Source organism: Oryzias latipes, chromosome 24 (genome assembly GCF_002234675.1).
Source record: "Oryzias latipes chromosome 24, ASM223467v1".
NCBI classification, from domain to species: domain Eukaryota; kingdom Metazoa; phylum Chordata; class Actinopteri; order Beloniformes; family Adrianichthyidae; genus Oryzias; species Oryzias latipes.
In genome coordinates this window covers 9,032,899-9,315,752 of record NC_019882.2, presented here as the reverse complement: position 1 = coordinate 9,315,752, position 282,854 = coordinate 9,032,899, and the positions used below count along the sequence as shown (strand labels likewise).

Genomic DNA, 282,854 nt, shown 5'->3' with positions numbered 1-282,854 from the left:
GCTACAAACCAACCTAAACAGTAACCTCACCAGTTACTGTTCTTTTACCATGCAAAAAAACTGTCTTTGCCAATGAAATTAATTAGCAATTAAGAAAGAGGGGGGATTTGGGTGGACTACTACTGATGACTACTTTGTCCGAAACCCCCTTGGTGGTTTGATTACATGAAACCTGGGATTTACATTCAGGCAAAAATCAATGCTAGTGTAAAGATACATACTATAAAAACGAAAAAACATGGTGTGGTCACTTATCACCAGCTTTTGACCAACTTCCGTTTTATTAGTTTTTTTGTCCTATTAATTATTGGTTTGATTCTGGATTAATTTTTATTGATGTTTACACTTTAATTGACACTTTTACTTACATTTCACAGTAACAATTTTACTGGACAACTCAGAATGTTAAGGTTTAGTGTAGCTTAGTCTGGAGGACAGGCAAAAAAAAAAAAACTGAACATCAGTTTGTTTCTGAACAAAAAAGACTGACTCCTCAGGCTCAAAGGGAAAATGAAAGAAAGGGGGAAAAAATAAAATTGGCTTTGTTCTTACTAATGAGGGAGTTGGGACATCAATGTGCCATTTCCTCACCATCCTTCAAAAAGGTGATGTATGAGCAGAGGACGGATGTGCCCTTGTCAGAGCCTTGTATCTAAAAATGCTGATGGATGGAAAGGAGGCAAAGAGGTGGAAGGAATACAGGTGATATGAAGATGACAGTGATGAAATATTGCCATGCCACTACTCCACATCTCTGAAGGTGCACAGTATCTGAATGATAAAGACGTGAGATCAGAAAGACTGGCGAAAAGTGGCCTTGCAAGAACCTAGAAACAAATTTTTTACCACATTAGCATTAAATCAACTGAAAATGAGTGTTCAAACAAATTTAAGTGTGGCAGCTTCCCCTCTTTTTGTTTCTCACATCCTCTAAGGCCTGGCTGTAGCCTCCAGGCAACCCTCAGGCTGGAAGCTCTCTTCGTGTGGCAGGATATCACATCGAACTCAGACACACACAGCTGTGGCCCAGGGGCTTCTGCTCCTCCCAGACAATGACACTGAGCTCCCGAGGGGCACATTTAGGTGCAACAATAAGTGATTATGTGTATATATTAACTCAGTATTTTACCGGAGTTGCATAAGTGACTTTTAGCCTGTAGCCAGCAGGTATTGGGGGGGGGGGGGGGGGGGGGGGGGTAGTCAGATTAGAAACTGGGGGGAATGAACCAATTCCCAATAGAGGGTGGTAGATTTTTAGATAAGGATTCTGGAAACATCCTCCATATCTGTCAAAACATGGCAAAACATCATAGGAAGAGGCATATATCACATGGCTTGTCTTGTTCCTCATGTTCAGGCTACAAGTTTCATATTTATATCTGGTTGAATTTTTGACTAAAGATGTCTTGAACCTACGACGGAGTTTTAGGGCCACCAAAAAAAAAAAAAAAGAATTTCGAGTAGTAGTAAAATAAGTAAAATTACGAGATTTTATCTCGTAAATTTATGAGATAAAAACTCGTAATTTTAAGAGTTTTTATCTCATAAATTTACGACTTAAAATCTCGTAAATTTGCGAGAAAAAGTCAAGGATTAACAAGGAGAAAACACCGAAGTTGTCTGTTTATCTGAGACCAGCTTGAAGATGAAATATAAGGAGCCTTTTGTTAAGCTTTATTTACGGATTATTATAGGTTTAAAACAAAGAGATTCTGAACCTTTGGTGACTCAAAATCAGATTATTTTCAGTGGAGCCGGCTTTCCGGGGTTCGGTGTCGGTAAAGCGGAGTTTCATTTGTAAAATAAGGAGCTCAGAGACACGTTTGGGTGTAGAGGACCGATGCAGCCTTTATTTTCCTTTTCATTCACACACCCTAAAGTTCATTTGTCACCTTACGTCATGAACCTTTCATCCAAACACCAATGCGGAAGTAAATAGTGTTACATACGCCACCTCCTCCAGATAAAACATTAAACAACAAAGAGGAATGAAAATAGTCTGTTATATTAGCATTACAACGTTGAAAAAGGCAAAAAGTGCTCCTCCTCCTCAGACGGAAGTGTCACAAAAACGTAGACATCTGGTCTTTGGTGGAGGAAGAAAGGATTGAACAGCTGCAGGGATACCGATGGCTTCATCGGGCTGCAGAGATCCTGCAAACCAACCATCAATAAATAAAACTTTAATAAATTGTAAATCAAACCAATGAGCTTCGTTATGGAAGGTTATCAATAAACATTCAGCTCACCTGATCAACTAAGTTTAGTCAGTCTGCTCTGCTCTGCTGCTGCTGCGCTGCATTCACCTGCTGCTCTGTTACATGCTCACTTCCACTTTGATCTCGTAAATTAACACAAGTTTTTTTCTCATAAATTGACGAGATAAAATCTCGTAATTTTACTTTTTTTTTGTTGTTTTGGTGGCCCTAATACTCCGTCGTATGAATCAAATCCGATCATTCAAAAATAAATTAAAATCAACTATGGATCCTATTGGCAACCACAAATTATGATATGAATCAAATCATTGCTTAAAGGAATTGTTGCATCCCTTATAGCACTACAGCTGGAAAGACTTTTGTTAACTAAATGGCAAACTTGTGTAAAAACTCCCAGTGAAGGTACATTCTGACCAGAACAGCCTCATGGACTTGGTCTGATCGAGCAAACACGGCAAAAAAATATTTGTTTGGTTCAGTTTGCTTTCACATTGTTGAAAGTGGACCAAATCACCTGGAAGAAGTTGTGTACTTACAACCCCTGTTTCTATGTGATAATAAGAAGTTTCTGATCTTGACCCATATTTTAATATTGGCTAGTAAAATAGATAAAGTCTTGTTTTTTCAGGGAGTAAATTTATCAATAAATCACCACAAGAAATATTCCAGATATTCAACAGAAAACCTGAATGAAACAGACATTCCAATTAAACAAACTTCAGTTCACACCACACAACTCACATCCATGTTTTCCTTAGTCAGGGAGGGCTTAAGACATTATTAGGTTTTTTCAAAAGCTCATTTTACATTTGCTAATGGTGTTTAGAAACCACACAGAAGAACTTGAACACTCAAACTTGCTTGGGAATATTTTTAGCTTTGTAATGCAATAAATTAGAAATACAAGACAAAAGACAAAGTTTTGATAAAATTATCAAATTGAAAAAATTAACTTTGTTTATGCCTAAAGTTTATATGCAGTACAAAAAGTCAGATGGTAACTTGTTGTGAAGACAATGACACAGATGGGATAAAACTATAAATATATACATATAAATATATATACATGCCAAAGCCAGATCTGGAAGAGACATGTCAGTGTAAAGAAGTGGGCGAGGGAGGGCTTGAGAGGTGATTGGAAGTGTGTTTGCGTGGATCCGTGTGTAGAAAATGCACTTGTGACACAAAACAGTATTGACATGTGGGGCTAATGCCCCTGAGAAAACCTTCAGAATTCAATCTCATTGATTCTCACAGAGGAGTAGAGGACGCTGCCTCCGGTCTACACCCTGAGTCATTACAAACACATGAACAGAAACTATTTTATTAAGGCACTTTGTGCAAATCTTTATATGGTAAAAGTTACTTCTGTCTCAAGAAAACACTTCCATTTGGAATAAATTTGAAATCTTAGAGTTCAAAAGAACACTGGTCATTATGAAAACACAGTTTCAGCTGCTTGAACAGTGAACTTTTCCTCAGTTAGACACACACACATTCTTTCTTTGTGTGTGTGAGAAATAATGTGTATGACAAGCTGGATGTTGAAGGGATATAGTGATGGTGGTGATGGAGGGTGGATGGGTGGCACAAAGTCCATGTGTTGTATGACCTTGGTCCCCACTGAGGGGACCTAGTTTCTTGCCAAGCCAATCAATAAGCTAAACAGGCGGAGGATGGCTATTTGGAGCATGGGAAGCCAAACTCAAATACTGATAGTTTATCTGCCTGTCCCAGCACCACTTCTGTGCAAATATTGGACCAGCACATTTTTCACGGTGACTTGCGTTTGGAAAAAAAGGAAAGACTTTTAGAGGGGCGCAATAGTAGGGGGTTGGGGGTCAGATTTGGTTGAGTGCATACATTACAGAGCAAAGTCTCCCTCCTCCCTTCATTTCCTCTAATATCCATTGTCTTGCCACCCAAACATTTGGCCAACAAGTGCAGCCGCTTCTCTGTGGCACAGTGCCTGACAGTCAAACAGAATAAGAATAAGAGAGAAAAGTAAAACCAACCTCAGTCAAACATTTCAATAAATTACAAAAACATTTCAATAAAGCTTTTAATGGTTGATGGAGATCTTTATTTCTTAATTACCGGTAAATAAAAGAAATATCACACACACACACTGACACAAATGCCTACACAAACAAACACATACTGTATATGCCTTCACATGTACTTTTTTTGCTAAAAATGAAAAAATATTTTTTGGAAAAAGTGAAAAATAACTCAATGACGAAAAACCAATCCACAACTAATTCAGGATATTTAGTTCAATTTTAATTTCAGCTACTTTTACAGGTGGTTGCACACTGCCGTGACGTCATTTGATGCTTAACATAGCCTGCCTATGACAAAAAATAATAACGCTCTTCTGTACAAACAAGTGAACTTCTTGGATTAGTTACAATTTTAGTAAACATTTTTACTCCATGATAAGGTAAATTACTTTGAAAAGAGTAAACTGCAATTTGTTAGAGCTGATTTAGCTGTTTGTGGAAGGGACCAAGTCACAGGCTGCAGAATCAGCTTTTGATTGAAGAGTTGAAACAGCATGTTTTATTGTTCTTATTCTTCAAAACTAAAAAAAATATTATTTTGTTATTCCAATACTTTTGTTGATATGCAGAAAACATATTTGTTAAGAAAATGCTGTTTTAACAAGCGTTAGGCAGAATGGTGTATAACAGTGGTTTAGTTTAGAGTTGTTCCATAGAAATTCAAGATCATGCATGGAAGGTCTTGACTGATCTGTATGAGCCAATCAGTGTTGCTTGTTCACAGCATTTGCAACATGGCGATTATTTTAAGTCTCCACTGTCGTATCCAATTGTTACATTGTATTTATTTTGCCAGTTTTAGGGATGGAATTCATTTTTTTTCATCAACAAAGCATCAAATTGAGATACTTTTGTCTCCATGTTTACACATAATGATTTACAAATTTGGGTACCAGCAATAATCAAACATGGGATTTCATTCACTACACTGTGTCCTCACAGCACAGTATTAGTCCGGTGGGCAAAATAACATTTCTTTCCAAGCAGCATAAGAAAAGTCCAGAGACAAATTCGCAACTTGGATTAAAAGTTTATTATCAAAAATAACCATTGTGTGAGATAGCGATACTAGATCTCACAAACCAGAGGGTTTCAACGACAACACTGGAAAGCAGTAGATGACTATAGATACATAACAGGGTGACACTACGGAGCCATTGACACCTCCTTAACTACTGAAACTATAAACTAAAGTTCGGAACATTGGAGACAACTTCCAGATCTTCTTAGATGTAATGATTCAAAAACATTCTGCAACCCATTTGCAGTTCAAACTCATTAAATTCCACTGTGAAAAAAGGTTAATCCTGAGGACAATTATCTGTGACAACATGCCTCCATGTAAAATCAAGCGTACACAGACATTCCCCTGCCACTTGTGTTTGTGACAGAAAGAAAGACAATGGTATATCCAAATATCTGAAGTCTGATGCTGGCAGCTGGATCTGATCAATAATAAATGACTGACACATGCCATGCACTGTATCCCCATGCACTCTGGAGAAGCACCAGTGGATGAATGTTTGTGTGTGCGTGTGTTTGTGAATGAGTACAGAGGGTCTGAGAGCAAAAGAGAGACCCTCTGAGACAATTCAAAGCTCAGAGAAAAAGAGAAAAAGTAACAGAGAGAAACCTATAATTAGACAGAAGGAGGAAGGGGTGGCAGTGAGGGGTAGCTTTTCCCATCAGGTGTAAAAGTCAAAGCCAGCTCGTGTTGGTTCAGCAGAGACTGGAACAATGACTTCAAGAGCAGAGCGTAGCAAAACCACATTAATTATTAGAGAGAAGCGATCAAAGCACAACTGTAACATGAAATAAAACCAGAAAAAAAACCAGCACCATCTGGATGTAGAGCTTTGCATCCCAAAAACACCTCACTGCTCAGATGCCTGTCTTTTATTCTACTAAATGAACTAAAACAGGATAAAAACAACAGAAGTGTGTTTTAACTTTACAGAACCAAACTAAAATAAGGAAAAACCTAAGAGTGACAAAACAGAAAAACTTAATGCTAAAAACAGAAAACTATGGACTTAAATACTAACATATAAGCAATTTTGATGATTGAAAAAGGAAATGTGATTTGTTCATGGCACTGGACCAAAAGGAGAAAACCACTAGTCATAACCTAAACATAGCCAATTACCCTGAAGAATAAAAACGATGAAACTGAACAAACAGAAGCACCAAACTTAAGATTTCCAAAGTAAGTCCCTAAGTTCAGCTTCTTTCAAATTTGCTAATTCGTTTGGATTCTCAAATATAAGGTCATGAAAACCCTGCAGAATTGTTGCAAGCAGCAGAAGAAACATTTTTGCTTCGTTTTAACCGATATAATATAGTGAATGAAAATTGTGTAAGCATTCATTATTATCAATCATCTTTTGATCTATAGTAAGAGTCTTCCCAGTGTTTTTTAAAATACAATTATGCCATTTTTGCCCAAAATTAGACAAACTGGGTTGGCTTCCAGGACATAGTTTCTCAGTTTTAGGTGGGATTGTTGACGCGACATGAGCCTTCCTTCATTACCAATCATTCCTTTTTTTCAACACTCTCTCTTCCACTTGCAGCCTATAGCTTCTCACAGATCCAACCTAAATTGGATCTATCTAGGGGTACATTTGTGACCCAGATTCCAGCTCAGACGAAGAAAACAAAGATTTACATGAATCAATTTGTCTGCATTGGAATGGAGCGGAGCAGGGAGCTTGTGGTCCGCCGATTGTAGATTATAAGAGCTACAAGCTTTTTCCAACCACATTTTTTGGTCTCGTTCTGACACACAACAGTTTGAATAGAGAAATACTGTTAATCTTAACGTTCTTTTGTTTATCATGTGAAAAATGCTACAAGAACATTTTCAAAACAAATTTGATTGGAGTGTGTCTTTAAAGTAACCATAGGTTTCTGGAGATGTCATCTTAGATCATATGTTTGGTGACAGAGGTGCCCTTTTTTGAGTGTCTAGCTCTGGCAGGCTGAACTGGTGTGATGTTTTTTTCATGCTTCAGCTCCTCCATTCCACTTTGGCTTTTGTCCCTCATCAGTTTCCAACTCTCACATTTTTTCCCTGACTCTTCTCTCTCTGTCTTTCCAGTTCTCGCTCTGCCTCTCTCGCTGACACTGGGCACCAATTCCATCCCTGACCATCTGGGCCTGTCCTCCACCAGAGTGTGTGGGTACAAGCCGTCAAGCTTGTGTGACGCAGAGTTAGAGACCAGTCGCTCCTCAAGAGGGCATATGTGTGTGCGCTTGTGTCCATGTGTTAGTCTTTGGGTGTGTGTATACTGTGTATTTGTGTCAGTAGAAGCGTCTTCCTTTGCCAGGTAGACAGCTGCTGCTTAGCTGCATTACATCCCAAACAGAGAAGGCAGAGAAATGGAGACGGGAGACTTAACCCTGGATTTTCCAAAGAAGTTTTATTTTAACAATATGGTGGATTTTTTAACCGGTGATCTTTACCTGCAGTGACCTGAACTCTTCTCTGGAGAGAGTGAGTTCAAGTAAACAAGGAACCAGCTAACTTACTGCAAGTGTTTCATGGAAAAAATAACACAACAAATATTGTGCTTGTACAAAAATATTGTTATACTCTTATATAAGAATTTTTATGTTCCCCCTATTGACTGTATAAGAGAAGTGGGTGAAACGTAATCCATTATTGTTATTCTGACAAATTTAATGACTGAATAATAAGTGTTTATTTCACAATAGAAGTCAGTGGGATTTTGGCTTCTTGAAACCAGTAGGTACTTCCTGTGTGGAACTACTGTTCCAAACTGGAAGGAAAGCTCAAAGATGCCCTAAAAATACCAGGCAAAGAAAGATGAGAGTCAGAAAGTAAAGTGAGAGCTTTACTGCATTTTTTCAATAACCAATCAAAACCAAAAAATCCCTCCCCTTTACAAATGTGAGCTCTCATAAATCAAACCCCTCTCTGATTGATTATTTGAGGAAACAACAATTTGGTACTTCCAGGTTTGGCAATTAAATTTGGGGAACTAAATGTGGGGCTTTGTTTGAACAGATTTCCTGTCAGAAGTGGGTCTGACTTTGTTCCTCCTAGATTCTTCAACCGGATAAGAAACAACGGATTAAAGAAATACAGTAAAATACAGTTCTCAGTGGTCCACAATCTGACTCACAGAGTCATATAGTTACCATATGGCAAATGCTTTTTAAATATTTGTCTGCCTCTGATCAAATTCACCAAGGTCTTGAAATTAAAAAAAGAAATTTGTGTTATACAAATCTGCAGATAAATCCCACCTTTCTCAAATTTGCAAGGTCATAGAGTCCAAATATTTGAATAATTTGGTAATTGTTTGTTCCCCATTAAACTAACTATGCCTCGACTATTTCAGAAACACAAGTTGCATAATCGCTGTTTGGCTGTGTGCGTGGATATACATTGTATACGATCGACATCTGTGTGTTTCTGAGCCTGGGAGTCAGATTTAATACTCTTATCCATCCCTGTGGCCCTGCCTTTGTCTGCTCCTTAAATGGAGGTTAAGTCTCTGCAGCGCAGGCCTGGATGGATGAGCTTAATCAAACCATTAGGGTCCTGAGCTCTGAGGAGCATCTCACCACCTCCTACTGAGATCTGCTCTAAGACTTGGTGGCAGTGGCAAACACTCAAAACCTCTGGATTAGTTAAGCTCTCAGCGACTTAGCAGCATCCCTCTTGCTGTCTCTCCTCTGTCAGTCTGTCAGACTAAAAGCACTTTCTTTTGAGGCATTTTTAAAAACTCTTAGAGCAACTCCAGGCTATAAGAGCCTCAAAGTGCAAACACTTCCATTCAGCACTGATTGCTAGGACAATACCATTTCTTTTAGAGTGAACTTCAATTACAGCTACAAAGCTACTGGATGGCAAAATAAAGATTGGAAAGTTTGCATAGCTTAGTGCCTTCTTTACAAACTTCTATGTCCTTGAATCCAAAACTCCTTAGTCCAGATTTTTCTGGGAGTGATGCTCCAGTTGGTCATGGCCTCTGTCCTTAATTGATTTCAAAAATGGCACACAATGATGGATTGCTCTGAAATATTCCTCCATGTTCAGTTTGCAAATGATGAGCAGAGACAATGCTTGTTTTGTCCCCGGCCTCTTTTCTTGGCTCCTTGTCGTCCAGTGTTCTTGTTTTGATAAGCAGCATCAGAAAAAAACCTTCCTTTTGACCCCAAGGGGATGATGGGTTTTAGTATTTTCCCATTCTCTTCGTCCAAGGGAGAGGACCATATCAACATTTTCCCCCTTCCGTCCAGCTGATGCTCCATTTTCAAAGATTAGAAGCAGTTGCTTGATTCAAGGGAGAGCTTTGGAAATATCTAGAAGAGGCCAACCTCCCCTGTGTTTAGCTTGTAGAAAGTGGATAGAGATATCCTCCATTGTGAACCTTTCACTGTGACATTTGTTTGGGGGGAAAAAAGGCAGAGGGTGAAAGGAAGAAGTAGGACATATTCTAAAGCCTTTCTGTTCTGTAGGAATTAAACAAATGCAAAAAAAAGGGATAAAATCGGCTTAGACTATTGAGACAAGTACGTCTAAGAGAATGCACAAAAGGATGGGTGTAAACGCCGGATTCTTCCCCGCTAAAAACTTATCATGCACAGGATTTGTGCACAATCCATTTAAGTGAGTCCCTAACACGCTGCTATTGTATGCCTTTAATGGTTGGAAAGTGACTTGTGCCTAGCTATCGACTCTTCATGGGGATTACAGCTGAGTGCTTAAGTTGTAGTGAAACCGGGATTTAATGATGGCAAAGAGAAAACGTGAGGGAGGGAGGGCAGAAAAAAGGAACCTTACCAAGGATTTGTGTCAGGATCACACTGTCTGCGGCTGTGCTGTGCAGCCGATGCTGACACGCGAGCCAGCACACACAAACGCATGACCTGCTTTGTTACAGCATCTTTTCCCTCGGTTTGCTTGGAATTTCCTTGCTGTCCCTTTTCTAAGTACCATCTCCCCCTATTTCAGTCTCTTGCCCTCTCGCACTCGCATCCTTTTTTAATTAATTTCTAGCTGTGCGGCCATGTGAGACTTGGCCCTGGAACTGTCCGCTTCTGCATTTTCAGCTCTCATCTCTTACTGCTGCCAAACTATGACTCAATGCTTCTTGCACTTAAAGAGGTAAACAAAGCTACCGTAGTTTTCACAAAAGCTAAATAAATAAAAGCCTTAAACCTGAACTCAAATTCGTGCCTTTGTAACTGCCCTTACAGGTGGAAACTGGGTCTCTGAAGGCGAAAAATGGGCAAAGCTGTGGCACGTATGAAATTTTAAGATTGTAGACCACTCAGGTAAACAGACAAAATGCAAGGGTAAGTAAGGGTGAAGTAGGTGAAACGCAGGCATGTCACATAGACTTTTCGTTTTTTCAACCCTCAAAGGCACTGAGCAAGCGGCCCATTACTGTTGTTCAAGTGATAAGTGCTTGCTCTTTGGGTGCCTATTGCGAGCTCTTTGCACAAAGCATGGCTGTTAGAAATTAGTCGCACATCCACTTATTTACTAAATGCACACCCCGTGCATGCAGTATTTGCACATGGTCAGTAAGTGCCAGTGTGCGCACCTGGAACATTTACATTGCGTTGGGGCATTTCATTGCCTTAAACATTTCCTCATATGGGGCATTTTTCTTATGTTGGGGCATTTCTTTGCCTTGAAAATTATATTGCCACCAGAATTTTGTCTGGGGCATTTCATTGCCTTGTACATTTCTTTGCTTTGGGGCATTTTTATTGCGTTGGGGCAATATAATTCCCATGAAAATTTTATTGCCACGATAATCTTATTATCTGGGGCATTTACTTATGTGGGGCATTTTCATTGTGTTGGGGCAATTTCCTTATGTTAGGGCATTTTCATTGCCTTGAAATTTTTATTGCCACCAGAATTTAATTGTCTGGGGCATTTATTTCTTTGGGGCATTTTCATTGCATTGGGGCATTTTCGCCTGGAACATTTTCATTTTGTTGTGGCAGTTCAGTGCTTTGAACATTTCCTTATTTGGGGCATTTTTCTTGTGTTGGGGCATTAAATTGCCTTGTACATTTCCTTAGCAGCTGCGTAGCTCGGTTTGGTAAGGTAAAGGGCTGCCACACAGGAATCCAGGGTTCAATTCCCAGAGGGGAATAAACAATGGTACTGGGGTAATTGATATGATACTTCCAGGACCTCCAGTGGGGGTCCTTGGGCAAGACCCTTAACACTGCAAGACCCCCCCCAAGCGCAGCTCATCTGCAGCTCACGGCTCCCCCAGGGGATGGGTCAAATGCGGAGAACAAATTTCACACACCTAGGTGTGTGACAGATAGTGGGACTTTCTTTCTTTCTTTACTAACGACTAGAGTTTGGTTTAAAGGGACCGTATGACAGCATGTCAAAAGTAGGTGCAACAAAAACTGAGTTTACACCAAACGCAATTTGCATGTCAAATTCCCATCAAGCACCTCTGTTTCAACCTGCATCAAATTGGATGCTAGACACTTCACCAAAAATGTGTTCATTAACTGGAGGCTAACACACGCCACACTCGACACTCAAATTGCACCACAGGACCTTTGATCGTGTCTGTACGTTGACCAACATTGAAACTGGACGCCCCTGACGCGCGAATCACATTCAGTGTGAACGTTGTAAGACACTTGCACTCCCTTTAAGATGCAGCTGCTTCTGCATACAACAAGACTCTGACACCCCAATAACCTGCTGCACCCTTAACGGTCAACCCCTTCACATCTTTTTCCCTGGTATAACTGAATAAAGCTCTAATAGCTTCTTTGACAATCTTCACTCATAAAACATTTTATTTTGTGTTAGGGTGAAAATAAGCAACTAGAAACTGTTGTGATGATAAAAATGCAAATCTGGGTTTTTATTTAAAAAAAAAAAGGCTGAATTATTAAAAGTATGATAAAAACACAAAAAATCTTTCTCAAACAAACATAGAAAAGATCTTATTTCAAAGACATATTGCCCCTTTTTCAAATTAGAAAAAAGCAAAACAACTGTAATCCAGACAACTATTTAGAGAAGGGTCCAGGCAAAGGAAGTGTAGCATCCAGATCCTCTCAAAGCTCATGTGAAGCAGGTGATATCTTTGATATCTTTAGAGCAGACGAGGCAAGTGGCATTCCAGAAGGGTCTGAGACCCCTGTTCTCAGAAATGGGTTTAAAACTGTTGCAGTGACCCCCTTGGAGCATTCAGAACAAAGCGGCTCGATTACCTTGACCTAGCATGGCATGAACTGCTTTTTTATATGACAGCAAGCTCTGTGAGGGCTGCATCAGCAGAATGTCTGCTGGGTCCAAGAGTTTCTCAGGTTTCATTTGGACAACCCAAGTGCAGGAGCTCTGAACAGGTTAACAGAAAAACCTAAAGTACCCGAAAAATATTGAACAAAAAAGGGGCTGATCCAAAGGGAGCTGCTTTTGCTCTAGATTTAGCAACAAGAACCTTCCTATTTTGGTGTCTGTGTTGGTCTCTTTGACTGAGGTGAACTTTAAAAAGCACGGAGGCCCTGAAGTGCAAATCACGCCAAACAAATAACTCCATGCAACAACATATTAGAGATAGCAACAACAATTAAAAACGCAAAACCAATAAAAACAACTTTACATTTTAGAAAGCAAAATAAAATTCGAGGATCCAAGAATATATTTTTAGATCTTTCCTTAAATATCAAATTATTTCTATGGAATTAAGTCTATTAGGACTTCAACCAAAAATAAAAACAAAGAATCAGGATGGTCACCATTTTGAACTATTTCAAGAGTTTCTGAGTGAAAAAAACAAAAATTTCTTTTTACTTTCTTCTTACAGATGTTTCAATGATATTTGTAGTGTAAAAATACATTAAAAGGACATTAGTTTTTCACTTAATGACCACATCTTTTTGATACATTGCATCTTCTCTTTTCTCTGTTGCATTGATTGTGTGATAATCCATGTAAGCTGTAGCTTTATTGTTTGAGTACACAACAAACAAAGTGGACTGACTTAATAGGAAGACTTAGAGGGTTGTGTCACATCAACACAGGAAGGAAGAGCTGGTCATCACCTGTGAAAGGCCTGCATCTTGCACACATGAGCAATATGATACACATTTGTTTCAAAGAAAGACAGGACGACGTCGTAGATGACGGACGAGTGTCATAAAGAGAACGCTTCTCCTTGAGCATTGTGTGTCTTTTCTCTGAGCTAACAAACTGCATGAAGGTAAACTCTGGAGCACCTGCTCCCATTGTCGTACTCTCACCCACCCACACTCGCACACCTTTCCCTTCTGCACACAACACCCAATACTGAGTAAAGATGAAGAAAGGGACCAAGCCCTGCACACAGCAAAGGCCACCTATTCATATAAAAACAGAAAACCCTCTGTCTTTTCTCTCACTAAGCCTTGATATGTTCCTCAAAGCCACTGAGGGCTATTGTGCGTCTCTACCTTTGTTGTCTTGTGCTGAACAGGCTGATTATAAAGATGATGATGGTAATGATGACTGCTCTGCCAGTGGCTTAAGGAGAAGCAGCTGCCGAGGGGTTGAGAGATGCCCAGACAATCAGCCTGTTTACTCAAGAAAAGGTACACTTTGGATCATCAAAGTGGAGGCTGCTGAATGGAGTCTGACATGTGTGCGCGTGATCGCTTGTGCCTTGGTGTACGTCCCAAAGAGTTTACAAGCACTGTTTCGTCCTAGTTTCCCTCATCCATTCTGTAATTTGCTGGACATTCATACTTTTTTGACCATTTTAAAGCAGGTTTAATTTAGAATAAATAATGATTTCTTTCATTTGATTGAACTTTTACTTCAAACATTGGATTACATTGTGTCACAAAGCTCTTGTTTCTGTTTCCAATCTCTATTTTTGTGATCACATTCTACAATTTATTCTGACCATTATTGCTACTTGTTTGCACCATTTGGTTCAAGTTGGTGAAAATTTGTTTTATTTTTTAAATTAAGAAATCTTGGTAAAGACCTTTTTTCCTACCCCACTGGAAGATTTTTATTTGTTTTTTGATTATTTAAAAAAATCTGCTGACGTGGTAAGAATTTCTGACTTATCTCCAAGTCTACTTTTACAACAATGTGCTTTCAAGCGACTACTTCCAATGAAAAATATGTAAAAATGTGTAAATGCATATTTCAGGATTCTGCGTTCAAAGCTTTTGCATTCATGCACAGTTATGCAAGTTTTTAAGTCAGTTTATGGGCTCTAGATAGAAAACCTGTGGCCATTGAACGAGCATCGAAAGTTAAACCAGGTTGAATTTTGACCAATCGGGGAGTTGGTTTTGGTAGTGACGTATGCATGGTGTCCCTTTAAATTTATGGAAGTGCAGACCATTTGAAATTGATTATGATTGGCCGGAATATCAGAATAGAGCTGTGTAAGAAAAAGTCTAAAGCAAGCTCCGCACTGCGGTAATGTAGTTGTGGAAGTTACAATAAGTTGATGCTGTTTCTGCTCTATACCTACACTGTTCCCTCATTGCAGCAACGATGCTGTTTTCATCCTGACTAAGCTCCAGATGCTGAAATGCTCCTTGTACGTCTACTGCAGCAAGAGGGCCAAAGAGGTTAATGCGCTCATGAAAACGCAACCAGCTGTTGGCCTTCTAATTTTTAAACCTTCTCCAATCCATCCGTCCATCCATCTCGGCTCACCTCCATCTAGTCTTCTCCTCACCCCCTCCATCTCCCAAAGCAAGAAAGTAAACGCGATGAAAAGCGCTCAAATGGTGAAACATCTGCTGGGAGCATTTCAGTACAGCCAAGAGCGTCTTAACTCCTCCTGAGCAACAATATGAGGCCATTCTCTGAGCAGGGGCAACAGGGACTTAGAAAGAGATAAGAGGAGATAATGGCTGGATGAAAGACTTGGGGGCTGCAAATGCACAATCGGGAGGTCCACACAGAGATGGGGTTAGTGCACAGTGAGGGGAGGAGGAGGGTGTAGGAAACTGAAGGAAAATGTTCTGGTAAACAATGGCTTTTTATTTTCATGGTAATCTGTAACATGACTTTTTTTAGACAGAGATTTAGGTTATTCGGGGGGGGGGGTGCATGTAGGTGATGATGTATGTGTTTGCCTACAAACACAAAAATACTTATAAGTTATCTGAAGTCATGCACAAGTGAGGCTGTTGATTATTCAGACATGTAACTATTAAAAAAGATCTAATAACATGTTGTACATATACCTCCTACTTCACCAGCATTAACATTTCCGAGTGTTAATAAAATTATCAGCAGAATAAATCAAGGAAAAATTAAAGTTTCCCAACCTAGAAGTTAGTTGTTTCAATCTCAGATCAGAGAAAAATTCTCAGAGGAGGTGTGAACAGAAGGATGTCAGGAAGCAGGGGTGTGCTTACTCTGCACCGACAGTTCAGCCCACAGCTCAGAGGTGAATTTCTAATGAACTCCTGCTGCTCTGCAGAAACTATGTTCTAGAAAACTACATAATCATAGTTAAAAGACCACTGATGCTTTTAGAATAGATCCAAAGATTATCAGAGTGAAACTTTGAAATAAGACTCTCAGCATCATTGTTTCTACAATCTGCCTGAAGCAAACTTCACTGCCAAAGTGAATGGATAGTAGAAATTTGATTAAAGAACAAGTTAGTTTGGGTAGGAACCTTAACTAATTAGAAGCAAAACCATGGATTCTGGTACAGCAAGTCTCTACATGATACAATCATGTTGCACTGTTGCACATCTTCTAAACATGCTGCTGTCATGTAAACTGAAGTGAACAAAGAAACAGCTGGGTTCACCTCGTGCCTGGATTAAACCTGATGGCGTGTGATTTCTGGCGCTCTCTTTTGCAACATTTGTAATTTTTTGCCTACCCATTTAAATGGTGCCTATGAGTGTCAGCACAAATGCGCAGATAGATTTGATTTGCACTTGTTTCATGGGAACGTGTCAAGAATGCTCGTCCACATGTCCAGGCGCCACTCGCCCTGATAAAAGCCCTTTGACACTCAGCTGTTTAACCGCTCAAACACTCACTGTGTGGTGAACCAATCACAAACACACAGCTGCAATGACCTCCACGGCATCTCCAGTACCCCCTCCCCAATTTAACAAGGAATAACTCGTGAGCATGAGCATGCACATGAGTTTACGTGCCAAGAAAAGCCTTTCCACGCGTTTAGCCGTCTGTTGAGGGCGTCCTACCCCACACAGCCCCCTCTCCTTTGCATTTATCATTGTAGCGACAGGTGCTTGTCCAAGACATAATAGAGCTCCTCCACAGCTGACAGCCACCACACCAGGGACGTGAACACAAGAGGGTTTTTATAATTGTTGGTGCAGAAAAACCAGAGAAGAGACTTTTCAGATCTATTATTCTCCTTTGAATTTAAAGGTGAGAATAAGAGGTTTCAAAAGAAAAAGTGACAAAAGAATTTAAGATATGGTCGAGTTGAGAAATGGAGTAAGTGAACCCGAGTACCTCAAAGAAAAGGAGAGGTAAATATAAAAGGAGCATGAAAGACATGGAGCTACTCCCTGCTCACAGTTCTTTCAGCTCAAAGGGAGACTAAAGACTGTTGAAAGTTTTCAGTGAGTCTTTGATTCAACCGGCTTGCAATGCGATTCCTAATGAGAACAAAAAGGAGATGCAAGAGAAACTTTTTTTTTTTTTTTGCACTGGCTACACAATAAAAACCTCCAATGCCAAATTGGATTTGATTCAACAAGTTATGTTTGTTGGTTGCTCTCAGTGTATTTATAGTTGGAGTGTAATGTACCGTATGTTTCCTGGATGAGAGCATGAACAAATAAAGAGCTCTTGTTGGCCTATGATTTACTTCTGATTACAGTTCAGAGATATAAACAGCCCCTTTTAATTCTTAGAAAGCATTATTTATGCAGTGTGAGAGCATGTGGGTGTAACAAACTGATTCCCACTGGCTTCATATCAACATTTTTATTCTTAAAATATGCATTTATTAATATTGTTCTGGGATTAAAAGCTCTTCAGATACTTGATCTGACTTTTTTGCTTATAGCAGGATTCTCCACCAGCCGTTTATTTTTAATTCAAATAAAAGATTGAGACTTAGACCTCCTAAAATGAACTATTTACTTGCTTATTGCTTTTATTTTATTTTGGTTTTTTTGCTTCTTTTACACAGGTAATGGCAAGTTTACATGTTAGACAGTTTACACAGTCTACATGGAAAGTTTAAAAACAAATTGTAAAGAACTGTTGGTGAAATACCCCAAAATGACAGAAGATTGGGCTTAAGGGCAAAACCTTAGAGGTTTAGGAAATAAACCAACAAACTGCAAAACAACAGAGTCATTTAATGCAAAAAAGGAACCGTGTGATATAGCAGACAACCTGACCAGAATGAAGGGAGAACCAAACATCTAAATAGACCAAAGATCATTAACTTACAGTGAGACAGCTGTTGATGATTAATAACTTGAACCTGGTGTGACTGTGCAGGAAAAACTCACAAAACATTAAAAAAAAGAAAAAAAAGAAACACAACTATAATCAAACAAAGCAAACAATCCTCACAATTGAAAAATTAAAATCAAATCAATTTTTTACCTGGGGAATTTTATTTTAAACAGTTGGGTTGTTTTTGTTTTATTCTTCAGATTGTTTTTTTAAATAAAAAATCTTAAGTTTGATTTTAAAAGTTTATTGTACAGCCTTAAGGCTATTTTTTAATAATAATTTGGTTTCTTAAATTGAAATTTAAAAAAGGTAAATTGTCATTTATTTGACTTAACTAGTCTACAAACCACACTTGAGTGAAAAGCTGCTAAAATAAAAATGAAAAGACCTTTCTGCACATAAAAACATTACAAAAACCAAAAGAATATATACAACAGTAATCAAAAAAGGCAACAAAATCTTTATATAGAAAAATTCCTTTCAGCTTTCAGATAGCTTTTAGTGAAACTAAAAATTCAATTTTGATACTGAAAGTACCACTTTTGTTCTTTTTACATCACAATTTACGTGCTTTCTATGACTCAAGACAACGGGTTCTGAAATAAATATTTCAAAAAGTAAACTGATTTAAATTGACTGAATTATATGCTCCAAATTAGTGAAACAGCATCCAATGTCTAAAAAGACACCTTTTTTTTGCCGTAAAACACATCTTTAATAACCATGCATAACCTACAGGGTAATCTAGCTCCTTGTAGACAAAAGCTATTGTATAGATGACTTTTTGAGATAATTTGAGCATTTATGGGGGGGCTTACTTCAAACAAGTGGTTTTACATGTTCAAATTTAAGACAAACGTGACACTGAAGTTGACCAAAAATTCGAGTTCTGTTTACAAAATGGAGAAACTTTAGTTGATGTCAGCTGATCTCATGAAGCTGAAGGAAGCTTGCATGCATGCTCAGGGTGGGTACTTGGCATGTCAAAAGGACCAGGTGCAAGGCTGGGTCCTCATCACGAGCATGCTCAGGATAAACAGGGTCTCTTTGTCAACTCTCCAGGGACCACTGTTTCCTGGTAGTCTTTAATGGGAGGAACCGGACTTCACAACAACAGTGTGGATCAAACGGAGCCGTTTTGCTGAGTCAGTCTTAAGAAAAACCACGATTTGACTCGGAAAAGTTTACGGCAGAAAGAAAAAGGTCATTGAGGAGCACAGCTTTCTGAAGAGATTACACAGAGAAACTTACAACTTCGATTATTTTTACGTCTTTTAGGTTAATATTCAGGACTGTCCCATTTTTTTTACAAGTTACAGCTTTTGTGTCTGCCAAATTTAGTGGTTGATGTTGCAGTGGTGATTTAACCGAATTATTTTTCTCCCTTCAGAATTCCCCCTTCAGCCTAAAGTAACCTGCCGTCTACCCCCCCATCCCTCTGCCTGGTGGGGCAGGAAGCGGAGCAGCTCAGACGTACTGTACAGTCCCTCGCGTCTGGGCCGGAACCAGGATGTGTTGCTAAGCGCAGGGATGATTGTGTCAGCACTTGCTGGCCGCTTCGTTTCCTTACAGGTGATCTCCTGAATGGACAATGACAGATATACGTTTCCTGCTATTTTTCAACTCTGCGGAGGGGGATCAGAAAAACACGGCACTCTGTGACCAAAGGGCCACCTCTGCCAGCAAGAAAGCCGCCTCCTAAAGTTAGCAGAACCTCAGTGAGACAAAGGCACAATCAGACAGTTGGACACGAGAACCAGCACTGACCCCATGACCTCAGACTAGAGAAGAGAGGGGGGGGTTGGGTTTGGTCTTCTGTGGCCTCAAATCCGGAATGATGAGGAAAAAAAGAGGAAGCTACTCTTGATTTCTGACGCGTTTGATGAACTTTGATCGGTAGGAGGTTGAAGAGGATGAAAGGGTTACAGAATGGGACAGAGGATGGGGTTAGGGGGGGCTTGTGGCAGGATAGCTGAGTTCATTTGTTTGATTTATGACTTTTTCACTTTTTTAACAACAGGGACACCACAGTAGGTGCAGGGAAAGGGAATACAGATGAACACTGAAGAGGAGAAATGGTCACGCTTTTTTGATTTATGACTAAAGTGATTAATGTCGAGGATATTAGTTCTTTGGAAAAACTGCCGGCCCTTTGAATAAAGCTGTGTTGTGCTACATGTCTGACGGACAAGCAATTATGGTTCTGACTATTTGAAGAGGGGTCAACTGTTGTTCACTAGAAAGAACATCCCTGTTTTTAAATTGTAGTTGAGGGAACTGCAAAAAATTAAAAAAGTTTTCAGGGAATACACTTTACCCTATTGCAGAGATGAGTACTTGTCCTTGAATCACACTTCAGTCTCAAGCTATGTACACATTTGACATGCATTCAAGAACGCACCGGTAGCCCATGGTGTTCACACTGGACAAGCGAGAAGGGGCTTCTTTTTTATTTTTCTACTGATTACTAGCGCATGTCCACCATGGTTGGAAGAGCCTTGGTGTGAAATGTTAAAACGGTGCAAATTTCACAAATGTCTCTCCGGGCTTTTTCTTTCACAGCTCTATACCGATATGTTAAAGACTTGGTGTTGTACAATCACAGCCGGACACAAACCCCACCTTTCTTCACCATGACTGATGCAAAGCCCATCGAGACGACTGTTGTTGTGAATTTGGGCTATACAAATAAAATTGAATTTAATAGAATAATTGAATGATCAGTTTTCAAATAATTGGCACTTCAATGAATTAAACGGGACGCCATCCATACGCCCCTACGAAATCTGAGTTCCTGAATAGTTAGGCGTATTATCTGACAGCCCAGTTGCCGTCTGGCCATGTTTTTATACATTTTTTTGGTGTACGGTGGCCTTGAAGTGCAAATCACATTGACAAATCAATCAACGCAAAAACATATTAAAGATAAAAACAATAATTAAAAAAGCAAAACCGATTCGAGCCCCGACTAGATGATGGCATTTGAATTTTGAAGAAGAGGGGAAGCAGAAGACATCAAGGAGGCTATGGTCTAAGGGTGTGTGGTCCAGACTGGCGACCTGTCCAATGTGTACGTCGCCTTCTCCCAATACCAGGTTTGGCTCTGGCGGCCCCGGGATACAGTGGGTGGAGACGATGGATGGATGGATGGATGGATGGATTGATGGATGGAAAAGAAACAAAGAGGCAAAAACTTTGATGTCCCATAATATCTATCTTTCCTGCTTCGTAAAATTGTCTTCAATTTTTCTCTTCAAGAATTAGTCTCCAATAACTTTTGCTTTCCGTAACGTTCCTTTGTATGTTGTTTAATTGTCTTGGAATTATGTTTTGTTTTTTGAAATCGTCGTGATCTTTAACATGTTTTTGCAATGAGTGATTTGTTGGTGTGATTTGCACTTCAGGGCCACTGTACCTGTAGTTATTTCTGTCCTGTTTGTTCTTCAGAACGACAAACTCTGACATGTGAAAGGGCGAGAGGAAGCCCTGAGGTCAAACATGGTCAGGGACCACTGCTTACCAATCTCATTTTCAGAGAACATAAATCACGCGAAATCCACCAGTTCCTTTCGTCTTCAAAGGCTTTTGTTTCACAGCTTCAACACAGAGGTTATCAGCAGGGCAGCAGCAATAGTGTGTATAATAGATGTACTTATGCTGCCTGATAAGATACACTTCGAGTCTGTGGCTCCTACTCCTAACGTCAATAAAACAAGCAAATCAGGGGTAGGTTTTCTTTAGGTTTTGAATTATATCACATCAGCATGGATTTTTTTAACTTCTCTACCAGTATAAACAATGCGTACTGTTGCATTGTACTGTTGATTGCATGGCGCTGTGCCTCAGTGCCATCAACCCTGACTAGATCAGAAGGTTAGACACTCAGTCGGGTACAGTAGATATTGATGTTGTCAATAATTGTGTCTTGGAGCAATCCAGCTGACAAGAAACTCCAAGGTTAAGCGGTGTTAAGCACACCTACCCATCCTCGTTAGACAACGTTTGCCTCAGTGTCAATCCCATCATATGTCAGCCTCTTTTATGTTTGCTTGTTCATTCGCAGGGACAATTTTTCGTGCTCCCACTGGCCCCTCCCATTGGCAAAACCACACATCTCATTGAAGGTCACACTCACGGTCCTACATGTGCTGAACCAAGGAGCTAAAATGGGGAGGAGGGGTTGTGATGTGGATATTATATTGGTAATCACTAACACTGTATCTAGCCGTAGCCCTGTGGAGGCAGTGGCCTAGCAGCCGCGTGATCTCCAGCTAACCTTGCCCACGGGCCTCTTTTGTCTGCACGCCGCACACGGCTGGCTCCATCCTGTCTCTGTTATTGAGTGGGTTGTTTCAGGAGGGGGGCGAAATCAATGGCAAATTGCTGGCACTGTTCTCAGGACAGTGACCAAAACCCGGTCTGTTGGCCCCCTTTACATCCCGTTCTACTAAGCTCCCCCTTTCTCTTGCATCCCTCCACCGGTCCTCAACCCCTCAGTTGCCCCTCCAACCCCTACTGTCTGATTGACACTTGAAAGGTGGCCGAGGACGGGGCCGGAGGCGATGTTCCACGCTCTGGAACCCTACGTGCAGGGGAACAGCTGGTGACATCTGCAGAGAAGCCCTCAAAAGGCAGTTAAAAGCGTGCTATCACACCACCTCCCTCTTTTCTTCCCTTTTTTCACTCTCTTTTTCCTCTCCGTCATACCCAGAGTACCTCCAACCCTTCTTACCCTTCCACCTAATTCACTTCATTTCTCCCTGGTCCTGTCTCCCCCTTTTCTCTCTCAGATGTCTCTTCTATCTCCTCAGAGCTGGCCCTTTTGTCTGAAGCAGTGATACAGGCACCCGAGGGCCTTTGAATTGCATGCTTTAAACTTGGAGTGCGTACGTTGGAGCATGTGTGTCTGAGCAAAGGCAAAGAGCAGGGACAGAGAAAAAGGGGAAAAAGCAAAGAGAAAACGCCTGTTTCCTCTTTAAAACAAACACCCCTCTGGTCATTTTATTTATTTATCTGGTTGTTCACTGAGAAGTCACTCAGTGTCTCTGTGTTTGATCTTCTTACATGGAAAACTAGCAGCTTTATTGATATCCACAAGCACACGCCCAGTTAAAAGCTGCCTTTTAAGAGGTCCCATTGTCCCCGTTCAATGGCATTACCCTGGCTCAGCTCACAGTGAGTGCTTGGGAAGCGGAAGGGGGTATCGACTCCGGTTAAAAGAATCCAAACGTGTTAACTGATGAGACACACATCGCCCACAGGAATGTCAAACTTCCGACCCATTCGGTCTGCCCCAATCCTTTCCCGTTCAACTTTCTCTCATCGCTCAATATCTCTGTCACATGGAGTCAAAGGCTAACTCTGCTATCTGGTGGGTAGCTTTAAGACTCATCCATATAAACGGAGAAAACGACTTTAACATTTTCACAAGCTGAAAAACTTCCTCCAGCCACACCCCAAACAAAGTCTCCTCCCACTTTGTTACTGTTTCTCCTCCTCTAAGAATGCAAAGGAGAGGTCAAAAGGCCGGCGTTCTCCAGGTGCCCTCCTGGCATCAATATTTCAGAGCTGTGTGAATCCCTTCTTTCAGGGAGCCAATCCCGCTGACTGAAGGTATCTTCAGGACCCAGGGGCGGGCTGACGGATGAGCACAAAGCACCCGTCAAACTCCAAGCAGCGCCGCATTAGACACTGCCCGTGTTATGTGTGTGTGTGTGTGCATGTGAATGGGCTGTGTGTGTGTCTGTAAGTGGAAGATTCGGGCAGATCCCCCGCGGTCTCCTTTGTTGGGCCAACCTGCCGTGTGAATGGAGCAGGAGCCGTGAGTGACACAGGAAAGTGTAGCTGGCGGTAAAGTGAGATATTGACCTCTCAATTGCTGTGGAGCGTGAGTTAGCAGAGCTGAGTGTGTTTGCACAGCAGGTGGAACTTATGAGAAACACACAAGGTCAAGAGAGGAAAGTGCGAAGGTGTACATTTATTTGAGACTCATAAAACTTGAACCGCTTTCGTTGGGTAAGGTGGCAGCAAAGCTGGCCTGATAGCTGGGTGCACAGTAACATGAAACAAGATTCCCCCCAGTGATAATATTCAGTTTCAGCTCTGCCAGCGTGTCCTGTCTGCCCCCGTTCAGAGCCCCTCCAAGACAAAGGGGGAAGGAGCCTGGCGGGGGAACAGTAGCTTCTTGTTATTATGACATGTGGTAACATGAACTTCTTAGAAGACTTCTCCTGTCATCCCGACCTCAGGTCCTCTTTATTCCACAGGCAGGGGATGCGGAGGTCACAACCTCCCGGACAGATTATGCTGGAACATGCTGCGCTGTGTTGAAAGTGACTTGAATAAGTTTATTGGCTAAGCCGGTGATGGCCCTTTGTACAAAGCCCCTCGGGAGATAGAATACAGATTAGTCCGTGGATTGACTATTCATATGAGATTGTACTTAGTCAGAGTTTGATCTGACATAATCGTTCTCAACGTTTTTTTCTTTGCTCTGAAGACGTAGCAAGAAAATTTATTAAAAGACCCAAATGTCTTTTGTGATCATTATAATCTCATTTTCCTTTTATTAGTTCCTAAGGTTAAATGTATTATTTTCAAAACAGTCCATGCTTGGATCAATAAAGCATCTAATTAGTCTATCATTATTATTTCTACACCTTCTGGTGGCTGGTCTATTATCCTTTATCATTATCTATTACCCCAAGATGTAAAAGGTCTTCAGGTTCTAAGAATATTTCCTTTATTTTTTAGAGATTGGGTGGAATTCCAGCATATAAACTGGGGAAAAAATGTCCCACCTTTATACATAAGAATTTATAGTACAGACAGTGAGTGCTAGAAGAAAAAAGTGTGTTTTTTTAAAGGTAAACAACAGTTAAAAGTACGACTTAATTTTCATCTGGTCTGGTTGTTTTCTGGTTACAAATCAGAAATATTCCTGTTGAAAGTGCTGTATTTTTTTTTTTACCATTTCTAGTCATGTAAATCTGAGGACGTCTGTGTACTTTTCTACAAAAACATCTGTACAGTCAAAAATGGGCATACTAAGTGGTCAGGTAACATCCAGAACCTGTTCAAGAAAGGCCAGAGTCAACTGTTCCTTCTACAGACACTGAGATCTTTTGATGTCTGTGTTCATACGTTGTACATGTTTATCGATCTGTGGTTGCAAGAGCCCTGTTCCATTGTATTGCTGTCAGAAAGATGAAAAAGCTTCACAAACTCATGAGGAGGACTGGGTCGATCCTGGGAGGTGGAGTGGAGTCTGTTGGGGCGGTGTATGAGAGGTTTATGAGAGAAAAGGCATAATTTCCAACAAGTAGCATCCTCTGCATAGGACAGTTACTGCTCAGAAAAGCAGAAGGAGTGAGTGTCTCCATTCCCTGGGATGTAGAAGAGAACGCTTTAGGAAGTCTTTTGTCCCAATGCAGTTAGGCCACTGAATGTTGGAACCTTAAAATGAAGTCGGGATCTTTCATTAGAACCTGTTTTGAGATTTTAAAAATTTATGTATTACCTTAAGGACTGTGTAACAGTGATGAACTTTTTGTTGTGTAAAAACCAAATGGCTTGATATTCATCCCTTTCCCTGGTAGATTCACGACATTCCAAGATTACCTGAAGGAATAAGGCATTTTATTTTGTATATCAAGTGCAGTATTCATAAATTCATATGATACAGCCGTGCCAAAAAAATAAATGTGACATTTTAATGTCTATCTTTGAAGCAATGGCACTCCATGTGTCCAGTGTGACAATCCTGCAGAATCCTAGAGTACAGGCTGCACGGCAACAGTGTCTGGACCTTTATGGATCTCAGCGAGCAGTGGGCGCTGCCACAGTCCCCTCCTTTGTCAATTTTGGCGTGAACATTTGCACCATTGCAGATTGTCTTAAATGAGACATGATGGAACTACATTTTTTTTTTGCCATTTCATGCATCTTATGTGCATTAAGCTGTCTTGGCCTTTACAGAACCATTTTTGATCAAAAGTTGCACATTCTGCCCTCAGTTTTGGGTGTTTTGAGTAGAAACTACAAAAGTAAAAGGCCGATCGACACAAGGGCAAAATTCCACTTGTTAGAAAGGTGTGGTATCAATTTCAGTCAGTTGTTTAGATATTTCTATGACATTTTATAAATTTCTTGGTTTGCTTTTAACTACTTTAGTAACTGCTTTAAGTGTGTGAAATAAATCCCCTTAACTTTTTATTCCAACACATTTTTTTAAGTAGTGCTTGTTGCACTTAGTATATTGTCATCATGCCGTCCATGCTGAGGTTCAAAGGCCTCTGCCTTGGTGTAGGAGATGACAAGTCTGCTGCGGCACAGAGCGAGCCAAAAAAGTGACAGCGATGTGACTGCTCTCTCTTGTTAACGAAATGAATAAATGTGCTCTGAAAAGCCAATAAGCGGCGGGCGGGAAGCGGAGCCAAGGATCGCTGCGTCAAAAACAACCACTCCAGCCATTAATCTCTCTAACTCTCTTAGCCCCCCTTCTCACTTTCTCTTCCTCTCGCTTTTCCTCAGAGAGAATTACTGCCATAGATGTATAATTCACAGTGGTTTGGCTTTAGAAGGCAGCAGTGCTGTTGGAAAACATGGTGACAGCCAAGTTAGCGCACCCTCTCATTCAACTCCACCACCTGTTCACTGGGGATGGGGCAGAGAGGTTCACTTGATTTATATTTCATCTTTCCTCCCTGTCTAATGACTTTGTTGCGCACTCAGAGCTGGAAATTGTCTCATGTATTAAAAATGACAACTTAAAGGAATCCTAAAGCCCTGACACGATTGAGCACTTGGTTGTGGTTTGGATTGCTTATGTCAGGCTTAACCTGTCAGCTCCCTATTCCCAGGACAGCCCATCATATCAAGTCCAATCACTGTCACTAAGTTTAATGGAAATCTTTGTGCATTTACATAAAAGTCTGTGCAGGTGTCTCTCCCCAACAACAAGTTTTTTTCAAACTTTAAATATGCACTTATTTTGAAAGGGCTCCTTTGTTTTACTGCAAGCTTTGCTTGTGCACATGTACTTGTGTAAGCATTGCTGTTGACATCCATGTCACTGCCATTCATTAGCATGGTTTCTCTTTTGGAGGTGAGGAGGAATAACAAGTTAAAGGTTTGGCAGAGCTTCGCTTTTGCCCATCTGCGCAGCCCCAACATCAGTCTCAGGGTTTCCTCGTCAATGATGAGCGCTGTCATGAGCTTTTTAACCTCCTAACTGATGCTCCCCACTGGCCCTAATCACACATTAATGACATCAGAAGGACCCCAGGGCTGGCCATGTTGCTGCCTGCACAGACAGAGTGCTGATGAAGACGGCAATTACCGACCAGCAAACAGAGTAACCGCCAGTCATCTGTGCAGAGGTTGCGGGCAAATGTGAGGCAGGTTAAGCTTTGCAGGAGTGGCTTAAGGAAGGACCTGATAACTGGAGTAATTGGGAAGGTGTCTGTGTCAGAGAGAAAGAGGTGTTCATGTAAAAATGAGGAGGATTAAATGTCCTGAATTGTTGATTATGCTGCAAAAGAACCATATTTTTAGCAGGTAGATTTTTCCCCCTGATTTTTAATGAAATGTCTTTGATTTTTGCCCCCTCACACATGCACTCTCTCACGCTGCGCACTCAGTAATGTCTGTTTTCTCGCTCTGAGATAAGTGAGAGTGTTTGTATGAAATATTAACAGGCCATTTGCTCCTCTGCTCCTCTGTTTGAGAGCTGGAAGTTGGCCCCGTGTCTGTGGTTCCTCTTTGAGGCCATCTGCTGGTTGGGGGCACCAGGGAGTTTCCAGAAGGGGGCCCTGTCACCCAGGCAGGCAAGCCCAGAAAGCAGCATCACCTCGGGGATCAATGCACTCAACCTGCTGGGTGACAGAGCATCAAAGAACCCCAACCTACCAGATCACTGTACACACTGCAAGGGCTACTGAAATGTGAATGCTGTTGCTTCTCATCAGAACCTTGGGGAGCTGCTGTAGTCTTTGTGACACTTCTGAGGGCCTGCATTCACTGTAGTGTATGGGCTATTTATGTTTCCCTTTGTAGAATGACTGTTTGTTCACAGAGGCCTTGACAAAATGCCCAGAATCCATTTGGAGAGCCTTACTTTTCCTTAAAAGGCCAATTCCATTGTTTTCTTTTTTTTAAACAAAACTTTCAAAAGATCTTTTTATTCATTTGCTTGTCCATCTCTTGCTAGTTTGAAGTGATGAGAAACTAAAGCTCATCTGGGTCTGTAGGAGGAAATGCCCACACCAGGTCAGCAGTTCAGCATAGTGGGCATGAAGAGAAAACATCGTCACCTCTGAACTCTTTTTTTTTTTTTTTTTTTTTTAAACTTGTCCTGTCCAACAGCTAGGCAAACAGATGAGAGCTGAGGGCCTCTTGTGTTGGACATATTTTATTCTAACAAGAGGGGTTATTCATCTTCAGACAAACCAAAGGTATGTCTGAATAAACCCCTTTTGTAATTGAGGCCAAACTTTATTAATTTCAATCATGTTTGAAAATCTTTGGTGTTGGACCGGACGGAAAAGGAAAGAGGGGAACAAGAGAGAGGGACGTTAGAGAGAGGGGGGGGGTAGGAGGGTGATAATAGGAGGGGAAGGGGGGTAAGACCATGAAGCAGCATAGAGCAGGCAGGTTTACTGGTTGTTTATCGTTACGGTACGGTTCAAATGTAGTACAAAAAGGGGCGGGGCCTGTTCACACACACTCAAATATTATCAACACACCTGCTAGCCGCAGAAATGTCCACATGTCAACATGCACACAAAACAGATAGTGTTCACGAACGCATACTTATGCCTTTAAACCAACTAGTGTGAAATCTTTCATTCATTCAATCATGCAAACTATTAGTGCAAAGGTGAGCTAACACCTGTGCTCAGGTGAGTGTTTATGTTCTTCTAAAATGGATGGTGGAATGTGAAAAGAAGGAGGAGGAGCGCCCAGCCACCCCCACACCCATACCCCCGCCGCAGCAGCAGCGGCAGCCGGAATTCCCCCAGCGCCACACGGGAACAGGCAGGGAACAACCGCCCCCCGGGCGACCAAGACCGCCACCCAGGCCAGGGCCAGCAGGACCGCCGCGAGGCCCCCAGAGCCAGAGAGCAGGGAGGCGCAGAGGGAAAGAGAGCGCCGCCCCAGCCCAGCCAGGAAAGCAGCCCCCCGCCGCGCCGGAAGAGCCCAACGCAGGGCCCCACCGGAGAGGGACGCCCACAGCCCCAGACGAGCACCCCACCACCACCCAGGAGTTCCGGGCATCCCCCCGCCCCGACCCCAGGTACGAGCCAGGACCCCCCAAGGGAGACCCGCTCCGCACTCCAGGCAGCCACCCACCCGGCCCACGGTTGGTCCAGGTAGGAGCAAGGCAGGGGCCCGCCGCCCCCGCCCAGGAGGGGGGAACCCCGGGGAAAAAAGGGCGGCCCATAAGGGATGTTATAAATATGGCCCGACCAGGCTCGGCCATGTTGGAAGTTTGGCGGGGCCCAGCGCCCAGGGGCAAGGACCAGGACCCACCCCCCAGGGACACGAACACCCCCGGCTCAGGTGTAATATGAACCCCCCCACCGTGCGGAGAGAGCACGGTGGGGGGGTTCATATTACGTATCAGAGTTCACCTCTGAACTCTGATACGCAAATCATTTAAATTCAATCCTGCATGTCAGGGAGCGCAGGAGGAAGCAGAAAAAAAAGTGCAGATATTCATAAGAATATTTCAGAAAATGAGAAGAACTTACCAAAGTTCTATATAAAAATAGCAGATAGATATCACAAACATTTTAATTAAATAAAAAAATAATATTGTCCCGTGTCTGTAAGGTGTTGTACAGTCTAAAAGCTGACAGAAAGAATAATATGTAAAAGCACTCACTACAAAGTGTACTATATAGTGTCTTTGCCATTTTGTAGTGCTGTCCGAATTTACAATTCCAAAATCAAGAGCCCCAGAAGTCTCAGCAAAAAACCAGTGTACTTCAATGCTTACTAGATTAGGGAATATAGACCACAATGCATTTTGGGAAATAAATCGTGTTTAAATATATTTATTTTTAATAATCCATCAACATTTTCATCATCGTTTCAACATTTTCATTATCACAGTTTGGCTTTCAAATTTGTTTGCGCACAATAGTTTTCTTTTGTGATCAAAAATCTCCATTTGTCAATGTGGGTGATTCTAGGACCAAAGTCAAAGAGACTTAAAAAAACTCTTGCTTTAAATTGAAAGCTTGCAAAATTACTTTTAAGCAGATTCAACAGATATGACCCGAATAACCCTTGTGCTATCTTACCCACCCTTGCATTGACGTGTTCTCCCTACCATGACAAAGGTAAGGTTCACAAATCATTGAAGAAAAATTGTTCAGCGCACTGCCTAGTGGGTCTAGATGACCCAACTCCCAATGTTAAAGTGCCTAGGATAGCACAAGGGTTACACCGCACAGCAATAGCACACAGGAGCAAGAGAGATGATCTGAAACTGTGATGAGGAGTAATGAAGGAACAGGAATTAGCTGTGGTGATGACAAATCAAACCAGGTGTAAAAAAGAGGCTACATGCAAAAAGAATAAAGACACAAACCACAAATAGTAACATTCAAATGATTAAATTAATAAAATGAAGATTTACACATTCAGATCCTCATTATTTTTCACGTCTTACAAACTGAAATGTAACTTCAGTAAGGCCACAGCACACAACTTATAATTGAAAATTTGTAGAGCTACTTTAAATAACTATAGTATATTGATAAAAAGTGGTGTTTTTTACCAGACTCTTAAAATTATTTTTGAGCAGGGAAATTGGAATATGATGTCTAAAATTTGTTTAAGATTACTATTTTTAAAGAGATTTATGAGGCAGGTGTTGCATGTATAAAATCAGGGGAAAGGAAAGTGACAAATACTAAAACTGAGTAACTGAATGCACGTGTGCATGTATTGGTTTGAAAAGACAGATTGAGGTGTTAACGTCTTTATTGCATATTTTCCCGTTCTGAAATAAAGCATTGTTTCCTCTGTTGCCATCCCAATGGGAATTCCATAATCCCAGATTAAAAAGGATGGGTTAGCAGACACTGCAACGCACAATGAACCTTTTGTGTTTGTGTGTGTGTGTGTTTTAGCTGATGTGTTTTTGTGTGTACTGTATGGCATAAACACCTTAAAGAAAAACAGAAACATTTTCATAGATTTTAAAAATGTGATCCCTTTGTGAATATTTGTTTTAGAGAAATAGGTTTTGATAGAAAACAGTTTAAAAACAATGTCATTCTACCTAAAGGTTGGTAGAGTACACTCCTCAGGTTCACTGATCGTCATTTAATTATTCAAAACTGTGGTTGTGATGTTGTGTTCCTAAGGCTCAGACACACCTGACACTGTGAAGGGGTCTAGCGTCTGTCTCTGTAAATAGGACTTATCCTAGACTGTGAGCTTGGTCCCACACATACCACCATGGTTAATGTAAAGCTGTTAGGATACAGCGTTGCTTACTGCAGATAGATAAATACAGGCGTCCAAATTCCCTCACTTCTCCCTCAACCCTAAAAGACGATCTACCCAGGATTTTAATGTAATTCGGACACATGCTTTAGCGCTTTGAGATTTTACCTAAAATGTAAAGCGCATTCTAAATAAAATTTATTATTATTATTATGATTACATTATCACTTTTTTTATATATCAGCAAATATGACGTATCCCATTTGCCGAAGTAAAAATGCTCTAAATATGAACATTTTAGGAAGACAATCCATAAATGAATAAATGCAATCCATAATGTACTGTGGTCTATATATTTGCCAACCTTGTGAGTATTGACTTTTTCACAGAGAGTTCTGGAACATTTAAAAAATGGTGAACTATGCCTATAAATGTTGGATGTCAGAGCTCTGTTTCCCCCTCTGGTCACCAGCGGGAACCATCTCCAGAGTTCTGACCACACTACATCTCCCAGCAACCCCAGCGCACACTTTCTGGATGCCACACACGACTCATTCACCACAGCATACTTAAGCACTGCACTGAGTGAAGCTTTTCCCAAAGCTGATCTTCTGTTTCCCAACCCTATGTCTGACTCGACTTTTGCCTGGATCTTGACTACCCTGTCTCTCCTCTGATGATCTTATGGCTGTTATTGACCCCTGCCTGCCTGACCCGGATTTAGCTTTGTGGACTTTATGCTGAGCTAATAAACCATAAACCATAACCATAAACCTGTGTAATTTTGCGTTTCGGGGTTTGCGCGTTCAAAACTCAAAAAAAAAAAAAAAATTCAAGCGCAGCCACGCATGTTTTTACAACCGTTTTCTGGCTCTACGTACAAAATGCGTGGCACGTCAAACCGGGTCAAACTTTGACCAATCGGGGACTCCGATTCGGTAGTGGTGAATAGATGACGTCCGCTTTTATTCACGGAAGTGTTAACGTTTATAAATTGATCATGGAGAAGAAATTAATAATTACGGTTTGTGCCCGGGGGGAATAATATGACACCAAGTTAGTGACACCACACACTTTTAGCGCGTTCTTGAACGCGCGTCTGACACCCGATGTGTTCGTATAGCTTCAGGCTTTACAAGAACAGCAGGGAGTCTATATAACTTACAAACCTAAATAGTTGTTCATCAGTTAAGTAAATTCTTGGGGTCAAACAGCAGAAGAAAACACAGTTCTTCCTTCACCAGGGGAAATTTTGTACCTGACTTTCCCACCTTTTCCAACCTTCTACCCATCCTCCAATTATCTGTCAGGCCAGAGAGGTTCAATCCTTGGCTGCTTAACCTACTTCCCAAAACCTGAAAACAGGAGTGATACAGGTTGATGCATTAGGAAATCCTTTAAATAGAGCCAGTTTTAAGTAACTTTAGCCAAAGCTGCAGTGTTTTTCCAAAAAATTAGAGTGATTGTTTTAGTTTTGTAGGAATCTGGGCTTTTTTTTGTTACAGTCCATTTGATGAGACTCATTATAAAAAGTCAAAGTTTATCCGGATCCTTTCAAACGGAAGCTTTACAGCCAGCGACTCCTCTGTGTCATTTGCAGGGAGACGAAGATCAATCAGTCAGATGAAGGGAGGAAGTCTTCAGCTAAAGAGAAATTAAACAGTGTGAGTGAGCACCAAAGGGAGGAGGGAGTCCCTTAAATAAAGAGAAATTAAACCGATGAAGGGAATGGTGTCTTTAAATACCGCTGAGCGCTCCGTTTGGCCTCCCTCATCCTTTAATGTAATGAGAGGAGGCAGAATAAAAAGGCTTGGCCCGAGGATGAAAAGGTGATGGCGTTTTTTATTCTTCTTTTTTTTTCCCAGAGAGTGCTGAAAGCCTTATACTAATGTAGATTAGATGTTAAATCTGACACACACAAGGGTGAAGCTTTGGTTAGTCTGTTCATCTCATTTCACTTGGCCTCGCCAAGGTTAGCGAAGGATTGTGTTCTGATTGGGTAAAAGAACACGTGAGAAGGTGAAGGAAAAGTGACTGTGTTTGACCGTTTAGAGAGCTGGCAACAAAGTTCTGTTGTGTCATTTCCTGGCTGACTCCTCTGCACGCGCATTTCAAAAACTCCGGCGTAAATACTGTTGGTTGGTCAAGCAGGTCATTAGTGAGAGCCAGAGAAGAAAAAACTGAAATCTGTGTGTGCGTGTTGTGTGTTTTCTCTCTCATAATAATCCCTATAAAATCCAGATTTCTTAATCCAGTAGCTCAAGCTGACACTTTAAATAAAATCATTCTAATCCCACACATTGTAGGAGAAATGAAAATGAGGAGATTAACATGGTGGTGGGGGCTCTGAGCTCTCCTCCACTTTTTCTCATGCCTGCTCCCCTCATCTTTGAACCTCAGATGCTTCATTAGATGTTTCATGCTTAGTTTCATGTTTCATGCTTAGCAACTTAGTTTTAGCACTTTTTTTCTTTTTAAAGTTTTTTGTGTGAATGTGGATTCCAATAATGTGACAAAAAACATGTTAATATTTTAGATTATCATTACATTCCTTTGGGGTTTTTTTAGGTCTCTAACATAACTAAATCAGACAGTCCTACTTTTCCTGCATGCAGGACATGTTTTCAACAAGGCATTTGCTTGATTACATCACAACAATTAGGAAATATCGTTAAAAAAATATGACAACCCATTCTTGTAATATTACTGAAAGAAATCAAATAAAAAATTTAAAAACGTAAAAAATATTATTGCCAATTTACAGATAACATTTAAAAAATATATTTGAATGAATATTTGAGTCAATAGTGTGTTGTACAATTTTTTATTCTTATTTTTTTTAAAATTGTTCAGGTGGATTTTATTTCCTCTATAATTCGAAACATTGCTTTGTTGTATTTACCTTTGTTCTTAGTAAAAGTCGCAATTTTGCATCCAGAGTTTGGCTGGGGGTGGTACTTAAGCTTTAGGTAGTTAAGGTACTTACGCTATATCCATACCGCCCTCTGCAACATATGCACAAATAAAGGCCATGTGAACGAGGGTAACGGTAGGTTTCGGTTTTCAACGTTCAAAACTCACATTCTAACACGTAGCTATCTCCATTCTTGGTCCCGTATGTTGATAAATAAGTTATTCCCAAAATTGCAACTTTTATGATTTTTTTTCTTCTTTATTATGCTTATTTTGGCACCTGTGACTCATATTCTGGGGCAACTTATTTTTACTATATACTTAGTTTTAGTTTTGCTGATTGAATACTGCAACAATCTGAGTAATCACAACACAATTAGTTAGACAAAGTCCTCCTTGGGTTGGTATGGCAACCTCTTTTTAAAAAAATTTATACTGGGTTTAATGTATTAATGGAAATGTATCATTTAATCAACAGTTTGTGCAGAGTGAATGCAGATTGTCCCTGAGGTTTCTTTTGCCGCACTGCAGATTTTTTGTTTTTCAAATCTGTATCTTTAAAGAATCTTCATTTTGCATCGTACTAACTTCTAGCCACTTTGACGTAAAATAAATTAGCTCACCTATAAATCTTGTTGATCAAAAAGTGAATCCAAACCATTGACTTTTGCTAGCAAACTCTTCACAGTGTGTGTTTTTACAGTGTAATCCAGCTCATGTAATCATCCTTCCTGCTGCCACATCACTTTATCTCTCCATCTCTGCCTCTGTGTCAACTTTCCTCTGTTCTCTCTGCCTCTGTCACCTCACCTCCATTTCAGCCTTTCATTTAAGCACTTCACTCCATGCCACAGCTCTCTCGTCACTTTTTAGTTAACCTCCCCCCCACACACTTTACATCCATATGATTCATTTGGCCTCTTTATACATGTCTAACCATTCTCACAATCTCTCCCTCCACCCACCCCCTTCGTGTCCATCTCTTAAGCACATCCTTTTTGCTCCTTCTCTCGTCAATCTCCAGCCGCGTCCCTTCCTTTTAAAGGATAATCTTCAGCTAAGTGGACAGCACTTCGCTCGCTGTGGTTCCCTCTTAAGAGACCATCCGATAATCTCAGACATCCCAGTCAAACATCCAACACAGACGATGATGCTAGGGGGGGTTATGGATTGAAAAGCCTAAAATGGATGCCCTAAACTGGGTCAAGACGAGGCCAATGCCAGGGTCCCGAGGGGCTGATTTGGCCAAAGTTGGACGGAGAAAAGCCGGATGCCAAAGAAAATTGGACCCAGCTTATCAGGCAGATGGAAATCATCTTTGCATTACATTTTTATTTTGTTTAGTCTTTTGAAATGATCTTCTCCTTAACAATGAAAAACACTTGAATTCAAACCAGTAAAACTGCGTCTCTCATCTATATAAAAAATACTTTCTACTGGACATAAACAAAAAGAAAAAAAAAATCTGAAGTCGGCAAAGTCAGCAAGAGGAAATGACATGCATATACGTGCTGAGGTTGCAGCAATCACACAACCTCGGACTTCTTAGTGAAGAGAAAAAAAGAAACCCTGAGTCAGGTTACACACATGAACACAAACACATCTGTTGTTTTTTGGTGTTTTTTCTTGTGTCTCTGTCCTCTTCACAGGTCAGTGGGTGAATAAAGCTGCTGTCACTTTCCTTTGGGAAGCATCAGTGACAGGCAGCCTGATCACAATAAACTTCCGTTCAGGAAGAGGAGATTCCTGCAAGGAAAAGGCCAGTAGGATCAGGGCAGCACTTATCCCCTGGCTTAGAAAAGACGCTGCGTCTATGTTTGTATCTCCGTGGGACGGAAGCTGCTTGTGGGCAGCTTGAGTAATGATAATTAAGCAGATCTACACAAAAGACCCTATTCATATTTCCTGGAATGATTAGATGAAAAATCACAGATTTTTGTAAGTGTTGATTTAGGGGAAGGAATAAAACAAAACCGACCAGTAAATGGAGACACCACAGTTTGATCAATGACTACATGCAGCGCTGATCTTAACAGGAAAATGTAAACATTTTCCAAAAATGAAGATCTAACATTTCTAAAGGTTTCTAAGCAGCATCTCTGGTCTTAATCCCACAAAGAATCTAAGATTAGTTTGGTCTCAGATCATCAAGTCTTTAAAATTGACCTTCCAAATTCCCCCAAAAAACTTTTTACTTGCATGAATTGGTGAAATCGTGAAAAATACAGCTTGGTTAAGATCTGTTGTGGGTTCATAAATTATTTTTTTCTCTGTTCAAATAAAATTGTTTCTAAATAACTTCACATCAAATGCAAGACCTCAGATGTTTTGGTGCTAGGCCACAGCTTTGGTAACTTCATAAACTATTACCTCTTTTTAATAAGGAGGACCGACTGAAGCAAGGTCATGATCCTGGACTGGAAAAAGTACCATGATGCCCGAAAAAAGTGTTTAGTTAAATGAACCTCTGAATTATCCGGTTTCTCTAACGTCATGTAAACTGAGAAAGTTGGTCTCCTGAGTAGCATAGCTTTTTTCAAATAGCAAATTTGCATTAATTTGGTTGTTTACACATTTATAGTAACAAAGACTCAGTTAGATTAGGTCGGAATTAGGATAAATGTTTTAACTTTATTTAATTTGGTTTACTTTAACATTTCACTTTGAGAGAAAACCAAAGACTGAGGGGGACCAAAACATCTAGAAAATGCACGCAGTTCCAACAAGGTGGAATAACGCTGATAGAGATGTGGAATATAATTTAATAAAGAAAATGGCTTTTTTTTAGGTCATTAATCCAACTCCTTCTGCTCATTCTTACCACACCACATTTACTACTGAAACATTTTCCGATTTTTTTTCTTGATGTGTGCTGCTTTTTTGCCTGTTTGTACTGCACAGTACCCAATTCCCTACTTACTGGCAGAGTTTATTGTTCCATTTATCAAAGACAAAATGCTGAAACTGTATTGTGAAATTTTCCCAAAGCTGAAATGAAGAATTTAACTTAAACATGATGACAAAACACGGCAATAAAAAGGATTTAAACACATCTATTTTTACTGAGGAACCAGTTAGTAACAAAAAGCAGCTGCGGTGATTAGTAACTACAACCTGGTAAGTATGTGAGACAGCAAAACAGGAAGTCTGATATTCAAAATAACTACACATCCCATACAAAAACCAGGCTTTATCTAGAAAACCTCAACAATGAAAAAGAAAAAATTATCTTTAAACCACAAAGGAAAAATGTAGTGACCAATTGGACGACATAGATTGTAAAAATGAATATAAAAAAAGCAATTATTAAACCCATGTTCTTTCTAAACTTTTGTTTCTCACATCAACAATAACAATGTAAACTTTTAAATATTTCTACAAACCTTCTGAATGATTTCAATTTTTTAGAGATTATCCATTATATTTCTTTCTTTTTCTGCCATCCAAAACAGGCTGCAGGTCTATGGAGTTAATTCAGTCTCAATAATCAGAAATGCACACAACCGGTTTTACAAATGCACACGCTCCGATTCACAAATGTCATTTTATGCAAACGTGAAAATTAAATTCGGAAATACACACCCTGTGTTTCACAAACACACAGATTGTGTTTCACACATGCACACTAAATGTTTTACAAATGCACAATAAGTGTTTCTCACAAATGTGCACACTGTGTTTCACAAAAAACATTTTAGAAATTCACAATAAATATATCAGAAATGCACAGTAAGTGCTTCACAAACATGATTTTTAGTTACACATGTGATGTGAACTCACAGATCATTCGAATTGCAGACTGTGCATTCAAAATCCCGTTCTCGTTTGTGAATCTCCCCGTGTGTGTGAGAGATTTTTCTACGGTGAATATTGAGACTCATCTGACGGAGCGGGTCAACTAATGTCACCATTGGCTAGTGAATCTGTCAATCAAACTCATCGGGAAAGCAGGCGGGTTCGCTTTTAGCCAATCGAATGGCCCCTTACAATTTCTCTACACTTTCTGCGGGTGGCAAAAGCCCCGCCCATGTTTGATTCTGGACCAGTCGGTCGTTAGCGTGTTAGCTTTAGCATGGCTTGTCGGTTTATTTGCCTTCGGTTGTCAAAAATTACTGGCTTGTGCAACTTTTCAGTGGACCTGGAAGCAAGGCAACAGTGGTTGAATGCAGTTGTCTTAGAATCCATCGAACTCTGTACTGGTCATGAGATTTAAAATGAATGTTTCACTCTGGATTGTTTGTACGTTATTCTCTTAGCTTTCATGCTAGCGTCATTTCAACACTCAGACACGGTTTGGATCATATGAAGGTGGAGGAGAAAAATCTGCAACTTCCACAGGTTTTGTGGAGAAACTTGCATCACTTTGCTCCGTACCACGCAGTGGGACTACATTACCTCAAGTTCATCTCACTGTCAATCACAGATACCCAATATACACCTCCCCTGCTCAGCCCGAAGTCACTTTGCTTGACCTTAATTTTATTTTTTTAATAACTCAAATGTCATTGATTTTATATTGTAACCATATACATATACACCTCTTGGCCAGGTCACCCTTGCAAAAAAGATCCTCATCTCTCTGGGTTTTATAGCTGGTTAAATACTACACAACAAAAGATGGTCATAGAACAACAAAGTGCAAACATTCACCCTTTATTGCAGAGTAAAATTCAGTGAAAACATGGACAGATTAAAACATCAAAATTTAAGCAAATGTGGGATCTCTACTGATTTGAATTTTATTTAAACTGGAACTAATTTTCATAACTTCCTTACATACAATGAAGTCCCTTGAACAATACAGCAGTATTGATTTGAACTTTGTCTTGCTCCCCTCAGTCTCTCTTCTTCTGTATGTAATTATGTCGCCTAAATTAAGTTCTAAACACACTGGACAGTAAAGATGTAGGTCCACTCCCAAACGGTCTGAATTCCACAATGGATTGATGTCGTCTTGCAGTTCCAACATTTGTGGACCCAAAAGAGGACTGTCCCATACCAGGACATTGATCCCAGGATGAGGTTCAGTCATGGATCCACTCTCCTCCCATTCAATCTCTGGAACCAGCATACCCTGACAAAAAAAAAAAAAAAAGATACTGTTTATGAACAGCACTGTTTTTTGTGTGTTTTAGATTATGTATGAACAGAGACCCACTAATAATGACTTATATTGTTGCTTGCAGGCAGACCTCATATCTCCATAACTGTTTATAATTTGCAAATAAGTGAACCTTAACAAAGTAGTGACATTAGTACATCTGATGGCTCATAATGCCATGCATTGTGATGCATTTTGAACTTGCAGATGTGCTATTCTTCCTACAAACAAACAATTTAGGGAAATTGTTTGCACCACACAACAATAATCTTTTTCATTCATTTTCGATGAAAATTCACTGTAGTCATTGTGATTTCATGATACTCTTCTTGATACTTTCCACTTTAGTCAAACTGCACACATCAGTTGTCCAGTACAGTGAGATTAAATAAAGCATTTACCCGGGGATCAGAAACAGGGTTCTGGGTCAAGCCCAACTGCCACAGCTGATTTGGTGTCATGCTTTGCTCCGTCCTGATTGGATGGCTGTCCCACGCGTCACTAAAGACATCCAAACTGGCTTGAATGCGTGGTAGAAAAATGTAATGGCTGCAGAATACGTGATGTTACTGATATTGAGCAAGTCTTGGTCCTCAGGAGAGTGCAGGATGTTGTAATATAAACCAGTAACACTCATGAAGACATCACACCAGAGGAGCTCAATCCTGTATTTGGAAAAAAGCAAAAAGAAATATTATATTGTCAGATTTATTTTTAATACATCATTCACTTTTATGTATCAGGGCTCCAGACTAACTTTTTTCACTAGGAGCGTAGTGGACCCTAACTGAAAATTTTAGGGGCACAACCAGAAAATTTAGGGGCGCATACCGTAAATCAACATTCTAACCAAATCTACTAATTTCCACTGTATTACAAATAAATACTTTAATAATAGATGCAGAAATTACAATGTGCTGTTTCTAATTCAGTGTCATATTTTATTCTGCACTTTTGACGATGCAACATGAAGGTAAACTGACAGCACCATCGCTGTCATGACAGTACAAATAGTAAACAAAATACCATACATTTAGAATAAAAACATTTTTTTAGTAACAAAGTGATTACCGTAGTAACCTTTCGTAATTTCACAGTTTCAAACAATACTTAAATGTATGTAAACATTAGAGGATGGAAATTCATGTTGGTGACACCAAATAGGTTCAGCCAAGATGCACAATAAGCGTGTTTGAGATCACCCAGATGGACGCAACACTGCACAGATCACCTGGTGTGTGACGTATATTTTTGTTTTTGCTCTAACATCACCTGTCAATCAAAACAAAAATATCACGAGAAAGGGGTGAGAGCAAGACACCAACCTGAGAGAACGCAGCTGGAAATTTAGTATTGAACTGACTAAAAGCTGCCCTACAGACTACAAAACAATGCATTATGGGATATGTGTCCCGATGGTTTTATGTAGTTCACTGATCAATTAAAATAATTTAAAATACCAACTGATTAAAAAAAGCTACATCCATTACAAAACATTAAAATAATTATAAAAGATGTAATATCACAGCTCATACTTAGGGGGAGAGGCATATTAAAACGAAATTGAATGTTAAGGACAACTCCTAATTCCTGGTCTCTTTCAGTCTCGCTGCAGCTTCGATTTCATGCGAGTTTGAGACCCCTGCTGTACACTCTGTCACTGGTACACTAGCTGCAGGTCGGAAGAACGAATCAATAGTTCGCTTGCTCATAGCTCAGATGCACATATCAGGTTGTGATGATATTTGTCTCCGTTTCCTTCCCACGGATGTTTACGCGCGCTCGATTATCTCTAGGCCCCGCCCCTCCACATATTTTAGCCACTTGCAGTGACTTTCCCTATTCTTCTCACACGCATTGGCCGCCTCGGGCATCACTCAATGAAACGCGAGTGTGTGCTCGCGTGTGCTCCAGTCTCATGAGTATTCGCGCGAGTGTGTGTGTCTGCCTGCCTGCGTGCGTGTGCGCTCGCGTCTCATTGATGATTTCATCTCTCATTTCATCGATCATTGACGTGCTCCTTTCATGTTTAATGTATAAAAAATACGGAGGGTGGGGGAGGCAAATTTACTGGTAGCACATGTGCGACTGGGTGTAAAATTCAGTCGCACACTCTCAAATTTTGGTCGCAAAATGCGACCAAATGGACGCAGTCTGGAGCCCTGTGTATATATTAAAGCTTCTAAAACTAGGTTCAACTCACCGTTGATTGTGTGTACACTTTTGCTGCAACAAAGCTGTTTGTGTCAGTTGTACGTACTGTGAGCATTAACTCAGCTATGCCCACATTTTCTCCTCCGTGATCTCCTCTCACCCTGACAATAACATGAAAATCATGTCTCAAACACATAATTACAAATGCATCGCCAATACGGTACACATCAGTTTAAAATGTAATGTTCTTATGTATGATGCCAATAAGTAGAATTTCTAGGTTAAAAAAATTGCAGGAGTGGGTTACATGTATCACTGGGGAAAAAAATGAGGTGAGAGAGACTGTTAAGGGGGTGTAAAATGTTATTCATGAGGGGAAAGTTTTAGAGTTGCCTTTGTTTTCAGAGGAGTCTAAAAAAAGTTCTTTTATTTTTGTACAAATAACCAAGTACTTATACTGCCTGATATGTGAATAAAATATTTCTTTATGAATAACATGAATACCTCAGAGGAAAGCCATAAACGTTCACAGCGTCACTGAAGAAGGCCAAGTCTGCACAGTTGTTCTCTGCCATCTTCTCAGGTACAAGATCTATGGAATACAAGTACAAATACTTTCAACTGACAGATGTTTACAGCGGCAAAAATGCTAAATTCCCAATTGACAGGTAAAACAGTAATACAATAGGATGATAAAATATGAAATAGAATAGAATAGAAAGGAATTTAATAATTCCTGAGGAATTTTTTTTTAAATGGCCATCTTAAAAAAACACATAAACACACATGCATTACAAATAGAAATATCACAAAATAAAAAGATTGATAAAAAAAGGTAAATAATTGGGAAATCAGTGGGTAAAATTAAAAGAAATTACTTGTAAGATGCCCTGCCAGAGAGTTGTATTGCCTGATGTCACGAGGAACAAAAGATTGTCATGCTGTCACGCTTCAGTAATTCCTAGAGAATAAATAAAAACACAACAAACATGGATTAGATAATTTAGCTGTCTGATCTTAAATTACATAATTTTCAAATATATGAAAGGGGATTTTTTTTAAAACACTCTTGCTATGATAACTTGAGCTTGTAGTAAAGAACAGCTTTAAAAAAATCAGAGACTAGACACTGATCACAGGAAGCCTGTGTGTAATACTTACAGTAACTTCTACTCAAATCACTGTTGACAGCTGATTTCTCCCATCCACCCTTTCTGTGACTACTTATCGACTACAAAACAGCCTAAAAACATAATGTTTGGGATTCTTGTCATTACGTCATTGGAAGTAAAGATACGGGGAATTTAGTGGCTGTCACTCTGACACAATCTCACAGGGCTTTTCAGCACAATACGGGTTCTAACGTTAGAAACTTAATGAGGCTTCTTTCATTCAACAGTGGATTCATGTCTGTTATATTTAAAAAATGCCGTTTTCATGAATGTCATATGAATTAACTTTGTTGCACATGTCATCCCGTCTTAAAGTCTGGGTTGTGAAAAGACTGTGTCTAACTTTAACCCGGATCGCGTTTACATAAAGGCAGCACACGGAACAACTAGCTAGTTAACATAGCATAGCATCAGTGTTTAAACAAATCGCCGTCTCCAAATCAATACTTTTTATTAAACTTTCTTTGCTGCTGTAAATCCGGCATGCTTTTCCCCTTAGTTCTATCTGAATCATGTTAAGAACCTACAGATCATTGGCTATAGACGCTAGCTTGAACCGACACCGGCTTGAACTTCACTCACACTCACAGGCAGACACAATTTGCACAGGCTAAAACAAAGCTAAGCTAATTTGCGGTGGGGGTACTCTGCAAACGACTCGGCTGAAGTGTTCATAAAGCATTCACACATGTCACTTGGCTAAGGAGAACGCTTCAACTTAGTATTCAATAACATTACAGGACGTACAACGAGGGAATGATCAAATAAATGCATTACTTACGGGCTGAGACTGATCCCGTTCAGAAGACCTCTCCGCCATTTTTTGCCGCCCGCGTCCTCCCAACTGCTGTGTTGAACAGCTCCCTCGTCACTTTGAAAGTGAGGAGTGTAAGGGCCCATTCGATTGGCTAAAAGCGAACCCGCCTGCTTTGCCGATGAGTTTGATTGACAGATTCACTAGCCAATGGTGAGATTAGTTGACCCGCTCCGTCAGATGAGTCTCAATATTCACCGTAGAAAAATCTCTCACACACACGGGGAGATTCACAAACGAGAACGGGATTTTGAATGCACAGTCTGCAGTTCGAATGATCTGTGAGTTCACATCACATGTGTAACTAAAAATCATGTTTGTGAAGCACTTACTGTGCATTTCTGATACATTTATTGTGAATTTCTAAAATGTTTTTGTGAAAAACAGTGTGCACATTTGTGAGAAACACTTATTGTGCATTTGTAAAACATTTAGTGTGCATGTGTGAAACACAATCTGTGTGTTTGTGAAACACAGGGTGTGTATTTCCGAATTTATTTTTCACGTTTGCATAAAATGACATTTGTGAATCGGAGCGTGTGCATTTGTAAAACCGGTTGTGTGCATTTCTGATTATTGAGACTGAATTAACTCCATACAGGTCATGCCAAATACAGTGGATCTCAAAGCATTAGCAGGTCAAAAGAACAGACTTTATTCTTAGAACTATTCATATTGACAGAACAAAAGAGACACGGGTCTATTATGGGACTTTCCTCTGTCGGATCTTGCTGCAGATCATTTATAGTCGGGGTTGGAGTCCGGAGAGTGTGAAAAGGAGAAGCAGCATTCACATGCCACACTCACAAAGTGATTTTGTTTATGCATCCTTGGTTGACGGCTCAAAGTACTTTTCTATGAAAAATATCTTTCAGAAATGATTTTTTTTTTTTAGATGTTGCAATTATTTGTGTGTGAGTTTTAAAACGTGCAACAATGATGCCACAAAGAGGCTTGTGTGTATGTTTACAGATAAATGAAAGGATAAAGACTTCAGGGGAAATATGCACATGCACATGCAAATGCTTGTTTGCATGCTTCAGCCCATAAGTGCTGCTTCAGAAGTGAAAGTCAAATGACTTAAATATAAGTTTCAATAGACATGAACAAAGATTCTTGTTGTTTCAGGTTCTCATTTTTTATGTTTTTCCTTGTCCTTCAAAATAATCAAACAATTATTTTTATGTTTCGCATCTCTGTCTCTTTCTTTTAGTTTGCAGATACGTTTATAAAGCCATCACTTTCTTTCCAGAAACATCATACTTCCTCTTGTCGGGGTCATGCACCTCCTCCGCCAAACTCAGCACACCCTGAGGTAAAGGGAGTGTGTGTTTGTGTGCCGGGGGGGGGGGGGGGGGGGGGGGGGGGGGGGTGTCAATGGACCAGAACACCTGTGCCAAACAGGCACACGACAGGATGAGGGAGTCGGCATCCCCCTGGTTACCGCTTGCTTCCTGCTGTTTTGCTATTCTCATTTTCTTCCACTCTACTTTTTCTGTCCCTTTAAAATTGGTCTTTGAGGAGGAAGTCATTAAAAAAGACAAGTGGTAAATAAACCATTGTAATTACAAAATATCATGTGGTATTTAATGAAAAGTGGAGGAGAGATGTGGGGAAGGACTGAAAAGCAGGAGGGTAGATGAGGCTATCCAGGGGAGGGGGAGGGAGGGGGGAGGGTTCTTCTCCAGGGTCGTGCTCGGAGGGCAACAGGCTGCACAAGAGTCAGGATGTTATGGTTTATTCAGCCCAGGAGTGGGGGCGTCATGGACAAGGTGCGTCTTGCCCTCACCACCATGCTCAGCTTGATTTATAGCTGTGCTGGCAGACAACACTGTCCACGGGGGGGGGGGGGTCTTTGAAAATGTGTGTGTGTGCACATTTGCATAAATGCAGACCAGGGTGTGTGCTGTCTGGCTTTCTGTCTGAAGTCCTTCTGTGTCAGAAACTCCTGCACCTCAGAATACAACCTGTACTTGGAGCTCGTTCACGCAGTCGCATGTCTGGAGGACGGCCTCCATCACTGCACTGAATACACTGCAACAAACAGCTACGCCCTCGAAGTTAGTTCACACCACCCTTGGCAACGTGCTTTTAAGCAACCGCTTCCAGTGACAAGTCTATATAAACGTGCATAAGTGAATGTTTGGGGCTTCAACGTTCAAAACGCTTACATTCACGCAAACCTTTAAGTCGGTTTTCTGGCTTTACGAACAAACCATTTACTTTGAATGTGTGTTGCAAGTTAAACCAGGTTGAACTTTGGCCAATCAGAGACTCTTAATTCACGGAAGTACTAACCTTTTGAACATTGATCATGGAGGATAAATTGATCATTACAATTTGTGAGCAGCCAAAATGATATAACACTAAGTCTATACAGAGCTGTAAAAAAAGAAAAATCACAAGATTTGCTAGAGTTATATTATTTGCAATGGTTAAGTAGATTGTTAAAATGGAACATAAGTGGTAAAAACTCTTTTAAAAAATTGGTTGGAAAAATAAATGTTTTAATTTAGCAGAAACTTGAGTTATGTCATGCTAAACAGACTTCAACTTGGCCCCTAATTTGCGAGGGCTAACAGATAGCAAGATAAAATCGTAGCTTTCACCCAAGGGAGCAATCCATTTCCAGACACAGAGAAATATAATAAAAAGGCTTCAGTTTCCCAAATGCGATTTGCTGTCAAGAAGCAGGCGGGAAACGACCAAACCCCGAATCTGGATGTCTGTGTTTTGCGTCTGCGCATTTGTTTACCAATTATAACTCTTACCCTCCTCCTGACCTCCCCTGAAGCAACGGGGTGCCTCTGGTGTGAAAGGTCGGAGAGGTGTCACCAGGGAAGGAGCGCTCTGCAGCAGGCCCTGCACGGGTACAGCAGACCAAACATCCACCCTGGAGGTCAGAGGTCACACAGATACATAAACCAGACAAGAGGGTGCCAACAGGTACAAGAAGAGGGAATGTCCATGGCTGTAACAGGAGAGTGGAGTGTGCAGCAAGGCGCTAAACTTATAACTATAGAGACTAATGTGTGTGGTGAAAGAAGCACTTTAAGGGCACTTAGCCCTGTGCAGGTCACTTCATACCCTAAACACCTCCCTTTATGATATTCAAGTGCAGATTTGGAGCTAATTAACTTTAAATGTCTTATAGAGAAAGTGTTTGGTGTCTGAGTGGGTCTTTAAACAAACCATAGAAGCTATTATAAACTCATTTATGCCCCCCTCCCCTTTGTCCATATTTTTTCTCCTTTAGATTTAATTTAGCTTCTCTTTGATTTAACTACTCGCCTCTGTTGTTGTAGAATATCCTTCCCTTCCTTGTTATTTTATTTTATGACATGGAGTGAGTCGAGCACAATGCGCCCTCCGGGGAGGAGCACTTACCTCCACGCCAACAAATATAATTACCGCTGTTCAGAGGAGGGAAAACAGACCGCCGCTTATCTGCTGCAGCTTCGCCTTTTTTTCTCTGTCACTCATCAGAGATGGAAACCTAAATTTGTGAGAAGTTGGGATTCATTTCTTTATTTATGTATTTATTTATTTTGTATTCACTAAAACGTATTCACGAAAAGGAATCTGGATAAGTTTGATCCAGTGAACTCCATGTGGATGAAGTGTCTGCATCCGCGTAAAAGTGCGCACTCATGCGCAATTTCAGCCGATGTGGGTTTAACCTCGCCCTGAGAGGAGCCGCTGCGCAACCGCGGCCTTCGGGGAAAAAAAGCAGAGGAGTCCCGATCAGAATCAGCAGCTAAAGTCCTTTCATGTTTACTAAGTAAAGTCCTCTGCTCCATGTTGACAGGTGAGAGTTCATCGGAGCAAAGTTGGTCCCCTCCCGATCTCGCAGTGTGGCACCCTCAAGAAATGATGTGCGCGCGTGTGTGTGTGTGCGTGTGTGTGTGTGTGTGTGTGTGTGTCAGACAGAGGGAGAGATAAACAGGGGGATTTGCTGGGGGGCCTCTTTGACTTTGAGCGCATAAGCCCTTATTTCATGGTGCCATTGTTTGTTTTAAGGACGTCAGGCTTAATACAGTTCCAAGCGATTTCCCAGCATGTCTCTGCGCCCGAGCACCTCCAAGGCGGGACGCACGCGTGCGTCCCTGTGCGTGAGCGCGCTCTTAGATCCAACTCCTGTCAGACTTTACTATTAAATATCCTTCTATGTTTAGGCCTACATACGCGCGTTTTAATGAGTTCCATCAGCCTCAAAGAGCATTATTCTTTTAATTGCTCATTATTTCCACGTATTTATGTTAGCAAACGTTTTGTAAGGTGGACATAAAAAATATATCTTTTGTTTCTATTAAAGGTTTTAGCAAACACTAAGCACATATCACTTTTACATTAATGATCATATTTAAATTAATATTTTTTTTCTTTATAATTTATGAATTTTGTTTTGGACAAACCCATGCTTCCCTCATTTTTCTGCAGCATTTATGCAAATATAGCACATTTGAATGTGTGTTTTCATTCAGACTGCCATAAAACAGACCACATGATGACCCCCTCCCTGTCATACTTCCATAACCACCACTACTTGTAGCCTAGAAAGAGGGATATGGGTCATGGGGGCTATACTGTGCCAGTTATCGAAGCCATGTTGTCCAAACACAAGATTACGTGTAATTTGCTGCTCTTTCAACTCTGCAACAGAAAACTAGTTTCTTACAATATGATTGTGTCATTTTGATTCTAAATCGGGTTTTATCTTATAGCCACTGAAACAAGTGCTCCTCTTCCTCCAGTTTTACCATATAAGTCCCGGACGCAAGGCCCAACAAGGACTTCAGACTCCTACTCACTTATTACACTCCAGTTCTCTCCTCTCTTCTGTCCTGTCTCCTAAACCTTTTTATTCAGGGACCCGGAGACCTCTCCGGAACAAAACAGCTTTTAGCGCAACCATCTGTGTGCGCGCGTGTGTGCGCGTCGTTGTCTTTCTTCCGCTCGCTCTCAGTTCTCCGAAAAAATACTCTCTGAAAAGAAATGGAGCTGCAGAAGCTCATCACGTCATTATCTGAGAGGATCATTTTTAGAAACTGCAGCTCAAGAGTTTACTTCCTCCGCTGTCTATGTTTTACCTGATGTCCTGCGTCTCTGTCAGTTCAAAAACGTCAGTAATAATATCAATTTGACTTTCCGAGATATACCACTGAAAAAACGCAATCTTTATTCTGGAATGTGATCTAAAAGGAGAGAAAAAACTTTATGATTCCTGTGGGGAAAATTCTGTTTTCGACACCTTCTCCTTTGGAGACGTCCATCATAAATATGTCATCATCCGCAGCCATCAGCGCGAACTCCAAGAGCGCACATGCACCCTCCATAGGCTTCAAGGTGTGTAGCGCTCAGCCCAAACACGGCTCGGGTGGGGGTAGGGGGCTGCAATGGGGGCTGGCTTGAAATAAATCCACCGGTTGATTCACCTGGAACGGACCGCGATAAGAGCAGCCAGTGTTAACCAGCACGTTTCCTGCACCTCACCCGAGTCTTCCTTTTCCAAGCGCGCATTTCTTTAATGTCCCGGCCTTTTTTTCCAGTCTGCCTGCGCTCCGACGGCACCCTAGGGAGCCGAGGCCGAATCAAGCTGCGCGCCAGTTTAGGAAGGGGGAGTAGACACCTGCTTTGGAAAAGCCTCTCTATACACTAAACTTTGCTGACTTTGTTGCAATTCGTTGGTCCTAAAAAACACTTGCTTGCGACATGGAACAGAGACGCGCCTTTTCCTTTCTGGCACCTGACTGAGAGGTTTATGGAAAATAAGATTCCTCGTTAAGTGCTTTAGAATCCTGTTCGTGCAGAGGATAAAAAGGAGGAATATGACTAAAACAAATGAGGGGGCAAAGGCTTAACTGGAGGCATTTCTACAAAAAATAAACATTTCAAAAGTGCAAAATAAAAAAGAAAACTTAAAAAAGAAGAAAAAGTCACAATTATTTCTTTCATTTGCTTAATAGTTTTTCAAATATTTTCCCCCAGAAATGCAGGAAAGGAAAGGAGCTAAATGCGATCTCCAAAACTGAAAACAAATTTAATCTAAATATGTGGCATTTTTTAATACCATAAGTTGATGTAGAAAGCTAAAACGCGTATATTGAAGCGCGCACAAACAAATTATGAAATTATGGTCAAGTAGGACGGGGGACTGAAAGACAGCAGCCGTCATCATTTTAGAAATCCGGCGCGTCAAACAGGTTTTTCCTGAGCAAAAGGATCAAATGTCAGCGCCCGCAGGTTTAGCTCAGACACTAAAATCGAAAAGAAAAATCTAATTCTTGATTGTAGAAAACAAATGAAAAAATTTCCTCGTTTGGAACTATATTTTAGGATCTTTAAAAGAAAAGGATCTGCTCTCAGGAAAAAAAAAATGTGGCTGCAACAGGCAGAATACAGCTAACACGCCGAGGAGACGGTTTATCACAATAAGCATCTCTTATACAACATTTCTGCAAAGAAACATTAAACTGTTGGACAAACTTGCCTTTAAATTCCCAAAGCAAGGCGGTGCAGCCATGTTTTCACATTAACCAGACTTAGAATTTCATGCGTAAAACATCCTAGTGTCATTTCGAACCGTTTATCCGTCAACACCTACAACTTTCTCACTATTTCTAACATGTAACCATTTATTTAAGGCAGAGAGAATCCTTCCATGTCACTGACATAACTTTGGTTATCAAAAATATCAAATATAGAATCTGGATTAAGAAGACAAAAATATTTTCTTTTTTATGTTTATAAAAACACATTCTAAAAGATCTTACACCTCGCCAACGTTTAAAATGAAATTAAAAAAACAGCTAATCTTAATTCGAGGTGCTTCAAATCAGTTTATTTTATCGGCAACTTTAAATCCTTATATTTAATCATTTTATGAAAACTGTTTTATTAAAAATCTCCAGGGATTAACCCCCAATGACTGTTTACCTGCAGTAAATTTAGATTCACACCTAAAAGTTCAACACAATTAAAGTGTGTTCTTTTTTGCTTCTGCGTAAAAGCCATTTCAAAGCGCGTAACGATTCTTACTCGCGTGTTCGGCGATTTTTTGGAGACAGAGATTAGTAAGAGTGGTATTTCCTTTCCCCCCCTCTCCCTCTCTTTGGTTGCATGATCGAGTCCCGTTGTCTGCTTGAGTTCAGTGCGTCGTTCTCTGGCCCGGACGGACGCTTCTTATTGGTAGGTTGCGACAGTTACATCACGCCGCTCATGACGCGCACGTCTTCCTGTTTCCTTCAGCCGCGTCTTAAAGTGAATCTTTGTAGCGGAGGAGCGCTCCAGCATCCAGTCCTCTGCAGCTCAGTGCGCCTCGGAGACGCACGCACGCTCAGCCCCTCTCTCTCTCCCTCTCTTTCTCACTCTCGTTCTCTGTCTATGTCTCTCAATTTCACAGCAGAGATCAGAAGAAGAAACCAAAGCGCACGTTTCATCTTTTATTTCTTCAGTTTCGCCTTTTTTTTCTCTGGCGCCTTTCACTTTATTTCAGCTCCTCTTGTCTTTCTCGGATTCGGAAAAACTGCGCTCGCGGCTCCATATCCAGACATCCGCGCTGCGTGAGTCTCCTTTCTTTCGTCCCCGCAGGAGTTCAGGTTGTCTTCTCCTCATCTAAGGGGTAAGTAATCTTTGTCAGCGGATGCCTCCTTGTCCTATTCTCGCCGGACCAAAGGTGGGCGGAAAAATAATCCAACAGTTTAGCAGGGAAACCGTATTCTGGCGAAGACAAAAAAGAGCCTTGCTCTTTTGCTCTCGCTGTGTTTCGCTCGCTCATCCGAATGTGTTAGGATTTGTGAGCGATCGGCTTCTGCTGAGGATGATTTGTGAGCGCTAGCCCATCCTTCCTCATCAAAGCAGTGATCAAGTTGATTTACAACTTTGAAAAGTAAGTTTGCGCGCTGCGTTTTCTTAAAATTGCCAATGAAACGTGATAAGGATGTTAAATTAAACCACAAATTCTAGTTTTTTATTTCTTTCGTGACTGATGAAAACTGTGTTTGCGTATCTGTCTACCCTAGGGAGTCAAATCTGACGGCCGTGGCTATTTGTTGTTTGGTAAAAGAATGAATATTTGCGTAGAATGTCAATGTAATCACAGATGAGTCGTTGTCAGAGCCCGACACTTCTGATCGTTTGCAGGGGCTCTCCGGGTTCGCGTCCTCAGCGGCAGCGCTGTGGGACAGCGCAGTGAGCGCAGCCAGACCGCTTCTCCTGAGAGCGCTTATTCTGCTTCCATTCTATCCTGAGGAAAACAAAAACGCACAAAAACATCCAGGTGAACATTTCGTAAAACTAATGTTAAAGAACTTCCAGTTTTACCAATTTGAACAATTTAACGAGTCCACCTAAATATAAAATTGTCTTTTATACAAGTCTCAAAGAGTGGTGTTTGTGTTTTAGAAACTAAAGCTTTTAAGAACGCAACAAAACTTAACTAAGTTAGTTTATTTGGAAGAAGTTTTGTGGCTTTTTAGAGAGATGGTAAGTGCGCATGGGCAGTATGCGGCAGGTGCGCAATGCAAAAAGACAGGTGCTGGTGACTATATCAAGCTCTTTGTTAAGATCCTGAAGGCGACCAAGTCAAGCTTTTTACCCTTGTAGTTGAATGGCTTTTGTTTATACTGCTGGGGTTATGGAGACACCTTTATCAATGAGCTGGAAAAAATACTTCCAGCAAACTTTGTTTTTCATATTGCTGAAAATCTTTTTTAATATATACAAAGTGTTTTCAGAGAAAGGGATGTCAGAGTGTAACAAAGAAAGTGTTTGCTTGTGCCTCCACAGTGTGTGAAGCTCGCCAAATTGAATAAAGACTTTCTCATAGAGTTAATAAACATTTTTTGTTAGATTTCCACTGGTGTTTGATTCTATTTGAAGGTAATTTTTGGAATCTGGATCAAATATTTTTTACTGAATATGTACTGTTTTATGTGCAGATTTGTCAGCTTTAATCCTCATAAGTTTTTTATTTAACCTATACTATTACAGGAAATTATGTCCATATTTTGTCTACCTCTTGTTTTGACTGATCCTTTGTGGATCTGAAATCTGCCCTAAATATGCACATAAACACAAATATTTCTTTACTTTTTTTTACTTCAGGAAAAAAAAGGATTTGCACATTTCCAAACTTTTCTTTAATTGCTCACACAGAGGCATCTGCTTCCAGCTCCCTCCGACACTGGAAGCATCTCTTACGACACCTCTGCTTACACAGCATTATTGATGCAGACCTGTACCGACAAAACGGTTTGCTTTCAGGGGGGCATTAGGTTTTTTTTTTTTTGTAAGAGTGCTTTAAGTTGCTCTTTGGCAGAGTTGACCCTTGCGACCTATTCATTTGAGCAGAATTAACTGCCCTTGCCAGATGAAAAGACAAACAAAAAAACACAGAAGTGAGCTCACGCTGGCACTAAAATCAATAGGTCTGTTTTGTCTGTCTTTTATGTGTCACTCTCCCCTATTGAGTAGGATATGATGGCCATATTGATCAAAGTGAATTCAGTGGTTTCAGTAAGAAATTGCAAAATGTGTAAATAACATTTGAATTAAATGGGTGTTGAAGAAGATGTTTAAAAGGTAAAAACTTTTTTTTTTTATTTTGAGAGCTGTTTGCTCCAGCGTGGACTCACATTCATGGAAATGAGGACAAGTACTTAAGTAATTATCATAATTTTATGCAGCTTTGTGTTCCGTGGGAACTGGTTCAGTGTCGCGCAGCATGTATCAGGGGACAGGATAAAATGTAGGACTTTGCCCTGGAATACCGAGCCAAGGCCTAATTCTGACCCCTTCTCGCCTGCTGTTGTTCCCCCTGTGTCATTGGTCCTTATCACTGAAATATAACAGTGGATGTCACCAAATTCTCCTGGTGGCTTAGAATAACCATAAATATCATTAGTATATGTAATACTTCATGTTTTATATGATTGTCGTCCTTCATGAGAAAAATTTAGTTGTCATATTGTCATTTTTTAAAGTTTTGAAAATTGTTTCCTAGTGGGGCGTTACTTTTTTTCTTCTGCAGATACTGAGAGGTTTCGCCCTAGAGGACTGGGATTGTGGGAAATGGCCCAATAGCAGCAGCCCGTGATGCCGGACCATGACAGCGACTCCCTCCTGAACAGACAGACCAAGCGAAGACGTGTGGACATTGGTGTTAAGAGGACCGTGGGCAGCACAACCTCCTCCACAGCAGCAGCCACAGCAGTAGCCTCTGATAACATTGCTCGAGCCAAAGCAGCCATTTTTAGTGCCATGAACTCTCTGAGCTCCCATTCTCTCCACGGATCAGACAACGACTCCATGGAGTGCTCTGTAGTGCAGCCGCATGGTGGGCCTGGCGTTGTGTCAGCCAGTGACAGTGAGTCCAAGTCCAATGTTCTCAGAAAGCTGCTTAAGAGGGCTAACTCTTATGAGGACACCATGATGCCCTTCCCCGGCACTACCATAATCTCCCAGCTTCTCAAGAATAACATTGCTAAAAATGGAGGGGGACCTGAAAGGGGAGAACGTGGGGACAGGGGTGATAGAGGTGAATCCGGCTTTCCTGGATCAGGGCTCTCTAATGCAAGTTCAGACGCCCCCCAAGAAGATGCTTGCAGTAACTCCTCGCAGGACAGCACTCCTCAAGAGTGCTTGTCCCCGTTCGGCCGCCCCAGCCTCACCACTTTTGACATTGAACGTCTCAACGATGAACACCTGCGTGCCAAGCGAGCCCGCGTAGAGAACATAATACGCGGAATGAGCCACTCACCGAGTGTGGTGGTGCCTGCCGCGTCCCGTCACGAGCGTGACCATGACATGGATGGAGAAAGGGACATGGAGATGGACTGCCCTCCTCCTCAGTCACAGCAGCAGGCTCCCAGCAGCCCGAGGGGAGGTGAAGTGTGCAGCAGCAGCAGCAGCCGGGAGAACAAGCGTAAACAGCGTCTGCCTCAGCAGCAGCAGCAGAGCTTCACCCAGCTGGTGTGCCAGAGAAAGGAGCAGAAGCAGGAGGAGCGGCGGCAGCTCAAGCTGCAGCTGGAGGACATGCAGAAACAGCTACGGCAACTGCAAGAGAAGTTTTTCCAAATCTATGACTCCACTGATGACTCAGAACACAACGACCTGCACAATGACATAGGAAACATGTCAGAGGACAGTCCAACTAGGTCTGACACTGGCGTAGACGATCGGGGTGGAGACGACTTGCGTTCTGACAATGAGATGTCTGATCTGGATCCAGGCCATTTCCTGGACAGAGCGCGGGCTTTGCTTCAGGAGCAGACCCTATTGGCCGACAGAGACAAGCCAAGAAGAGACGGACTTGGCAGAAACAAAAGACAGGGAGGTCCAGGTGCCTCTATGCATGCTGAGGGTAAACAGCTGGCGGAAACACTTAAGCAGGAGCTCAATTCAGCCATGACTCAGGTGGTGGACACAGTGGTAAAGGTATTCGCCAAGCCGCCACGCCCTACTCCTCAGCAGGCCTTCCCCCCCCTTTCCATACCGCCTGAAAGATTCCCTACTGCTGTCAACGGAGACAACCCAAACTTCCACACCGCTAACCAAAGGCTGCAGTGCTTTGGTGATGTCATCATTCCTAATTCACTTGAATCCTTTGCGAGCATGCCTAGCATCCCAGGCACTGCCAACGACCAAACCGAGGCCCTGCCCTTAGTTGTGAGGAAGACACCTAGTGAGCACCACCAGTCGTCAGCTGTAGGGGCTCATGGTGGTCATCACCACCCTGCCCTTCACCCCTCTTCACTCTCAGCCACCATGGGTTTCAGCCCTCCATCCTTTAGACACCCTTTCCCTCTACCACTCATGGGCTATCCTTTTCAAACCCCTCTCGGAGGGCCCACAGGTTACACAGGCAAGGACCGCTCCTCCCCAGACTCCATGGACTTGTCCCGTGAGACCACCAGCCTGAGGACCAAGATGACATCAGGGCACCACATGGGCCATCACCACCGCTCCTGCTCACCAGCACACCCTGGCAGCACAGCGGAGGGTCTCTCCCTAATCAAGTCTGAAGATTTTCAGGACATGGCTGACATCTCACCTTACTCAGGCAGCAATGTATCCTTTTGACAATGAAGGGCCCGAAAAAGGTCAAAACTAGATGTCCAGTTATAACTCCTGTCGGTGTAAACTGAGAAAATCTGACCTTAGAGGCAAAAACAAAACGCTTCAAACTCTAATCTTTCCAGGTCTGTTTGAAACTAGTCTAAGAAACGGAGAAATTGTTGATGAATCATTTTCCCTCCCACTGCTGTTCTCTTCTCCATTGTTGTGTTTATTTTTAAACTCATACCTCTTACTGCACAGATATTTCCTCAAACCTTTGTTGGTACGTGTCACTAAAATTATGTATTTTTTATCTCAAAAGTGGTTTGACGTAACAAGCAAACAGATATGCTTCTCAAATTCGGCCGTTAAAGCATTATAGCCTGTCTCATATTTTAGCCCCAGTGTGCCCCAATCATGCCCTGTGGCTATAGAGGCTATCCCCTATGGGAGGCTCCAATTGAATTCCCTGGAGACACAGTACTAATAGCTTAAACACTTACAGTGAGTCTCTTCTGTCTCCCCCTTATGCCTCTTTAGGATACCTTACATTCAATTCTCACTAACCCTCATGAAAGTTTCAATCCTACTCTGAGAAGACTTTGTCCTCCCACCATTAACATTCATTGCAAGCCCAAGAAATGATTCCTACAGCCTTTCAGCTGTTGTTGATATATTAGTTAAGAGAACACCTTGTCTTTGTCCTTTTGTCTGCACCTGAGTGCCTGCACTTTTTGTGTCTTTTCTGTGTGTGCATGTCATGAATGGTTCGCCTGAGGACTCAGTAAAAGATGTATATTTATGATTGTTTGTGTTTTCTCTTGTGCTCCTCTTATCATCCATCGCTGTTGTAAAAAGCCCACAATCATTGTCGTTTCTTTTCTCTTTTTTTCATTTCATAAAGATCTGTCAACAGCCCGAGGGTCCCTTTGGCTGTTGCTTGGCAGCCAAATACTTTTTTTTTCCCTCCCTCCCTGCAAACCCCCCCCGCCTCTTCGTCTTTTCTTTGAAGAGGACGTTAACAGGTGTTTGCAGCGAGCTGTTTATCTTTCATTACCTCGCCTTGTCTTGTCTTCTGACCCAAGGGTGAACGCTTTCCAGAGATCCATAATCCTTTGCTTCTACAGGCTCCCGATGGAGGGATGAAAAGAGAAAAGCGAGAGACATCCAGAGAGTGAGAGAAAGTAGAAAACAATCAAACAATAACCACATATGCCAGATGCTGTGGCTTTCATTGTAGCTTTTACAAATTCAAGGCATTAAAAGACATACTCCCCCAAATGGAAAGAAGCGATAGATCAAAATATGTGTTGTTATTTTAATCTTTGATCTTCGATTCCCAGGGTTTATCCTAAAGACAAGTTTTGTTTCCATGAGGTTTAACTTTGACCTTTTTCACGTCAAATCTACAAACAATTCTCTGATTCAACTTTTCTCTTTTTGAGTCAGAGACTTCTTGTTAGACATTTACGAGGTGCGTTCAAGTTCACCAGCTCTCACCAGCGTTATGGAGCAGATGGCTCCTATCAATTTCCTCATTTGTTCATGGTCCAGCTCCAAATTTTCTTGTCCTTACACCTGGAATTAGAAAGTGGAGCAGCTATTTTCCTTTCATGACTTTGGGTGATGTCTTGTCAGAGGTGGCGGGCGAACAGTGGGCCAGCTGGTCTGAGTGCACCATCATGACAAAATAATAGCCTCGCACGCCACCCCCAAGTCCAATCACAATTACATTTGCAAGCTGTGAGTGAACTGGAGATGGAAATGTCTCATCAGGAAATACAAGGCCTTTTAAGTGGCGGATGAAGGTAACTGACATTTAGTTTGAGTTCTAGCTCCAGAGGCAGTGTCTCTTCATCGCGGTTCGTCATTGAAACGATGAAGTGTTTCTCATTCCAACTGAAAAAGCAAAACCAAATCTGTGTGTAGGCGCACAGCTTTCACAACAGACCCATCTCACCTTGCTCTTTTTCTCTCAGTTTCCCCGTCTGAGGATCCATTGTATCGCCTCCACTTGCAGCAGATGGTGTGGTGTGGAAAGTGAAGTGCTGCTCTTTTGGCCAGGCCTGACAGAGGAACGTAGTCTGCCAGGGTATCCCCCCCCCCCCAAAAAAGAGCCTTGCTGCATACACTTTCCCTGTCCCTCTCCTCCACTGAATCAAACAAAGTAGACAGGGTCTTTAAGGAGCCAACATAGTGCGGTTCAGCATTTGCTGGCTCTTCTGTGTAACCTCAGGGCCAAGGGCAATCCAGTCCAGCAGCTGATGCCTTTTTCCCCTCTATAGTCACATCTGACACTTATTTGAACGACTCCTGTACATCACAAAAGGATGTCAAGCGATGCCTTTAAAGACTCTCTCCAATGAAAATCAAGTTTTTAATATATTCTTGAGGCATTTTTCCCATAACGGAGGACATATATAAATAAAATTAAGATTAAAACTGCACTCCTGAGTATTTCATTTTTCAAATCGTGGTGAATCAGGAGTAGACAAAAAAATGCAGTAGGAAAAATCTTGTAGCAGTGACGTAGGGGCCACAGTCGGCGGGCAACAGCCTCCCTGCTCCACTTCTAATACATCCACTTGTAGACAAATAGATCCATGTGCGTCTTTTCTTTTCTCGTCCGAGCTGGCGTCTGACTCAAAACTGCACAGCTGGTCACTTTTGCCATTTTTGTTGCACCACTAATGTTAGCTTGGGGGCTGAAAGCTAGCAGAAGAGAGTGTAAACATAGCGATGATGGAAAATGAGAGCAGGCTTACTCTGAACTCAAAGGGGAATTTCTGATGATCTCCTGGAGAAATTATGTCCTAGAAAATGATACAGGGTTTTTTGTGTGGCTAAAAACAGCATAATCATAATTAAAAAAAACAATGGGAAGTGTAAACGTTCTTTGTGGAAACTTATTTCAGGCTTTTTTCATCTCTAACCATCCTGTGGTTTCAAGAGTCACCCTGCCCCCACCCCTGCTCCCTTTTCAATGTCTTATCCTCCAGATTGATTTTATCAGATGCATTATACGGCTGTTAATTCACCATGGAAATGGTTTGGGCGGTTGAGCGGCGCAGATGTGTTTCAGGCTTCCCATCACTGGCCGAGTCCAAAGCCTCAGTCCTTCTCTTTTCCTACTCCGCCTCCTCCTTCTTTTGCTCCTCCAAGTGTTTGGCAGTGGCTGACAGGCTTTGGGGGGTTGGGGGCGGAGCAGAAGGAGGGGAAGGGGTTGTAATTGAAGGCTGGAACCGAGCTGTCCCTCAAGGTGCCCCCACCAGTCCATCTCTTTCCTGTTCATTCCAGGGGATCCATTAGGAAAACAAGGATCCTATTTATTTAAAAAAAAAAAAAAAAAAGGGAATATGAGAGTTTTTTTTATGCTGACTTGATCAGAGTTTGGGAGCAAATATGAAGCCAGCCGTAGTCAGGGTTGGCATGCACCTTCGCCAAGCCGTTAGGCCTTCTTGACCGTCACTGGCGTTAACTGCTGTCTTTGTCTGTGATATGCAAATGCCTTCTTTTTTCTTCCTCCTGCTTCTGGGTGGAGGTTAGAACAGGGTGTGGGCAAAAGGCGTCTGCTCACTTTGACTGTGAAATCAGCCTCCTCGTGTAAAAACATGGCCTGTACTGCTGGCCAGCGTTTTATTTACCATGACGCTCTCACACCTGATACGAACGATGCTAATTGCAACCAAATGGCTCACTGTCTTCTGCACCCCCCCCCCTCGCCCCCTCCAGCAATCTCATGCCTAAAAGGAAAATTTGGTTACCCATCATCCTCTGCCAAACTTTCCCACAAGTCATTAGGAAAAACGTAAAATTGCGTGTGACATGTTTGCGTGATGAAGCAGAGGTCGTTCAAATCTGATCTTGTATTAATGTCCTTAATGGCAGCTCTTCTCAGATTCAGGAAGGCCTGTCCCCCAACCATCTGAAGAAGGCCAAACTCATGTTCTTCTACACCCGCTACCCAAGCTCCAACATGCTTAAAATGTTTTTCTCGGATGTCAAGGTAAGTCAAACATGATCATGATGCTTAGTTTCACTTTTTCCCCTTTAACTACTTTTCATATTGTGTTCTTTTGTTTTGTGTTTATACTTTCATCTATGTTGGTAAAAAAAAATGCTTTATTAGTTTAGTGAAGTGCTCATCCGAACCCTGTTTCTTTGCTAAGTTAAGGTCTATGCAAATGATGAAAGTAAAGGGAAGTTGGAAAGGTTTACGTTAGGGAACTGGAGAACCAAGGCATGTGTATGTACTTTGACAGATTCAGGCCTTCTTATTCTAATTTTTTATGATAAAAGTTCCCCTTTCTACCAGCTGTCCCTTCTTTTAGGCAATCACCAACAAAACTTATTAAATAAGCCAAAAAAACATCTCAAACCCACCTATGATTTTAACTGGTTTAATTAGAAATAATTTACTGGGGTGATTAGTCACAGATGTGGAGATGGCATCACCATGAGTAGCCTCATCAAGCTCAAACAAGGTCAAGATACTTTGGGGGATTATGGGTCACGTTTTTTTAATTCTCATTTGAGAACAATGGACTTTAAATGAGTGCATGGGAATGAGACCGTCCAATTGGGCGCTTGCCTTCAAACAACAGTCTTTAAGGTTAATCGGTTCTTGTCAAATCAGGCCCAGACTATCAGGAACATAATCAACATGCAAAGAGGACTCTGCTTACTAAAAGGGGGGCCACCGTAGCCGATGTTCCCCCTGGATGAAGCTTTTTTTGTTGTTCTTTCTGATTTTTGAAATGTTTTGACAGTTTGGCGTTGATTCCATTGCTAATCACAGCTTATATCATCTAACAGGTTGAAGACGTGACATTTTTTAAGTGGACATGTCAACAGATGAATCAGCAATAGACTAACTTTTTCCTGCAGACTTGATGCTTTCTATGCAGGCAAATGATTTTTTTGATTTTACCAGCTGCTAGGAATTGGCAAACGCTGCTTGCTTTTTTTTTCTGAGTCAGTTGGGTTGGTCATGTGTTTGGGGGGGTAGCAGAGGTCAAGGCGGTTTTCCCTTTTCTATATGTCGTCCCTCTCCCTCTTTTCTTTTTTTTCGCTGATGGTGTCGCTCAGCATGTGTGCTTCAGCACGGCTGGGGAGAAAGAAAAGCCAGCGGCTGGATTTTGAGGCACAGCAGCAACAAAAGCCTGCTTTCCAGGCCTGCTTTTTTTTTGTGCAGTCAGCCAATAGGACTGCAGGAGATTATCTCCCACAATTCACTCCTGCGAAAACAGGAAACGTCGGTAAGCCCTGATGACTGTGAAGGGGCTTACAGCAGAAAGAGAGGGAGGCCCGTCCAGGCCTCTGTGTCTTTCTGCTCTCCTCCCCGGTTGTTCTGGATGTAGCTGAGCACTCTGAGGTCATCTGTGGGCTTTCTGCTGCATTGTTGGCGGAAAACGCAGTTTGGCTTTTCATCCCACCGTTTAACATTTTAGCCAACAAAAGGACATAACGGTGTAATGGATGTTTAAGTCTAAGAATACCTCATGACTGATAGATAACACTAAGGATGCTTCAGTGTTCTCCGCGGCACATGCGTGTGTGCATGCCACTTTTTATCTTGCGCTGTTAGCACTAAGCGCTGACCTTTCACAGGCTCTTGAGTGTGAGTGTGAGAAACACACTTTCACTGTCTCTCCCTCATCTGCCGCTCAGCCGGGCGCTCAGATGTACACATCACCCTCGCCGCATCTCATGTCTGTGTGGCTTGACCTCTGCCAGCTTTGATTAAAGAGCTGCAGTGATGGGCTTCTTTGAGCAGATTCCCTCCTTTTTTACTAACACTCGTCCTTAACCTCTGTTGGGAGGAGGGGGGCTCTTTGTGTCCCACCAGCAGCTTAATGAACCAAAACTCCTGAAAGCGGCAGGCTCCAAATTCATGTGTATTCTTGTGTAGATGTAATGATCTTATGCCAAGTTTTTGAAGACCCACTCTGATGTTTTTGATCGTGTTAAAAACATCAAAACCTGATGTTTTTAACATGTTTATTGGCATTTGTCTCATGACTGAGGACATATGAAAATTAAGATAAAAACTGGATTCTTTCTTTATTCAAATCATTATGAATCAGGATCGGAGGGAAAATGCTATTTGAAAAAGTTTGTAGCTGCACAAGCTCCCTGCTCCATTCCATTCAGATGCATCCACTTGTTGGTGACTGCATTCATGTACGTCTTGTTTTTACTGGTCTGAGCTGGCATCTGCCTCAAAACTGTACAGCTGGATAGCTCCAATATTGCTAGCCATTTCCGTTGTACCTGTAATGTTAGGTTGGGTTTTTTAGGGAGGGCTGTAAGCTAGTGGGATGTTGGGAAGCGGGGGTGAGCTTACTCTGCACCAACAGACCTCCCCACAACTCAGAGCGAATTTCTGATGAACTACTGCCGCTCAGCAGAAACTATGTCCATGAAAACGACACAGGTTTTTTGATTTAGGCTAAAAAGGTCATAATCATAATTAAAAGACCACTGGGAAGACTTGTAAAATCGTTCAAAGATGATCGTAGTGGAACTTTAAGGCTTTAAGATTGGGTTGCAAAAACCCCACGTCTTCTATGTGACGAATGCATCATTTCACTGGAGTACAAACTTGACACCAAAGGTCTCAAACATGAGCGATGGGAACTGTGTCACCGCCGCTGATATGAGTACCCGCTGCTCAGACGACATGCTTGCATGGATAAACACCATCCCTCCCACTGGGAGAGGTTTGAAGCAAAACTGTTTGTGCGGCGTCACACTCAGCCTTGTTGTGCACGTGTGTTTAAGAATAGCATGTATTTGTAAGTGTCAGTAGTTTGTTTGTTTGACTCTCCGATGTCACGACCCCAGCTTGCTGACTGCTCGCGTTCCGACCCCCTGTGCTCCCCCCCCCCCCCCCCCCTTGCCCTGCCGCCGCCACCGTCCCCACCCGCAAAACACCATTGTCCGACGACGCTGACCTGCGCCTCCTCCCCTCTCCCCCCATTTATGCTCACCCTGCACTTTCGGACTGCCACTGTTCCAGCCCCACCACCCGCCGCCCTCCAAAAGGCTGCCAAAACAACTGGCCTTTTTTTTTTTTTTTTCACACTCAGACATCATGTCATCTGTTTCCCAAACAGCCACTCCTTCAGCTCTGTCACAACTTTTACCTCCCTTCTGGTTCACCGACACCCCCCCACCCCTTGCAACAGTATGTCATCTCCATGCGTCTGACTGCCATTTCAGATCACAACAAATGTGTGTGTCTGTGTTGTCAAACAATAGCCAGAATCTAATCTCCATGTCAAAACCACTCTGCCTCCCCAGTGAGATCCCTGCTCAGCATTTAGCTGCGTTTTGTCCCCTCTTTCTTCCAGCACCACAGACAGAGTAATGGGGAGGGAGGGGGTCCCATATGTGTGGGTTTTTAAATCAAGATTGGTGAGCTTTTTGAAGTTCTGAGTTTAATTGATTTCATAGCTAAACGTGTGACATCCTAACCTTTGGACTTACAAAAACTCACAATCCTGCAACATTTATTTAGCCTGATTTTAAGTTAAATTACTTTTTTACACTAAATATAAGTGTAATAATGTAAAGCTGGTATTAAAATGATTTGTTTTGAAATAAAAAAAACAGTTTTTGTTCAAATAGAAAACTCTGTTATTGCAAGTGAATTTTCTTTAATTTATTTTAAATAACAAATAGTTTAATCTCAGTGAAATGTTACTAGTTATTTGTCAAATTATTTTAGATCAAAAAAAGTATTTTAACCAATAATTACATAAAATAAAAATATATAAAATAATATACACATTCAAAACACAGGAAAGAGCCAAAAGGTCTAGTCTTATTGAGTCCAGCAGAGCAGAACAAATCAGGGCCCAGACCTTTCTTATCGTCGTAGTCTTCTTATTTTGCTCTTTTTCTCCTCCTGTCCCCTGAGTGGGACGTGCAGGGAGGCGGGAGGATCGGTGGAACTGGTGAACGGGGTTAAGTACATGTTTGAGCCCCCTGCGGGCAAGGGCGCTTCAGATGATGACTTAATCGTTTTTCTGGTCAATTATGTGTTTGCGGTCTAACTCCCCTCCTTTCTTCCACTCTCAGGGTGATGATAGCGGGGGGTGGGGGGCAGAGAAGTGAACCACACACATCCCACTCCTTCCCTTGCCCCCCCCTGCTTGCTGGCAATCTTACTTAATATCTCTGTTATCGCGGTTCACTCAGTAACCTGCCTTTGATCTTCCTCCCACCTTCACTCTACCTCAGATCCGTGATATGAGATGGCATCCATTCACATCAAGGAGCCACAAGTGACTCAGACATCACTCTTCCCTGCATTATGGCTACATATTGTCAAATCCAATGAAAAGTCCGTCGGATCTCCATTAAGCAATAACTGTGACATAAATGCTCTGCTTCAAAAAGGTGCTGACGCCTCCACTGTCTGTCCATCCTTTCTTCCAGTTTAACCGCTGCATTACCTCCCAGCTGATCAAGTGGTTCAGCAACTTCAGGGAGTTCTACTACATCCAGATGGAGAAGTTTGCCCGCCAGGCCATCAACGACGGAGTCACCGGCGCAGAGGAGTTGAGCGTCAGCCGGGACTGCGAGCTCTTCCGAGCCCTCAACATGCACTACAACAAGGCCAACGACTTTGAGGTAACTCTTCTGCAGTTGGATTTCAACACGTTAAAGCAAAAAAGAAACGTTTTAAGCATCGTCTTGCATCATGTGAGGAATACAGGAACAATTTGTTTTTGTGTAAACATCACAAATCAAAGAGGAACTCTTGTCTAATGAAGAAGTTTTCAAACACCTCTGTTATTCTCCTTTTTTTGTGTCAGTTTCCTCCTGACAGTTCTTCGCATCTGTGTGTTGGTACTTCCTTATGTTTCGCCCGTAATCAGTAGTGTGAAGTTAATTTGTGTCGGAATCATAAATTCTCAACAGGCAACTTCACCTTTAGTGCATTTCATTTTTCACACTTCTTCTTTTGTAGCATTGGGTGTGTGTGTAAAGTGTTTCTTTCAATGTCAGCTGACAAAAGACCTTTAACAGGCTCCAGTTAAGGAAGAGTGAGCTGGATTTCTATGTGTGAGAGTGTTTTGTTGTTTCTGCATTTCCCGGTGTCCTGTTCACCTCGAAGGGTACAGTCGTCCCTTGGACCGGCCTGGCATGCTGGCAAAGCACTTCTCCTGCTCCTGTGTGTGTGTGGCGGTGTGTGTGTATGTGTGGGGTTGAGGAGAAAAAAAATCTCACTGTTATCAAGGTTAAGCGCCCTACTGTTTTAGTGCGAGGAAGGGGAGAGAAACAGGGGGAGAGGGGAGAAGGGAGATGGATAGATCGGGGATGGAGGGCGAGAGCTTTGAGACAAAGAAGAGAGCGATGAAGGGAGGAAACAGCAAGGAAGCATGGAAAAAGAGACCGTTTGCATAAGTGTCCTTGTGAACGGTGAAAGTTTTGCATGATCTCCCATTTAAAGTGCTTCTCTCTCGCTCTGTGCGGTTCCTTCCGTCTCTTTGTCATTATTTGTCCACTGGGGCAGATCTGTGCTCACTCCCAAACTTCCTCACATCCATCTTTGGCCTCTTAAGGGAGGCTCTGAAAGACTCTGGCATGCACTTGTGTATGTGAGGTCTTCATCAGCTGAAGGTCCACTGGGGCAAAGCAAATGATAAGTGCAAAAACAATAGTAACTGACAGAAAAACAATGAATACTAAAGTATAGCTTTGTATATTTGTTTTGTATGAGTTATAAAATACAAATGGAGGGTAGGAGAAGTGACAATGAAAGAAAAAAAAGTTTTATTTTCTCACTCACAACCAATTTAACCTCTTAAAAATTGACGTGCATGGAAATAAGACATATCAAACAGGAGCTTGGGTCTTGAAAGGTTAAACAGAAGCAAATTCTCACTAAACCCAACTGTCTGTTAAGGAGGGACCCGTACTGAAACATTGAGATTACACACACTTGCACCTCTTAAAAATGTAAATTCCAACACTTTACTCCAACAAATCTAACATGCAAAATAAATTACATGTTTAATGGCAAGAAATGGAAAGCTGTTTAGTGTCTGTTCCATGCGTAACAGATATTTCTGTTTTTCCATAAAACAAGTCATTTTAATTTTTTTTCCTTTCCTTATTTATGCTATTTTGAGGTCAAAGAAGAATCTTCTTACACAAACAGTACTGCTTATTACACTTTAGAGTCTAATTAAGTCTAGTTGCCCCAATAAAAGCTTTTGTTTCATTTTGAAACAAAAACAAATCTTTAAATAGGAAGAACTGTACTTTGAAAACCAGAATTGTGCATAAGATAAACTTTCTTACCCCTATAAAAGCTTATTTTTGCACAATTTAAGAAGTTTTAATTCTACACTGAAGGATAGATGCCTTTTTTGGAAGTGGAAATCTTTAAAGGTAGTTTCAGCAGTTTGTTTCCAGCTTTTTGATCCCATATAACTGTAAAGCATTGACGGCCGTGACTGCAGGAGTTTCACACTACATTTTAAAATGATTGTAAGTTCTTCTCAGCTACATTTCCTTTGTGCTCAGTGGCTTCAGGATGGAGAAACAGGTGAGCACTTGTTCCCCTCACAAACCTCATGCTTATCCTTCAAACAAGACTGTCATTCTTCTCCGAGCACGAGGAAGTTACTGTTGAAACAGGCTTAAGGGGAACAGCTTATTTGCATACATAAATGTAAAAATTTGCAAGAAGACAGACAGAGAGGAAAAGAGTCGGCGAGGCCAGGTGAATAAGTCTTCTGTTGGCCGAGGAGCCATGGAGGAGGGTGGGAAGGTGTTTTGCATGTTAAGGTTTTTTTTTTTCTTGCGGGGCAGGTGTCTGAGAGATACAGGAGTGGATTAGAGTTAAGCACAAGGAAAATTTGCCCAGCCATGCAAATTCTAACCCCCCCCTGACAAACCAACCGCCTTAGTGCGAGCGAAGACTCCGCGTTTGTGTGTGGCTCTCCGGTGTGAGTGTGGGTGTTATTTATGGTTGTGTGTGTGTTTGTGAGCGCGGGTGCGTGGGTCGATGTTTGTGTGGGAATGGCGGTGTGTAACATGTGTGCGCGGACACACCAGTTATGTTTTCCCATCTTAAACGTGTGTGTGAGTGTGTGTTTGTGAGTCATAGAGGTAATGTGGAGATGGAAATGTACTTGATGTGTGTCAGGATGCCCCCAAGGCCCTTTTCTGTGGATCTCTCCCCTTTCTCCTCCACCTCCTCCTCCTCTTCCTCCCCTACCTGCCTGCTCCACCACTTGAAACAGGAGCCTACGCAGATTCAGCAAGCCACACACACACACTCACACACACACACACCGAGTTTTCCTTTTGCCAAATTCTGCATCATCAAAGTTCCATCCACCTTGGTGGCGTCTTTGCAATGAATATGTCCTCTGTTTCCGTGATCGCACACTCACAGACCCACACACACACACACACACACACGTCTGTGGCCTTTCTTGTTTGATGCTAATCTGCTCTGTCACTGTGCTGGCCTAATACGCTCCCCAGTTTCCTCCTAGCTTCTCTTTTGTCGCAGTTGTTTCTCCCGTTTTCTTTTTCATCTCCCTCCTCCCGTCGTTCCCTCGTGTCGTCCTCTCTTCCTTCTGTTTGCCCCATCTTTTCACTCTCTTGCCCTCCTTTTTTTTGCATCTCTTCCCCCACCTCCCCACCATTAGGAACTTTTAATGACATAATTGTCACATTCCTTCTGGCACAATGAACACCAGCAGTAATTAAAGAGCTTGACGTTAATTATCTAGACCCCGGCCCTACTTTTTTCTTTTCTAAGCAACCCCCCCCTCCCCCTTACGCACACTTCTCCCTACCCCATCCCTGATCGCCTCTCTTCCCTTTCCTCTCTGTTTCTCATTCACCCTGTCCATCGTCATCAAAGTCTTCAGAGAGGACACCCGGCCTCTCAGAGCCTTGACTTTGAGCGCTTTCATCTCAGGACTCAAGTGAAAACTCTCGCTTGGTGTCCTTTTTTTTCTACTCTAAACCCCCCCTTTTGGTCTGTCTTTGAACCCCCCCTACCCCAATGACAACACACATCCTCTTTCATAAGAGAAGAATGTGTGTGACCTGGTAACGGCGGCAGAGACAGAAACGGGAGGTGGAGTTTCAGAAAGAGGCAGTTTTTATGATAGCTCTGGGAAATTCTCAGATTTCCATAAAGTAGACCAGGCCAAGTTTTCTCTGTCAGAGACCACTCCTCCCACTTCCACAGACAAATATTGGCATTTAAGGAGGAAATCCCTGTGATCTCCATGCGAAAGGTGAAGAGCATTGAGTAGTCTTCCACTACACTCATGCTGACTCCTCCTCTTTCTCCTCCTGATGAGATGAGTCCCTGTCACTCTCATCTGTCATATAACCTTCTTCAAAGGGCTTTTATCGACATGTTTTGAGTTTGCTCAGCGTAGATGGAGAACTTCCTCTGTTCTCCTTTATTATCCCCCTTCCTTTCCTAACTTTTCCTTCCTCTGTTTCCCTCCTTTCCTTGCTCTCAGTGTCCCTCTAACTCTCCATCCATTACCAGAACCACAGAGAGCCGAGAGCAGATGCTGTCTGTCCAACCGCCGTGCCCCATAGCATTGTGTGCTTCACCTCTCCTTCCCCCCCTCTTTCCCTCGTTCCTCCTCTTCACGTCTCTCTTGGGGCTCCATTTGTTCTCCACCCAGCGAGGCTAATGTCTGTTTTCTCCTCCTCCACCTCCTTCTGCTGCTGCTGCTTTTTGCCTTTCTGTCCTCCACTCCTTCATTTCTGCTTTTTTTTTTTGGTCGTCTCGTCACACAAGGTGTGGGTCAGAGGGGTTTGTCTTTGACCGAGGTTTGACCTCAGGGAATTTTGGAGGGGTAAAGGTCAGAGTCATTTCATGGGATGCGCAAACGAAAAACGTGGCCTTTTCTTGAACATGTGTGAGGAAACATGAAAGCACACACGCTTGCACAGGTGTGCTGTTGTTCCTCAACGGCTTTAGGGTTCCCCTTTGAAGAACGATTGAAGACAAAAAGAACTAAAAGATGGAGGGAGGGAGATGAAAAGCTGCTGGTATAGATTTAGGTTTAGACCTGCCAAAAATACTATTTGCCAAAAGGGATTTTATCAACAGTAAACAACAAAAACCCTCCACTCAGACGGCCTTTATATCAGTGATTTAGCTCAATTTTTATTTTCCTGTTCTGAAATGATCAGTTTTGTACATTTATAGCTGCTCTTCCACATCTAAACATCTTTACCAAACTGAATCCACTTTACAACAAACTTTAACAGGAAAAGTTTTCCAAACTTTTCAAGATTGAGATGCTTTTTTTTTTTCTTTTAATTTTCCCGTCTGATGAGATTGATCAAAATAACTCGCTGTAGAAAGTCAGTGCACACGCCCCCCTGGAAGACTAAAATTGCACATACACATTTGCTTCACGCTCAAATACTAATAATAATGTAAAAACTGAGACAATAAAGTTTTATTTCATTGAGTGAACCACACAGAGAAACTCAAAATACTTTATAATAAATTTTCTTGATGTAATTGAGCCATAATTGTCTTTATTTTATCCGTTCCAGTTCTTGGCTGTATATTGACAGACATGTACCCGACATGCGTGTATGTCTGCATGCGAGACGTAGAGATTTACTCCAAGTGCTGATTAAGTGCCTGTCCTATGTCAGACCCCGAGGCAGTGCAGGTAGCAGGTAATCACTTAAACACAAAGAACTGCGTGAGCCCTTCGCTTTTATCCTAACCCGCTCGCGCAAACACTTCCTCTCATCGCACCAGTGTGCACTTAGATTTTTCAGCCCCTCTCCCACTCACCCACCCTCCTCCTTCTGTCCCTGGTCACCTTGTGTGGGGCAGCTTGCGCTGTGGCACAGCTGCTGATTATGTCATTATTTCTGGACCATTTTGGTCTCTTGCCGTGTGTGTGTGTGAGACTAATGAAGCGTTTCAAAGGGACGCATGCCAAAATGACCACAACCTGCATCAGAGCTGCAGATGTGTCAAGGCACCACCCCCTACCCCCCACGCCAAACTCTCAGTCCAATCTGCAGTTTGTTATTTTTCCTTTCTCCTCCTGCCATCCGGACCCTTCACTTGCCCTTGCATCACATCTTCCTCCATCCATCCATCCATCTTCCCCTTCTGCCTCCTTACTCTGTCCTTTATTGTTTGCTCCCCGTCCCACCCACACCCTCCGTCCTCCTACCCTCCCATTCTTCCTCTCCCTCCCCCTCTACTCTCCTCCTCTCCAGATGTCCTGCTCCTATCTTCCAGACTCCCTCGCTTCTTTCTTTCCCTTCTGCCTCCTGCGTGCTCCGTCGCTCAAATCTGGGCTGACTTCCTGACCTCTGGAGGCCCTGTTACAGCACTCCGTGACCCCCTCTTTCATTTAGATTCATTTCTCTCAGCTTGTGTCCAGCACATAATCTTAGGCAATGAATTTCTAAGTCTCCAAACAAGGGCTGAGCAGGGATTACCGGCTGCTCTTTGCAGCTGGTTTGTGTACAGATTGCAGTCTTACCACAACCACCAATTTCTATGGAGGAAATGGGCAACAGAAAGTGAAGAAAGGAGTTGTCAGTAATATGATATATTGGGATTTCTCAAGTTGCGTCCAAGGTTGGGGTTCAAGCAAGAAGAATGACCTCATCCGTGTCTTTGACCCTGTCCTGCCCTTGACTTACCCAGTGGAGGCGCACCTTGAGAAGAGCCCCATGTGACACTAATGCTGCAGCACTTTCAGAGGCACCGGTCAAGCTTTGCACACATATAGATGTGTACATGACAGCCCTTCAAGGCTCCATGTTCTCAAGGCCATCAGTGAACAGAGGGTGCCTGATGTTTGCTCAGCTTTGAGGCCCTTTTCCCGTCCCAGCAGTCTTGGAAGCCGTCGTTCAAGACACACTTAAAAAAAAAAAGTTTTTTTTTTTTTTTTTTTGCAGTTGGTTAGCCCCTTCGGCCGTGGCACGGTCTTATCAGTCTGGTGGGGACAAGTGCAATGAGGGGTAGGAAGACAGGGGACATGGGGTTGTGTTTGCCTAAAGTGACAGCGTGGACCAAGAGCTTATCAAGGTCTTTGTAGATTATTGATTGAAGCAGATACGTGAGGCACAGGGGACCTGTGTGAGAGTGTGTGACTGAGGTTCGGAAAGCACTGACTTGATTCACTAAAAACGTCAGATGTGCTAAAGTTCATAGTATTGTTTTTAACATGCTATCACAATATCTACATCTTCGTAAAAGTTCTATCCCAACACGGCCCATCTCACCATAAAGCAAATGATGGGAGTGTTGGTATTCCCAGGCTTGTTAGGGTTAGGAATTAACCTGGCTTGGAGAGGGGGCTTCTGTTGTGTCCCTGCATTTCATCCTTCAAGGCAACAGCTTGCAAGCATGAACACTCACTTGCGCACACACACAGCCTTATCTTCCAGGGTCTTGCTCTGTTTGGCTAACACTGTACAAATAGAAGGTGCAATACATCTCCGGACAGTTCCCAAAAGCAAAGGGGAGAAACACGCTGGTCAAACAAACAGCCTACTCCGAGTCATTGATAGAGAAGGGATTTCTCACACTTGTATTTGTAACAGTAGCCTCTACTTGAGGCTCGGGGCCTCTGGGTACCTTTTTAAACGTTTGTCTGAGCAGTCTTAAGACAGGGGGAGTGCTGCTGGGGTGAATAGCTTCCAGCGAGCTGGCAACAGGCTCCTATTGTCCTCCGTCATATTTTATTATCTCATCAAAAAGCAGGAAATCCGATTCCCTCTCTCTGAAAAAGAGCTTATCCTTCTGTCTCAAAGCGACCTGTCGTGGGAGAGATGGAGGGAATGGGGAGAAGAGTTAGAGGAGGGGGAGTCTGTGAAAAGGAGTGATTAACTGCCTCGTTGTGGTCTTACTTTTATCCCTTCTTTTTGATTAGTATTTATCCAAGACACAGCAAGTTGCAAAGGTTAAAGAAGCGCAGATTTATCCTTTAGCTGTTTTTTTTTTCTCTGTTCTTTTTTCATATGTGTTACGAGGAATGAGAGCAACTCCTATTTCCCTTTTCAGGAAAGCATGGATCCTCTGCCCTCCACTGACCTCCTTGCACATTCTCAAAAGAAATCATGATGTTCAGGCAGAGAGTTTTTATCAAAGCACAGCTTGTTTAATGCAGTTAGGATTTATCAGCCATATAGCAAACAAAAAACTGATTTCAACATGACCTGAAGTACCAGAACCATAATGGAGGAAGAAGAAAAAGCATGATTCCAATGCATTTTCTTGGATCTAGACTTATCGACAAGTTCTTAAACCCCGTAGTTCCTGAAGTGATCAATGGCCCGTCCTATATGGAGCATGATATCAAGAAAAGTGCAGCTTATGTGTGCCTAATACTTCCGTTTCAGATTCATTCTGCTCAGCGTGGATCTACTTTCAGTCACCTTGTTTGCTTTCCCCCGCCCCAAGATCGCTTCTCTTTTTCACTCCGCGATTCGCTCACGGCAAAAAATCCTCCGTCCTCCCCTCTTTCCTTTTCATTTTGGGCTCCGCTGAGAAGTTGCTACAAAGGCCTATGAAATATGTATGAAGGATTGTGAGCCACGCGATTGGCCCCATTTACCGGACAGCCAAGCGCATGAACGGCCACACTGGATAATCCCCCACAATGCCTCTGGAACAAAGGCCCAACAGCTGACCCCAGAGAGAATGATGAAGAAGGGGGGAATGTGTGGGGGACACAGAATGGGACGTGATGGAGGGGTGGGGGGTTATGGGCAGTTAAGACTCACTGCTGGTCATGAGGCAGCTCGTGCACATACACATCCTGCTTGTAGTGGCAAAACAAAGGCTTGTGGGACAGGAATAACTCACTCTGCTCTGTTGTTCCACACTCTCCTTAGACTCTTCTCAGCCCCTCCTTCTCTCACCATACCCCCCCCCCCCCCCCCCCCTGCAGTCAAGAGGATCTGAAATACCAATACCCTTTTCTCCTTGACAGTGCTTTCTCCTTGCAGTCAGCGTTTTGCTGTCCTTTTATAGTCAAAACGTCAGGAGAAATTCCACATAGGAATATTCTTAGTACTGCAGCAGTCCCTGCACCCAGCGCTGTGCCCCTCCGGCCTGCCGGCAGAGTCTACAGGGACGAGCGTGCCCATGCACTCAGTCACTCTGCAGCAGATGCACGAAGCTGCCAGGGTTAGTGTGCCAGTTCTCCAGAAGCTTCACGCCGCCCAAACAATGAAATAAATCTGCTTCTGATGCACCAGACTGGGGTTCAGTATTTAGAGGTTGTGTGTCCACACAACCTCTAAATACTCATCTTCCATTATTCTTGCATGTGTGTGCCTATTTGTGTTCATGGTTTTTGTGGCCGCTAACCTTGTTGTGTCCTAACACTCCTGATGAGTACCTGAAGGGCACTGGAGGATAGGAGTGGAGTGGAGCTTGCACCGTCAGGGGCTCAGCCAGCTCCTGCATGAACGTGTGTTTGTGTGAGCATCCAGGGAGACTGTCAGCATTATCCAAGCAGGTGACCCCTGAAGGCTGCAGCGGCGAGGAGCTCTGACTCGAAGAAAGACACTTAGCCAAATGCAGCAGGGTGGCTACTGTGCAAGCTTGTATGTGTGTGCAGAGAGCAATATGTAGAGCTCTGTCACCATGCAGAATGTGTCATCTCCTTGGCACAAGGATGTGTGTGTTCCGGTGTGTGTGCTCGCGCCTGCATAAGCGTGTGTGTGACAGAGTGTTGGCTTCAGGGTAGGTGTCACAGATCTTTGCCAGACTAATCATCTCCATGGTGTCGGTGAGCGCTGCTGTCAGGGACACTAAAGAGGCGGCGTGTCTCCCTGTTCCCAAAGCATTTAGTACTTCCTCTTTAGCCAGCACCTCTCTGTCGCTCTTCAGTCAGCCCCGCTCTCTGGTTTGGTCATAGATTTGCAGCGGGACTCATAAACATGTCACAAGCGCCATGCAGCTGGGAGGGAAGTGGGAGGTGTGAGAAACCGGCTAATTCACAAGAAGTGTCTTTTCTCAGGCTGACACCTCTGCTGGCTTTTTGGAAGTAAACGTTCAAAGATACCAGAGATTTATGGATTTACATCCACTCAATATAGTTTCATAAAGTGCAACCATAAAGTCCAACGGAGCAGTGATTTAAAGAGTCTTCATGAATGACAAAGTGAAAGAAATGATGACAAAGAAAACCATTGAGGTTTCTCCCTGGCTCATGCACCACTCTTGTTTCTGTGCTCACGAAGGTCCCAGATCGCTTCCTGGAGGTGGCGGAGATTACCCTGCGAGAATTCTTCAACGCCATTGTGGCCGGCAAAGACGTGGACCCATCTTGGAAGAAGGCCATCTATAAGGTCATCTGCAAACTGGACAGCGAAGTTCCTGAGATCTTCAAGTCCCCCAACTGTCTTCAAGAGCTTCTACATGAGTAACTTGCTCCTCCTTCTCCTCCCTGCTCACCCACCTGAGTTTTCTTTTGTTTTATCCATTTCCATAGGATAACTTAACTTTTTGGTTTTTTATTTTTTTAATGTATGGAGGTTTTGGAGTAGCATTCCCAATCTGAAGCCTCTTTGGCAGTTCCTAAATGACGTAGTTATTGTGTTGTTGTTCTATAATTATGACAGTATGTTTTGTTTTTCTGTGATTCTGAATTGAAAGTGACTCAGATCCTTGAAGTTCTTTGGAGCAAGTAAACTCAGTTGTGACCTGATCAACATTACCTGGAAGAGTGGAGGGAAACCCCAGGCAGGGTTCCCGGAAAAACTGTAGATGTGGGACTGTACCCCAGTTCTGGGAGGGTCCCTGACAGACTGTGCTACAGTACCTAACAGAACCAACACACAAAAGCACACACAAGCAAAAATCTAATGAGGTTAAAACTGGATTTGTGGTTCTGGTCAGGTCTGGTCTTTGGGACTTGGACCAGTTTGAAATGATTTTTTTGAAGTGTGTTTTACCTGCGAGAAGGACATTGTGTTTATGGGTTGTACACTATTATTTTGATCCTTATTCTTGTTGTTTATGATTAGTATTTGTTATGACTACTTTTGCTGAAGATTGGCCCTTCAAGATTTGTTTGTCCTCTGATGCCACTGCAGAAAAATAAATTATTGCTATTGATATTATTCCAAAGGGTTTTGGGTTCTGAAACTTTTCCTCTTCATTCCCCGTCATTATCCTTACACTTGATAAAGGTTGTCTTTGAGGAAAACTGTTTTTTTTTCTCTTTTTTTTTGCTTGTTTGGGTTTGAGGTGGGACTTCTGAATTGATATTTTGGTAAAATACCAATATAGTGAGCTTCTTTGTCCCTGCAGTGGAAAACTTTACTTTCAAGCGTTATATTTATAGAAGAGAAGAACATTTCTGAAGGAGTTCCACTTCTGTCTGCTTCATGAAATATCCCACTATTTCTATGTTCAGGATCAGAAGCACATTTTAAAAAAGGACAGATATGAAGGAAGGCCACCTTTCCAGACTTTTATTGTGAAAAACCTGCAGCACAGGGTGAATTGACAAAGTTGTATCCATACTTGAATATGTCTGGTGCAGTTCAAAGGACAAAATTGAAGAAGCAATGGATATTTAACTGCAAATGACTGAAAACGTCACTGCTTTCCTCATGAAAGCACAGACACTTTTCTCATCTTCATATTCCCCCAAAGTGGCAACTGAAGGTCAGAGGTGAGTCCCTCCCCCAGAGAAGCTTTTAGAGTTACAAAGAGCACACCTGAAGGCTTCTTCTTCGTCTCTTGTCTCACCCCGGCGGCTATTCCCACCCAAAGTGGGAATATTTTAAAGCTGCACACATTTGTATCCAGCCTTAAAGGCTCCTAAGATTCTAAAGAATTATTTCAGAATAACATTTCATTATGAATTTGCTCTTTTTTTAAGCTCCAATGTCTCACCTTGGCAACTTCAGTTCCCATATTGTCAGCTCGTGTCACAAAAGATCAAAGGAGCCAGGTAGCTTCACCTGCTGACTCGTCTAAGCGACACAAAGCACTCGACAAAAGACGGCAGAGAAAGACAGGGAGCTACTCCCTTCATTATGTCCCCCTCCTTCACTTCCCCAGATGGTGTTCTTCTTAAAGTCAGGAGCCCTGAGAGAGCGACCCGGATATGTTTCTCAATTAAGGATGGGCTAGGCCCAAAACGTCTGAGTCTCAAAGCTCCAGTCGTGGGCTCTAAGGCACGGCAGACAAAAGGAGAAAGGACACTTTGATCTGATGTTCAGATTTGATCATTCCCACTGCCACCCTCAGTGTCCTCCTGCAACTCCACCCTGAAGTAAAAGAGCTTCTGTGTGCAAAAAGACCCATTCAGAAAAAACGGATGAGCAAATGAAAAAAAAGAAACCCTACTGTATTGCAAATACTTTTTCTGAAGCAGTTTGATATTCAGAGTGATAATGCTGAAAAACATACACACTTTTTTTGTATAACTGTACAATATAAATCTATTGAAAAAACAAAATATAAATATATAAATATATATACATATATATTTCAGTTGGGGAGTGTTTGAAAAGCACCGTTAGATACAGTTTCATAAAACAAATCCAGAGGGTATTTTAAGCGGTTTTTTTCTTCCAAAACCTGCCCTGAACGAGTCAATATATTTAAAGAAATTGGTTTTGCAGGTTTTATGACCAGTTTTCTTACTTTTTTCTTCCTTTTTGTGTCTTGTATTGTGTGAAATAAGTGAAAATAAATGAAACTTGGAATACATTTTTAAAGTTTGAAGAAATGTTGTGGAAACTGTACATAAGTCTGAATGAAATGGAGCATGGCTGTACTTAAAAAAAAAAAAATCAGTGTGTGTGCGAGGGGATGAAGAGGAAGGGTTTGTAAGGAAAAAGACAGACTAAACCACTCTGCAAGTGGACTTGAAGTGTGGACTCTTCCGAACCGCACAGTGAAGAGGCTTTTTTCTTCCCTTGCCATGCTTTTAACGGGAGCCTGTCTCCCCTCGGCAGTGCCCTTGAAGTTGCACCAGCATCCTTTCCTTTAGCTTTTCTGACTGAGTGATGCAGCGATGACCTGCTGGCACCACTGGGGTCTCCACTTTGTCAAAAGTTTAATCTAAATCTGTTTTCTCTGAGAAAAACTAGGGAATTTGTTGTCATCAGAAGATGAGTGCCATGGAAAGAAACCATGTAAAGGAGATGAAAACGAAGCTTTTTTTTTTTTTCAGAAAGTGTTTTTGTGAGCTTTGCATCACTTGTGCTTGTGTGTACATGTGCTGTGTATGACTGAGCGTCTGTGTGAGAGAAAAGACCGATTATGAGAACCTGTGAACCAGAGTGTGACACAATTCTCAACACTGTGGCTCCTCCCCCACCCCTGGGAGAACCATCCTGACATGTAAATGATTCTCATTAAGCGTTGGCAACATGTGTTTGGTGTGTGCGTTGTGATCATTTCCTCTGATCTGTTTTTTGACCCGTTTGGAAGAGGGTTTTGTTTCTCCGTGCTGATAGTTTTAATTCCTTTTCTAACTATTATTGTTATGGCATTGCTCCTCTGTCATTGTAAATAGCAACGATGAGGACTTTCAGTGATAAATACTGCCTTTGTATAACTTAGCAATATGTTCTGTAAATAGTGTTTCGTTGATGCTTTTCGTATGACATTATTATTCAATTCTAGTGCAGTAATTCCAACTGGAACAGCCATGATTGAGTGTGAATCGTTTCAAATTGTAAAATAAAACTCTTGACATGGCTGCTTTTTTGTTTTTTTGTTACTGGTGTCTATTTGTCTTGCAGATTTTGTGTAATTTATTGGTTTAATTTATCCTAATTTATTTAATGTTTTTTTTTCTTATACAAGGAAGGCTGTTATGGATTCAAAACTTAAATGATTTCGTCCTAATCCTGTTAAATCTGACTTAGGAATCACCTGTTTGACAGAAATGGTGAATGGGAATCTCGGCAGCTAAGTGGACCTGAACAGTTGCAGAAAAGGGCGTAGGGCGAATTGGAGCCAGTTGGGAAAAGATGTTCTGTATTTTTTTTCTTATTTTTTCCCTCTATATTGCTTTGGCCCAGCCCACAAACAACCAGTAGTCAAACTGCCTTACGTGCCTTTACCCTCTATGAACTGAATGTATGTGCGGTATATATGCAAGCTTCTGCAAAACGACTAAAAAAGGAAATAAAAATGAAAAAGAGTGAAAAAATCTTGTTTGTGGTTCATTTATGATGGCTTTTTGTTTGTAAGGAGAAAAAGTTTTCACACAAAGTTTTTCAAATCTATTCTTTAACTGTTTTTCTTTTAAATTGCAATGGATTTTGTTCAGCCAAATTATAAATAAGCAGTTTTATTGGCAGTAGTTATCTTTTTTTGTTCTTAAAAAAACATTTTTTTACTTGATCGTGAATGTCTATAGGTGGTGTGTTAGAATTTAAAAAAAAAAATCAAGAAAGTAAAATTGTGAATCAATTACTTCATCCGCTTACATTGGATTCTGTGGTTGAAGGTTGTTCTGTAAATAGACAAAATGATCAGTTATAGGGAAAAACAAATATTTTTGCAGCTGAAATGTGGAAAAAAAAACACAATTTAAAGGGAAAAAAAGTGTTTTGATGTAGTTTTTGTTTTCTCATTATGACCTCTGCTGTACTTCCCAGCACACCGGCTCATTCCTCCATTCTTCTTTGTTCCTACATTGCTGCATTTCACTCCTTTCTGCTTTGATGTTCATTTTCGGAGTTACTTCTTTTGTGTCTTTCTTGCTCGCTTTTATTCTTTTTTTTCTTCCCTCTCCTGTGTTTCTTTTTTCCCTCCCATCCTCTGCCCGCCTCCCTCCACTCGCCTTCACCGGAGGCTACAGCTCCTTAGGTTGGGCTGAGGCAGCATCTTTGAACAACACCGACCGTCTGCTCGGTAATCAAATACCATCTGTCGCTACATCTGAAGACTCACTCTCCCGCTTCCTCCGTCAGACACAAACACACACACAGGCACACAACCACATCTGTGCTTCCTACAAGATGTGTGTGTTTTATGTACAACGACCCATGTACTTACAATCATTCCACCTGATTCATTTCTGGCCAGCAGGGAGGAAGTCGCCTGAGTCACTTTCACCACTTTCTATTTTTCCATCCCTCCCACTGCGGGTTCAAAGGTCATTGTCTTCAGGTATCCATGTTTGTTCTGCATGTCAGCAGGACCTTGGCTGCTGTATCACACAGGAGATAGTGGACTTTAGCTCCTCAGTCTTAGATCAACGGCCCACTATCTCAAAGGCTGCCAGCCTTTCCCAATGTTTGCCCAATGCTTGTCCTCGCTCCGGCACACAAAACGTTGACACGGTCCCCAAGGTCCCTCTCCAAGTCCCTCCTCCCTCCGTTATCGCACAGTCAGGTTCAAGAACATTTTCGATTTAAGATCACTTTGTTTTTTTTCTATTATGTTTTTCTCTCAAATGAACAACAAACCAGCCTAAAGCAGAAAAGTTTTTAGTGAATATCTGCACACAGTTACAGAAGTCAATGAGGATGTGTTTAAATAAGAATACAACCTGAAATTTAATGTGTCTTTCCCACATTTTGACTGGTGAGAACTTTAGAGGATGTGCAGGCATCTTCTATTCTAGCTGAAAAACCAATTATTTTGCATCTTAAAAACCAACTCCAATGAAAATAGTATTTTTGGTGTATCTAATATGTTTTTCTGGCCTTTTTCTGATGATAGAGGACATAAAATAATCTTAAATTGTGTTTTTTAGTATTTCTTTAATCAATTAAGAGCAGATGAAGAAATGCGGTCCAAAAAAGCCATGCAGCGATGACATCAGGGCTAAAATCAGCAGGCCACAAGCTTCGTTCCTCGTGCCGTGTCATTCTGATGCATCCACCTGTGGACAAAACTCAAAACTGGACGGCTGGATTTTTGTTGCACTGGTGATGTTAGGTTGAAAATGATGGGAGATGAGAGCAGGCTTACTCCATGCCAGTAGTCCTGCCCACAACTCAGAGGTAAATTTCTGATGCAACTCTGCAAAAACTCTGTCCTAGAAATGACACGGGTTTGGTCAAAAACTGCATCATTAAAAGATCTCTGGAAATGTTTGTAACCCTTGTGCTATCTTAGATGACCCCACCCTTACCTTGACGTGTTCTACCTACCATGACAAAGGTGGATAAAGGTGGAAAGATTTCATGTAATCCATGGAAACTAGTGAAGATCACAAATCATTGAAGAAAAAAGGTTCAGCGCACTGTCTAGTGGGTCTTGATGACCCAACGTTAAAGTGCCTAGGATAGCACAAAGGTAAAATAAATCAAAATATGATCAGAATGGGACTTTAATTGAGGGATTTTTTTCCCTAATGGGACACCTAGTGGTCAGTCTGCATCACAGCTGCTCTGATCAATGTTGACCCTTGTTCTTCTCATTTGTGGATCTTTCATTTCTGCTCGGTTTCTCTCGCTTCCCCATCATTTCACTTATGTTTTAACATTTTTTCTCTGTAAAAATCCAGTTGGAGGGATAGTTTGCCCTTTTTCTCCTCCCTTTCTTTCCGCCACTCCTGCTAGAAGGCTCCAACACAATTGGAACCTCGGAGGCTCAAGAGAGGAGCCTGGGAAAGAAGCAACAAAGGGCCATCCGTCTGCAGCAATCACCACTCCTCTTTTCCCCGTTCTTCCCTCCTTTGGTCCCACTCTCCCCTCTGGCCAGCGCTCCAAATTAAGACTTCAGACAAGAAAATGGGCTCACTAAAAAAGGGAGAGAAAGCAAGCGAAAAGAGAGGAAGAAAGAAGTCCGTAACAAGCCAAGAGGAGCAGAGCAACAAAGCCTCTGTTGTTGGATGGCGAGGCCCCTCTGTCGTTCTGCGAGGAACTGTCACTGTGTCAACTTGGACCCCTTGTTGAGAGGAACACAAATCATAAAGGACACACGCACAAAAAACCTACACCCCATAAAACAAGCTGAAAGACACAGGAACAGTGAAGTCTCCATGAAGATACTGATGCTTCCCATCTCAGAGTTGCAGCCTCACTCTTTTGCTTTTAAAGATGTACATTTTATTAATTAGACTAAAATTATTCTCAAAAATCTAAACCATTGGTCATAAGTGGGAGCTCTGCTTGTAAAAGAGCCAAATTTCATTTTTATTTGAGAAAAGTTCACTATATAGTGCGTTTGCCATTTTATACAGCTGTCCAAAAATACAACACCCAAAATCCAGTGTGATAGAAGTTTCATAGACATTTCTGCAAAAAAAAGTGTTCATCGATGCTCACTAGATTGTCGTATATAGACCACAATGCATTGCGTTTGAACGATTTTTTTGTGTGAAAAACTTTTTTTATTTATCGTTTATATTCCATCAAAATTTTCAACTTCAGAACATAATAAATAATAGTCTTCGTAAAATTTTCATGTTTATGACGTTTTTTCTTTAGGAAATCTGTGATGTCTTATTTGCTGTTTAAAAAATAAATAAATAAAGTAGTGCATGGTGTCTTGATTTCTTTTAAAATCCATGAGGCGATAATGCCGCACTATATAGTTTTTTAGTAGTTCAGGGGTAGGGAGAGAATTTGGGCTTTTGACGTTTGGACATTGATTTTGTTTTTTACCCAAAAACACTTAAAGCAAACATGCAAGGCTAAAGTTCGTTTTTTAACAGAAAATTGACAAGAAGAGCCAAAGGAACCATGAGCTTATATATACGGAGGATCTAACTAGAAACAAGAAGCAGGTGGAGCGATTACCGTCAACCAGGTGTGAAGAAAACAAGCTGTAGTTGCAGGAAACAAAATGGCTAATAAATGAAAGACAAAAAATGAATCATTTTCCTGCAGCTTCAATATTTTGGATTTTCCAAACAAAATATATTAATACTCAGTGAGGTCTCATATCAAAACTAAAACAAAAGATACAAAGTTGTCTCAAAGGAAAGTTAAAAATAAACAATTTGTCTACTTCTTTAAACCAACTTACCGGTAAACTGGTTTATACAAACAAGAAAGATTTAAACGTTTCACTGAGAAAGTCGTTATTGCAAATTTTCACTTTATCTTGCAAAATAATGCCAGTAAAAAACTATGAACATTTAAATAACACATTTTTTTCCAAGATTAGTCATTTTGACCTGCTTTTTGGGCATAAAAGTGTATTAAGTTAATATAAGAAATTAGAGAAATGTGATTGGTTTTTACTACCAAAACTCTCAAATCTACAAACTTCATAACAAAATACTCTAATTTTTAGAAATAAATCTTGTTTTTTTCCGAGTAAGACAAAACAAATCATATCTTCAAAGTTGCAGATTTAATCATACCTTTATGAAGTGATTCAGTAATCTGCTTTGAGTTTTCCCTGGGGTAAATTTAAAGGAAAATAAACAAAAACAAAAAAAAAAGGTCAGCTTCCTATTTGGACTGTAAAATCCCCACCCAAAAAAAAAGCATCAGCCAAAACTGAATCTCAAAATAAAAACAGACAGTATAGGTGAAAAAGACAATAGTTGTAAATCCCCACAGCGCACCTTCATTTTGACTGCCAAGAAATTTCCGAGGGGGCGAAGCGAGAAGGAGAGAACTCCCTCAAAAATGAATGAAAGTGAAGGTTTGTGAATGTGAGAGAATTCGTGCTGGGGGAGGCCTCAACTCAAATGATAAACAAGACTGACAGATATCTTGAAGCTAAAGTTTGAAAAACAAAAGGAAATGTAAATATTCATTCATAGATGTTCATGTAGTTTTAATCAAACATGAGTTACAGTTTCACTCCGATCAATTTTGAAGTGTTTTTGGTCTTTAAATAAGGGTTATGCTGTTTTTAGCCAAAATAAACAAACGTGTCTTTTATTAGGAAAAAGTTTCTGCAGAGCGCCAGGAGTTCAGCAGAAATTCGCCTCTGAAATGCGGACGGAGGAGTAGCCCCTCCTCATTTCCCATCATCTCTTTGTTTACACCGTCTTCTGCTAGTTTACAGCACCTCACAACCCCAAGCTGACATTAGCGGTGCAACAAAAATGGTGAGCAATATCGGAGCAATCCAGCCGTACAGTTCTGAACCAAATGCCAGATTAGACAGCAAGTGGATGCATTGGAATGAAGTGGAGCATAGACCCTGGGGCCCCCTGACCATGTGGCCCCCTGACCCCCCCTACGTCACAGCTACAGGCTTTTCCAAACTGTATTTTTTTCATCTGCTCCGGATTCACAACAAATTGAATTAAGAAATGCCCAAAAACACAATTTTAAGATTAATTTTCTGTAAATATGTCGTCCATATGAGAAAAGCACCACAACAAACATGTTAAAAACCTGATTTTTATTGGAGTGGGTCTTTTTATTTTGTCTGGTTTGCCAGTTTATAAATGTGTGTTTTGAAGTGTTTTGATCACTAAAAGGTACTTTTGCTTCTCACTGATCCAAAAAACTCCATGTTTTAAGACTGGAAATTTGAAAAAACTTCCAATGAGTTGGATAAAATACTTGTTGATGTCTTCATATATGTTTGAATTAGTTTTTAGGATGTGTATGAGCATTCATAGCAGTGTGAGAAAAAAAATCAACTTGTTTGGCATCTTCCAGTCAAAACTGGGTCTAGTGGGTCCAAGACAGATGGCACTCAGGGCAAAGCCAGTCTGGGAGCCCTGTCTCTTTTTCCATCTCTCTTTCTGTCCCTCTCTCTCTTGCGCGCACACACACAAGCACACACAGACACACAAATAAAAAAACCATCTCTTTTAATAGCCATTATTGGCATCCTTTGCCCCTTCCAGATCCCTGAATCAGAAATCACAGAGGCCCATTATATTTCTTTTTGACCCATTTGGCGAGTTGCGAGTGCTGGATTAAATGGAAAGCAGTTTATAATCCAGTAATTCTAATGTTTTAATTACTTAGATGAACAGGAGGTGTTTGAGCAAAGGCTAATCTCTGAGACATAAGGGCCAGAGAGGGAAAGGGGTGGGAGGAGATTTGTCTTTTTCTTTGTATGACATACACATGACCGTGGAATATTAGCCCTGCTTTAAAATTTATCACCTGTTATTAACACAGATTAAAAGATTCACAGACAGTAATTCATATTAAGGTGAGACGCACAGACCAGAACAGGGGGGCGGCCAGGCCCAGCACACGTGCAGGTGTCTTGTGTTTATCCCACATGGGCTGTGCTGCTATCGGAAAATTACATTTCCACACTAAATTTGGTCAATCAACGCATGTGCTTTTTATTTGACACGTGTTGTATATTGAGTGACATCCATAGCTGCAACTGATCCCACAATTGTCTTCGATAGCCACCCTTGCTGTCAATCATGCAACACGACAAAGGCTGCTAAACCAAGGCTGATGACCTCATGCCTGAGGTCTGCTCAACACTGAAGAGGTCTTAACACAGTTCAACTTGCCTTTTGTGTCTGGAGCCATTTTTCAGACGCTGCTGAGCACAGAGAATCACATCGTTGCATCTCTTGGGGCCTGGCTTACATGTGCGCACACACACAATCATTACCCAGCACACATCCCCTTGATCCGTGGACTGGAGCATTGAGCCAGGAGTGAGCCTTAAGACAAGGAGTGACAACCGGGACAGCTGCAGAGGTTGGAAGCCAGTCTTAGCCCCCCTGTCATCCTCCAACACACATATACACACATGGCTACACCATCGCAGCCTCCAGCAAACCAAACAAACCATTGTCTCCGGCCAGGGCCGGTGGTATTTCATTTGTCATGAAATAGATACGGACACGGATGACCACGAGGCCGTCTCATCAAAAAAAAGACAATGTTACTACAACGACCGCTCAAAGCAGATAGCAAATTTGTCTCATCCTTAACCTTGTCACACAGTTTTCCTCCAGCAACAGAAAGATCATTTTCAGCTAAGCTAAGAAAAACAGAGTGACCGGAGGTGGGTCTGCATAAAAGAAAGAGCTAGAAAACACTTAAATCTCACTCCAATCATCTTTTTAGCAATTTTAAAAACATTCCTAGTGGTCTTTTAATTCAAATTAAGCTGTTTTTAGCTAAAATCAATCATGTTGTTTTCTAAAACAGTTTCTGCAGAGTGGCAGGAGTTCATCAGAAATTCACCTCTGAGTTGTGGGCGGATAAGCCTGCCCTCATTTCCCATCATCCCTTTGTTTACATTCTCTCCTGCTAGCTTACAGCCCTTCACAACTCCAACCTAACATGAGTGGTGCAACAAAAAATGCTGAGTAATATTGGAGCTATCCAGCCATACAGTTTTCAGCCAGATGCCAGCTCAAACGAAGAAAAACAAAGACGTACATGGATCTATTTTTCTGCAAGGGGAATGGAGCAGAACTGGGAGCTTATTGCCCGCCAACTGCAGTTGGTAAGCAAAACAACAAATTTATCTTTCGGCATTTTTTCACCACGATTTGAATAAAGAAACACTCATTAATGCAATTTTTATTATAATTTTCTTCATGTTTCTCTTCTATCATGAGAAAAATGCCACAAGAGCATGTCAACACCAAAAACTTGCATTGGAGTGCGTCTGTTTGCTGATGTAAAAATAATAATAATAAATCTCCTTTCATTCTTTACAGTCTTGCCTTTCTCTAGTTTCTTAGTGGACAAGTTGGACTCAAAAATCAAATTGGTCATTAGCATCATGGTCAGCTCATGGCAAACTCCTTACAGTTTGGTTTTAACCACATATTTCATTCGAATGTACGTTTTCTCAGAATGCCCGATGCTGATTTACGCTCTGGAGCAACTTTGACTCTTCCAGATTGTTTCCCTACAACAATAAGGACCGGACGTCCGTGCTTCTAGAGGTAGAGATGAAAACCTTCATCACCTTTGCTTGTCCTTCACCCTCGAACTCCAAAAGAGTTCACGGACATAAAAACAATACCCCTCAATCTACGGCAAGGGCATTCCTTGGCACAACAAAAGGACCATAACCCCCTCTAATATTTTCCTTTCCTCCCTCCCTCCTCATTCTCTAGCTCTTCCATCAAAGAGCATTCCAGCTCCAGAGCCCCCTAAGCCTTTCACTCTGGGTCTGTCCATGTGACACAGCATGCAGACAGTCATCTTTAAGAATTGATTCACTCTGGTATCCAAAGCCCACAGAGCCTGGCTGCCAAGATACCCAGCATAGGCGCCACTCATGGGCTCCAGGTACACAACAGCTGCTCCCCAACAATAAAGGCAAAAAATGGAAAGCACTCAGGGGGAAGATGCAGCCACAACCCTCCTCTTAAGCTTAAACTGGTCACCTTGAGCCAGTTGCCGCCTGCCTGCTTTCCCAGACAACAGCGAATTTGGTACAACTCGGAGATGAGAGAGAGCAATTCAAAGACTACAAGAAGGCAGCCCTTCATACCTTTCAGTGAAAACCGTGTTACCAGTATCGAGCAGTGTCATCAAGATGCTGCCATACTGTTTTCTTTGGAGACATGTCTATGAGTCTGGAGGTTATTGGAAAGCGATGCGAGTTCATCCCTGAAACCTCACACAGATTAATGCAAAAGCGTCTGCTGTCCGGCTGCAGATCACAAATCATGCAGGAGGAGACAGCAGCGATATTACCTCACCTTAAGTGTTTCAATAAACTCAGCCGTACCAGAGCCTTGGGAGCTGGCATCAGTGTTCTTGCGGGTTCTGACCCAGGCATGGAGTGATTTACAATCTTATGGCCCAGGACATCATCCATCACAAGTCACAGCAAATTAAGAGTAGTTTTAGTATGGTCTTTTGCCATCTAGCACCTATTAAAACATGTGGAAAACAAGAAACAAACATACTTAAGTATTTTTTATACTTTCAGGACAGAAAGTTGCAAAAAAAAGTAAAAAATAAAAGAAAGCGTGAGGCAAAATGGCAGGAAAAGCAACTCATAGCTGCAGACAGAGAGGGGAATTTACCAGGGCAGCTCGGGAGGGTCCTCATTACGATATTAAACAAGATTTAATAAGTGAGAGTGATTTGATGAGGTGATTATCCTGGCCCATTAATCAAGCAGGCTTCTAGCCTCGCTGTAATATGGCCCATCTTTCCGCCTGCACCAAAGCCTCTTTAGACGCTGAGCTCCTTACTGCGCTAACGCCGCTTTAGAAACAACACTGGCCTCAGAAAAAAAAGGCATATTCTGTCTCTTCTCTGGAGCCTAAGGGCATTTTCGAGGCTCACTCATCGTTTTACCTCCCTGTTAGCTCTTCTACTGCATCTGATGAATTGAACTCTTTAACATCTGGGTCAGAAAGTAAACTCTTATCCGAGGCGGTTAAGAGTGATAACTGGCGATGATAGCAAAAAGGCATCTGTTGGCTTTAGGCTTTTCGTTTGAGAACAGAAGGAAGTTGTACAGACTCAACTGGATTGTTGGGCTTTGGGCTTTGAGAGACAGAGAACACAGTTGTGTGCTTGTCTGTGTCTGAGTTTGAGGGAGAACACACTGATTCATGTAGCCCTGTTGAGGGAAAATGAAGTAGAAGTTGCATGAAATGAGTAATCTCACCAAACCTTGAGGTTGTGTGGCTTTGTTAAAAAGTAAAAGGTAAAAATTTTATTCCCAGAAAGTTATCTTGAGCAAAAAATATGAAATTAAATATAATATAAAAGCTTTATTTAGTTCAAGAATCGAAATGTTAAAGCCCCCGTTCTTAAAATACAATAAATTGTTTCTATCTGTCATAAAAAACACCAACTAATCATAAAACAGATGATATTTTCTTCTTTTGCATTAGAGACATGTTTATTTATCAGATTCTGAACAGTTAGTAATAGTATAGTATAGTAAGACTACTGAAAATGTGCTGAATATTATTTGGGAAGAAAAGTTTCCCAATGAAAAAGGTATTAATTTCAAATGTACAATGTATTTTGCTAAAATGCTTAATCCATGGTACGTCAATTCCATTAATTTGTGAGACAGAAGAGATACACGTTACAAAGGACTTCACAAGGTAAAAGGAAATAAAATACCAAAAAAGTCTCAATTTAAAAAGCTACAACCATGCAGTCCCAGTGAGATTAAACATTTATTAAAGAGACAAATTTTCCTCTCCATTGGTATGACAGAAAGAACAATGCCAGCATATTTTTTTCTTAGCATCTAGGATCAATAAAGATTGACATATCTTGAACTGAACTGAACACATGTTTGGCAGCACATGACTATCTGCAGCAAAGTATTTTTGGTTAAACCTGTTAAACGCCTCAGGAGAGCAAAGTGGTGCTCTAACAGAACTGTTTAAATTGGTAGTGTGGTGGTGTTGACCCCATCTGTGGTATGATGGGAGTGTTTTGAAAACTCCACTTCAGAGACCTCTCCTTATATTTATATATATATATATATAAAAAGGTAAGGCCTCTGAAAAAAGAAAAACTTGTATTTCATTCAAATAAATGTTTAAAATGTTTGTTGTGTTAATTGAGCTATATATCTTTTGAATGTTAAATAATTACAGAAAATGGTAAAAAATAAAAGAAAAAAAAATCTAGTTAGCAGTTTCTGGGTGATTTTTGTTCACCTTTTATCACAATGGTATGATTTTGATTTTGGAATTTGTTTTTTTCTGAAGGACATTCTAAAACCCGGATGTTAAAAAATTTCTGACTCAAACGAATCATCCATTAAAAAAAAAGTGTGTATTTGACTGTTAAGGACAGTAGAGTTGTTTCTTGAGCCCAAATGCTAATTAAACCTGGTGGCAGTGGATGCAGTTATTTTTCCAGTGCAGGTTCACAAACGCATTTCAGTTTGCTTTTTTTGTTTTCCTCAAAAAATGCTGCTTAAATCAAGGAGCGTCTCAACCAGTTTCCATAGATCTGTCTAATAAAAGTATCCTGGAGTGGATAAGCCTACTACCTTTTACTAGTTTATTTACCTATTATATAAACCTATTATATACTTATACAGCACTTTACTACCTTCCTTAATGGCCCAGAGGCGCTTCAGAGTCCCATTCACACACACATTCACACGCAGAGAGCGACTCTGCAATCTAAAACTGGCACCAACCTATAACCACCAGAAGCAAAGTAGAGTTCAGCCTCTTGTCCACCGACACTTCGACACATGAGCGGGTAAGGTGGGAACCAACCCTAAATCTTCCAATTAGAGGTCTACTGCCGTACCTCTGCACCAAGCCACTCATTTGTTTATTATGTGTTCAAACAATTGTACAGTGAGATGTAAAAGAATCAGAATCAGAAATTCGAATAAATCATAAAGTAAATAAAAAGGAATCATGTCTGTACCTCAAATTGTTCTTTTGTCCCACTAATCTTTTGAATGATGTTAGCAGTGTTTACAAAGAGGGAATAGTTTCACTTAAAAGCTAAAAGAAGTCCTTCAAGCACAGACTGCCAGTTTACTAACATCTCCTTGCTTTGACAGCCAGCATGAATTGAGAAATTTATGGTCACAAAACCAATGAAAGGAGATCTGTCCTTAATCTGGAATGTGTATCATGTAAAATCTGCTCTGTGCAGTTATCTTTCAATTTAGCTGCATGTCTGATGTGTACAAGGTTAAATTCAAATAGCCTTTAAACAACATGAAATAGCCTGTAAGACAAGGGGAAAGATCCATGATATTGTGTTTTTTTAAGACACAAAAAAGGAGATTGAACTTGGATGTCTTTGGATTTTGTTAAAAAGCTCCGTTAGCTCACGAGTGCAACAGGAGGAAGTCCAAGACAATGTCTCTCCATTGGTGGACCAGATTGGTAATTTCTGTTTTAGAGCACAGAGTCTGATCTTTACAGCTCATCTAGAATCACCTCTGGAGAGATGGCTGAACCTCTGATTCAGGAGGAATATTGCAGTTTTTGTCTTAGCTAGACTAACAAGACCATAACCTAGACAGTAAATGTTGTACAGACTTTGCAGAGGTCTGTCCCCCCCCTTGACCATGTGTGTTTTGCATAGGAACTTTGGTAAACGCTGCTCTTTTTCTGCAAGCCAAACAGACTAGACTTACCTTCCTGAATGAGCTCACCATTTAGGATCCAGAAAAAGTTTGAGCATCCTGAGAGAAGCCATGAAAAGCAAATCTAGAACCTAGATAACCTGAAAACATTTAGGAAGAGGTAGAAATGTAATCTCTCCGGCACCATTAACTCAGTCCCAGCACTGCAAATGAGCAAAAGATCCTGAATAGATTTTTGTTTATTTGTTCTTATTTTAGTCTAAATGGTTTCAATCTTTCAACTGCTGGAAATTGTTAATTTTGAATCACGATAACAGATTCCGATGTAAAGTTTAGAGCAATCCAGGGATCGATTTCTTAAGGTAATAGTAAGTACAACAATACAATTGTACAAAATTGATGATGTAGTGGTAAAATCTGCACAAATAAAACTGAAAAAGAAGACATTCTGTGCAACTTTGGGAAATCTATAAATCAATTGGGGAGAAGTTAAAAACAATTTTACTAAATAATAAGCATCTTTTGGAGACTTTAGTGGTAGTGATTATTGTTTCTGTTTGGAAAGACTTCACGACATTGAAATAAATTTATAGATTTTACAGCTTGCACAGAAATATCATGGTTAAATATAACTTTAAGAGTCTAGAGAAAGTGTATTGCATACGGCCAACCTCCCCCCAAAACATTTTAAAAGCTCAAGTGCAAGAAGATTACCTTAGAGCAGGCAGGGGACGGAGCTTTTTCTGGGAACTGCCTGAGAGTATTAATACAATAAGCACAAAAATATAATACAAGAATGTTTTTTTATCAACATAATCCACAGAGATGAGGCCAAACCAACCTGGAATATAATCCCAAGGAGAAGGTCCCCTGTTTATCTTTCATCTGGGACACACAACTCTACACACTCATGGAGACACACTCACACAGCCTCTTTTCATGTCTCAACACTGCTTCAAATAATCGACAGATAATCTTCAAGAGGATGTTGTCCCTTCAGGCTGATCTTCATTATAATGTTCTCTGCAGCAGTCCGGGTCGCCAGGGCAGCTGCTCAGTGAAGCCATTGCCGCCAATGCTTTATTTTATCAGGATTTTTATCGGGACTCCAGATTATTTGGGCGGAGACTAAGCCAATTGGTAAACTTTATATTTTTAGATGTTTCAGGCTCAAAGGGTTTTGTCTGGGCCCTGTGTTTGTCATTAAAAGAAACATCAAAATAGCACAAATATGGTGTTTTTTTTATTTTTTTAACTTTCTTCTGTTTTCCTGATGGGTGTTATATTTCAGTTTTGGAAATGGATGTACTACTTTTCAATCTAATTGTACATGAAAAGCATTTAAAGACTAATTGAATTTTTTATTGATGCAATACAGCTATTCATTTTCAGGCAGATACAGTGTAGCGGCTGCGGGCTTATGAGCCGCTAGAGAGGCTGCGACAGGTCCTGTTTGCGACGCGCTCCACAAAAACTATGACCATGAAATCCACTTTTCTTGTGTGTCGTGATTTATTCCACTTCATTATTGCATCAGATGACACATGTGGTACGATCCTTTTGAAGTATTGTACATAATCAAGTGTAAAAGCGGTCAACAAAAAATACTAGGCCCTGTGCACCCTCTCTGTGTCAAACCAACAAACCAAAACTAACACAGGTGACAGGTGCGCCTAAATGAGATCTTAACTAGTCACGTGACCAAAAAAGGGAATTATATACAAACATGATAATGGCGCCTACATACAGTAAAAAAGAAAAATCGAGGTCTGATTCAGGTGGAGATTGTGCCAATGTTGTCGGTCATTAACAACTTTCAAATCAGTCAGTCATTGAGGAGCAGGTTGACGCGGCTACGATAAAAAGAAAAGTTCTGAAAAAAGTTGTTGGGGGCTGTAAGCTAGTGGGAGAGCACTTACTCCATGCTGCCCCACAACTTAGAGGTGAATTTCTAATTTTTGCATGAATTGTGCCCAAGAAAATTTGTTTTTTGTTGTTTCTTTTTTTTTATTTTGGCTCAAAATGTAATTAAAAGACTACTGACAATGCTTTTACATTAGATGAAAAGACACTTGGAGTGGCTTTTTAACATTATTGACATTTCTATATTCATTGTTTTGCCATCAGAAATAATATTTAATTATTGTAAATGTTCCCATTTTTGTGTGTTTAAACAAATTCTGAAAAGCTCTTTCCTTTAATTGTGTAAAATGATCTGATCATATGTACTTTATCATAAAATAGTGAAAAATATGAAGATCTGAGGACAGAAAGCTGGGCGTCATTGACGGACGGGTTGAGTGTGAATCTGGTGGTTGACACAGAGGACTGTAAGACAACGTCGCCTTGGCGAGGAACTTTCTCTCCCTTCTGCTGCCCATCTCTCCCGGCGTCTCTCTCCTGTATCCAAGCAGCGTAATTTGAGTAAATGACGGGGGAACATCTGCTGCGCATAAGAGAGGGGCCAACACTTTAACATGCAGATGTCTCTCTCCATCTGCATTAATTCAATAATTACCGCAATCGAGGGAGGGGGGAAAAAATCTTTTTTATAGCTTAAGACAATGTTATCTGTGCCAGTTGGTATGGGGAGGGCAAATGGGCAGGAAAAGGGGTGGGGGGTGGGGGGTGAAAGATTGTGTTTATGTGTGCATGTGCTGCTGAAGGTTTGTAAAGAGGAGGGGTAGATTATTACACCATTTAGCCAGAGCAAGCTGTCACATTGCAGAGAATCTCACTAATTCCATTGTGTCCTTGGTGAGTCACCGGCAGACTCCAAGGGACCCATGAAGCCTCGACGCCACCACTTGGCCACCCGGTTCCCCAGTCAAGGTGCAACTGCATGACTCTTATAGGTAAATTAGGCTTTTTCAAAGCCGGGTGCCTTTTTATACAGAGACTCAACAGATGTTAAACATGAGGGTCTAATAACAGGCAAAATTCTGTCTCATTATTTGGTTTTTTTACGATAAGTTTTTCCAAAAGGATGAATGTGTCTGATGGATTTTCACACCTGCTCCTCTTAAAAGTTGATCCGTCTTTGTTCCTCAGCTTTTTCTTGCTGAACCTGTTTAAGGACAATCAATAAAAACAAGAAAATTCAAATTTTGAGGTTATTTTACATCTTGCCTTTTCAAAAAATACTGAACTTTAATGTAAATCCGTGTTTACATAGTTTTGCTTCACCATTAACATTCATTGTTCCTAAAATCTAATTTCATATTTTCTATTTTTTTTAACTATATTTAATGAATTCAACATGTAGGACTGGGGCTGTTAAAACTGTCAAGGACACAAATACATTTACAAGTGAAATTGTCCAAAATTTTGATACAGCTTTATGTTTTGGCAGGATTTCATCAGTTACCATAAACATCTGACACCAGTTTGAGCATTAACATGTCGTAATTTCCATTCAGACAGATTAATTTTTTTTCCCTCAAAAAGCACTTATAAACCATCTACACATGTCTGATGATCGTTCTGCTCCATCTGAGAAGGACACAGCGTTAAGAAAGGGCTTTTAATTATTCCTCTTTCCTCTAAAATCGAGTATTTTGGTGATGGCGAGCGACTTTTCCAGTGAAAGCTCACACTTAGGCACTCTGTCATGCACGGTTCAAGGAGTACATACATGATATCACTCATAAATACATAGACAGCTTGATATAATCCCCGCGAGCAAGCACGTACCTACTCATAAAGCCACAAAAAAACCTTCCTCCATGCACCTTCGCTCACACACTCACACATATGACTCCTGCATGCCTGCTAAACATAGGGACAAAGGAAAATATCTGTATACTTGGCAGGCCAACTTCCTTTGATTGGAGGAGTGCTGCTGTAGGAAACAATGCACAGGCACTATTAATACACCAAGGAGAAAGAGAATTCCTCTTAGAGGAAAGCTCAAAGGAGCCATTGGCCAGGCTATTTACAGACTTACTGACTGATTGGATGACTGGCTGCACTGTACTTAACTGTAGTCTGTGCATCTTGTCTTACTTTTGTCTGCAGAAGCTCACTGGGGTGATTCACTCACCAGAGGCAGACTTTTGTTTCATTTTCTGGCTTTTTGCACCGTGCAGTTGTAGAACGGAGGGCGCTACCTCTGAAAGCGAGCAGAGCGTTGGTGAGCTTGCACCAGCACGCTCGTGACATTTGACGGGTGGCATAGCCGCTCAGCCACACTTACGAGCGCCTCTCCTTTCTAAAAGTGCCCAGTTAAAGAGCATCAAATCCCAACTCGCTAAACCCACACAAGCCCAGCCTTCATTAGCATAGCTAACAAACTCCCCGAAAGAGCAACAGTGGATGGGGAGAACAATGGCAGTCTATTAAAGGGGGGAGACAAGGAGTGAGGCAGTGAGAAAGCTATTGTTCTGGTCTTATTTAGCTCTTGCTGTCACCCTGCAACTGTTGTCACGTCTAAGTTTAGCTGGACGACTGAAGAGGACAAGAAGAAGTAAGGAAGGAGGAAGGAGGGATGAAGGTCAGCAGGAGGTCAGGAAAAATTGAAAGGAGGGGCAGAAGGATGTGAAGGAGTGCTTTCAAAGAGACGAATAAGCCGCATTTTTGCTAAAAGTGACCCTAAGTGCATCTACTAATAAAGTTAATTCCAAAAATAAAGTCAGAGATTAAACTTTAAAGACATTGTTAATTTGAATCTGAACACCTGAGATATGTCAGACAAGTAAGTTAAAATATTTGCAGTGCCGATCATGAAAAAAGAAGGGTGAGAGTAATGAGACTCCATCTTTTGAGAGGCGTTAGACAGTCAAAAAAAAAAAAAGCTCTAAAAAGACACACGACCAAAGACAGAGAAAGACCAAAGAGGGGAGCGACAGATTAGCCCAGCTGTCTGCTCATAAAGCAGCCGAGGGGTGAGGCGTTAAGCCCTTCAGTGAAAGCAGAGCTTATGTGGGTGACACAGGGCAGCGGACCCCACTCAGTCCACGATGGCCTGCAGCACCGGGCCCAAGCCAAAGCAAAGACACATGGATAAACAGTGGGAGATGAGGCTCTGCGCCTGTAAAGCCCTGAGGGGCAAGACGGCCGTGGCATCCCCCCCTCAGCTCGAGTCAGGGAGGAGACAGGCTTAAGGACTGGCTCCCTAACTGGCAGACGAGGGGTGAGCGAAGATGTTGGCTTTAATCGAGTCAGTGAGTTCACAAGGAGGAATGTGGCGCGTGTGCCGTCTCTTTTCTTCTGGTTCGATTACAGACAGTCTGGGCATTTCTTCTTTGTAAACACAGCCCCGAATTATCCCAGACTCTGTCCACGCTCTGCACCGTTGATGCAAATCACCGTCCGCCTCAGAGTCCCGCAGTTGACCTCTCGTTAGCAAAGCAGACTGGGAACAGGTTGTGATGACAAGGTCGCGAGCTTGGAGGGAGAAGGCCTCGGCCCGCCACCACTCCGAGTCTGAACGCGGCAAAAGGTCTTTAAGCACGTTGGATATCACACATAACTGATCCAGAACCTCACAGCAAAGAAACATTAGCAGCTGCTCCTTTATGAGGTCCCCAGTGTGGAAATATACCTCATATCCATCAACTGTGCTCCCATGAGTTATGCATACAGCATCTTACATGGATAACACTGTTCTAGTGTTCCTATTCCTGTGGATATTATCTTATCATTTTTAGTGTTTTGAACTTCATATATTACATTCTTTCCTGAAAGAACATTTTGTATTTTTAAAAAATGCAGGAGACAAATCTTTTTCTTAAAGTCACACAGTTATAGTTTTCCGAATCTAAAAATCTATGTATCTTTTATTTATAGCCTATAAAGATGTTTATTGCATTTTTCCTGTATTTGCTTTGTAGCTGCGTATCTTTAAGTCATTCGTTTCTGTTATTCTCATTTTTTTCTCTTTCCCCCTCTTAGTCTTTCAGAGCTCTGTTCAAGTTTCTGTTACATTTAGGTTTATAAAATAAATCCTTTTGAATTCTGAGTATATTTCAGGTCTAAAGCTCAACTTTACCTAGAAGAAAAAAAGAAAAAAACTTTCAAGCCATCAGTCTTGCATACATCCTAATAAATATTATTTGAAAAATAAAATCTTGCAATCTAACCACTTTTGGGATCGGCCCATTGTGAGCCGATTTGAATTGGAAGATTTTGGGATTTTATTAAATGTGTCCATGCTAATTTTGAAGCTCATTCCTTAAAAATAGCCAAAAAAAACAGTTCCAAATATTTTATTAGACTTTTGTTGTATGATTTTAGCTGATACTATTAAAGATCTGGTTCTCAAACCTATACTTCTATCTGTGCTGAATGAAAGAGAACTGAATTCAGGCAAGAAAAGAATGATTCCTGCAAACTACTTACAGTCATTGGAAATTTTGAAGGCTGAGATTAAAATTTACCTTTATAGAGAAATGAAGTTTTTTCAGAAATTCCAAAAGTATTAAGAAAAAATCTTAAACTTAAGGTCCGATACTGTAAGATGGCATTAACATTTTACAAAATCTTAAATTGTTTTGCTCTGCAAAAACTGCAAATCTTGCAAGTAAATGTCCCATAATACTAAGTAAATAAAGTTCTTGTCAGGTGCCCGTGTGATGATATGATTTCTTTTTTAAGATTAAAACTTGGTGATTTTTTCCCATGGTGGGCTAAAATTAAACCAAATTGAACAAACTGTTGGGGAAAAACACTTTGCATGTTAATGGGAAATACATCACGTTTCACGTTTTATTCAAGTAGAAAATAAATGCATGTATTTGTTAGGATTTTAAGACTTTGCAGACTTTTTTGGGGTTAAATTTTGAAAAAGAATTTCAAAGATTTTTCTCCATCAAATCTTGTTCCACAAGAAAAGGGCTCCACATTTTGTCTGTCAAGCCTACAGTATCAATTTAATACGTCTGTCATGTCCCTTCTTCTTTTGATTTACTCTAACAGGGTTTTCTTGAGAACTAAATCTACTTAGGATTTATTGTTTCTTATTATTTCTGGTCATTGGAAATTATAATCCTTTCACCTAATCCCTTTCCGCCTCCCTCTCATTCAGATCATATTCATCAAGATCATCCGCTGTGACAAAGCAAGAAAAATCAGCACAATGGGGAGCTCTAAAGAGATCGTGTACTGAAACAAGGGGGCTTCTTCCAAAATAAATCCACTTCCTCTGATGTAATCAAGACGAGACGCCAGACACGACCGTATAATCTCCCAGGGACATGCCACCACTGCTTGTGTGTTATTAAAAAATGAGGAGGAACAAATCTTTAGATTGAAAGACTGGAAAAATGGAATTATAATAAATCACAGTAAACTAGGGCAAGGTTGGATAAAGCATCCAGATACAGATGAGGGACAAATCTTTACTGTGGGTTCAGATGGAATGTGCATGTGTGTGGTCTGTATTATAAAAAAACAAAAATTCAATTCACTCAAGATCAAGTCACTGACCTGAGCCGTTTCTAAAAAAATATCTGTGTTTAGAAACAAAAACTAATAAAGAAATAAAACGGATTGTTGTCCTGGCAGAACTCACCTGTGGGTGTCTAAGGGGACCTCGGATTATTTGAAGATGCACTTACAATAAATGTCCACTAGATGGCAGAATGTGACAAAAGTGGTCACCTCCTGAAAACCTAAACTTTATTTTTAATTCTGTTAAAACTATTAAAGCTTTTTTCTAAATTAATCAAGTTCATGCATTAAGAAAAACATATTCTAAAATAAATATATAGTATAACTGTTCACTGTTAATATTTTACTGTCATTGCTTGCATTTTTATATGTACAAAGTTGTCACAATAAGTGTATTTTAATTAAACAAGACAATAAATTGAATTATTTTGAAACTTAAAAGCAAAAACCTTTTACGGACATTGCAATCTTGTCCTTCACCAACAGATGGCTCTATTAAGCTTTAATTCTGCTGCCTTCTATGGTTTTACATCCATCCATCAATATTCCATGTAATCCCTTCTGGGGGATTGCTGGAGCCTAACTCAACCACTGTTGGGTGAAGGTGGCATACACCCTGGATGGGTCACCAACCACACACACTCACATTCACACTAAACTGGACACTTCTCGAATCACCAATGAACTGATGAAGCATGTTTTTGGACTTTGGGAAGAAGCCCGAGTGGCTGGAGTAAACCCAGTGATGCACTAGGAGGACATGCAAACTCCACACAGAAAGGACGCATCCGAGATTTAAACCAGGGCCTTAAAGTCTTTTCCTGCCCTCATCTTCTTTTTAAAGTTCCCTCTCAAAGATGGTAAAATGTGCCAAGAGTATTTACAAAAAAAGTTTTTAAATGTGTTTACAAGAGCATCTATGTCTAAAAGTCAAGTTGGAACTTATTGGGATAAAACCCTGATCATGGCTTATTTCAAAAGGGACATTAGCTAACCAAAAAATAAACAGATGTTCATAGATAGTTATCAATGTTGTGGATGACAAGAGCTCTAAAACGGTTATTTCAGAGGAAAAAAAGATGTTAAGACGGATAATCAATGCACATGTTTCTACTTTTATTATTTTGCATTTTTTTTACTGTTATTTTATTCATTTTCTTAACATTTATCTTTATAAAAAGAGAAATAATCATTTTATTTTCATTTTGTTCAAGTAAATTGCCATGATCCAGACATGTGAAAGGACTACATTGATTCAGTAACAAGTTTTATGAGAGGAAATTTATAGAAAGACATGAAAAAACTATGTTAACTATGAAAAAGCAGTAAAATGGAGAGAGAAAGTAAAAAAATGAAAGAAACTGTTTCTTAAAAAATTTAAGACTGGGCTAAGGCTTTTTTCACAAATGTGAGGTTTTTGCACATGCTACTCTGAAGGCTTTGTGCTTTTCAGTCCACCAGCATGTAAGAAATAATCAGAGGGATAAAGTGTTATTTTCAGAATCTGAATTTTCTGTTACGGAAAGCAAATTAAGAGGACATCAAAAGTGGAGTAAACGTAATTCAAACATAAATGTCACATGTGTGTAATCCTGAATGAATTACATTTAATTACACATATGTATTGACTCTAAACCTGTATTTATTGAAACTAGAAGATACAATTTTAACTTCTTTAACCTGGATGTAGGCAGCAGAAAATCCAATAGTCTATTGCAAAATCTAATTTGATGACAGCAAGAACATAAACTGCTATTTAGTGATTGTTTATGTGAAAAAAAAAATCTTTCCAAATAAGTTTTAAAGAAAATTCACGTATTGGGTTTAAATGTTGATCATTATGAGCCAAGGACTCTGTAACAGTAATTATTGGTAATAATCTGATTAGAGTGACACATGGAGGCCCCTTAAACTGAATCTGCTGTGATTTAAGAACCAACGAGAACACAACAAAGAAATAATGCGTGCAGTAAAACAGGAGTCCTGACACTGAACTCTGGGGTACTGGGGAAACAGCTGGACATTTTTATGATTTAAAGAAATGAATCATTTAGATGTATGACAACATTTGGAACATTTTCTTAATAATTGCCCGTTTTTCTTGTCCTTCAAAAGTTTTGTGTTCAGACTCGTTAAATATTTAAATGTAGATACCATTTTTGTGTGTTTACATAAACTGAACAATACTTTTAGGTCATCTTTACTAAGTTTGTGATCTGATGGAACTTCAATATGTCTATATTCCGTTTCAGCTGTGAGTGAGGGTCTCCAGTCCCTTTGATTTCCTCTCAGCTGTGGTTTGGTGACGCCCCAACACTTGTTGTGTGTCCATCGCCCAAAGTGATGAGACTCATTCTGGCAGGGAGACCCACGGAGGAGGACACGATGACAGGCAGCATCGACGGCCTGGAGATGTTCAGCAGCCCAGAAAAGGGACGAGGTCTCCGCGTCAGCAGAGCCTTCAGCGTCGGGGAGCTGCTGTTCAGCTGCCCGGCGTATTCCTCCGTGCTGTCGGTCACCGAGAGAGGCAGCTGCTGCGACCTCTGCTTTCGCAGGTAACTAAAAGTAAAAATAAATATCTTCCCTTCTCTCTGATCAACTTATCCCTCAGGGTGGAGTTTGAAACAAACGTTACTTTCAAAAGTGCAGACCTGATCCTGTGCGCTGATCCACACTCAGCTGCGCCATAAAATTCTATTTTTGGCTTTTCCTTTGGCTCAACTTTCTGAGCCTTTTCTAGTTGACCTTTTCTGATGATTCATCTGTTTTGAGCTAAAGTTTCTGCCAAAAAGTTCAAATGCATTTTTGAGTTGTCATGAATTATCACTAAATTAATATTTATTAACAGTTTTTGCTTCTCTCCCATCAGACTAAATCTTCATATATGCCAGTTGATTGTGCTTTATTAAATAAATAAAAAATTCAATTGTAAAAAAAAACCTTGGATGACAACCAGCAATGCAGGAAATCTGAATATCTCCCAACCACCTTCTATTACTGAAATAACTCCTTTATGCATTTACAGTGAGCATTTTTTCCCTCCGAGTCAGACGGATATGACTGGACATCATTTTACACATCCTTTTCTCTAAAGCGACTCACAAAGTTACAGAAAAGGCAAAAATTGAGACGGTTTGGTCCTGCAGGTCCTCCTCCCGACCAGTCTGCACCTCCTTTGGATTTTCTGCAGTGCTTTTAGTTTACGGCAAAGACAGCCGGTCCATCATAAGGTCAAGTCTATTATTACCACAGAATGCTATAAGGCCCCTTCATTGCTATCAGTTACTGCAGGCAGGGCACCAGCAACTGCTGCGTCGTGTGTCGGGGCAAAGAAGCTGGAGCAAACGTTGAGACGTTTCTCATGCATTTGATAAAGCAGGTGGAGTTACAGTGGAGGTGCAAACAGTTTCTGCATGTCCATCCAATCTGAGGTGTTTCTGGCTTACATTATGGTCACAGTTGTACAAAAATAAGCATGTTTTATAATCAACGTCTGTGTTTTTTTTTGTTTTTTTAAGGAAGGAAGGATTAGCAAGGTGTGGGAAATGCAAGAAAGCGTTTTACTGCAATACAAGCTGCCAGGTAAGAAACATCCGTTCAAAACAGTTTTAGCTGCTTTTATGTTGATGCCTAAAACAGTTTGAATACTTCAATTCCTGAATCCCTGACATTCGGAGCTCAACACATGGTGCAAAATTGTCATAATTTAACACTTTTAAAAATACATATTAACTAGCGTTATCAAAAAAAGAAATCCACCTAAAGGATTGGAGAAGCAGCTGTCGTCAGGCCCTCTGTTGAGCTGGGAAATAAACTGTGAATCGTTGGCTCTAAACTGACTCTTGAATGTTTACATGTGTGAAGAAGGCAGACTGGGCCATGCACAGGCTGGAGTGTTCAGCCATGGTTGCGTTTGGGGAGAACTGGTGCCCCTCAGAGACGTCCCGTTTGGTCGCCCGGATCCTGGCTAAGAAGGTTAGACACCAATTCCATAAAGATTGTCCATTTCTTTATTTAAGGGGTTGTGCTAATTGTCACGATTACCTGCAGAAAATGCAAAAAGGGAGGTGTGATTCTGAGAAGATACTGCTCATTGGAGAAATGCAATCACGTGAGTCACATACGCATCTTATAGTCTACAAATTATAAGAGGGAAAGTCCATCAGTATGATGCATAGATGCTTAAAAAACGCTCATTGCATTTATTTACAGTTTAAAGGTCAAATTAAGCTCAAGTTTCAGATTTGATTCACATCCTAAACGTTTCATGACTGAGCAACAGCCAATTTGTGCAATAAAAAATTATTTTGACCGTTGTATCAGTGTTAACCTTGAAAGAAAAACGAATTACGCCAACAATATATATCTATCTCTATCTATATCTGTATAGATCTATATTTTTTTTTTCTAAGATAAATGGTAAAAGGTTAAGCAATGTTCAAAGTTAATATTTGTATGTTAAGTTTCAACACATGTTTGAATCACCAAAAAAAACATCTTTTAAACTGTTTTGGAAACTGTAAGGAAGCATCTGAGGTAGGAAAACAGCAACAAAAGAATTCCCAAATGTTATTTATTTTAAACCACAGAGTTCCCCCATGTGGTTCAGGATCCAAAACTGACTAAAAACTGGAATTACAAAGAACATCGCTTTGTTACGACTTGGTATTGGTACGAATGATCATAAATAAATTGGGCTAATCCGTTGTTTTATGTCTGTGTGTATTAAAATCCTAATTTCTTCTGTGGTTGACTTAGACATCATTAAGAACTGTGGGCATATACCAGCTGATGAAATTAACTTTAAAGCACCTCTGATAAAACAGCATTCATTTTCTGCTGATTCTGTTAGGACTTTGTGGCTGTGAAACAACCTTTACAAACATGGAAGCATTTGGAATCTGTCCCACCTCACAACAAGACTTCATTTCTTAATTTATGTGACCATCCACGTTAAGGTCTAGTTAAAAAAAAAAAAAAAAAAACAACAACACAGGAAAAGGGAAAAGATTCACACACATATTGTGGCTTTATGAATGCATAAATGCAACATGGGAGTTCCAACCGCACAAAAGGCTGACTAATAGCAACTCATATAATTGCATTGTTTACATTTACAGCCTTTTGAGAAAAATATTTGCTGCAAGTGCAATTGTAGATCAAAAACTATAATAAAAAAAGGAAAACATTTTGGATTGGGAAAAGTCAAAGAAAAAGTGTAATAAATCAAGTTTCATCCATCTGTAAAATGATATATTGGCAGATTAATATGAATGTGTTTACATTCACAGTATCAGTATATTATTAAAAACATTTTGAAAGTTTTATCTTTTTAGTCAAGATGTTTTATTTTAGCTGGGAAAAGTACCACTGTTCAGGTTATTTATGGTGTAAACTTGCTGGAACATAAATTAATGCTTTTATTAAACGATAGTTGATAATTCAAAAGGTGCTAAAGGGTTTATTTTTCAGAGTAAAACCAGCAGACATTATAATTCAGCTTACCTTCATGCAGATGTCTGTTTGGTAACTGCAAGCTTTTTTGCTAGCTTTGGTTTATTTTTCCTCGACACAATCAAGTCTGCATTTTCTCTTCTCCCAGCAGAAGTATATTGCGTTTTTGTGTCTTTTTTGGTCACAGCTGGTTTGGATGTGTAATCTTCAGGGCTGTTGCACGGGTCTTTATTATTTACCAATATTCACAGCTTTTGGTTTAAATTTGATGTCATGTTTTTCTGGTTTGTAGCTTATTTCTTGATTTCTTGATCTTTTTACACTTCAAGATACGGAGGGTATTGACAAAAAACAAGAAAAAAAATATTTTATTTGGTTTATTACAAATATGTGTTTTTTTTTGTTTCTGACATTTTATTAAATCAAAAAGGAAGTTTTGAAGGACATTTGTCCACAGTCCACAGTTTTGTCTCAGATCTGTGTAACATTTATTTCCGAGCTGTAAGAGACCGATTAGATCAAGGATGTTGGACACTTAATGTGGATCTCATTGCACCAGAGGTGATTTTTGTGTAACAGATTTGGAGGATGAAGACAATGAGAAAAAAGAGAGGACTGAGCTGGACATTGCAGGACTTGGTCGCTTTTTCTCCAAACACTTGGAGGTGCCGTCCCACAAAGACCTGCTCACACTCTTCTCACAGGTGCTGCATTCAAAAATGGACGTTTCAGAAAATTCATACATTTTTTTTGTACCTAATTGAAGTTGATTTAAATGTTTTCTCAGGTTGCCTGTAACGGTTTCACAATAGAGGATGATGAGCTTTCACACATGGGTACTGCAGTTTACCCAGAGTAAGTTTTTTTATATTTAATGCAACATTTTATGGCTGCAGACCGTCAGTTCCTTCAGGATTTTTGTGACGTATTTGATAGGGTAACTGTCTCAGAGAAGCTTTTTGAGCTGCAAACATATTTAGAAACTAAAGCCCTCTCAGTGGAGTGCAGTTAAGTGTCAGTGCTATTTTAAGTACAGTAATGAAGGGGTGTAAAGGAAACGGGCCCCTTATTGTTTTGTTAATGGCCGTATGTGTGTTGCCCCCAGCGTGGCTCTGATAAACCACAGCTGTCTACCCAGCGTCATCGTCACATTCAACGGGACACTGGCCCAGGTCAGGGCCGTGCAGGACATGAAACCTGGAGACGAGGTGAGGAAGGTGATCCTGCTGGATACTGTCTCATTTTTTTCATTTTGAGAGCATATTAGAGAGAAAAAAATCCTGTTTAAATGATGTCAGTTTTAGGAAACTTTTGCGATTAATCAGATTTTAATTTAAAAAAGTTTGATTTTTGTAGAAAATTGTTATTAAATAACTTTAATACAATGACTTGCTTTTATGACATTTTTTATATTTTTAATGCAGTACTAAAAAATCTGGGGCACTCATCTTTGAAGCAACTAAGAATTGTGTTGATAGATTGAAAGTTTTCTGTGTTCTGTGATTTATTGTAACCAAAATCATCATTTTTTATACAAACAGGAGCTCTGTTTAATTATTTACTTTGTAATAAAGTTCTCATTTAGTAAAAAATTAAATAGGAAGATGGTAGCAGGTCTCTTATAAGGCTAGAAAATAAAAGTTACCTAAGAAATGCTTAGAGAGACAGCTTTTACTTTAAGAAGAAAACCAAAAGGCTTAATAAAAATTACTCAGTTATGTACGGAAATTCATAAGTGCTACACAATGTTAACAACAGTTCGCTGGTCTGCATGGCGACACAGCTGGGTGACAAAGTGTGAGCAGTTTAAAGCAACAGCTGATCTGAGAAAGTTATTTTAGAAGCTGGACAGGGATGCCAAGGATTCAGAGAGTATTTTATTTTGACAGTCTGCATGCTCATTTCCTTTGCAGGTTCTCATTAGCTACATCGACCTCCTGTACCCCACGGATGACCGCAACAGCAGGCTGAGGGAATCCTACTACTTCACCTGCAACTGTCTGGAGTGCCAAAACAAACAAAAGGTAACATGATTAAAAAAAAAAAAAAACCTAATGAAGTACTTAAGACTTTCATGGATCCTTTAGTGAAAGCAGTTTTAGGATTCCATTCATGCTAAAAAAAAAAACAACTAATAAATTAGAGAGAAAATTGAGAAAATTCTAAAATAATTTGTGTTCATAAGTTAAAGCACATTGACTTATTAGCGCAAGGCTTAGTGCAAAACAAACCTCCTTTTTCCAGCCCAATTTAAACACTAATAAACAACATTTACACACATTTGGATATCTTTTTATGTTTTTACACACTCTGCAAAGTTGATCTGTAAGCTGCAACAGCATTTATTTTGGTTTCTTTATGATTTTAAATCCAGAAAAGTCTAATTATATCAGGTAAACTGGGCAAAAAAGAAAAACACGATTTTCTAATAAGAACTAAATTCAGACAATATTAAAATCTGCTTGTGTGGATCTTTTGTGGGCAAATCTTTAAGGGTGTGTATACTTTTGATTAAGGCACTTATTCCCAAAGACAACTGTATAACCATGACTTGGTCAAATCACTAACCCTAGTTGACAGAAAATTTTTTGCCACGTTCAAGATGTGCTATAAGATATGAGATTTTACCCATCTGAGGATGTAAACTTGTGTTTTTGTCTCCTGCCCTCACCTGAAGGACAAGGTGAAGCTAAAGGTGCGGAAGCAGAGTGACCCCATCGAGCCACAGGTCATCAGTAACATGACGCGCTACGCCAAAAACACCATCAGAGAGTTCAGAGCTATGAAAAGCACTAAAAATATCCTTTTGTATCAAACTATACCATTTATTTCATGACACCATTTAAAACTATAGATATGCTTTCTAACATTTAAAGAGTTTTCATTAAAAAAAAAACTCTACTTCTGAATCAATGCTAGTCTTCCATAAGTAAATTTCTATTTTAGTTTTGCAGAGTTTTAGTTTAACAATCAGTGAACTGTCTTAAGAAGTTAACTTTGTTCGACTTTGTTTGTACGGTAGTTTAATAATCTTTGACTTGATAAAATGGATACACCCTTGACCAGTAAACACCTCCTAGTGAGTTGCTGGAGATGTGCGAGCAGAGCTTGGAGGAAATGGGAGCAGTATTTGAGGACTCCAATGTTTACGTTCTCCACATGATGTACCAGGCCATGGGGGTGTGCATTTACATGCAGGACGCAGACGGAGCACTCCGATATGGAGAGAAGGTCGCAAGATATTACAGGTATGAAGAAAGGATAACGAAACCTGATGTTTTTTTATTTGCACCTCTGTGGTATGAAGGGCCAAAAGTGTCAAAATCATAAATCAATGAAAAAGCAATATTTAAATAAATGTGACACAAATTCAGAGACATTATAAACTTAATTTACATAAAAAAATGGATACAGTTTAAAATAATTATTTGCCATATTTTCAAAAAATAAAATTATGAAAATTTTATCATCTAATTATTGTTTTTTTGTTTTGTTTTATGGTAATCCAGGAAATCCACAGATAACTAATTTACCAAAATGAATTGGTGAAAACGATAAAACAATTAAATATTGTAGATTAATCGCTTTATTTGAAAATACATTTTTATCACTTCTGCAGAGTTTGGCATTTATTGGTTTAAATAAATATAAACTGGTGTTTTAAAGTGCTACATAGAAACTATATAATAATCTAATATAGGAAAACCAGAGTAAAATCACTGATATTAGGTTAAGCAACATCTACTAAGGACTTTTTTTAAATGAAAGAATTGTATTCAATTTAATGTCAAATTGGACTAAAATTTAATAAAAGGAGGATAAAAACTTTTTTAGCAGTTAATTTGTTGATAATACTATTTTTTCTTCTAATTGCGGACTCCTTTTGACAGTTTTGATATTTTTTTTAAGTGAAATATTTAAAACTCTGTCTCATTTCAACACAGCAAACGTTACCATCCATACTCCTTAAATGTGTCGTCCCTTTACCTGAAGCTGGGCAGGATCTACATGGCACTGGGGAGGCACTCGGCAGGAATCAACGCTCTCACAAAGGTAACAAACTGATCAAAGAAATGTATATAATATAAATGTGTTCCTTTTGTTGTTTTGTATTAAACAAAATAATGCACAGTAGCTTTAATCTTTACAAAAATGCAGGTTAAAATATTTATGCTTAAAACAATAAAAGGCAATAAAATATTTATATTTTCTTGTGTGTGCAGGCAATGGCTATAATGGAAGTGGCTCATGGGAAGGATCACCAGTATCTTAAAGACATACGCAAAGAATTATCACAAAAATGAGGAGGATTTGATTGGAGAGTTGAAAATTTGTGAAACGGTCAACACGGGTAAGCTTTTTATCATCAGTGGGGGTTTTTTTGTTTTGTTATTTAAGCACAAAGGGAATAAATGGCAATGAGGCCACAGATCTAAAGAAAATAAGGCTTTTACTGCATGATAAGCAGGTATAACAGCTTCATACATGTCTGGGGGGGGGGGGGGGGGGGGGGGTCTGAATGCACTGGAAATGCATATACAAAACATATGTACAGAATCTGTGAAATGTGTTTAGGAGTTTGGCCAGAAACAAAGAAAAACTGAAGAGCTAAATAAATATAAAAAAAGCAAGAGGAATGCCTTGTGAGGAAAATACTGTCAAACAGAGAAGTGCAACAAAACACTTGTATGTCCAAAAAAAGCACAGTCTAAGTATCAGCAAACATACTGAAATATATACATGGGAATATTTAAAAATAAAAAAAGCATGCATAGTTTAACATTTTGCGGTAGTTAAAGAGTACCAAGTCAAGAAAAGACATATATAAAACAGTGTCACATGCCATTATGTACAGATTATTCTTAAAGATGTAGAAAAAATACATTTAAAGTCATAAAAGTCATTTTTAGAGTGGTATTTTACATAAAGGATAAAGGAAAGTGGAGTTAGCTTCTGGATTTGATCACTTTTTATATTCTTTTCAGTGTCTAATCTTTAATTTTTATGCTTTAAAATTATTAATTTGTCTGTAAAATCTTAATTTAGACATTAAAGGGAAACGGGGTTTCTTCTATAATATTTTAGTGAGGCACCATTAGAACGAAGGCAGTTTTCTATGTATCGCTTTTATAACTTATTTTTAGTATTTAAAAAAAAAACAGCAATTCTTTTTCAAACGAATAGAAAATACATTTTGTAAATTTTGGGTGCGTTTCTTTAAGGAAAATATCAAATATACGAAAAGGTTTAGGCATGTTTAAGAAGGACAAAAGAGAATAAATCAGTTCAGTCTTTTTAAAAACAAAACTTTTAACACAGTGTGTCTGTAGTAAATATTTTGTTTAAAATATGAAAATCTGTCTGAGCAATAACAACACTTGTCTGTGTAAATTGCAACACTGCTGCCCCCTGCTGTTCATGCCGTATAACACCATTTGATAAATGTTCAACTGAAACTGTGATTTCTTTTTATGCTTCTTAAGTAACAAGCATCTGTTTACTCACCTGGATGTTATGAGAATAAAAATAACACAGCTGGAGAAGCATTTTACATGAGTTAAAGAGTCTATCAGTAATACTTTTGAGTGTCGTCTTGATGATTTGAAGTACCACATCCTGTGATGTCAAATGAGGCGGGAGTTCTTGAGGAACTGAATGAGAACCTGGTAGACAAACTTGTACTGGGAGATGGTCTGAACCATCAGCATCCTCTGCTGCCTAAGCTCCGATAGCATGGTTGGAACTTCCACCGGCTGCAGGGGAAATGGGAATTTATTTCCTATTTCAATACAATTTAAAGAGAAACTTTGGGGTTTCTGTATCTCACACCTCGTTGTGTTCCAGACAGCTGATCATGAGCTCAGTCAGGATGACCACTCCGGTGCGGCCCACCCCAGCACTGCAGTGCACCACCACCGGGGGGTTCAGGCTCTTTGAGGTGTCCAACATAGAATTAGTGTGCCTCCTAACAGATTGGATTTCCTCTAAATAAGCTTCAGAGAAAAAAAGAGAGACTTGACTTAGATGTATGTGATGGTCACAAACAAACGCAGCAGGATGGATACTCACAGAGAAATCCAGTGACATACTCAGGACACCCCTGCTCGGGCCAGTCGGTGTACTGCAGGTGCCACACCGTCCTCTCCTGACCAGAGAGGAGGTGTTTGACCTTTAACCCTGTGGTGGCGTAGCATCCCGAGTCCGTGCGGAATTTGGTGGTCACCTTGTATTTTCCGTGAGTGGCTGAATTGTGTTTGGAGCCCAGTTTGGGCCAATAACGATGACTCTTAGATCTTCCACCCTCCTTGATGGGGAAATAAAGAAGGCTGTATGTTTAAGATTCATAAACTCTGCACTCTTTAAACAAACTCTGCAAAAAACATATATATATATATTATTAAAAAAAGAATTTTTCTTGAGCATAGAGATTTCCCTTATTGAAAGTTTTTTCCACACACTTTCCATCGCTTATTTTTTCCTTCATTTTCCAAGTTTTAATTGTGTTAAAGTTTGTTATAGACCTAAAGCTCTCACTGAAACTTGAGCCTTTCTGGTTTTAAGATCTAAATGGGTGCAAGTGACTAGAATGTTTTCCAAGTAAAAAAAAAAGTAATCAGGATGGTACAATTTTTTTTGCTAAATTAAAGAGATTTGTACAGTTTTTTTTTTTTTTTTTAACAGGTTGACCTTTTTATGTGTAATCCTAATTTTGAGAATTAACCAGATCCATGCTAAAAGTGATTGAAATCTGTGTGGGTACCTCTTCTGCAGTAACCATGGCGATGACACTGACCCCCTGCTCCCACACCATCTGCCAGAAGTCTCCACAAGTGTTGGCTAGAGGGCCTTGGGTTGCTATGTAGTGCCACTCCTCACCCCTGATCATGACCTAGGAAAAAAAAAGTGTTCAGACATCTGTAAATAGGTCAGTCAATCAATAACTACATTTATATTTAAAAACAACAACATTTACATTTTGAGGTAAACTTAAAGACTGACCAATGACTGATTCTTCATGAAACCACTAGAGGGCAGTGTAACAGGCACAGATTTTGACCTACAATATTTCCCTTTTACCATTCTTTTATTTTATGCATTTGTGTGTGGTTTTTTTCTAATAAAATTTGAACAGTCCAGACCTCAAATGTTTTTTTTTGTTTGTTTTTCTTTTGTCTTGTGATCGAAACCTTTTGGCAGAATAAGAACACATTGAGATAGAAAGTCTTTTGTCTTGGTCCAAAAATTAGAAAAAGGAACATTAGAGTTACAAAAATGAAAGCAACCACTTTATCATAGTCTAACATTCATGCATAACTTTATTACAGCCTTTATAGGGACTAATAGCTCACACACACACACACACATAAGCAGTTCACACACCATTTTCAGCACGGCACACACAGAACTTGAGGAACTGGGGTTGCTTAGGAGGCTTGGAGTTTGGACAAAATTATTCGGGAATTCCAGGAGCTCTAAGAGCTTAAAGCACAAACAGACTTCAATAGCTGCCTTTCATCTGCTCCTCCGAGCTATTCCCATCTTGGAAACAACCACAATACAGACTGGAAGAAGGCTGAACACTTTAGACCTAACTTGATTATGTTCTAGTAATTTTATTTTAATGCCACTGACAATAAAAAAATAACAATTTAGCCACAGGACAAACTTAGATTTGGGGATTTTGCATAATTGCAGCCTGGTCAAGTGAAATTCCAGAGCGGATCAAGTTGACTCCTTAAAAAATAAGTCAAAAACATATTTGGTACTTTTCAGTGATGATCCAAACTTAAACCTTCATTAAAAGTTTGTAAACCTGTAGAATTAGTAATTTGGGACTATTTTTTTTAAATCCCTTTAGCTCGTCTTTTTCCGCAGAAACCGAGAACTTCTTGCATGAGCCCAATTTTATTGTTCCAACAGGGTTACAGGAGGATATTTTAGATAAGATTAGATGGGATTGTTTTGCAAAGTCCTTTAAATTTCTGGACCAGATGAAAGAGAGGAAAGTAAATGGGATTTTTGGGGAGGATGCTTAAAAAGACAAAGAAAGGAATCGTGGGAATTGAAGGATAAGAAGAAAAAAAGGCACGGTAAGGTTTATCATTAGATTCTAAAGGCTTATTTTTGTTCCCAAGCACACATCCACACACTCAACACATGGAAACATCTCTGTTGGTAGAAGCTTCCTGCTCCGTTTTATTGTGATGCATCCACTTATAGACGAGTCTTTGTTTTCCTTGTCTGAGCTGGCGGGGTTGTGAGGGGCTGTAAGCTAGTAGGAGAGCACAGAAAAAGATGGATAATAAGAAGTGGGAGAGGCTCACTCTGCACCAATGGTCCCGCCCACAGTTCAATTTCTAATGAACTACTGCCGCTCTGCAGCATCTAAGAAAATGACAGTTTTTTTTTTAAATTTTATTTAGGCTAAAACTGATAGGAGTGGGACTTTAAGCAATTGGCATCATTTAGTCACGTACCAAAGAAATGTTTTGAAGAAAAATGAGCATCGATTTAGAGAAAATGAAAACAATAATTGTTCCCAAGAAATCTCCAGAAAATTCAAAATTTTAATATTTTCGGAAAATATTTTAAATAAAAACGATAAAGTTCCAAAAATTTCAATTTACCATACTGCTCTGATCAAACTAAACATGGGTGAAGTGTAAAATTTTTAAATTGTTATTACTTACATTAAAATTCAACATGAATCAAAGTAAAGTCGATCTATACAATATCTGAATTGATGACTTTGAAAATGAAGACTAATTCAAATAATTTAAATGTTTTAGCCCTGTTGCTGACATTGCTTTATTCACATTTAATTACCTCTAGTAAAACATTTTTTGCAAAATTAACGAAATTTAGAATAATAAATTGTAGGAATTCTTAAGCTTTTCATCGTTTCAGGAACATATTTGCCCAAATAGATGTGAAATCTTTCTGCATACGTAACAAAGAGCGGTGCAAACATGACACACCTTGATGTGGGAGGCGTTTATGTAGCCCGTATTGTTCTCCTTGTTGGGTACGAGCTCCACCCGGTTGTCCTCATAAGGGACGACGTCCCGAAAACGGTTGCGCTCTGCGTTTTCAGGCAGCGTTGCAGTCGTGACGACACAGTCCGCCCTCTTCTTCGGCACTTGTTCGTACTCTGTGAAGACGCGATCCTCCTCCAGCTTTAACTCCAGAGTCTGACACTGCAGAGAAGAACGAGAGGGAGTGTCGTCAGACTCACTGCGTTTGTGGGGTTTTAACTAAGACCTTTTAAAACGCAGATCATTCTGAGAGGAATTTAATTCACATTTCTCTTATATTATAAAACACCAGACATCAAAGTGTTGCATTTACCATTGAGGCTCCCCTCATCCTTTCTGCAGCTTTGTCGGGTCACATTCTTAAAATACCAGCCGGTCCTGAGGCGATAAGCCCCCACCATGCCACACATTTCCATCCCACTCAGGCTTTGCCCCAGTTTTCTTAGCAACAAAAGCTCACACCTTCATGAGTTGTACTGACCTAACATGCTTAAACCTTAGCCTTAAGAAGAAAAAGAAAAGAAACGTTAAAATTGTAAGCGTCTTACCCTTTCATCTGTGGGAGATTTGGCGCCTTCCTCTGACGGACTTTCTGGAACAGGCATCCGGGCCACATAGAGGCCGTTGAGGGCGGCCATCATCAGCGGTCTTTTAATGGAGTCAACAGACATCTTCTGTCTTTCCAGTGTCTTTACGAGAGAAGAAAATCCAGCAGTCATGGTATTTTCAACACAAGTGGGACTGGAGAATTCTGCATGCTCATAAGCGAGTGTGTGTTTCCGTCTACAGGTGCGTAGCATCAATATTAACTTTGTTGTCACCCACCTCACCAGTTGCTTGTTGTTTACAGCTCGCACTCTTTTGTCACACTACCCACATGGTACAGTCCCTCCTCCCTCTAAGGATTATCTGCCCCTAATCTGTGATGCTATTAAACCTGCAAGATAGCCCCGCCTCCTCCTCCAGCCCGGCACTCAAAACAACAGCCTGGGGGTCAAAGGGGGTTCCCTTTACGTGGAAGATAAACCCGCTGAGGGGCGAGCAGCTTTGGACAAACATTTTTGAGAAATAGCAGCAGTAGCAAATATCCAGGTCATGGTGATGGAGCAGTTTGTCACTTCCAGGTGACGACGCCTGAACTCATACCTGGACTTTGCTGCTGTCCCCGTTTGTGCCTAAACAGAACTCTGACCCCCACAAGACAACGCAACGCCACGAGTTATCTGAGGGATTTGTGTGGCTTGTGGAGCCCGCTGCTAGCTTCTTATGTGCTGAAACCAAGATTACTGCTAATCAGGAGCGGTAAAAACGAAGGAGCAAACAACATTTAAACTGCAGCAGATGGAGGGGAGGTAAATAATAACAAGAAGGGCATTCTGCTGTAAAATATCTGCACATCTGCAAACACTTCAAATTTGATCGAGCCATCAAGCCATTCTTCAATCCTGTTTTTGTTTTCCTTGGAAATAAACTGATGAATTATTAGGGGGGTACTGACCCTTTGAGCGATTTCCCGCTCCACGATGCTGTCCTCCAGGGAGAACATCTCCGACACGGGCCTCTCTCTGACCGGCTCCTTCCTTACCCTCTCTTTTACGATGGTCAGGTCTGGTTCTGAAATGGATGGACCTAAAACGGCTCCATTCACCCCACTCTGATCCCCTCTGGTGAGTGTCCCGCCTGCTCCCTGACTGTGTCCAGTGTTGAGTGACTCCTCTGGGTCCACTGCTCCCTGGTTGCAGTGAGGTGCGGGATGGTGGTTGGCCGGGTGAGCGTGGTTGTAGGAGGGGATCTGGGCACTGCCAGGGGGTCCCGGGTACTCCGGGGGAGGTTTGTTGGGCAGTTTGGCCAGAGCGGCTTGGAGCTGAGCACTGATGCTGATGTGTTCGTTGAGCCCCGGGATCTGAACGTCCAGTTCAGGCCTCTCCTCTTCCTCCTCCTCCTCCTCTTCGCTCTCACTGCTGTGTATGAGCATGGTGGCATTGGACAGAGTCTTCTGATGCTGGTAGGCAGCTGCTGCGGGGGGGTTTGCAGAGGCCTCGGCTACATTCTGCCCAGCCTTCTGCAGGTCCTTTGGCTGCTTTGGGGGAGGTTGTGGCTGAGGTTGAGTCTGAGGTGTTTGAGGCTGTGACTGGGGGAGGGCCTGAGGCTGAGCGGGCATCACGTGCTCTCTGAGAGTGTTCCGGCGCAACAGCGGGGCGTTCAAGCCCTTCATCACCAGGCCCTCCCCCCCACCTCCGCCTCCTCTCATACTGCTGATGACCTCCATGCTGTGTCTCTTGCCTAGGGTCGACCGGTGCTTGGCAGCAACTGTTAACGGCTCGCTGACCTCCTGCAGGGACTGGTGCACCACGGCTATGCTGTCCGGCTGGAAGGTCTTGACAGACAGCTGCACCATGCGGGTAACCAACTCTGGGCTGCTGCCGCCAATGCAGCGGAGGCGGTGGCTGGCAAGGTCCGGCGTGCTGGTGGCAGGGCGGAAGGAGCTGGAGGGGTAGGGTGGAGGAGGGCGCAGCATGTGGTTCCTCAACATGTTGGCTGTAGCGGCGTGGCTTCCTACGCTGGTGACCTGCTGCTTAGTATTTGCCAGCTCAGGTGTGCTGACAGTGTGCGAGATCGAGCTTCCAACACCACTGCTGCCCCCACCTCCATTAGTGCAGGATGAATAAAGGGGGACCTGGCTGCTGGCCGGGCCTCCCTGATGGGGCCCGTGGCACACCGGCTTACTGTAGCTGATCTGTAGAATTAATGAAATCAAAAACTTAGCTGCTGAGAGAAACAAATCAGAGATTCAGGAATGAGTTTGTACCTGCGGAGTGTAAGTTCCAGGATTGGGGCCCAAACCATGGAAAGGACCCCTCTCTCTCATCTCCGGCTGACTGTAAACTAGAGCTTCAGGCTGCCGGTAAGCGCAGGCATTGCTGATGTTTAGGCTGCGCAGCGACTGGCTGTGGAGGTCTTGAGGAGCGTGAAGCACGCGTTGCTTCTGCCGCATGACGGCGTCGTACTCTGGCGTGGGCCGGTACGATGGAGCGATGATGGCGCTGTGGCGGTGGCTGGGGATGTAGTCGGGACGCATGAGCTCGCTGCCGGGGATGCTGAGGTTGGAGGACATGGGTGAAGGCGGGACAAACGTCTGGGATCGGTTGAGGGAGCCCAGGCTGGGGCTGCTGTACATGCTTCCATTGGGCACCGTCCCATTCCTGAAGGTGAAATCCACCGGGCAGCGATCCAGACTAGTTTCTGACTTGTAATATGGGTCATCATGATAGACACTATCTGCAGGACAACAAAATAAGTTTTCTCAGATCAAGAAGCAACCAGCAGCTTTTCCTGCCAATTAATACATCAACAATTCTATTTATCTCATAAAAACAGACTTTTATTGTTATTTTTGTCATACTTAAACCAAGAGAGATGCTACATCGGCCCCTGACAAAATTAAATAAACCAAGAAAACCAAAATGAATAAATAAAAAAGTATATAAAAAAAGAAGCAGTTAACAGTCAACTGGCCAACATTGAGGTTATGCAGGAGCTGCTGGGTTCCAGTGCTAACAATCAACTTTAGAAATTATATGAAAATGTTATTTCTTCATAATGATGGGTGTCGGTTGACGTGAATGAATGTGTGTATGTATAGACACACACACAATAAAACCTAAAGTGTGATTCCTGAGGTCAGACTGCAGACTGATCTCACGCCCACACAGAGGAGCACACCCAGAACTTTTTTTTCTTTCCACCGTTTTATTGTGAAGTTCAATGAAGCCCTGCGGTTTCTGAGGCCGCCTGAGTGTGAATGAGTCCATGAAAGAGTGAAGCACAGATGAGGTCACTGCTCTGCGCCCCAAAACCTTGGGTTTTGATTGGTTGGAAGGTTGTTAAAATAGAAACGGGCTGTGAATCAGTGCCTGATGGGAATGACTCAGATGTTTAGGGCTTGAATTGCAAATCTCACTGCAGTTTGAGTGAATAAAAAAATTGGGTGAAGCGTCCTCCAAATGTTTCCCACATACCTTGAGAGCTTTGAGTGTCCTGATAGTGCTCTGCATACTGGGAATGCACCGACTGGAAGTTGCAGGATTGCGGTCGAGGCTAAACGAGGAAACACATTTTCACTGTTGATATGCAGCGAGTCGAATATTTTAAAACAAGGCAGGTTTCTGTGACAAACTCATAAACACAATAAAGGCAGAGCCTCTCCAGACAGTCATCTGAGGACTCAAGTGGACTGACTTTATAAGTATTATGCCACATTTAGCCGAGCCATTGTCTGGCCTGCTTGGAGCGAGAAGCAGAAAACACTGCCTTCATTTATGCGCCGGAAGCAACACCCTTTTTAAGTTTCCAACAACACCAATGCAAGCAAGCAAAGTCTCCAAGAGACGACTCAGAGCTGCCCATAGTGAGATCGCATCATTTCTTGTTTGCACATCAACATTCCCTTTGTTTGGGGAAAAAAAAAACAGTCAAAAAGGATGCACTTTTAATGGCTGGAAACTGTACCAGAGACTGGTGATGGTTCCAGGTGGGCCTCCTCCTGATGGGAGCAGGGGAGTGAGTGGGTCTGCAAAAAAAGGGGATTCACTTGAATCTAAAATGCATTTTAGAAGGTATAAATTCATAAAACAGAATCACGAAACTCACTCTGCACAAATCTTGTTTTGCTTGTAGAATTTGTGTCTTGTTGTAAAAAGACGAGCTATGTACTTGGCCATTTCCATGTCCTCCTGCACAATAAAAATATAAATTAGGACACTGCAAAAACCCTAAATCTTACCAATTTATATTAATCAGTTATATACTTTAATATATAATACAGCCAGGACAAACACCTAAAGAACACAAAAACTACAGAAAAAATTAAACGCATAACTTAGACAATTCTTAACCTAAAACATATTTTTAATATATTTTTAGGGGTATGCGTGTAACTAGATTTTTTTTTTAGTTTAATTACATTAATTGTATTTTTTAACTCTTTTAACTAACTCTGGGCTTTTATCCCCCTCCTTAAGATGTTCTTCTTCGTTGGTTTTCCCATCATGTGGTTCACCCCCACTGTCCCCCTATTAGTTTTGGTTCTGACTTCCTATGTTAGAGGTGGCTGTTTATGGAGTAATATTTATGCCACCATGTTGCACACAAAACTTTCTAAGTTGCAAATTGGAAAAATAAATAAATAAATGAAAGCAAAAAAAAAAAAGGAATTGAAAGCAAAAAAAAGTATTATTATTAAAATAAAATTAAATATTTAATATTTTCATTTGCAAGCTAGAAGGTTTTGTGTGCAACGTGGTGGTATAAATATCACTCCATAAAAATTAAGTAAATATATTTACAGCCTGATGTAAAAAAAAATTTGATTCTTATGTCTATTTCTGTGTTTTCTATTCATGTCAAACTTCATTATAGCTCAAATTCACACCTATTTAGTTTTTTTTTTTGTTTGTTTTTAATTAACAGGAAGGTGGACACACAGGTAAACCCAACTGAGCTTCAAAATGTATTTGGTCCTGGCAAATTTTCCATTTTTGGAACATTTTTGAGGTGGGTGGAGTAAACTTGGAATAATGTGCCCTTCCCACTTCAGGTTTCTTCTGTCGCTGCACTGTAAAAATGGGCCCCTTAGAAACACAGTGTTCCCTTGTTTATTGCGGTGGATATGTTCCTTAAATAACCTGCGCCAGATGAAATCTGCAAAGTAGAATTATGGATGTTTTAAAGCAGTAAAAACCTCTCACTACACACTTTTCTCAGACAGACATGAACAACTTTTCTCTCGTGCTTAAACTCTCAAACTTCAAACTGCATAGAAAAATGAGTCCAGTTTTATAGAATGAAAACAAAGATCTAACTGCGATGAAGATTTCGTTAATCTGTCAAGCATGTGCAGCACCTGTGTGAAGAAGACGCTGCCCATGTCATCTCCTGATCTTGTCAATCATAAATATTAATTAGAAAAAAATGGAAAAACTCTGCATAACATAATCTGTCAAACATTCTTACCCCATTGGCAGACTTTCTTTGAATAAGCACAAAAAAAGAATCTGCTATTGCTATTGAAAAACTTTCTTGATAAGATTATTTTTCTTACAAGACAGAAAAACAGGAATGTTTTCTTGAAACAAGGATCTGTTTTACCTTCTTAAGATTCCGTTTTTGCATACTGTGCAGAATATTCTGTGTGTCGATTATTCGCCCAATATGTCTATGGCTGTTATATAATCTAAAATGTATAAACAGTTATTTTATGTTGGTTTTCTGTTAACATTACATTACGAACCAATATGCAACTTGTTGGAAAATGTGATATTCACAATCTGGCAATATAAGAAACTTTTGACTACATTTTATAGGTTTTATCTAATGTCTGTCTCATCGTGTCGTACTAAAGCTTTATTTTCTTTCTTTTTCTTTTTTTTTATTGCCAGGATAGCCAGATTGTCCGCAGTAAATGGAGATGGTCTCCTGGTTGTATCACGAGCATCTTTTTCCTTCCCAAAACAGCGCAGAAATAAACAGAGTAGAACCGCCTGCTGAAAGAGTTTGTGTGTGAACGAGCTGAGGCCGCCTGCAGACACAACACCCACCATGTGAAACGCGATGGTGTCGTCTCTGCTCGTTATCTCCACTGTGATGGCTGACTTGTTGTGTGCTATGGTACCGATGTCCTTCCACCTGTCACACACACAGGAATTAAACATTCCCACCCGGCTGCATCATGAATCGACTGCAAAAATAAAGGGAAACCTACTTGTGGAGCATGATGGACCTGCCATTTCTGTGTTTGACAAACACTCCAATAAAAGACACTCCAATAAAAATGTCGTTGGTGTAGTTGTCCTGTAAAAAGAAGAGGAAATGCTTAAGAATAAAGGTTTTTCTTTAAATGTAAAAGATTTGTGAGGATAAAACGAATCTACCTTAGCAGGAAAGCTTTCCTGTCCAAAACCATCCAGTTTCTCTACCTCCTTGATGTACAGCAGCTCTGCTTTAGCGGTTTGCATTCCACTACAAGGTAGAAAAGCGCAAGCAATCACTCTTTCATCTCCTGCTCAACTTGCAAAGGTTTTTTTTGTGCAGAGTACACATTCAAGCTGGGAGTACCAGTGACTTTTGTGCTCTTCTGCAACTTTTTGCGTCCAATCCTCCAGCACTTCATCTCCGTTAGGCCAGTTCTGGAAGGAAAAAGAAGCGGAGATAAAGGCCACATGTCCACACGCTCTTTCTGCAGGTATGCACCAGGGGAATGCGTACCTTCAGGCCGCATATTAACACCCAACCAATCACATGCAGATTGAATTTCCGAGATTTTAGAGATTTCAGGACTCACCACTGGGAAAAGCACGTACTCCCTGAGGAAGTCCTGAGATGGGAAGTGATTGAAGTCTCCAAAATCGGCTAAAAGAATCATCAAAATGAATCATTTTAAACGTGTACATGTAATAAATCAAATTCAGATGAGTGACTAATGGCTAAAATCATGAAAGGAGCAGACATGAAACTGTAAAATGTCTTTTAAATAAACAGAACTTCTGAGATGCGACCCAGTCAGATGCTGTCAGTCTAAAGCTGCAGATGCCAAAGACTGAGCCAAGAAATACCTACAAAACAGGTCATCGTCCGACTCCTGGGAGTAAAGCCACTGCTAGAAGGTGAGCGCTTAGTAGATTAAAGGATGAAAACCAGCCGACAAAAAAACACCTTAAAAAAGCTGACAGTGGCTTTAACTTTGAATAAAGAACAACCAAGTAAGTAGGAAAGTGTATTTCTGTGCCAATTTATTCTGCAGGGTTTTAAATTTGAAGAAAAAAACGGTAAACTTTAAAAAGAGCCTTAGCTTCACCACACAATGTTTTAGTTTGCCACTGGGGTCATCTATAACCAAAACTTCCAGCATTAAATGACACGTTTTAGGTCTCCATTAGAGGTGAAACTATCAAATCTAGTGTTCAGTTGCATTTCAGCCAATAATGCTTTCTTGGGTTTAATCTTCCTGACTAACTTGTCAAGATTTGGCCCGAGAATAAATTAAGAACTTATCGTACACATCAACAAAGCCCCCGTGTGCACGTCATATCTATAACATGCTCATTCTCCAGATAGAGCTTGTATCAACCACTAAGTGCTGTTTGTCGGACAAAAGGAGGCAAAGAGGAGGATCCTTGCCTCCCAACAGATAACCGTCTTCCTGATGCTGCGGAGGCTAACCTTGGAGCTGCTGATAAGCTCACTGTCTGTTTACATTCCCCATGGGACGCAGACAGCGCTCGAGGATGGAGAGTGTGTGTGCATGTGTTAGGACTGATACCATAGGAACTCGAGTGGACTGGTTCTCCCTGTGGTATGCAGCCATATAAGGCAGCAGTGTCAAGATGACCCGAGAAAGCGCCGGTTTGTGCGCACGCTTCCCTCGGCTGCTGCATTTCTCTCTGCTAGATTAAACACATGTGATTGATATGAATCTTACCTTGAACGGCTAGTCCAGCTAGTCTGATGCCCTGTTCCATGTTGCAATGGAGGCGTCCATCCAAGACATCCTTCTTCACTTGCAGGTAATACTGATACCTACGTACAAGGCGAGAAAGAGGACACATTTTCTTGCAGGTTCGAGCCAAAAATTGGAGGTAAAAAGGAACCAGTGGGGGAAATTATCAATTAATCAATTAGAGGGTCATAAAATCATGAAAAAAATTATAAATAAAATATTTTGGTACATAAGAAGCTACACAAAGTTATACTGTATAATTCCCTATGCACAGCAGGAATGTTGGCAACCAAAAACTAGCCAATGGGTTATAGAACTTCATAATATTTAATGTATTGATGACAAAAACCAACAGAATTCTAAATTTTGAACCTCTTGTACAACAAGAGGTTTAAATATTCAAACTGTACGTCAGCGTTTTCTTTGTACGTCTGGATATTGCTCACCCTTTTTTGTTGCACCACTAATGTTAGGTTGGGGTTATGAGGGGCTGTAAGCTTGTGGGAGGGCGTATAAACAAAGGGATGATGGGAAATGAAGGATGGCTCACCCTGCATCCTGCCTACAACTCAGAGGTGAATTTCTGATGAACCACTGCAGAAAGTATGTCCTAGACAATAACAGTTTTTTTGATTTTGGGTAAAAACAGCATAATCATAATTAAAACACCACTTGAAAGGCTTTTAGAATAGATTTAAAGATGATTGGAGTGGGTCTTTATGAGAAACCATGATGATTAGCAACTGATGAACTGCAAGCAGATGACCCACTCACTCTTCACTGCTCTTAGTCAGCAGCCACCCTGAGCCAAGGGAGAGAATGTTGTTGCAGAAATGAGGAATGAGTGAGTCACTTTTACTTAAAATACCAAAAGACATATTTCTCTAAAGTTTACCAGTTGGAGCTAAACAAAATGGTCGCAAAGGTCTGTGATCATTCAGGAGCCTGACACATTAGGCACTGGATATCATCTCTGGTAGGATTTACACAACACAGAAGCATAACAGTTACAGTACAAATGTAGGGCGAACTGGGAGTCTTTTCTCTGCGGTTTTGGGCAGCCGTGGTTGGAAGTGTAAGCTGATACAGTGACAGTGTTGAGGCTATTTGCAGCCTTCAGAAAAATGTGGTAAAAGTCCCGAAACCAAACCAAAATGCAGCGGGCTGCTTCGGTTTCTGGGCTTCTTTTGTTCCCCTTTCTAATTGGATGTTTGTAGAATGAGAACGGCCACACAGGAAGAAAGGCAGAACTGTCAGGGTGACCAGGCTCAGCTGCATGAAAACGCCATTTCCTGTTTGCCGCCATGGCAACCACAGACCGAGGCTTTCCAAAGCGCGTCCAGAACACCTTTTATGATGTACACACACACACACACACACACACACGCACACACACACAGGCTGTGGAAACTATACTTACATGCTAACTCATTTCTCCACTCACATGCATGCCCAGACTGTCGTCATGTCCTTTTTTAACTTCACTTTATTTGTAAAACTCCAGACTTTTCCTTCTACATACAGTTTTTTGTTTTCTTTTTCATTACCTCCTTAAATATTTCATATTTTCCTCATCTCCCAACTTCTCCATGTTCTTTTCTTTTTTAAACTCTTCCGAATGGCCTATAATCGGACCCCGCCCTCCCCCCCCCCTCACCCTGTCATTATGCCTGTTGGCTTAGAGACCATTTAATTCCCGTGGCAACCCTCTAATTAGCCAGCCCCAAACACAGACGCTGCAGCAAGGGGTGTGGCCTAATGTGGTCGGGGGGGGGGGGGGGGGGGGGGGTGAAGCCAGCAAGACACCCAAACCTTTAAAACCTGTGACCTTTGTTTTCACAAACTTTCGATATTTTCCCAGCAACCTCAGCGTGGGACCTGAGATGTTGAGGTTGGCAGAGCTTGGTCTTCAGTTTTAGCGTCAACGCAAACAAAACGCTTCTGTTTACACACGTGCGATGCCAGCAGCACATGGGGGGACATTAAACAGCTAAAATAACTATGAACAAAACAGAAGGGGGGGGGGGGGGGGGGGGGGGCGGCATGTGGAAGTCAGCGAACAGAAGCTCCAAAAACATCCAACTGCTTAGATCTACATTTAATACTGAGATACTTGGACATGGTAGTGGTAGAGTAGATTTTTGGTGCATTAAGGTTTTTTCTTTTATTAAAAAATATACAACAACAATTTAATTTGCCTATTATTACAACACAGGTGTGCAAACACTTTCAAGGTCAGTTTTAAAGGTTTTCAAGCACATTTCTACAACTGTGGTTTATGCTCAGATTTGTGTAAAATATTTTCCGACATAATTATTTAAATGGTTGGATTGTCTGTTTTTTACAAGTTTTCTTAATATATTTTAATATATTTTCCTTCAAACTTTTTTACTGCCCATGCTTTTTCAGCTTTTGATTTAATGTTCATGTTATTTTACTTTATAAATCTATTTCTTAAACTCTCTTTTTATTTTTATTTTTTCCTCGAGTTGAGGGTTAGTTCATATAGCTTAGCAAAAAGAAAAACATATTTAATTTATATGTGTTATTGTCATAATTTTATTGTTTTCAATGTATTACATGATGAAGGATTAATAAAATTCTAATTATTTCGAGGATTTTAGTAATATTTGTGTGTATCAAATGCATCAATGCTGCTTTCCTCTTAATGTGATGGTAGTTTAATTAAATCCAGTGATAAGACACTTTTTATTAAATAGAAAGAAAAAAAAAAAAGAAAATAGGAAGGAGATACGCTTCAATAGTCTTCTGTTTAAGCTAAAAGTCAGATTTATTTTTTCATCCACCATTGTAGCGGACCTTTATCGTGAAATAATGATCTTTTATGCACTTAACAGAGCAACATTAGTTTTAAGCAGTTTCCAGAATGTTTTCAACAATTCCAGAATTCACTAACATTTATAGGAATTAAAGGCTGATTTTTGTTATGTTACAAACTAACGTTTCTACTGGTCATCTTGTTGGGTATTTGTTTGGTTTGCACCCATCCAGGTTCATGATTTGTGTTTAGCTTCAGTGAATCCTCATGGCGCTTTGCACAAAGGAGCTCTCACAGTGTGCGACATGTCAGAATGACATCAGAATACTCCAACAGCTGGTGAGAATTGATCCAAAGACGCACAGAGGAGATTCCAGCTCCTCCGGGGAGTTTCTGGTGACCGTCGTACTAGCAGTCCCAGACACAAAGAGGCCTTTCTGCGTAAGTCCGCTCACAAACCTGCTGCCAGATGTCCGAGCTGCCTGCGCAGCACGCCTGCCAGCATATGCAGGCACCAGTGTGAGCATTTGTGAACATATGGTTGCCCCCCGCCTCCATGCTCACCACCTCTGTAGAACGGTGACCCGCAGCACCCCCTCTTTAGCCCCATGGCGGGTCCAGACAGCCTTTTTCACTTTGAAATGTGTTGAATCAGCAAGAAGCATAAAGTACAGCTGTGTGTGTGTGTGTGTGTGTGTGGGTGTGTGTGTGTGTGTGTGTGTTGGTGATAACTAGCCGAACAAAGCTGGGATTTCAAGGCTGTTTCTGCTGGTAGCTTTGAGGCCAAAAAGGCCAGCTGGCCCCTCCACGGTCAGCAGGTCCCTCTGAGCTTCCTCGCTTTCTGTGAGAGACATTTTTTCTCTTCTTCATATGAATGTCACACCGGGAGCAGAAGGGCCCGACCACACACGCCGAAACAACACGCCGTTAGATCTCAGCTCCCATTTACTGACACAAATATATTTTATAGGGTTAAAACAAATATACTGATATCCAGTTGATCTTTACTTTACCTATTTCACCTTTGCTCAGTTTATTTTACTAGTTATGTGGAAACAAGTATTCACAAACAAACTAGGAGTTTCTTTAAAGTCAATTAAAGACATATTTAAATTGGTAAAAATAAGAATTTTCTGAGTTCTCTTCTTCATCGTCTCTGAATGATGGAAGAAGTTATTATTCTAATTAAACAGATATTTTCTAGAACAAAAACTTAAACCAAGACAAACTTTCCTAGTCTGGCTCTGCTTCTCATCTCAATGCATCAATAAACCAGTTTAGATTGGGTTTTAAAGTTGTTGTTTTTTTTGTTTCTTCTTGTTCTAAATGTATTTTATGATTTAGAATGACGTAAAAAAGCATTTTTAATCAACTGCATTTAAGACGCATATTAGTACTAGTGCCAGTATTAACGTTTTTTATCTGCAGGTCGGTTGCAGCTTTTTTGTTTATCATCAATGATTTAGCTTGTTTATTTTGTGTTTCTGGCAAATCTTAAAAACCTTTAGGTAGCTTTATTATTTTAAACCTGACTCCTGATTCATTTCAAACTAAAAACCAAGGAAAAGAGGGAAGGAAAGTCAGAGGAATGGATGAACCTCAAGAGTTTGAGTTCAAGTATCAGGTTACATTTGAGTCAAATACTGAGCTTCAAAGATCTGACCACATCAAAAAAACACATTCAGAGCTCAGTATTTCTGCATGCTAGTAAAAGGAATTGAGCTAAAATGTCTACATTTTTATTTAATTTTTAAAAACTTCAAACAATGGGGTCAAAAAATGTGACAAATCAACTTTTTTTTGATTTTCCATAACAAAGTTAACAAACTTTTTTCCAAAAAGTTGTAAAAATCTGTTTCAACTTGTTCCATACAGTAACGGGACTTTTAAAAAGTTCGCCTCCGGGAGTATGTTTTCTATGACAAAGCATCATATTGTAAGCAAGTCTTCTGACAAGGCTGCAGCTGGCTTCTGAGAGGATTTCTTTTGGGGGGGTGAGGGGGTGGAGTGTGTGTGCGCATATGTTTTGTGAACCAGACATCCTCCGCCCCCTTTTACCCCCAGCACTTCTGGTGCGAGGAATGTGTGGTCCGCCTCCTACGCTGGACGGCTGTGCCAACATTCCAGACAAACAGAAGAGGGGAAAGAAGAGGAGGTGGGAGACAGAGAGTACAAAATGGGTAGAAATCTGCTCCTAGTAATTAAACAGGGGGGGTGACATGATGTTAAAGAGGTGACTATTGTTTCTGTAACTGCCTCAATCATGGCTACCACATACACGCATGCTCAAATCATAAAAGCCTGAACAGAATTCCTGGAATACCACAGTTTAACTGGACTAAATCCTGATTTTCTTTGACAGACATGTACATGCTCACAAGGGTCTTCAAATGTCCAGTCTTGTCAACTATTACCAAACAGTCTGGTCCAAAATGGATAAACAATTTCAATGTGAGCACACAAGTTCAAGTCCTTAAAGAAAGATCTTGGGAGTTTGTTCAAACAAACTCCAGCCCAAAGCTGGGACCTGCAGCTGACATTTTCCACATCCAGAGAAGTGGAGGTGACAAATTCAGCAGCTCAGTGCGAGACAAACCTGCAAATGAGCTAAGATGGATACCAAAACTAAGAAATCCATCCAGTTTCTTCTGCTTGTCTGGTGATCGGGGGAAGAAGTCTTTATTAGACTGACCAAGCTTCTCCTTTTAGCTACGTCTTCTAGTTATTGTCACAAGATACAGATAAGTTCACCTGGCAACAAGGAGACAATCTGAACAGCATGTCCTGGCTTAGCGGCAAAGCCTCCTCCTGGTTGGACCAGCCCTTAGCTTCTTCCTAGGAACGTGTCCTGGTGACACTCTTGCTAGATATCCAGCCCAACTAGCTCCTTTTTTGTGTGGAAGAGTAGGAACTCTAGTCCAAGTTCCCTCTGAAAGCTAAGCTTTATAACCTATTTTTAAGCAGTCATGAAAAGGAACCTCATTCTGACCGCCTGCATCGGTGATCCACATCCCACAGCTCACACCCCAAGTTCAAAGCTCTCAGACCATTTGATGGCACATTAATAATCTTGAATTCAGACGAACTGAGTACGTAAACTTTCGATCTCTTGTGTAGAAATTTTGACGAATCAGCGGAGCATCAATAGGAAAAGACAGTCCAATGGACAAAAGTATTGGAAACATTATTTTTGTATTACCCCAAAAGGCAGTCACCAGAGAAGCACACATCAAAAAAACTGGTCTTCTTTACCTGGTGGCTTCCTGCTCCAGCCGGGACACATTGGGAACGAAGAACATGACTCCGAAAAAGAGCAAAGGTTCATTGCCAAACTTGTCCAGCTGCTTCTTGAGGGGTTTCTCAAGTTCCACCCAGCGCTGGGCCGGGGCCTGGGTCTTCCCGTGAAACCATAGCCCAAAGTAGTGCGTCTGCAGATGAAGCAGATATAGAGGGTGTGGGTTATTACGATGAACAAAGTATGGAGGAAGAGAGAGGAAACAAAGCAAAATTGTTCAAATGAAAGAATAAGTTTCTTAACAGATACATGTGCAGCGGCTAAGAAACAAATGAGATACTTTAAATGCAACAAGAAAATAACAGATAAGATGTTCACACTATATGTGAAAAATGTGCTTTATTTGAGTTAGAACTCTCAGGTAAACCTAGGTTCTCTTGTTGGGCCGACAGAGTTTAGATGAGTGTTTCCAACAGCCCAAATGAAGAGGAATGAGGGAGTTAACTCTAGTTTGGATCAAACAGCCCTAATGTTAATGCGGCGTAAAAACTTGATGATACGTTATGGATTGTTCGAGACATTACCCTGCTTATGTTATTGGTGAAATAGAGGAAAACTTGAGGAGGTGGACAGAAGTCATGGGCTTATCCAGTGTATACAGACTGGGTAACCCCATGACTTCCTGTTTGTATTTGAAAGAAAAAAAAAAAAATTCTGTCAATTCAACAAGTACCCACTAGGGGGCTTGTACAAAATAGTCAGTCTTCATCGACTCCGATGAAAACTAATCCAACTTTACAACCCAAAAGCTTGCAGACTGGTTTTAAAGACCTTTCCTTTTTACACCTCCAAGTAGATTTAAATGGTAAATGTGTAAATGTGTAAATGTCGCACACTTACCAAGCCATTTTCACCTTGATTAAGGCTCAAAGAGTTTTAAGGTCACAAGTTGCATTTACCATGGACAGACACATTCACACACTAATTGGGGCTCTACTGCCATGCAAGGTGCCAACTTGTATTCGCCCAGAGCAATGTGGGGCTTAGTGTCTTGCCCAAGGACACATCGACCCACGGGTGGGCAAGGCGGGAACTGACCATGTGACCTTCCAATCAGAGGTTGACCGCTCTACCTGTCCACCACAACCGCTCCAAATGTATTTTAATGTAACTTTGAGATAAAACAGTTTTTAATCAGAAATTTTGTCTTTTCATTGACTTGGGGACAGTCCAATCTTTATCTTAATAACAGTCATATTGGGTGTGTTCCAGCTACTGTACTGTCAATTCACTACAGTTTGTGCCACCAATTTTCCCATTTTTGAGAGTAGCGTGGAGTTGCAATGTCATCACAAGCTTTGTCCAGCTAAATTCTAGTCTTTACTTATCTCAAAAACAGGCCGTCACTGCATTTGTTGGATTTTCACTGTTAAAAGTCCATGGCAACATCTGCAACAGAAACTATAAGGACTCGTAGGAGTTCTTCACAATAAACAAACCATTTTGGCCGTAAGTTGCTATCACTGCTTACAGAAGATGGAAAAATGATTTTATATACCAGGAACCAGCTTTTAATCTGCTAAATCCGACAAAGAAGTTCATACATCCACTAATTCTGTGGTGTCACACCACCTTATTTATAAGATCACTAACACCTGGTAAATACCACAACACTGTCCGAGGGCGCATTCCACCATCATTCTCTACATTGTGTTGTTAGAAGCTCCAAAAGGTACAGACACGCTGTCGAACACACACACATTCATCAAACTCCCTCAAACTTCCGGCTAACACCCATGCACACATTCCTTCTGTGATCTCTGCCTTTAACAATTCGACCCTAAACTGTACAAGGCCTTGTTGCATTATCTGGATGACAAAAAAAAAAAAAGACTAAGCTAGGATGACAAAACAAATTTTGAGCAAAGTTATAAAAAAGTTTAGTTTTTTAAAGCTGGAAAATAAGAAGAGAGAGATGGTCATGCTTCATTAGAGACCAACAAAGAAGCTGTAGGAGAGACAACAGAGCTCAGAGAGATTTGCAAGGGTGTGGGGTTCAATGATTGACATTCTCCCAAGGAAAATCATTCCAATGTGTGTCCAACAGCAACAAAATCGACAAAATCTGAGGACTCCTGATATTAAAGTTGTACATCTTAAGTATCATCTGGTTACAGAAGAAAAGGTTTCACCTCCCGCAGTTCCAGTCTTTGGGCCACCGCCTCCAGACATTCCTGCCCTGTGCTCTCCACTGACAGGGTGCATTCAATCACATTGTTGTCCAGCAAGCGGATCCGTGTAACAAAATAGTTCTTGCTCAGGACATTGTAGCGCCGTGTACGCCGCAGCTTCAGCCCAAATGGCATGGCTGGTCAAGGTGGGGTCACGACTGAGTCAAGGGTCAAAAGTCACTCGAGATCAAGCGAGCGGAGAGCAGAGTGGGCGGGCTCTACGACCTGGCTGCTGGCCTCCTCACTCTCGCGCGACGCCAGCCACACCACCGGGTGGAGAGATGCACCCAGGCAAGGTGCTGGCCCATTCCCGAGGCTGTCCGGAGAAGAGGACGATGACGAGGAACAGATCACCAGGTCCTGTTCAAACAACAAAAATAACAATAAGTCTCAACGACAAACTTTCTCCATCCCACCATCCCAGCAACCCCCAGAAGCAAAAGCCAGACAAGCAAAAACAGAGAAATGCAAGGAGAAATTTGAAAACTGCAGTTTGACCAACTGCACTTTTTTCCAACCCTATGAGGCCCAGAGCTGGAAGACAGAGGCAGACTTGTAAGGTTTTGGATGAATGGACATCAAACAACCACACACAGACATCCAGTTGAACCCAGCAGCTAAGAACTAGGAGCAGCTAGGAACTAAGAGGGATTTTAAGTCTCATATTCGAGTGGGAGGCCTTTAATGTTCTCTCAGACTATCTGCTTAGCAGTGACTAAAGCTTTCCATGCAACGAACATCAAGAATCAACGTAAAGACACTACAACTTGAAGGAAAAAAGATCAAGTGTTAAAATGAAACATAACACATCGATTCTTTAATGTAGTTTTAGACACCCAAAATAATAAACTATGCTTATTCACTAAGAAAGGCTCTTACAAAAGGAAAATATTACAAATCTATAAATGAACACTAAAGGAACAGTATGAAAATTACGTTTAAGACTCAGAGGTATGTCCCATTAAGTCTTCAGCTAGCAGGAGCAAAGTCGGAGATAAGCGGAAGAATGGCATAGGAGGAGCAAAGATGGGGTGGATATGTTGCTTCTTGTCCCAAACTCTTGCAACGCGCTCCAGAGTCAGCTTGGATCAGCGCCCAGATTCCTCTCCAACCCTGACTGGAAAAACAAGAGCACACCTGACACAAGAATGCACCACAAAGAGGGATTGTGTATGTGAGCATTTGTGTCCATTAAGCCTGATTGAGTGGGAGCAAAAGACATAGCTTGAATGAAAGCTGTCATTAAGTCACAATCCAATCCAAACTTGCTCCACTCTTGTTTGTTTGAGAAGTTGTGGCGCTCTGGGAGCCCAAGCACATTCCTCACCTCTGAATCCCGTCTGGGAAGGCTCCCCCTACCTAGGAGCCGCATAATTCCCAAAGGTTTTATGGGAGCGTTCAAGAAAACACATGAAAAAGCTACACCAGGTAAGTAGTTTCCTTATAAATCAGCTTAACTTTGGGAAGTGTGCCCCGAGTCACCACATATATGAACTTTGTGACCCCTCCCCTTTGACACAGGCTTAAAAGATCACAGGTTAGCAGTAAAATGTTCCCAGAATTCCTCAGCAAACTCTTCCAAAAAACACAAGTGGTGAGAGGTGGATAAACATACAAAAAAGATGTGAGTAGACCTAGCTAGGCACATTACAAACAAATGCATGGCTCCCTTACTCAGACCAGGTTCTTTTAGAGGTTAGCCAAACAAGCAGATGGCATTTGGTGCAACTTTAAACCAGCAATCAGTGGCCTGGTTTGGGGGTGTGTGGTTCACTTAAGAAGACGCAGACAATAGTTTGGGAACACTGCTTGATGAGAAAATAAATAAATAAAAATAAAACAAGGCTGCAATGTTACACAACAGTTTTTTTCCCCCCACTGTTTATTTTCAGAGCACAAAAACAATCTTGCAAATTTGCACGCTGTAATTTTGTGGCGACCCAAGAAGGAAAACGAAGAGAGTTTTGGGGTTTTTTTGTTTTGTTTTTTCCAGGGCAGTTAAATGCGTCTTAAAATAATGCACATCTTTTGTTGTCTTTGCAGTCCCCCAAAAGTGACACAGCAAACCATGCTACCACATTTAAGAACACACACAAAAAAAAAACAAGGTTCTCAACCTGACCTTTCACCTTTTAAACCCAGGGTAAAGAATATAAATAAGGATTTGTTTGTTATCTGGAATAGCAAAGACTAAATCTTCAAAAAAAATCCTGATATATGCAGAAAAAGGCCATTTCGAAATGTTGTACAATTGTAGTAACTATGGCTGAATTTTTAATAACTGAAACATAACCGGTTACAAAATATGACACTTCCACCCCCATGCTTTGGATTGGTTTCTAGGACATTTGGTTACCTAAGGGTCCACTTTCACCCAGAAATAAATCACTTTGTAAATCAGTTTTGTTAGGTCCGTAAAAGCTGTTTTAACATTTTTTGTGTATTGAATTTAACAATTTTTGGAATTTCTCTAATAATATCTGTAACTTTCCCCCTAAAAACTACGGTACTTAAAAAATGAATTTCTCTAGAAAATCACAAGTGAATGGCTTTACATAAAACTTATGAATTTTATTAGTTTCATGGATTGATATAAATCCATTATTTATTATTAAACTCAACTTGATTGCAGAACATTACAAGAGCTTATCTCTCCTAGTCCAGTAATAAAATTTTTGTAATAATGATCCAATCCATAGTGCGGATGCTACGGTTTTATGAAGCACTTGACTTCAGTGTTTTGGAGAATAACACGAGCCATTTTCTCTGTACCGCACTCTGAGTCACCTCTGCACCCCGGCCCATGGACTACTCTCACAATCATGCTCCAAGAAAAAGCATAAGAAGAACCAAACGGACCAAACTTTGAGTTCAAAGGTGCTCGAATATGGCATGGATTGACTGATGCCAGTAGGCCCTAAATGTAAAGGAAGAAACAAATTGTTTCTCTGCAGACTTTCAATTAAAAAAATGTTGTTTTTGTTTCTATTTTTTTATGAACTTGATCCTTGCAGAGCAGAAGATAAAACCCTTATATTAATACCAAGCTTTGCAGTCTAATCTTGTACTGAACAGACGGATAAGTTAAACTATTTTACTGGAGAATAAAGAAACTTGTTAAAATCAGATCTAATTTGATCAGATGCTACTTACCCTCAAAATTCCTTTCAGTGATTTTGTTTTTGTTCCTATTCCTGGTGCAAACCATCTGATTTTTGAAAGAAGATTAAAAATGATTTGAAACAACTATTATATATTTCTGAAGCTTGACAGGTGTGCATCAGTAACTAAAGTAGGTGGGGTTAAGCAAGCAGTCATGCGTTACAAGCTGACAAAAGGTTATAAAATGAGCCAATAAAAGATGTTGACACAGGTTTCTCCCTCAGGGGGCAATGTTTTGCTGTGAGTCACCTTTCTACCCTTTCAGGTGGAGATGCTGCTTACAGGCTCGGAGTAAACCAAACAAAAACATGCTGGAACAAACACCACAGGTGGAACTGTTAAAAAGAGATGAAACCAAAAAGAAAGTTTGGGTCATAAAGTATTTTCTAATCCATCATTTTGCAGTGATGTACGACGTACACATGAGCTTCCCGACAGACCTCCTGTTGTGTGTTTGTCCCCCCTGCTCCTTTGTCAGGGCAGCGCTTCAGTCGCTGCGCACCATTCACTGCCACACAATGGTGGGAACAAAACAGCACTTTGTCACCTACTGCTAAGACCATTAGACGCGGGCCGCCAAGAGCAGAGGAAGCAAGTGTAGCATGCTTAACTCAATCAATCTGATCTCTGCTGCTCGTCTACGTCTGAAACGCTGATGCTCTGCCATCCCACTCTTTTTTTACACCCGACTGCTCCGGCAAAACAAACAGACTAAGTGCTTCACAGCTCGCAAGAATGTTTCCTTTGCGATGCTCTTTTTATTCTTTGGTCTATGAACCTAAACCACACCAGATTTAAGTAACGGAAGCGCAAAATGACAAGAATTTACCCTTTAAGAAAAAGTATAAGATTAAAGCCCATATTCTTCTACTAGCCAATTCCCAAAGACATTACTGTATTGGTTGAGATCAATTAGGCAATTATCAACAAAGTTGAAAACTACCAGTTTGATCTTTAAATAGGGTTGTGCCGATGGACGATATCATCGTCCATCGTGATGGGTGACTGACATCCCGATGGAGAGACCACCATCGTGATGCCACGCCCCCGCCACGTTGCGCGTCGACACCAGAAGCCGCGGTTACATGTACAAAATATCTTGATGGGATCAATGGTCGGATTAGAATCCAACCGTGTAGATGGGCCCAGAAAAATGTTTTCAGAATATAAAAACGTTCACTAAGGTCACAATTTCGGTCGGAATAAATCATTTGCACATGCGCAGTATTCGCACATGCGCAGTTTGAAAACCGGAAGGGGATACAACTTCCGCCGAGCGGCTTTTTTTCCAAACTTTATTGAATGTTACAATTCAATACAAAACGATAACAGCACCGAGCGGCTATATACATTGACATGTCAGCTCGGTAAAATACGAGATGATCTTCTAAACGTGCTTTTAATAATGTTACGGTTATTATGAAACATCTGTTCGCTCATCATTTGAATTTTAATCCATGTGGTCAGTGCTTTTTCTGAACGGAGCCAGGATTAGCAGTATGCTAACACGGGCTAACAACATTAGCTTTGGGTGGCGCTGCACGTAAACGTGTAAGAATAACATCAGCCTTTATTTAGTCGGGACACGACTGGAAACACAAATCCGCGTGATTGTTTGAATGTTTTCTAAGGACTGAGCGACATTTCTGCTTTGATGCTCAAACCGCTGTGTGTGCTGACGATACGAGCTGTGCTCAGACACACGTTTAGACCCGGTTCTGAGTTCGGTTGCTCGTACCCCTAGAGCTGCGGGACGGATCGCAGTCTTAAATCTCCCACACATACCGCTCATGTACCCCCCCCCCCCCTTCCCATCAAACACAAAGCTGTAAATCCGCACTCCGCCGGTCCACTTCGCTAAGTGCGGGAGCGGACTACTTCTTTTCTATCTTGCTTGTTACTTTTTCTGTTAAAGTCACTTCCCTCAGTTTATACTGGATCATCGCGGATTAACCATTAGTTGGGAAATAAAATGAAAAAAGCAAAATAACGAATAGCAGTTATATAAGAACGAAAAATGTAAAAATACCCCCCCCCCCCCCCGCCCCCGACGATATCATCGTCCATCCCGATGGTTGACAGCAAACATCGTCAACGGCCAAATTAGGGGACATCGCCCAACCCTATCTTTAAACTTTGTCTACGATTCAATGTCGAGCCACCTTAAGACCTTTAGCATAATTACAACATCTAACAATAGATGGGACATTGGTTCCCTTTTTGTGGTACATAATAGGTCAGTTCGTAAGGTATCCACTAAGGGGCATCTTATTCAATCAAGGTAGTCCCAAAGCACTCCAATGTACATTGGTCCAACCTCTCAGCGGAGAGAGAAGTACTTAAAAAAAAAACATCCAAAAAACTTGGTCCGGAAGGTTTACCAACGAGTGGTCAGCTTTAACCCTTTAACATCAGAGATGTCACCAGCGACACCCAAGTACACTCTTTGACGTCCAGTAACTAAACTAAAATTCCCTTCGGGGATTAATAAAGTTGATCTTGAATCTTGAATCTTAAGTTCTCAACCGTTCACAATCCACGCGGATCAGCCGAAAAAAAGCAGCTTTTCATTTTGGCTTTGCACCGATATGGAAAACTTTACATTAGTAAAGTGTTGCGTAATGGTGCAAAGCTGGATTTTCTCATGACAGAGTCAACTGATTTATGTAGATTGGGTAAGAACTTCCTTGCTATGGTTGAATATCGGCACAAGGCTGCTTTCCTGCACTGAAGAATCTGCTGGAATACCGGCAATTGCGTAAATGGTTAAAGAGTTACGGCAGTCAAAAGATTTAAAGCTTTAAAGGATTTAAAATGCCCATAAAAAGGTTATGGGTAGACTCACACTGGATCCGTATAGCGTCCCAGTACATTTCACTGCCAAAATGCAGTTTGTTGGTTTGGCTACTGCGACTGTTTTGTGTTCAGGTGCCATGGGCGGTTCGCAGAAGTGATTCACAGCTGGATTCAGGAGACTGAATGTCATCCATGTGTTGCTTTGATATAAAAGTCGATTTAGCCTAAACAACCCACATCCAAAATGTATACTCCCAAATGCTCATAAAGACCAACTAACAAACGTTAAGTACTCGATATGTATTAAGGTCAATGCGATAGTTCCACCACCTCCTGAACAGCTGATCCTGCCTTTTTGCCCTTTTTGTCTTGTAGAGGCAGAGTATTGGAATGAAAAGAATGAAAGAGGCCATTTGATCTGTAAAAGTGTTGGACATATTTTGCTGTTAAAACAGAAGGTTGTGGATCTTCTGACACACAATATGTGCATTTGTGTAAACCACTTCTGTAATTTAGGCTAAACTTGATTTATATTCATTACATTTGTTTGTGAATGTGTGTGTGCATGGGTGTGTGATCGTGGTCCTGCGGCAGACTGACGACCCCAGCCTTCACCCAAAAGTGGCAGGGATAGGCTCCAGCAGCCATGTGACCCCGAACGGGAACTAACCATACAGAAGATGAATGAATGAACGAACATTTGTATTTTCTTTTTTTTTTTTTTCGTTGGACTGGACAGAAAAGAAGAAGAGGAAAGAAGGAAGGGATGTCAGTGACAGGGGGTAAGGGCACAGAAGAATGGGGGAAAGGGGGGGTGAGGAGATCTGGAGGATGATTACAGAGGTGGAGGTGGTCTTTTAATCCTTAAGCAACAAGATTTACATCAAAAGTGTTTTAATAACTGTTAGAGTCCCACTCGGATCATCTTATGATCCATTTTCAAAGTGTTCCTAGTGGTCTTTTAATTATGATTATGCTGTTTTTAGCCTAAATCAAAAAACCTGTGTGGTTCTATAGAACATAGTTTCTGCAGAGCAGCAGTAGTCCATCAGAAATTTTGCCTCTGAGTTGTGGGCAGAACAGTGGGTGCGGCGTAAGACATCCCCCTTCCCTTCATCCATCCGTTTACGTGCTCATTGGCTAGCGTGCAGCCCCTCACAACCCCAACCAAACATTATTGCTGCATGGCGAAATGGCGAGCAATATTGAAGCTATCCAGCTGTACGGTTTTGAGCCAGATTCCAGCTCAGACGAGGAAAAACAAAGATCAACATATAATTTCTTCATTGCGATAGAAACTGAAACACGCAAACTCCACACAGAAGAACCACGGTCTATAAAGCACCAGTGACCCCGCCTCACACTCTGCCCATTAAGACTTCCTTAACCTACATCACTTCATTTGAACTTTTGCTGGTTTCCCCATGTACTGCTCTAAACCAAGCTAAAACAGAAGAATTTGAAAATACTATTACAGCCAGATTCGATCTGGTATGCCTAAAACCTTCTTAGGACTTCGTGTGCTCCACTTGCTTATGGCTCAGGTCAGCATCGAGATGTTTTGGAAACACAGTTTTGCAGCTCTCAGGCATACCAGGGCACTTTAGCTTAAGTTTGTCTGGACTACAGTAGATCAGGGGTGTGGTATACTGACTAAAATTCATATGTACACCAGGAGTTCTAGACACTTAGTTTTATTTATGACAGAAAAATGGATTGCATCAGAGCAAAATTTATCTATCGAGTCATATGGAAGAATTTCTGCACAACCAGCACCAAATCTTTTATAGTTATGGCTTTGTGGAGTTTATTGCTTTAAAAAAAAAACTTTCTGATGACAAAATATGATCTACAAACATACCTTTTTGTTCACAAAGGCCCAGACATGTTGCTGCTGCGCGCACAAGCATGCCGTCTGCTGCTGCGCACAAACACGAGCAGCTGCAAACAGATGGCGCAGGCAGCCAGACAGTGTTTCTAACAGGCGCATCTGCTTTCTCACTTTCCAGAAAACCCCCCCCTTCCCTTTATTTTTGTCTCCTAATCCATCCTGAAGACAAAGCTACACACATTCTATGACAAAACAGGGAAACTGAAACAGAGGGGAGGATTTCTCTTCAAATACTCTTTATATGGAGCAATACCACTATAAAATAAACTTAACTGCAATAATGTTTTTACCGTTAGGTCATGTTTCATCAAAAAAAAAATTAAATGTGCGAGACAAAAAGGCTGTTATTTACTCATATGTGCATGTTTATATTGAAGAATTACTACTCAATTCCAAAAACTATGAAAAAAATGGTTCTGGGGTTCACCTTTAAAAAAAAAAAAAAAGACATCTTTCAAAACAAAATACAGATGTAATCATAAATCAAGAGAACAAGGAAAGAACCAAACCATCTTGAGAAACTTTGATTCAAATAAACCATAAGGGCTTTGCTGATATACATTTTTTAAAGAAATTGTATCTATTTTTATTTTTTAAGTACCAATCAATTCATAAGATCCTTCATTGTTTTTTTTATACCATTTCTTGCAACTCTACAGCCATAAAAAGCTGTGCGGTTGGTTTTTTTAATGTAGTAATGTTGCCTTTTTTGTTTTTACCCTTTGACCCCTATTGATGCAAAAAAATGTATTCTCAAAAGTTACCTCAACTTAGCATCTACATGAAACTAATAACCAACGTAAGTTAAAATTGGTTGGAAAGTTGAAAACAAATTTAGGTTAGACACTAAAAAACACTTGTAACCCTAACAGTCATAGTTTCTGTTTTTGCCTTTACATGATATTTTTGTGTTCATCACTATAAAAGATTGTTTTGTGTACAATTGATTGTTTAAATCTATCAAAAACAGCAAAGTCACAGACACCAAAAACTGTCTCAATAAACCACACCTGAAAAAAAGAAATCTGAAGCACAATATCCACCGAATTCAAACAATATTTGCAATAATGTCACATGTTTTTTTGGCAGAAAAACAGCAATAGTTTACTCATGGGGGCTGAAGTTGATAGGGAAAGCCTATCTAAATGAAAGTGTTTTCTTTACACTGATTTTCTGCAGCTCTGCAGACGGAATCAGGATGATATGGAGAGCAGACCCTTGATACATCCGAGTGATTTACGTGTGATCGGGTTTCCTCGAAACACGCACACACAAAAAACTGCTGATTCCCAGCAGTTCAGTGAGAAAAGCTCCAGATAAGCCGTGGATTTCAGAGCAGAGGGGATGCGTCACTGGGAACTCTCCTGCCTTATCGTGTTGGTACAGTTGGTCATGAGGGGAGTAAACACGGATGGTCACACTGATTGCGGCAGCTTTCCACGATCTGCAGCGGAGAATTGGGACCCTTCATTGTCAGCCAAACCATGCTCCTCTTCACATTTTCCATACCCCCACAACCCCCACCCCATGATAAAAACCACATCACACTCACAACCGTGCACATGTGTGCACTCAAGCGCCAAAACGCCCGTTTCTCACGGCTGGGCCCCCAGGCAAGCACACACTTTACAGGCCCGTGAAAGCAGCACCTCTCTTGCATCTCAGCCCATCACAGCACACGTCGAAAAGCGGACGAAAACTGTCTCTGCGCGGAGTCAAAACAAGCTGATGTGGGCCGCATCACGGGAGAAGTCACGTGTTTGTGATCCCGGCTGATTGGGGAGGTGGAGGAGGAGGTATGTTCTGCTGCAAGAGACATAGCCGGCGGTGACTGACAATTCGCGTGAAGCACCTGGTGCAGGACGGGAGAGGTGAACAGGTCGCTACATGCTCTCTGCTCTGTTATTGTGCACAGCAGGATGACGAAGGGAGCAGGGAGCACATAGCCTACGACAAAAGGCTCAGATGCCCATTCAAGTCAAACACCAGAAAGCAGGCAGCATGTTTCACTGTACACTGATTATTAACGGTTTATGGGCAAGTTTGGAACAACTAGGTATTTAAAAATGGATGAAATGATCCGATTAATATGTTTTCTTAAAAGAAGACCAACAAAACTACCGAGACAAAGCTACTTCTTGTTGTTTTTTAAGCAACTATGTGGTATAATCTGCTCTCATATCTGAAAAAAAAAGCTTTAAATGAAGTAAATTACAATGAGACCTTTAGAAAATATTCAAATTATTATATATACAGATTGCATGCACTGCAACTGGTTCTCTGTCAACTCATTTACAAAAAAGGACCTTGTGTCCTTGTGGGCATGTTAAAATGGGTTCAATCTAGAATTTTTAACCCAGTTATACAAGTCAAATGTGCAGAAAAAGGTTTAAACTTAGCTTTTTTCCTATCCACTGGTCTTCAAAGTACTTTCTCCCTGCTTCTTGTCTACATTTTGGCACATACTTGAAAAAGTCTTAATATTTATTGACACTGATGAGTGAGCCGCCATGACACTCAACCCAGCTCACCAGACATAATTGAGGGTTCAAGGGTCATGTCCAAGGATACCTTAACATGTTGCTAGTTGGGAGCTGACTAATCTGCCCCTGACCCACAAGCAAAAAAAAAAAAAAGTTGTGATGTTTTTATTTAATAGAGTAAATATATAAATCAACTAAAACCCTAAACCAAACAGCATCTTCTTCATCAACTAATGAAGTTTATTTCCAATCTGAAGCCACGACGTTAAAAAATTACTTAGGTTAATTGATGTCAGGTCTGTGACACAATTATCATAAAAATGAATGTCTTGTAGAGGCAGAGTATTGGAATGAAAAGAATGAAAGAGGCCATTTGATCTGTAAAAGTGTTGGACATATTTTGCTGTTAAAACAGAAGGTTGTGGATCTTCTGACACACAATATGTGCATTTGTGTAAACCACTTCTGTAATTTAGGCTAAACTTGATTTATATTCATTACATTTGTTTGTGAATGTGCGTGTGCATGGGTGTGTGATCGTGGTCCTGCGGCAGACTGACGACCCCAGCCTTCACCCAAAAGTGGCAGGGATAGGCTCCAGCAGCCATGTGACCCCGAACGGGAGCTAACTATACAGAAGATGAATGAATGAACGAACATTTGTATTTTCTTTTTTTTTTTTTCGTTGGACTGGACAGAAAAGAAGAAGAGGAAAGAAGGAAGGGATGTCAGTGACAGGGGGTAAGGGCACAGAAGAATGGGGGAAAGGGGGGGTGAGGAGATCTGGAGGATGATTACAGAGGTGGAGGTGGTCTTTTAATCCTTAAGCAACAAGATTTACATCAAAAGTGTTTTAATAACTGTTAGAGTCCCACTCGGATCATCTTATGATCCATTTTCAAAGCGTTCCCAGTCGTCTCTTAATTATGATTATGCCGTTTTTAGCCTAAATCAAAAAACCTGTGTGGTTCTATAGAACATAGTTTCTGCAGAGCAGCAGTAGTCCATCAGAAATTTTGCCTCTGAGTTGTGGGCAGAACAGTGGGTGCGGCGTAAGACATCCCCCTTCCCTTCATCCATCCGTTTACGTGCTCTTTGGCTAGCGTGCAGCCCCTCACAACCCCAACCAAACATTATTGCTGCATGGCGAAATGGCGAGCAATATTGAAGCTATCCAGCTGTACGGTTTTGAGCCAGATTCCAGCTCAGACGAGGAAAAACAAAGATCAACATGGATGCATCAGAATGAAAAAAGCAAAATAACGAATAGCAGTTATATAAGAACGAAAAATGTAAAAATACCCCCCCCCCCCCGCCCCCGACGATATCATCGTCCATCCCGATGGTTGACAGCAAACATCGTCAACGGCCAAATTAGGGGACATCGCCCAACCCTATCTTTAAACTTTGTCTACGATTCAATGTCGAGCCACCTTAAGACCTTTAGCATAATTACAACATCTAACAATAGATGGGACATTGGTTCCCTTTTTGTGGTACATAATAGGTCAGTTCGTAAGGTATCCACTAAGGGGCATCTTATTCAATCAAGGTAGTCCCAAAGCACTCCAATGTACATTGGTCCAACCTCTCAGCGGAGAGAGAAGTACTTAAAAAAAAAACATCCAAAAAACTTGGTCCGGAAGGTTTACCAACGAGTGGTCAGCTTTAACCCTTTAACATCAGAGATGTCACCAGCGACACCCAAGTACACTCTTTGACGTCCAGTAACTAAACTAAAATTCCCTTCGGGGATTAATAAAGTTGATCTTGAATCTTGAATCTTAAGTTCTCAACCGTTCACAATCCACGCGGATCAGCCGAAAAAAAGCAGCTTTTCATTTTGGCTTTGCACCGATATGGAAAACTTTACATTAGTAAAGTGTTGCGTAATGGTGCAAAGCTGGATTTTCTCATGACAGAGTCAACTGATTTATGTAGATTGGGTAAGAACTTCCTTGCTATGGTTGAATATCGGCACAAGGCTGCTTTCCTGCACTGAAGAATCTGCTGGAATACCGGCAATTGCGTAAATGGTTAAAGAGTTACGGCAGTCAAAAGATTTAAAGCTTTAAAGGATTTAAAATGCCCATAAAAAGGTTATGGGTAGACTCACACTGGATCCGTATAGCGTCCCAGTACATTTCACTGCCAAAATGCAGTTTGTTGGTTTGGCTACTGCGACTGTTTTGTGTTCAGGTGCCATGGGCGGTTCGCAGAAGTGATTCACAGCTGGATTCAGGAGACTGAATGTCATCCATGTGTTGCTTTGATATAAAAGTCGATTTAGCCTAAACAACCCACATCCAAAATGTATACTCCCAAATGCTCATAAAGACCAACTAACAAACGTTAAGTACTCGATATGTATTAAGGTCAATGCGATAGTTCCACCACCTCCTGAACAGCTGATCCTGCCTTTTTGCCCTTTTTGTCTTGTAGAGGCAGAGTATTGGAATGAAAAGAATGAAAGAGGCCATTTGATCTGTAAAAGTGTTGGACATATTTTGCTGTTAAAACAGAAGGTTGTGGATCTTCTGACACACAATATGTGCATTTGTGTAAACCACTTCTGTAATTTAGGCTAAACTTGATTTATATTCATTACATTTGTTTGTGAATGTGTGTGTGCATGGGTGTGTGATCGTGGTCCTGCGGCAGACTGACGACCCCAGCCTTCACCCAAAAGTGGCAGGGATAGGCTCCAGCAGCCATGTGACCCCGAACGGGAACTAACCATACAGAAGATGAATGAATGAACGAACATTTGTATTTTCTTTTTTTTTTTTTTCGTTGGACTGGACAGAAAAGAAGAAGAGGAAAGAAGGAAGGGATGTCAGTGACAGGGGGTAAGGGCACAGAAGAATGGGGGAAAGGGGGGGTGAGGAGATCTGGAGGATGATTACAGAGGTGGAGGTGGTCTTTTAATCCTTAAGCAACAAGATTTACATCAAAAGTGTTTTAATAACTGTTAGAGTCCCACTCGGATCATCTTATGATCCATTTTCAAAGTGTTCCTAGTGGTCTTTTAATTATGATTATGCTGTTTTTAGCCTAAATCAAAAAACCTGTGTGGTTCTATAGAACATAGTTTCTGCAGAGCAGCAGTAGTCCATCAGAAATTTTGCCTCTGAGTTGTGGGCAGAACAGTGGGTGCGGCGTAAGACATCCCCCTTCCCTTCATCCATCCGTTTACGTGCTCATTGGCTAGCGTGCAGCCCCTCACAACCCCAACCAAACATTATTGCTGCATGGCGAAATGGCGAGCAATATTGAAGCTATCCAGCTGTACGGTTTTGAGCCAGATTCCAGCTCAGACGAGGAAAAACAAAGATCAACATATAATTTCTTCATTGCGATAGAAACTGAAACACGCAAACTCCACACAGAAGAACCACGGTCTATAAAGCACCAGTGACCCCGCCTCACACTCTGCCCATTAAGACTTCCTTAACCTACATCACTTCATTTGAACTTTTGCTGGTTTCCCCATGTACTGCTCTAAACCAAGCTAAAACAGAAGAATTTGAAAATACTATTACAGCCAGATTCGATCTGGTATGCCTAAAACCTTCTTAGGACTTCGTGTGCTCCACTTGCTTATGGCTCAGGTCAGCATCGAGATGTTTTGGAAACACAGTTTTGCAGCTCTCAGGCATACCAGGGCACTTTAGCTTAAGTTTGTCTGGACTACAGTAGATCAGGGGTGTGGTATACTGACTAAAATTCATATGTACACCAGGAGTTCTAGACACTTAGTTTTATTTATGACAGAAAAATGGATTGCATCAGAGCAAAATTTATCTATCGAGTCATATGGAAGAATTTCTGCACAACCAGCACCAAATCTTTTATAGTTATGGCTTTGTGGAGTTTATTGCTTTAAAAAAAAAACTTTCTGATGACAAAATATGATCTACAAACATACCTTTTTGTTCACAAAGGCCCAGACATGTTGCTGCTGCGCGCACAAGCATGCCGTCTGCTGCTGCGCACAAACACGAGCAGCTGCAAACAGATGGCGCAGGCAGCCAGACAGTGTTTCTAACAGGCGCATCTGCTTTCTCACTTTCCAGAAAACCCCCCCCTTCCCTTTATTTTTGTCTCCTAATCCATCCTGAAGACAAAGCTACACACATTCTATGACAAAACAGGGAAACTGAAACAGAGGGGAGGATTTCTCTTCAAATACTCTTTATATGGAGCAATACCACTATAAAATAAACTTAACTGCAATAATGTTTTTACCGTTAGGTCATGTTTCATCAAAAAAAAAATTAAATGTGCGAGACAAAAAGGCTGTTATTTACTCATATGTGCATGTTTATATTGAAGAATTACTACTCAATTCCAAAAACTATGAAAAAAATGGTTCTGGGGTTCACCTTTAAAAAAAAAAAAAAAGACATCTTTCAAAACAAAATACAGATGTAATCATAAATCAAGAGAACAAGGAAAGAACCAAACCATCTTGAGAAACTTTGATTCAAATAAACCATAAGGGCTTTGCTGATATACATTTTTTAAAGAAATTGTATCTATTTTTATTTTTTAAGTACCAATCAATTCATAAGATCCTTCATTGTTTTTTTTATACCATTTCTTGCAACTCTACAGCCATAAAAAGCTGTGCGGTTGGTTTTTTTAATGTAGTAATGTTGCCTTTTTTGTTTTTACCCTTTGACCCCTATTGATGCAAAAAAATGTATTCTCAAAAGTTACCTCAACTTAGCATCTACATGAAACTAATAACCAACGTAAGTTAAAATTGGTTGGAAAGTTGAAAACAAATTTAGGTTAGACACTAAAAAACACTTGTAACCCTAACAGTCATAGTTTCTGTTTTTGCCTTTACATGATATTTTTGTGTTCATCACTATAAAAGATTGTTTTGTGTACAATTGATTGTTTAAATCTATCAAAAACAGCAAAGTCACAGACACCAAAAACTGTCTCAATAAACCACACCTGAAAAAAAGAAATCTGAAGCACAATATCCACCGAATTCAAACAATATTTGCAATAATGTCACATGTTTTTTTGGCAGAAAAACAGCAATAGTTTACTCATGGGGGCTGAAGTTGATAGGGAAAGCCTATCTAAATGAAAGTGTTTTCTTTACACTGATTTTCTGCAGCTCTGCAGACGGAATCAGGATGATATGGAGAGCAGACCCTTGATACATCCGAGTGATTTACGTGTGATCGGGTTTCCTCGAAACACGCACACAAAAAAAACTGCTGATTCCCAGCAGTTCAGTGAGAAAAGCTCCAGATAAGCCGTGGATTTCAGAGCAGAGGGGATGCGTCACTGGGAACTCTCCTGCCTTATCGTGTTGGTACAGTTGGTCATGAGGGGAGTAAACACGGATGGTCACACTGATTGCGGCAGCTTTCCACGATCTGCAGCGGAGAATTGGGACCCTTCATTGTCAGCCAAACCATGCTCCTCTTCACATTTTCCATACCCCCACAACCCCCACCCCATGATAAAAACCACATCACACTCACAACCGTGCACATGTGTGCACTCAAGCGCCAAAACGCCCGTTTCTCACGGCTGGGCCCCCAGGCAAGCACACACTTTACAGGCCCGTGAAAGCAGCACCTCTCTTGCATCTCAGCCCATCACAGCACACGTCGAAAAGCGGACGAAAACTGTCTCTGCGCGGAGTCAAAACAAGCTGATGTGGGCCGCATCACGGGAGAAGTCACGTGTTTGTGATCCCGGCTGATTGGGGAGGTGGAGGAGGAGGTATGTTCTGCTGCAAGAGACATAGCCGGCGGTGACTGACAATTCGCGTGAAGCACCTGGTGCAGGACGGGAGAGGTGAACAGGTCGCTACATGCTCTCTGCTCTGTTATTGTGCACAGCAGGATGACGAAGGGAGCAGGGAGCACATAGCCTACGACAAAAGGCTCAGATGCCCATTCAAGTCAAACACCAGAAAGCAGGCAGCATGTTTCACTGTACACTGATTATTAACGGTTTATGGGCAAGTTTGGAACAACTAGGTATTTAAAAATGGATGAAATGATCCGATTAATATGTTTTCTTAAAAGAAGACCAACAAAACTACCGAGACAAAGCTACTTCTTGTTGTTTTTTAAGCAACTATGTGGTATAATCTGCTCTCATATCTGAAAAAAAAAGCTTTAAATGAAGTAAATTACAATGAGACCTTTAGAAAATATTCAAATTATTATATATACAGATTGCATGCACTGCAACTGGTTCTCTGTCAACTCATTTACAAAAAAGGACCTTGTGTCCTTGTGGGCATGTTAAAATGGGTTCAATCTAGAATTTTTAACCCAGTTATACAAGTCAAATGTGCAGAAAAAGGTTTAAACTTAGCTTTTTTCCTATCCACTGGTCTTCAAAGTACTTTCTCCCTGCTTCTTGTCTACATTTTGGCACATACTTGAAAAAGTCTTAATATTTATTGACACTGATGAGTGAGCCGCCATGACACTCAACCCAGCTCACCAGACATAATTGAGGGTTCAAGGGTCATGTCCAAGGATACCTTAACATGTTGCTAGTTGGGAGCTGACTAATCTGCCCCTGACCCACAAGCAAAAAAAAAAAAAAGTTGTGATGTTTTTATTTAATAGAGTAAATATATAAATCAACTAAAACCCTAAACCAAACAGCATCTTCTTCATCAACTAATGAAGTTTATTTCCAATCTGAAGCCACGACGTTAAAAAATTACTTAGGTTAATTGATGTCAGGTCTGTGACACAATTATCATAAAAATGAATGTCTTGTAGAGGCAGAGTATTGGAATGAAAAGAATGAAAGAGGCCATTTGATCTGTAAAAGTGTTGGACATATTTTGCTGTTAAAACAGAAGGTTGTGGATCTTCTGACACACAATATGTGCATTTGTGTAAACCACTTCTGTAATTTAGGCTAAACTTGATTTATATTCATTACATTTGTTTGTGAATGTGCGTGTGCATGGGTGTGTGATCGTGGTCCTGCGGCAGACTGACGACCCCAGCCTTCACCCAAAAGTGGCAGGGATAGGCTCCAGCAGCCATGTGACCCCGAACGGGAGCTAACTATACAGAAGATGAATGAATGAACGAACATTTGTATTTTCTTTTTTTTTTTTTCGTTGGACTGGACAGAAAAGAAGAAGAGGAAAGAAGGAAGGGATGTCAGTGACAGGGGGTAAGGGCACAGAAGAATGGGGGAAAGGGGGGGTGAGGAGATCTGGAGGATGATTACAGAGGTGGAGGTGGTCTTTTAATCCTTAAGCAACAAGATTTACATCAAAAGTGTTTTAATAACTGTTAGAGTCCCACTCGGATCATCTTATGATCCATTTTCAAAGCGTTCCCAGTCGTCTCTTAATTATGATTATGCCGTTTTTAGCCTAAATCAAAAAACCTGTGTGGTTCTATAGAACATAGTTTCTGCAGAGCAGCAGTAGTCCATCAGAAATTTTGCCTCTGAGTTGTGGGCAGAACAGTGGGTGCGGCGTAAGACATCCCCCTTCCCTTCATCCATCCGTTTACGTGCTCTTTGGCTAGCGTGCAGCCCCTCACAACCCCAACCAAACATTATTGCTGCATGGCGAAATGGCGAGCAATATTGAAGCTATCCAGCTGTACGGTTTTGAGCCAGATTCCAGCTCAGACGAGGAAAAACAAAGATCAACATGGATGCATCAGAAGGGAGCGGAGAAGGCAGTCTAAGGACTCCTGATTCACAAATGTTTCTCTTTTGGCTTTTCCCATCAGGGGTCGCCACAGCGAACGAGTCGCATAGTAAACTTGGCAATGTTTTACGCCGGATGCCCTTCCTGACGCAACCCTCTCAAAGCAAACGGGCTTGGGACCGGCACAGAAGGGAACAGGGAGCAGCCCGAAGTCGAACCCTGGTTTTCACGGACGGAAGGCGCCGCAAACCAGCACGAGCTAAACCGGCTCCCCTCCTGATTCACAAATATTTTAATTAAAAAAAAAAATTCAGAATTGAAACTTTAAGCTAGATTTTTTTTCAATATTTCCTCATGAGAAAAACACCACAAGAACATGGTAAAAAAATAACTAAAAACACGGCCTTTAAATACTTTTAAAAAACATTCCTCAACACCAAACTGTAGATGGGTTAGAAGTTTTATTTTCTACAAAGCAGAAGATAAACAAACAATTTAGAGAAACTGAAGAAATCTCTGTGTGTCAGGGACAATTTAAGACAACATTCCTTGTGATTGTGTCGATGATGCTGCCAAATGATTCAAGGAAGCAGAAAGGTTTGAGGGTGAGCCCAAAAGCTCCATCCTGCAGAAAGGAAGCCACAGGGCCCAGAAGCAGTGTGTCATTAGGTCAAGATTCATTTAAAAAGGAGCCGTTTCAAAGTGGAACAGTGTTCTGAGGTCAGACGAGTCCACATGTGATGGTCTTGTTGGTAATCAGACGCCATGTCACTGACAGACCCGTCAGTGTGCTCTCTGCGCTCTATTCAAAGCCGCCATCCTTGGCAGTATGGGGAGGCAAAAATGCTTCTATTGATCCCCATTTGGACCAACCGTTCGGTCCGTCTGTTTCTTCAACAGTGGCCGGAGTGGTGCTTTAGTGATAACAGTGACCACTGATGCCCGTTTTCTTCTGCTTGCCAAAAGCATTCGGCCAAAATGACATTTATGTTTGCACCACACTATAATCAAACGGCCTATGTCCTTAAATAACAATTGGCTGCACAAACAATAACCGCTCAGGCTGTTAACTGCCGGGCGGCAGCATCCAGTAAACACCTATTGTGGGGATTGACCTTCAGTGAAAATCAGGAACGGCACATTTCAGCTGCTTTCCTCTGCTGCTGCTGCAGAACCACCTCAGCCACCTCCATGGAGTGTGTGGAGCAGGAAGTGGATAGGTGCTCATGCTTCACATGTTTTAGTCCTTTAAATTCTTCACATGGGTGTACTCCCAAGTCACTATGTAATTTAAACAGCGTGCCTTTGAGCTCATAAAGATAACCAGATGCGCGCGTGCTGTAACTATCCTTTCTTTTCCATTTCAGAGCACACAGCAACCCCACCACCACCACCACCACCACCACCTCCTCCCTCCCTGCCTGCCTGCCTGCCTCTCTGCCTGTTTGAAGTGGCAGTCCATAGAAATGCATGTCCAAACACATCTTCTACACAAACATGAATGCCAGGGTGTGAGAGACCAACAGAAAAACATCAGCAGCTCTGCTCAAACTCAGCTCCACATGTTCCAGACACACCTGTGTGCATTCACTTACCCTGACTGGATCAGTTCCCGGGCTCCATGTGGGACCACCACAATCTCTGATGGGTTTTCTTTAGGTAAAATATGACACTTTCTGATTGATCCCCCTAAAAGTCATCAGTTTTCTTCCATTTCGCATCTTTTTGTGAGCATCTTTACCCAGCCTGAGTCCAAACTGTGTGTTTATCTGTGTTGATCTATGAGGGGAGAGTCATTTCTCCCGTGATACTTAATTTAACTTAAATGTTTGTATCATCAAGACTGATTTACACAGTTAGCGTTTCCTCTATTTTTTTTTTCAAAGTCAACACATCCTTGCTACGAACTTCAAATAGTTAAAACACAAATGTCCAACTTTTTCCTCAGAACTCAAACTCACCTTTTTTTTTTCTTTTTTCTTTTTTCCTTTGCGCTACATTCCAAATCTCCTCGGTTTTGGAGGCGATTCGCCGCGGAGTGGGTTTAATCCTCAGAAGAGCCTTTTTTTTTTAAAGCAGTTTAAAATTCCGACTGGGGAGCAGAGATGTCGAAAGTCTTTTCAAACTTCACAAGAGAGAAAAATGATTGAGAGAAAACGCCACCAAAGCTGCTGCGCGTCCCCAAGCTGGTGCTTTTTCGGAACTTCTTTTGTTCTGATGCTCTCATGGCGCACAAAAACTGCGCAAAACTTTGGTAAAAGTCGTGCAGATCGGCCAAAGATGTGCTCTTCTCTCGCTGCAACTCTTCGTGTGTTTATAGTAGCGGTCCCTGCAGTCCAATGGAGGCGTTCAGGGCGGGCGGGGAATACAGAATACGCTGCGTTCAAAACCCAAGAAAATAATCGGAATAAGGATTTTTACTAAACGTGTTCCTTTTTATTTTTTTAATCGGTGTTTTTCTAAATATTTTTTAAGTACATTTCTCATGCATTCTTACATCATTAGTCATAACTTTATATTATTCATAAATTAAATAAAAATGTGTATTTAATCTGTGCTTTCAATTTTGTTTTTTTGAAACAAATTTCGGGTTAAAAATTGTGTTTATGAGAATTTTACCCATCTTTCATTTATGCAGTTTTTTTAATTGTTTTTTTTTTTCATTATATTTTGGATATTGGATTTTCCTTGTTCTTTCTTTTCTTCTTTTTTTTAGTTCATTGCCATATGATTTTTATATTTTCTTATTATGTTTATGTATACATCTCTTTCCTTTTTATTTCAAAGCACCTTTTTTGCACTTGGTCATTTAAAATTGCAACTAAAATAAAGTTGTGTAATGATATAAACAAATAACCTCAGAACACCTCTGTGTTTAACCATAATTAGATTTTAAATTTCATATTTCCTTAAAAAATTTTACTGTAGCCAATATATGCTATTTGCTTGAAATTTAATAAATTGAAAACTCTTTTGGTAGCGCTGGTAGCGTTGATGGTGTACGTGAACGCCTCATTGGGTCCAGACGCCTTCAGAGCCCCGCCCCCACTGTTCTGACATCAGAGTGGAGAAATCCCAGGAATGCGGGAATTCTGGGAGAAGTCCTCTGCGTTTAATGGTTTTCCAGGGGCCGCGGGAGACTCACGCACAAAGTAGGGCCCCCCTCTCTTTTTTATGTTCCGCCGTTGCGTGCTAACGACGCTGTGAAGGAGTAAATTCAAATAACCGACAAATATAACACGTTTTTAAATATATGTTGATCCATATTTATCCCAAAAGTACCAACAAAAAAAAGTGTTTTTTTGTATTATCTCTACTTGTTGCAATGTTAAACTTTTACACTTTTTCACACTTTGTAAAAAAAAAGGCCATTAAAAGAGAATTTCTTTTTTTAATTTAATAACTGTACTTATTTAAAAAAAAGTGTTATCTAGAACTACAAAAATAAAATACATTTTTAAAGACGTCAAACAAAGGATTTTTCCTGGATGTAAATATATATTTAATTTTTCAAACATAGGCCTTTTTTTACAGAACACATGCAGGGCTTCTTTGATTTTCTGCCTTTTATTGCTAAAGTTTGTCAGGATTTTTAACTGTCTCAGATGTGAAAACTGAAGATTATCATACTGTATTTGTGGACAAGTTGCAGCCTCTTGTGGCTGAAACAGCAAATGACAGCCATAAAAATAAGCAAAGGACATACTTTCAAAAAATACTGAAAGAATTTATAACATTAAATTCTCAAATACAATAAATTTAACCTGCCATAGATCAAATGTTTAAGGCTCATCTCTCTGAGAGCCTGCACGGGGGTCAAAAAGATGCTGGCTGGAGCCTATCCCTTAATTTTTTTAAGGCCAAAGGCGGAGTACACCTTGAATGCGTCACCACATCTATACAGGCCCATCAGAATTGTAGTGATTACAATAAATCATTAGAACAATTTTTTTTACATTTTTGCAAAAAAAGAAAAGGATGATTCAAAAACTTCTGCTGTAAAATCTCTAATATATCTGCTTTCTTTTGTTTATGTAGAGCTGGCTTAGGAGCACATGTTCAGTCCTGATTGATTTTACATAATGAAACCTTTAAACGGCAAAAAATGTAATTACACCCCAACTATGTAATTTTATGAAGAAAAACGACAAAGACGTGACGTTATTTTGATCGTTATTTTGATCATTTGATCGTTATAAGTGACGTTATTTTGATCATTTGGAACATAAATTTTCTGTGGTGTCGTGCCATGTGCTGCCGATACACTAATATTTGGGTAGAAAATTGCTGTAATTGTTTATATTTGGGGGAAAAATTCAAGAAAAGTTAACACAAAAAACATTATCTTTGAGCTCTAAACCACTGGAATCACACTTTCTTTAATAGACTTAAACCACTTGAAAATAATTTAATTAAACTTGGAAGTTTATTTATGAACTTGTTAGCCTGTTTTGTACATCATTTTTTTTTTTTTTTTTTTAACTGTGAGACACTTGGAAGAAAGACAAAAGCAGGCATGTGACACGTTATCTGATGTCTGTGTTTAAGCAGACCTGCAGAATTGAGGTCTCCTCACGGAAGGCCTCCACAATAAAGGCTTCCTTTTAGAGTCCACACCTAAAGTCCGATCGCGGTGCCGATAAGCTCAAAAACACGTTGCTTTTTGACTGTGACCCTGCTCTGACCTGGTGCCTCCTGCATCCCAAAGTGGGTCGGCGCTTGGTTTCACAAAAGAACATTTTGATTTCAGCATCTTATGCTATCAAAGTGGCCAAACACATTAGTCACATGCAAGGCTGGTGCTTTTAGAAAACAAACACTGTACTACACTCATAACTGAAACGATGTGAAAAAATGCCATTAAAAAAAAGGCATAGGAATTAAATTCTAAATTGTTGCAGTTTGAAACAAAACAATCCAGGTCAGATGTTATGCTATGTTTACTTTTTGTGCATTTAAAAAATCTTTAAATGTGTCATATTGTTTAAAAACTGAGTTATTGGAACTATGTTAATCAATACTTTGCATATTTTTAACAGAAATACCCAACATTGACTGGATTATTCACCTTAACCAGTCCTACAAGCACAATGCAGGTAAAATGATTTTAGGATTGAGTTCCCCCGACACATTTGTGAAATGATTTCTGAAAACTGTTTCCAAAACCAAATTCTCTTGGTTATGAAAAAGGAAATATCCGTGATTTTTAACAGCAAATGAGGAACCTGTCTTAGTAAACTGTTTGTGTTGACAATAAAAACTAACAGCAGATCAGTATTGCCATTCTAATTTATGTTTCAACTTGTGGACTTTATGAATTTATTTAATTAAATTTTTAAAAAAGATAGAGAAAGTCTAAATGACAGTTTGGCTAAAAATGTTTTTTTTTTTATTGGTTAGTTTTTTTTTAATACTAAATCTTTTGGTCATTTAAAAATATGGTTTTGCATAAAATAAAATAAAAATAAAAATCAAATTTTTTTACACCTTACAAAAATGAACTACGAACTCATAAATATACAGTATAGTAAAGCATCTCGACCAAGTATTGTCTTGTTCCTAGACATAAAAAGCAATTTGGAGAAAAAAGCTATTTGTTTTTAGCCCTTTATTTTATTTTTATTTTCATTGCTTCTACTCAAAATGAACAAGCGATGACATAGTTGTCGAATTAACTTCAAAAGCCCAGAGGAAAAGTTTTCATGGGTTTCCCGGTGTTAATGTTACTTTTTCTATTTGTTACTTGCTTTTTAATGTATATATTATTATTGCTATTATTATTATTATCATTATTCTTATTCTGTGTGTTTTGGGTGTGCGTGTGAGTGAGTCTGTGCATACTGCGAACTAGATTGTACTGTTTATTTGCTTTTTTTTTTTTAATTATTGCTCATCTACTATTTTAAACGTCTGATACAGAGGACCCTCTTAAAAACGAGATGTTGCATCTTTAGGGGCTTATCCTAATGTTTAAATGTTTAAATAAGTAAATAAATGTGTTGCATGGTCATTCTGCACAGTTATACAAATGTAGGATGAGTCAAAAAATGCAAAAAGGACATTTTAGTTAATACTTACATCTTTCGTTAATGATGACCAATATTAAATGAAACACTTGCTTAGCATTTCTTATCTTAAACTAATTTGAAACTTTATTGAATACTTCAAAAACTGTTTTAAAGGAAACCTCTTAGTCATTGTGTCTTACATCAAGAAGATTATTCTTCTCTGGTGCTTGAGCTACACTGATGCTTTTCTGTGTGCCTCGTCCTTGAGAGGTATTGAGACAATAACGCGTTCTGTATGTGCTTAGCAGCCAGCTGGTGCAGGTGGACAACACTTAAAACTGTCTTTCAAAACGCACACTTGAGTGCGTTTGTGTCTTTCTGACGTCTAACAAAGCAGTTATGACGTTTACCTGGTGATTCAGGTCGCCCTAATGAAGTTTCTACACAGGCAGACGTGCACACCTTGGAAAACAAGGACAACAATTGAATCACCTAAACCAATTTCACACACATCTTCTTAGAAAAGAAGCTTCTTCTCGTGTGTCGGATGTGAGAGATCAGGGCTGACCTTTGAGGCATCGGGAACCATAAAACCAATTCCATGGGACAACCTCAAATCAAAAGACTTTTATTCATCAGAACACCTAAAAGTTTCTGAGCTGCTTCTTAGAAAAGGGCCACAAAGACAGCAAGTTAACTTGCAACTTCACTTATGCTTAACCAATTTTCTGACCGTGAAGTGTGTGCGCAGGCTCACACCGACACTTTCATTCAGAAAGGAACAAGTGACGCCTCACCTCAGTCACTCCCAAAGTCCTTGAGACTCTTTGGTTCTTGCATCTATAAAAAAAAAAGAAAATCCTTTTTCCTCCTCTGAGGAGGCAGCAGCAAACACCCTTCTCCTGCCGAGCATTTGATCACAGAGAGGAAGGAGGAATAAGAGCAGCAGCGCCTCTAAATCTGCGGATAAAAGCAGGAAGAAAGGCAAAAAGAAAGGAAACACAAAAGAAAAAGGTAACAGATTTTGTTTGACATTAAGAAAAAATTACATTTTTGTGGTTTCTGGTTTTTCCTGTAGAAATAGACTTTTGTGTATTAATGGCTGAAGAACATCTGACATGTTTATTAGATGAACCAAGTCATGCAAATGAATATAAAAAAAGGGTTGTATTTTAGCAGTTTGTTTTGTTGCAGCTTTCTGCTGTAGATCTTTGAAGATCTCAGCTGAGTGAGTCAGCCGGAGAGACAAAGACGGTGACCCACCAAACATTCACTTCTTAGAGTAACGGAGGATGAAAGGAAAAACAATTTCTTAAAGAGTAAAATTTTCTCATCCCACAAAATACATCCACCCACTGAGAAAACTCTTTTAAACGTTTGGAAATAAAATTCAGAAATTTTTCACATGATGGAAATTTGAGTTATGGCAACACTGTAGGAGAAATTTATGGTTCTGGAGCAATTATTAGCCAAACAAAAAAGAAAACACAGGAGCAGAAAAATGCTCATCAACTCTGCATTTGGAGAGTTTAAGTACTCTCTTTGTCTCCTTTCAAAATGTCAGAGACACTGGAGATTAAAAAAAATCCCACAAACATTTATATCTTGCATTTCCAAAATAAACCTCACAGATATTGGCTGAAGAATCCTCCTTTGGTTCCTAGAAAATGTTCATTCCAAGCAAAACATGAATTGTCACAGTGTGTGGTTGGCTTTGAAAAAAATCTTCCATTTTTGGATTATTTATGAGAATGCCACTGTCCAAGAAGTTCCATTGGTTACTGCAGCCTCCACACGTTTTCACATCTTAGTTTATAGCTTTTTTTTGGAAGTCTTTCGACACAAAATTTAGATTAAAATAAAACAAACATAAAAAATATCAAAGGAAAACCTTTCCTCCAGACTTTTCTATTGCCAAAAAACCCCATAAAAGGTTTCTTGCAATGACAGATGATTGGAAGATCTTGGATGGAAGATTGACGTTTTTTTGGAAATATACATTTCTTAAAGCAGTCTTCATGGTGACAGGAAATTCAGGGCAAATGTTCAACAGCTTAACGCCTCACAGATAAACAGCCACATGAGGTGTTTGGAGCTTCATATGCAGACCTTCAGCATCAATACAACAAATGGAGAAGAAGCCTTTCAAGAAAACAAAAGATTTTGCTGTTTTTTAACACCAGGAATGCATGGACTGTAGAAGTTCTTTGTTGTCTTTGAATTGACACTCATGCAGGCCTTAAATTACATTTATTTGCTTTGTTTTAATTCTCTTTTTAAGTGTGTTGAAGTTAAGCTTCGGAATATCAACTTTTTCCTTCCGTGAGACCAGAAATGGGTCATTTTCCATCCTGATAAGGACTCCTTTCAATGTTGACAGAGAATAGATGTTTTGCTGATTAATAAGACCATCTGTTGCAGTGCGCAATTCTGATTGAGCCAGGAATGATGACTATTATTCAACAATGACAAATAGCTGCCACTCGTACCATTTCAGCATTTGGCATTTTAACAGAAGAGGTCTGGTTATATAAAGAGGGGGGGAAGGTGTTATGCAAGTGCAATGATCGGGAGACGCTAACTGTGTCTGTCTTCCCATAATTTCTCCCAACTTCAAGATAATCAGGTGAATGTACTCCCCCTTTGGGAGTCTTCTGTGTTGTGAAGAGACATTCCTCCCGCTCCTTTCAGCTGAAGAATCTTCTCGCATCCGTGTCACCCTCAGCTGACGATGGTGTCTCTTTGCTGGCTGTTGGTGGTTCTAATGGGATGCATGTGCGCCACTGGATCTACAAACAACTCTATAGTCAACGATCTGAACAGGAAAAACAGGATATTGGTGAGTCAAACCTTGTTCTTATTTTTGTAGGAAAAAAAAACAACCATTCTTTTTGAACCCAAAAACAAGAAACTTGATGTCATGGAGAAAACGCTCTGTGCCTTAAGTTGGTTCTTTATCTTGGAAGCAGTGGCTTAAAATTCCCCCCCTGAGTCTAATAAACTTTGTCCAGTATGTTTCAGTTATGCCAAAAAAATTCTCTAGATGTAATCTTGTCTGAACAATTTACAGTTAAAGTTTTAAGACAACGCAAACTGGATTCCCCTGAAGGATCTGGAAAATACAAATTTCACAACAGCAATATAGGAGGACTCTGTTGTTTTGCTAAAGGCCAAACAGAATGTTGTGCAATAGACATTACGTTGATTTTCTGTTTTAGCATTTTTATTGGTTTTATAAGAAAAAACGAGGGAAAAAAAGGGTCATCTATTTAATCATGTTTGGCTGTTGGAACTAATTCTGATGCAACTAAATTAAAAAATATAGACTGTTTTGTCAAACGCAAGCTATGAAAATTGTGTTTTGTGATTATTTGAATTGATTGAAACTTTATTGCAGATTCTTAGTCCACAATACAAAGGAAAAAAATACATGAGACATTGTATTTTTAGAAATCTTTATGAAAATGTTTAAGTTTTCAAGCAATTTTGAAAATGATTGGTTTTCTCTGGTGCAGGACTGCGTCCATCTCTGCATGTCTGGGATCAAACCTGAAAGCCCAGACCTTGGTGGGTCGGTCCTTCCACCTAAGAATATTGATGATGGTGATCTCTTACTTAGCATTTTTTTGGCCACTCTGGCTGCTCAAGACAAAGCATCAGAGTCAGATATGAACCGTCGCTCATATGCCATGGAGCATTTCCGCTGGGGGAAACCCATAGGACGCAAACGGAGACCCATCAAGGTTTTTGCCTCCTCTCTGGAGGAAGGGGACTCCTCGGAAAGGAGCTTCCCATTTCGGGTTCGCAGACATCTGAGCAGTGACAAGAATGAAGCAAAGGGGATGCACCATGAAGCAAGTCACAGAAACCTTGGTTTGCTGGTGTCCAAATTCCCCCCCAGAAAAGATGTACCTCTGCAGGATAGAAAAGAAGAAACCTACAGAATGAATCATTTCAGATGGGGGAGCCCACGTACATCCAAACGAAATGGCAGCTTTAGGAAGCTGTGGGAGGAAAGCTCTGAGGAGAATCCAGCCACGCTCCTCAAAAACATTATCTTCATGAAAGATGTGCAAAGAAAAATTGACTGATTATCATTACATGCTACTTTGCATCTTTATTTAAACTGCGGAAACTACCACAGCTGACTTTAGCGTGTTGTTGAATGTATTGTACTTTGGGCCAAATATTTGCCTCATTAAACAATAAAGGAGATGTGTTGAATAAATGGTTTGAATGACTGCTTTGAAAGTCTTGGTCTTGACTTCTTCAGGGTTTCTTTAATCTTTTTAATAAAAGATTTTATTTTCAGATATTATTCTATTCTGTAAACTAGCTTGTGAAAGGATGTGAATATTTGTAAATATTTCTTCAGTTTTTGACAGCAAACTTTTTAAAGGGAATATTAAATAATTTGCTTTCTGCACCAAGAAATATGACTGGTTTTATTTTTATGATAGCACGTAAATACAAAATAATTGAGGGCCCATCAGATGGTGCAAAATTCAAGTTATATTAAGAAAGGGTTTATCCCTGCTGAGTTTTCATACAAATAATGCGTATTTTTCGACCCATTGTTGTTCTTATTATGCTCTGATGTGCTCAACCTTTCCAACAAAGAAGCTATTGGAAATAAAGTAGTCATTACATAGTTTATCTGATGCCTCATGATCAATGGTCTTTGGGATATTGAGAACATTTTTAATGGTTTTAAACAACACATGTGAATTATGGCTGTTTGCTACGATTATGTTGGACAAACAGTCTTTCTTTGACTCTTTAAAAGTGGTCTGATATTGATGCTAAGAGTCCTTGATTTGAATAGATCTGTAGCTTTTCCTTCTTCCACCTGCGTTCAGGAGATGAAATCGGTCAGAATGAAAGTTTTATCCACCAAGGATCTGACCTTCACCAACACAGTCTTGGCTGGCACCGCGGCGTAACAAGGGGCAGCACCCTCAGATTTTGGAGTTTCACCCCACGTTGCTGCAGCCCGGGAAACCAGGAAGAGCGGGGAGGGAAGCCATCATCAAAGCCAACAACACGTGTAACCATTGTGCTCTCCTAGGCACTTTAACATTGGGAGTTGAGTCATCTAGACCCACTAGACAGTGCGCTGAACCTTTTTACACGTCAATGTAAGGGTGGGGTCATCTAAGATAGCACAAGGGTTAGGGCAGACCTCAGGTGGATCTTGGGAGCGCAAGGACATTAAAGTAGTATTTGCCTATTTGCTAATAAACAGTCAACAATACAAGCATGATGAATTACTACAAGAGTTTCTTGCTCTGAAAAGTTACTCTGTGCATAAAGCATAAACCTGCTAGGTATAACCAAAATAATCTAAAAAGCCTGTGATTTAAAAAAAAAAGTTTTTACTATTATTTTTGTGTGTTTCTAGTAAGGTGAGGCCCTTCTAGCGGCGTAAACTCTACAGCTTTGGAATCTATTGATCATGTTTGTGACGTCATCGTTTATTTTGCAGAACTGCGGAACCATCGTAAGTGGGAAACGGAGGGAAATTTAAACTGTTCGGACTGCTTTGCTTAAGTGTCAGTTCGGCAATAATCGACTAGCCGTTCGTACAAAATCCCCTTTTAACTTACACGAAGAAGCTGAGTACGGCTATAAATAACCAGATAAACGATGGAGGTGCAGCTTGATCAGGTAATATATGAAACTTGACCGTAGCAGCGAAGGTGGCTAACATGCTAGCATGTCTTTGTTTACTTTGGCAAACTAAGTTGATTTGAAGCTAAATTAATAGAACGTGTGAATTTCCCCCCTGCTAAATATTTTCAAACGCAAAAAAAAAAAAAAAATAGTGATACTTTGTGAGTGTTATTATGTTGTTTTCATTCGCAAAATCCATTATTTTGACATTTCCTGGACTTTTCCAGCGCACACAGCTGGGTTTATTAAGAAATGAGCATGGATGATAGGAGTCTAAATCAATTTAACTTTATCTATAAATTATTTTATATTAAAGAAAATGTCTTTCTCCTATAGCATAATTATGAAATTTTATTATGCATGATCTAAATGCCCTACTCGGATAAAATATGACTTTCTGTGTGTTACGAAATAATATGATCGTGTAAGCAAAGAAATAAATAAAAAGATAAGTTCCTCTTTTAAATAATGATTTGAACAACACACCTAGATTTCTGATATTTTCCTGTAAGCATACAAATGGTCTCATCTATGTTTACACCAAAGCATTTTTTAAAACATTTAAATGGAAATAAATGATTTATTTAAAGCATTAGTAGCAGACATGGGCAGATGCTTCAGATAAAAGTCAACATTATTCTCTTTGTTTTTTTTAACAAGGAGGGATGTTATTTCTTATTTTACAGCTCTAAAGCTTTCACATTAGTCCACGTTTTAGACATATCTATGTTTAACAGAGATCAACTGTTAATTAAAATAATTCCAATAATATCCTAATGTTTGAGTTTTAGGTCCCATAAACTAAAACATGTAAACAAATGGGTTTATTTGTTACCAGATCTGTCTATTACAGTTTAACTGATTACTTCCAGGTATCAACTTTAATAAACACAAATTATTTAAAAGAGTAACATGAAAATGTAAACATTTTAAAATGTTTTAAATAAAGTCTGATCTTTATAGATCTTACTCTAGGTTGTGGAAACTTGTTTAGGATTTTAATTCTTTTTTTTTTAGATTGTGTGTTAATAGTGTAAATATTTTTATTGTATATTTACACAGGCTTGAAAGGACTATATCTTTTCTCTGCAGAATTTAGACTCGCCCTCCAAAAACAGTTACATCGGTAGCTACTACCAACCTCCTGAGAGGATCCTGTCAGTATCAAGAGAGCTGCAGTTTCCTGCTCATTCAGCTGTCACTGCAGACCAGACCGACAGCCGTTCATCTCAAACCACGCGGAATCTGGACAGCAAAGGTTTGGCACGCCCTTTTCTCTCAGACCTCAGAATTTTGATTCTTTTTTTGGTTGCATTCTGTTACATGAACATGTCAAGTCGTTCTCCCCTCAGCTGTTGTAGATGCACTGAAAAATCTCCAGGACAAAATCAGGCGTTTGGAATTGGAGAGAATGCAAACACAGAAGACCTACCTTCAGGTCTCCCATGATGCTCAGAAGCAACCGCAGGTCTTAACATCAGAAACAGCAGCTAGTGTCCCAGCCACAGACTTCTCTGCCAAAACTGGTACGATTTTAAAACGGAAAGATGAGAAATGTATGTGCAATTTTTATTTCATTTTTTTCCTTCCCACAACAGATTTGGATTTAAAATTGCAGTCTGCTGAAAGTCGTTGCAAGATTCTTGAGAAGCAGCTGGAATACATGAGGAAAATGGTTGAAAATGCCAAGAAGGACAGAAGTGCCGTACTGGAAAATCAGGTAAAGAGCACTTTTATTAAAATAAAGGTGCTAAAATAAAAAAAACATATGAATTAAAACAGGCATTAATCACTTTTAGCGATGTTTTGACGTTAAGCAGTTAGTCTTTTAAACTAAAAACAATTGTCTCAAAAAAAGAAGAGGTCTTTGTTTGTCCTTCGTAGTTATTGGAGTGTAATTATAGAAGTGGCTAAGAAGATCTTCCTCATTTCTTGATTTAATTTTATTTCTTGATAGGCCTTGCTACAGAACCAACAAACAAGCAACTTAAATCACCAAACGCAGCAGGAGAAGCTAGAGAAAATTGAATCAGAGTGTCTCAAACTGAGCAGAACCCAAACTCTTGCAGAGGTAACATGAGAATCCTCTTTAGTCGTGGTTTGGGGTCATCCAAAGCTTAGTCGTACTTGATTGCTGGTTGCTTGCAGACGAAATTGGCGATTCTGGAGCAGAAGCTTCTGCAGGAAGAGCATGAGCGCAAACTAATGCAGGAAAAGGCAGAAGAGGTCAGCCAATGCATGCTTTATTCATCCAATATTTCATAAAGTCTTCATTAAAACAAAACAAAAGCTGGCAAAAAGATTCTGAAAGCCTCTATGGTTTGGGTTGTTTGTCTTTGTGGAAACACCATCATTTTAATTGCTTGGCTTTTAAAGTGCCACAATATTTACATTCATAGCTGCAGAGGGAGTTTGACATCAGTCTGCGACTGTCTGTTCCAGCAAGCGAAGAAACAAAGCCACAAAGGAAAACAAAGAAGACAGTTATGGTATTTGTTTTCATTCTAAAGTAAATGTCTTTTTTTTTTATTTAAGAAAGAAAACATCTTTAGCCATAGTAACTGCCATCTTTCTCATCAGAAATCATCTAAACAGCCTGAGCAGACATCATGCAGCCCCAGGAGAACAAAAATGCCCTTTGTTGCAGGAACAGTGAGTCCAAGATTCTTTTGCTTAAATAAATACTTTATCAAATGTTGGGGTGTTTTGGTATTTCTTCGAATCCTTTTTGTCATTATTATTCCTGTCACAGTCTACTAGTCCAAGCCATTCGGTCCACGCCAACGTTCAAAGCATCCTCCACATGATGAAGCACCACCATCCTCAGCTGTGTGAAAGAGTCAGCTCCTTGCACAAGCCTGGACGTGGAGCCAAGAAAAGCCTCCAGACGGATTTTTCTCCATCTTTAACCACTTTGCAGAAGTCAGATCGCTCTTCCACAGATTCATCTCTGAGCTCCCTGACAGATCTGCTCCTGACTCTACAGGATGAGCTCGGCCAAATGAGCTTGTGAGTCACTTGCTTCACTTCAGATTTCTTTTTTTTTTTTTTCTGCATTTATGAATGTGTGTAAATGGATGTTTTGTCAGTGAGCATCAGGAGCTGGTTCGTCACATAGAAGCTAGCCAAAGTGCACAACAAAAGCAGGAGCTGCAGAGAGATCTGGAAAGGCTGGAGGGGAGGATGGAGGAGAAAGAAGCTCAGATCACAAAGCTGCGCAAGCACCAACAGCAGGTACATGAATCTATACCGACAGAGACCAAGAGGCTTCAGTATAACAAGAAATATGTTTATCTATCGTCTGCTAAATATTATCAGTACTGTAGGTTTTTAAAATTTAAAACACAAAATGAAAATAAACACGAGTTAAAAGTACAGATAAAACAAAAAGAAGAATTTTACATGATCCCTCCCCTTGACAACACCTTATGTTGTGCATTTAGTTGTTTTTTCCCCCAACATTAGTGGGAAAAAATGTTGGAAATCTCCGTTTTTGTCTGCTTCCACAGATCCATAAACTGACCCAAAGCCAGTCACATGCTGAGGACCATACTGCCAAGAAGCGTTTTGTGATCAAGCCACCTGGTCCCTCCCCAGTTAAGGTCAAGCCAACTGCAAAAAGCCCAACTCGAAACAACCTGCAGCTTCTCAGGGAGACGAAGAAGTTGAGAAGCTGCCTGAAACAGGACGACATCTCCTGGGAAACGTAAAGTTGTCCCTGTCAGGCAGAACTGTTTTTTGTTTTTTTTTAACCACTGAATGAAGTACTCGGCTCTCCTCATTTCCGGGAAGACTTTTTTTAAGCAGCCTGGAGCTTTTCTTTTTAATAAATGAAATAAAATTTGTGTTGATTTATGTACCCATTATTAACCCCTTCACGAGTGAATTAATTTCAATTACATAAAAAAAACTACTCTTCAATGTTTTTGCCATTCAAGCTGATGCTAAATTAAATTGAGTCCTGGATAACATGGAACTTTGCACATTAGTGACATGGTATGAAGGTTTAAAGTCAGGGTTTGCATAAACATGAGACATACACCATCAGTTGTTTCCTAATGATAAAACTTGTGCAGAAATCCCACTTCAAATAAAATGGTAATAGCTTAGAATCTGCAAATTTCGTTGGGTTTTTTTTCGTTGAACAACCACTAGAGGGCAGTGCTAATGAATGCAAATAAATAACAAAATAGGAACACGTATTTTATGCAAGTTTAGGAAGGTTAGTCATGTTTTCATATAGCAAGTGTCAAATAAAATGCTTCAAATAATGTAAAACATTTGCATTAAAGCAGTAGAATTAAAAAAAAACTGGTCAAATGGATCTTTTTTCCAGTCTTCCCTTACTTATTAATTGTGCTATCCAAGGCACTTTAACATTGGGTCATCTAGACCCCACTAGACAGTGCGCTGAACCTTTTTTCTTCAATGATTTGTGATCTTCACTGGTGTCCATGGATTACATGAAATCCTCTTCACCTTTATGCACCTTTGTCATGGTAGGGAGAACACGTCACTGTAAGGGTGGGGTCATAGGATAGCACAAGGGTTAATCTGTTTTTTGCCCATTTTCTTTGCATTGCAACTTACGCTTTCCAGCTTTTCCCCCATTTTAACTCTCTGCTGCTCAGATGATACAAAATATTGTGTTTCTATGTTTTGGCTTTATTTATTAGTCAGTCATTTGTATAAGTTGAACAAACATGACAGATGCTCACTTTGTCAGGACTTAGTTAACATTGTAGTTACATCATAAGAAACTACTACCACTAATTTGTAGGCTACAACAATATAATTGAAACTAAAAACAATAAAAACACGAATTTTTAGAAGTTTTTTATTGAATGATTCAAAAAGTCTGCATACTCTTATGATAGCTGCAGTTTTGATAAGCATAGATAATTGCACATTTTGGCATAACTTGTAATTGCATTGAAAACTGGAAAAATTAACCCAAATCAACAGAAGTCTTACTGCCATAAAAATCGAATAATCTAAAGCCTTAAATTCAGATTAGAGTTTGCAGCTGCAGGGATGATCCAATAATCAAAATATAAGTTACAATATATTTCACCCTCTGGTTGCAAAAAAACACGTTTCTCCTATGGATTTTATATTTGCAGAAGACAACAGATGGCTGTTATAGTTGGTTTCTACATTCAGATCATTGTGTTGCTAACATTTTGTGGAGCTGGTATCCCTGGAATGAGTCTACTGCAGTTAAATGGGCTGAGCAGATCCGTTTAGTCTAATGTATTGTTTCTCTGTGCAGCCATATTAGATTACAAAGCCTGACTGGACCCAATCAGGTTAGCTAACAAGTCAGGATCTCTCCCTGACCTCAGAGCATCATCATCCCCACATGCATTCTCCTGATTACAAACTAAATACCTTTTGACTATTTCTGTGGGTTTAGCCTGAACATGTTTGATAAAATGATTGATTTATTCAGAATTTTTTAAATGAAAACCGCCAGCATCTGCATCTATATTGCAAATAAATATATTTTTTAAAGCAGAACAGGATATTTGACTCAAAAGGGCAGACACTACACCACAGTGCAGAATAAATGACATGCAACAAACATGCACAATTGAAATAAATATTTTCAAGTTAAATTTTAATCGAATTACTATGGGAGGAATTTAAGAACAAAATGTCAATTGTCATTGAGAATACAATAAAGAGTTTGTAAGATCTGTACATACATTTACTTTTAATATATATATAAATATATATTTAAAAATATATATTTTGTAAAAAAAAAAAAAACAGAATTTCCAACAGAAGTCAAAAGAATATAGCTCCCTTCTGGGACCAGCCTCTAGTGGTCTTTTGTGGAACTGCAACATTTCGTGTTTGCGTGTTTGCACCAACAAGGAAAACCAAATTCAGAAGAAAATAGTAAACTTTTTTTGAAGGTCAAATTTACAACAGGTTTCTTGTAGATCAATTGTCTGAAACATATTTATACATTAGTGTGCTAATTTTAAATCCCAAAATGTGTCGAAATCCACTTTGTTCTATTACATTGTATTGAGAAGGATGGGGCTGTGTGTAGTGATTAGCACGGTTGGTTCAAAGCAAGAAAAATTCTGGTCAATTCTGGCGTATTTTGTTTGCAGTTCCTCATGTGTACTTTTGGCCTTTCTCACACTATTCTCAGGTTGATTGGCGACTACATTTAGTTTTTTTTTTAAATTCATATCACCCTGTAGCTGGGATAGTTTCCAGCCTATCCTGTCACACAAAAAAACAAATAAAACAAGAAATGTCTTATTCTAACACTTCAAGGGCAGTACTGGTAATTTTTTTTTTTTTTTTTAAAGCTTCTTAACTTATTTTTGTCAAATAGCTGATGTTAAACATTTTAGCACTAAAGAAAACACTGCAACGCACCCCTCACTCAAGAATGTGGTCAACGGGAGCAAACGGATTTCTTTTCTGCAACGTAAGCAGAGCCTTGCCGTGACCCCGGGAAGCTGCATCCTGCGAGGCTCGCGCTGACCACTGGTGACCCTGGAAAGGAGGGTCACCACAGCTGTGTCTCCGTTGAGGTTTTCCCATTTTCCTGTTGATGTGCATTTAAATTGGCTTCTTTATTGAAAATTATTCTCATTTATTCTACTCCTGTTCTAAAGCCCTTACTGCGGTTAAACACCATTTCGTACCAATTAAAAAAAAAAAAGTGGCCAAACTAAATGAAGGGCGAGTCATTGCTTTGGGTTTACACATTTTAAAATGAGTCACTACTGTAATAAAAAGAAATGAGGAAAAATACTAAAAGTAAAAAGGGTACAAACATATTTAGAATATTTATAATTTTTGGCTTAAAAAAAAGAGGTAATCTTTGAATTTAATTATTTATTATGCATAATCAAAAGTATTCATTTTCATTTATAAGAGCAGGTTTCTGTTCATCTTTTGTTTTAATACAAAAGGCGCTTGTCGACCAAGTATCACTTACAAGCCCAATAAAAGTGGAGCGCCACCCTTTGTTATGAGGCAGAATGTATTCACAGACACTGAGCCCCACCAGACCTGCTTTTGTGTTCTTGAAGAAAGTGACACCACACTTTTTTTTTTTTTTTACATTTAAACTTTATTGGTTTTAACATCTTGAAACTAAAGGCAACAGCAGGAAACAAGGCCACAAACTGAAAAGGGGCATAGAAATGAGGGAACAAAGGAAGCAAACCAGGAGGCATTCTTACACTGTCCAGTGGTAACATATGGCTGTGTGCAGGTCAAAGTGAGGAAATACAAAAACAATAATAACTCATACCAACAAATACAGCACTAAGTGGATGCACTCAGCAATAAAGCCACAAAGCAAGAAAAGGGATAAGCCAATTCACTTCCGGCCTGAAAACAGCGAGCCCCCCACGACTAAACGCACATTCAGGTTCAAATGTATAATAAGGCCAAACCAAAGCAGAGCTGAAGTGGAGGAATGCTGCGGCGTAAAACACGCGAGACGATGCTCAGGCTGCGACCTGCATTCATTTATCCCAAACTGGCCCGTCTGGACAACGTTTTAGTGGCTGTTGTGTAGATTGGATTGACAGAGTTAAGGCTGAGTGTGACAAAAATGTGCATTGAAGCTGAACACACACATCCACTTTCACAGGGATCCCAAAGTGCTGAGTATTCATCACTGATATTTAGCCGCGTTAATCTTTAACACCAATATGTAAAGACGTTAACTGAATAAGGCACTTTTCCCTCAAAGAGATGCACAGACTGTGAGGGGAGAAGAAACACAATGGACCCCAGGTTTCCATGGATACAGACATACCCCAACGTGCCATGTTGGGTCCTCAAAGAAATGCAGCTGGTAAAAAGTAAGGAAGCAGGCGGCAGGAAGCGCCGTCCACGCAGCAGCTGGGAATTATGCTGAAAAGCTTTATCTTCATTCAAGTGGCTCCACATGCAGAGCGAGTGAAACTAAGGCCAAACTCCACAGCCCACCCAAAACACGCGTGTTAAAGGCAGGTTAACGGTGAGCAGCAGAAAACACGCATTCCCAAACTATACAGGCCAAAACAATCTATTGCATTCATTTGGTCAATATTTGGAACCATTTATGCTTAATTTCTGATGTTATCCGTCCTGCGGTTGACCCACAAACACACATAAATGCCGGCTAAACGAAGAGAACTTTGGCTTAAAGCGCACAATTTCCAAAGGCATTCCTTTAACTATGTAAAAAAAAAAAAAAAAAAAAAATCACAAATAATAAAGCTTTTTTTTTTTAAGTCATAAGCAGGTAAGTAGTCCAAGCATCTGGCATGCTCTTCAGGGGAGGGGTACACAGAAGGCAAACTTCTAAGGAACAATACTTCATTTTCACCTTTTCGTGAGCAGAAAACTGGAAAATGAACAAAAGCAGGACATGGCTGGCTAAGGGCAGAGCAAAGAATTGGCAGCGAGCTGGTTAGACGGCTAAACTTGAGCTTCAGAAGTCATCTGCCCTTCTCCAAGAAATCATTTACATCGCAAAGTCAGACGTACAAAGATCATTTGACAGGAGCAACACTTGTTTTTTATCTAACTTAAAAGCACTCAAACGATCACCTTCGTTAAATTAAGCCCGCTGGTTTTCAAGTATAATCTCAAGATAATCCAACTTGAAATAAATTCCCCGCCAGCTCATTATTCATGTTTCCCAAAGCCCCATTTATGCCAAAGGTACAAAAACATGAATAATGAAATGGGATGAAATTTGGAGAGAGGCTTGCAAAGCTGCAAAAATAGAAAATTCACACAAAGTGTAGCTGCATCCAGACTCAGCGGGGCTTTTGTTAACCGTCTGTATTCAACAATAAAAGACTCCTCAGTCCAGCTGGAAAACTGGAGCTCCCGCATTTCAGCACAGGGATGCCTTCAAAACAACTGGTGAAAATATGGTAACCAAGACGTGAAAAGTCCTCCTCTTACTCCTTTACTGAACATTAAAGGCACTTCACCGGCCACAACAAACCCCCTTTCAACAGCCGCCAGAAAAATGTCTTCCGTTTCTGAAATATTCTTTGACCTTCTCATATATTCTACAGAAAAGGTCAGCTTCCCATTCCTAGTGCGCACAAATTCAACAATTAGAAATAATAGATGGGAGAGTTGTGGATCTGAAATGGATTCAAATGATTTATTGCCTTCAGCTGCTCGAGTAGCAACAAGGATTTGACACTTGCCCTCCTTTATGAGGCGAGAGATTTCCCAGGGGAATAAAAACAATAATAATAATGCAGAAGGCCAAAAGAACAAGAGTCCTTCCAGCTGTGGCATCAGAAGATTAGGTGCTGCTTTTACTCTTTTGAAAGAATCCCTCCTTCATTTACATCATTCATGTCTGCACAGGAAAAAAAAAAAAAAAAGGAAAACCCAGAATTTTGGCCAAAAAAAAGCTGCTGTGAATCATCATTCAAGAATAAATCTGAACTCATTGTGTCTCCAAATAAGACCCAGGAAAGTGACTCAACCAATGACTGCCTCCTAAATGTGATTGATAAAAAAGGCAAGAGCAGAGGGGTTGTAAAAAACAAAAAGCCCATTCAATTACTGCAGAATGCTTTCCACAAATTGACTAACATGATGGCGGCTGGGTTTGCATCCAGATGACGCAATCCATTGGTTCTAGATTTAAATGCCTGTCAGCAGAGATCTGTTAAATTGTGCAAGTTGATAGGAATTATTCATACTTGCTGGTGTGGCTACAGTGCAATGGCAGCAGTGATGCGGGCTAAAATGAGCAGGTGCCATGAAAACAACAAATACTAAAAGACATTTTTTTTTTTTTTTTGAAGAGTTGGAAACACCGAGTCCGCTCGGATGCGAATGTGCTGAATGGAAAGTTTTCTCTGGAAGGCTCTGCTCGGAGGCAGAATGATTCCAACCACTTCAAAGGGTGTGGTAGTTACGGTCCTTGGATTTGCAGAATTTGTAGAGGAAGAAGATCACGGCCTGTAGGCCCAGGACCAGCACTATTCCACCGATGAAGCTGGCGGCGTCAAACGTGGAGGTCTTCGGAGGGTCGACTGAGGGGGAGTTTGTTGCAGCTGAGGCACAGAGCAGCACAGAGACCATTTAACACGTTTGCACGAGCTCAGATTTACAACGCTGATTGAACCGTTGACTTACTTGAATTAGCCGGTGTGGAAGTGGAGTTGTTGACAGTGGGAGCTGGTTGGAATGTTGTACCGACTGTTGCATTCTCTACAATAGTGTCACAGTGAGAAGACATCCATCACTTTAAAAAGTACACCTTTCACGATTCATTTAAGGTGGTTTTATTGATTTAACAGCTTCTGTCTCAAATCTTTGGACCTCTTTTTAAAAAAAAAAAGAGGTGAATTTAAGAGGAAGGGCCCCACAGATCTGCATGGGGCCACAACAGCATGAGAAAAAGGTTCTCAAACCCAAAAGAAAAATGTGTGTTCTTGTTTTTATGAACACACTGGCCCTAATGTTTGCATACAAACATCAGGGCCATAACCTGAGGCCAGATTTGCTTTAATGTCTTAAAATCTTCATCCTTGAAAAAGGTACTGGGACAGCCAAAAGGTGAATTGGGATTCACTGCAATTTATAAAAAAAAAAAAGAAAAAACTCATTTTGAACCATTACTATCATGCAAAATACTCAAATTATACTTCAGTAACTAAAGTAGGAAGTTGTTCATTTAAACAAGTGCATAAAAGAGTCTTACTTAGAATCAACTTCTCCTTTTTGAACTGTATTGGCTCTTTTTGCTTAAAAAAATGTCTCATGTTCTTCCAGATGACAAATTTTACTAAGGAGATTAAGTCACAAAAGGTAAGAATGTAAGGTTTTTAGAGTGTGTAAAAGCAGAATGATAGAATCACTGGAAACTACAAATGTACAAATCTAAACGTATTAAGGATAAAGTTTGGTTTTCGGACTTTTCAATAAGGCAGCTTGATAAAGACCTGAACATTTTATAAAGAGACAGCAGCAGCCGTACTAAAAACTTCTTAGGTCACAAGCATGACCACATGTATGCTGGTCATTTCCTCTGTTAGTCACAGATTAGCACACATAGACTTCTAACATCACACCCTAAGGCTTGCAGTGACTTATTGAGGTGAAGTAAAACTTGGTTCTAATGAACTGTCGAGTGTTTTATAGCACCAACACTGAAGTGGACTACAGAAGTTGCATAGAAGAGGACAAACCGGGCCTTTTTAGAAGAATCCAGTTACCTGTAGTAGAACTGTTAGAGGAAGCGGTGGTGGGGACTGGAGTGGGAGGGGAAGAAGCTGAAGCCGGGACTGGAGTGGACGGAAAAGCTGAAGACGGCACCAACATCAAGACAAAACCCACAAAAAAGAGCAAGACAAACCACCCAAAGAACAAGGTTAAACCCAAAACAGCCTTTTACATGTTTTGTTGTTAGCTTCTTTTTTATTAATTTTGCAGACAGCACACAGACGACACAAACACCAACATTTCTCAAACTGGTCATTAAGACCATAATTAGACCCAAACTGAATCTGCAGAGAGCCCATAATCAATGTTGGGATAAAAAGTACATCATATATTAGAGACTGCTGATTCTTTTGGGGTCTAAAAGAAAAGTGTTGAGCAGAGCTGTTATCTTTCTGCACAGCAAGCGGTGAACTGACCTGAACAGCTGGCATTGGTGCAAGTGTCGTTCTCTCCAGCAAAAGTTGCGTTTACACAACCAAAAAACGAGACTGAAACACATACAAAGAGACACAAAGTTGTTAAAATTATGCATTTGATTTATGCTAACAAAATAATACAGACTTTGAGGGTTTTAGGCACAGTTTGTCTAAAAAAAAAAAAAAATGTTTTCCTTAAAAATCAAAGAAACAAAAAAGATAATCAAGCTTCTTGAGTCATTCTGGAAAGAAAAGAGAAAAAAAGCCCAGAAAGTCACAAATTCATATTCATATTTTTTAAAGACAGATCAATATTTTACATTTGTAATATGTTTCTTTAAAAAAGCAGGAATGCCCCTGCAGGATTGTGTCAGCAGCTGCAGATTGTAATGAAAAAATGTCCCAATTTTGTATTTTTTTTTCCAAAAAGCATTTCAGGCAGCCTGATCAGCTGCAGGATGAGAGCAGCAGAGGAACGGCATCAGGCAGATAAAGGTCCATCTGTGGAGCTAAAACCTCTAGATCGATGACATGATGTCAATAAGAGAACATGGGATACCGGCTCTTCTCTGAGGACTTGGATTAATTTTGGGCATGTAGAAATGCAGGAGAAAAATCAGATGAACACAACCGAATGGCTCAGTTTAAATCAAATGTAAAAAAATTAAATCGTGACAGCCGTTACATACGCTTGCTTTGCAGCAAAGATCAGGGATCAATTTCCATTTTTAATTAAAAATATTTTAAAAATTCAATCATATTTAAGACATGGTGAAGTCATTTGCCATCAAACAAAACTAATAACAAATGGGTTGGGTCCATAACCAGAACGCCCCCGATTGCTAACTAACTTTCCAAAAAGCTAAATAAATCAACTAACTAACTAAAATAACTTCATTTTTGCAATTACAGGCTTCCATCAGTTAGCATCTTAATCAAGCAAATGGTTGTTTCTGTTTTGTACATCCTGTATTTGTGTGTTGTTGTTTTTTTAAACCTAGTGTATTCCATTTTGCAGGGGTTTATCTTTACCCGGGATGAGATGGGACTTTGCCCGTCCATCAAGTCTCACCAAGACTCAGGAGACTCTGAAGAAGCCGCTTTATGCTCAACGCTGCTGCAGCTTTATGCACAACTTTGACGAGAACAGATTCCGCCAATTTGTGTCAGTTTCAAGCCCTGAGTCACGGTGGCGGAAAAATATGGCATCATTGTGGAGCATTGTGTTGGTCAGGATCTTGTGACTATGCTCTCCTTTCACACCCAGTTATAAAGCTACACACACAAACACACACAGAGGTGCTGCTGCTCGACCTCAACTGTCACAAGATTTTTTAAAGAACTTCGTTAAACGACATTCCATCGTAAATGGGACACTAAACAAGAAAACTTAAATGAAAAGCTTTATGACCCTTTATGAAACACACATTTAAACTGCATGTGTTTGAATGCTGTCAATCAACATATTATACAAGTTGAACAAAAATATTTTTCAAAAGCTTTGATATTTGATGAGTTTCTTTTATACTTTAGGGCTATAATAAACCAGAAAAATAATTTACAAGCGTAAACTATATGTAGATTTAAATAACAGACAATAAACGTAGCAAAAAAAGAAGCAAATATTGTGGAAAAGCTTGTTTCCCTTTTATAGAATTTAAATTTGTTTGATAAAAATTGCTGTACTTTCCTTCCATTTTCCCTGTAACTGGTTAATTTAACAGAAACGTGGGGAGGTGTGCATTTTCCTTATATGAGGGTGAAATCAGGAGTCGCGTCTTCGGTTTGTTGAGCACCTGGTGCAGCTTTTTATGCAATAACCGAAGGTAATAATTCCCAACGGACAGATTCCTGAAAAATCCACTAGCGTCAACACAAAGTGGCTCTGCAGCAGTTGCAGAGTTATCAATGGAGGATCATTTAACAGCCTCCATATAAGGTCAGAAATGAGTCACCGGCTTGTGCGACATTTTCCACAGAGTCTAGGCTCAGAGTTGGACTTTTTTTTTTCCAGATTGTGCATCGTCATGCTCTGACCTTGAATCAAAAGCCTCAAACAAGCATGTGCTTTGCCGTAATCACAGGTTTGTGAAACCAAAGCCAGCATGGCGTCCGTGTTGCTTTCAATCAGTTATATGAAGCTTTAGTTTGGTCTTCCTTCATTTGTTGTTTTCAGTTAAAAAGCAGAAATCAAACAATACTTTCTGCTGGCCAGCTTAGCTTTGCACAGCTTTTATGTGGGCTATAAATATGCATCACTGCTCTTTTCTTTTCTTTAAAGCTACAAATAACCCTAAAAACCACAGAGCAGAATCCTTTTCTAACGAAATAAACCCGTGTGTTTCAATCTAAGACAAAGACTTAATCAGTGAAAGGCAAAATGGTGGGCCAATAACCCCATACGTGTGCGTCCTGACACTGCTATGTGACCACTGAACCATGTGCTAGTAGCCTGTGAGATGTTATCTTGCAGGCAGCTGCTACAAGAAAAACTCACGCTCACCATTTGCCAAATTAGTGACATCATTGTCACCATGCTGCACGCCGCCATCGCGCTCCAACTTAAGAGTCAAAAAGCAAACTGTCACATTAACCTCGACCCTTCTGACTGAAGAAAAATGACAGCTTACAGAAACGTCCTAAACCACAGAGTTCTCTGGTGGAAACATTTATTTGCTACCGTGATGCTGCATTTCAGAACAACCACTCAGTCTGAGCTGACCTTTCTGGGTGAAAAGCAGTAAAAAATAAATAAATAAAGATTATGCGGTGAGCTGGTTTCACACTGCAGGGTTTTAGACTACGACCAGGAACTTTATTCCCGACACGTGTCATTACAATTTATTAACAGCTTTAATGTGTTAAACCACAGTAAAGTGCTTTTTCTGGGCGTTTTATGCCCCAAGTCAGCAATAATGAGATTAAAAATTGATGGAAATAAACCCTGCAAGAAAAAAACCAAAACAAAAAACCTCAAGATCGAGGAACGATGTTGGATAAAAACAAGCAGAAATGATTTATATTTCCAGAAATCTGCATCATTTCATTCAAGTTAAACGTTATAGGCTGCAGCCAACTTCAGATAAATGTACCCATAAAGGGAAGTCAAGCCATAGAAACCAGTAGAAAATAAGATGGTACAAAAGATGTGCAAAAGAATAGAGGAATACTACAGATCAGTCTTAAATCAAAAAATAAAAAAAATATTTGAATTGGCTAAAACAGATCTGAGGCTAAGCATGAAAGAAGGATAAAAGGCAAACTGCTGCTTTAACCTTTAGTGGTCTATGGCCTTTTTTGAGAGCTTTTTTCTATTTTACTTTTTTTTTGCATTTATCAACTGTTTTTGTGGCAATGCTTGATCTTTTCATACAATCTTTCCAAAAAAAAATAAAAAATTTATGAGAGCCAAAATTGTCTTTTTTTTGGTAAAAAACAAAACAAATTTGGGATCAAACAGTTTTTATGTTTAATATCAAAAGATCAACCACATGGAGACAAAATAAAAATGTATAAATCCACAAACGGAGTAAAGACGATGTAAAAACTGAGATTTGTCTAAAGAAAACAGACGAAGCTCCCAAAGCTCCGGTCAAAGTTCCAAGGATTTATTCCTAGTGGTTATGGCAATTATGTGTCATAACTTGTGTTATGTTTTTTTTAAACTGTCAAAGCTGGAAAAGCCGTAAATTTTGATAGAAGACTATGCCGTCAGGGTCGGTGTCATTCCTACGTCATTGTAAACGGCGGATGTGATTCACTGCTGGGTTTACTATGGAGCAGTTTGACTCCTTTGCAGCAAATGAACTGCTCTGCTTTAGCTATGATTAAATACTCAACTGAAGTGTTTTATGATCTTACTTCTGGAACGACTGAATAATTTAATACTTAGTGCCACCAATCTACAGCTTTGAGATCATAATGCTGCCTGGACACGTGTGCTTTGTTTGTTTTGGTGTGTCTGAAGCATCTTTAGGAAGTTTAAAGTACAAGAAACACGTGTCAAAAAATAGAAAGACGACAAGAGAACCTACTCATCTAGTCCTGCTCGAATGAAAAGAGGCACACAATGTTGCTTTTCCTGCTTGTAATTCTCGCAGAGGCATTTAACCCTTGTGCTATCTTAGATGACCCCACCCTTACATTGACGTGTTCTCCCTACCATGACAAAGGTGGATAAAGGTGGAAAGATTTCATATAATCCATGGACACCAGTGAAGATCACAAATCATTGAAGAAACAAGGTTCAGCGCACTGTCTAGTGGGTCTAGGTGACCCAACTCCCACTGGTAAAGTGCCTAGGATAGCACAAGGGTTACCACAAAGCAGTAGGTGTGTTTTCTGATCAGATCTCTAATAAAGTCTATCAGTGAGATATCAAGGCTTCAGAAACCTAAAATACTATCATTACTGAGATCGTCTTTGATCCAATCTGCACACCCTTTCCTCACACTTTATCTTCACATCCCAAGAGCGGATGGTGCAGACTTCCTGTCGTACATCCCCTTACTTCCCTAACTTACTGACCATCTATACAGGCTTGGTAAATTGATTCGCCTCATTTTTTTTTTTACAGATTAAACTGATTTATGAACAAATAACACAGACACTTTGACGACAAAAGCACTGTCAGCTTTTTTACTATAAATCTTGTTTGACAATGACAGCTGCTTGAAAACACACTGATCCTCTTCTGAACAATCAAAAAGCATTAAATCACCAGAGAAAGATGTGAACATCATATCATTTTTATGGCACGTCCTAATAAAAATCTAATATTGAATAATATTTATAACTGCTCTTTCAATTTTCAGAACAGATTTTTTCTTATTTTTAGCACATAAAATTACTTTGACCCAGACAGATTTAGTAAAACAATAAGTAAAACCATAAAATATCAAATTCATATTAAATTTGTTTTATTTACTTCAAATTTCCACTTAAGTTGACTCAAATAGAAAATTAAACCCTTATCAGATCCTTTTTGTGTTGCAATTGTAATAAAATGAGACATTTTACAAAGTTCATGCACTGTAATCAGGTAAAAAAAAAAATTACAAAAATTTAAAAAAGCAGAAAGGTTTGGTAACATATGAGTCAGTTAGCTAACCTGTTCAGATGATCACATGTGAAATAGGATTACTTTACACACAATTTAAGAGACAGAAAGCTCAACAATGTGTCACATATTTAGGAGATACTCACTTGCTGTGCAGTTCGCCCATTGGCAGCCACTCGTGGTTCCACATTTCTCACACGACAAAGAGCTACAGTCATCTGGAAAGAGGTCCAATTTAGACTTTCAAATTAAATGTCTTCAAATCTCCAATTAAACATTACATTGTTCAATGCAAAAAAAGCCCTAAATGATGATAATCAGATAAATAATAAACTTCTGACTTCTTTTTTATATTAATTAATGATTTTTTTTATTGGTACTTTAGTTTTATGGTTAATGTAAACATTTACCCAATTTACATAATGAGTTACCAATCTGTTAAAAAGGAACTGGGAATCTGTAGACTTCACAATAGTATGGTCAGTAACATGATCTACTGCAAAATCTGTGACACGTCATGGAAAACAAATATGTATAGAAGAAAGGTGGTTTACATGTGGATTTGCTTGAGAAAATACAAAATGAAAGAAGGGGGAACTTCAGGGAAATTTAGATCTAACATAGATCTAAAAATCATACAACAGGTGGTGGTGGGGGGGGATTTCCTTCAGAATAAAGAAAAAGTCAAATGTATATGTAAAGTTATTTTCAAAATAAATGTCTTAGAAACAATCAAATAACGCAACAACTGACAAAATATCGATTTATGTAAGGCTGCATCAGTTTGGGTTAAAATGTCCTTCAGCTAACAATAAGTCCTTGTTTTCTTGAAACTCACTGTTGCAGACGTGATACACAGTTTTGTCTTCAGTTCAAACTGCTGGTTAGCGGGCTAAACAAGCTAAAACTGGATGATGATGTGTGAGAATAAGGCTGCCAAACAGAAAATTGTTAAATATTTACAATAAACTATCATTTTTAGATGGGATTTTTTTTCCTTTTTAGAATAATAGGTAGATATAAAATACAAAGAAAGACAGGCCGCTAAAAGTCAGTTTAGGCATAAATTAGCTGCTAGCTTGGCGGGGAGAGGTAGAAGGAAAACTTACCTGCGTTTAATGCCTCGGCGCCAATCAGCGCCACAGCCGCGGCGAAAAACACCACCTTCAGGAACATGACTGAGGCCGACCGACTAACAACTCCGCTACTGCGGCGAGACGAAGATGTGTGCGTGGAAACGTCGAGAAGGAAACTCGGGGGATTACGCGGCTCTCTCCGCGCTCCTCTGGTGTTGCGTTCCTGGTGAAGAAGGCTGCTGTCGCTGAACGCTTGCACTTCCTACTTGACAAGTCATGTGGGGGGGGCAAAACAACAACCTAATTATACGTCAGAGACCGGAAGTGACAGAACTAAGGAGCGCCAGGTGTGTCAATTTTAAAATTGAATTTCTGCGCCTTTTCCTTTTTCTCCAATTTCTGTTGATGTTTTTCAAAATATTATTTAAAACATATAATTATGTTTTAATAATATATATTTTATAGGATAGTTATTTTCTTGTTTGTTTGCAAACTGGTCCTATTGTACAAGTCCAAATCATAGTACCTACCTTTTCAATTTCTGACTGTGTTTTGTTCGTTAACATTTCATTTTGATTTCTATAAATTACTTTTGTGTTCCAAAATGTGTTTCCCTTTTTGTTTTTTCTGGAAACACAATGAAAATCCAGAAAAGGTATAGGTACTCTGGGATATAGCTGATTGGATGATGACATTAGTCCAGTGTTTTTCAACCTTTTTTGTCCCACGGCACACTTTAACCTTGACTCAAACACTGCGGCACACCAGCATCCAAAATTTTTGAAAAAGGAAAAACTCAGAGTCTGTATTGATGCACAGCCCCTCCACAATCTCAAATGCATTTTTGTGATAATTGTGGCAGAAAAAGCTGGAAGTTGCAGCTGTTTTTTTCTAAAAGTTGTAATAAAAGTTAAGTTAAAAGATTTAAAAACGGATGTGTGTTCGTTGTGGTTTCAAGATGGTTAAGAGAGACTCATTGTCCGCTGAGACGCTGTCACTTTAACCCAATGCATCATGGGAGATATAGTGGCAGACAGACTAGCGTCTCTTAGCTTCATTGTTTTGTTCACATGTTCCAAGGTCTGATACCGGATCCCGTGGAAAGCTACACCGCTAAAGACAAGCTTTAGCTGGTATTTTTGTTAGAACTGAGAGACTTTACGAGCAGAATCGGAACAAGGAAGTGAAGACTTTAAGCACTTCTGATTGGTCAGACTGATGACGTGTGATTAAGCCTCCAAGAATGATTGGCGGAGACAGTTAAAGGGGCGGGACTTTTCCGAAAACAGCTTTAGCTGCAGCTAATTCGCGGTACTGTCATTCTTGTCAAAATGTCTTTAATAGAATCAAATAAACACAAAGAAAAAAGTATTTTACGATCTTTCATATTCCTAACTACTCAGTATTTTATTAGGGCCTGATGGATGAACACAGATCTGAAATCCTGGAGAAGGAAAATGTTTTTAGATCAGTTAATGAGGGCAATATCCCACGGCACACCTAACCATCTCCCACGGCACACTGGTTGAAAAACACTGCATTAGCCCATCATTTCAGCCAAGTTATTTGGCATGAAGCGACACTGCATATCATCATCCAGTCAGCAATGTCCGATACTACTTGCCTTTCTGGATTTTGTTTAATTAAATTTTATTTTGTTTCTGGAAATTACTTTGGTTTTCCCCCAAAAAAATCGGGAAAAATGTTTTTTTTGTTTTGTTTTCTAAAATGTAATGCTTTTTTATATATATTTGTCTGTTTTTCCTTTTTTTTCTGTCAGTGTGATCTTTAAAATGTGTTTACGTCAAGTAATTTGTTGATATGAATTCCACTTCAGGGCCACTGTACTTACTTACTATTGTCTACACAGCAAAAAGCCGTAACAGCTAAAGGATTCCACATAGTTTTAGTAAATTTTAAGTTCACAAACTGGAAGATTGGATTAACTACACATCAAACAACACTATAGATGTTTTAGTTTTTGCAAAACCAAAATACAATTACTTAGGTATGCTAGTAAAGATAACAAATAGATTGAAACGTTTTATTTCTTATCTTAACAATATATTTCATCATAATATAAAATATCATCTAAAATATTCATATATTCCTTAAAATAAACTTATGAGCAGGTTGCAAATGATTTTTTTTTTACCTTACTTCAGTACAAACATTAGAACAAGGGAACAAATTGTTAAAATGCACTAATGACTTTCAGACCTAACAAAACATGTCAAGATCTTGTTGAACATCTCATTTAAGTCATGGAAAAAAAAAGAAAAAATGCACGTTTTCAACTCAAGTTTACTAACAAGAAAATTAAAAGAAGTTCAAGAATGCCACTGGTAAACTGTAAATACAAGATCTACGGTTTAAACAGCCCACAAGCTGCAATCCTGCACTCAAACTTAGGTCTTTCGTTGCAAGTAGGAGCTTCTTCTAATTTCTTCAAGACATCAAAACCCTCGACCACTTGACTAAAATGAAACGAAGAAAAAACAGTTTAATTAGAAAGTAATAAAAACACCAGTTATAAATTTGGAAATAAAGTTATCCGTTTCCAGTAAGAAACACAAACCCGAAGCCCACATAGGTTTTGTCCATCCAGGGTGTCGGCTGCAAGGTGATGTAAAATTGGGATCCATTACTGTGGGGACCTTTATTTGCCATTCCCAGAATGCCTCGCTTGGAGTGGGAAATGGCAAAGCATTCATCTGAAACCCATGACAGGTCTATTTAAACATAAATCTACAGTAAGTAAATTCCCTAAAAGAATCTTCTAAATTTTGTATCGACCTTCAAAGGTTGGTCCATAGATTGACTCCCCACCGTTCCCTTTACTCCCTGGAGAAATATCTTCAAGCAAAGTCTCACAGTGATGAGTTTCTGACATTTTCTCAGTGAACATAAGCTGATTATATATTTATAAAAAGCACTTAAAAATTAAGGAACAACACATGTGGCTTTCTCCATACCTCCGGCTTGCACCCAGCCATTTGGCACTATTCGATGAAACAGGCAGCCCTTGTAGCAGAGCTGTAGGCCACTCTGGGACTGGCCACACTCCCCTGTGCACAAAGCCTCAAAATTCTTTGACGTCTTTGGACACACGTCTGAGAACAACTAAGGAGAAGACATGCAGTGTTCTCTAAAGATGTGTGCAGTAATCAAGCCTTTTCTTATGTCACAGTCTGAGTTACAACTAATTTCCAGGTGGATCTAGTAGCTCAATAATTTTGTGGTATTTAAGAGGTTTTTTTCAGAGACAATGTGTAAAAACATTGTAATACACGTTCCCTCACCTCAAACAATATTCTCCTTGCTTCTTCCCCGGCAATCTCAATGTCCATAAACACAAACCGATGCTGTATGATTAGAGAACCAAAATCTGTTTAAAAACTCTTAAAAAACAGAATAGGTTTAGTCTGCTGATTTGAAAATCATTAAAAGATTTTTTATTCCCAATAGAAACACATTTAAAATGAGTTGTAAATGCAACACAAGGGTGGCAAGAAATGTAACAGGAGCAACAATTATTGAAACCAATATAGAAACATCCAAATATTTAAAAAGATGAATCTCCCATGCACAATAACTTCACTTGCCCCAGTTTTTTGGAGGTGTTTGGTGTAGTACTCCTCAGCGAGAGCCTTGTAGAAACTCTGTGGAGTGTGTGGCTGAGTTAAGGTGAAATTCCATTGAGTTTTGGCCCAGTTGGACAAATCTGTTTCATCGCCAAGGAGAAAGCCATTCAGAAAGCACATCAGGTTGCTGGAATACTGCCAGGCCTCTCCACGCAGATCCTTGAATCACAAGTTTGAAACAAAACAATGCCTTTGTCGTGAGTCAGCATGACACAGCGTCAAGCTACAGCACTGTCTTTGTTATGTGAGGATAGGGTATCATAGCTATTGTGATTCAATTCCAACAGTAACTCATGTTATTAATAAAGACAAAATCTTTTTCCGTTTCAAGTGACTAATGTAGAAGATAAAAGAAAACAGGCCTATAAATAATGTATTTCAGATAAATGTAATACACTGTTAAAAGCTTTTCTTTGATATTACTTTAAAAAATTAAGGCAACATTTTCCAAGCAATTTTTTGTAGTTTACTGAAGTGGAATTTTAAGTTGGTAAAACTTTTTATATTCAAGTTAACTCAACATAATTGTTGAGAAAAAAACTACTTTAAAAACATCTTTAAATTTGAGTAGGTAGCACTTAATAAAAAGAGGATGTATATAGCAAATGTGTAACTATTTTTCATACTCAAATGTAAGTCCTAAAAGTTAATTTTTGATTAAATAACTTTTTTTGTTAGGACTAAAAATAATTTAAGAAATACAAAAGTGTCTTTTATTTTGAAAAGATTTATTCAGTTTGCAAAATTAAAATCTTAAAATTACGGTGGCCCAGAAGGGTCACAACACAACACATTAACTTTACACACAACACATTAACTTTACACACAACACATTAACTTAACACACAACACAATAACTCACAACACAACACATTAACTTTACACACAACACATTAACTCACAACACAACACATTAACTCACAACACAACACATTAACTCACAACACAACACATTAACTCACAACACAACACAATAACTCACAACACAACACATTAACTCACAACACAACACAATAACTCACAACACATTAACTCACAACACAACACAATAACTCACAACACAACACAATAACTCACAACACATTAACTCACAACACAACACATTAACTCACAACACAACACAATAACTCACAACACAACACAATAATTCACAACACATTAACTCACAACACAACACATTAACTCACAACGGAACTAAAGCTGCAATGGAAGTGCTTTTATTCTGAAATTTCCACTGGGCTGAGTGGCTAACTGCCTAACAGAAAGTAACGTCACAGTGAGCTGTGGAGGGAGCATGTTTCTTCTACAAGAGAAGCTACACAATGTTAACGCACACTCCTCCGCGCTGCACTCACACCCCTCTCTGTCGCTGCACGTGCTCCGCTCCTCTCCCTCCGTTCTTCAGCCCCCTCCTCTCACACTCACTTGGTCCCCAACACCCCCCACCCACCCACACACCCTCCCAGTCCCTGCACACGCTCCTCTCCTTTCTTCCGCTCCCTCTTCCTCTTCCTCTCACACACGCACGCGGTCCCCAACACTTGACACGACAAATGTGGAGAGATCCCCACTGTCAGGCTTTAATGAACACAATTTCTAAGAGGCGGGGCGTTGCACTCCCCCAACAACAGGTCCAGAGCCCGGTCCATTAAGCTCTGCCGTTCACGGAGCTTCAGTACATAAAACTCCAAAAGCCACATGGCCTAACGTAGGCCGCTATTATATATTCATGAGTGGGAAAAAACCCGCTGAACCGACCTTAAAACCGCCTAAATTATGCATTTTGACCGCAAATTTACACCCAAAACCGCCCAATCTGGCAACGCTGCTCCTAGCTTATCTTGTAGAAAATCATGCTCCCTCCACAGCTCACTGTGACGTTACTTTCTGTTAGGCAGTTAGCCACTCAGCCCAGTGGAAATTTCAGAATAAAAGCACTTCCATTGCAGCTTTACTTCCGTTGTGAGTTAATGTGTTGTGTTGTGAGTTATTGTGTTGTGTTGTGAGTTATTGTGTTGTGTTGTGAGTTAATGTGTTGTGTTGTGAGTTAATGTGTTGTGTTGTGAGTTATTGTGTTGTGAGTTAATGTGTTGTGAGTTATTGTGTTGTGTTGTGAGTTAATGTGTTGTGTTGTGAGTTAATGTGTTGTGTTGTGAGTTAATGTGTTGTGTTGTGAGTTAATGTGTTGTGTTGTGAGTTAATGTGTTGTGTTGTGAGTTATTGTGTTGTGAGTTATTGTGTTGTGTTGTGAGTTAATGTGTTGTGTTGTGAGTTAATGTGTTGTGTGTTAAGTTAATGTGTTGCGTGTAAAGTTAATGTGTTGCGTGTAAAGTTAATGTGTTGTGTGTTAAGTTAATGTGTTGTGTGTAAGGTTAATGTGTTGTGTGTTAAGTTAATGTGTTGTGTTGTGACCCTTCTGGGCCACCGTATAAAAGTACCGTACTCTTAAAATTTCAAATAGAAGTATAACAGTTTTAACTTAAAAATCAGCTTAGTTTAGGCATAACATAATTGAGTCAAATTGTCAACATTTAAAACAATAACACAAAAAAACAGGGTGAAAATTTAGAGAGAACTATAGCCTTTAAAAAACTTCACAGACGTTTTGGAGTCTTGGTGTATCCCAAACCAGCAAAGAGCAGGCTCTTAATCATAATGTCTGTATACAGGAACTTCTGATGATTCCTGAGGCATCTGGTGGATGGCAGTTAAATCATTTTATGTAAGTAAATTTTGAGTTGCATAAATATTTTTAAAAATTACTTCTAGAGAGCCTAATTAATCTAGAATAATGTGATAATAATTATTTTGTCACAAATTAACTGAAATAAACAATAAACAATGCCCTTTGAACTTTTTACAGTGTCGAAAATACTTTGGAGATTAATAAAATGGAAAAAATTGAATCATAATAGTAAAATAATAATAAGTATTTTCTGTTTTTTTGGGTCCTTCTACATCTAAAAAAATATATTTTAAAACAATGTACTGCCTGAAAATTCCTACCTTTCTCTTGTTGCATAAATATGTGTGCCAGTCAAATTCCATAAGTGGCTGGACTTTTAGGTCCAGAAATGCTTTAGGAAACTTCATATTTAGTCCCTGGGGTGACAACAAAAGGTTTTGCTTAAGTTATACTGGAGGAAAAATGTAGCCTAAAAATATATAAAACACTTTACCTCGGCAATACTTCTGGCAATGTGAAAATTTGTGTCTGTAATTAAGCCAACAATTTCTATGTTGACTTTTGAGTCCATGGTTAAAGAAAAATGTCAAAAAAAACCCAACAGTAGTGTAACCTTAGCAACCACAGAGCCAAGACCGATGGACGGCGCAGAATTGTGACGTCATCATCAGGTCGACCGTTCGGTTGGGTTTCGACCAAATTAGGTGTTTCCTCTTTTACGTATTTGTTTTTTGAACCCGCTTATTTATCATAATTTTATATATTTATATAGTTAAAAATAAATTAATAGTTTTAACTTTGTTCCAGTTCCGCTCTTGTTTGCTTTTCGATATGGAAACAAACAGCAAAAGAGTGTGGTAGTAGCATTCGACAAAACAAATTGAACGCAGCCTCCCAAGGCGCCAAATTTAAACAAAGATCTACGACTCCTCGTTACCTTTGTACAAAATTTGTGGTTTTAGTTACATTTTATCTACCTAACACCCCCTTTTGGTCACAATTATGGGGGTTCACGATTTGTGGTCAATTGTTGAACCGGTTCGCGAGTCGGTGTCGCTGTACAGCTTAAGCGGAAAGACGCTGGCAGTCGACCTTAGTCTGTGGGTTTGTGAGGCCCAGCACGTCCAGGCGATGATGGGGAGAGTTACAAAGCCCCACTTAAGGTAAGCCCATTATTATTATTTTTTTTGTTAGAGAGTCCTTCTGTTTGTCTAAAACCAAAATGTTATGCTATTTTTGGATTTGGTGGAATTCAGGAACTTATTTTTCCGGGTTTCGTCTCTCTCGCTGATGGGGATAAAGCTTGTTTTTGTGATGGAAGGAACAGCTCCCAAACTTAAAGCTGAAACCATGAGCAAAAGGACAAAAGCAAGATATGGACAGTTTAAAAATCCCACAAAGTGCAGCACAAACACCAGCAGGGGGCGCTTTAACTCCATACTCAAAGAGGTGAGTCACCCGGAATCCCTTTCTGATGTTTTTGCAGAACATCACACGCCTTTCTCCTTTATCTAGTGTGCAGAGATGCTGGATTACTTAGGAGTGCCTTGGGTGATGGCTGCAGGGGAGGCTGAGGCCATGTGTGCGTATTTGGATTCACAGGGCCTGGTGGATGGCTGCATCACCAATGATGGAGATGCTTTCTTGTATGGGGCCCGAACTGTCTACAGGAACTTTAATATGAGCAGTAAAGTAGGTCAAAACACACCATCTTTCCAAAACTAATAATTCTTGCTTTCTTTTGAGGGTATTTAACACTAGATGTATCCATTTGTTTCAAGCATTAGTAAAACAAATCATGTTTATCTATAAATATAGTGCCACTATAGACTGTATTCTAGACATTTGCGTCTATTGCCACCAATATATGGGCTCTGCTGGGATCTGAGTTGTACCAAGAGAAAATAAACAGTTTTTAAATGGTTCAATTCTTTACACTTTTGAACATAAAATCTATTCCTGTAATTCAAATAAGCATATAAAGTTTTCATTTTTCTCCTAGGACCCTCAGATTGACTGTTATCAGACTTCCAGAGTGCAAACGGAGTTAAATCTGTCAAGAGAGAATCTTGTTGGTTTAGCTATTCTCCTAGGCTGCGATTACATTCCTAAGGTGAGAATTATAAACCAAAAGCGTATATCACTCCAGGAAAAGGTATATATGAATGTGCATCTCTGTGGTTTTTTTTTCTTGTAGGGCATTCCAGGTGTTGGGAAAGAGCAGGCGCTGAGGTTAATACAGGCACTGAAAGGAGATTCGCTGTTGCAAAGGTTGGAAACCTTTTGGTTAACCCCTTTTTAGTAGTTCAATGATGAAACATTTTTTGCTCATTGTTTTTAACTTTCAAGGTTCATTCAGTGGAGGGAGGAGAACCCTACTGTGTCTGGTGTGGTTGTAAAAAAGGTTCCTCACTGCAACATATGTCGACATCCTGGTGAGAGACTTCAGCATCGATAAGTGAAAAGTGGTGATTTAAGGTTTTTGTGACAACACTGATCTTTACTTCGATTTTTCAGGCTCAGCCACAGCACATGGGCGACAAGGCTGCAGACTCTGCAACAGTCAACAATACTGTCAGCCTCAAGACTTTGATTATCAGTGTCCCTGTGACTGGCACAGCCACGAACAGACCCATCAGGTGGTGTCTTTCGAAGCAAACATCAAGAAGTGTGTACACAATCATTTATATTTTTCCATAATAAGGCTTAATAATACTTATAAATATCAATATTACGCAATATAATGATAAATGCTTGAAAGGCATGCATGAATTTTAGCAGTTTTGGGTTATTTAGAGAAAAATATTGTGAGTTTTCTAAACATGTAGTAACATTTACAATATTTTATAACCGTGTTATTATAAAGAAATTAAAGTCTAATTCCTTTAGTTAAAAAAATGACTGCCCTTTTTTTTTGACAGATTTGTTTTTAAATGAACGTAAATAAAATGTTCTTTGAACATTTACATAATGTACAAATTGTTTTTGGGTTTAAAAGGTAAAAACTTCTTAAAGTGGCATTTTCATCATTATGCAGAATTTTTTATTGAAATAATACAGATATTTTACTTTTACAGTTGAAATTCTAACTTACAACATTTTTGTTATACATCATTTTCTTAATGAAAGTCTAAACTGACCTAATAGATGGTAACAAACTAGGAAATTCAGTTTGTAAACTAGCTTTAGAAATCGCCAACATTTTTTTAAAGTCTTGTGATTTTTCTTTTTTTTCATTGATGCTGAAGTCACCATTTAAATCTTTTTTGTTTTTTTGTTTACAGAAAAACACTCTGCAGTCCCCAGTTTCCTTTTACAGAGGTACACCTAATTTCTGTCTTTTTGTAGTTTGTATCACAGTTAAAGTCCTTTTTAACACTAGAACTCTCTGTCAGATCATCAACGAGTTTCTGGTTTCCAAGGATAAACCTGTATCGCATTTCAAGAGGAGACAGCCAAATATGATGATGATGCAGGTATTCTCTTTGTAAAACAGTTTGTTTGTTTTTTTGTAAATCTGTGGAATCAGTGATCAATGGTTACTGCATGTTTTCCCTTAGAAATTTGCCTATGAGAAGATGGAGTGGCCAAAGCATTACACCAGCGAAAAGGTTTTGGTGTTGCTGACCTACACCGAGCTGATGAATCGAAAATATGGGACTGGCGTGTCCTCCCAGATCAAGCCCATCCGGTAGATGAACCATTTCTAAAACGATGACTGAAAAGTTGTTGTTATATTCCCAACGGAACATTTGTTTTTCCTTTAAAAAGAATCGTGAAATCAAGAGTGAGGAACGCTGTGGCTTGTTTTGAAGTCATCTGGAGAGCTCCAGGTTAGCAAACGTTTCATGTTAATCCGTGTTCTGCTTTGATATTGCACGTAATTGTGTACTGTAAAATTAGGGGTTTTAATGGGTGAAATAACATGATGATTGCGTCTTCAGTCAGAGGTTAGCTTTAGATGCTTGTCTCTTGAGACTTTGAGGTGAGCTTGTGAGGTGAAAAATGTGGCACAACAGCCTAGAGGTGCTAAACTGACTTCCTTTTGGAGCTGGGAAGTCTGTCATATCAAAGTCTGCTTCACTAACAAGCCCGTCTGACACAACAGGCCCGAGAAAGTCTCAGTCGATGCTGAGATGGGGATTTTCATGGCATATTAAAGAAATATTTCCTCTGTCAATTTCATTTGTGAGCTTGTTTGTGCACCATTTAAACAAATGCTTTGTTGTTTTTTAAGTTTTATTATTTAAAATAAGACAGAATAATTTGTTTTATTTCAGACTAATTTGATTCTGACCTTTTCTCTCTCGAGAACATTTTGTGTTTCCGGAGGACCGACCTGTAGAGGAGCAGCTTGAGGTGAGGACGGTGGAAGAAGAATCCCTCTTTCGTCTGGCCTTTCCTGAGGTCGTAGAGAGCTACATGAGGAGCAAAGCTCTGGTCCAAGAGAGCAAGAGTAAGAATGTGTTTTAGAATTGATAGCACTACACTAACATGCAGGTTTAAACTCAAGATTTTCCATGTACCACAAAGCTGCTCCACTGCTTTAACAAGTCTCCCAGACTTCCCTTGCTAAGCTGACAGCAGTGTCCTGATCAAAGCCACCTGGGGATTTTACTAGTTTTTCAAGGCTGTCAATTACAACAGCCCCAACACTAGAATATAGACTTCTGCTTTGACTAATTCACACTTAAGGCTTTAATGCATCTGAAAGTTGTCTCCCTTATGGGTTCTGCTGTTTTATTATTGTACTAAATTAGGTTTACACAATTTTTAGCATTTTCTTCATAATGCAGTTGATGTTATTAATACATGACTAAGCAAAAATTAAAGTTTCTGCCACATTTTCCAGGTCAAATATTAGAAATTTTAAACTTTCTGCTACAATAAAATAAATTCAATTGAGTTATTTATGACAATAATTTGACATTTCTTTCTTTCTTTTTTAGTTCGGTGTTGCATTAAACAGTTTATGACCCACTTTGATCACAGATTTGAGTGAAATGACATATTTGGACTGCAGTCGTTCCCTTTAACCAAATGAAAATGAGAAAGAGGCCTTCTTATAATTATTTAGGTTTATTATTGTCCTTTTGTTTCATTTTGTCCTGCTTTCATTTAACAACTGCTTCTAACATTATGTCTGGGTTTTTTTCAGAAAAAAGACAGAAAAGAAAGGAGAAACCTTTGGAAGTCTCTGATAATGTCACAGAGCTTTTGGCAAAGATGACCCTTCACGGCTCTTCCACACAACCACAAGCTCTGCTTCCTAGCAGCTCCAACTACAATCAAACAGAAGTGCTTGTTTTAGACAGTCCGGTCTGCGATAAGCAGCTTCACAAGGAAAAAGTAGACCACAGCAATCCCATCAGACCTCTGCCTCCCACAGCTTCAGAGGATGCTGCTTCACCATCTGTTTCTGTTGTTATTGGCGCTTTACATTTGAGTGATATTGACTGGGATGCTTCTTCTTTTACATCCTCCCCTACTCCACAAGCAAATAACACCACTAAACCGGAGGAAAAGACCACAGGCAAGGATGAAAGACAGGAGGAAGAGTCGGGACAGGAAGCCTCAGACAGTGTCAAACAGCCAGATCTGGATCTGTGTTACACAGACTGTTCTCTGAGGGACAGATTACTCATGAGGAACTCGAGTAAAAGTCTGAGTTTGACTCAAACTGATGATGTGGTCTCAAAGTACTCAAATGCTGATTTAAACTTTTCTGAAAGTAATTCACAAGGAAAACTCAGGAAGATCATCTCAGAGGAGAAATCGGGTTTTAGAGACAAAGGTCAGTGTGCATTAAAAGTGACAAAAGAACACGCACAGAGTTCAAGAGAGCAACAAATTGTTGCACAAGTTCGACAAAAAATGATAGAAAACGTCAAATTCAGCAGAAATCGTGAACAGAAACATCCGTTAATCCAAACTGCCCTGACATCATCACAACGATGCGACTCTTACCCAGGTAAACGTGACAGAAACAACTCAAAACAGCAAACCATCAAGAAAAGTGTGTGCATGAGTTTGTGTTCATCCAGTGAGGAAAGTGACGTAGAAAACTACAATTCTAAGCCTCAAGGAACCACAAAAGCAGCACCAGACGAGATCAAGAGTAACTTAATTTCAAATCCTCCTCTGAGACTTGTGCCTAAAACAGACAAGCTAGACAGAAAAACTCCCTGTGAGGAGGTCAAACCCTTAAAATCTGTTTTAGCTCAAATTAAAAATCAGGACATACATGGGCCTGAAACTGATGGTGTGTTTCTGCAGTCTCCAGACTCACCTGTGACTGTGTTAGATGAGGAAGACTCTTTGATTTGTAGCGACAGTCCACTGCCATTGGCAGAGAGGCTGAGGCTCAAATTCATGAAGTGAGTTGCAGAGGTTAATCTGTCCCACTTGAAATTTTGATGACATCCTGTTTGATATTAAAATAAATATCAGTCTTTAAAGTGACATTTTTAAAGATGAATGTCTAAACATGTTTTCTTTCTCCAGTATTATTTTTTGTATATAATGTATCTTTTTACATATTTGCATTCAGAGCAGAAAAATCCCTTATAATTGGGTCAATTTTGGAACATTAGGCTTGCTAACCTATTTCAATGTAAAGATTCGAACTGTGTAATTGTAATCACTGAAACAAAGAGATCAAGCTTTTCAGAAAGCATGAAATATTAAAGAGATGTTTTAAGTCTTTTCCCATATTTGTTTTTTAAGAATACTTTTTGCTTCTTGTAGAGCCACTTGAAGTATTAAAAATATGTAAAATTGTAGCTTTATTTGTTCAAGCTCTCTCCAACCATTCTTTTCCTAACTGCACAGCTGAAAGGAGGAGGTGCTGCTACTGAGAAGATTAGTTTTACAACAAGTGTCGATTCCCTTGATCATGGGTGAGGCCTCACACCTTTTCAGACATGAAAGGTCCAGCAGGAGCTCCACTGACAGCTGTCTGTGCCAAATTACAAGAGTAATTTATTTTTAATAGATGACAGCCATAAAACAGCTGTTTTAAGGACAGTGAATTTGTTTTAATACAGTTCTGACTCAAAGTGTAAAAACAATCAATTGAAAATTACATTTTTGTAGAATTTTTGATAGGAAATGTGATTTCCAAATGAGAGTTTAAATGATGCAGGCATTCTGATCTGATCTTTGGTCTATATTTGACCTCTAGTCTTAGGACACACGCGGGTCTGAGTTGCCGGGTTGGTGTGAACAGCTCAGGTACAGCAGAATCCTTCATTAGTCAGATCGCATCAAACTGACAACTGTTGTTCTGCAGACTTTAAAGAGTAATTTCCCACAAAGGGAATCTAATTATTTTTCTTTCTATCACATTACCTTACTGCGTAGCCTTATTCGCACCACAGTGACAAGGAACGACGTCCTTCAAGAAGGCGCTTTGGCACTTGCGGGGTTCTTTGAACTTCTGTCGCCTTAGCTGTGAACCCATAAACCTCCACGGTTTCTATATAAATACGCTTGGGCAAAATCACTTTACCAGCCTGGTATTCGTTCTGAGCACGGCCGTCTGGATTTCTGACATGGACGTGGAAGCTGAAATCCTGTCTGAGTGGAAATGCCTGCTGAGCCCCTCTGGAGAATTTTCAGAGCTTCAACACCAAGCCGCCTCTCCTCAGTCCCAAATGGATTCCACGTGCTCCTCACCCGAGATGAGCTATCCTAACAGGCGTCGGGACATAAAGGATTTCTCCTCCTTGGACTTCTCGGAGCGCGAAGTGGCTTCAACGGCGCAAAGATCAAGCAAGTCCAAAATGTCCACCAAACGACGCATGAAGGCCAGTGAGAGGGAGAAGATGCGGATGAGAAGTCTGGCAGAGGCTCTCCACCAGCTGCGCGACTACCTTCCACCGGATTACAACCAGAGAGGCCAGCCCCTGACCAAGATCCAGACACTGAAATATACAATTGAATACATAAACAAGCTTTCAGACGTCCTGGGCCGTGCGTAAAAGGGCGCAGTTTGAACAGTTTTTACGCACAGGAGGAGGGAAGGGAACGACAGCATAAGGATCCCTTCAGAAATCAGTTTATCTTGGCCTTAGTGTTCATAGCCAAGCAACATCTGTTTTTCTCTTGTTTTGTCATATTAGTGGCATAAATATGTAACAAATTTGCTTGAATAAGTGACATGCTTGGATTAGTAAAGACAGTATTAGACGTAGTATTTAAAATGCAAGTATACATGTATATTTTTAAAGTATTTTTTACATTATGATGTTCTTTATATATGACTTTTTAATCTTTATCAGTGTTTTAGATTTCATATTTTTTAGAACTGTTGCATGATTTTAAAGTCTGCGTTTGTTTGCTTACTAAAACTTATTGCTTTGTGTGTTGGAGAGTTTTTACATTATATTATATCTTTAATAAATAGTTTTAAATGCTGTTAAAGAAATCTAAAGTTCACAATTTGATGTTGATCTCTGTCTTCGATTGCAGTTGAACTTGTGATCCAAATAAAACGTGACAGAAGTCTGTGGTTTTACGTCATCACGCTCCGCCAATCACAAAGAGGATACGGGCGTGGCTACAGTCTAATGTCTTCTTACAAAGAAATCCCAGCTCTGTTTGTTTGATGGAGCCGCCATTTCAAAGCATCAAGATATTGCTTGAAATTTTCTAAATTTTGATTTTATATTTTTCTAGTTCTTTTTAGTAGCAGTAAGACTGCGAATACATTTTTTTAATCTACCTCATTTGCATTTTTCCCCGAATGTAAGTCGTTGCTGCTTTTTATTTTGAAATTGCATAATAGAAACTAGCGTTTCGTGGCTTCATTGTTAACATTTTAAGTAACGCCAGTCTTGTATTTTTATAATATTTATTAATTTAGTTAAGGGGTGTCATAATCTTATCGGTAAATCATGGAATCAAAAAAGTAAATAACGTGAATATATATTAATTACAAAATAAATTCCCAGAGGGCCTTTCAGGCTGTTGCTCCACACAGTTTGCCAAACACATTTTTTTAAAAATTATATATAATAAATCATTTCATTTTTCTGTCTCGTGGATGTAGATCACATTTACGAGCTTGACGGATTAAAAGTGGAATGTTTTCATGATGCTCTGAAGCTCATGAGGTTTTTAGTTTGAAAATATCTTAAGTATTTCCGCTTTCTGATCCATCACCGTATACAGTTAAAATGCATCATACACAACCGCATATTAATTCCCCCCCATGAATACAAATAAATAAATAAATTGCTCATTAAGACTATTTTAGATGACAGTGATTTTATAAAAAATAATTAATTATTTTTTACAGCATATTTGATGTGCGCTCACAAAACATGCAGTAATGTTATTTTGTCAACAAAAACAAACAAACAAAACCAAAAATAAATGGGTTTTGTCCTTGGAGAATTACACAAATTAAATTTGAGACAAAAATATTGTTAGCATCAGTTCATAACTCATCAAGTATTGGGTCTTGTTTTATTGCCTTCTTCTAATTATAGGTTACATATTCTTTATGCATCTAGCTTTTTAATGAAAAAAAATAGATGAGACAATTAGTGCACAAGAGCTTAACCACACACAGATGTGAGGCAGCTTCCACCTTAAGCCCATATCTTCACTTGTTTTTTGTCCTTAAATCTAAAGCAACTTTATTTTTGTTCTCCTCAAAAGAATTATAGTCATTCTGCTTCTCCGATGCATCAATCTGCCAAATTTTTGTTTTCCTTTTTTTAGTCTTGTTTCAAAGACAAAATACATTTTTTTGCTACAGAAAAATGTATTTTTTAATCAACATGAGGGTTTTCTTTTTCTAGTCACTAAATGTAGTTTTTCTGGAAAAACCTCAGGTTTTACAGATGTTATACAGATGCCATACAGATGTTAAGTAAATGTAATTTGTTCTTGCATGTGTACATTCTTTTATTCTAGATGAATGCTGACACAGAAAAGAACACTACAGGAAATTTTAAAACTACAAAGGAGGAATTGGAGACATCGGCAGCTAATACTTTTTCACGGTCTGTCCCATTCCCATGTATTTTGAATTCCAAATTGTTACTTTAGATTGGTGAATAAGTTATTCCTTGTTTTCTTATAATTGTAAATATAAAGTGATATGATTAAATCTAATGTTTTCCTATATAAGAGTGTTGTATTATACTAAAATTGGTGAAATGGTCTTAGTTTCTTCCTTTTTTTCCTCAGGGGTCATGGCTTCAGAGGTCGAGGTCGAGGGGGGCGCATGGGGCGAGGCAGCATGCGTGGGGGGCGAGGAGTGATCAAAGGTTTTGGACCGCCTGGACGTGGGAGGGGACGAGGAAAAGACGGGGCCGTGAATGGATTTGGCTCCATGAGGTGCTCTTTTTGCCAGATATGTATAATTCTGAGCAAAAGCTGAGAACGTTTTTAGGAAAGTCACCAGGAATTAGTTTTTTAAGTTGTTATCTAAGAGGCTTTGGAAAGAAGCTAAAGTCCAGATGGCTTTTGAAAAATAAATGGCTTTGGAACCATCCTAGATGAATGAGACTCTTCAGACATATGTTGAGCAGTAACACATTAAAGATGTCACATTGTTATTATCAAGTCCAGAAGTAGTTTGTGTGGTTTTTCTCCAGATTCTTCATTAGTAACTTTCTTTTTCAGATGTTGACACTCTGTTCTCTTATTCCTGCAGAGGAATGGGAAGGATGCGGCCATACCCAGACATGAGGGGCTGTAGAGGTCGGGGGGGACCTGTGGGTATGGGTCCTCCTTTTCCCCCTCCTCCTCCTCCTCCTCCCATGCACCTCAGAGGCCCTTTGCCTCCCATGCCTAGGTAAACTTGGTTTACAAACACATGAAAAAGTTTTTTAAAGACCAACTCCAATGAAAATTGTGTTTTTGGTGTCTTTCACATATTTTTGTGGCATTTTTCTCATGACTGAGAAAGAAAATTAGGCTTAAAATTGCAATTTCTGAGTATTTCTGTGTTCATATCATTGTAAATCAGGAACAGATGAAAATGTGTTTGGAAAAAGCCTGTGACAATTCAATTCAATTTTTTTCAATTCAATTTTATTTGTATAGCCCAAAATCACAACAACAGTCGTCTCGATGGGCTTCGAAGTAAAACATGAACTCAAAAGGATCACGAATACAAAGAGTTCAATAGGAAAATACTAAAATGAACTAACAAACTGACTAAGCTATACTGGCATCCCTGCCCTTAGACCCCCCTTCGCGGTAAGGAAAAACTCCTAAAAAAACGGATTCCGGAAAAAACGAAGAAACCTCCGGGGTGCCCACATGAAGGAGGGATCCTTCCCCAGGACGGACAGGCTCTAACTCTTAGAGAAGAATTAACTTATCTCACTATACAACTACATATATAAAGTCTGGCAGACAAGCTTCATCCAGACGGAGTTGGGGGGACAGTCAGGGGAGCGAGTCGAGCCTGAGACAGGAACCACAGCCAGGTGTAGGAGCAGGAGCAGAGACGAGGTACTCGGTCAGGTACAGAGCAGAGACGAGCCAAAGACGAGCCAGAGGCAGGATCCACAGCCAGGTGTAAGAGCGAGAGCAAAGGCGAGGTAAAAGGTCAGGAACTGGAGCACGGATGAGCCAACTGGAATCTGGAAGCACTCCCACTCCCCAGGAGGGGAGAGAGAAAGAGTGACAATACATGAATCGCACTGCGAGCGAAGTGTTCTTATTGGATGGTAAGGGACCATGAGGTCTTTAATATAGGACGAGGCCATTCCATGTAAGGCCTTATAGGTTAACAGGAGGATCTTGAACTTGATTCTAGAATCAACTGGGAGCCAGTGAAGCGTAACCAACACAGGAGTGATGTGATCTCTTCTGCTAGTTCCAGCTAACAATCTAGCTGCTGCATTCTGAACAAGCTGGAGACTTCTTCAGGAACTCTTAGGAAACGCTGCTAACAAGGAGTTACAGTAATCCAGCCTAGACGTAACAAATTCATGGATGAGTTTTTCAGCATCACTCTTAGAAAGTATATTTCTGATCTTAGCAATATTCCGCAGGTGAAAAAAGGCAGTTCTACACGCCTGAGCTATGCGTGCCTTAAATGATAAATCCTGGTCAAATAAAACCCCAAAGTTTCTAACTGTGAAATTGGAGGCTATACTTACGCCATCCAAGGAGACTATCTGAGCAGACAGAGCATCTCTGAAGTTTTAAGGACCTAGTATAATGACCTCAGTTTTTTCTGGGTTCAAGAGGAGAACAGTGACGTAAGCACCACAAGCTCCCTGCTCCGCTTCATTCTGATGCATCCACTTGGAGAGAAATAGATCCATGTACGTCTTAGTTTTCCTCGTCTGATAGCTCGGATATTGTTTGCCCTTTTTGTTGCAACACTAATCTTAGGTTGGGGTTGTGAAGGGCTTTAAGATTGCGGGAGAAAATGTAAACAACAGTCCATCTACATAAATGGCCTTAGAAATTGACAAAAGTTTTTCAATTTTGCCTAAAGAGAGCATAATCATAATTCAAATACAACTGGGAACGCTTGGAAAGTAGATCAAAATATGATTGGAGACAGACTGTAACTAGTAGTTTATTTTCACTTATATGCACAAAAACTGTGCAAAAAGCAAATTTGTTTGTGTTTGTAGGCATGGACCCCGTCCTCCGCCTCCTCCTTGTTTTCCTGGTTTTAGAGGTCCCCCGCCCCTCCCAGGAGGGATGCGACCTGCCAGACCTCCGCGCCCTTTCCATCCACGTGGCCCGAGAGGGTAAGTGGTCCGTTTCAGTTTTGTCAATCTTTTTCTTTTAGTTAGAAACTCAAATAATAAACAAAAGCAGGAATTTTCTCCTCCGTTTACCTTTGATTTCTCTGAATTACAAGTACTTTTTTTTCAGAGTTTCCTCTTAGATGAAAGAAATTGTATTTAAACTTTTAACAAAATGTAATGTCAGTTGATGAAATAAAATAGTTTTACTTAAAGCTGAAGCTCATAAAGACACTTGTAACATTTAAAAAGGCATCACACTTGTAACTTAAAGGTAAGCTGACATCATTGCACTTATCATAGTGTGCCCCCTACTGGCCAAAGCCTAGAGTCCAACGTGTGATCTTATCCTTTTACGCAGCTACCACAAAGGACCGGTCCCTCCTCCTCTGCCTCCCCCCTTACCTGGCCCACGCCAGAGGTGGCCAGGCCCCCGACGCTTTTTACACAGCCTGCCCCCCCAAAAAAATCTATAAATAGGCACCCGCTATTGTAAAAGGAGCCCTAAAGGGGTGCAGAGAATGAAACATCCCTGAATACACATAGATTTTCATAAAATAGTCTGTGACCAAATGCTCCTGGAATTGTCAACAGAAAATCAGGACATGTAAAGACAACAATAAAACAGATTTTTTGTTCACAATTTGAACATTGTAAAGGCCTTCTCTGAGTCTGTAAAATGTTTTTGGTTGACTCTGTTTAGGAAAATATTAATGCAGGATGTGAACTCTTAAATGGGGGGGGGGGGGGGGGGGGGGCAGTTATGTTCCAGACAGTCAATGTTCTGTGCTTCTTGTTACAGTCACCCTGTTGGCCTTAAGAGGTTTTTTTTCCCCTGATTTTCTAAACGGATCAAAATATGGGGGACTTTGTCTGTTTTAAGGATAAGATGGGGGGTAAAGACATAAAGAAATAAATCAGTGCACTGGGAGCCCTCACATTGTGCTGTTAATTCATTTCCTACACCGTGCAGCTCCTTAATCGTTCCTTTTGTTACAAGAATAACGTTATCTATGTCACTAAGTAGTGCAAATATATTGTTAAACGCTTGTCAAGTGATGAAATATCAGTTTTGTCAAGTATTAAATTCTATATCTTTCATGTGCAGCTATGAGTAAATAAATGTGTCTCCAGCAGTTTGTCTACCAAAATTTACAGTAAATGGATAATATTCTCTTTATATATTTACTGTACACTGCAGTTTTATTTAATATAAGTCTCCATTGAATCAACATTTTGCTGTGTTTAGTTCTTGGAAGTGTTACCTGTTCACTGTAATTTACGTCATTTCTGTGAATCTGTGAATGTGTGTTTCACAAGGAATTGGAGGTAGACTTGACAGACAATAAAAGTAAAAAATAAATGATTTCTTTTTCCTTTTTCTTTCCTGTCAACCAAGTCTCAGAGTTGTCATTAATTTTGCATAACATGTGGAACAGAATGGAACAGCATCAGTGGCGAGAGCTTAAATATTGGAGATCAAACCATTTGTTGTACCTGATTAAAAGAAACTTAATAGATATTCCCTCGTTGAGTCTTTTTAAATTTTTAATAATGTGAAAAAACAGCTCAAAAATCATTAATTTTGTTAACTTCCTTGTATTGTTTTTCATTTTTATTCCTAATTATTTTCTAATTAGGTGTAAGATTAAAGTGGAGACAAGTCGTTCGGGGTAAAAACAAAATTCCATTCAATTTCAAAATATGACGACGTCTCTGAATTCCCTTTACTGTGTAACCAACTGCTGCTGTAGAGAAATCAGACCAACAGTCCCTTGAGCCTTTGCAGTCCCTGTTTGTATCTCCCTGTTGTCGATTACAACAGACTGACTGGTGTTGTCTCCTGAAGGGGGGCACTCAGTACAGTGAACCTCCCGGCCCCTGGGACCCCGGTCCTCCCTCACACCTCTCTCCTCCTTCATGAATGACATCTGGTTCAGGTCTTCGCTTGAAAAAAGGTGAGCACCCTGATGTGTCTTTGTTCCTGTCTGAAATCAGGAGATTCTCTTTCAGGAACGAAGGTGGAACGGCTACAGGCTAAGCAGCAACAGGATGAGGAGGATTATTAGGTACATTCATCTTTCAAATATTGATAGCAGTGCTTTTGTCAAGAAAAACAAAGGTGCAAATCATTTAAAATTGACACTTATCATTAGTTAATTTTTTGTGTAGAAGTGGAAAAGTTGTCAATGTAACCTATTTTATACATTGTTCAACACTGAAATCAAGATTGATTCCTTCTTTCAGTAAGAAATGCAAGTAGTTTTTTAGGCTTTGTAAAGGAATTACGATGTAACCAGTGAGGGTTTTTGTGAATTTGGACCAAAATAAAAACTCTGAAGAATACAGAAATGTCTTAAGAGGTAAGGATCTTTTTAGCTTGGATTTCATTATGTCTTAAAAGGAAGCTACTAAATTTTGCATTGATAATGTGATAACAGTTGTTTAGAGGGAAAGATTACCTTACTAAATTCCTGAATGATCAACGATGGGATGGATTAGCTCTCATCTGGTATGGATACAGTCACATGGTATTTCAGCATCTATTGTTAATGTGCTTTTTTATAGGAAAAGGTCATTTAAAAATCATGCAAATTTTGACAATTTAATAAAAGAAAAAAGTACGAGCTTGTGTGTCTTTTTTCCCCCCATACTACTGACATTATGCAAGTTTCCTTTTATGTTCTTATTAAAAATGAAATAAGCTATTTGGATGAGCAGCAAAACTTTTTCATAAATAAACCTTTAAAGTCCATTTTACCCTGAACAGAAAACTTTCAAAGATCCAAAGCAGTTATTCTGCTATAAATACTATTGTTAGGTCAAGAAGGAGGACAGTCCTGGTTTAGAATAACAACACAAGCCAGTTATGGATTAAATTGATCAGTTTACTTGCAAGCACAGAGTATTGGGACCCCACTGGTGTTTAACAGAACACACAAAAGGACAGAAACGTTTCTACTGGCTGGGCTCATCAGTGGGTTGGGACTTCCACATGGGTTCAAGGATGTGGTCTGGTATCTTTTCCATGGCCGTCTGATGGTGAGAAGCGAACAAACAGGAGTGACTGATCTTTCATGGCTCAAATGACAGATTCTGACTCCGACCTCACAGAACCTTACCTTTGTCACCTTCATGGCTAAACCTTCTGGGAGATTCCTCTGTATGTATTCAAGATACACTTGTGCCGTGCAACCTGTGATATGCGATAGCTACAAAAAAGATCAAATCCAGTGAATAGATGCATGAAATGTTTTACCGTAACCTTTCAAAGTGAGTATCCCACCTCAATATGTCGATAGTGTGTTCTCATCTCGTACTGAACCCTGTGTTTTTTGAAGATGTGCACAGACTTCAGGAGTGTCAGCCTATCTATGTCCATTGGTGGTTCGAACCTGTTTGAGAGGAAAAAGATGACGCAACTTAAAAACTAGAATATAATGTCACAACGCTGTGCATTTGCCAACTAGACTCACACTTTGTTAACATTGATGCCCAGCTCCTTAGCTGCCAGAGTGGCAAAGAACTCATAGCTGTCGAGGACCGCTCTGTCATGGCCCTTCACCAAAATCCCAACTCTCTGGAAAAGCGTGTCTGGTTCCTCTGTGACCGTGATCTGGGAGGGAAACACAGTCAGTGACCTCATGAAACTGCAAACCGTAGAGCTGCAAAAGGAATACTGATGGACAAATCATAGCCAGCGGGTGATTTACTTTACAAAACAAAATGCAGTATATGTAATTATTTTTTAGATGGTGGATACTCACTGCTGAGGGTGTTGATGCAAAAGCTGAGGTATGAAAGTAAGTGCTGGGTGTCTGTGATTGATGAAACCTGCAAAAGAAGAACTGCTTCAGAGATAAAAACAATAAAAAACTTGAGATATTTTCAAAATGATCCCCCAAAAAACCCCAATAGATGGAGGACAGAATTACAGCACGAATGAACATGACTGATATATGAAATAATACCCGGAACTTCTTTGCTTATATCTTACCGGTTTATACTGCATTTTCCGTGAACGGCACTGGTACCTAAACCTCTCTAAAACAAGCAAATGATTTGAATGATCTCAGACAACAAATAACAGCATTTCCACCACATCTGATCTGGGTTTTATCTCGCTGCAAACACGAGTGACATGTCCTAAAAGACTACATTCATTCCACATTTTTAAGATTTTATATTTGAAACCTGGTTTAAAATGATTTACAGAAGAGGACCAAACGAACTTACCAATTGTGAAATGTCTCTAGTTAACCTTAGACAAGCAAACAGTTGTCTCTGGGCAGCCATGACTGCTGCCATGTCTTGAGGGAGGTGAAAAAGGAAACGTTTAGTCTCTACTGCCGCCTGGTGGTCGGAGGAATGAATGGCAGCTCATTTGTAATAAGAAAAAACATCAAAGGCGGATGGGAATCAGACAAGCTGCTTTAAATATAAAACCAACTAGAAGTAAAGTTATCATTACGAATAATTATTTGATTAATAGTTAAAAAAAGTAATTAGGGAAAAAACCCACTCAAGTACGGATAAAAAATGAGAGTAAAGTTAAGTTATAGTGTACATTTTCAGAAGAAGACAGAAAATAAATCAAAGTACGAATTATGGTATTTAAAAATATTAAAATAAAATGTTGAATAAAGCAATAAAGCGCCCTTTTTTGCATTCATTTGGTGAAAATAAAGCCATTTTAAATTTACAGAAGAAATTGGAATGACTGATATTTCTGATGGCAAATTTAAAGTGATTAAAATATAAAGGATAATATTTTATGCTTGATAAACTAATATTAAAATTTAGCCATTATCATTAAACAGAAATAAAATTGACAAAAAAATCAAAAGCAGCAATGAAACCTCATTGATGAATGTTTTAGAGTTTACAGGTTGTTAGTAGGGTTTTATAGTTTTGACTTAGTTCAAATTTGCTATACCTTACATGTTCTCAATAGTCTTTTTATGTTCGGTCATTTCAGTTTTTCTTTATTTTTTCCTCATTTTGGTGGAATAAATGTATACATGAATGTATTCTTTTCAACTTGCTAACTTCCTTTAAAGGTTTTGCACACTGGCATTCTATTGCTTTTTTTCATTGTTTTTGTTTCTTTGCGTTATTTGACCCCTTAAAATTCCAAATATGGTTATATATTTATATACGCGTTTGGGTTTTTAAGCTGTTCACGCTATTTAAAACTTTTCTTTTCTAAAATGTGGAGGTAAGTAGGTGATCTTTTAATCCATTGCTTGACTGCTCACTGGAATCTCTCCTATTTGGATCATTCCGCAGTTTGGTGTTAAAGTAATTAGTCGTTTCTGTGGTTTTGTGTGTATTTTATTTGTAAACGTCAGCTTGGATCGTTGCAGTTATTGTTTCTGTTGATTAAGTCAAGGGTGCGTCACGTGCTGGTCACGTGACGGAGGGCTCGGGCCCTGCCTGTCTGTGTTCAGTCGCTCAGGCGGAGGAAGCGGGAAGGTAAGCTGCTCAGCGTCCGCTCGTGATTCCTTGCTTTTGTTAACGAAAAGGCGGGACTATAAAGCACACTCTGCGAGAAAAAAAACTGTTCCTATTTAATTGTACGAAACAGATGTACGACAATATAAAAGAAACGTAAGAATAAATCGGAGGCTAATGTGTTAGCTGTAGTAGTTTTAGCCGGCCGCGGATGGACGGAGGCAGCCTCCGAGGATGGAGCTCCGAATTCTGCCTGCGGTAGTTCAGTCAGCTCGCTCGCTGTCTCTGATTTATGCTCTGTGGCATATTTGGCGTTAAATTGGTTTATTTCAGAGCACCTAGGCTGTGTTAGTCCCTCGCTGTGAAACGTGTAGATTTAGTTGGGTGAGGTTAATCCCGCAGTTGGATTGTTTTGGTTTTTGGAGCCAGCTCCCCTTTATTATCCAGGTTTCCAGTTAGCTAAAGCTAGCAGGCGGCTCACGGTGATTGATGTCCTGGCATCATCACACGAACTTGTCTATAATGTCAGATTTAATTTTGAAATAAGAGCTAAAAACGCAGGCTAATGTGTTCCAACTTGTGGATTATTTATTTTAATTATTTGGTGTAATCTTTTCTGAAATTCTGACAGCTGGAAGGATTTTAAGAAGACACGCATAAATAAAGAGCTTTAGCATCACGACTCACGAGTTAAATAGTCAAAAAGTATAAATAAAACAAAATCACAGAACATGTTTAAAGAGGGGGACGTCAATAAAAAAAACTTTCAGAATTTATTTACGTCGTTTAACATTCAAATGTAATAATTAAGTAGTTATTTACTAGGTTTATAACAAATAGATAGATTTAGATGTTGTATGCCTTCTCTAAGATAGGTTTTCCTTAGCATTTTATCGTATATTAATTGTCATATCTCCTAAGTACAAAAATTATTATATATTTTATTGTTTCAGTGTTCAAAAAATGTATTCAGTGCAATTCCACTGTGTTTATTTGTACATGTAAACATATAAATAGTAAACAAGGTATTCAAAATGACTAAGAGGTTTTAATTCAAGACTAAACTAAACTGTAACATATTTAAACTTCTTAACGTAATTCGAAACAATTCTGTACACATGTTTTAAAACATGTTCATGTACTTTTGTCTTTTCGTTTGTATTTTCGTACTTTACCCTCCATGTTTTGTTTGGTGAGATTATAAATCAATTTTTTTCAATTGTTAAACTAGTTTAAACCTTTTTTTGTCTTAAACTAACTCAAATTTAGTCTCCTTTTTCCTTTTTGTTTGCACATGTTCTCATTTATTTTCAGTAGAACCAGAATTTTCCATGTATCTCAATTAAAGCTGAACAAGAAATGATAGATGAATGCCCTTAAATAGATCATTTTCTATTTAAATATCCTTCCGCTGAGCAGCATGGTGTACAAAGTACAACCTCCAAAGAGAAGAACTATTTTAGGCTAGCGCATTAATATTTACGAACTGATTGAGCAGATGAGTGTCTTTAACAGGTTTGCATCGTACCCTTCATGACGTTATCTTGAATTCTGTCCTTTTGCAGTTTGTACAAGCTTCCTCCTGTCCCTGATGGTGTTATCTGTGATAATACCATTTTTTTTCCTACTACCCAGAAGCCTTTGGAGTCCCCTAGGCTGTGTGTAAAGCCGGAGTGATGACATTACACGGAGAAGCGGCTCTTCTGCTGGCTCACAGCTGATGGAGTCCCTGCAGTGTCCCTGCTCTTCCTCACACTCAACTGGGAACAAATGAGGAGGACAGGGAGCATGGAAACGGGACTCTGAGTTGGAGGAACTGTTATTTGCATTAACTGGAAGCACAGGAGCGTTTTGGATGGAACAGCTGCTTTTTCTGTTTTTGAGTTTACAAGATATACCTTTTTCTTTTATGGAGGTGGGATATTCTTGTTCTGTTGACACAAATCTAGAAATTGCCAGTGTGGATTTTTGAATATTTTTTTCACGCATTTCACTGATTTTTTTTTTTTTTTTTAACTACATGAAGGTCAAACAAATCACCATGCCTAGATGACTCCTGTCGTTTTTGCAGCCATTCGGCCTCATGACTTTACAAGTCCAGCAAGACTTTTGCAGTTTGGATCTTTAGAAAAGTTGTGATCAATTAAATGGTCTGCAGATCAAGGAAAAGCCAAAGTACTATGCATCGTTGTGGTTGTCTTACATCCAACCCAAAGCCATTAACCTCAGCAGAAAGACACGCTCATAGCCGTACCTAAATCCCCACCAAGAAGATCCCTCTGTAGATTTGTGGTTCGGGAGGTGCAGAAACCTGCAGTGATGTTTGCTGCTGTGGAGCATGGACCAGTGCTCTGTAGCGACTCCAACATCTTGTGCTTGTCCTGGAAGGGCCGAGTACCTAAGAGCCAGAAAGAGAAGCCAGTGTGCAGGAAGCGCTACTATGAGGAGGGATGGCTGGCAACGGGCAACAGTAGAGGAGTCGTGGGAGTCACGTTTACGTCCAGCCACTGTAGAAGGGATCGGCCCCCCTTGCAGAGAGTGAACTTCAACCTTCGAGGACACAACAGTGAGGTAAGAGGGCTTTCATTTATAAATCCTTGTATTCTGAGAAATCGTTTGTGTTTACACTTTTTTGCTAAGCTTTTCTACTTTAACAGAAAGTAAAGGTAGCTTGTCATTTACTACGGATGTTAGACTGTGTAACGTGTACTGTTTCTTAAAATACAGAGCCAAAGATTTCGGGATTCTTTTGTTCAACCTGTATTGATGAGTGTTGTCTAATTACTCAGCCTGGTGCCTGCCTTCCTTCACGCTGCAGGCATGAGATGTGGGTGTAAAGGGCTAATGTTGTTCCTCATATTAGTCATATTACCAAAGAAATCTATTTTTTATCAAGCTGATTTTACACACACACAGTGTTTTTGTACAAGTGATGTGTTTGGGCATGCTGTTGGTCTCCCTCATAGTTATCACTCAGCATATAGACGCACTAAAGCAATTAAACATTGCTGAAACACGTTCACTTTAACTGCTTTGTGGTTGAAGAAAATCTAGCTCTTAGCTTAGCTATTTCTTTGTTATATTCAGGCTCTTTGTTTCCTATTGCTTCATATCTTCACAGAAATCCGTTCTGAATCAAATCAAACATTCTTGTCCCTGTTGATTTAACAAGGTTGAACAATCGGTTCACGTTTGAGACTATTCAGTCCATGAGATCTGCCCTCTGCTTTTGGGCAAAACATTGCATCTCTCTAATCTCAGGCATTGCTCTTATCTCTCCAAATCCTACCACATTTCCCACAACAAGCCCACTGAGGTCACACAGTTTGATCTCAGAGATCAGATAGCTTCTGCCCCAGTGTCAAACAGTCTGCGTGGTAATGAATGTTGCTTTCAATAAGTAACCGCAGTGGCACAAATGGGATTGCGCACAGTTCTACAGTTTTTTCCCTCTTGTGGCTTGAAGCTGCTGGTCAGATGGAGTGAGCTGCTGTGTCAGCGTTCTGTGAGGCACTTGGGGGGGTGGGGGTGGGGGGGGGTGCGAGGGGATGAACCCCCACTCTGACAGAAACACGGAAGCAATGTCGCATTGTTCTGCCCGAGTGCTGTCGCAGAGATGGATTTCTTTATTTGTGGAACAGCAGCAATATTTGCAGCATCAGTTTTAGTTGTTGACATTTCATATTCTGATGTATGTGTCTTCTAACAGCTCGCAAATTTTCCTCTAAAGATTCAGTATTTATTAGATTTGTACGTCAGCAAGAGTCTAAGTCTCATGATATGATACGAATCACGATACATTCAAAGACTGTACTTAAATAATTTTTCTTTTAAGCAGCACAACTTAAAAAAAAAAACTCTACCCGAATATTAATACGCCTTTCAGTGTAATAAGATGGTAAAATTCATTGTATTAAATGATCACAATTTTAAGCACTTCAGTTGCCTTTACCCAAGCAAATTCATAGTGCTTTTATTTTGGTTAATTAAGATATATTTGTTCTTAAAGACAACAGTCTCCATTGTCCAATTTACACAAAATTTTTTTCGGTGTAAGAAAAAACATAGAATGAATGTGCCTTAACCAATAAGGTTCTGTAGATCGTGCAAGTCTCATTACCACAAAAACCGAGAGGCTAATGTAATATTTGTGAGATCTTGTAGTTGTTTTTGTGAGTTGTAGATCTACTCAGAGGCTCAGTGGGCTGTGCTGCCAACTAGTGGTTGGGGGTTTAAGTGGAAAACAAGAGTCAGACGCTAAAGGATGCTCATAAATTATGAAATAAATAACTTCTTGACAGCAGGTAAAAATTAATTCCAAATGAAATGTCGCAGAATTGATTTTTTTCCCCTATACCCTTATTATTTAGGTGTTGAATGATGTTGTTTAAAACAAATATTTAACAATCATCCCTATCATTAGAAACTATGAATAAAGGAGTCTCATTCAAACAGCTTTCCTGATCTGTTCCACACCTTCCTGTTTGTACATTGACAAGATCATTTATAATCTGCATGCTTAAAATAGATAACTAATTTCTAACTATTGAATTTGCAATTTAGAGAGAAAAAAAAATTGTTTTAGTTTCCTTAGTTTTTTTTTAAAACGAGTTAAAAAAAATGCATGTTTTTACAACATGGGAATTGAATGCATTAAGAAAAGTGAAACGGATCTAATTTCTATCATAAATACTTTTATTATTCTGATTTTGACATATCTATTGGATAACTAACGTTATTTGATCTGGTTTGTCTGTATTTGGCGAGAAAGCAAAGTATCGCAAATCAGAAACATCAGTAAATTACTGACCCTAACTCAATGTTGACGTTTTTGGAATCAGACCTTTTCCAAACAAACTTTTTGAGTTTCAAAGAGCTTGCTTTTTTCTTCCTGTTAATTTTCTTATCTTTTGAAGACTCTGACTCATCATACGACGAGCGCATCCTCCACAGCCTCCTGTGTTTTCTGCATCAGTGCCGTCAGTTTTCCTCTTGTTCTGTGATTTTGTTGTGGTTTACCGAGGCTCTTGGAGAGAAAAATAAAATGATTTTGTTATCATTTGCAGACCAATTTGAGAGCACACAAATGAGGTTATATGAAGCTCTGCCTTCAGGCTGTGTTTGGCTTTAACTTTGCTGTATAAAACAAAAAAGAAGGAGCAAGCAGCTGGAGTTTATCAAAAGTTTGAGCTTAAACCACGAGAAGGAGGATTTTTTCAGAAGACTGAAGCACTCCAACCGTGACTTGAGGCTTCTAAAAGTTAACAAACTCTATTAAATCAGACAAGATGTTAATGTATGACCAATGGATTTTATGAGGTGCGTACAATTGTAAATGAAAAGAATAAACAAACATTTCCTTCAAAGTCAAAGCTAAACTCCCTCAAATTGTGTAAAATGACCCTGAAAGAGCTTGTTCTTAAAAGATGCTGTGAATTTGTATCAGAAAAATCACATTAGGTCACAATTCTGTAGATTTTCTGCTATGGAGGGCAACAAGACTTTCTTATATCAATGGGTAAAAGGCGGGTTACTACAAAAACATTGTTACTTAGTATATTATATATTTTTTTGTCAGTAAAAACTCTGTTTTTCCTATACAAATATTGCTCTTTTTTAGTTTTTGAGTCTTTTTCTATCTTAAATGAGTGTTTGCGCACAGATATCTAACACATACTTTAATAGTTGTTTATGTGCTGCTACTTACAATCTCGGCAGTATTCTGCTGTTGTGTACAGTTTGCTGTGTTTTCCTAATGTTGTCCAGCACCGATCTGTTTTATTAAAGCTACACTACAGTGCTAATGAAAGGGAAAAATCTGAGTGCCTTGAAGAATATCTGTGTCTGACAGTTGCCTTTAAATAAAAAATAAATCAAACTTAGCAGACATGCTAGAAATCATCACGCTGACAAAAATCTGGCCTCAATGCCCTAATTCTATTTTTGCATAATTATTCAGACAACGCTAACTTTAGCTGGCGTGTCTAAAAACAAGACAAATGTGAGAATAAAGTTTAGATGATAGATATGACAACGTTTTTGCTGTGTCCCTGGGGGAAAGTGCCAGAATAGATCAATACTTGTCTTGTAGATCAGCTTTTTATTTTTTTATTTTTAGTGTGTTTTGATTCTGAACAGAGCGGGCAGCGAGTCACTGCAAGTCAGTTCACCTTTGAGAGCTCAACTTCTGAATTTTGACAGTGCATATCACAGTGATGCCAGACAAATCAAGCCTTAGCAGAGGGTTTTTGGAAAATTGTCTGTAAATATGTGTTGTAGAGTAGTGGTAAGCAATGTGTCAACTAAAATAACTGTGAAACAGATAAAGGCTTCCAGGAGTGTAGAAGCTTTTTCGAGTGAATAATAATATATGAAAAGTGTTTATAAATTGTAAACTTTTGACACTAGGCCACAGAGCTGCTTATAAACAATTTTTTTCAGTTTTGATATATTAACCTGTTCCTGTGTTGGACTGTCAAACTGTCAGGGGTGATGAGACAGGAATACAAAAAGGATGGGAGGATAGATGGAGATATGATACCACAAATATTAGAAACAATAAAAGATAGTTTCTTAGCTCAACTTAGCTGTTGTTTGTCTATGAGTCCAGTATACAGCCGAGATCAACACAAGACAACATTTCATTGTTTAGGCATTCTCTCCGTGCAGCCTTACAGCTTTTTGGGGCAAATTTCTTGCATCAGTGGAAGCAAATTGCTTTTAAGTAAAAATCAAATTTTACATTTTGTCTATTTATGCCTCTGTTGTATCCTACCCCTGGTTGAGTTCTGCAGAGCCTTAATAAATCGGTTTATGAAACTGAGCTGTACAACAACAACAAAATTAAGTAATTTATTTACACGAGGACTGCAAGGCAGATAAATAATAATCATCACATCGACGAGGGTTTTTCCTCTGGTCTTGTCACATCAATATTTCATCTGTAAAAACGCTCTTCTCTGTCTTTGCGTTGTGTCATAATCCTCTGCTGGATGCGACTGCCTGTAAGTCGTCTTGTCACAGAGGACGGTCTTCTGGATTTTCCTCATTTAACTTCCAGACATCAGCTGCCACGTGCAGATTTAAAGGGTTCATGGCCTCCTGGCTGTATTAAGATGGTCTCGCCAAATGTGCTTAGTGAAAATGGTTTTACTGAGGAAATCTATCCTTGGGGAGGACATGTTGCATAACACGAGGGCTTAGCTGCTGCCTCAGGTGTACTTGTTTACTCAAGAGGGAAAGCACAGCTTGTAATGGCAGGTTCCTTGTGGTGTCAGGGATCAAACGTGCATGTCTGCCAGCTTTGCTTTGTGTGACATTCGATACACAGATGGTCCTCTTTGAGTGAGTTATATCACGAAAGTATTTGCAAATGTATGCTAAGGAACAGTTTATTACACTGCTGTGTTCATTTATTTATTAATGCTCATTAAATATTAGTTAAAGTTGAACATTATTTTCCTCTGGGTTTATGAACTTTGGCATCTTTACTATGAAATGTCATTTATTGGGGCTTCCAGTGCGCAGCCGCAAAGATGGCAGCTTAGAGTCTTCTCTCCTCCGACATTTGGAATTAAATTGCCCTTCAAACTCGACAAACGATATCCAAAGTGATTCCAAGAGATGGAAAAGGGCAAGATGTGGACCCGAGACAAGCAGGCTAAACTTAAGCCAAAGAAAACCATGCAAACTGCCGATTTTCCTGGAAGCAACAGCCCAGAGTGCCCACGTGCTGGTGTTAGCAGCGCATCGCCGGCTAATGCTAACGAAGACGAGCCAGATGAAGAAATCAACCTAACAACAATACTGACAGAAATAAAAAGTTTCCGCCAGGACAACAAACAACAATTGAGAGAAATTAAGGAAGAGATTAGCAAGGCAAAGATAAGGCTGGACGAGGCGGAAGAGCGGATTGTGAACGCTGAGGAGAGGCTGCAATCAATGGAAGAAGTCATGGAGGAGCTGGTGAAACTTCAGTCACAGCTAGAAACTCAACAATCTGACCAGGAAGGAAGGGCCAGACGAAACAACATCAGGATCTACTCTGTGGCGGAGGGCTCCGAAAATAAATCCCCATCAATGATACACTTTGTCGAAGAGCTGCTTAAACAAAATCTGTCATTAGCGGAAGACAGAAACCTCCAGATCGAACGAGCACACCGAGCCCTGGGTCCAGCACCACGAGAAGGGGGGCCGCCGAGATCCATTGTAGTAACGTTCCAAAGTTACAGAATAAAAGAGGAGATTCTACGAACGGCGTGGCAGAAGAAAGGATTCATCTGGAAGGGCGGACAAGTAAATTTTGATAACGACTATGCACCGAGCGTGCTTAACAAAAGAAAAGAATATGCAGAAGCAAAGAAGGTTCTGAAAGAAAAAGGGATCCGATTTCAGACCCCCTTCCCCGCCAAACTTCGAGTTTTCTACCCGGACGGAACTCGTGTATACAACTCTGCTGAAGAAGCGACGAGAGAGATGGCAGAAAAAGGATTACCGGTGACCGTGCTGAAACCAGCGGAGACGCTGTTGGAGCAGATCAGGAGGCTGACCTGGACTGTCAGCGGGGGACGAGGACAGAGACGGCGACAAGGAGGATCATCATACAAGGACAAGCTTGAAAAGTTCAGACGGGGCCCGCAGCAGGAAGACATGAATAAAAACTAAAAAACAGTGACAACAGCAGCCCAGATGAGTACACATATGCTGCAGATTTGACCATGATGGGTAAATACATGCTGATTCTTGTTTTTATTTTTATTTAATTTCTCTCTCTGGGTAAATGCATCCTTTCTTGAATTCTATTTACTAAAAGTGAGACAGAAACTCTTTTGTTTACTTCTGAGTAATGATTTTTATTTTGTTTATTTTCATTATTATAAAAAGCCGAAATGAAGGTAACGATTAGTCGGAGGGCTGAACTTTGAGCTGTACACTCACCATCAAAGACTTTGTCAGAGGGCCCTTTCTTAAAAGAGAGATTTTCCCTCGGGATGGCTGCATTACAACAACAACAGGGTTCTCAGAGGAACCCCACCTTTGGAAGTTCTGAGGAAAATTTGTGTTACTTGAATAAGAGCATTTTTCTAACTAGTTATCTTGTTTATCATTTGTTGGCTGCAGTTCAGAGCAGCCTGAAAGCTGTCTTTCCCTCATCCACTAAAATCCAGACACATCACAAAAATGATGGTGGATAAAACTATAAGAATAATTTCCTATAATGTAAATGGTATGCTGAATCCTATTAAGAGAAGTAAAATATTTTCAAAGCTTAAAAGGGAACGGGGACAAGTGGTTTTCCTACAGGAAACCCACCTAACAGAGGCTGAACATGAAAAACTGAGGAGAGGGGGCTTTAAACACATTTTTTACACATCCTATAAGTCAGGACACAGAAGAGGATCAGCTATTCTAATATCAAATCAGGTTCAATATGAACACATTTCAGAGACCAAAGATAAAGAGGGTCGATATGTAATGATCATAGGAAGGATTGAAGGGTCTTTGGTAACATTATTTAGTATATATGCTCCCCCAGGAAGTGATTGGCAATTTTATAAAAAAGTGTTCAATATTATGTCCACAGAATCTCGCGGGATACTTATAAGTGGAGGAGATATGAACATAAGATTAACAAAGATGGACTCATCTGGTTCTAGTTTATGCCACAAAAAACCTTTAGTTAACAAAATAAACTCAGTCATCAAAGAAATTGATATAATAGATGTTTGGAGGGAACTGAACTCAACTAGCCGGGACTACACTTATTACTCAGCACCACAATCAACTTACTCCAGAATAGACTATTTCTTTATGTTTGGAAAAGATCGACACCGAATCCAGTCATGCGACATAGGAACAATAGATATATCTGACCACGCACCAGTAAAAATGCTAATAAATATCAATGACAAGCCCAAATCTACAACATGGAAATTAAACCTAAGTGTACTAAATAATGCAAAAATAAAAGAAGAATTGGGTAAAGAGATAGAAATGTATTTTGAAGATAATGATAATGGGGAAGTTTCCCCAACTACAGTGTGGGATGCGTATAAAGCGGTACTAAGAGGAAAAATAATTTCGCTCTCCTCATCGTTAAAGAAGCGTAAACAAGACAAGCTTAATCAATTAACATGTCAACTTAAAGATTTGCAAAAACAACATAAAATTGGAGCGAAACATGATAACGGAACAAAGATAAAGAAACTACAAAATGAGATAGATGAGATATACTCAGAAGAAGTTAAAAAGAAATTGGTTTTTCTAAAACAGGGATATTACGAAGCAGGAAGTAAAGCAATGAAACTATTAGCATACAAATTGAGAAAACAGCAAAAAGATAACACAATCACTAAAATAAGACACTCCCGAACAGAGGAAATACAATATAAACCAGAAGATATCCAAAATTGTTTTGAAGAATATTACAAAAATTTATACGCACAGCCAAAACTAGATAACATAAATGAAATAGGAACTTTTCTTGAATCCTTAGATTTACCTAAGGTCACACAGGAACAAAATAAAACCTTGGTGGCAGAAATAACGGAAAACGAGGTGAAGGCTGCAATATCCAGGCTTAAACCACAGAAGACTCCAGGTCAAGATGGCTTTCCAGCCGAGTGGTACAAATGTTTTAGGGCTCAACTAACTCCTAAACTTTGCAAAATATGTAACTGGGTACTACAAAAGGGAACAATCCCCTCCTCATGGAGGGACGCTATAATTTCAGTGATACCAAAAGAAGGAAAAGATAAATTAGATTGCAAACAATACAGGTCAATATCAGTGTTAAACGTAGACTATAAAATATTTATGTCAATATTGGCCAGAAGAATTGAGAAGATCTTACCTTCACTTATTCACCTTGACCAGACAGGATTTATTCATCAAAGACAGACCCATGATAGTTTGAGAAGGACACTACATATTATATGGAATATACAACAAAATAAGACACAAGCAATGCTTATGGGGTTGGATGCAGAGAAGGCATTCGATACAGTTAGATGGACCTTCCTGTTTAAAGTACTAGAAAAATATGGCTTACATAAAATTCTTATTCAGGCTCTTCAAGCTGTATATAATAACCCCACAGCAAGAATTAAAATTAATGGTAGTCTTACGAAACCCTTCACACTGGAGCGTTCCTGCAGACAGGGCTGCCCATGCTCACCACTTCTATTTGCTTTATTTATTGAACCCCTCAGTCAATTAATTCGACAAGCCAAAGAGATAACAGGAGTGAAAATAGGAGGACAAGAACACAAATTATCATTATTTGCAGATGATGTATTAATCTATTTAACACAACCCCTGAAGTCTTTACCAATATTAATGTCATCCCTAAAAGAATTTGGACAATTATCAGGCTACAGATTAAATGTCCAAAAAACCCAGATCTTAACTCTCAATTTTAATCCACCAAAACAACTTTTGAATAAATATGACCTGATATGTACTACAAATACAATGAAGTACCTAGGAATTAACCTCACCCAAGATATTACTAAATTATTTGATGCTAATTATGCCCCTTTAAACTTAAAAATAAAATCTGACATTTCCAGATGGACTCATCTACCATTCCTTAACTTATCTTCAAGGATAGACACAATTAAAATGGTTATCCTGCCTCGCCTAATGTATCTTTTTCAGATGCTACCAATTGAAATAAAAGATCAGCAATTCATTGAATGGGACAAGATGATTTCACGTTACATTTGGAAGGGTAAGAGACCCAGAATACGATACAAAGTAATGCAACTGTCTAAGGACAAAGGGGGTATGGCACTACCAACCCTCAAGGATTCTTATTATGCGGCTCAAATAAGACCACTTGTAGGTCTCTGCGATCCACAATTTAGAGCAAGGTGGAAGGAAATAGAAGAGGGAGAACACACAGAACCTCCCATCCAAACCAAGATAGCAGATAGTAAACTGACAAATAACTCTGACGAAAACCCATGGCTAAAAATATCACTAAAAATATGGCGGAAAATAGCTAAAAACTGTAGTTTGGAGGGAGCAGAAAAGGTGCTGCGATGGGGAGCATACGACACAGATTTTATACCTAACAGGACAGACTCAAGATTTAAAATATGGAGAACAACAGGAGTCACAGCATACTGCAACCTAATAAAAAAGGGGGCAGTAAAAAGTTTTGAAATGTGTAAGAAAGAATACAGTTTGGAGAACAGGGATTTTTTTAGGTACTTACAGATACGACATAGACTGAATGGGATCCTGGCTGAGGAATCAGGAAAATTAGACAATGACATACTGAAAGTGTTTATAACAGCCTATACTTCTGGGGGCGGACGAAGAATAATATCCAAACTGTACAAGGGTCTACAGGACTCCCGATACACAAACACTCATTATGTTAAGAGTAAATGGGAACGAGAAGGAAGATTGCACATCACTGAGGAAGAATGGGAAAATATCTGTAAATCCCAATGGAGAACCACTCATTCACATAGTTGGAGGGAATTTGGATGGAAAAGCATCATCAGATTCTTCATCACCCCCACACAAAAGAGGCATCAAGGTGTTGGTACAAGCTGTTGGAGGTTATGTGGCTCATCTGAAGCCAACCACTACCATATATTCTGGGATTGTCCTGTACTCATATCTTTTTGGCAAGAAATCCATAAATGTTTGGAGATGACATTTCAAGAAACCTTTCCCTTTAATGCCTTAGCTCTATACCTGGGAACAGTAACACAACACATGCAGTCTGCAGCAGACCAATATTTAATGAGAATATTGCTGGTGGGAGGGAAGAAGGCCTTGACAAGAAAGTGGTTACAACCTGATGCTCCAACAGTAGATGATTGGTATAAAACAATACATGATATTTATGTTATGGAAAGACTGACTTTTGCAATAAAGACGCAAACAGATAAAGGTTTGAGATGGTGGGCAAAATGGGTCAAATATATTGGACCTCTTAGACCTGACCTTCTTTAATTCTAACAAAAAATAAATAAATAAATAAATACTTCTCTATTACAAGATAACAGATAATGTGGGTTTATTTGATTGATTCATCCTTTTTGGATAAGAGTGTGATTGACAGCTGCTCTGTTTTTGTTTTGTTTTTTTCTGTTCATATAAAAAAGAGGGGAAGAGTACAAAATGATCAAAAACACGCATTCTGATTTACTGACAGAAAATATATTTGATGTAAAATGGTGTTTAACTTGGAAACAATGTAACAATGATGTAAAAGTTGATATTCCCTGTCAAAAATATAAATTAAAAAAAAAAAAAAAAAAAAAAAAAGTCATTTATTATTTTTAAACAGCCTGAAAAACCGTTTCCATTAGGGTGCAATTCGAAAGAATTTCAACCCTACCACTCTCTAAATCAGATTAATCATTTAAATTAAATCTGCCAATAAGGGTCTATTTCTGCAGAGTAAAACAAAAAAAACCTGTCAAAACCTGAAAACATCCAATATTAGAAGATGCTTCAAAGCCTAACCATTTATTAATGCAGCTGCAGCCGTTAAGATTTACTGAATGCTGAGTGTGATGCATGAATATTACGAGGTCACTTGAGGGTTTAATAAATCCACCACAAATGACCAACTAAGAAGAAACATTTTATTTATTTGTTAGTTTTGTTTTTCTTTTACTTTCAGAAGATGATTAAACCTGTAGGCGTTTTACAGCAGAGGTGAAGATGCTGTTTTTTGTTTGGACAACTGGTTGGCCCATCCAGCAACTCGAAGAGAGTTCAGACCGCTTAAGCTCCCCTAAAACCCTGTCCTGTGCTGGGTTTTCGAGCATGCAAAGCCCACGTGCTTCTCTCTGCTGCAGAGCTGCTGTCTTGTTTGGATTATTCTCCTGAGAATAAGCTGAGTCACGCTCCTAAAGACCAGAAAGAGACTCTCACAGTGAAGGGAGTTTGTAATGGATGTTGTCTTTTGAGTGGAGACGGTCAAAGAAACAGGTCATCCATCATATGTGATTTTTCTCTATTATCTAATGGTGTTTATCATTAGTCTCACCTGAGGCTAATGATGTCCATCTGTGTTCTCACATGGGCAAATATAGAAACCTATACATGCACGCATGAGTCACTGCTTGTACTGACTGAAAACCTTAGTGCTAGCCTTTTATTTTGAAACCTGACAAGATGCTGCTTTCAGCACAGATAAAGGGGTATCTGTGTGATGTACTCACTACTCATTCTTCCTTTTTGCTTCTCAGTTATATCTCAGATTAAGTCTGCTCTTTTTTTTCCCAATAAATTAAATTGTAAAAATATCAAACAACACGGTACAGTTACGTCATAGATGTATCTGAGCAGAAAAAGCCAGAAATGCCTTTTTAAAAAAAAACAAAATTGCAGCTCTCAGCGATGCAACTGTTTTTCTTGTGAAATGCATTTTATTAGCAGCTTCTTCCTCATGTTTTTAATAAGACGTCAATATTAGCTATCCTGCTGATTTTTGTGTGTGTCTCCAAGGTGGTGTTGGTGCGCTGGAATGAGCCTTTTCAGAAGCTGGCCACTTGTGACACTGATGGAGGGATTTTTGTGTGGATTCAGTACGAGGGCCGCTGGTCTGTGGAGTTGGTCAATGATCGTGGAGCTCAGGTATGTGACTGTCGGACTGCTTTCTCAGTTTTTGCTCACATTTTATACTGAAATATATGCTTTAACCATTTTTAAGAGTAGCAAAAGAGAAGCAATACATTTTTTATTCAGAGTGACATAAGATAAGGAGGACTCTTATTGTGAAAATTAGGCACTTGTGAATGTTGATCCAAAAAAATAGAAGATATCAAATTTTCTTTTCTTTTATTGTACCATAAACATATTTTTTCAGTGCTGTTATTTATTAATGGTCTGTTTATTGTCACTGTTGACAAAGAGAAGAAGCAAAGCCTTACATTTTAGATTAAGAAACATTTTATTCTGACTAGAAACACAACTTTAAAATGGCCCTGCACTAAGAAAAAGCTTCTATTTCCACTTTTCAAATGCTCTGTAGGTGAGTGACTTCACCTGGTCCCATGATGGCACCCAAGCACTCATCTCGTACCGTGACGGCTTTGTGTTGGTGGGCTCCGTCAGCGGGCAAAGACACTGGTCTTCTGAAATCAACCTGGAAAGTCAGATTACCTGTGGCATCTGGACTCCTGATGACCAGCAGGTAACAGATACACCTTTAAGATTAGAGCGTAGAAAGCATTTGAGAAGGTTTCCCCAGCTGTAAGAATGAATGTGTTTTCCACCTCCTCTCTTGTTTAGGTGTAGGGTTAATATCTTAAATGGATTATGACAGGGATGAATGCAAATGTCTTTCTTTTTTTCCCCCCCACTACACACACACACACATTAGTGCATGATGTGGAATCCATCTGATTTAGAAACTCTCCTGAAATTGAAAAAAACATTTTATCCACACGAATGTGCCTTTATCACATATAGCTGAAAGATTTTTGATAAAGATGATCAATGAAATGGGAAAAAACCTCGAATCATATCAGGGTAAATTTAATAAACTGCTAATTTGACACAGGATTGGCAGCAAATGATCTTAGTGAGTATCGGCGTTAAAAGAGCTGTCATTGGCTGCTTGTGCTTTTAATGTAAATAAAGAAGTTATTTGTGTAAATGTTATATGATGGCCAAATAATAATTTGAACCAATTAAAAACCCTAAATCTAAAGGATAAAATCATACCATTCAGCATTTTATGATTCCTTTTTTTATTAAGCCAATCTAAATATTAATACTTAACATTTAGATTAAAGCGACAAAAATGCTGGAAACAATCAATTTTAGTAAAGAATAAGTGTTTTTTATTTATTGTGGAGATCAGATCAGTTCTAGTGTGTAAAAAACAGTGATAACTAAAAAGTTTACTTCTTTAAAACTTTTTCTAGTTTTTTTGTGTCCTAATTGTCCTAATAACCCCGCCCTGCTCCCCCCAGGTGTTGTTTGGCACTGCAGATGGACAGGTCATAGTGATGGACTGTCATGGACGCATGCTGGCCCACATCCTGCTGCATGAGTCTGACGGTATTGTCAACATGTCCTGGAACTACCCCAGCTTCCTGGTGGAGGACAGCAGCGAGAGCGACACGGACACTGAAGACTACTCCCCGCCACAAGGTTCGCTCCTCGTTGTTTTGCTGGGGAACGCTGGAGTCTGAACGTTCGATTGTGTGATGCTTTTGAAGCTTTCAGAAATGTAATGATGTTTTTTTAATGATAATGAGCTGCCTCCAATACTAAATGATGACAGAACCAACTATTAAAATGACCCGGTTAGCTGTTTGTTGGACAGTTAGCGGGAAAAACGAGCTTCAAAACAACGGGAGCATATTGTCAAACTAAATGAACAGTACAAAGGAGTTTAGTATCCTTTTGTGCTATTCTTTAACCCCCCCCATTTAACAAAGCTTACCAGAATTCGGGTTTGCCTGATGTGCCGATTATTCTCCAACTACACAGATAAGACGTCCAAAGGCATTAAGTTACACAACTAGACTGAAGCACATTTCATTTCTTTCCCTTCCTGCCAGATGTCATTGTCGTGACAAATGATGAAGACTCTGTTACACTCATCCCCACAACACTGCATTAACAACAGCATCCCAATTTAAGAAACCACCATCTTCAACTGACTCCTGTTAGGATTTTCTGAATAAATATTCTGAAGATGGAAGAGCTGGATTTTCATTTAGTGTTTTTTTTTTTTTTTGCAATGAGCATTAAGATAGACTCTGAAGATATTTTTAAGATGTTTTTATTTATGGTATCAATTTGGAATCATTTGTAGTAATTGTGCGCTTTCCAAAATAGATGGACTATTTTTACAACTTTTATAAACAGAGGAACTTCCACACCACATGAACAATGGAAAATAGATTCTGATGCTTTTTCAGATGTTAATCAGTAACTTAAATTATTACAAGCTAACAATATAGAAATATCTTGGATATCTTATTTCTAGGACTGCACGGTGGCGGCGCAGTGGTTAACGCTCTTGCCTCGCAGCAAGAGTCCGGTCCCGGCTGGGGGGCCTGAAGCAGAACACTAACGGGGGGGGACCTTTCTGTGTGGAGTTTGCATGTTCTCCCTGTGCATGTGTGGGTTTTCTCCAGGGACTCCGCCCCAAAAAATGCTCCATAGGTTAATTGGTCACTCTAAATTGTCCATATGTGTGAACGGGAGTGTGCATGGGTGTGTGATATGTGACCCTGCGACAGACTGGTGACACATCCAGGGTACCTTTATGTGGCCAGGAGAGGCTCTGGCAGCCCTGTGACACAAAAAGGGACAAAATGGAAGAAGATGACTGAATGAATCCTATTTCTGTCCACTGCTGCCTGGTGCACTCTTACAAACAAAACTGAATTGACGTAAATCTTTGTGGAATTACTTTCTCGTTCTTAGATTGGCTACTTTAATTTTTAATGAGTACAATTACACAACGTGGTCGGCATTGGATAAAACGACTTCTAACAATTTTTCATGTAATGCAAAAATAAATTAATTAGTAAATTGCTACTTATTTTACAACTCTGACATTTTCATTCTCCCAAATCAAGAGTTTGGTTGCCATGGGAACCAGGGCAGCTCAGCCAGAAATTATGTAAAACTCTGCACTTTTGTTTGTCAATGAGTTTGAAAGTTTACGGGTAACGCCACACCGGCTCTGTAAATATTTCGGCTCTGTATAATAGTTTGGCTGAAGAAGTTGTCCTGTTTTTAGTTCACACTCACAAACCCTTGCTGACGGTCAGCTTCACCTCCGGAGACCTCAGCCTGATGAACAACTACGATGACCTCTCACCCACCCTCATTCGCACTGGCTTGAAAGGTGCGTAGATGCATCGTTTGTGCTCATTTCTTCCACACTGACTTGATAATGTCTGTTATTGGAAGTAGAATGTTGTTTGATGTGAGTCTTCAACACTTTTGTCCTGATCTGCAGATGTTGTGGTCCAGTGGTGCTCTCAGGGGGATCTTCTGGCAGTGGCAGGGATGGAGAGAACACCCCTGTCTCCTGAAGCGGCCTGTTCTCTCCCAGTTAGGAATGCCACAGTCAAGTTCTACAACGTTCAAGGAGAGCACATCTACACACTCGACACACCAGCGCAGGTGAGAAATGAGACAAAACAACGGATCTTTCACCTCAATGCCTCAGTTTGTTTGTTTATCACGTTTGTTTTTTATAAAAAGGAAATTAACCTTTAAAAAACAAGATGCGATTTGTAGCTCTTAGAAAGGAAAACCTCGGGATCACTTTGTTGTAAAGTTTTTATCAAAGCTTGCCTACTTCTTTCATAACTCATAAATAAACAAAATTGTTCTTAGGAAACCTGACTTTCAATTTGAAAAACTACCCGGTTTCTCATTTTATTTTGGTATTCTAAATAAAAAAAAACCTTATGATTTGGATAATTTTGTGCTTTTTTTCTGATACTATCCATATTAAACATCTTTCAATTCTTTTAAAAATTTCTATTACCAGGGTCTATTATTAACCAGCTGAAAAGAAAAATTTCAAAGAGCTGATTTTGAAAATAAAGGAATGAGATGTTGACCTTCTTTGATATCTGGAAAAAAAATGCCATCCTCTTCAATCTGTCTTGTTTTTCCTGCTGCAGCGCCCCATCACAACGCTCTGCTGGGGTCACAGAGACTCCCGCCTGTTCTTGGCATCGGGTCCTGCCCTCTATGTGGTGCGGGTGGAGCATCGCATCGCCTCTCTGCAGCTACTCTGCCAGCAGGCCATCGCCTTAGCCGTAAAGGAGGAAAAAGATGTTGCCAAGCTCACCATGCCTTCCCGTCTTTGTTCCTACGTCACCGCTGCTTTTGTCCCTACCATCAAGGTAGGTCTAGTTAAAGTGCTGTTTCCTATTAAAGTTGGAAAATTGTTATGGATGTAGCAATTGCTAATGTAAATGCTATAAATGACTGAATAGAACCTTTTTTCTTTTTAGCCCCCCATCCCAGATCCCAACAACATGCGTGATTTTGTGAGCTACCCAACTGCTGGAAACGAACGTCTGCACTGCACCATGAAGCGCACCGAGGACAACCCTGAGGTCGGAGGTCCGTGCTACACGCTGTATCTGGAGTACCTGGGAGGCCTGGTGCCTATCCTGAAGGGCAGAAGAATCAGCAAACTGCGGCCTGAATTTGTCATAATGGACCCTAAGACTGATGGGAAAACAGGTGTGTCTAAGTTCATATCAGTAACTCAAAAATACTGCATTTATTCTAGTTGTTTATGTATTTTTAAAAAAAGTAAAGGGTAGTTCAAGGTTTGAGCATTTTCTAGTAAGTCTTGATGAGGCATCTTTTATTTTTCAATCACATAAGTCGTACTGTTCCCCGGTTAATTAGGAAAGGCTTAATGGAGCAATGATGGCCTTCAGGTTCCTCATTAATCAACCCACTCCTTCCTTACACAGTGATAAATGAAACCAACCAATAAACTGTTTTATTCACTATTGCCATAACAAATACTACAGTCGCATCTTAAGGACTGAAACAACTACACTAAAACCAGTACCAGTAATTTGCCATGTTCTCCAATGACCAACTGTATTTTTTTTTGGGTAGCAAGTAAAATATCTTCTACATTTGCTGAAATGTGACTTGATTCCATTGCAAATTTTGACTTGTTCTCCTCAGATGAGATATATGGCAACAGTCTGATATCGGCGATGATTGACAGCTGTAACTGCTCAGACTCCAGCGATATCGAGCTTAACGATGATTGGGTCGGCAAGAAGTCCCCAAAGATATCCAGGGGAAGCAAATCTCCCAAACTTCCCAGGTAAACAATCACCTGTTCTGTAGCATTGGGTGTCCTGTATGTGTGAAAAGAAGGTAAATGTGTGCTTTTGATATTTTATTCAATTAGTTTGTCCTCTTTTCATTTAATTTTGTGCATATTTCTCTACTAATTGAAACTATCATTAAAAAGGAAAAGTGCTTTAGAAACTGCATGGAAATGTTTTGGTTATATGATTAATACAAATAAACTTTAGAGTTTGTCCAAATTGATTTTGGTTAGTCTGAGATTTCAATCCTTTATGGTTTACTTTCTTCTCAATGTCCTAAAGCAAAAATTGTTCATATTTGATGCTTTTTAAATTATTTTGCTCCTCGTTAAAACTTTTAAAAGTCTTTTGTTCTATTTGCAAAACCTTTCCTGCAATATAATGTGTCATTTTTCTTCTGTTTGTCTTTATTGCATGCTAAACTTTCTTTTTATTTTGCTACCTTCTCTGTAGAGACTTAGTTTGTCCCTTTACCAACAGGATAAACATTGACCCCAGAAAATCCCCCAAACTTTCACGTGCTACGCAAGAAGTCTCTAGGTCGCCACGGTTACCCATACGGAAACCTTCTATCGGGTCACCCAGTTTATCTCGGAAAGAGTTTCCTTTGGACGACATTAATCAGGTAAAAAAACGGGCAAATCGGGATTTAGGCTTTCCTTCTGTGAATAATTCCAGCACTGTAATATTTTATTACTCACTTATCATTCTCATAAAACTGAATATATATTTTCTATAACACTCTGTTTTATTTGTGCTTTTCAGCAAAACTACCTAGCTCAGGTTACATCCAATATTTGGGGAACCAAGTTCAAAATAGTGGGACTGGCCACATTCTTGCCAACCAACCTTGGTGCAGGTAACTTGTTGATCATTTTGCGGTGGACTGTTTTACTTGCTGTAATCAAATGAATTTTTTTCTTATTGTCTGCCTGTTAGTTATCTACAAGACAAGCCTCCTCCATCTCCAGCCCAGACAGATGACCATCTACCTGCCAGAGGTGCGCAAGATTTCGATGGATTACATCAACCTGCCTGTCTTCAGCCCCAATGTCTTCAGTGAGGATGAAGATGATCTGCCTGTCACAGGCCCTGCTGGTGGTGCTGATGATAACCCCCCATGCACTGTTAACATTCCTATTGCCCCTATTCATAGTCCCGCTCAGGCTATGTCCCCCGCCCAAAGCATTGGCCTGGTCCAGTCACTCCTGGCCAATCAGAACGTCCAGCTGGATGTTCTTAGCAATCCCACTGCTAATCCCGCTGGAGCGGCTGCCAGTGGGTCAGATCAAAGCCAGGACCCCATCCTGACGGCCCAATACACTGTTCCCACCAGGTACTCCAGTCCCGGTCAGGTCATTTTTGGGGGACTGGATATGGGTCGCCTGATGGTTGGCCCTCCACCATCCCATCACCCATCACAGCAGCTGCAACAACAACCAGGCCAGCAACACCACCAACAAATCCAACACCACCAACAGCAAGTCCAGCAGCAGCAGCAACAGCAGGTGCTCCAGCAGCAGCACTTCCAACAGCAACAGCACATTCAGCAGCAGCTGCAACAGCTACAACAACAGCAGCAGCAGCAGCAACAAATGCAGCTCCAGCAGCAAATGCAGCTGCAGCAACAACAACAACTGCAGCTGCAGCAACAGCAACAACAAATGCAGCTGCAGCAGCAGCAACAACACATGCAGCTGCAACAACAACAAATGCACCATCAGTTGCAGTCTCAGCAGCAGCAGCATCACATGCAACAACAGCAGAGCCACCATCCATTTCAGCAGCTTCAGATTCAAATCCCGGTTTCCTCGATGTCGTCAAGTCAGCCTTCAGGTAAAACTCTGCACCAGCTGCAGCAAGGAGCTCTGCAGATCCAGATTCCTCACCTGCCTGCTGATTTAGTCATGGAGAGAACACTAGGGGCAGAGCATGAGCACTTACTGAAAATCAAAACCACCAGGTCAGCTTCTCAGCTGGCTGATAGTGACACAGTTGTGTTCAGTGCTCCTCTAGAGCTGAGCAAGATGAACCCCCCGCCCCCTTATCCTGGCACTGTGGCTGCTGCTGTAGCTGCTGCGGCAGCATCCGCTTCTGCTGCAGCTTCTGGCTCTTTATCGGGAACCGGAGGAGGCACAAGCGGAAATCCTCCGCCTGGTGACCTTTGTCTAAAGAAAGGAGAGTTCCAGCTTTACCCCCCGGGTCAGCAGCAAACACAGTACCACACCCCTCTGGGCTATGAGCGGATAACAACCTTCGACAGCAGCGGGAACGTGGAGGAAGTATGTCGCCCTCGAACGCGGCTCGTCTGCAATCAGAATGTCTACACACTCCAGGGTCCCGGCAGCTCTGCCACTCTCAGGGTCACGTCTTCTTCATCCTCGTCTGACAAGAAGGTTCAGCTGCCTTACAACTCTGCTACCCTCAACAGACTCACTGCTCCTCGCTATTCTATACCAAGTGGAGACCCACCTCCTTACCCTGACTCAACAAATCAGAGCAACGCTGCTGGAAGGAACCCCAGTCAGAGGCTTGACAGCAGTCTAATCCATGCAACCCTCAGGAGGAACAGCCGAGAGGCCGCACTGAAAGTTTCTCAGATCCTGGAACCACCAAGACCGCTTCCTCCCAAGGCTAAAAATGGTGCACTAGCTGCCTCCTTCCAGCAGAGGGTGCCAACAGCCTTATACACATGTAGTCAATGTAGCAGTGGATCCAGTGTAGGGGGCACTTCTCCAGGGAGTGCTAATGGAATAGCAGGCGGAACAATTATCAGGCAGGACTTTCCTCCAGGAAATGGAGCGCCACACAGTACAGTTATTGTTCATTCCAACAGTGCAACTCCTCTGGCATCTCAGTCGTCATATAATCTGATGAGCTCACTTGAAGGCTTTGGGAACTCAGCAGGAGGAGGAAGTAACCGAGACCGGGCTGATTATGTCAATTCAGCGTTCACTGAGGATGAAAGCCTGAACCAGTCACTGAAGCATCTGTCGCTTGGAGGAAATGATGCGTCCGGGCTCGTCGTCAAACGCCCTCCTCCATATCAGTGGGAGCCGGCTGCAATGGAGGAGGTGTGGGTTCCTCAGGAAAGGACAGCATCTTTGAGCTCCACTGCCCCACCTGGACCACACAAACCTCCTCCCCTGGTTCTTAGCCCATCTCAGCACTTGGATGTAACCAGACTGCCTTTTGTCCTCTCTCCAAAGTCCCCCACCAGCCCCAATGCTGCATCATTTCAGGCTGCCGCCGCAGCGTCAGGCTGCCAAATCCTCCAGTACCCGCCTGCAGCCTCCTACGCGGGAGCCCAGCTTCAACCCATGCCCGGATCTCCACGCCCCTGCACCTCCCCCAAAGAGGTGGTGCCCCCTGTGTCCTTCTCACAGCAAGATGCAACCCTAGTTTTACCCCCAGGTTATCCTGCTAACTTAACTAACCTTGCCTGTTGCCCCCTCCCACCCATGTACCCAGGAGGAAGTGCGTGTGTTGGGCTCCCCATCCCTCCGATAGCCCTTCACACCCCATGGGGCACATATAACTCCTGCCCACCAATGCCCAGTCCTGCTTTGCCACTGCCACCTAAAGCCTCCCACATGGCTGTAGACAAAAGTGTTCTTTCACCTCCCCCTCCACCTCCTCCGCCACCTCCACCACCACCACCAGCAGAGCTGCAGAGCCACGGGGAGGCCATGGCAGAGGCTGGAGAGAGTTTTCAGGAGGTGCTCTCCTTGACTGAAAGCCCTGTGCCGCAGCGCTCTGAGAAGTTCAGCAAGAAGAATCGCAAACGGATGGACAGCCGAGCCGAGGAGGCAAACGTATCGCAGCTAGCTGAAGGGAGTAAATCAAAGAAGGAGGGAAGAGCTCTGGGTGACTTCAACTCGCTCATTTCCAGCCCCCGCTTGGGTGGGCGGGACAAAAAGAAGCTGAAGGGACAAAAAGAGCAGCAGATGAAGACTAAAAAGCTGAGCAAAGCTACAGCTAATAGCGAGTTCCAAGACAGTTCTGAAAGTGAGCCGGAGCTTTTCATCAGTGGTGATGAGCTCCTCAATCAGTGCCAGAGCGGTAAGAAGGGCTGGAAAAGCAAGAGGAACCTGAGGGCTGCCAGTGAGCTGGATGAGATCAAGTGTCGAAAAACCAACGAAAAGGAAGACAGAGGACTGGGCAGCCAGGGCTTTGTTTACGTCATGGCTAACAAGCAGCCACTCTGGAATGAAGCAACACAGGTCTACCAGCTGGACTTTGGAGGACGGGTCACACAGGAGTCTGCTAAGAACTTCCAGATTGAACTGGAGGGCAGACAGGTATGTTTCAAGCTGCCATTTTCCTTAGGGATGTCCCAATCCAGGTTTGATCTCATTTGAAATAATTTGATTGTGAGTTTCTGCCGATATAGAGTCCCGATCTAACACTTTTTTAATCAACGGAATGGAACAAATGCAAAATAAACAGATCCAGGGTTCACTCTAAGTTTTTATTAACCTTATTTTGTCAAGACTTAGACAGAGCCCTCCTGTTAAGAGCTTGAACAATCAACTTGAAAAAAGTCAAATGTGATAGTCATGTGAGGGAGTTTGATGACTATGTTTAGAACTATTGAACTTTTTTTTTATCATATTTGATTCCAATTTTTATTAAAAAATCTTCAAAATTACAAATGACTTTTTTTCAAAATGGCTGCAACATCCAAATGATGAGTATTCATTTATTAGTTTTGGTTGTTTTTGAGTGATTGCACTTTGCAGACGCTCCCTTGGCAGTCATCTCGCTGCTTTCTGGCTGTCGGAAGAACAGAGAGAGAGCCATTCTCATGAAAAAGAAACCAAAACCTGATCCTTTTTTCTGCTGAAATGCCTTTGTGGGTCATTGTTTGAGTAATGACTAAATAAAATGTTGCTGTCAGTTTAAATTGTTCATTTAAAACGTTATTAAGCCGGGGAGCTTTGGGATTATCTTGCTCACTGTACCCATGTGTTTTTGCGCCTCCTGCTATTCTGCTGTGCTTTCATGATCCGTTCATGTCATGCAGACTTCTAGTAGAGGATTTATTTGTAATAAAAAGCTTGAAACGTACAGTGAAATATACGATAAAAAAAATATGTATATCAGATCCCTAAAGGTGACGCAAACTCAGATTTTGATCGAATCGGAAACTATGTGATTGGGCCCAATTTGTGATCACGTGATTCGATTAGGACATCCCTAAACTTCCTCTTTTGAATTCACTTTTTAAAATGTGTTTCTGATGAATGCTGTATTTCTTCACAGGTGATGCAGTTTGGCAGGATTGATGGAAATGCCTACATTCTAGACTTCCAGTATCCCTTCTCTGCTGTCCAAGCATTCGCAGTGGCTTTGGCCAACGTTACTCAACGCCTCAAATAAGGACCCCCCCCCCCACACACCCTGATTTCCTTGAATGAAATGCAAATACCGTCTGTTAGTGGGGCACATTTGTTTCATTTAGGGTTAGTAAGTCTTGAGTACAAGAATGAAATGACCTCTAGCCATGTAGAGAAATACAATCACACTGCACTACACGAGGCTGTCACTAGGTGGGGTGCAAGAGGCACTGACAACACAGTGAGTGGCCTCCTATGAAGCCTGTGGGGCCAAAGAGATGAGCTGGGTTATCATGCAAATAAATGCTGCTTTAGAAGCTTACAGGTTTGGTAACTATCCAATAGAGAAGTGTCAGGGGGCAGTTTTTAAAAGTAGAAGCAGCAGTAATACTTGAATAATGCTACACTCTGGAGTTAAAGTTACTTTCCCAGAGGACAGAGGTACTACTGGGCACTGAAATCCATTGCTGTACAAAAACTTTTAGTGAAACACGACCACTTTATTATATTTTTAGTTTTAGGATTCTAATAAGTGACACATATTGGGAGTGACGAGGTTTTTTTTTTCTTGTTATTGCTCACCATCACTTGAGAACACTACTCAAAGTTACAACTTTCTGCTGTCATGACTTTTTTTTTTTTCCATTGTTACAAATTCTAACCCTAAATGGTTAAAGTGGAATGCAGTCCTCTGAGTTTGAAGGAAACTATATTCTTCTACATGAAAAATGAATTTCTCATTTGTGACACAATTTGTGTTTCTCACCTGCTCTGTTTCGGGTGAAATGCATTTGAATATTGCTGTGTACTTCAAGAATTCAGGTAGGAGCGGTTTACAGAATAGCTTTGGATGGAATCTCCTATACAAAGTTGATTATCCGCATGCGGTGACACGGATGCCAGAGACGTCCCCAAGCTTGGACTGAACATCTTAGCCTTTTGGCATGAAGCGATTTGTCACCTGCTGTCACTTCTGTGAAGTGAGTGTGTAGTCAGGGGGCTGTCCCTGCTCTTTAGGACATCACCTAACATGACAGCAAGGTACAGGAAATATTTTTGTATTTTGTCAATGCCATTTCATACTCTTCTTCAAACCCGTGTACATTTGACTTGTAACAGATTTCTGTTGACACACCACCTTGTCTCATTTCAGGCGTGGAAGAAAACTGTGGCTTTAGTTCAGCCGTCTCACTCTGCAGTGAAGATTTAAGGTTTTTAGATCGATCTCATTAAAAAAAAAGAAAGAAATGAAATCTGAAATGCTTACTTTCTTTTTTTAAACAGCAAAATGCAGAATTCTGTAATGCAAAAAAATCCCTACAGAGGGAAGTAGACCCTGTTTGTGCCAAAATAGGATTTTTTTCAAATCTAAGGTGATTTAAAAAAATACCAGCTATATCAACGCTCTAAATAGTTGACCTTTGTATGGAGGACACCATCACTTCAATTGAAATGTTTTTCTATATCACAACATGGGACAAATGCTGGAAAGAAAAAAAATCTTGGAAAAAAGAAAACACAAGCATGTCATAAGAAAATACTATTTTGTGTTTGTCGTGCAATACTCTTAAGGGTGGGGATTTATTTTGTTTTTTAATATTTTTTCGAACACATTTAAATGCATTTCTTTTAGTTCAGCATCTCAGATGCTGGTCTATAATTGTTATTTATGAGATTGTTTCCTAAAGGAGTGGATGTATCTATACATAATGTATATTGTGGAGTTTTTTGAACCTTTTCTTTTTTTTTTGTTGAGAGCTTTTGTTGTTTTTTTGTTTTTTTCAACGAGTGTTGCTCAAGTTGTAAGATGTGGGGTCGGCATGGGAACAGGTAGATTTTCAGTGTCATGTGAAGTTTGCATTGGATGAAAAAAAAGTGAATGAGTAAGTAAGTAAGTGCCCACTTTAATGTAGTTGGTAGACTAGTTTGTAGAGTGTAAGTGTCAAGTCAAGGTGTCGGTATTCAGCTGTGCAGTCTACCAGTCCCATCAGTGTTAATTCTTTACCTTGAAACGTGTGTGGCTTCTACACAAACACACTGTTCCCAACTTCACCGGTGGAAAACCACTAAGTTCATGTTCAGCATTGCCCATGGACTTGGTCAAACATTCACTTAAAACTAATTAAGAACTGTTGTAGATATTGTAATTTGGCTTTTCTTTAGAAAATTTTTCTGTTTTGTATTTGTAGATGTAGACTGAAATGAAAAAAAAAGAAAAATAAAAACGAGTGATTTGTGGACTGAACGTTTATAGTGGATGGATAATATGGCATGCCATGTAAATTATTTTATAACTATATGTCAAGCATCTTTTGAATAAAATGTTATTGTTTCTGAAGAAAAAAGCGGATTTGTTTGTTTTCTGTTGTTCGAAATGTTGAAAGATAGTGTTAAACTTTACCTTGAGACCTTACTGAATTTTTTTTTAATTAGAACTTTGAGATTTTATATGTAAAGGTTTATAGAAAAATATTCAAGAAATATAATTGAGCTTATTTCGTGCAAGCTTGACCTTTGTCTTGAGGGGAAAAGCCCTTAAATTTGTTGCATATGTTTTGAAGAAACATTTGCAAAAAAAAAAAAATTACTTACATTTTTGTGTTTCAAACAATTGCATTTGTTGTCGTTGATGGAAAGTAATAGGTTACATTTACTTAAGTAACATGGAAAACATTGTACACTTTTGGTAGTTTACTGAATCTAACTTTTTGCTTGACAAATGATCAAAGATCATGGCTAGATAAAATGGTCTTTATTTGATAAGTTTCTTATTTTTTTAAACATTTGTATCATGCATTCAATAATGTTTAAAAATAATTACATTTGTGGATCATTGCATGAATTCAAATTTTTTGTCAAGAAAAGCATGTTTGTTGATCCGCAATTATAGTGTCAGGGCAAATCTACATTGATTTAACCCAATAAAGTCATTATTACCCCAAAGTTAAGACATACACAGATTATCAAAGAATTTTAACTTTTGTATGTAAATTTAATTTTATTATATGAAGGAGAAATAAAGTGTATTTTAAATATGGTGGGGAAAAAAACTAAATGTGCGATTTTTTTCTAAAATAATTTCGGTTTTTATTCTTTTTATAAGGTTGCGACAGTCAGATGTGTAAATAAATCCTAATTTACTATATGAATATTCTTTTAACCTTTTTGAGTAATAGGTTTTTTCTTTATTGAGTTCTTTTGGAAGAACAGTAAAAGGCCTGTGAGCGAATCTGTCGCATCAACAGCGTCAGTAAACGCAACACAATCTGTCTCTCTCCGTGGTGCTGAAACTAACCACGTGACCCTGGTGATTTGCTGGCAGCTGTCTCTGCCCCTCTATTATTTAAAAAAAAGCTTTTGCCTCCCTCCTTTGGAAAAGAGACAAACAAACAGCTTTGGCTGCAGTTTTAATAAAAGCTCGGAACAATAGAGGCGGCTGTGCCTGTTCACGGAGGCCCGTGTGGGTCGTTTCCTCATCGCCATTTTTTTTCTCCGTCAGTCCGCTCGCGGTGATAATGGACACCGACTATTCGTCCGGGCTGGAGAACCCTTTGTACAGAGAGCTAAAGTATTTCTGCAGGAAAATCCAGGAGGCCTACAACGAGCTAAAGGATGATCTGACGCCTTACCACGATGATCGCTTTTATAGGTAAGACGTCGGCCCTTGAACGCGACAACTCCCCTAAATAGCATCTCACATTAGCAACTGTACGTTTAAACCGGCTTCCACACACAAATCAAATATGTAATTGTGCCTCCGCTGTTATAACAGCAGCAAAAGTTGTTTGTTTTTTTTTAATTCTGATTCATGTTTAACAATGTGAAGCAATCAAACATTCCGTGTGCTTCTACTGTAAAAAAAAGTAAATCGATGTATGTACAGATTTGTACGACGGAGTTTTAGGGCCACGGTGAGGAAAAAAAATTATGGCCAACGTGGCGAGATTAAAGTCGTCATGTCGACTTTAATCTCATCATGACGAGAAAAAACTCGACACAAAGTTTCGAGAAAAAACTCGTCTTGTCGAGATAAAAGTTGAAATAAAGTTTCGAGATTAAAGTCGCAATGTTGCGCGCGAGAGAAAAAAAATCGTAAATTTACGAGATTATTGTGGAAGTGAGCATGCAGAGCAGCAGGTGATCGCCGTGCAGCAGCAGATCAGACCGACTAAACGTAGCTGAACAGGTGAGCTGAATGTTAATTGATAACGTTCCAAATGTCTGGAGGCTCATTTGATTGATTCACAAGTTATTAAAGTTTTATTTATTGATGGTTGGTTTGCAGGATCACTGCAGCCCGATGAACATGAAGCCATCGGGTGTCCCTGCAGCTGTTTGCTTGAATCCTTTCTTCCTCCACCAAAGACCAGATCTCTATGTTTGTGTGATGCTTCTGTCTGAGGAGGAGAAGCACTTTTTGCCTTTTTCAACGTTGTAATGCTAATATAACAGACTATTTTCATTCATCTTTGTTTTTTAATGATCAAACGGGTCGCTTCATCTGCAGGAGGGGGCGTATGTAACACTGTTTACTTCCGCATTGGTGATCTGATGACAGGTTCATGACGTAATGTGACAGATGAACTTCAGGTTATGTGAATGAAAAGAGTTCGGTAAAGTTAGAAAGATATTCACAGATTCGGACTTCCGGCCTCAATAACTCTTTACCGAACTAATGAAAAGGAGAATAAAGGCTGCAGCGATCCTCTACACCCAAACGTGTCTCTGAGCTCCTTATTTTACAGATGAAACTCCGCTTTACTGACACCGAACCCCTGAAAGACTGCTACACGGACAATAATCTCATTTTGAGTCGCCAAAAGGCTCAAAATCTCTTTGTTTTAAACCTATAATCCGAAAATAAAGCTTCACAAAAGGCTCCACATATTTCATCTTCAAGCTAGGCTCCGATAAACAGACAACTTCGGTGTTTTCTCCTTGTTAATCTATGAACTTTTTCCCGTAAATTTACGAGTTTTTATCTCCTAATAAATTTACTTTTTTTTGGTGGCCATTAAACTCTGTTGTAAACTCTTAACTACAAAGCCACTAGCTCTCTAACATTAGCCATAACACTGAATGCTCCTGAAAGACTCAGCTTCACTGCTCTCGCGCAATATTGCGACTTTAATCTCGAAACTTTATTTCGACTTTTATCTCGACACGACGAGTTTTTTCTCGAAACTTTGTGTCGAGTTTTTTCTCGTCATGACGAGATTAAAGTCGACATGACGACTTTAATCTCGTCATGTTGGCCAGAATTTTTTTTCCTCACCGTGGCCCTAAAACTCCGTCGTAGATTTGTGCAGTTTCTAAACGCGTCTGAGGCCTCTACTGTTAAAGGTATGTGTATCTAAATGTGTGTTGTTATTCAAGGTGCTCCTTGACCATTGGAAAACGCATTCTTGTATCATGTCTGACCTTTAAAGGCTAAGAAATTGCCTGTTACAGCTTTAAAAATTAAGATTATTGGGGTTACGTTGTTATACATACTTAAACAGCTCTAGAAGTAACCAATTGTAAGTTGTGGTGTAACGATTCATTTTAATAATGATTGATTTATATCATAATGTGTGGTTGAAAAACAATACAAGTCAATTTTGGTTTTTGAACCATCTGATTCGATTTGATTCACTGACTTAAATCAATCCAGGACATATTTAGCCAAAAATTCAACCAGTGTGACTCAGAGATAAATATCTGGGTACTGAACTGTGCAGGGGAAGTTTTCTACCTCCCTTGTATTTCTTAGTAATAACAATTAAGCATAAATTAAATATGGGTACAAACAAATCAGTAAACAAGAATGAATGGTGAATCCATTCACTGTTGTAATTCCACATAAAATAACACACATGGAATATTTTTAGAACATTAACCCACACTATATGGTAACATGTCTTTGCAAAATTCAAAGTGTTTCCACACTTTGGACTGTTAACGATTTCTTGATCATTTTTTGCTGCCATCATGTGTGTTTTGTTCACTGTGATGACAGTTGGTCATTTTTACGTAATAGTATATAACCTATAATGTCTCAATCCAAATGTTTTTTCCCAGTATCAATGATAATTGGCTTTTAATCCACTTTGAAATTATTTCAGAATGGTATATAGGTTGATTTAATTTAATTCATCGTGCCTCTGTCAGACTGACATGGTTGGATCGTTGGAATATAAATCAATCATTGATTAAGTCGATTGTAAAAGTCACAATTTCAATGTTAGGCTAAAAGAAATGCTTTTTTAAAAAACCTTTTCAAAGAGTAAACAGTGCAAACAAATGTAACTTTAACAGTTAAATCAGCTAAATGGCCTTGAATATGGTTTTAAACAAATAAATGCAAGCAAACAAAAAGCACAAATATGTTTATTTTGCTTAATTTTGTTATTTTTTGTGTTTCAATGTGATATTAACCAATAGCAGTACCTAATGCATCAAATCAACACTTTTTAAAGCTGAATGTGAGTAAAGGAAGCCTATTTTTGCAATATGTAAATGCTTGAATAAACCATTTAAAATGTAAGTTTGCTAGATTTTTTTCATACAGAAAATCATAAGTTCCAAAAGGTTTTAAGCTTTTCTTTTAAAAACTATCATCCATTGACAGACAGGCAGACAGACAGACAGCAGTGAATAAACTACTGAAGTCGTCACATCATCGTCACGTGATCCCGCCCCCTCCCTTTTGATGACGTAGTCCTGTGGCAGTCGCAGGGGGATGTGGATACACGGATGTTAGTTCACAGGGCTAGTTTTTTTTAGTTTTTTTTATTAGGTTTCCTCTCGCCTTTAAAAGGTCAGACCAAATGAAATGGAGCGGTGAGTTTAATATATTTTAAACGAACACAACTGAGAAGTTTTGTGACGACATCATTCGAGAGAAAGAAGATCTAAAAGCGTTTTTCTGACACTGCTAGCATGAAATAGCTAGGAGGCTAGCAGTGTTGACATAGCTGCCCTGAATGCACGCCGTATTAAATTAAACATTGGTGTGGTTTTTATATGAGTTTTAACCCCACTTGTTGCCTCCTTTTGACAGGTTGGCTCCAATGCGGCTGTACACCTTGTCGAAAAGGCATTTTGTTTTGGTCTTTGTGGTGTTCCTGATCTGCTTTGGCCTTACTGTCTTCATTGGGATTGCGGGTAAGGCTAGCATTCCTGCAGTTGTTGAGGTTCTGGATTTAATCAGAAGAAAAGAGCTTAAAAGAAAGAGATTATTTAAATTATTTTACTTTGTGGAATTGTTTGCTGGTATTATTCATAAGTTTATTTTATTTTATTTTTTATCTTGCATAAAGAAATACATTTTTGGTTACACAAGCAGTTTTCATTCTTGATAAAACTTCAGGATAATATATTTCTTTTTTTACTTGTACTTACATTTTAATTTATTAGTCCTCTTAGGGTTACATAATTATCATTTGCTTACATGCTATAATCACCATAATATAGTTCTATCTTTCAGTAAGAAAACAATGACGTGAAAAGTGCTGACTATACAAGATATGATGTTCCTGTACTGCTTGATTGAATGACCTACTTTTATGCTATCAACTACGGCCACCAATAAAAACAGACTGGACTGGGAAGGCAGAACTCCTCTGTGAAAGCTTTGCGCTGTGACAGACAAGCTTCTCCTTCTGCAGAAGTCTAACAGAAATTCTCACCTCCTGTGTGGCTTTTCTCTTTGTTAGGGAAAAAGACATAACCTTGACAAGTCCTTTAGCTTTATTTATTAAATGCTTATACCTGCTTTCAGTGATGTCCATTTTTAAAATATTATTAGAAAATTCTAGAGATTTCAATAAAAAAGGGCAACTTTTTAAGCGATGGATAAATTGTTTTAATGGGTTTTTTATGAGTACTTTTGTTTTGTACAGGCCCAAGGATAATAGAAGAACAGGAGAACAATGGGGATCAGCTGGTCAGAAAAAACAGTTCTGTAAAGGTAAAAAAAACAAAAACATGTCTAGTAAATTATTTCATACAGGTCTGTGTCCTTTGTTAGTTTGTTATTTCTGTTATGCTTTCCCTCAAAAATAAGAAATACAATTTTATCATTTTTACTTTTATGGTTTGTTTGTATTTAGATGTATATAAGGCACTTAAAATGGTTTGGATTTTATTTTTGAAATGTTTGCCGTTAAAAATGCTTTTTTTATAGCAATAGCATCTTTTAAGACTTTGTTATCCTTTTTATTTTATTTTATTTTTATCAAAACACTAAACTAACAATCGTTTAAATAAGCATTTTAATGACTTTGTTTTTTAGCTCTTGCTTTTACAAATATACACAGGTTGCGACAGAAAGGAAAGTAAATTTTGAGACCTGTTTGTTTATGATTTACAATATAACGATATTTTTCAAATTTAAACTCTCCTATTAGGGCTGCACGATATGAGGAAAACTTGCGATATGCGATATTAGTGATCAATAATGCGATAACGATAAATTTGCGGTAAATAAACAAATAGAAAAATAAACAAAAACATCATTCCCATTTCATTGCAACAGTTTAAAAATTATACTCCAAATGACCCTCATCAACATGGGGGACAAACATCTACCATAATAGGCCTCCATCTGATTGGTCAACAATGGGAAGGCGTCCATCTGATTGGTCAAAGCATAAAGGGATTTATTTGATTCGTTAAATGCTTCAAGCTGCTAGAAGATTGTTTTAACACATTTTGGGTTTGCGATTTATTGCGATATTTGCCGTCTTTTGCGATATGCATATTGCAGAGCTGGATATTGCGATAACGATAAATTTGCGGTATATTGTGCAGGCCTATCTCCTATCGTATTAATAAAGGTGGTTGTAGCTGCTTCATCATAAAGGGTTAGAGGTTAAAGTTTTTAATTCTATATTGGGTTGCAGTTTTGCCTTTTCAATTTATCAATTTTATCCAAATTTTAGACCCAAATTTCTTTGAATGCAACAAATGGTATTATGATATACAATGTGTAGGATTTGTAGGAAATACTTGCCATTTAGGGGTTTTTGACTCTTCTTTTTTTATGCCAAATTGAAGATTTGATGCACATGAAGAGTTGAAACCAGAAGTTTACATACACCACATAAAGACACCTGTGCTTTCATTTCTCACCGTCAGACATGAAATAAAAGTAAATCTTTCCTGTTGTAGGTCAATTACAACTAACAAAATTATTTCTATTTGCTAAATGTCAGAATAATGAGACTAGGATTATTTTAAAAGACATTTTTAATTACTTTTATCAAAGTGAAAAGTTTACATACATTTCATTAGTATTTGGTAATATTGCCTTTAAACTGCCGTACTTGGGTCAAAGGTCCTGGATATCCTTCCACAAGCTTCTCCGGTCGGAATTTTGGCCCCTTCCTCTTGACAGAACTGGTTTACCTGAGCCAAGTTTGTAGGTCGCCATGCATGCCCACGCCTCTTCGGCTCTGACCATAAATGTTCACCCGGATTTAGATCCGAGCTCTGTGGTGACTACTCCAAAAAATTGACTTTGTGATTCTTATGCCACTTTGTGTAACCAGTTTGGCAGTGTGCTTTAGGTCATTGTCCATTTGGAAGATCTATTTGCACCCAAGCTTCAACTTTCAGAATCAGAGATACTTTATTGATTCTGATTGATTTCTGGCTGATGTCTCCAGATGTTGCTTCAATATTTCCACATACTCTTCTTTCCACATGATGCTATCTGTTCCCTGAAGTGGACCAGTTCTTCCATTAGCAAAACAACCCCACAACATGATGCTAACACCCCTATCTTTTACAGCTGGGATGGTGTTCTGAGGCCTGCAGGCTTCCCCCTTTTCCTCCAAACATGACGATGGTCATTGTGGCCACAAACAGTTTCTTCAGACCACAGCACATGTCTCTATAAATTTAAGTCTTTGTTATTGTGTGTATTAGCAAACTTTAATCTGGCTTTTTTATGTTTCTTTTGGAGTAATAGCTTCTTCCTGGCAGAGTAGCCTTTCAATCCAGGTCTGTGCAGTTCTCGTTTCACTGTTGATAATAACACATTCTTACAATCTTCAGCCTGCATCTTCACAACATCTTTTGCCTTCGTCCTTAAGTTGTTCTGGACATGTCGGACCAAAGTACATTCATCTCTGGGACACAGAACCCGTCTCCTTCCCATGTTGTTTATATTTGCATACAATTGTCTGAACAGATGTACGTGGCGACTTCAGGCATCTGGAAATTGCACCCAAGGATGAACCCGACTTGTGCAAATCCACAATTGTCTTCCTAACATCTTGACTGGTGTCTTTTGACTGTTCCATGATGGTTTGCAAACAAGCGTGTTTCAAATGTGCCCAAATATATATATATACACATATATATCCACAGGGGTGTTTCTAATGAACTTAAATGCTGTCATTAGACTCATTAGATTCTTCCACAGAGATGACATCATCATCTAGGGGTTCCCAAATTGTTTAAAGGCATAATGATCTTAGCATATGTAAATTGACTTTGGTAAAAGTAATAAAAACAGACAAAAAAAATGAGTCTTAAAAAAACCCTAGTCTCAATATTCTGACAAATAGAAAATAGAAATAATTTTGTTAATTGTAATTGACCTTAAACTGGAAAAGTTTACTTTAACTTCATGTATAACGGTGGGAAAACTTAACTTCTGGTTTCAACTGTACATACCTGTGTCTGCTGGTTTTATCATCTTCCTCATTTTGTCTTGTTTGATTTCAGACGGGACCCTTCAATCTACTTTCTCCTCCTCTCACCACCTACAACCAGCAGCTGTGGCTCACCTGCGTGATGCAGGCTGAAAAGGGCAACGGTAAGACCACACAGTGACCTGTCTACCAGGGCAGATGAATGTGAGCTGTTGGTTCTTAAAAGCTTTTTTAATGACCAATGCTGCTGTCTCTGTCAGTGGGAGCCTTCCAGCAGCCCTTTGAGATTAACGTGGAGCTTAAGGGAGTGATGCAGGATGCCAGTGTGATGCACATCAATCCTGTGCACCAGAAACCCCGGATGCTGCATTGTGGGACTGTAAGTGTCCTTCAGCATCCTGACCGCCAAAGCTGACCTACAGATTATATTTGTTGACATGTTTTTCTTCCCATTTCTTCGCAGAAGTGTGATGAAATCATTGTGCTCCATCTGGGTTACTTGAACTACACCCAATACAAGGTGGTGGTCAGCTTTAAAGGCCTCGAGAACATCACACATGAGATAAAGGTTAAGTTTTTGGTAAGTGACAACAGGATCATGTAAGGATTTATTTATGTTTATTCTCTAAGGATTTTTACTTGTTTAAGCTCAGAATTTATTCTATTTTTCTTGTTTCTGTTTTGCTCTCAGTGGAAAATGTATAACCCCACCTTCTCTCAAGTGGAAATCTGGTTCCGCTTCGTCTTTGTGGTCTTGACCTTCATGGTGACGGTAAGAACATTGATTTTTTTCTTTTTGACTATAATGTTTTAGAAGACAAAAAGATGACTATTTATTTATTTCTTTGAAATAGAGATGATGATTTTTCTTCTGTTGTGTTACAGTGCATGTTTGCTCATTCGCTAAGAAAATTCTCCATGAGAGACTGGGGCATCGAGCAGAAATGGATGTCTATTCTGCTGCCTTTGCTTCTGCTCTATAACGGTGAGTTTTCTCTGGACTCAGACAGTCCTGCAAAATACTTTAATTAGGAAAAGTGTATTTAAAAAGCTGCATGGAGTAATAATGAGTTGAAAACCTGTTAATGTCAAGATTGAACAGTTTGAATACCGTGGATGGAATCATGGATGTAAAACCATCCTAGAGAACTTGATATTCAATCTGTCCCACTTTAAAATTTTGGGATTAAACCACCAGTGCTGCTTCCATGTGTTTACTATCATGCATACCGTCTGTAAATTTAGTTTCTAGTAGGCCTGCACAATATACCGCAAATTTATCGTTATCGTAATGTCAAGCTGTGCAAGACGTATATTGCAAAAAAAATCGCAATAAATGGTAAATGTGCCAAAACAATCTTATGGCAACTTGAAGCATTTAACGAATCAAATAAACTCCTTTATGCGTTTGACCAATCGGATGGACTCCTTCACGTTGTTGACCAATCAGATTTGCCTCGTATGTTGACGAGGGTCATTTGGAATATAATTTTCAAATTCTTGCAAGGAAATGGGAATGATGTTTTTGGTTGTTTTGCTATTTGTTTACATATCGCAAGTTATATCGTTATCGCAATATTAATCACTAATTTCTGATGTCATACTTTTTGTGTGTGTGTGCCTGTTTTTTATGTTTTATGAAGTTGCAATGTTTTCTATCTTATTTTTGTTGTTTCAATTGCAAATGTAGATCTTTTCGAGAACAAGAAATTCCATCTAGGCTTTTGGCCAGCTCTTATATTTGTAGTTAAAGCGTAACTGTGTTATTGATAACTTTTGTGTATTAAATCTTTGGAATGTTTAACTGCTCAGACATTTGTGACATAACTTTTTTTTTTTCTTTTTCAAATCTAGATCCGTTCTTCCCACTGTCCTTCCTGGTGAACAGCTGGTTTCCTGGAACGTTGGATGCTTTTTTTCAGGCTCTCTTCTTGTCCTCTCTTTTACTCTTCTGGCTCTGCGTTTACCACGGCATAAGGGTTCAGGTCAGTGCATGGCGGGATTTACAAAGCCCTCCTATAGAAACTTGTGAATTTGAACATGTTTTTTTTTTTGGCAGGGTGAAAGAAGATTCCTCACTTTTTACCTGCCCAAACTGATCATCGTGGGTCTTCTGTGGCTCTCAGCAGTTACGCTCGGGATCTGGCAAACGTTAGTTTAATTTCCAGACACAGTCAGATGGGTTTTAAATGCGTCTTGAACTAAGGACCTTTTTTTTCCACCTAGGGTTAATGAACTTCAAGATCCCACCTATTCATACAAAATCGATATAGCAAACTTTCAGGTACTTCCTGCCTAACTGTAAACAAAGAAGAAAACATATTTTGAATGACACTCTTGCCATTATCAGGCTTAGTTTTATATTTCAAAGCTAATAAACTTGTTTTTTTTCTTCAGGGCATGAAGGTCTTCTTCCTCATTGTTGTTATCCTCTACATCCTCTACCTAATATTCTTGATCGTCAGAGCTTGTTCTGAACTGAAGAACATGCCTTACTCAGGTATCACCGCGGAATTCAACCTTTTTTTATTGATCACTGCCCCTCTGTAAAAATGGAAATGTCTGTCTTTTGTGCTTTAGATCTTCGGCTGAAGTTTTTGACAGCCCTGACCTTTGTGGTTCTTATGATAAGGTATTTATTTATAAGAACTAATCATTTTTTTTAAAACATCTGTTTTATTTTTGATCTGATGTCATTTTTTTCATCTCCAACAGTGTGGTCATCCTCTACCTGAGGTTTGGTGCCAAGGCGCTTCAGGAAAACTTTGTGGCTGAATTGTCAACACACTATCAAAATTATATCCTTTTAAATTAATTTTATATTTAGTTGTGGTAAACTTATTTTGAAAAAGTACCATTTGCATCCTTGACTCCATATTCACCAGCTGAATTTTTATCCTTCTATGGTCTGCTCAACTTTTATTTGTACACATTAGCATTTGTGTATTCACCCTCTAAAAATGCCCTTTATGGTAGGTAAAAAACAAAAAACAAAAACTTTTTATTGTAAAGTAGATCATTTTGTAAAAACTAATTTTCTTTTTTTAATTTTGCAGACTCTCAGCTAAAGGATAATCCAGCTTTCTCCATGCTGAATGACTCTGACGATGAAGTCATTTATGGGTACGTTTTACTTCACTTATTGGAGCAGTACTACAGACGAGTACGACTTTAAAGAAATGCCATGTTTGTGTGTTTGCACAGAAGTGATTATGAGGATATGCCTTTGCAAAACGGCCGTGCTGTCAAAGCAACTGCAAAGTACCAGGATGGGAGCGACAGTGACTGATGCAGCCGGCACCTCACTCATCTTCTGTTTCAGTTGGAAGCCCTGAGGATTTCTTGTAACAGCAGTGCAAGATGCACATAAGATGCATGTGCAGAGATAACACGAAATCAGACACTGTAATGTAAATAAACATGTTATTTTTTTTTTTTTTTATAAAGAAAGGTTGGATGACATATCTACTGAATGTACTGCACATTGGAAAGGTGAGCCATCTGCTCACTATAGAGGAAACATCCATTTAGTTTAATCAAGATTGTAAAGTTTACTCTTCATAACCAGCACTTCTCCACTACCTTAAAGACGAATGATCAGGGAAAAGTGCTACTATTAGCATTGATGGGGGTTTTGGGTTGAATTACTTTTATTCCTTTGTGTTAAACCACTGTTTTTTTTTCTTTACATCATTCCTCTTTGCTCTGATAGTTTAAAAAAATGAGGAGAAAAAATTAAATGTGCAGCTATGAGTAACACTAGTTATATAAAAAACCTTCAGATGTTTAAAAATTTACAGCTTTAACTACGCCACCAGGTATGTCACTTTATACAACCATTTATTTTTATTTTATTTTTTTGATGCCTGCCGTTTTGAAGACAGCTCTGAATTTGCACATTTCTATCATCTTTGCCAAAACAGATTTGTGTACAATTGTGTCAATGGATTACAGATTAATGGCCAAATTTAGCCTTTATAATTTTTTTAATGATACAATTTTCCTTAATTTTTTTAAACACATTTCCAAATACTGCACATTCAGATAAGTTTATTTTACAATTATCTAAAAAAAAAAACAGATCTGTACAAATACATGTTTTATTCTAAACGGTGCCTTGCATTTCCATTTTATTTTTCCTCATAAATGAGTTATGAATTTGTAAAATGTGTATATTTTGTGTTTTTTTTCTTCAAAGGGAATGTCACTTATGTTTAAGATGATTTTTCTTCAGGTGTTTGTAAAATGTGCTGCTTGTACATGAGGCTGTAAGGAGACTTGTAAATAAAGCAAAGTGTCTATGAAAATGTCTTAAAAACTGAATATTAAAATATTTAAAAATTGTATACCTGGCAGAGGGATACTAACTTAAATAAGTCCTAGTACAGTTTTCCTAGGGTTTAAATATGCATCGTGACCACCACAGCTAGATATATTTTACATTTTTAAAGAATTTCTGGAAATTTTCTCACCCCAATACCCATAAAAATATGGATGCAGGTATAATTACAAACTACATCACTACAAGTAATGATAGTTATATGTAACCCATAATCCAATTTATTGATCTTTTTTAAAGCATGTCAGAAACAAATCCAGTCATTCCATAGCTCAAAAAAACAAAACAAAAAGATTATCCTTAGGAAAGGTCAAAGGTTATTTCTGCGTGATGGGAAAGGAATTCTGGTCCATCAAGTCTCCGACTCTTTCCTGCAGGGTTTGGACCACCTCTGCCAGGATGAAAACGTGGGTGTCATCGAGGTCCTTCAGGATGAACTTCCTTCCTAAAGCCATGGTCTCATCCAGGTAAAGGAGGAACTGTTTCATGGCGGGGTCACTAATTCAATAAAACACATCCCATCAGACACAATTGAGTTCTCAAAATGTTAATTTACAGAACTTGTTAAAAAAATAATGTTTGTTAAAACTTTACTTACCATTCAACGAGAACGCCTTTGTGAACGTTCACCATGTTCACGAAGAAACGGTCCCTTTGTTTAGCGGAGATGTTAACTTAACGCGAGGATTTTTTAACCTGACGCATAAAAACAAGTAAAACAAGAATTCTCTGTCAAAATAGAACGTTTGTTTTTGAAGTCTATACAGATTTTAAAGGTTAAAAAGTCTCATTGTGACGCGCTTTTTTTTAAAGCTAATCATCACAGGTAAACAAGACTCAGATAAAAACAATTATAAAATGCTTTAAAATACACCAAAGCTAAAAAACAACAACACTAAAATAACAAACCTGTCTGTGTTCCGGGAAAGATGTTAGTGGAAGTAAGAGAATTCCTTTTTATAAAAGGTAAATGTATGACAGAATATTAGCACAAATTCTAGGCTCCTAACACGATGCTACATGTCCCTGTATGGTGCGGGTCAAGGGACAATTTTCTGTGCTTCGACAACAACAATGCAACGCATGCGCACTGCTGCTAGCTTCAATCGTGGAGTGTTATTTTATTTTTTATTTGGATTTTGTACTCTTGCAGAAGTTACTTTCATTGACATGGAAACAAACATAATAAATAAATAAGATTACCAAAACATTTCCCAGGATTTAGAAGTTCTTTAAAAAATCTTTTTGGTTTAAAATCAAAGCTAACGATCACGTATACCAGAATAGAGAGCTTCCTTTTTAGTTTTTGATTCCTAACCAAGTTGCTCCGCAAAAAACTTTAAAGGAAATTAAACTGAAGCTATCAAAATGTTATTTTGCAAAATCTTGGCTAAAACTTAACTTATATTGCCCAAAAAACAGCATTGTAGGCTGTAAAAAATAAAAAGCAATATTTCCAGTGTAAAAACCCTAATTTAATATTTAGCAAAAACACAAATGAAACTGAGATTTTTCAGTAATTTATTGACAGCGATGGGAATTTTTAGTGGCAATTGTGCTACGGCAAAATTCAATCACATCATTACTTAAAAAAAATAAATGTTTTTTTAAATAGACAAGGAGGAGTCTATGGTAAGGCTTAGGAAAAGAAATACATTTTGGCACCAATTATGACTGACATTGTGCTTTTTGGGGGATAAAACTCTCAAATATAAAAATAAATGCGGGGAAGAAATTCTTTTCAGAATATTACAGATCATTTACGTAAGTATTACATCTCAGAATAATAATTAAAATATTAACAATCTGTTTCCAACTCTAAACATGACAAAAAACTGTAAAAATATTATTTGCAAAAGTGATCCGATTTACAATTAAGTTATTCATGAGGAGTGAGTTAAAAATAAGTCTCGTTATCAGAGCTGAAAGTTTTCATTTAAGTTAGTCTAAATATTGAGTGATCCCTCACACTTCACATTATTTGTTCATGTTTAACAAAAGACATCCCGGAAGGGGGGCATGTGCATATTTTTTCTCTCCACAGTTCAAGTATGCAGTAGTCTGCATCATTGTCTTTGTGCGGATAAAGAGTCACTGGCTGCTAAAACTCTGCAAGGCCTCCTGGATGAACTGGAGGCTGCGTTTGTACAGAAACGAATCCTTCTTCTCTGGCTTGCAGATGTTGAGGTGATCCACGTTTACCTCGACGAGTTCTCCGATGCCGAGGTCTGAAACGAAACCAGGCTTTCATATCTCCATCTACAGTACAGAGGAATACCTCATTTCTTATTGACGCTGGTGTTGCATACCTGCGGACTGTTTTGGCACCACAACTATTTTGATCATAGGTCCGACGTTTGTGGCCTGCGATTCTGCGAAGCTCATCACCTTAAAGTCATTTTCCTTTGCGATGTTCACAAAACTTTCATTCAGACTGGACAAAGCTGGTGAATCTTGACAAAAATGAAAAATGTTGGTAAATAACTATCCTGCACTGACAAAAAAAATCCTTGAGTTATTTTGCGTACTCACCTTTACAAAGTTCTCGGACTTCTATAGATGGAAAAAGAAGGTATCTGACATTGACTGAGTATTCGGCCATGAAGGTTCCATGATGAGGAACGCTATAGAACAATACACCTCTAGTGTTCTTTAACAAGCCTTTCATTTCTGGATCCTCTGATGCGTCCAGAAGCATTTTCTTTACAAGCAATCCTGACAGAAGAAGAAAACGGCAGTGACTTTTAAACAAAACATATCAATTTTTTAAAAAGCAATTGCAAGAGTGAAAGACAATCCAATCAATGAAGTCTGGAAGATAAACAAAACCTGCAGTGATTCTATTTTGTGAGATAAATGTTAAAGTAGTTCAACATTAACATTTAAACTTGAATTGTTGTAATAGGCTGTAGACCTGAAAGACCCACTCCAATAAAAAGCGTGTTTTTGATATTTTTAGCATGTTCTGGGTATTTTCTCTGACAGAGGAAATACATTAAAGAAATTACCATAAATTCCGAATTGTAAGCCGCTACCTTTGTCACACGCTTTCAACCCTGTGGCATTTTCAATGATGCGGCTAATTTATGCATTTTTGAGTACATTTTTTATAACGACCGCTAGGGGCACTCGAGCAGTAAAGGGTAAGAGTGAGACAGGGGGCGCACGGTATATGTGTCAAGGAAGACGCAAGTTTATTGTAATCAAACAAACAGACCCTCATCATGGAAAATGCAAGAAGAAATGCAAATGAAACAGCTTTCAAGTTAAAAGCAATCGTTAATAGCAGTGGGAAAAAATCCACCATCACCAACGGGTTTGGAAAAGCCGGTCTGCTGCGTGACGGAGAGGACAGCGCGAGCTCAGGAGTGAATTCACCTCAGGATGAGAGTGACACTGACAACGAAGGAGACACAGAGTGTGGCAAAGAATATCTGACGCTATTCCAATCCCACACTGAGGAGGAAGACCTCCATGGTTTCAGTGCACAGGAGGAAAATGAAGAAAGCTCTCAGTGAGTTTTACTAGTATATTTTTTTTAACCAGCCCCGTTAGTGCTCTTACTACCATATTTCTGCCGTGTTACTGCCGCGTCACAGGCACTTTTTGGAAAAAAAAAGCTCAGGTATATTATTAAAACTCTGATAACTCTTTATGTGCACCGTCTTTCTTTGTAAATATATCATGTGTTGAACCTTTCCTGCGTTACTTTTTTTCTTTCTTTCCTTCTTGCCTTCGGCAGATCTACCTTCGGGGTTCACTTCCCCGTTGGGACCCTCAGAGCCTCCAGAGCGGATTAATAAAGAATCATTCACCGTTCTTCTGGGGTAAACCTTCTTTTATCACAGTCCCCCTTCACTCTGTATATCAAACATGAACGCGCACCCCCAACACACTCCCTCTTGCGCTGCACACGCTCCCTCCTCTTTCTCACACACACGCACGCGGTTTCAGCACATACACATCCTCACTCTACAACACTTTTCAATGTGGGCACATGCGGCTTATAGACAGGTGCGGCTTATGTATGTACACAATGTTTTATCCTTTCAAAATGTAATGGGTGCGGCTTATAACCAGGTGCGCTCTATAGCCTGGAAATCACGGAAGCTTAAAGTTGCATTTCTGAGTATTTCTTCATTAAACTCATGAATCAGGAGAAGACAAATACTTGTCATTTGAAAAGGAGATATTTATGAGATAAGGAAATACACTGCGCGGGCCACAAGCTCCCTGCTCTGCTTCATTCTGATGCATCCACTTGTAGACGATTACATCCACGAATGTCTTTGTTTTCCTCGTCTGCGCTGGCATCTGGCTCCAAACCACATGTGTAAAACCCAAGGCCCGCGGGCCAAATGTGGCCCTCCATGTCATTTTATGTGGCCCGCGAGAGCATAAAAGTTTTTAATTTCTTAAAATAAAATAAAAATTGGTGTGTATTTATTCATATCTAGGGGGAATTGGACATGAAATATGAGATTGGGTATCTATAAATTAGGACTTAAATATTGTCCATATAACCTAACCTGACAGAATCAAATTTAAAAGGATTTATGCTAAAGTAACAAGAAAACATATGTTTTCTATACAACTGTAATTGTCACTTTAAAAAGTTAGAATAAATAAATAAATTAGTTATTTAACATTAAGTAGTAGTTACATTTATTTTTCATTACATTTAGTTACATGTTTAAGTTATATCTGGCCCTTTGAGGACAGCCACTATGCTGATGTGGCCCTCAGTGAAAATGAGTTTGACACCCCTGCTCAGAACTGTACGGCTACATAGCTCTGATACTGCTCGCCATTTTTGTTGCGCTGGAAAAAAAAAGCTGGAGAGCTTTCAGTAACGGTGAGAGGAAGGGGGGGCGGAATGCTCAGACCCAATTTTTCCACAAACAATTCAGAGGTGAGTGTCTAATAAAATCATGCTCCTCTGCAGAACCTATGCCATAGAAAACAACAGTTTTTTTTTTTAAATTTTGGCCAAAAAAAACAGCAAATTCCTAATTAAAAGATATATAGCTCAAATGATGATCAGAGTGGGTCTTTAACAGTAATAGGTAGATGGAATGAAACAAAGTTACTGGACCAAAATCTAAAGTATGTTTAGGGTCTTTTCAATAAATAATATGTATAATTTTTAAGGAGGTCCTGCATTGAGATTTGTGAGAAACCTCAGCATGTTTGTGGAAGGAAAGTTCTGACTGCGTACCTCCCATACTGTGGGCTACCCAGACCACAGGTCTTTCCCCAACTCCTGCTTGCTTTAACTTCTTTAGCAGCTCTTGGCTTCTATAGGCCAGAGACTTCCTGAACACACACAAGTCATTCATTTAATTAGACAAAACGATTCACATTTAACACAATCATATGATACTGGAATTACATCAACTTTATCTAAAATAATCTGTATATGTGGACGTTTTTGTAGTAATACATATGAGAAACATTAGTCCATTCACCTTTGATTTTCAGCAGGACACTTGGACATCCAGTCGCTCAGGTGACTGTCATACTCCACCGATAGCACTCTCAGATTTGGACAGTCCTCGGCCAACCATGACTGTCAACAGAAAGTCCATCATTTTTCTAAAAGTGAATTTCCTTTCAAGACCATAAAAAATAGTAAACTTCCCCCACCTTTGGCCAACACTCTGTGTAATCACTTCTGCTTTCCATTTCCGTCTCCTCCTGCTGTAAACTACTGTCCTTCTGCCTCCATGTTTTGAAAGCAGCTCCTAGGATTCCGTGAATGAACAGCACGTCTGCCTTTACAGGCTGCCTGCTTAGTAAATACAGCACGTTAGATTACAAGAAGAAAACACACTAAAGTACTAGAAAAATAGAAAGATGGTTGTCCCCACCCGTTACGTGTTTGTGGATGGAGTATGTAGACGCCGTCCTGGTACTTCTCCACCACACTTTCCCGGTCCAGGTTGGCCAGAGCTCGAGCTGCGAAAGACACCTGTGTGACATGAGGGGATTGCATCATCTCAGCCAGGATGGACAGCCAGCCTGAGGGAGAAGAGAGTTCAAACAACTCAAATATACACGTGTAGTAAGAATACACAAACAGAAAGAAGTAGCTTACCATAATCAGATTAATAAGACTTACCCGACTGAACTATATCCCGGTGGACACTTTCGTTCAGTGCAAGGTTTCCGATAATACGAATAATGTTTCTCTGAATTTTAGGAGAGTCTCTTCTGAGCTGATAAATCCTTTGAAGGAGAAGCAGCCCCCCTTTTGCCACTATGTGGTCACAGTGACTTTGCACCTACAAAATATTGAAACATCACATTTTTGCCATGGAACAAACTACATTCAGAGTCTTTAAATTGTAGCACACTTGATAAACAAGACACTGCATATAAAAAAAAAAGGCAGCATATACTCCAATGAACTTCATTGAGATTTATTAATGCAGATATTTTACCTGAAGAACGTTATTTTTCTTCTTATCAATTACCTTGGAGTGCTGCACCAGCGCCTGCAGGCAGAAGGACTCCACCTTTTCTGAAGGAACAGAAGTGAGACTTTGCGCATAAGGAAGCCCATTCCCACCAAAACACCACAGACCGCCCTGCAACATCAATAGCTGCTTTGCAGTAATCCCAGACTTCTTGGGTTGTGAGTAAATTAAAACATTGTGATCTTCTTCTGCCCCCTTTTGTTTATGAATCTATGCATTTATTTCTGCCTTCGTTACCCTTTGAGCCGCCATGGACTGAGTGCTTTCTCTGAGTGCCAGTGAGGTAAAGTACTGGACGCATTTATCCACCTCAGACTGTGGCAGAGACGCCAACAGCTGCCAAAGTCCTTCTTCTACCGACGTTCCCTGTGAAGATGGTTTTGCATTAGAGTTTGGCAAACATTCCCAGAAGATGTCTTCATTAGTGGTACACACATCTTCCAAGTCTGGAAGTGCAGGGGGTTGTCGGAAGAACCTTAGGTCTACATGGGGGGTTCTTGCCAATCCCACGGCTGTCCTCTGATCAATGACCTGGGCTGCTGTCTGGTACTGGTAGGCTACAAAATAAAAGACATTTGTCATCGAGAGCAAACACAGTTTGCGAGTCCTTAAGGCGACAGATCTGTGCGTTTACCATGCCAGTGGTGATTGTCTGCCAGCTCCTGGACGGCCTGGAGTCTGATGGCTTTGTTAGCCGACTGTGTCTGCTTCAGCAGCACCCATAATGCAACTTCGTGTGGGTCTGCATCTACATGGCTTAAGTGCTCTAAGACACAAATGAGCAAAAAGACTGACTTTATGTTTTCAAAACACAGAAAGAGACATGCTTTTAAACACTAAGACTATATCACTAAATACAAGCATCTACTGCCTTTACATTACTAGAGCAACTACGTCAGAGTACAGACCTTGAGGCTGAGAACGTGTCATCAGCTTTGCAGCTTTCGTTTGCAAAAGGTCAAAAGTTTGTTAGTAGACTTTTCCGCATTTCTATAAACTAATAAAAATGACTGGAACCTTTGTCCGACTCATGGAGCAACTATATAAATTGAAACATGACAAATGACACACTGAAAATCATAAACATAAATGGCAAAGATGTGTGAAATTCAAAAACAGGACGTTCATGTTTGAGGCAGGTGTTTCCTCTGGGGCCACACGGCATAGAATTGGCTGGGAAAGATTTAAAGGGCAACTTTCACTGTACGGTGGATTTCAGCAGGTAAAATCTTACCATCTAATGACTGCAGAAACAGTCTGGAGGATGCTTCCATAAATCGCCGTGCTGCTTTGTGTAGTTCCTTTCTTGCTTTATAAATGAGGCCTACAACAAAAGCAAAGAAGAAACAAGATCTGCTTGGTTAGTGGAGGCAAAACTACTCAAAAGAGTCGCTCAAATATTTTGGGACAGGAAAGATAGAAAAGCCAGGAAGGAAAGACAGGAAGACATAACAAATTGACCACCTGGTCATGGCAAACCCAGTAAAAAATTTCCACAAACAAAAAGGAGATTTTTACAGAACACAATACATAAAAACAAAATAAAAATCAGCAGTCATTGTGAAATCTAGTAGTAGAAATCTATTTTGCTCTAAAAAGAGTTGAAATCCAAAATAACCGTTTGAAATTTGAATTAAAGCACCAAAACAAATACAAGTTTTGCTTCATAACAATCTTTTAAAATTGGAAAGCAAAGATAGAAACAAATGTGTGGACAAATACAACACTTTTTATCCAACTTTCCCTGAGAAGCACAAACTTAAGAGCAGAGGATGTTTTGTGTTCCTTTGGTTTATTAATTCAAAAGTGATTGTTTTTCCCCATCACAGAACCATCACTAATTTAAACATGTCAAATAAGACATACATTCAGTAAACAACTTCTCCCCATGATTTAAGCTACATAAGAACATCAAAATATGCAACTTATTGGAGAAATAGCTGAAAAGGAGCAATTACCTGCAGTTAGATTCTCCTTTTCTGCTGCAGGAGTGGCTTTCAGATAGATATATGACTTATATTTCTCCTGAAGAACTGCACTTGTATCTATGGTCACAGCCTTTTCCAAGGCCACCATCTCATAAGTGATAAAAAGACAGCCCCTGCAGGGAGAACAATCCCTTAAGCACCCATCTTTTCATGCAAGGACAGCCTTGATTTACAGGAATGAGAACATAATGATCTAAAGATGTAGGCATAACAAAAAGAACCATTTTAAAAGTTTGCATTTGTTTGAACTGAAACTTACCCCAAGATAACAGCACCAGTAACTTTGGCAACTTTTCCTTAAAAAAAAACAAAAAAAATCAGAAAGAGTCTTTCAATTGTTGTAAACTGCATAATAGAACACCACTTTTAGTGACATTGAAACATACATCAATTAAAAAGAAAACATTTATATTATACACAATTTAACAGCCAGGGATATAAGCTTTCGGTAATACTGACATATGCTTTAGCTTTTACAGATGATCCTTAATTTTACTTTTATGTTTAGTGTATTGGAGCTTAGTGCAAATTATGGACTTGTCTAACAAGATGATTAAAAGCAAAATCCCAAGTGTTTACTTGAATAGTGTAATTTTCTTTTCTTTTTATTTTCTTTTAAATAATATATCTAAGCCAGGGGTCTGCAACCCGGGGCTCTGGACCTACGTGAGGCTTCTTTACCCCTACATTGTGGATCTCTAGTTGAAGAAAAACAAGGTTTTTCATTTTAAAAAGTAACTGCAAAGTAAAAAGTAGGTAATTGGTAAAGTAAAGAAAAAAAAAGAGTAAACAAACTCAACATTTAGTTTACTTGTTCGCAAATAGCTAAAAAATAGTATATAAATTAAAACTTTTTGATAGATTCGTGTGTGCCATGTACCAAAGACAGTGAATTGGAGGTCAGTAAGCACAACCAGAAATAAGGTGCATTGTCTATTTTTGAATAAATTCAAGGACCCTTACGGGTTGAAACTTACAGTTGGGGTAACTTAATTAGCTCTGGTTTAATTTAAATTCGTTAGATTTATGAATTTTTGGCTGAGATGCACCACAATCGCTAAAATAAACCTTTTTTTTTAAAACACTGCTGACATTACACTATACTACTGTACTACAATCATGTGACACAGGGTGTCTTTTATTTTGAAAGGAAGCCAAGTCAAAAAAAAGTTGTTCTATATTTTCTTTATATATATGCTTTACTTATACAAAAAAACAACAGTTCTGTTATATTTATTATACAAGTGATGATAACATAAATACAAATCAGTGTCTTATTTTTCTAAAAGTGGGAAATAAGACTTTGTGGTTCCAACAGATCAGTGAGAATTCGACCCAAATAAGTTTTTGCAGACCCCTGATCTTGCCCCAAAAATGGTCCAAGTAAAAAGTGTAAAAAGGTTTAAAAACAGAACATTGTACCATTTCATTTGTTAACAAAAGAAATGGTTCCAGTCAGCGCCAGAATTTGTACGTACTTAAATCCTTCCACTGGAGCACTTTGTTCACACCCGGCGGCCCAGCTGTGCTCAGTTTCCGACAGCGGATCAGACGTAAAGCTGCGACTGACATCGTCCACCTCTGAGCTCTGAAGAAAAAACAGCTTTAATTGAGCTCTAACATAATGTGACATCTTCAATTACGGTCGAGGAAACTGATTAAATGACCAGGTAATATCATCCGGTTTTGAACAAAAGCCATTTAGGAACAGCGAGTGAAATCGCAAAAATAGAACATAACTATATAGAGAAAAGTTAACTTACTCCTGCAGATAAGGATCACTAATATCTTGATGATCTGAATCAATAAGTTTAGCAAAAGTTAGAGCGACGGCAATCCAATCCAATCCGCTTCATAATAGTTCTAGCTAACAGACATATTTAACATTCACGGCTCGTCCTTACAGTGTTTTCTCATAAAAGTTAAGGTTTGCAAAGAGTATTAGTTTATTGTAGCTACAAAAGAGGAGCTTACCTCGTTTGTCAACCCGTGTATTTCAAATAAATACGGTAATGTTTTGTTTTTGTAAACAACCGGTGTTCATACACCGCTAAGCTAATTTGCCTCGTTCTTCTTCTTCTTTACCAGTGGAAAGAAAAGCTGTGGCGCTTTGCTGCCCCCTACTGGAACGGAATAGGAAAGGAATAGGCGTTTATAGCATGGAGGTTTTTTTGAAATATGCAATTGAGTCTAGCATGTTAATAAATGTAGATTTTTTTAAAATAAACCAACCTTTCCAGTGAGCTGTTATTTATTCAGGCCTTCCCTTAGCATAAAGTAGTCTCTTTTTAGTCTGCATATATTAAAAGTGAGGCAGTATGCTTGAAGTTTACTTTTTATGTACTGTATTGTATAATGTAGACTTTAGACTAAATGTTCCAATTTAGTCTAAAGAAGTATTTAGTTACTTCCTACACTACATGCACATAGTCTTGCTTTACTTTAACTTCTACTCAAGAATATGTCATAAAATAAACTTCAACTGTGCTACTTTTCACAAACATCTTTCTGATGTTTGTGTTGTTAAATACTGAATTTATTTACTTAAAGGTTCTTCTTGTTATGGCTCTTTACAAAGATGTTGTTTTTTGAATATATTAAAAAATATCTGATCTGCAGTTCAAATTGATTAAAATTTTACCACAGTGTAAATAATAGAGCCAAAAAATCCTTTATGTGCCGGTAAAAACAAACCTATCAAATAAAGTTTGCGCATAACATAATAATAGTAACACACATAGTAACAATAGAGAATAGCACTGTTTAAAAGTTTTAGTTTTGTGTTGTCATTTATTTAGTTGAATTTGTATCTAAAATTTGCATCGATAACTTTGTTCCTCTTTGTGAAATTGTGTTTGAACGTTAGTGTCGCTGTTCAAGACCACAGGCTGTGTGTGGATCACTGTCATTCTGCCCTTTTTATTACAATAAATTAAGAGCAAAAACAGTTTTGATAACTACATTCAAAATATCATCTTTGCACAAAATCTTAAAATATGTGAAAAACAAACATTCGGAAACATGTGAGGCAGCAAATAAGCAAACAAAGGTTCAGGTTAATTTAACCTCGTCTTCTTTCAAACAATATTGAGTACAACCTTTTTTATTAAACATACACATATTATACATATTTCCAACAGACTTTTGGTAAAAGGCTCCCATTGTAAAATAGCATTTGTTTTGCATTGTTATAACCTCTTTTGCTTTTTTCCATAAATATCCAGCCACTTCTGATACATATTTGTAAACTAGAGCTGGCTAAAGGATAAAAAGCATCCTAAAATTTCTCATTACTCTTTATGAAACATATTTTCTGGTCTTTTTATAGTCTTGCTTCACATGTCTAATGAATCATAAAATATTGTTCAATAATTGCATAATCCTTTTAGTTGTATTTAACGACATATCTTAACAATATTTGGAGACTTGATATGAACATCAATGTAAATTGATATCACTATTATTATTTAGACATCCATTCCTGCTTTGGCTCATTCATTCAAAGGCTCCTCCTCCTTCAGGTGCTTGTTTCCTGGTAAGCCCTGATGATGCTCTCATAGGCTGGAGGGGGGGTTTGTGTGGCACTAAATCCCCTCAGGCTACTGTTCCCCCAAAATGACTCTGGTCTGGACGGGTTGGCCACTGGCTGCTCTGCAGTTTCAGCAGCTGACATGCTCAGTGGAGGTGTGCGGGGCAGCGTGGTCTGGCTGCCCTCCTCTGCCTCCCTCGCGATTTGGCTACACTGGAGGAGAGGGTGGAAGGTGGAGGCCCTGAAGCTAGATTTGTGGCCCTGGGGATCATAGGGATCTGGGACGGACGTCTGTCTGTGGAAGCTTAAAGCGGCGCTGATCAAGCTGTTGTTGCTGCGGCGGTCGTAGCTGCTGTTGCGGTTGAAGCCTGGTCGGTTGCGGGAGGATGAGTGGCGGGGTGTGCGGCGGGTGATGCTGGCAGAACCTGCCTTGCGCCGGGACACCCATGTCAAAAGCACATGAACCAGGGCCCCCAGGAGCAGGCCCACAGCCATGGACACACAGAACGCTATAATCAGTGGAACTGTGGAGAGAGAAATATGGAGATTATACTAACACAAACATCTCTATTTTGATTTGTTTTTTCTTAATTTACTCTTCAAAATAAAAGTAAGGAGTAAAAGGGCTTTAATAACAACTAGAAGTTGAGTTTGTCCATTTTAGTTCAAGCCTCTGAGTTAAAGGAGGTCCCCTAAATGACTTCCTATTACCAAAATAAAACATCCCTGTTTCTTGTTTACAAGAGAAAGTCGTCTGTAATCAGCAAATCTTACTCCCTTAACAAAAACATTTACTTGTTGCTCCTTTACATTAACAATGACAACACGAGGCTTGAGAGGAGAACAAGAATGCAGTGGATAAGATAAATCCTGTTGGACTTTTGCCAGAAAAAACGATCCCCTTTCCTGCCACAAAATGCTTAAAAAAGTGCAGTGCTGAAACCCACAAGTTCTTCAGTAAATTCGTTCTCCTATTTTGGTTTAGAGGGAAAAAAGCAGACACTGATCCATCTGGAAATGACATTTAGGGCTACTAAAGGGTGAAAAAAAAAAGAGGCAGGAGCACATCTTTGTCTCTTGTGGGTTGGATGAGCGCCTTTTAGCAAAATCTACAAAGATTTTCTTCACTTTTCTTATTTGTTTCTTTAAGTAATGTTCAGAAAAGGCCACTTTTTAAAGTCTTAAATTCCTGGGAGAAAACAAAGCCAATCCCATCGACCACATCAAGGGAGCTGCTGGTGGGGAATCACAGTTTAAGAAAGCAAACTTACCCGTATCAAAGGAGTTGAGGATTTCCAGTAAGAGATTTGTGTTGTTTGCAGCCATGACAAGTTGAGAGGCTGATACTCTTATTCCCTCCTGTCCTCTCTTCCCCACTCCTCTGTCAGTCCCTGCCAGTCTTTTCCTTTTTTGACAGCTTTTCCTGTCTTTCTGTTTCGTCTTTTTTCCTGCTGCCCTCCTTTTTTCCCCTCCTTTGCTCCCTTTCCCTGTCAGTGCGCCTGCCTTTTTTTTTCCAAGGGAGACGCAGCTCAGAGGCGCTCAGGACTGGCAGCCGACTCTGGCAGTCCTCATGTTTATGGAAGCGGAAAACGACAGTCACATTTCCTGCTTTTCTGCTTGAAATTAGCAACAGGAGTGGCTTATCTGTCCAGGACAGAGATCCTGGAGGTGGTAAGGGAGGGTGTCTCCGTAATCGTTTCCTCTCCCATCATTTCCTTTATGTTGATTAATGTATAAAAAGTCATCACAACAGTGAAGTAACAGTCAGTTCCTCTGCTTTCACCAAAGGAATGTCCTTCACACTTCCTGTCAGAAATGATAAATACCTTAAAGTCGTTTTTTTCTGTCTGCCAGTCACCTTTTAGACTTTCCGTTAAAGAGAAATCCTCAAGGTGAAAAAGTAGTTCAAAAAGAAAGACTATTAAACTGAATTTTAAACATTTCTACTTTCACAGCATTTCTGTTTGTAAGCCTTCTTTTACTAAAAGTCCTCCAGGTCAGGAATGGGATGGTTTTTTATTTTCATTTTAAGCTCTACCGAGCTTCAAAATAAAATTACTGTAAAATTAAAACTTTTTCACATCGAAATTTTTTGTCAGGCTTTCAACATATTATGTGTAATTTAATCTCTTTCATAGTCATTTTAACCAGCTTGGTGATATTTTATTGAATGCTTTAGAAAAAGGCTGAAAAAGCGGAGCCTCTCTGCTGGCAGTGAGAGAAAGAATAACCGGAAGAAAGCATGAACTTCCTTTAATTGTGGCCTCTGCTGTAAAACCTGTCCAAAATAAGCAGCCAGCTCTCATGGTAAGATGTAGAGCTGGTGTTAGTGGATATTTGACACCAACTGGAGTTAGCTGCCCTGTTTTTGCATGGAAAAGCTTTGTAGGTTAAACTAACTCCAGAATTTGAAAGTCCTCAATTATTGCAAAAATAAGCTACTAAGAACCAACACAAAAGATCACAGTGGCACTTTGCACAAGTTGAGCTTCATTTTTATAGTCTGAAATAAATATTTCAGTCCTTTTTAAAACCCATTAAACAAAATTTGTTGCTCTAAATATGGTTTACAAAGGAAAATGAATTATTTTCAGATTTTCTAAATCTGAAATTGATGTAAATATTTCAAATGAAATTTCCTAGTTGGTTTACCCTCATTTAGCCTTTTCGTTTAGAGTGTTGTGTGACACTTTGAGCCTTGTGCTGTGAAAACGGCTTTAATTAAAATCAACCTCCTGACTATCAAAGTCTAATTTAGCTCTTCCCTTAACAAACTTGCTTTTTAACCTTATTGTTTTGTTTTTTTTAGTTATTTAAATGTTCTCTTCTGGTTGACTGTATTATTTTTTAATTTTTTAAACTCAGATTTGCTTTGATTTATTGATTTATTTCAAGCATTAAAAATAAATAAATACTGCAATAAAAGATTATTAATCCCATTTCAAATATTAAGTAAAACATTGAGTAGAAAGAACAAAGATGATTGAAGATGATGTCAGTGTACTTACTCCTAATCATCATTAGACGTTTTTGCAGTACTTATGTAAATGGTAAATGTTGTACACTTGTATAGCGCTTTGTCACTGTCTTATTCACCCATTCAAACACACATTTGCAGACTGATGCCAAACTATAACCATCAGGAACAATTGGGGGGGGGGGGGGGGGGGGTTCAGTGACTTGCCCAATGACTCTTGCAAACATGGGCACGCTGGCAGGAACTGAACCTGCAATCTTTTGACCAGAAGTTGGCTCCTCTATCTCCGCACAATGGTCGCCCGTGTTGCATTAGACCCATTCAAATATCAATCAAAGTCAAGAGCAATTTGTTGCATGAAAGAAATAAACTTTTGAGTTATTTCTTTCTATATATACTGTATATTTATATAAAGTGTAGATTATTTATCAAATAACAAAATGGAGTACTTATTGAATGATCCTCAGAAAACATTTTTACATAGTTTTAGTAATTACAATCATTTATTTGCACATGCGAGATAAAATGTATTTATAGCTACATGGGTAGAGAGAAACAAGTTGTAGATCATTTTTGTTTAACTGAATTGTAAGGAAAAGGACAAAATTCTGTTTTCTGAGTTCCCAGTTATAAAGTGGTTGTATTTTCATTGAAACTTTCTTAAACATCCGTCACTCTAAAGGTTTGGTAAAGTAACTGCTGCATTCACGTCTTAAAGCTGAATTTAGACTCTTTTTGTTTTTATTACTAAATGCAATTTATTCCACTTGGAAAATGAACCGTTCCACAGCTCTAGGAGGATTTATGAGAAGAAGGAGACATTACACACTGAACCCTCCATTAAAGTAAACAACAGTAAAAAACAGACCCCATCAGTGTTTTCTTTCAGCTTAGAATTACTCTCTTTTGCAAGTTTGTGACATTAATGTCATGGTTTGAGTTTCTTTTGTATTGGTTTTTCCTTTATATCTTGTTCTGTCATGTTTGAGTTCTGTTTTCTGTTTTATTTTGAAAGGTTTTCTGTTTTGTCATGTTCTTGAGTTTTACTTCCTCTGTCCCAATCTGCCCTGATCATGTTCACCTGTGTCTTGTCATTCCTGTTTGTATTAAGTCTTGTCTCTGCCTTCCTCTTGTGCTGGTCCATTAACGTCATTAATGTCTCTCATGTAATGTCTTTAACGTCCCTGACTCCCTTCTGCCTTTTTTCATGCTATGCCACAGTAAATTTAGTTGTAGTTTTGTTACCCTGCTCTGCAGCGCCTTTTGTTATTTAGATTAAATCCCCTTGCCCTTGAACCGTGTGCCTCCGTCTCTGCATTTTGGGTCCTTCACGCTACCACAGCTCTCCCCACCTGACAATTAAAGTGATAGAAATTGAGACTTGGTTCACATTTAACCAGAGAAATTCCAACTCGGCTTGTCTTTTTCCACTGTCTGACTCATAAGTGCACGTCTGTGATGTCAAATATATCAAATCAGTTGACAGTATTTCATTGCATTTATTCTCACATAAAAATAAAAACCCAATATTTCAAAAACAATTCAGTTTGAATATTTCAGGACATGAAAAGATTTGCAGGACAATCTTTCGCTAATACACTGACTGCAACATGCAACTTACTAAACAGCTTTCAGGTCAGATTTTCATAAAAATTGCTGACTATGTTTAGAAGGGATTAACACAAATGCAGTGCTCTGCCTTTGCAGTCATTAGATAAGTAAACACTGCTTAAAAGGGTGAGTTTTTTTGCAACTGCAGGGAGGTTTGGTATTGACCCGTGCATGTTGTCTCTGCTCATCTTTGCTGCAGTATTTGTGGGCTCGCTCTTTTGCTGATTCTGTTGGGTCCAGAGGGACTCGGCAGCAGAGGTCACACCAAGCAGAGCTGCAGGAAAGTGTAGGACTCAGCAGTCCACTCCTGCTGCAAAACAACATTTGAATACTCAAACAACCCACTGTGACAACCACATAGATTGGGATGAATGATGGCTAAAGTGCCGGCATACATCATGGATCTTCTGGGTTTTTATATATATATATATATATATATATTGTGCTCATGCTGATGCTTTTGTTAAAGTATTTCTGGAATTTAAAAAAAAGTAAAAATAATAATAACTTAAAGAGATTAGTTTACCCAATTTTTTTGTAGGTTCTCAAACTTAAAGCTGCCAAATGTTTAAAATAAACAAATGACTATTTGTTAGTTATTGTGTTCCTTGCACCAGCTCCTGTGTCTCCCTTTCCTGAATGACGTTGCGGGCCGCCGCAGTGCTGTAGCTGCTCCTTCAGCTCTTCAAAGCGCTCTCTATGGATGACGATGAAAGGTCTTTTCTAATGGAATTACACATCGTGATAAGTGCTCACAGCCAAGTGCCTCATCATACGTCTCTGCTGTATTTCAAAGAGTAACATTGATTTATTGTGAAGTACAATGTCTTGGAAGTGTTGTTGGAGATTCCCAGCAGAGGGTTGTTTTGTTTTTGTGAATAGCTGTTTACTCTGATCTTTTCTTTTTTTTATAGATGCAAATGCTCCCAAAAACTGTTTATTTTCAGGAAAAATATATTAATAGAATGTAAAAAACTGTTCTTTGACACAAACAGCAGGATGGCTGACAGCTATGAAGACGTCATGAGACAGAACAGCTAAATACAATTTAAAGTGAAGAATACTTTGGAGGCTTTGTTGCACATCCTATGCTGCTCCCATAAGGAACTTCTATAAATATTCTAAACCTGAAATAATAATGCTTATGTTATTATTAAATTATTTCCATATAAAAATAATAATAATAATATATAAATATAATAATTAATAGTAATGACGACATGAGATGAAAAATCAAAAGTTGGTGGACTTTTGAACAATCTACCACAGAATTGTTGAACCAGAACTTTTTCAACCAACTCATCCTAAAACCTCAAATTCTGCTTTGATTTCTCAAATATTTTTTTCTTGCCCTTATTTGCTCCAAAATAAAGAAATAAAAACATTTAATTTTAGAGTCAAATCACACCATTATATATGGTGTTTACATGAATAATAACATCTAATAGAGCTATTTGAATAGCAGAAATGCAGACTTTCTGTAAATCACACAATTCTCATGTCTCTGTAGCATTTATTTTGAAAGGACAGCAGGTGGCAGTGGAGGAAGACATCCTCCTGCAGATGCAATGGTCTTGGGTGAGGGAGGGAGGCCTGTGATATGTCCAGTCCACACATGCAGGTTCACAAACACTTACAGTATGCACCTACATCCTCTTCATCATCAGGGGAGGAGCTTTGCTAAGTGTCAGGACTGCAGAGTCAAACAGGAACGACTTGAGAAAGGAAACACATTAAAGCTGGACGTGATTCTCAGATGCTGCAGTCAGTGAGGACCCCAAAGTGCTGCAGAGCATTTTGATGCACGAGGATTCTGCTAGGGTGCTGCACGGGGACGTGACTCTGATGACCTCAGGGCTGTGGCATGGCATCTCCTGGGCACTACCGAGGCTCTGACAAGGATATAGCCAATGTGGTGCAGAGACTGCAAGGTAGGTGCAAAATGCTTACTCACCCACTGCTGCTGCTTTGGACTTGCAGCATCTTTAGAGGTGACTCAGCACTTAAGACACATTAAGTGCATTCATGATCATGACTGCTACCTCTGTGCAGCCCTGGAATCTAAAGTACCCTTGTTTGAAATGTTTGGCATTTTAAACATCAAAACACAGAAGATCTGTAACCTGTAGCATTCAAAGGAAGATCAATGGATGCCAAGTTATCCTTTATCTAAAATGGGCTTATTTTTGTGACACAATCATTTGTGACTTGAATCAGTTTCCTTTTACTTTCAGGAATTTGGAGGATTTTTGTCAGTGGGGAAATTAAAGGAGCAGATGAGACTCTGTGGTATTATTTTTTTATCAGTGTTTGTGTGCATTTACTGATTCTGTGGCACATGTTGACTGTGTGTTTGCCAACAGACAGAAGAGGGGAGCAGACAATAGGGCAGCTAATCCCCAGAGAAGCTGACGTCTAGAGAAAGCCTGTTCCTCTTTCTTAACTCAGTGGTAGCAGGAGTTCTTATTGTGGACAGTTGAATCCTGAGTCTGTCCTACATCTGCTGAGTTTCTAACACAAAAGCAGAAATGAGGTTTTAATATTTTTACTAATTCTGGAGCAGAAATGCTTAAATGTTCTTTGAACTTTTATTGTGAAACTGCTTCCCTGTTTACCGGGCTCAGTTTAGTGACACTGACAAAGTAGGAAAGTCAGGTGACAGCAGAGCTGTGACCCAATATGGCTTCTTCCTGTGCGGCATCTGAAGTGGCAGTTTCTGTGAGAGCTGAGAGCAGCATCAGCATCCACGTGGCTCCTCTGCATCACTCTGTGCAGGTGCAGGTACACCCTTTGAATCCAAATGAGACTAATTTTAGAAACCATGTTTTTCCAAACATGCCTGTTCAGTACAATTGGCGTCTAATGCAGGAACATGTTAAAGGAAACTGCAATCGATATGAAATTTAAAACATTTTAATATTTACATTTGTTTTTAATGAAAAAATCAGAGAAATTATTAGCTTCAGATAATATATTTTGTTTTTGTGGAAAAAATTATTACTTTAACAATTTACCCATAAGACCCCAGATCCATTTTACTTTAAAGAAAACTATGTAGAATGTACTACACACCAAATGGGACACATTTCTGTTGTTTTTTCTGCCACCATGGGTTCTCTTGGGTTAAGATTCAGCTGATTTTACAGAGGTGGCCAATCAAAAAAAAATTTTTTTAAAAGAAGGTCTACATCTTAATAAATACAATAGGAACTGCAGCAAACATAGTCAAGATAAAAGAGAAATGTACAAAAACGTCGCCGTTCATTTGAAAAGTTAGCAGAATGAATTTGATACATTTTAACTCTCTCTTTTTAATTACTTGTCCTTTTTTTCTTTCTTATTGTCTTTTTTCAATATTCTTTTTGAATTTATTATAATTACAGCAAAAATATTACACAAAAACAAAAATAGACCAAGAAGGTAATTCCAGGAGAAGCAATTTGAAAATCGATAAGTATTGATATTTTAATGTGTTTCCCCTAATTATTCTATCACTTATAGAAGTGTGAAGACACAGTATAAATGTACATTTGCTGATGATGAAGAAGCTTGCTGCCACTAATCCTGTTCAGAGTAATAAATAAAAGTTTAAAAGCTGAACTTTCGTTACAAAGCTTGAGTTCTGTTTCTGTATTTCCTCATTTGCTCATTTAGATGAGGGGCAGACAGAGGTTAATGTGATGTGATGTTTTATTTGCCTCCCTGTTTCTGCCCATCCTCTTGGGAAAAAGACCTGTGATGATCAAAGAGCTGCACTGTGTTTATTTGTCTGCAGGAAAAAGTTAAATGTGTTTTTTTTTTTTTACTTTGTTAAAATCTGTTCCTCACTTACAACTTAAATCTGATTGAAAAAGGCCTTTAAAAAAATCATTTTTTTGGTTTCACTCCAAATTTTGTTTGGAAATGTATATATTAATTAAAAACCTGGCTGTCCTCTACTTCGTTATTAACCGAGTTTTCCTTTAATTCTAACCTAGAGCCATTTTCGTATCCTGTAAGGTCAAATTGACTAGATTATTTCCCTCATCCTTAACAACATCCTTAAATTTCCTCAAATCCCCACCATGTCATTTTCCCTGCAGGCGTAATTGGAAAGTTGTTGCCTGAAACCATCTTTAGAACCATCAGAACTTCTGTCCCAGTTTAGGAGCCGTGTTTTTCTCCCCTCAGCCTCCTCTTTTGCTGCACCTCTCAGTCACTGAGAAAGAACAGCAATTAGTGACACCATATGGCGGAGAATGGCGAGGCTGCTTTGAACACCTCCCAGCCTGAACTCATCCATATGCTCTGGAATTTGTTCATTTGTTGTCTCTCTTTAAGGAGAAAAGCAATCCGCTGTTTTTCCCATTCAGTTTCGTACCTGTAAATGTGATGCGGGTGGCAGAGGCTCTCACTTGACACCGCCACACTTGTTTTACGATGTGCAATCTAACTCTGTCAAATTGCAAATGAGGCAGAATCCTCGTAAATGTGGAATTAGTAGGAGTAGGAGTATACTTTTACTTAAAGAGGAAGGAACGGTTGAAGGGAGAAGTTTGAAATCAGTAAAATTGAGTGCATCTGAAGGACTCACTTTTGATGGATTAAGCAGAAAGAAAAAGCCGTGGATGAACACAAGAGAAAGAAAGCCACCAGTTTTTAAGTCTCTGATTGCTTGTGGGTCTGGCTGTGATCCTGAGGCTGGCACACAGCCAGGTTGACATCTCGTTGCCAGGGGCGACATTATGATTTGGTCGCAGCCAAAGAAGGCCCAGGCAGACGGTCACCTTGAGCCATGCCAGCCTCCTGTTTGGTTGTGACACTGCCATTCATCGACATGACTCGGGTACCGGGACTTCACACAGGCACATGTGCCCAGAATCACAGTCAGACTCCAAAACCACCACTGTGAGGTAAAAATAGCAGCCATGCATCTTTTTTGCTCCCCCGTCATACCGCTGGGAGCCAGCAGTTTAGTTAAGTGGTTAAACAGACCCAGAGCGAGTATTTAGGGCTGCCAGGCCAGAAGTTAGGCACAGCATGACTTTTTTTTTATTCGGCTTCTTCTTCTCCTTGACTTTCCAGATTGTGTTCTTGACTTGTTGCCATGGCTGTAGTCGATGACAGCCAGAGGATCTTTGAACCTGTGACCTTGTTGTCACAGTCTGCTTTTGTAAAAGAGAATTTTTTTCCTGAATGAAATCCTCTGTTCATGCGTGTGTGTGTTTCCACACACTGCTGCACAAGATCATGTCCTATTGACAGCTCCTGTTGCAGATTAGATCGTAATCTCTTTTAACCTGACTGGCAGTCAAGGTCTGAGTGACATTTGAAAAGATCAGTTCACTGAAAGTCCCACATTTAAAATATGGAAGGTCAAATGGTGCTCATTTACTTTGAAATGTCACACCTTTAAAGGTGACTCGTCCTGACGTGAAGTTTCAGTTTTTCATTCATTTTTTTTTTTACAAAAGAAGTCTTGATGTAATATTGGTCTCTAACGTTTAACATTATTCTTTGAACTGGTAGAGATTTAATGCCAAACGAGCCTAAATGTGAGCTTTAAACTATCTTTAGCCTCAAAGTCGCCTTTCCATCTTTTGATCTATATTTCAAAGCATGCCCAGTGGTCTTTTGACTATGATGATGCTGTTTTTAGCCAAAATTACATAAAGCTGTGTCGTTTTCTAGGACATAATTTCTGCAGAGCGGCAGTAGCTCATCAGAACTTTGCATCTGAGTTGGCATGGAGTAACCTCGCCCCCACTTCGCCATCCCATTTGGAGAGCATTTTACTTTGTCACATGTAAGCTTATTTTTTAAACAGCTCCTGATTCACTATAAAACAAAGAAATACACAGAAATGCAATTTTGATCTTAATTTTCTTAATATATATCATCCGGCATCAGAAATATGCAACAAGAACGTGTTAAAAATACTATTTCCATCGGAGTGGGTCTTTAAGCTGCAACCCTTTCCCTGTGCTGGAGTCTCTTCAGCATTTCTGATCTGGTGATATTTCTAAGGCTGAGCTGTCAGATAACTTTGACAGATGGACCAAATACTGTCCATACAGATAATCTTGTGATTTTGACCCAAAGACATATCCAGTTTCTCTCTTCAATACCATCCTCACTCTTATCTTCCACTGACAGACACCTCTTCTTTCTTCTTTTTTCTGTTGGTGACCTAGTGGGATATTTTACCTCTGGCAGTAAATCAGCAGATCACTGGTAAACCTTGACCTCAAACAGGTCAAATTCACCGGCAGAGCTTTAGTTTTTCCGCTTAACTGTGACTCAAATGTACCTTTTTTAAACAAACACTGCTCTTAACTTTAAAATTTGCCAGTAAGGTTATCTATTACCTTTATTTTTTATCTGCCTTTACTGTGAAATAAAACAGTGCTGTATTTATGACTCAAGATTTTATTTTGTCAGCCACAAACCTTGCAAGCTAACAAAGCAAAGCACAGAGTTTGCATTTAATCACCTAGAAATGCTTTATTAGTTGTTTTTGTTTTAACTGAAAGGTATAGCTTTTACACTGTTATTTTTTTAAAAGGTGGTTTGAGTAAAACATAAAGCATAAAAAGTCAGAGAGTGGTTGCACAAAGCAGGATTTGGTTAATAACTTTGGCACAGCTCCAGCAGGTGTTTTTATTTCACAGCATAACTGAATTTACTGCCTGACCAGCGGGACTCATGGTGTGTGCTGACGCCAGTCCTTTCACTTTATTTGTCCATGTAATGTGTGGAGCGCTACTGAACCCGGATAAAGAGCTTAGACTGTCTGACCCACTCCCACACTCACACAACGCCACACACACACGCGCACACACACACACACACACACACACACACATGCGTCTGCGGAGAGCAACAGAGAAACATCAAGGTGAATATGATTCTCAGAGCCAAATTAAGTCTTAATGCTCTTAGTGCCCCTTTGTGGTGATTTGAGGTGACCCCTGGCGCTCAGTGGAGTAGATGCTTTGTGTCCGTTTGTGTGTGGTGCTGAAACTGTGTTTGCTTCCTTATAAAATAATAGAGAAACCTATTAGATCTCAGTGAGGGGTTTGCTGAATAAAAAATCAACAATTTAAAAGACAACGAATGTTTGCAAATCTGCATTTCTTTTCATTTTCTTTGCAGATTCTGAAATAATTTGGACTAAAAATCAGTTTTTGAATACTGGTTGTTTAATAATACATGCAGACATGTTAAATATCTATAGATGTTTTGTCTTTTTTTTTTTAACCCAGAAATGTTGAAGGTACGTGGTTTTTACGTGTTATTTCTGAATTTAAGTAAAGGTTCTGAAAAATCAAAATAACTATGTAGACCTCTTTATAAAGTAATTTCCAAAAACTAAATGACTGAGATGGGTTCTAATAACAAATGCGTTTCTTGTAACTTATTTTATTATGATTAAAGCATTTTAGAATGTTTATTTGACCCTGAGTAAGTAAAGGATTCATTGTTGTGTTGATAGACTTGAACAAGCACAAATCTGTGGGCACATTGCTGATATCAGTGTATTATCGATTTGGCAGAATTTCTTAAAATTGACTGAAATAGGAAAAATTCACACTAGTACATATTTTTTGCTACATCATTTCAAATACCCTTACTTTTCTCCAGTTACATTCATTCTTTGTGTGACCGCAGGTGCAGAAATTGCCGAAATGACTTTAACAGTTGCCCGATTTTGATGAACACTGCAATATTTGGGCATCCTTGTCACAGACAAAATGTCTCCTCTGCACATCTGCTACTAAAAAAGAGAAGGAGCTTGAGAGAGGAAAGAGCTTGTTTTGATAATCACTTTGACTTGTTCCCCCCTTCTTATTCCCTTTAATGTGGTGTCATTATTACCGAAGCATAATTAGCTATGCTAATGGCTTGGCATTTTTGACTTCCGTCTCAGCACTTTGGTTTGGACTGGTAAAAATGTGCTCCAGATGAAGTGGCGTGAAGAATGGGGCGTCTGAATGGACATGTGAGGGTTGAGTAGGGGTGCTGAGAGCATGATGGAGGGTGCTATTGAGAGCTGGAGCTAAAGTACTTCAGAGATAGTGTATTTCTTTTTTTTTTTTTTTTGGGAGGTTGGAGTAAAAGAGCTAGAATCAGGAAGTGGATAAATATGCTATTGACGATGAAAAGGGACTAAAAAGCTGCTGTAATCTGTAAAATCACTTTGTGTGTCAGTGAGGTGGATTCCCCATGCGTGCACTTATGTGGGAGAATATGGAACAATTACAGGATGCCTTGGGAGTACAAAATAAAACCCTCCATTTAGTGCATGATAGCTGAAACGAGCTTTTTCCATTACAGCCTGTGAAGATGCATTACAGCAAAAATATTTTTCTAACATTAATAAAACAACAAAATAAGCACTTCCCCTCCAACTCCTCTTAGAGATTAATTAAAGGATGCAGCTTTTATTTTAATGTCTGTCAGCCCAAACAATGTAAGGATAATGAGTCTAAATATGCTTATCTCTGACTGAATGGTAAAATTACATTTTTTATTGAGTCTGCATTTCAAATTCTCTTAATTTATCCATTTTCTAGTAGGTCTTTATTTTGGTTTGCCTTTTGTTTAAGCATCTTCAGGACAGGGTAACACAATTGAAGTCTTGGCTGTCCACTAGGTGGCATTCTGTCTCTGCATACAACATCTAAAGCCAAACAGGAACTCTTAGTTGCTCACACAGAAAACCCAAATATCCTTGGGCTGTAGAGATTACAATACGAGCAGACACAGTGCAGTTTTACCCTCCAGAAGACGATTTTCCCCTCCTTTAATGGTTAAAAATACACTGTTCCTTCTCTCATCGGGAAGCATCACGCCCTGCAGACACATAGTTGTATGAGCGTAGGGTGCTGACCCACATCCAACCTCCACAACCTCAGTGAGGGATCTGGTGTTTTTCTGGCCTGCCAGGGGCTCCAGCAGAGATCCAAACCAGCTGAGGTTCACTCTAGTTTAACTCTGAATGCCTCATCTTTTTCTTTTACTTGTCTGGTGCAAAGACCCCTGAGATCTGGAGCCTGAAGGAGACGACGTATTTCTACTCATGCAGCAGGGCAGGTCTTTTTCAGCCTTTTCCAGGAGTGTTTGTGTGCCCCGTCCGTCTGTCTCAGCTCCCATGGTGACGTCTAATAACTCCCTGGAAATCCCCTTCATCTAGTTTTGCTGCTTTGTCCTGGGGTTGTTCTTCTATGTAGTTTGAACAATTTCAGCTTCCTCTCTTTTTTTCACTTCACAAACAAGACGAAAACATCTATTGTGTTTTAGAGCAATATTAGTTCAGCTAAGATCGACAATATTCCTTGAATTTATTCTCAAAAATCAACAATCAAACTTTCAGCACCCTGGACAGTTCTGTCGCCTCTCTAAAATTCTTTGATTAGGACGTCTTTAATTTAGAAAATCCATCAATATTGCCTGTTTCATTATTTACATCAGTGTTAATGTGTGGGCTGACTGGTTCTGCACAAACAGCAGTGTGTCAAGAACGATGGATTTTAGTCTGCTGCAGTATGGGCCAAGGCTTTTCCTGCAAGATCGTTATTGACCAGCAGTTTGAGCGAATAGAAAAGCTTAGCTGGATTCTGCTTTCTACAAATATAAAAATATAGATTTCTGGACTGGAGTAGCAGAAATGTAGAGATGGAAGCAAGCGGTAAAAACATTTTATGGAGGTCCCAGTTTGTCTACCACTTAAAAATCTACACCAGGTCCAACGCTGAAATGAAAAACAGACCGTCATTTCAAAGAGGCTTGTGAGGGCTCTGTGACGGCCACTTTCAGGCCTGTTAAAGGGAACAGTGTCAGCAGGGTGATTATCAGCAGACAGATAGCGGATGACAGCTGCCATTGGTTATTGATGACTTTCATAATTAAAATCCCTTATGGGGAGAACTCGAAGAACAAAAGAGAAAAATCACACAAATGATGAATGGTCCTTTCATCTTTAAGACTGATATAAGACCCACCAGGCTCTTCAGGGTGGATATTGCTTTCCAGGAAAGTCCTTTAATGTGCATTCAAAGAGGAGTCCTGTGCTTTTAATATTTCCAGAGCCTGCAGTGCCTGTGTGCTCGCTTTTGCATGTTTGTTTGTGTGTCAGAGGAAACGGCAAATAAATAGGAGAATAATAAACAGACTGAAAAAAGGAGACCAGGTTAGACAGATTGATAAGTTATTAGACAGTATCTCTTGTCCAGCCAAAATCTATGATCAATTGTCACTGTTAGTCAGAGCAGCTTTAGAGACTAATAAAACACAAAATCAGTTCTCTTTTGGTGTTTTATGTTTGATTTTGTACATTTCATTTTTTAGCTTGAATATTTTTGGTGCAAATTAAACTAGGGGGACACGATTTAAAAAAGAAAGAGGAAAACATGCAACACTGCCTCTATACTGGCAGGTCTCAGCCCAAAACTTCAGAGTTGTTTCTTAGGTTATCTGAGTTCAAAGGTTTAAAAATAAAAAAAGAATCATCATGTTAGTAAATAAGTAACTAAACTAACTCAAATTGCTGGAGTAAAACGATTTTATTAGCTTTTTTTGCCATTTACCAAAACACATACAGTTTTTTTAATATTGCTTTATACATTTTTTCATGAACAGCTTAAAAAGAAGAAAACAACAGAGTGATGTATATCAGTGGACCTAAAAAGAATTCCATTTAAATGTTATTGTTCTTTGACAAAACTCTTCGCATTTGCTGTGCTTTCCTCAAGGGCATGCGGCATGTAAAAGGCAGCTAATGCAGTGTACCAGGAATCAAACTACTGACCTTCTGACTGATAGACACTGCTGTTACTTTTATAGCAACTCCCTAACTAGTAAGGAAATGTGTATATTCAGGAATAATAACATGCAAACCCTATTCACATTATTCATATACTTTTTCAATACTATGATGAAATCATTTACTGATCATTAAATTATCTTTATATGAGTATATTGTGTTGAATATGTGTGTCAATTGTAAATAAATAACAAATGTATACAATTTATACCAAAATTCTCATCCAAAACCTCTCAGTTGTCTTAAAAAAACAGTGTTGTTTTTGTGTTTCAGTTGAGGTGAGTTCAAGGTCTGTCAGAGAAAATGGTTTGTGCTAACATAGTGCTAGCCTGTGAATGCCACATGTGTTTGGTATCAGGAGTGCACTGCGAGGATCCCTAAACGTCTGTCGTGTCGACGCTGTGTGGGAGCACGTGTCAAAGTGAGCGTGGCGCTGTCAGAGTCTACCAACCCGCTCAGCAGCCCTCCTCACAAGCTCTCAGCCCTCCAGTGCCTCATCAGGACCAAGCTGCTGTGACATCACTCACTCCGATGCTTTCTGATTGGCCAGTCTTTGGAGTGGGGGGGGGGTGTTCTTGCAGCTTACAGTGAAAAATGCATAGAAAGAGGGAAGATGAGGGAGGACCAAGGCAGAGGGTCCGTGAGAGGGAGAGGGAGCAGGAAAGATTGATGCTGAGGCAAGCCGGCACTGCGCAACACTCACACACACACGCACACACAAATATGTTCAGTATCATGGGTTTTCTCACATCACACTCCCCAGCTGCTTAACAGCCGGGAAAAACAGAGTCTGACTGAGTCCGCAGCCTGTTACTGCAGGACGGGACAGAGGACAGCAGGACGCGGAGAAGGATCCCTGAGAGTAGGATTGCTGCTTCTCTGCATCACCTCAGGGCGACAGCTCCTCTGCTGTCACCTCTGAAGGTCTTAAGGAACTCTTTAAAGACGCAAAGACAGGAAAAGAGGCAGCAAGGGCAGGAGCAAGGGCAAGTGGCATGGCTGTCCTGGACGCCCTCTGAAGACACTTATGATAATGTACAGTTCAGGGTGCAAGATGGAAGGAAGATTAGGAGTGGAAAGCTCCCCTAAAAAGAAGCAGTCTCTCAACCTGGTGGCCGGATTTTACCATTACCTCCGCGGTGAGTGAGATTGTGAGCCCCACTGAGAAGAGGAAGTTTACTGAATGTGCATGAGGAGGCGTGTGATTCAGTGTTGCACTGCAGCGTGGAAGCTGTACGTGCCTGACACTGTGTGTAATGTGTGTGTATGTGAGTATGCCTTTTGCATTGCAATTTCCTAACTAAAATACCCCTGAAGGGTATTTTTTTTTTTTAATGGCTGTGTGAATATTAATAGAAATGGGCTGATTTTTAAAAAGTGTGTTTCCAAATTGGTGTTATGTTTTTGTGTGTTTTGCATGTATGTGTTTTATATTTTTGCTGAGTGAAAATGTATGTTCCTCTGCCTCTGTTTATGGATTTCATCCATATTGTTTTTTTATATTATTTAACTTTGAAAGAAAACTCATTTTATTTTAATTCTTATTTTGGGGATTTTTTTTGGAAATGAAAGTAAATTCAATTGATATTTTATAATGCTTAAGCTCACTACAGGGGAGAATTTTTGGATGATTTACTGAAATACTCTTTTTGTTTTTCTTTTTATTTTCTGATTGGGGAGAAATTCGTGTGTGTGGGGCTTGTGTGCATCGATAGTTCAAAGTCACCTCGTCCCTGAGAAGATGCAGCCGTGCTCTCCTGCACACATGTACCTGCTCCACCATGCAAAATCTTTCCCATTCTGATCCAATACTTGAACTATCAATATTTGATTCTTCCTGAACCCAATCAAAAGACTAATTTATAAAACAGGGGCTGCTCAGTCGCATGTATGACTATACTTGAATGTGTCTGCATTATGTATGAACTGCAGCCCCCCCCCCCCCCCCCCCTCTTCCATTCTCTCTCCCTCCTTACACTCACATGTGCTCACAGTTGGTTAGTGACACACTAACCAACTTAAGTATAATCAAACCGTTGAGATATTCCATTAAGGTAAAGGAAAATCCTCACTCTTTGCTCCTGTGCTTAAGGATTCTACTGCATGTTGGATAAAAAGTGTTTCTATGTTTACTTCAAACATACTAGCTTGAACAAACAGTTCAGGGAGACGGCCTTTCCTTTTTTTTTGGTTCTCAGATAAGTTGAGTAGCTTTTTTAGGGACATCAGGAGACATCTTTGCTATTGATTGTCCCTTTGCTAAATGGCCTTTATTGCAGCAGCCACCTGAAACAACCTGATGTGGATTTAAACCAGAGAAACCAAAGTTGAGCTGCTTCTTGCTTTTTTTTAGACTTATTAAAATCAACATTTTAATTTTGAGAAAAAATACACTTTTCTGTATGTAAATTAAATGTTTCGACTGAGTTCACAAACACAAAGTGATACATCAGAGTTGAAACACAATCAACTCTCACAATGCAACACAAGTAGAGATTAAAGCGTAAACAAAGATTGCATTCTAATCCCTTATTTATTTATTATCGCATGTGATTAATAGTGACGCTCTGGGTTCTGATTTGCAGATGAGCAGGAAGCAGTGCAGAAAAGGACCTTTACAAAATGGATCAATTCCCACTTGGCAAAGGTAAGAGGGTCTGCTTGATTCTCCCCATTGCTTTATGCCAGCTTTGTGCTTTGAAAACTTCACCACTCATCGCTCCTGCTCCATGAATGACCCAACTTTCCTTCATTCTGTGTGCACGCAGTCCTGTTCAGAGCCAGTCATATGACTGACTTTTCCAGATAAGACCACACACTCAGTCATTCTTTCTCACATGATTCTCTTCTTATTCTTTAATTCCTTCATGGCTTCGGGCACAGATTTACAGCATAATTATCTCAGTTTTTTATTTCTACAATCAGCAATCAGTAATTTGTATCCTAATAACCTCTCTTTCTCAACATTGGGCAAGTTAAACAGCTCAAAATAGAGGCATCTAAGTTAAAACCTCCCTAAGGTGTTGGCAGTCTAACCCACACATCTGCAGCCACACGAGGTGGCCTTCATTTGCCTGTAATTACTGCATCCCGCCTCACCGTGCTCTTCAGCCTCCTTTAAAAATGTTGAAAGTATGACAATGCAACCCCATTAAGTGTCATTCCAATTAGTGATGCTGCATTCAAGGTTTCCTGTTTGATTTGGACAGCTGTGGAAGCTTTGGCCTGCAGCTGATGTGGAGCAGAAAATTAATTTAACATTGGCTCTGAGGGGTAAATACCTTATTAGAATATTGAGATTCAGGTCTCAGGACCACTTAACCACTATGCATACTCAAACTTGACAGAGGTGATGCATGTTGGTGATGCAAGACATTCATGAGATGAATAAAAGGGGTGTAGTGGGCTATAGGAGTGACAGAGTTGGGAGTGCATCAAGGTGCAATTCTAGGCACCTTTTTCATTGACAGAGGAGTTTAGACAGGACTTTTTGGAGATTCGGATCTTTTCATATGTCACTATCATCTGAGTGAGTGAAGAAAAATATACAGAGGTACAGGTTATAACCGGAACGGAACAGGAATGAGGAGTGCAAGACTTTCCATCAGTTGTTAGCAAAAAGGTAAACAGACGGTTTCTCAGGTTGTAGAGAAGAAAGTAAAAAGATAGTGGTGTTTAGCTAATACTTACTTGTAAAATCAAAAACTAATCATGTGAGGATCATAGGTTCCAACCTTCCCTCTGTCCAGGACCTGTACTGGTCCAAGACTGGTAAAGTCTCCACAGACCCCTCATACCACAGACACAATCTCTTTTAACTCTTCCCCTCGGGCTGGCGTTTCAGAGCTCTGCAAGCCAAAACTGTTGCTCTGATGAACTTTGCACCGCCACACACTGTACAAAACCACACACATGAAAGGTTTTCAATCAATTGAAATGTTGCACATATGTCTGTTTATTTTACACCTATTTATGCTTTGCATGCTTTGTCCTTGTAGAAAAAAATACATTTGCATAAGTTACTGGAATCAAATTCCTTGTGCACTCATTCTTGGCCGTACATTCATTGTCTGAACTCGTTTTATATTCATTAGCTGCCGGAGCCTAACCCGGCCATTTTAGGGGGAAGGTGGGGCACACCCTGGACAGGTTGCCATTCTGTCACAAGGCAACAATCAAGCACCCATGCACACACACGGTCACACCTAGGGAAAATGTAGAGTCATCAATTCATATGAAGCATGGTTTGGGTCAGTGGGAGGAAGCTAGAGTCCCTGGAGAAAACTCACACATGGACGGGGAGAACATGCAAACTCCACACAGAAAGGTCCCAGCTGGGGCCTTCTGGCTGTGAGGCAAGAGCGCCAACCACTATGCAGCCACCAAACTTATAAAGCTGATTCTCAGTTAAAAACTAGTTAGCAAAACCTGGCAGCAGAAAACTTTGAAAGGGTGGCATGTGAGAACAGGAGGGTGGAAAGTCATTACAAATGAAAGGATAAAAAAAGACATTTTAAACTGTTTTATTTATTAAATGCTTTTCAAAGCATTTGCAAGGCTTTTTGCTGGGGGCCAGCTGCTCCCTTGCTCCCCCTGTAGCTCTGCCCCTGGTTCGGGAAAAAATCTTTGTTCTTATTGATATTTGAGCAAATTATACAAACTTGGTTGTAAATTGTTTTGCATACAGTATAATCTGAATCTATGCCTCCTAAACATTTACTAAACTCCACAACAATAGTTGTCACTGATTTACTTCTGTGTTACTCCTAAACAAAAAATGTGATTTGAATCCCCTTACCAATCAGCCTTTGTGGTACCTTTTGTAAATTGTTAACACAGTTTGGAGTGAATGAGTAGCAGAAAGCTCTGCTTCCCACAGGAATCTTTCTCCCATGAGTGATAACAGGGCGATAAACCAAAAGTGTTAATTAAAGAGCTTTACAGGTGCTTGGAGGCAGTTTTTCTTCCTGCGTCTACTTTCCGCATCAGATCAGGGTGTGATAGGTTTTCCTCAGCTTCGCCCTTGCAATTGTAAAAAGACATCAATCAGATAACCAAACCATTTTATTTCAAAGCAAACCAAGCAGCCTTGTGTCTTCTTCACCTAAAAGAATCAAGTTAACATGTCTTTTTTCAGCTACAACAGAAATGAATTGGTTAACAAAACTCTTTCATTAAAATTCTGTTTTAATTGACTATAATTAATGGATTCAGCCCGTTGCTGTTCCACTGCAAGATATATTTGATTTCTACGCCAATAGTAATTGCATAGTTTTGCTGCCTCCTTTTATGCCCATCAGGAAAATACCCTTTCACCTTATGCCTGACGTTCCCATGGTGACACTGATTGGCCTATATTTGTCTTCCAAAATGTCTAGATGGTCGCCCTGAGGCTTGTGAAGGAGTAGAGACATTTGTGATGAGCACAGTGGAAAATAGCCACTTACATAAAGAAAGTTAAAGTTTTATGAGCCTGCGTAGGTCCACAGCTTTGATGGTGAGAGTAGCAAATACCTGCAACTTCTCTGATGATGAAAATGGCCTTTTTTTACTGATTTCATAGAGAGAGAGAAAAGTTTTGCCCTCCGAGGGACAGATCTTGCTGCTAGCAATGCAGATGATTATACCACTCCAGTTATCACAAGTCCTAAATTGAGCGCCTTAAGGTGTGTGATTAATCGCAAGGTGGGTTAGGAAGGGGCTTCCATTCACTATAAGTTCCCTCCCCCCTACTTTACTACTCCACAGGTATAACAAAAGAAGTCATACAGCCCCAGACTAAAGAGAGGGGATGTATTGGAGCTGGTAATTTATACAGAAGATTAATGGCTGTCATTACTTAGTTCACCAGATTATCTCTGCAAAGATGAAAACTAAAAAAAAAAAGAGGCAGATTGTGAATTTCATTATGTTAAAGGGCCACTTTCTTGTTTAAGGGAGTCACTGAAGTGTTTTGCTGCTCTGCGGACATCAAAATAAGACACAGTTTTGGTTCGTGAGTGAAGCTTTTAAATTGCAATCGCCACAGTGGAGTGATAGGTTGGTGGGGGGCTCAGCAAGCAAAACCCCAAGTTTCCATTTGACAAATCCTTCCTGAGAAGGTTAAAGCTTAATTATGGAGTGGCCAGAGGTTTCATCGCCGCTCAGGCGATTTCCAGAAAAACAGTCTTAGTGGTAATCAGTCAACCAAGCGTTATTAGAGATTAAAGAACCAGTAAGTGAGGCTCTCTTACCACTGGATTTTATTTTAGTGGCTCATAAAATATCTGCCTTAATTTACTAAGCTGCCAGGAATTTTTTCTTCCTTTTTTTTCAACCAGCTAGATATTCCTGCGGCTTCTTTGTTTTCTTTTTCCTGTCAGTTTCATCATTTTTTTGTGGGGGGGGGGGATTTCTTCTGCTGTCAGTCACTTTCATTTCACTTTGCTTTTATTTTCAAAAATGTTTACATTTGCATTTTTACATAGAATTGGCACAGAATGTTTTGACTTTAAGAAGACTTTGACAAAATAGAAGCCAAAATCAGCTCTCCTTCAACCTGTTAGGTCTTTACATTTTTGTAGATTAACATAATGGCACACATTACCCAATTCCTCTGCTCACAATCAATTATGACCCAGACACTCATGTGTAATTAGCTCATTAGGATCTTGATTTATTTTTTTTCCTCGTGTTGCTCTGCAGAGGAAATGAATATTACTTTCTTATTTTTGTAATTACTCTAAAATTTCCTCATTAGCTTTGGGATTATCCTCAACAAATAGGTGAATTTAACTTCAATTAGCTCATGCTGTAACTTATCCCTTTGAGTGACGCCTTTGTAAGAGCCTTTGCTGTCATGTTGTGATTCGGAGGAGAGTGTGCTGTCTGCATTTTCTCATATTTAAAGCCATGAAATGACATTAGAAAAGGAATTATCACAAAGACCCGCTTTATTTTCTAATTAATTTTTGAAAGACGTAAGGTCAGCGTCCCCTCTCTGCCTGTCTTCTGCAATCTGTCTCACTGACAGTCTCTCTTCTCAAATTAAAAACCCCCCTCTTCATATGTTTTTCTCAGTCTTACCATATAAACACTCCACTTTTAAGTGGAAACCCACACTCAAGGATACTGTCTTCCCTCCCACCTCTCGCCTCTAATCTCTCCGTGGATGGTAGCACTCTTCTGAATAGCCCCCCCCCCCTTCCTCTAAACCTCCCCTCAGCCCCAGCATGTGACTGTGCTTTAAGAAAAATTGTCGGCAGGAACAGAGATATGTGGATTTCCTGAAGTCTGTGTCAGGTCAGGGAGGAAGTCAGTGGGAAAGATAGAGTTTGAACCCATCAGCATATTTTAGGATTTGAGGAGCCCATTCAGAGTCTGCTGAGGCTTTGGGTGAATCCAGCTGTCAGTAATGTAATGCATTGCTGTACTCTGACAGGGCTCTAAATACCTTTTTCATGAGGATTTGCTTTATCCATGTTTCACACGTTTAAATTAATGTTTTAATCTGGAATATTTGTATTTCTTATGGGAATATATGTTGGCTCTGAACACCATGGGTGAAATGAAAAATTCCGTCTCCAGAAGCTAATGCAATTGAAATCCTGGTGTTTGCATTCTTGGAATGCTTTACCAGCTTATTATGCCAGTACAAGCTACTGTAAATTGTGAAATCATGCAAAAATGAATGCAAAAAAGAATTGTTGTTAACTAATGCAATAAAAAAAGAGAATGGATAATTTACTAAATTGTGTTTTTGAAACTTTTATTTGACAGCATGCCCCACCTCTGGAAGTGAAGGACTTGTTTGAGGACATCAAAGATGGAGTGATGCTGTTGGCTCTGCTGGAAGTTCTCTCTGGACAAAAGCTGGTGAGCCTCAGGGTCATTTCCCCTGCATGTGACTGCTAAAGACTTCAAACAGTCCAGATCTTTATGTCAAGCTGCATTATATTTGAAACAATCACAGCGGGCCCAAACCGGCCAAATATACTTGCTTATGCAGGAAGTGTTTCTCTCAGATGAGGAAAAAGCTAATCGATCAACGTGTTTTGAGATGCTAGAGTTAGGAAAGAAATCCCAAATTAACAAGGTCAGATCAGAGTTCACACACATCCTGAGGATTTCTTTTGGCCAATATTGCCTAAGGTGTAAGCTGTGGATGTCCTATTGATCCTATTTGTTCTAGCCTGCTCTGATTGGGCCCCTGTGTCTTTCTCACGCTGCTTCAGGATCTGCAGTTTTTGCCTTTTGTCAACATTTTCTTTTAGATTTATTCAACATTGTTTGTCTTTGTGTAATACACACCCATGTATGCTGCAATAAAAAAAATCATAAATTTGGGTTTAGCTGTTTCTGATTGCTTTTGTTTGTCCTTCTCCTTCCAGCCATGTGAGCAGGGCAAGAAGCTGAAGAGGATCCACTGGGTCGCCAACATTGGTACAGCTCTCAAGTTCCTTGAGGGTAGAAAGGTGGGAGCTCTTTTGATGTATTTGCTGTCTGACTGTTGCATCCGCATGCTGTGATCAGCTGGTGCCTCGTGGGCTCAGATATTGAATCCTGACCTTCACTGGCATGCCTCCCTTCTATCTTCCTCTCCATCCTGACACCTGCATTTATTTATTTCTCCCTGAAACAAAAATAATTTTCTAAACTAGACTTTATCTGTAAACTGGCTTACATTTTTTGATAGAAAAACTCTCAGAATCTTCAATACATCCATAAAGCCCAACAAATACTTTCTGTCTCCAAAAACAGTTATATGTTTTCCACAAATGGGACTGTGTTTGTCAAAAGGGTTAATCCTTCAGATGGGAATCTGCTGTCTGAAGGTGAGATGTCAGTGGAAGAGCAGCTGTACATGTCCATGTTTGGTGACCTTCTGAATACTTTTCTGTTATTCAGAATTTGATAAGCTCAACCACAATTTCACCTTCATTTGATTTGTTTTTTTCCTAAAGGCTGTAAAATGAATAAAAAAAACATTTCCCTCATGGCGTTGGAATGATCAAGGTGATAAACACAGATAATATTTTTTCAATGGCCCAAATTCCAAAGACATGAACTTGAAAACAGTTGAAAGAATCCACTTTCCAGAAAAGCAAGGTAATATTGTGTTTGAATTCAGGAAACTGGTGAATAACACCTCTTCTGCCACTTTAGAGGCAAATCCTGATCATTTAAAAACAACTATGACCTCAAGAATACAAAAAATTTCCCATAAATAACAAAACGTCCCATAAATTAATGCAGAATTTTGAAAACATTTTTGCCTTTTTTACACATCTGTTCTTTTGGTGTGCAGCCCCAAATCTATTTTCAACTCCAGCCACATACTGCTGGTTTGATTTGTCAGGTTATCCTACTGTGTTTCTAATATGAAGTCATGTAATGCATTTTTTTTATCAGTTTTTATCGGGTGTTTCCCCATGTTGCCCTCCCGTGCCCCCAATCTCCTCCAAGTTACATTTTCACCTCAACAGAGCGGTTTTATCAACGTGCGATGACCTGTTTTGCTACAGCGTCCTCATAATTTGACCCGCTGTTTGATAATACAGAATACTTCACCATATCACAGCATACAGCCTCCTTTTACCCCCTTCTTTTGCCACTCTATACCCATCTCATCCCATGTTTCCCTGCTGCATGTAATCCCTGTTGCCTGTGCGGCTGTGATAGATCTCCCCTCTCAGCCGACCACTCACATTATCTCACCTTAGAGATGCCGCAGTATCTGTCATCGTAGTCAATAAGGCGTTTGCTTTCAGTCAGCTGTATCTAGAGTACTTCTTCCTGTCTGTCTTCCAAGTCCAACTCATTCTTCTTCTCTTATCTGCCTCCAGTCTGCCTACAGAGGATCTCCGGTTAGTACTTTTCCATTCTTGTGAATATGAAGAATAAAAAAGACAGGGGTGGAATTATTTTCATCCTTTTGTCACAATATTTGTATGGCTGACTCCAAAATCTAAGGAAAACTGTGAGCTATGTGGGGGATTAAAAATAAATTCACGTGGACAGCATTTTTGCCATAGTTGAGATCATTTAAAAATGTTTTCTCACAGATCAAGCTAGTGAACATCAATTCCACGGACATCGTGGATGGACGCCCTTCAATAGTTCTTGGTTTGGTGTGGACAATCATCCTTTACTACCAGGTAACCTGATTTTAAAGCGCTCTCGTGAATTTACTTTACTTGAAAAACCTGAAAGTTTCAGGCTCTAAAAATTCAAGGTTAGACTCGCAAACCAAAACGCCTCAATTTGATAGCTAACGCACTTGACACACACCCAGCTGGGTGCTTATTAAGAGGGAAACAAGAGCCTCTTTTGTCTGAATAAAAAAGACGTTTAACTGGAAAATCAATTCTTTGAAGCATCTGCAATGAAAACAAGCGGCAGTCACCTCAGGCACTTCTGCAGTGAATCAGTCAAGAAGAACTTAATAACAGCTCCTAATAGACACATCAACAGGAGAAAATGCTTTTAAATGCTGAGAAAGGCAAATAGTCCATTTCACCCTTACAGATAGATTCAAAGAGTTCCTTTTGGTTATTGTTTTCATTTTAATTTGACATAAAAAAAATAACATTTATCACACGTATTTAATTGTTCTTTAAGAAAACTCAATTATTTCAGTTTTAAGTCAGAATTACTTTTGAGGACCTTAAGGAAAAAAAAAATTAAAAACTTCTGAGCTTTCTTAAGTTGGAAAGCTTTGATTTTTTTCTCTATAAACTGCATTTTATATATATATATATATATAATTTTGCCCATTTAAGCCTATATTACTGAGTATAAAAAAATGCAAAGCTACAAGTTTTTACTGTTGTGGCTAATCCTCATGATGTGATGAACTGAACACAGTGGAAACGTGCCACACAAAATCCTAAAACTGTCAGCGTCTGTAACAGATTTACATGTTTAGAAGGGTTTTGTGTCGCCGTATTATCCTGTAGGTATTTAATGTCATTAATGACCATAATTAAAGCAGACACATCCCGGTTTCCTGTTTTTTTTTTCTTTTTCTTCAAAGATTGAAGAACTTACCAGCAGCCTACCAGAGCTTCCTCTGCTGTCCAGCAGCACCTCCTCCATGGACAGCTCAACCAGCAGCACTGACACCACCAGCCCACCCGTCAAAAGGAAACCCCTGCCACCCGTACAGGGTGGAGCCAGAAAGGCCTTACTTAGATGGGTGCAGCAGACATCCACCAAGTATGACGACTTTTCTTTGCAAATCTGGCACCAGAGAAAACCCCTTTTTGTTTATTGACTTTTTGAATTTGTTTTTCGAAGATGTTTAAGGCTTGAGGTGAAGGACTTTGGTCCCAGTTGGCGGACAGGTTTGGCATTCTTCGCTCTTATCAATGCCCTCCGGCCTAATTTGGTGGACATGGAGCGAGTACGAAGGAGATCCAATCGGGAAAATCTGCAGGAAGCCTTCTTATTGGCTGAGACAGAGTTGGGCATTCCACAGCTCCTTGATCCAGAGGGTATGTTACATTCTCTATTGCATTTCGAATAAACTAAGCTGAACAGAAATATCCACATCTCTACAACATCACATTACCTTTGTTAGCCCCTTTGTTTTGTTTGTTTTTCCTACCAAATTATCCCTAATTAGAAATTCCTTTAATTGGACTCACTGGAGTAAGAGGAATTATCTCACCTCTAGTTATTCGCTTCTTTATCAAACACAGTTTTAGAAAAAAACAGAGTAGAGGGTTCGTCACAGTATCAGATGAGCACCTCAGTGCCATCACCAAACACCATCTGTGGCTTTCACGCCTGCCCTTCAGCAGCATCTCTAACAAATCAAGCTTGACATCGGTGTAATTAAGGTCCATTAGCCCGTGAGATTCAGCATGGCAGAACGTCCAAACCAAAGCGGGACATTGGTCTGAAATGCAGAGGACAGTTTTCATGGCAGACCTGTCGGTTTCAGCCAGACTGGGAATAATTTTCCCTGTAAGAATCTACATTTACCTTAAGGTTAATGTGACTTTTGATTACATCTTTTTTTTCCCCTCCTCAGATGTTGATGTAGACAAGCCTGATGAAAAATCTGTTATGACATACGTAGCCCAGTTCCTGAAATATCCTCCCCAGCGAAAGCAGAGGGACGCACAGGGACAGCAGCAAGAAGAGGTAACCAGCTGTCAAAATTGTGTCAGCTCTTTACATATTTCCCTTTCTCCACACAAAAAAAAAGTCCTCTCCAAGTGCATGAAATGGAGCCATGGCATGTGTAAACTACATTCTTTTTGTTCTTTTTACATTAAAATAAGCACATCTGGCTAATCCTGTTTTGTTTTAACCCTTGAAAAGGTTTATGTGGCTTAAAAACATCAATATTTCACTCAAGTCTCCCACAATTTTTGTACATTTGTCTTTTATTCTTCTTACCTTTCTCTGTGTTTGTGTTGTGACTGCTTTCCGGTGCTTGTTGTGCTGGCCTCTGTCTCGCAGCATGGCCTTGCTCCTCGTGATATAGAAGAAATGTTGGAGGTAGGTGAAGGTTTTCCATAGTTTTCTGCAGCTCAGTGACAAGTTAACACTTTTTCTCCAGTCCGAATGGTTCATCTGATTTAATATTAAACCCTCAGGGTGTCTGAGCAATGATAACAGGAAAACGTCCAGTTTAATAGGTTGTGATATTACTCTTTGTGGAACTTGCCAGTTTGTGCTGTGGCTGCTGGTTTTATTAGCATGACAATGTAAGCCTCAGTGGTTTGCACTGATGCAGCATATTTGATGGAAAGGTTGTAGGCAGACAAGGCCTGTTTTTAAGGCAGGCCGAGCTTTTGATGCACTGCAGAGCTGCTCCAGTCACGTTGTGCTGATCAGGCTGGCTCTTTTCTTCACTGCAAATGGTTGGCACATAAATCATTTTCTGTTGCGCTTTTAACTTAAAGAAAAGAAACGTCCAGATTTATAGGCACAAGTTAGCAAAATCTGAGCTGTCACGGGAGATGAAGTTTTAAAGCATTAAAGCTTACCTAAATTTAATTAAGTATCAGGGGGTCTTAAGCAAAATACCTTGCTTAATCTGAGTGAGTTGTGAATTTTTGATCGTTTGTCCTGTGAGGAGACAAATACGATTTATCCAGCTCTCTTTCATCTTTTTGTGCTTTTGTAAAGCTTCACAGCAGTTAAAGTCTTTCATCATTTTTGTCCTGCTTTCATTGTCCTTGTCTGCCATCCTTCAACCTTCTGCATCCAGAGAGAACAGCGAAAGGCCCTGAGGGAGCTCAAAATGTGGCTCGACCAGCTGGAGAGAGATGCTCTGCAAACACAGGAGACCGGGGGCAGTCTTGCTCAACAGTACCAGGTTGGTGTGTTTGCAAGGGCGTGTGCCATTTAAACTGGGCACTCTAGGCACAGACGTTCCTATTATTAACTTAATCAGAGGCATTACACAAGAGGGATCAAGCAGCAGCCATCATATTTCCTGTCTGGCTCATCAGTCCAAGCCCCTGGAAAGGTTCCATATTTAGCTGCAAGTGGGGTTTCCTTATTTCTTTTTTATCAGTCAAGTTCAAGACTTTTAGGGTTGAAAATGGATCTGAAAAGGTGCCAGGGATGACGAGAGCATGTAAGAAAGTAGATTGATTTTTGCTTTTCTTTTCAGTTGTTCAAAAGTCTGCATGTACAGCTGGAGGTGAGGCGGAAGCAGGTGGAGGGAGCCTTGCAGTCTACTCAGCGGGACGGGATGCTCACGGTGGATCAGGCTTTGGTTAAACAGGCCTGGGAAAGAGCCTCCAATGTGGTGAGAGAAATTAAAATGTGACTGCTTTAACCAAGTGCATCTTTGCTAATTTATTTATTAATTTTGTAAAGTCTGTGTGTATAAAGAGCCTTTGCTCAATACTCCTGTCTGTCCTGCAGCTTCTGGATTGGCATCTCCAATTGGACAGATCCTTGCCAGCTCCTCTGGATACAGTTGGGGTGTGGCTGCATGAGGCAGAAGGAGCCCTGCGAGATGAGATGGTTGTCCAGTTGGCAGATGATATCACAGCTAACACTGTGCATAGAGCCCTGGAGCAGCACAAGGTCAGCATGGCACCAAATAAAAAGGGCAGGAGGCAGTTTTGTGTGGTATGCATGTTCTCCTCATGCCTTTGTGGATCCATTCCAGGCACTTTGGTTTCCTCCACAGTCCATAAGCATGTCTCTTAGGTTAACTTTAAATTGCATCTAAGAAGTCAATATGTGCATATGATTGGAAATAGACCAGAAAAGTAAAGTATCATAAAGTAAGTGGGATAGGCCCCAGGAACATTTGTAAGGCAAGTGGATTAGAATAAGAGGAAGGTAATCTTAAAATAATATCAAAATGTAGGCTGACATTGTGACATTATTTTTTTCCTCCCACATTTTTACTTTGATTTCAGAGATTAAACTTTAATTTTAAACTTGTTAACTTGAAATTCAGAATTTTTATCATAAACTCTCTCAGTCTCGGATATTTAAATAAAATTACAGAGCTGTACCAATTTTTAAACAAACTGACTGAGATAGTAAAAAAAAATAACAGACAGCTTCACACATTTTAATAGAATTGTACTTTTTTACCACTCTGACCCTAATATTAACATTATGAAGTTATTCTCTCACATTTTTTGTTAAAAATTTAGAGAATCTCTAGCTTTATTCACATTTTGTTTTAAAATCCTATAACTTTGTTGGACAGGATGTGTTGAGGAGCCTGGAAAGTCATCAGCAGATTTTTCAAAGAATTCATAAAGACAGAAGTGTCGATGGAGTCCCTGTTCCTCCAGACCAACTCCAAGATATGGCTGAACGGTTTGTCCAGAAAAAAAGCAATTCCCTTGCTTTCAAAAAACTCTGCACCAAAGGAATAAGTTGTCTGATCTCTGTACTTTTTTAGGCTGAACTTCGTTTCTACGTCTTCTAATGCTCATCTGGCTAGAATGGAGTTTCTGGAAAACAAACACCACATGCAGGCCTTCCTTATGATAGCTGAGTCCAAACTGAAATTTTGGATCGTCAAATATGGCCGACAGGAGTCTGTGGAACTGATGCTCCACAACTACATAGTAGGGCTTTTTTTTAAGTACAAACACTCTTTGAACTTTTGAGTTTTGTGAATGTCTAGATTTAAAAAAATCTTTATTTTTTATTGAAATCCTAACATTTTTTAGACCGATGTGCTTTATACGACATGTACTGATATTTTCATTTTTGTTTTCCTCAGTCCTTTGTTGAAAAGCAACGCTTCTTTGAAAATTATGAGGTGTTGTTCCGGTCTCTGAAGGAATCTGCGGAGGCATATGTCAGTGCTGACAGCTCAGGTGAGAAGTTAAAATGTGCAATTAAGTTGTACCATTTTAAACATCTGGAACAAAAGATGAACCTGAAAGGAATTTCTTTCACCTGAGACTGCTAATTCTATTTGCTTTAAAAATATTCCCCTTTACAAGATCTCTTTAAGAATTGGTTCAC

The 282,854-nt window shown here is 39.7% G+C and overlaps 17 protein-coding genes across 39 annotated transcripts in view; 10 read left to right on the top strand and 7 right to left on the bottom strand.

Moving 5' to 3' along the window:
• The first annotated feature begins 50,484 nt into the window (after positions 1–50,484).
• prox1 (prospero homeobox 1) lies at positions 50,485–77,576 on the top strand. Of its 2 annotated transcripts, XM_011491477.3 has the most exons (5): positions 50,485–50,959; positions 53,369–55,407; positions 59,294–59,401; positions 63,841–64,035; positions 73,639–77,576. In XM_011491477.3, exons 2-5 carry the CDS (start codon positions 53,434–53,436, stop codon positions 73,822–73,824), a joined length of 2,463 nt encoding a protein of 820 aa, XP_011489779.1. In that variant the 5' UTR covers positions 50,485–50,959; positions 53,369–53,433; the 3' UTR covers positions 73,825–77,576. The 2 variants fall into 2 exon arrangements, with proteins under 2 accessions (XP_011489779.1, NP_001155232.1); NM_001161760.1 differs by lacking the exon at positions 50,485–50,959 and having other exon boundaries at positions 53,434–55,407; positions 73,639–73,824.
• Positions 77,577–98,869: 21,293 nt separating this feature from the next.
• On the top strand, positions 98,870–117,991 carry smyd2 (SET and MYND domain containing 2). 6 transcript variants are annotated; one of them, XR_002293180.2, is made up of 15 exons: positions 98,873–99,225; positions 100,189–100,252; positions 100,535–100,645; positions 100,721–100,781; positions 102,704–102,828; positions 102,912–102,979; positions 103,230–103,332; positions 104,038–104,148; positions 104,802–104,922; positions 105,198–105,372; positions 106,069–106,177; positions 106,348–106,475; positions 111,846–111,948; positions 116,629–116,712; positions 117,597–117,991. XR_002293180.2 is itself a non-coding variant. In XM_020714573.2 (13 exons), the coding sequence occupies exons 1-12, from the start codon at positions 99,014–99,016 to the stop codon at positions 106,426–106,428; spliced, it is 1,338 nt and encodes a 445-aa protein (XP_020570232.1). In that variant the 5' UTR covers positions 98,870–99,013; the 3' UTR covers positions 106,429–106,475; positions 108,896–109,367. The 6 variants fall into 6 exon arrangements, 3 of the variants coding, with proteins under 3 accessions (XP_020570232.1, XP_011489952.1, XP_004083558.2); XR_002293179.2 differs by lacking the exon at positions 111,846–111,948; XR_911183.3 differs by lacking the exon at positions 116,629–116,712.
• ptpn14 (protein tyrosine phosphatase, non-receptor type 14) lies at positions 106,558–148,260 on the bottom strand. Its single transcript, XM_023953197.1, has 20 exons — positions 147,864–148,260; positions 127,860–128,258; positions 125,685–125,860; positions 119,636–119,733; positions 118,499–118,566; positions 118,273–118,343; positions 118,089–118,176; positions 117,920–118,008; positions 117,756–117,843; positions 115,810–115,892; positions 115,669–115,729; positions 115,179–115,257; positions 113,969–114,438; positions 112,658–113,896; positions 111,708–111,848; positions 111,103–111,321; positions 108,885–109,013; positions 108,194–108,428; positions 107,954–108,117; positions 106,558–107,877 (listed from the first exon to the last, which is right to left on the bottom strand). The coding sequence occupies exons 2-20, from the start codon at positions 128,031–128,033 to the stop codon at positions 107,749–107,751; spliced, it is 3,801 nt and encodes a 1,266-aa protein (XP_023808965.1). The 5' UTR covers positions 128,034–128,258; positions 147,864–148,260; the 3' UTR covers positions 106,558–107,748.
• A 530-nt stretch (positions 148,261–148,790) lies between these two features.
• Positions 148,791–156,558, top strand: LOC101168338 (pro-opiomelanocortin B). Of its 3 annotated transcripts, none has more exons than XM_020714658.2 (3): positions 148,791–149,054; positions 154,636–154,749; positions 155,426–156,558. In XM_020714658.2, exons 2-3 carry the CDS (start codon positions 154,642–154,644, stop codon positions 155,999–156,001), a joined length of 684 nt encoding a protein of 227 aa, XP_020570317.1. In that variant the 5' UTR covers positions 148,791–149,054; positions 154,636–154,641; the 3' UTR covers positions 156,002–156,558. The 3 variants fall into 3 exon arrangements, with proteins under 3 accessions (XP_020570317.1, XP_004083656.1, XP_020570315.1); XM_004083608.4 differs by lacking the exon at positions 148,791–149,054 and adding an exon at positions 151,863–152,924; XM_020714656.2 differs by lacking the exon at positions 148,791–149,054 and adding an exon at positions 151,864–152,924 and having other exon boundaries at positions 154,529–154,749; positions 155,426–156,150.
• A 778-nt stretch (positions 156,559–157,336) lies between these two features.
• LOC101164523 (centrosomal protein cep57l1) lies at positions 157,337–161,699 on the top strand. 3 transcript variants are annotated; one of them, XM_020714654.2, is made up of 11 exons: positions 157,355–157,577; positions 158,676–158,841; positions 158,921–159,109; positions 159,182–159,303; positions 159,541–159,654; positions 159,732–159,809; positions 159,983–160,072; positions 160,164–160,235; positions 160,336–160,592; positions 160,673–160,817; positions 161,093–161,699. In XM_020714654.2, the coding sequence occupies exons 1-11, from the start codon at positions 157,557–157,559 to the stop codon at positions 161,291–161,293; spliced, it is 1,455 nt and encodes a 484-aa protein (XP_020570313.1). In that variant the 5' UTR covers positions 157,355–157,556; the 3' UTR covers positions 161,294–161,699. The 3 variants fall into 3 exon arrangements, with proteins under 3 accessions (XP_020570314.1, XP_020570313.1, XP_004083557.1); XM_004083509.4 differs by having other exon boundaries at positions 157,369–157,577; positions 158,936–159,109; XM_020714655.2 differs by lacking the exons at positions 159,541–159,654; positions 159,732–159,809 and having other exon boundaries at positions 157,337–157,577.
• Positions 161,700–164,659: 2,960 nt separating this feature from the next.
• On the bottom strand, positions 164,660–175,656 carry cd164 (CD164 molecule). Of its 3 annotated transcripts, none has more exons than XM_023952855.1 (6): positions 175,397–175,655; positions 174,434–174,505; positions 169,229–169,300; positions 168,800–168,892; positions 167,724–167,792; positions 164,660–167,641 (listed from the first exon to the last, which is right to left on the bottom strand). In XM_023952855.1, the coding sequence occupies exons 1-6, from the start codon at positions 175,461–175,463 to the stop codon at positions 167,484–167,486; spliced, it is 531 nt and encodes a 176-aa protein (XP_023808623.1). In that variant the 5' UTR covers positions 175,464–175,655; the 3' UTR covers positions 164,660–167,483. The 3 variants fall into 3 exon arrangements, with proteins under 3 accessions (XP_023808623.1, XP_023808624.1, XP_023808625.1); XM_023952856.1 differs by having other exon boundaries at positions 167,724–167,798; positions 168,806–168,892; XM_023952857.1 differs by lacking the exon at positions 168,800–168,892 and having other exon boundaries at positions 167,724–167,798; positions 175,397–175,656.
• A 1,739-nt stretch (positions 175,657–177,395) lies between these two features.
• ppil6 (peptidylprolyl isomerase like 6) lies at positions 177,396–182,342 on the bottom strand. Of its 2 annotated transcripts, XM_004083507.4 has the most exons (8): positions 182,187–182,342; positions 182,014–182,109; positions 178,969–179,166; positions 178,666–178,728; positions 178,339–178,486; positions 178,160–178,219; positions 177,942–178,077; positions 177,396–177,840 (listed from the first exon to the last, which is right to left on the bottom strand). In XM_004083507.4, the coding sequence occupies exons 1-8, from the start codon at positions 182,262–182,264 to the stop codon at positions 177,729–177,731; spliced, it is 891 nt and encodes a 296-aa protein (XP_004083555.1). In that variant the 5' UTR covers positions 182,265–182,342; the 3' UTR covers positions 177,396–177,728. The 2 variants fall into 2 exon arrangements, with proteins under 2 accessions (XP_004083555.1, XP_020570318.1); XM_020714659.1 differs by lacking the exon at positions 182,014–182,109 and having other exon boundaries at positions 177,507–177,840; positions 182,187–182,338.
• Positions 182,343–182,358: 16 nt separating this feature from the next.
• gen1 (GEN1, Holliday junction 5' flap endonuclease) lies at positions 182,359–188,406 on the top strand. Its single transcript, XM_011491647.1, has 13 exons — positions 182,359–182,856; positions 182,950–183,142; positions 183,209–183,385; positions 183,696–183,806; positions 183,891–183,964; positions 184,043–184,128; positions 184,211–184,361; positions 184,978–185,014; positions 185,089–185,169; positions 185,254–185,384; positions 185,465–185,526; positions 186,006–186,149; positions 186,852–188,406. The coding sequence occupies exons 1-13, from the start codon at positions 182,696–182,698 to the stop codon at positions 188,072–188,074; spliced, it is 2,631 nt and encodes an 876-aa protein (XP_011489949.1). The 5' UTR covers positions 182,359–182,695; the 3' UTR covers positions 188,075–188,406.
• An 840-nt stretch (positions 188,407–189,246) lies between these two features.
• On the top strand, positions 189,247–189,675 carry LOC101164270 (mesogenin-1). The gene has a single exon (XM_004083508.3). The coding sequence runs from the start codon at positions 189,247–189,249 to the stop codon at positions 189,673–189,675; it is 429 nt and encodes a 142-aa protein (XP_004083556.1).
• A 462-nt stretch (positions 189,676–190,137) lies between these two features.
• Positions 190,138–197,065, top strand: LOC101163782 (WAS/WASL-interacting protein family member 1). 2 transcript variants are annotated; one of them, XM_011491646.3, is made up of 6 exons: positions 190,138–190,441; positions 191,618–191,706; positions 191,894–192,043; positions 192,363–192,503; positions 194,308–194,427; positions 196,274–197,065. In XM_011491646.3, exons 2-6 carry the CDS (start codon positions 191,618–191,620, stop codon positions 196,350–196,352), a joined length of 579 nt encoding a protein of 192 aa, XP_011489948.1. In that variant the 5' UTR covers positions 190,138–190,441; the 3' UTR covers positions 196,353–197,065. The 2 variants fall into 2 exon arrangements, with proteins under 2 accessions (XP_011489948.1, XP_004083554.1); XM_004083506.4 differs by lacking the exon at positions 196,274–197,065 and adding an exon at positions 194,786–195,175 and having other exon boundaries at positions 190,142–190,441.
• A 226-nt stretch (positions 197,066–197,291) lies between these two features.
• mrps10 (mitochondrial ribosomal protein S10) lies at positions 197,292–198,795 on the bottom strand. Its single transcript, XM_004083505.4, has 7 exons — positions 198,661–198,795; positions 198,422–198,468; positions 198,192–198,258; positions 197,901–198,040; positions 197,711–197,819; positions 197,547–197,636; positions 197,292–197,460 (listed from the first exon to the last, which is right to left on the bottom strand). The coding sequence occupies exons 1-7, from the start codon at positions 198,730–198,732 to the stop codon at positions 197,383–197,385; spliced, it is 603 nt and encodes a 200-aa protein (XP_004083553.1). The 5' UTR covers positions 198,733–198,795; the 3' UTR covers positions 197,292–197,382.
• Positions 198,796–200,753: 1,958 nt separating this feature from the next.
• tulp4 (tubby like protein 4) lies at positions 200,754–227,382 on the top strand. The gene is made up of 14 exons (XM_023953244.1): positions 200,754–202,449; positions 214,357–214,485; positions 214,883–215,044; positions 215,829–216,009; positions 217,616–217,723; positions 217,838–218,004; positions 218,514–218,738; positions 218,850–219,084; positions 219,547–219,691; positions 220,152–220,323; positions 220,464–220,557; positions 220,638–221,053; positions 221,423–223,999; positions 224,964–227,382. The coding sequence occupies exons 1-14, from the start codon at positions 202,198–202,200 to the stop codon at positions 225,078–225,080; spliced, it is 4,980 nt and encodes a 1,659-aa protein (XP_023809012.1). The 5' UTR covers positions 200,754–202,197; the 3' UTR covers positions 225,081–227,382.
• Positions 227,383–228,328: 946 nt separating this feature from the next.
• On the top strand, positions 228,329–240,024 carry tmem181 (transmembrane protein 181). 3 transcript variants are annotated; one of them, XM_023953111.1, is made up of 17 exons: positions 228,329–228,686; positions 232,080–232,183; positions 232,921–232,988; positions 235,754–235,844; positions 235,941–236,059; positions 236,144–236,260; positions 236,372–236,452; positions 236,566–236,665; positions 237,535–237,665; positions 237,740–237,831; positions 237,907–237,964; positions 238,078–238,180; positions 238,261–238,312; positions 238,396–238,478; positions 238,563–238,652; positions 238,737–238,803; positions 238,885–240,024. In XM_023953111.1, the coding sequence occupies exons 1-17, from the start codon at positions 228,553–228,555 to the stop codon at positions 238,967–238,969; spliced, it is 1,575 nt and encodes a 524-aa protein (XP_023808879.1). In that variant the 5' UTR covers positions 228,329–228,552; the 3' UTR covers positions 238,970–240,024. The 3 variants fall into 3 exon arrangements, with proteins under 3 accessions (XP_023808879.1, XP_023808880.1, XP_023808881.1); XM_023953112.1 differs by lacking the exon at positions 228,329–228,686 and adding an exon at positions 231,724–231,859; XM_023953113.1 differs by lacking the exon at positions 228,329–228,686 and adding an exon at positions 231,740–231,836.
• Positions 240,025–240,211: 187 nt separating this feature from the next.
• On the bottom strand, positions 240,212–241,069 carry gtf2h5 (general transcription factor IIH subunit 5). Its single transcript, XM_020714569.2, has 3 exons — positions 240,929–241,069; positions 240,618–240,715; positions 240,212–240,517 (listed from the first exon to the last, which is right to left on the bottom strand). Exons 2-3 carry the CDS (start codon positions 240,650–240,652, stop codon positions 240,337–240,339), a joined length of 216 nt encoding a protein of 71 aa, XP_020570228.1. The 5' UTR covers positions 240,653–240,715; positions 240,929–241,069; the 3' UTR covers positions 240,212–240,336.
• A 454-nt stretch (positions 241,070–241,523) lies between these two features.
• On the bottom strand, positions 241,524–250,582 carry serac1 (serine active site containing 1). 2 transcript variants are annotated; one of them, XM_011491645.3, is made up of 17 exons: positions 250,461–250,582; positions 249,965–250,074; positions 248,746–248,782; positions 248,457–248,599; positions 247,733–247,822; positions 247,133–247,264; positions 246,934–247,055; positions 246,736–246,864; positions 246,463–246,609; positions 246,141–246,303; positions 245,890–246,040; positions 245,666–245,807; positions 245,488–245,588; positions 245,238–245,335; positions 242,552–242,734; positions 242,329–242,472; positions 241,524–242,247 (listed from the first exon to the last, which is right to left on the bottom strand). In XM_011491645.3, exons 2-17 carry the CDS (start codon positions 250,056–250,058, stop codon positions 242,111–242,113), a joined length of 2,013 nt encoding a protein of 670 aa, XP_011489947.1. In that variant the 5' UTR covers positions 250,059–250,074; positions 250,461–250,582; the 3' UTR covers positions 241,524–242,110. The 2 variants fall into 2 exon arrangements, with proteins under 2 accessions (XP_011489947.1, XP_004083549.1); XM_004083501.4 differs by having other exon boundaries at positions 246,496–246,609.
• A 954-nt stretch (positions 250,583–251,536) lies between these two features.
• On the bottom strand, positions 251,537–253,591 carry myct1 (MYC target 1). The gene is made up of 2 exons (XM_023953245.1): positions 253,287–253,591; positions 251,537–252,539 (listed from the first exon to the last, which is right to left on the bottom strand). The coding sequence occupies exons 1-2, from the start codon at positions 253,339–253,341 to the stop codon at positions 252,004–252,006; spliced, it is 591 nt and encodes a 196-aa protein (XP_023809013.1). The 5' UTR covers positions 253,342–253,591; the 3' UTR covers positions 251,537–252,003.
• Positions 253,592–258,305: 4,714 nt separating this feature from the next.
• LOC101167089 (nesprin-1) overlaps positions 258,306–282,854 on the top strand; it is a 105,069-nt gene continuing 80,520 nt past the window's right edge. For 3 of the 6 annotated variants that reach the window (XM_023953158.1, XM_023953157.1, XM_023953155.1), the window contains exons 1-16: positions 268,089–268,546; positions 269,993–270,054; positions 275,166–275,261; positions 275,777–275,860; positions 277,232–277,252; positions 277,451–277,543; positions 278,422–278,603; positions 278,685–278,881; positions 279,424–279,536; positions 279,858–279,896; positions 280,612–280,719; positions 281,020–281,157; positions 281,277–281,441; positions 282,082–282,194; positions 282,280–282,448; positions 282,607–282,703. In XM_023953158.1, coding sequence (XP_023808926.1) covers positions 268,435–268,546; positions 269,993–270,054; positions 275,166–275,261; positions 275,777–275,860; positions 277,232–277,252; positions 277,451–277,543; positions 278,422–278,603; positions 278,685–278,881; positions 279,424–279,536; positions 279,858–279,896; positions 280,612–280,719; positions 281,020–281,157; positions 281,277–281,441; positions 282,082–282,194; positions 282,280–282,448; positions 282,607–282,703 — 1,789 coding nt within the window. In that variant the 5' untranslated portion in view covers positions 268,089–268,434. Of the gene's footprint in view, positions 258,535–268,087; positions 268,547–269,992; positions 270,055–275,165; positions 275,262–275,776; positions 275,861–277,231; positions 277,253–277,450; positions 277,544–278,421; positions 278,604–278,684; positions 278,882–279,423; positions 279,537–279,857; positions 279,897–280,611; positions 280,720–281,019; positions 281,158–281,276; positions 281,442–282,081; positions 282,195–282,279; positions 282,449–282,606; positions 282,704–282,854 lie in introns of those variants that run through there. The other 3 variants (XM_023953156.1, XM_023953160.1, XM_023953159.1) reach the window with 3 other exon arrangements.

What these genes read in the sequence shown, in the direction of transcription:
- gen1 (XM_011491647.1), top strand. Translation starts at nt 182,696, where the DNA reads ATGGGGGTTCACGATTTGTGGTCAATTGTTGAACCGGTTCGCGAGTCG. An exon ending in TTAACTCCATACTCAAAGAG is followed by an intron (nt 183,143 to 183,208) that starts GTGAGTCACCCG and finishes TCCTTTATCTAG; the next exon opens with TGTGCAGAGATGCTGGATTA. An exon ending in CCCAGTTTCCTTTTACAGAG is followed by an intron (nt 185,015 to 185,088) that starts GTACACCTAATT and finishes ACTCTCTGTCAG; the next exon opens with ATCATCAACGAGTTTCTGGT.
- ptpn14 (XM_023953197.1), bottom strand. Translation starts at nt 128,033, where the DNA reads ATGCCATTTGGGCTGAAGCTGCGGCGTACACGGCGCTACAATGTCCTG. An exon ending in AGGAAAGCTTTCCTGCTAAG is followed by an intron (nt 118,009 to 118,088) that starts GTAGATTCGTTT and finishes TTCTTTTTACAG; the next exon opens with GACAACTACACCAACGACAT. An exon ending in GTATGTCACTGGATTTCTCT is followed by an intron (nt 108,118 to 108,193) that starts GTGAGTATCCAT and finishes TTTTCTCTGAAG; the next exon opens with CTTATTTAGAGGAAATCCAA.
- myct1 (XM_023953245.1), bottom strand. Translation starts at nt 253,341, where the DNA reads ATGGCTGCAAACAACACAAATCTCTTACTGGAAATCCTCAACTCCTTT. An exon ending in CCTCAACTCCTTTGATACGG is followed by an intron (nt 252,540 to 253,286) that starts GTAAGTTTGCTT and finishes CTCTCTCCACAG; the next exon opens with TTCCACTGATTATAGCGTTC.
- ppil6 (XM_004083507.4), bottom strand. Translation starts at nt 182,264, where the DNA reads ATGGACTCAAAAGTCAACATAGAAATTGTTGGCTTAATTACAGACACA. An exon ending in TTGCCAGAAGTATTGCCGAG is followed by an intron (nt 182,110 to 182,186) that starts GTAAAGTGTTTT and finishes TTGTCACCCCAG; the next exon opens with GGACTAAATATGAAGTTTCC. An exon ending in AACACCTCCAAAAAACTGGG is followed by an intron (nt 178,729 to 178,968) that starts GCAAGTGAAGTT and finishes CTAATCATACAG; the next exon opens with CATCGGTTTGTGTTTATGGA.
- LOC101168338 (XM_020714658.2), top strand. Translation starts at nt 154,642, where the DNA reads ATGGTGTCTCTTTGCTGGCTGTTGGTGGTTCTAATGGGATGCATGTGC. An exon ending in ACAGGAAAAACAGGATATTG is followed by an intron (nt 154,750 to 155,425) that starts GTGAGTCAAACC and finishes TCTCTGGTGCAG; the next exon opens with GACTGCGTCCATCTCTGCAT.
- smyd2 (XM_011491650.3), top strand. Translation starts at nt 99,014, where the DNA reads ATGAGACTCATTCTGGCAGGGAGACCCACGGAGGAGGACACGATGACA. An exon ending in ACTGCAATACAAGCTGCCAG is followed by an intron (nt 100,253 to 100,534) that starts GTAAGAAACATC and finishes ACATGTGTGAAG; the next exon opens with AAGGCAGACTGGGCCATGCA. An exon ending in CATTGGAGAAATGCAATCAC is followed by an intron (nt 100,782 to 102,703) that starts GTGAGTCACATA and finishes TTTGTGTAACAG; the next exon opens with ATTTGGAGGATGAAGACAAT.
- LOC101164270 (XM_004083508.3), top strand. Translation starts at nt 189,247, where the DNA reads ATGGACGTGGAAGCTGAAATCCTGTCTGAGTGGAAATGCCTGCTGAGC.
- tulp4 (XM_023953244.1), top strand. Translation starts at nt 202,198, where the DNA reads ATGTTTGCTGCTGTGGAGCATGGACCAGTGCTCTGTAGCGACTCCAAC. An exon ending in TAAGACTGATGGGAAAACAG is followed by an intron (nt 219,085 to 219,546) that starts GTGTGTCTAAGT and finishes TGTTCTCCTCAG; the next exon opens with ATGAGATATATGGCAACAGT. An exon ending in CTTTGGACGACATTAATCAG is followed by an intron (nt 220,324 to 220,463) that starts GTAAAAAAACGG and finishes TGTGCTTTTCAG; the next exon opens with CAAAACTACCTAGCTCAGGT.
- LOC101164523 (XM_020714654.2), top strand. Translation starts at nt 157,557, where the DNA reads ATGGAGGTGCAGCTTGATCAG. An exon ending in TGGAGGTGCAGCTTGATCAG is followed by an intron (nt 157,578 to 158,675) that starts GTAATATATGAA and finishes TTTTCTCTGCAG; the next exon opens with AATTTAGACTCGCCCTCCAA. An exon ending in AGACTTCTCTGCCAAAACTG is followed by an intron (nt 159,110 to 159,181) that starts GTACGATTTTAA and finishes TTCCCACAACAG; the next exon opens with ATTTGGATTTAAAATTGCAG.
- mrps10 (XM_004083505.4), bottom strand. Translation starts at nt 198,732, where the DNA reads ATGGCAGCAGTCATGGCTGCCCAGAGACAACTGTTTGCTTGTCTAAGG. An exon ending in GGCATCAATGTTAACAAAGT is followed by an intron (nt 197,820 to 197,900) that starts GTGAGTCTAGTT and finishes CCTCTCAAACAG; the next exon opens with GTTCGAACCACCAATGGACA. An exon ending in CACACTATCGACATATTGAG is followed by an intron (nt 197,637 to 197,710) that starts GTGGGATACTCA and finishes TCTTTTTTGTAG; the next exon opens with CTATCGCATATCACAGGTTG.
- serac1 (XM_011491645.3), bottom strand. Translation starts at nt 250,058, where the DNA reads ATGTCAGTCGCAGCTTTACGTCTGATCCGCTGTCGGAAACTGAGCACA. An exon ending in ACACAGAGTGTTGGCCAAAG is followed by an intron (nt 245,589 to 245,665) that starts GTGGGGGAAGTT and finishes TTCTGTTGACAG; the next exon opens with TCATGGTTGGCCGAGGACTG. An exon ending in GGTAGCCCACAGTATGGGAG is followed by an intron (nt 242,735 to 245,237) that starts GTACGCAGTCAG and finishes TTCTTCTGTCAG; the next exon opens with GATTGCTTGTAAAGAAAATG.
- tmem181 (XM_023953111.1), top strand. Translation starts at nt 228,553, where the DNA reads ATGGACACCGACTATTCGTCCGGGCTGGAGAACCCTTTGTACAGAGAG. An exon ending in TTTGCTTCTGCTCTATAACG is followed by an intron (nt 236,666 to 237,534) that starts GTGAGTTTTCTC and finishes TTTCAAATCTAG; the next exon opens with ATCCGTTCTTCCCACTGTCC. An exon ending in ACGCTCGGGATCTGGCAAAC is followed by an intron (nt 237,832 to 237,906) that starts GTTAGTTTAATT and finishes TTTTCCACCTAG; the next exon opens with GGTTAATGAACTTCAAGATC.
- LOC101163782 (XM_004083506.4), top strand. Translation starts at nt 191,618, where the DNA reads ATGAATGCTGACACAGAAAAGAACACTACAGGAAATTTTAAAACTACA. An exon ending in AATGGATTTGGCTCCATGAG is followed by an intron (nt 192,044 to 192,362) that starts GTGCTCTTTTTG and finishes TTATTCCTGCAG; the next exon opens with AGGAATGGGAAGGATGCGGC. An exon ending in CATCCACGTGGCCCGAGAGG is followed by an intron (nt 194,428 to 194,785) that starts GTAAGTGGTCCG and finishes CCTTTTACGCAG; the next exon opens with CTACCACAAAGGACCGGTCC.
- gtf2h5 (XM_020714569.2), bottom strand. Translation starts at nt 240,652, where the DNA reads ATGGTGAACGTTCACAAAGGCGTTCTCGTTGAATG. An exon ending in AAAGGCGTTCTCGTTGAATG is followed by an intron (nt 240,518 to 240,617) that starts GTAAGTAAAGTT and finishes TTATTGAATTAG; the next exon opens with TGACCCCGCCATGAAACAGT.
- cd164 (XM_023952855.1), bottom strand. Translation starts at nt 175,463, where the DNA reads ATGTTCCTGAAGGTGGTGTTTTTCGCCGCGGCTGTGGCGCTGATTGGC. An exon ending in CGCCGAGGCATTAAACGCAG is followed by an intron (nt 174,506 to 175,396) that starts GTAAGTTTTCCT and finishes ACCTCTTTCCAG; the next exon opens with ATGACTGTAGCTCTTTGTCG. An exon ending in ATGGGCGAACTGCACAGCAA is followed by an intron (nt 169,301 to 174,433) that starts GTGAGTATCTCC and finishes TATGTGTTTCAG; the next exon opens with TCTCGTTTTTTGGTTGTGTA.
- prox1 (XM_011491477.3), top strand. Translation starts at nt 53,434, where the DNA reads ATGCCGGACCATGACAGCGACTCCCTCCTGAACAGACAGACCAAGCGA. An exon ending in CACCTTACTCAGGCAGCAAT is followed by an intron (nt 55,408 to 59,293) that starts GTATCCTTTTGA and finishes AGCTCTTCTCAG; the next exon opens with ATTCAGGAAGGCCTGTCCCC. An exon ending in ACAAGGCCAACGACTTTGAG is followed by an intron (nt 64,036 to 73,638) that starts GTAACTCTTCTG and finishes GTGCTCACGAAG; the next exon opens with GTCCCAGATCGCTTCCTGGA.